Below are 233,213 nucleotides of genomic sequence, written 5' to 3'. Positions count from 1 at the left end.
GGGACCCCAGTGCAGATTTGCTTGCACAGCGTGGTTGCGCAAGCCATTCGGTTTGATTCAATTCCATAAATGACCTCTAGTCATGTGCGTGAACAAGGCTGAAGATGGGACTCTGACGAGCTTGAAAGGGACAGCTGCCCTAGGGCTCCCCAGCCTCCCAAGGGACTCTGCAGTGGCGTTGCCAACAGGGTCCCCAGCAGGGAGGAGCCCCCTGGAGGCGGTGGGGGAGAAGTGAGACGGTGAGCGAATCCCGGGCCGCGCTCGGGCCCTGGGCCCAGGCTCGGTGCCTGGTGGGGGAGGCCGGTGGGCCCCCCAAGGCTCCCACTGCAGCGTACCCCCTCCAGCCCAAGCCGGGAGCTGCAAGCGCGGACCCCCTCGGAGCGCCCCGGGGCGGGGCCGGCGCTGCTGACCAATGAGCGAGCGGGGGAGCGCGGCAGCTCCGCCCCGTGGTGTCCGCCCCCCGCCCCCACACGGAAGGCTGCGGAGGGACCGGAACCCGGGATACCGGCCCTGCCACCCCCGCGGCACCATGGACGCTCCTGCGCCGCTGCGCGACTGCCAGGTACGTGGAGGAAGAACCCGGCCGGGCCCCACGGCTCTGGGATAGCCTGGCGCCCGCCGCGGGGCAGGACTAACCTGCGCGGGACCCGAGGTCGGCCGGGGAACCGGCCGTGAGGTCCTGGCGGATGTCCTGGGTGCAGGAAGGGACCAGAGCACCCTCCCGTAGGTAGGACCAGGGTCGCGTGTCTCGGCCCAGTGGAGATCCCGGGGCCTAAAAAGCATTAGTCCTGGCCTGGCACAGCGGGGACGTCTGCTTGCTTCGGACCCTCCAGGGTAGGCAGCCCGAACCCAATTTGCAGATGAGGAAGGTGGAGTTCAGGGGACTTGCCCCCCTAGTCATGCAATAGGCAGTCTGCGCTGGGGGAGCAGAAGACATTTCCCCTGCCAGGGGAGTCGCCAGTCTGTGAGGCCCTGGTAGGGCACCAAAGGCATCGGTGAGGGTGAACAGGTCTGAGTCGTGTGATGATGCTGAGAGGAGAGGAGTTGTTTTGGTGGTTGGCAGATAGCCTTGCCAGCCAGATGGAAAGACCACCCTTCCCGCCATGCCCTAGTGCTATACCTCTTTTCCGCTCTCCCAGACCTCTCCCTTCAGCCTTATCAGGGACTTCCATGTTCCCTGTGTTTGCTCCCCCAGCACACTTCACAGTTGCCCCCTACATCCTCTGGAGCCCCATGTGGGGCCAACCAAGGGTCTGACGGAGGATGTTATCAGGAAGCACACAGCTACTTAGAGACCCCTGGGATTTACATCAGGCTCTCCCACCCAGGGCTCAGCTTCCTGTGCCCTGCGCCGTCTATGAAATCCGAGAGTCTGTGCCCTCGAGGCTGGGGCTTATGGAAACCCAGACTGGGTGATGAACTCCCGCATTTGGAGATCTTCTGTGCTTGGGGGTTGGGGTGTATGTTTACGTTTGGAGGATTACATGGGTATTCTCTTCTCGCTGTGTGTAGGCGTGGAAGGATGCGGGGCTCCCACTCTCAACGGCGAGCAACGAGGCCTGCAAGCTGTTCGATGCTACCCTGACCCAGGTACGCCTACCGAGCAACTCAGTGGTCTCCGCTCTGAAGGCCCATGGTGCGGTTTTTAAAATTACTGAATGCTTTTAGGTAATACATTTTTCATGTTTAAATGTTCTGGCATCTCCAACAGCTACACTTACTTATGCCACAAAATAAACGGTACTTACGCACGTGAGCAGCCGTGCTCCACACTCCCATCTCCCACGGCAGGCTTCAATTTCTAGCCAGACGCACATACCGTCTGACGTACTCTCCACGCAAAGCTGGGGGATGACGACCACGAGCTGGCTCAGTTCTCAAAGCTTCCAAAGCTTTACACCTTTATCAGCACTCCTATTTTATAAGTAGTGAAGCCCGTCAGCCCTGTGGCGACCCAAATCTCCTGGTCAGCTTGGGTATAGTAGGGCATCTTGGGGACACAAACATGCCTCATCATGCTCTGAAGCCCCACGGCCACCAGCATGGAAAGTGGTGGATGCTGTTTTCAATTTCATGATGAATTTAGCAACCCGTTACAGTAGAATTTATGTACTCTGGGCCCTGGCGTTGGAAGCGTCTTTGCCAACCCATGGCACGGCTGGAAGGTGCCCCCAGCGATGGGTAGGCAGCAGTGGGATGTTTATGACAATCCTGACCCTCCCTAGGCATCCCCCTGTGGTCTGCTGAGGGTTTGATAGGGGGCCCCTCCACTTCAGGCCTGGGGCCCTGTACTGGAGCTAGTCTTTGAATATATTGCTCTCACCTTGGCTGTTCCGAGACACTCCGCCATGATACTGGCAATTTCTAACACCAACGAAGGAGCCTATAGTTTTAGAACTAGGAGGGTTTCAGCGGCGAGGTCCAACTACTCTGACAGGTGGGGGAACTGAGGCCCAGAGAGCTGAGCTGGCTCACGCACTCGGGTGGAGCCGGAGCCGGATGCGCGTGAGTCTGTATACGCCGATGGAAAATCAGAGCTGGTCTCCATCACGAGCAATGAGAACATTACCTACTAACTCCACCCACACGACATAAGGACTGAAAAAGCTTCTAGAAACCTAAGTAAGAAGAAACAGCCAGTGAAATGCTGTTAGCTTGCCCAAGGGCTCCACTGTGCACATGTGAGCTCTGTTTGTGCCTTTCCTGCACCTTTCAGCCTTGGTAGAACCCTTGATTTGTTCCACAGCCCGGTCCGCCCCCACCCCCGCACGGCCGGTGTGTATTCTGTCCCGTGGATCAGCGTCTCTGTGCTGTCCTGGGCCTCTGAATCTCTGCACCGTCTCCCCTGTGTCTTAGTTAAAACACACTCAACTAGTTCTGTGTAGATGTAAGTTAGACACCTGATAGGACACATTTTAAAATCCAGTGCATTAGTACGGTTTTAGGATTTTTAAAAAAACGAGCATTTTCATTTATTTTTATTTTATTTATTTTCTGTTGCCTAACACGGGGCCCACACTCACGACCCTGAGATCAACACCTGAGCTGAGATCGAGAGTCAGAGGCTTCACCAACTGAGCCACCCAGGCGTCCCCCAGAATAGGCATTTTTGAACAAAGAATTAGAAACAGATTTACCAAATTGTCAAAAATGGCAATGGGGTGAGATTAAGTTTGATCATTGGGCTTTCATGCCTCTTTCTAACTTTTTATCGTAAATGTTTAGTTAAGTTCTTTTTTGGAAGGAATGACTAAAAAGTAGGAAGTTTCCTATTATGGTGCCCAATTTCAAGGCCCGTCTCATGGCTAAAGAAGCCGATGTTCTGGGCAGGTCACCTGTCAGGAAGAAGCTTCCTTTAGCTGTTTCTTTTCTGGAAACGGTGACCTGACCAGCTCCAGAAAACATGCCTACAGCTCTGAGTGTTCCGTCTCTTCACTTGAGACCGACCCAGGTGTGGTCCCTCGGCGTTCAGACTGGGAAATCCCGAATTCTCTAGAGAGAAAATCCAGCTTAAGACACATGCCTTCCTCAACACGAACTAAGGACTCCCTGGGGACAACTTTGTTTTGCCTTTTCTATTTCAGTATGTAAAATGGACCAACGACAAAAGTCTTGGCGGCATTGAGGGCTGCCTGTCAAAGCTCAAAACAGCAGATCCAAACTTCGGTGAGTGATGCCGTCCCTGAGTTGAGCCCCGTCTTATGGGTCCAACACCTCTCTGGTTCCCTGACTGCGAGACTCAGCTGGCATGGGGAGGGCAGGCTGGTGGCAGTGGCCGGGCTGGCATTTGCACGGAGGGAGGGCAGGAAGGCGACAGCCACTATTGGGCTTGGGAGAGCAGCTGCTTTCATAGAGATGCCGGGTTCCACAGAAGGCATCTTCCTAATTTCTTTCCCTCGTCGTTTGTCAGTTCTGCATGGAAGACACCAATCCCATTTCTCAGAGGAGGAAAGGGAATGAGAAATGTATCCAGAATCACCCAGCTGGTAGGGTGGCTGAGATCACATAAGGCTTTCTGTATCCTGGTCCTGCCTCTGGAACCCAAGAGGTGGTTACCGCAGCCTTTCAGGACCCTGTTGAGACCTTAGCCACGGAGGCCTAGTGACATCACAGATAAGCCATGTGTGCCGCAAGCCTAGGGAGGTCAACCCGGTGCATTCTGGAACCCCAGGAGGGAGGCCTCACATAGAGTGAGGTTCCAGGCCTGGGGGAAGGACGGAGGAGGGCAGGGCAGCAATCACCACCGCTTTCCCGGTCCTGCTGAGGACAGGGTGCACAGAATGGGGTAAGAAGGAAGCTGAGCCCAGCCTATAGGGGACCAGGGGCCAGGAGTGCGCTCAGGCACACTGAGCAGACCTCAGGCCCCAGGATAGGAGCAGGGGCCACACGAGTGGTCCCAACACTACACTACAGTTGGGTCCTTGGTCTCGGGCCTGGGCCGGTGAAGGAGTTCCAAAGGCCAGCAGACACCGTGCGTCTGTCAGGCTGGGGGCTAGGAAGCTCAAGTAGGGGCCTGGGGGTCTGCAGACCTGCCAGCAAGGTTGCTACAAGGGCCACAGGCATATACTCCCAACCCCCATCCCACCCCCAAGCTCTCCGTGCACGAGAGTGGCTCAGACCCACTGTGTTCCAGAGACCAGCCCCCAGCACTGCATCGTCTGCTGAGCACTTTGCTGGAGTCTCTGTGTGGGTGGTAGTGAGTGGCAGCTGATGAGGGAAATTAGGGGTAGAGGGCCACGGGAGCCCACAGGCAGCCCCTAACCAGTTCACCCAGTGAAGGGGGGGAAGACGCTGCAGACACTGGCCCTCGCCACAGCGCCCTTGTTAGAAAAATATTGGTGGAGGTGCAGAAGGCTTTGGGGATTGCTGCTCCTCCGTGTGCGTGGTGAGGGGCCCTGCTGAGCTCCAGACTGTCGCGGGGGCCCAGCATACATTTCACTAGCCGCCTGGCTTGGCCCTCCTGGGACGGCGGGTGTTGATCTCACACTCTGGCCGGGCCGGGCGGGGCAGGGCCATCTGAATCACCAGTTGCTCTCCAACCTTTCACCAGCGATGGGCCACGCCATCTCTAATGGCCTCGTGCTGATCGGCACCGGCAGCTCCGTGAGGCTGGACAGGGAGCTGGATCTGGCCGTGAAGACGATGGTGGACATTGCCCAAGCACAGCCGCTGACGCGGCGGGAGCAGCTGCACGTGTCTGCGGTGGAGACCTTTGCCAAGGGGTGAGGGCCTCCCTGGCCGGGTGGCACCCTAAGACCGCACGGGGCGATGCTACGGGCTGCCCGACGCCCACGGGAAGGGGGGCTTGGGGATGGTTCTCACCTTGGCATCCGCAGCCGTCTCCCTGCCTGCTGCTCTGTCTTCACCGGACTGCAGAGTGAGGAGACAGTCGGCTAGGATTTCCAATCTAGCGTTCAAAGCACCTTACTTTATCTCTTTAACTGAGTTGGTTATTATGTTTGTTACAGAAATAATAGGACCACATTACAGAAATACATAAAAGAAGAGAGAAGAAAGCACTCACCCTATGCTCGTTGCCCTAACACACCCTCGTGAGCGTCTGCTCATAGCCTTCCAGGTTGTCCCCTGCCTCTACTGTCCCCACAGCGGTCGCCCCCCCCCCCCACCCATGGGGATGTCGTGATCCTGGAGCCCCTCTCCGGGACAGCCCCTACGTCTGCTCAGGCAGGGGAGATGACCCGCACAACTAAGTGACCTGAGCGGATGGCACAGTAACCACGCTGTGCCTGGCCCTTCCTACTGGGTCGGTGCCAGCGGTCAGCCCAGGGTGGGCTTGCCCCCTACAGACTTCCTGCAGCTAGTTTGCTGGCTCAGGAAAATTGTCTTTGGCAACCTGTTAAACCAGTTTTTTGGTTGGTTTGAATTCCAGACTAAAGCTTCCCACTGGTTTTTCAGTTTCACGAGCCACAACCTAACATAGAACCTTTTGTGTGTGGGTGTGTATAAAATACTCTCTCTCTGTCTCCTCTCTGCCCGCGCCTCGGTCTCTCCCTCCCTCTTTCTCCCCTCCCTTCTTTATATATTATATATGTTTCGACTGAACCAGTTCAGACTGTGCCCAGAAGCGAGGCCGTTTCACGCTTCACGTGGATGAATTACACGTTCAGTGTTGCTGAGAAATCTCTCTTTGGCTTTCAGGAACTTTTCCAGAGCCTGTGAACTGTGGGAACAGATTCTCTGGGACCACCCAACAGACATGTTAGCCCTAAAATTTTCCCACGATGCCTATTTTTACCTGGGCTACCAGGAACAGATGCGAGATTCTGTGGCTCGAATTTACCCCTTCTGGACCCCCAGCATCCCTCTGAGCAGGTACGCACCAGTTGGAAATCACATCGTTTCTTTCTTTCTTTTTTTTTTTTTAAAGATTTTATTTATTTATTTGACAGAGAGAGAGGCAGCCAGCGAGAGAGGGAACATAAGCAGGGGGAGTGGGAGAGGAAGAAGCAGGCTCCCAGCAGAGGAGCCCGATGTGGGGCTTGATCCCAGAACGCCGGGAACACACCCTGAGCCCTGAGCCGAAGGCAGACGCTTAACGACTGAGCCACCCAGGTGCCCCTGCATCATTTCCTTCTTCTCTCTCCTCCGCCCTGAAACCATGGCAACAGTCCTGGCCCTGCCCTAAAAATACTGAGCCTCCTGCGGCTGTTCTCCTCATCCTTGAAAGTGAAAAGATCTCTCCTTTTGCTCTTCATCCTGTCCCATCTCGCCAGCGAGGCGGTACCGTGTGTATCGGTCATCCCAGGGTAGTTTCTGCTGCAGTAACAAACATCCTTGAGATCTGACTCTGCAAAGGCTCGTTTCCCACACGTACTACACAACTGTCTTGGGAGGGCTGAGGGCTCTGCACCCCGTCCTTGTCTCCCTCCCACATCAGGGACCCAGTGGGTCTAGTAGGTCACTGAGGGAGAGAAGAGGGCACCCTGGGGGACCCACAGTGGCAGGGCTCAGAGAGGAAGGGACATGCTCTGCCCCTTCCAAGTCATTGGCCGGAGCTGGTCACCCACCCACGGGAGGCCGGGAATGCAACTCTGCTCTGTGCTCGGGAGGAGATGGAGGCCTGGCATACCTGAGCCACCTTAGTGACTGACCGCCACACGGAATGGCCTCCATCGTGTCTAATCACAGGATGGGGGCGCCTGGGTGGCTCAGTCAGTGAAGCGTCTCCCTTTGGCTCAGGCAGGTCATGGTCCCAGGGTCCTGGGACCGAGTCTGCCATTGAGCCCCCTGCTCGGCGGGGAACCTGCTTCTCCTTCTACCCCACCCCCCGTTCGTGATCTCTCTCTCTCTCACTCTGTCTCTCAAGTAAATAAAATCTCCAAATAAAAACCTCACAGGATGGTTGTGAAGGTCAGACGGACTCATGGATTGGAGAGCTGTGTTAGTTAGGATTCTGTAAGAAACGGAACAAAGAGGGTATGAATATTTATAGCTGTATCATTTACATATACGTACATGGGGAGAGCTGGGTTGATTTTAAGGAATCGGCTCATGAAGTTACAGGGATTGGCAAGGAAGTCTGAAATCCACAGCCCGCGCCAGCAGTCTGGGGAGTCAGGCAGGGTTTCTGTGTTGTGCTCTGGACGCAGAATTCCTTCTTCTGGGGACCTCACTCCTTTCTCTTACATCTTCAATGGATTGGGTGAGGTCCACCCATATTACGGAGGAAAATGTGCTTTACTCAGAACCTACAGATTTAAATGTCAATCACATCTGAAAAATACCTTCATGGAAGCATCTAGACAGTGTCTGACCAAACTCCTGGGTACCATAGCCCAGCCAAGTTGGTTGTAAGATTACCCATCACAAGAGCCTAACAATACTGGGCAAACCATGAGCATTCCGTACAAGTGTAAATGATGAAGGTTAAATGACTCCAATCAATATTTAAAAGAAATATTTAAATATTTAAAAGACACCTATAAGTATTTAAGAGAAATATTTGAATATTTGAAAGAAATAAATATTTGAAAGAAAGGTCTGGAAGCCAGTGCACTAGGATGCGGCTTTTATGAATAATGAGAGCTAGACTTTGTAATGCGTGGTAGTAAAGATAACATCTGAGTCACAAACAGGAACTCCATCGCTCTATCTTGTTTTCCCATAATCCCACAAAACCGCAGGAAAGAATGCTGCTTGCAGCCCGGTGCTGCATGCCAGTGATTACAGTTGAGAAATCGTAGCGCGCATCTCTTCAGGGAAGTGTCTTCAGGCTCATCCCCGGCTGGGCCCAGGCCAAGAGTGAGCTGGACGGACGCGTCCCAGCCTGCAGCTGCTGGGCCTGGGGAGGAGCTGTCCAGTGAGTGCAGGCTCAGGCCTGGCTGGGCGCGGGCGGTGTGCCCCAGCCTGCACTCACCGTGGCTTCCCACGGAGGTGTCCTGGGCTCTGCCTCTAGGGGGGAGCCACCAGCCGGACGGGAAGGAGAGGGCCCCCCCACATCCTCGGGGAGGCAGTGCGTTGACGGGGGTTATGGTGCTAGTCGCAGAGGGACCTGCTCTAGAGATGGGGTTTGGGGGTCGGACGATGAAGGTCACAGCGCTGCTCACCAGCCAGAGCACCCAGCTGCTGGGAAGCACGGTGCCTGGGGTGGTGCCTGGCCCGGGGCGACCCCTGGCTGGTGCTGGGGCTGGGGGTCAGTCTCCTGGGTCTGCTGTAACCAGGCCACACACGAACGGGGCAGCTTAAAACGACAGACATTCATGCTGTCAGAGTTCTGGAGACCACAAGCCAGAAAGGAAGGCATCCGCAGGGCCGTGCTCCCCCCGAGGGCTCTAGGGGAGAGCCCTTCCTCGCCTCTCCTTAGCGTCCGGCGGTAGCCGGGAGGCCTTGGCGCTCCTTGGCCTGTGTTCCTGCGGCTCCATCCTGTGTGTGTGTGCGTGTGTGTGTGTGTGTGTGTGTGTGTGTCCAAGCCCTCCTCTCCTTTCTCTTGAGAGGACACCGGTCATTGGATTTAGAGCCCGCCCTCTCCCTGCAGGACTTCATCTCGACTGCATCTGCAAACACCCTAATTCCAAATGAGGGTGTACGTTCCAGCATCATTGGGGGGACACGGCTCGGCCCATACTGAGGGTAACAGTCCACTTTTGAAGACTTTTTTTCTCTCTTTTTAGCTACGTGAAGGGCATCTATTCCTTTGGACTGATGGAAACCAACTTCTACGATAAGGCAGAGAAGCTTGCCAAAGAGGTAAGAGGGCCCTTGCCGAGGGGCCACCCCCTCAGGGAGGGGCGTTGGGTGGGCAGAGCACACATGACACCCCGCTGGTCTCCCTTTCCTCAGAGACCCCGGGGAGGGGCTCTCTCTGCCAACTGCCTCCACAGGCCAGGAGGGTGAATGAGACTGGGGGAGTCTGCGTTCGCCTCTCCCTCAGGGCCCCACGGGGGGGCAGCTCCGGGCTCCCCCAGCCCTGTCTGTCTCAGTCCAGTGCTTCACGGAGACGCCCCATGATTGCAAACAAAGGCTGCTTCCAGGAGGGCCCCAACCTGGGGGCTGGGCTCCTGCTCCAGAGGGAGAGACCCCCAGTGAAGGGTGCAGAGGAGTGTGGTTTGGCTAAGTGCTTCCTGTCAGCTGGGTCCGTCCCACCATGCTCGCCCGAGGGGCTGGCTGGTACCCAGGCACATGGTGGGCGCCCCTCAGCAGGGGCCCAGGACCAAGCAGCAGGCCGCGGGGGTGGACCTGGGGCACGGAATGTCCTCTGTGGCCCTTGGAGTCCCTGTCCTCCAGCCCTTCTCCTCACGGGAGTGGAAACTGAGGCCGGGGGAGGGGCTGTCACGCTTTCCAGCGCCTGGCTCAGTGCCGGCACACCCACTCTAATGTGCTCATGCCCTCTACCACGAGGCACTCATCTCTTCGTTGTCCCGAGGAGGGGCTCACCGCTCAGAGAGAGGCCAAGGCTGGAGCCTGCTCAAGTCCACGCAGCTCAGGAAGGGCAGAGCGGGTGCTCAGCCGGGCCTCCTGACCGGACCGCAGTGCTCTAGGCTGCCTGGGCCAGACCCGGCTTCCCAGCATCCCCACCAGTGTTCCTCCCCCCAGACATTGCCCTAGTAGGCCCCCAGTACCCCTCCCCAGGAGGCAGCCAGCACCCCTTGGCGGCCCAAGAGCCATGAGGTTTCTGAAATCTGTTCTGGTTATAGAGATGGAGCCCAGACTTGAGTGCAGGGTGATGGTTCCCTGCTGCGTGGTGGTCTGGGCTCCATGGTCTGGGTGAGCAGGCCACACCGTCCATAGGTCAGCCATAGGAAGGTGCCCTGGAGACCATGGCAGCTGGACCCCTTTGTTGGATCATGTCCGTCTGGGCACCCAAGGGCAGGATGGTTCGAGAAGCCAGAGGGCTGACAAAAGGTGCAGTCTTATGCCCCACTGGGAACAGGAGGTGGTGGCATGGGGAGCCCCTCTCTGCTCCCTTCTTGCCCCTTTCTCCTGCTGCACCCTCTCCTGCAGGCGCCATGCTCTGACCCCCACTCCAGTCCACCAGAGGTGATTACTGAGCAGGGCCCCATGGTGACAGTGACCGCCAGGCCTTCAGGAGAGCGGGGGTGCGCTGCACCTGGCTCCGCAGGAGTCTGGAGAGGCCTCGCGGTTGTGCTGCGTGCGTGCGTGCGTGTGTGCCTGCGTGTGTGCGTGGGCCCAGCGTCTGCAAGCCAAACGCCAGGGGCAGGAAGAGCAAAGGGCTTCGGGCAGGGGAAGCACCGCCTCAGCTGTCAGGAAGCCTGGAGCCGCTCCATAGGCTGACGCTTAGGGCGGAGGTAGGCGAGGCAGGCCCTGGGGACAAAGGCTGGGGGGAGGGCGGGGGCCGAACCCGCTGGGCGGTTGTGTTGTGCCTCGAGACTTGACAATGGGGGTGGGGGCGGATCTTGAGAGGAAGCTGGTCAGGAGCCCGTCACAGAGGGTGGGGCCTTAATCTTGGAGGCTGCCCCCCGCTCCCTGCCCTGAGCTACCGCCCTCGCCTGCGCCCAGCATGAGAGCAGTCATGGATCCCTTCTCAGGACACCCTATATCCCCAGGCCTGCTCAGCTGTGCCCCCGCCGTCTCCCTAAGTGTCCTGGTCCTGCAGGGCTCTGCTCCAGGGTGCCCCTTGTCCCTAAGGGCACGTTCTTTCTTCCAGCGTCCCCACACGTGGCCTGGTGCAAACAGTGGGTGGGAGCAGAGAGGCAGGGCTTACTGGGGACCACCTGTCAGCATAGACCCCATGGCAGGGCCCAGGCCAGGGACTCTGCCTCTGGGAAGGGCATGGGGCACTGAGGCAGGGGGACTGGGGGAAGTCATTATCTGGTGTGGGGGACCTGGGCTCCTGCAGATTGTCCTCTGGGCCACTTCGAGCCTCAGCCTACTGCTCCGTGCCTGGCACTTGGGAGATGCCCAGGACGCATGAGCTGAACACAGGAGGAAAAGAACACTACAGTGGGAGGAATCCCACCTTGTGTCCTGCCTGCCTTGCCGGTCACTGTCAAGCTCACTACTCACGTGAGTGCCTATCATTATGAATAGTAAGAACATCAGAATGAGCCCAGAAGGCCGTTCATGGACGTGTGGTTGTCCGCGAGGGGCAGCCAGGAGCCCGCGGGGCATTTGGCAGTCTGCTCGGCATTCAGACACACCGCGGCCACTTCACCTCCACCCAGGACCAGACACGCCCAGGGAGGAAGGCGGCGTTATGCTCCCTGGGGGGAGACAGGCCCAGAGAGGCCGGTTGGCATGTGGCAGGTGACTCAGCTGTGTGCAGGAGGCCGTGGAAGGACCCAGCTGTGGTCTTGAGCCAGTCAGCCAGCCTCCCCGGGCTCAGTCCCTCACCTTTGAAATGGGCAGTGATATCCTCACCGGTAGCAGCACACAGATGGGCAGCAGGGCTGGACTTGGGGATCACTGTTGCTTTGAGGCAGAGCCCAGGGCCCGCACTTGTGCTAGCCTCAGTCACCCACCCAGCGCAGGCCCCTCGTCCCTGCGTCACTTGGAGATGCCTCGTCACCAGGCGGCCTGACTAACCCACATTATCTCCAGTCGTCTTCCACCCCCTCCCCTTGCAGGCTTTATCAATTAACCCCACGGATGCATGGTCAGTGCACACCATTGCCCATATTCACGAGATGAAGGCGGAAATCAAGGACGGACTGGAGTTTATGCAGCGCTCAGAAACCCACTGGAAGGTACGATCTTGTCCACGGGTCATCTGCCTGGAAAATTCCGTGTATCCCCTAGAGTTAAGCCGAGGCTTTATGGACTGCAGTTTCAGAGTGCAGCTTACCTCTGGGAAAACTCGTGTTCTGCTTAGAGAAGTTTCTGTCAACCCGCAGTATCCCCTGGGTGCCACATGGCTCCCCCAAACCTGCCAGTGTTTGGCAGGTGATTCTAGAATAGGTTTTGGGCTGGGGCATTTGGTGTAAAGGAACGGATCAGAAAATCACCAGGGGCACAAGAGCCTGGCCCCGTGAGAACCTGGAGGGCCCTGAGCTGCCCCTTCACCACCACCAGCCGGCTGGCTCAGCACGGACTCCTGTGGAGCAGCGCTGGTAGCCCTCCTTCCTCTGTGCGCATCTCTGGTCCCCGGGGTTATCTCCGGCACACAGTCTGGCCACCTGTCCAGGTGTGGTCTGCCGCCCTGCCCTTCTCTGTGCCTTGGTGGGCTTCCCAAGGTCCCGCTGGCCGAGGCGGTGAGTCTCTGCCTGGCTCCGAGCAGCAGGGTCTCGGCACCCGAGGGAACCATGAGGAGACCAGGAATCCGGCAGGGAGCAGACAGGGACTGGCACAGCCCCCGCATCCCTCCAAACCGCCCCCTGGCCTCGGGCATCCCAGTGGGAAGTGGGAGTGGAATTGGTAGAGCAGGTGAACAGGCGTGAGGTGGCTTTTGAGAACTACGATCCCGTGAGGTTCACGCACGGAACTTTCGGAGGATCCACAAGCACTGGGGATGGGAGAGGCACTGGGGCAGCCTGAGCCAGAGCTAGGGGAGGGGGGACAATGGGTGGAGCCCTGCCTCAGGCTCCCCCAGGCAGATACTGCTAGCTCTTGCGAGAGCACTGAGTCTGGGGTTGGGAGCACAACTGTGTGGCCACCCTCCTAGCTGAGGGCTGGGGGCTTGCCCAGGCGGACCCGAGGGAGGCCAGGAAAGGCCTGGCCAGGGCCTTCCAGTGTGTTGCATTCACATCCCTCCCCCAGATGCTGTGATTTTCCTGGGTGTTGGAGGCCTGGCTGGACCCTGGGGCAAAAAAGTGATCCCTCTGAGCCTTGTTTCCTCATTGGTACACCTGCTGTTGTAACAACTGTGAAGCCCTTGGCCCCAAATGAATTCCCATTGATGTTGGTTCCAGACATGTGCAAAATGAGGCAGCCCAGGCTGGCTGGCTCATCTCCCGAGGGGCACTAGTCCCCTGATATTTGCATCTGTCCCCTACCATGGCTTCGGACAGCCTCTGGCTTGGCAGGACAGCCCTGGGGTAGATGGTGTGACCTGGGGCTCCCTTCCTCCTCCTCCTGCCCCAGACTGGAGTTCAGTCAAGAGCCCACCCTGGGAACCCAACTGAGAGTCCAGCCTACACTTCAAGTGGAAGTGGAGTGAGCAGCTCCCCAGCAGCCCATGGACCACACCATGATAGGGGTGCTCTCAGGGATATGGAAACTCAGAGGAGGCATTCAACCCCACTGGACTTGAGGGGGGAGTGGTCAGGGAAGGCTTCCTGGAGGAGGCAACCCCTGAGCTGAGTATTGAAGGATGCTAGGGGTTTCCCAAGTGAAGGATGGGGAGATGGAGGGTATCCCAGCCAAGGACCAGATGAAGCAAAGACCCTAAGGCCTGCCGGGGCCTGTGAGGAAGAGGAGACACAGGCATCTGGATGTCCTTAAGCACAGGTGCAAGGTGGACGTGGGCCAGGAGGAGGTGTTGTCAGTTCTGCTTTCCAAAAAGCGGACGGTAGTGTCCAGGCAAGGAGGAAGCGTTTGCGGTAGCCTCATAGAAGGAAGGGCTAGCATTCATGATGGGGTCTAGGGGTCCAGTAGTAACTGTCCAGATGTCACCCCCCCTTGTTTGTGGGCTTCGCCAGGAGCTGCGGGGAGTCCAGCCCTGGGCTCATCGATCCTCACGGCTTTCTTGGGATTTGGACACCCAGTGGGCCTCTGCACCTGTTTGTGGAATGGACTCATCACCCGTTTTCTCTCCTCCATACATAAGGAGGGCTTGAGGCTTAAGGAGCGGGGTAACCTCGATGTCGGCCCTGCTGGCTTCAGCCCAGTCTCAGACTCCTTGGCAGTGCAGGCAAACGGGTCGCCGTCCCTCAGAGCTGGCCCAGGGAATGTTTCCTGCACTCAAAGAGGGGTGGGGGGCTCTGCCCTGTCACAAAACCACAGCCAGTAATTTTTTTTCCCACAGGCTGTCAGATTTTTCTCTAATTCTCTCATTCTTTCCCCAGGACTGTGATATGCTTGCTTGTCATAATTATTGGCACTGGGCTCTGTATCTGATTGAAAAGGTAAGATGGCCAGCTGTCTTATCCTATGTAGATGTCCAGAGAACTAAATCTCTTTCTACCTTTTGCTCTATCCTGGGGATAATGTTTTGTGTTTTCACATTTAAGTAGTGTCTGGATGTAATGGAGCATTCATGTTTTCAAACAGCTTTTCACGCTTAAACCACGTTAGGCATTTTTCACTGTCTGGACACGGAATCACGTATCTTGTGTATCATCTATGGAGACTGGTTAGACCGAGCGTCCTCTGCTGCTGGAGTGAACGGCCACGCCCCTCTCCCCCTAGACTGTACCTGAGGGAGCCATGAGACCCTCCAAAGCCTTTGTCCCAGTGGAAGTTAGGGTGAGGGGAGCACCCTTGACCCCAGTGATTCTGCCACTGGGTCCCATTTACAAGGGACCTTCTCGTAGTGGTGCTTATCATAGAGAAAAATCTAGAAGCTCCCCAAAAGTCCAAAGAGAGCTGCTTGGAAGGTGAGGGCCCGCTGTGATCAGGGTCTGGAGGAAAGCAGTGGTCCCCACTGCACGTACCATAAGGAAAATGGAAAAAAGACTAGAAGAAATACACGAGAAAGCTCGTAACGGTTTGACAAGCACGATGGGGAAAATAAGGCCTCGACAGAAATGGTCCCTTGGGGAGCAGAGGCCGGCGCTGCCCCGCCCAAAGCACGGGTACTTCTGCTCGGCCACCCTACGGCCCTCAGGCGGCACTGCCCATCCCCCGTGCAGGGTGCGGGGGTGGGGGTGGGGATCGGCTTTTTAGCTCATTTCTCAGTGTTACATTTGACCTTCGCCACGTGGATGATCACGGGAACTTGGTTCTTCCAGGGCGAATACGAGGCCGCCTTGACCATTTACGATAACCACGTAAGTCTACCTTTGCACCCAGTTCGGTTGATCAGACATTTGCCTTTCAGTCTCTAGCACATAGTTGAGCCCGTCAGTATCGTCTCTGCCAGAAACAACAGCTGGGGCGAGAACTCCCTTCTGTGTAAGACCTCGTGGGGTTCATTCTTGCCCCAAGTGGTGGTGTAACCGGGATGGGGTGAAGACACTCCGCGACGCTGTTCAGCGTGGGCGCCGGTTGAAGGACACCTCTAAGTTGGTCCTTTCTGAAATCCCCGACTTTTCTCTAGTCATTTTAGATGGCTTTTCTTGGGTGGAACCACTGACCTGCCCACTGGAATTTTTTTTTTTTCCGAAAACACACACAAAATTTACACTGTGACCATTTTTGAGTGTAGGGTTCCGTGGCACTGAGGCCACTCACCGCCCCCGTGTCTGTCTCCGGAACAGACTGCAGCCCCACACCCACTGAACACAACTCCCATTCCCCCTCTTCCAGGCCCCAGGCAGCTTTTAAGAGAAAAGAAGCCTGACTCACAGCTCCTGGAACCTCTGTGCATGCTTTGTAATAGAAGGGCAGGGTCTGAGAAGTGCTTGGGGCCTCAGGCTCTCACCCGAGGACACCACTCAGTAAAGTGTCGGTTGAGTTCTGTCAGGATTGTGGGGTGACAAGGGCGGCTCCCCCAGTGCCATGAGGTACAGGCCAGCTGAATGCAGACCCGGGAGCGGGCGCCACAGCCTCCTGCCACCATGGTCTGAGGCCGGGGTCGGGAGGTGACAGGTGCCAGTGCCCAGCCTGTGCTCAGGGCTGGGGCTCTTTCTCTGGGTCTGGCGCCGGGTGCGGCCCAAGCCCTAGGCAACGGGCTGGTCCTGGAAGTTGAGGTGGAGGGGCGATGGCGGTGGGTCCTGCTGGCTGAGGGCTGGCTCTGTGAGGCCCCACACGCGGCCCATTCCTGCAGCTCCTCACGTGCCCACCCACCCTTGCCCTCTAGGTCCTCCCCAGCTTGAAGGCCAGCGGAGCGATGCTGGATGTGGTGGACAGCTGCTCCATGCTTTACCGGCTGCAGATGGAAGGTAGCCCGACCTGTGCACTCCCCTTGGCTCCTCTGCGCTCTGTCCTCCCACAGAATGAGGGGAAGGAGCTCACTCTTGAGCCACTCCAGGTCCTGCCGCAGTCCTGAGCGGCCTGCCTGTGTGTGGCCTTGGGTCACAGCTCCGCAGCCGCCTTCCAGCCCACCTGAAGCCACTGGGCTCTAGGCTCCACTCCCCTTTCTTCCAGTTCCCATCATCTCTGGGTGTGCAGGCTGAGGCTCCGTGCCATTCCCACCGCCTGCCCACCAGCCCTGCAGGGCACGGCTGGCAGCTGGCCACCTGGCTCTGGCTGCTGCCTCCTTTCCTAGAATAAGAGAGGTGACTGTTTCTCAACTCCCTGGGGTTTCTCAACATGGTCACCCCACATTCTACAGGTAGCCTGGATAGTGTTGACCACAGCTCTGATGCTTCCGGCCAACAGCCGGGGTACCAGATGGTTCTCCCCTCTCCCTCAGGCCCAATAGAGCCAAACCTGTATTCGCTCTAGGCCCTGGGTTGGCGGGACAATGTGGGGATGAGGGCCTAGGCAGGGCAAGCTGTTTCCAGAAAGGATTCCCAGTGGGGGTGAAAGATGAAACATGGAAGCATGTGCAGGGTTTTGCCAGGCAGAGGTGGGAAAAGATGTGGTGGGCAGAGGGCAGCCTGGCCCGTGCCCCCAGCACAGAAACCAGCTGCCTGTTACAGGACGAGTGACCAAAGACAGGGTCGGCGTGGTCAAGGATGAGGGCGGGCAGCTGGAGCCCATGTGCGGGAAAGGCAGGTCAAGAGTCTGGCTTTTACCTGGGTCTGCGGGGAGCCTCCTAGATCAGGGCCGGGCAGGCTCCCGTCTGCTCTGAGCGGCGGGGCTGACCCCAGGTAGGCTGAGGCCCACACTCCTGGGCCGGCTCACGGTGTTCGAATGGTGAGGCTGCCAAACTGAAAGCTGGGCGGTTTGTCGAGGGGCCTGGAAGAAAGGTGGAATCCTGTTGACCCTGAGACCCTGTGAGCCCTCCACCTGCAGAGGCGGAGCGCAAAGCCGCCCGGACTCTCTAGGGACCCTGAAGCCTCGCGCCTCCGTGCACATGCCACACAGGTTGGGGGGAGGCTCGGAGGAACAGTGGTGGTGCCAGGGGCACATGGATGGAAGGGGAAGGCCGCTCGCTCCCTCACCATCCAGAGTGGGGACTCAAGAGACCTGTCCGATTTGATGGGCTGAGGGACGGAGGTCAAGGGCAACGTCTCCATGGCAGGAGGTGCCCCTGAGAAGTGGGAAGAAGGTAGTAACTTTGAGGAATCAGGAGGGGCAGGAGGTGGGGGTGGTGCTGGGGAGCAGAGCAAGAGTAGACACCATCTAGCGCTGAGAAATCTAGAGCCAGATGTGAGAGAATGTTATTTACTAACTCCGTGGGGTTTTATCGAGCCCCTATTAGGTATCAGGAGCCATACCAACGGTAATCCTGGGAAGAATTTTAAAAATGATTTGGGGGCTCGTCAAAGGGGCCAGAAGCTTCAATACCCTTCATAGTTTTTTTGTTTTCTACCGTATGCCTCTATTGCTTTTCTACTTAAACCAAGTTAACATACCCTGGGCCCAGAGGCCTCAGAGTGAGGCCGGGGGCCCCCCGCCAGCCCCGCTCACCCGCCCAGCCTCCTGAGCTGGAACGCACGGGCCTCTGTGGGCTGTGGGGTACAGGAGGCCCATGTGCAGGACACGCTCACACAGGACGCCGGCCTGCGGGTTTCTTCCCTGTGTCCTCAGGGGTGTCCGTGGGTGAACGGTGGCAGGACATCCTGCCCGTGACCCAGAAGCACAGCCGTGACCACATCCTGCTGTTCAACGACGCACACTTCCTGATGGCGTCCCTGGGAGCTCGGGACCCCCAGACCACACAGGAGATCTTGACCACCCTGCAGGATGCCAGCGAGTACGCAGAGGGGCCAGGGCCCTGCTGGGTGGGCAACGGGGGCCGGGGGCAGGCCGAGGTCTGCTCCGTCCCTGTCCCTACCCACCAGAGAGGCTGGGAGTGGAGGCCCCACTGGTGAGCGCAGCTGTAGGGACGCCCGTGGAGGGCGGCTGGTGTACAGGTGTGTGCTCCCACGTGGCTATGTCCTGCAACAGCATGGTTGTTCCCCTAAGAGACAAAGTCACCTCTCCATCCCGCAGCTGGGCGCGGGAGCCTCCATGTCATGTGTACAGCCTCCCACGGGGCGGGGGGGGGGTTAACGGTGAGGCTCTGGGACCAGAAAGCCCTGCTGCTGACCATCTGAGGTCCTGGACAAAGTGCTTCTCTGCTCTGAGCCTCAGTCTTGTCATCTGCCAGTTGGGGACAGTGCCTGCTGAGGCAGGCTGGCAGGAGAGGGAGGTGTTGTGACGTGGTTACACAGCTCCCTGGCACGGTTCCTGGCATTGGTGGGAGCCAGTTTCCATCACAGCAGAGGCCAGAGGGAGTCGAGGGAGGTAGGGTCCTCCGTGGCACAGGCCACCAGGGAGGCAGCCGCCCCTCGTCTCCCAGCTGGAGGGCTGGAGCTGTGGGAGCCATGACCCCTGGTGCTGTGTCCTGGGGGCCATGCTTGAGCTGGCCATCCCCACAGCCGCCCGCCCACTCCTCCCAGAGCTGTGCTGCAGGATCTGTGCGCCTCGGCCGGGGATGCGGTTTCAGGTGAGGCGTCCACGGTCCGGCGGCGGTCATTTCAGCACAGGGAAGGCCTGGGGAGGCGCTAGCACTCGAGTATTTGATTCTTGCGTTTAGGACAGGCTTGCAGCAGGCTGCCGCCATGCCCACAGTCCCCACGACCCCTTAGCCGCCACCTGCGGGCTGGCAAGGAGACATGGGTGATGACAGCCATTTGCCCCAGTGTGGGGGCCAACTCCAATGCCAGGCTTTACCTGCATTGCGTGCAAGCCTGACAGCTCGGTGAGGTTGGCACTGTTACCCACACTTTACAGTGGAGCAAACTGAGGCCCGACGTTGGGGCACCTGCCTGAGGCCGGGTGAACAGCACAGTTCAACCCTGTTGGCAGGCCTGTTCCACCCAGGGTCAAGAGAACCCTGTTCTCTCCCCTTCCTGGCTGCTTCTCCTCTGTCGGCCCACCCGCTGTGTGTCAGGCACAGCGCCAGGGACGCCAGCCTGAGGAAGAGCAGCCCGTTCCCTCGGGACGCCCGAGTCCAGCGGGGAGGCAGGTACACTGACGGGCAGGCTGAGGCGCCCTGCGGGTAACCGAGGGTGGCTTCTTGGCCGGCAGGGCCCCTGGGGAGAACTGCCAGCACCTCTTGGCCCGTGAGGTGGGGCTGCCCCTGTGCCAGGCCCTGGTGGAGGCCGAGAGCGGGAACCCTGACCGCGTCGTGGAGCTGCTTCTGCCCATCCGCTACCGCGTCCTCCAGCTCGGGGGCAGCAACGCCCAGGTGAGCGCCAGCCTCGGGCCACAGGCCGCTGGAGCGCGAGCGCGGGGGCCCGGGCCCGGGGTGCCCAGGGAACGTGTCACTGAGAACAGGCCTGCCCACGGCGGGATGGGGGCTCCCATCCCTCACCCCAAGGTACAGGAGCCTAACCGGCCCGACTGACCTTCCAGAGAGACGTCTTCAACCAGCTCCTGATCCACGCAGCCTTGGAATGCACGTCTGGCGTCCACAAGAACGTGGCGCGGTGAGTCCTCGCGCACACCCGCGCCGGGCCTGGGGACATCTCTGCACAGAGCTGCCCCTCTCACGTGGGGGTCTCCCCGTGGGCTTCCAGCCCTGAGGCTGCCACTTCCCTCCTGCTGAGGTGGTTCCCGCCTTTGAGGTTGTGAGGACGTGAGGCTACGGGGTGCTTGGTTTCCCTGTTAGCGTGCTCGACTTGACCACTGGGGTCCACCCCACCCCCAGGCCTGTCCTCCCGCCCTCCCCTGGCCACACTGAGCTGCAGATACCCTGCACATCCCGCTCTTTCAGGGCCCTGGGTCTTTGCACGTGCCGCACCCTCTGCCGGGGACGCCCTTTGTCCCGGGCTGTGCGGGGGCTGCAGGAGGTGGGGGAGGGGGCAGGCAGACCCAGGGTCTGGCGTGTGGAGCTTACCTCTCATGTGGGAACAACTAGCAACGATCTCTTACACACACACACACAGAGCAACCTACCATGGGGGGGGGGGTGGGGCGGGGCACGTCGCTCTGGAGGCTGCGGTGGAGGCTGAGCTGGCTGGGAGTCAGGGAGGGTGGGTGCCCTGAAGAAGAGTTGAGAGGAGGCCCGAAAACTTGCAGATTTGACCAGGCCCAGTGGTTAGGTTAGGACGAGGAGGAGCTGGAGGGTTAGGGATGTAGGGGCAGGGGCACCCCAAGAAGAAAGCTCTGCAAAGCCCAGCCCTCACCATCAGCGTGGGAGCTCCCACACCCCAGCTCCCCTTGCCCTGCATGGGGCGGATGGGTTCTGTGCCGGTTCCTGCTCCGGGGGTGAGACATGACCCCTCCTGTGGGTCCCCTGCACCCCACTGGAACACCAATGGGAACTGGGGAAGGGAGGGGCTGTGGGGTGCCTGGTGGGTAGAATAGGGGTTAGGAGACCCAGTGAAGTTGGGGTGGCCCTTGGCTGAGCCCTGGAGGTCAGGTGGAAAGGCCCAGGCTCGGGGGGTCCATGCTGCATGAGACCCAGCGGCCCCAGCAGCATTTCCGAACTAGGCAGTGCAGTGTTCTCAGCACTAATGAGACAGGTGTGCGTGCTCTGGATGCTCTGGAATTGGCTGAAACTCTGGAGCATCTTGGACATGCCCTCACTGTTCACCCCTCCGTGGCCATACGCAGAAGCTACACACCTTTCTTTAGTGGTCACATTGCTTAGAGCTCCAGGCCACGCTGTGGGTGGCAGGGAAGGTGGGGCTCTTTGGACAGAGAGGCTGGCTGAGGGCAGGAGCAGGGGAGCTGGGGCAGGTGCAAGGGGGGGCAGGCCATGGGGGGTGGAGGATCCCCTCTGAGCTGGGAGGTCTGCCTGTGGGGGTGCTGGGGGACAACACGTGCGGGCACCCTGGAGCAGATGCTGACCACGGAGGGGAACCTGCTGCTGTCGGGTGACAGGAAGCTCACTCCCCTCCCCTCCAAGGTGGAAACCCTGTGCCCCCGCCCATGGGGTTCCCCCCCCCCCAGTGCGGCCTAGCCCCTTAACCCCACCCCCACCCCACAGAATCACTGTTGTCAATTGTTTGGGGTCTTTGCCTTAAATACTTGGTTTGTTTAATCTTGGGTTTCTCCACACCTTGTCTCCTGCCACTTACCTTCCGAGTCAGCCTCAGACGGGGCTTCCCCTGACCCCCCTAGACAGGCTCTACCCTCTTGTCTGGTGGGTGGATGGGCCCCCAGCTTCCCGAGGCAGATGAGGCCACAGTTATGTGCTCACCCAGTTATGTGTCTTGGGGACAGTGTCGACGTGTTCTCCAAACACCGGATGTCCTGGTGGTGCACTGGAGTCCCCACCTTCTCATCCTTGACCCCCCCACCCCCCCAGTACACTGCCTTCTCCCTGGTCCCCCTGCCAAACCCAGCTCTCCTGCTGTTGGGCTCTGTCCCTCCTGTCCATCTCAGCCCCAGCCCGCGTTGCCTGTCCTGCCTTGGGGCCCAGGGACCACGGGGCCCCACATCCTTCTAGGAGGTTCCATCACAGACCCTGTCCCTGTTTCCGCAGGAGCCTTCTGATGGAGCGTGACGCCTTGAAGCCCAACTCACCCCTGACCCAGCGGCTCATCCGAAAGGCTGCTGCCGTCCACCTTCTGCAGTGAGCTGGGCCTGGCCCCCTCCCCAGCGTCAGATCAGCTGCCCCTGCTCCTAGGGTTAGAAGCAGCTCGAGCCTGTTAGGGCTGTTGAGTGATTTGCAGCTTTAAGCAGAAAGCCCTGCAACCAGCAGCATCACAGGAAGTAGGGACACAGATCAATTTTAGACATGATTCAGAATCTTGTAATCCTTCTTACAGGCCAAGGTGCAGTTTCAAGCAGTTAGAAGCGATGCGGGCAGTGCTGTTACCACCTGCTGGGCAAAGCGTATTTTCCCAGGGGACTCTTACACCTCCTGGTGTTCAAGAGTTAGAAGGCGGGGTCGGCTGGGGGCTGGTTCAGCTGGGCCGGAGAGTCCTCCACACAGCCCCTGGGGATGCCCCCCCACCCCTGAGGCTGCCCTGGGATAAACCCTCTCCTTTTGTCTTCTCCATCATATTCTAGATATGTTGTCCCATCTTTTGGGTGGGAGCACCCATGGGGAGAAGTGACTTGCCCAGGGTCACAGCTAGTGGAGGCCTTGCTGAGTTTCACCTTGGGCCCCCCAGCTGCTGCACCCACTGCCCCCAAAGAAGCACAAGCATGTGGGGTGGCCCTCTGCTGTCTCTGGAGAGGTCTGCAAGCTTCCCCAGGGGGCTTTGGTGTTGCCGATGAAGGGACCGCCAGTATGTGGTCTCCTTTGCCAGCTATGACTTTGACCACACAAGTGCACATGCACTGAGCGGGCACACTTTCTGGGGGGTGTGGATTGAGCTCAGGGTTGCCCTGTTGTGGCAAAAACCAAAGTACTGTGGCATGGAGCTTTACCGAGATCTGAACCAGTTTTCTATCTGCCCATCTTCTTAACCTGGCCCCAGTGACACTCCTGAGCAAGCCGCTGATTTCACCTGAATGTGCTCGCGAGGGGTGATCCCAGTCCCCAGATGTTTCTCAGGTTCCTTCAGTGTATGCTGAAATTAGGTAGGGACTCAGGCAGGGGGCAGTGGAGACCTCCAAACTGATTAAACAAATTTCTGAGATTAAAATAGTTCATTGGTTCCTTTGACTGTTGCTGATGGCACCTTTCATCTTCTCCCATGTGCCAGGCCTGGGCTGCGTCCTGGGGAGACAGGCTTCTCCTTGAACTTGGGAGTGGGGGCGGGGCAGTGAGTCAGGAAAATAGGTAATTACAATAGGATTTCGAGAGAGGCACTGTCTCTACCCAGGAGCTAGGGACACATGCCAGAGGACACCCTGCCCTCGCATCCTGAGCTGTCCCCTCACACCCCATCTGCCCTCCCCTCTCCTGGTTCCAAGGAAGACACAACTTGGCCAGGGAAGCAGAAAGACTGTTCCCTCCTCTGGGAAGCCCTCCTCTCACCCACCGCAGGCTGGCAAGGGTGCCCCCTCTGCCCCCCAGCCCTTGGCACCTGTGTTTGCTATTACCCCTTTCTCTCCTGCTGTGAACTCCTCAGGTCAGTGACGGCATCTGTCCCAGCATCACCCAGCACACGGCCCGCACTGAGCACCTGTCAGAGGATGTTGGTGAATGAACTCATGCATGGAGGCATGAACTGGGGGGAGGAAGGAATGAACCTGTGACGGGCAGGCTCATGATGGGACAGACGGATGAAGGCACTGTTCAGAGTCAGCAGCAACAAGCTATGCGTAACCGGTGCAGATACTGAGCACCTCCTATGTGCTTCCAGGATACAGGGAGAGGAGCATCGGGAGCGTGGGTGTTGGGGACCCTCACCCCCAGCAACATCCATAGGCTGTGGGGACCCGGGCCAAGCACCCGCGAGCTCTTGTTGGAGTTGCCCTGTGATTGAGTCAGGCACGCTTAGGCCTTCGGACCATCGACTGGGCACGAGCACCACGAAACCAGCTGCTGTCTTCAGGAGGCCCTGCTAAGTGGAGGGAAGCCTGGAGCTCCCAGGCTGGGGGGCCCAGCAAAGCCAGCCTGCTCGAGGATGAGCAGGACCCCAGGAGGCAGCTGGAAAATGACCTGACCCAGTGCTCTCCTTTGAGCCCCTCTTTCCTGGACTTCCAGGTTCCTCGAGCCAGTAAAATCTCCTCTTTCTAAAGCCAGCCTAAAGATGGTTTTCTGTTTCTTACAACCCAAAGGCAGATTCCTGCAGCTGGCTCTGCCTGGCATCGCCTTTCCTCTCTAGTTAAGCAGACACCTGAACAAAAGGCAGTAGAATTCATGGGGTGCCTGGGTGACGCAGTTGGTTAGGGGTCTGGTTCCTGATTTCAGCTCAGGTTGTGATCTTAGGGTTGTGAGATCAAGCCCCACATCAGGCTCTATGCTCAGCGTGGAGTCTGCTTGAGATTCTCTCTTCTCCCTTTGCTCCTCCTCCTGTTTGTGCGCTCTCTGTCAAATAAATACATAAATCTTAAAAAAAAGACAATGGAATTCAGAAGGGATCCCATGGACAGAGACTTAGGTGGGAAAGGCAGGGTCCAGGGGATCGGCACATCAGAGTGCAGTGGGAAGCCAAAGCCTACAGAGGGAGCCCTTTGATAGAAAAGAGGTGTGGGGATGCCAGGACAAGACAAAGGGGATGCAGAGGGTGGGCTGGGCTCCTTCCAAGCTGCTAGACTCCCCCCAGTCCCACTCCCCAACTCCTGCCCCTTCAATATCCAGTGCCCACTCTCTCAGCTCTTGCCTGGGGCCCATCGCTGGGCTGTGTGAGGCTGGAGGACATCACATGACCAAGACCCTACCCTGCCTTTTAGGGGCTCACAGTCTCATGGGGAGCTGGACTCAGGATCAGAAGTGGAGAGGGATCACAGTAACATGGGGTGATTGGTGTGGGTCGTGTGAAACCAGAGACACAGGAATCCAGATGCCAGCCAGCCTAGAAGGCTTCTTGGTGTAGGTCCTGGGCTCAGGATGGCTGCCCCCTAAGACAGCTCTCTACCCAACCTGCCCCAAATAAATAGCTCATTATCATCCCTGAAAATGATGCTCTCCCTCCAGACTTCAGACCTTCCCAGACAACACCCTATGGGGTATCCCAAGCTCCTCCTTCCCGCATCCTCCTACAACCACCAGTCCTAGATACCTACAGCAAGGGCTTCATGACACTGTCCTGAACGGAGCCCCTCATTTCACCCTCCAGGCCATGAGGGTGGCTGGTTCACAGTCCAAGTCTCAAGTGAGGTCAGTCTCAAGCTGCCGCTGATTGACCTATTCACTAGTCCGTCCTCCGTGTCGCTCAGATCAGGAATCTTGCTCCAACGTGTGCATTCTCCCGTGCAGACCCCATCACCTGGCCACGAAAGCCTGTGCACCCAGCCCCCCCCCACCCCATCTTGCCCTCAGAACAAATCCAGTTCCGCAGCGCCTCTAAAGCCCAGGGCAGGCTTCCCCACCTCCGGTCATGCTCAGATCCTCATCACTGTCCTCCGCCACCACTCAGCTTCTCCTGCTGCAAGGGCGCAAACCGGCGTCACCCTGTGCGCTGGTCCGGGCAGGGTCCGGGTCTTCTTACTGTATCAGCAACCGGTGCGTACTGCTTTACAAAGCAGACAGGTGCACCTATTTCGTTTGGTCTTCCCATCAACACCTTACGCTAGGAAATGAAGCCTCCGCATTTACAGATAAAAAGCTGGGATCGGAACCACGTCCCTTAGCACGCGCAGCTACCCTCAGGCCAAGCCTGCGGGGACACACTACGGCGCTCTGCGGACCCACCACAGGAGCCGGGCGGAAGCACCCCCTTGCTCAGCCCGCCTGCCCGCGGAGGCATTGCGCACGCGAGCTGCGCTCCTCCTCCTGGCGGCTCCTCCCCCAGCCCCCAGGATGCACCGGGCGCGGCGGCGTTGCGGAGCGCCTTCAAACCGGCCAATCGTCGGCTCGCGACGCGCCCGTCGCGCCGCGTTTAAATCCCAGGCCGGGGCGGGGTCGCTGGGTGTTGCCGTCGCTCGGGTGAGGGGGGCAGTGGCTCGGGCGGGGTCCCCTCGCGCATTCGGTAAGGGCTGCCCCCAGCGCTGGGAATTCCGTTGTGCTCGGCCGCGGAGTATAGTCCTGATCAGGCCCCCGGAGCTCCGGTCTTGGGGGCGCGCGGCCCCGGGGAGTGAGGCGCAGAGGGTCTCGGCTGCACCTCCCGTGGCCTCCGGCCGCCATTCCCCTCCCTGACCTGGCCGCGGCCGCCCGCTCGCTCTGCTCCGGTCGGGGCTGCAGCGGCGCACACCCGCACCGGCCTTCTCCGGGGGGAGGGGTGGCGGAACGGGGGGCCTGGGCCCCGACATCTGCTTACCTGCTGGCCCCGTCCTCCCCGCAGTGACTCCCTGACAGCCCTCGCCGTGGAAGGAGGACACACCGGCGACGCGCCTTCAGCCAGCTAGCCAGCCAGCCAGGAGAAGCAGAGATGGATGTCCCCAAGGAGGATGGTACGTCGTTGTCGGGGCAGCGCCGTAGTTCAGGGAGCTCGGTGAAGATGTAGGTCGAGTTAATGCTGGTGTGAGAACTTAGTCTCGTGTTTATTCAGCGCCCGCCCTCTGCTCTGTGCCTGTGAGGCTCATGGTCCCTGTCTTCAAGGTGTTTGCATCCATCTAGCTTCTTTAGTTTTAGGTTTTCTGCCTCCCATTCCCCCCAGCTTCAGATGTCCATCATAGCAGGGATTCTTTCCAGTCCGACTTGCTGTGTATACCCAGTGCCAAGAGCACTGCCTGGCACTTCGTAGGCACTCAGATACTAGTGGGATCGAATTTGATGTTACCTGTTTGTGTTCATTGCTGGTTTATGTTTGCTAAGGTTTGTTTAGAATCTTCCTGACTTTCGGGTCTTGTCCTGTCCCTGTCTGGCTTGAGCGTCAGGGTGAGAGTACAGCCTCAGGAGATGAGTGAAGGATCATACCCTCTTATTTTTCTCCTAAAGCATATTGACAGCCTTGTATCCTTTGCTCCTCACAACATCCTCGTGAGGCCAGTGGACTGGGTATCCTTGATCCTTGGCACTTCCGTTCTGCTAAAACGGTCCTAGGGACTTTGCCAGTTTCATCACTTCTTTGTTGTATCTAGAAAAAAGTATTTGCTGCTGCACCCCTTTCTCCTTTCTGTTATATCCTCACTTTCAGTTACAAGTCCCTTCCATGGGCATGCAGAATCTGCACTGGCTGCTCTTGAAGACTTCATCCCTTCTGTCACCACCCCCTTCATAGCCTCACTTTGTGCCTGCTGTCCATGCGTTCATGCTCATCGTTGACGCAAATACGAATCCTTCCACCTCTCTGGCTGGTTTACCCATCTCTTTGCAGGCTCCTCTTCCTCTGTTGTCTTCTGAAGCTAATCATCCCCAGGACTTGGTCTGGGTTTTTTGTGTCCCCCACACCTCAGGGGCTCTCAGACATTCCCATGGCTTTAAACCTCATCTGCTTTGTAGTGCTGCCCACATTTTTGTCTAAAGCACGGTCTTTCCCCTGAGATCACGACTGAGCCGAAATCAAGAGTCAGTCGCTCAACCCACTAAGCCATACAGGCGCCCCTTCTTGTTCCTTTTATATGTGTTTTCCCTTTTGAATATACTGTTTCCCCCCTTTAATTTGATGTGCTACTTTTTACTAAGTTTTCTTTATGTCTGTCTTGCATATTTCTTGTTAGATTTATTCATAGGTATTTGGTGTTTCTTGCTGCTACTATAATGAGGTCTTTTCTTCCATCGTATCATCGAACTGTTCTTTGTAGATATGAATCCGCTGATTACTGTGTGATAATTTTGTCCTCAGGCACCTGCTTTTAGTCTTTCATTACTTGTAATAGTATTCATTTGATTTTCTTGTGTCTGTAATCACAACATTTGTACACTGTGATACTTTTACCTCCAGATTCTTTCCCTTGTCTGATTGTATTGGTCAGTGTGCCCAGAACAGTGCCCAGGCTTGTCGTGACATCACGGCCATGTGCCTGGCTTTCATGGAATTCCCTCTTTAGATTTCCATTAAGCCTCATGCTGGTTTGTGAGTTAATTTACATATAGGTGTTAGTTTTGGTGCTCTTTATCAGTGGTTCCATTATTTTTTTCCCTCCTTTCTAGAAACTTTTTTTGTTTCCTCCTGGGTACATGGTAGAATTGTACTTGTCTGCGCACTTGAAGTTGGATTTGGCTCAAGTGACTTGAAAGGTGGCCAGTGAAATGGGAATTCTGTGATACGTGTCACTTCTAGGTCTTTAAGAATTAGTATGGAATCTGCTGTTTCCCCTTTGTTTAGCACAGAGACCAGGCTCTATCTGCCTGTGTTCTGCAGTGAGGAGGACGTGGAGCAGGGCCCAGGCCTCAGCAGATGTAGAGTTTGAGTGAGAAATACACCGCTAGAGATTTGGGGCTTGTTTGTTACTGCAGCATAAGTTAGCCTGTGCTGATAAAGTGTATTTGCTCCTCCTAACTTTAGAATGAATGCTTCAGGTAGTATCCCATTAAACCTAATTTTGGCTTTTGGCTGGAGATAGATACTTTCCTTGTATGGTCAAGTGTATTTATTATGTATCTATTACTTTTTATAAAGAGCTTTTAAGGTCAGCAAGGTGTGTTCCATTTTTTCATATGTCTTATTAGCGTAGATGGACATGATGTAGGACTTTCCTTTTAGATCTAGTAATGTAACAGTCGTGTTACTGGCTTGTGTAAAATTAAACCATCCTACAGTCCTGAAGTCCTGAAACAAACTTCACCTAGTCATGACATATTCTTCTTCTTTTTTTAACGTGTTGGTGGATTCTGTCACCTAATTTCCTATTTCGGATTTGTATGTTACAAGCCTGGTCTGGAGCCCTCCTTATTGAGCTAACTCTAGAGGGTCGGGGTATGGTTATGCTTGCTTCATAGAAGTGAGTTGAAAGGTTTCTTTTTTCTATCCTGTGGAACAGTCTGAATAATTTTGAAATGATACATTCTTGAAAGACTTGACAGAACTATCCTGTGAAACTGTCTGGGACTTGTGCTCCTTTGATGGCAAGAGCTCTTGAATAAATTAGTGCAGTTATTTTGTGATAATTGAACTATTAAGATTTTTTTCTCTCTTCTGGAGTCAGTTTTATAAATAAGTCCACTTAAGTAATTTAAATACAAAAAATAGTGTTTTCTAGAAAATTGTGCATTTCAGCCCAGTTCTTAGGGTTATGTGCATGGAATTGAGCAGACTAGCTTATGAATCTTTTAATTTCCTCTCTGTGGTTATTTCTCTTTATTTCATTTGTGCATTTGTGCTTTCTACCTTTTCCTTGATTGGGTAATTAAGAATAATTGAAGTGACTAATTAGGCCTTAATTAGGATATTAGTATATTTTAAATTTTTATAATTTTGATAAGCATGCCCCATTGTTTTTAGGATCAAATAAGCTCTGATTTGTAAAAGTGCTGTATAAACTTTACAGTATGGAAATATCCACTCAGCGCATTTTGATAATTATTTGCCAAGTGTCCAGGCCCTTAGCTGGACATAAGGGAATTTGTGAGAGCGTTAGACATTTTCTGGCTTGGAGGAGTTTACAATCTAGTTGGGGCCCCAGAAGAGTAAAGGGACATTACGGAACAGCAAGGCAGCTCAGTGACAGAGGTCAGGTCTAGGTGATTCGCGGAGCCCCTCCTCCCCCTTTGGAGGAATGGGGGTGGATGGGGTGTGGGAGCTAGGGGAGGGAGCAGTTGCCCCAGGATCCACTAACCTGGAGCCTGTCAGAGGGAGTCAGGCTTACAGGCGGGGCTGGTGAAGGAACTATGGTGAAAGTGTGGATGGGGTTACAAAGTGAAGTTTCATGTGGGATGTCAAGGTGGGCTCTAAGAAGAGATGGTCGTCAGCAAATACGTCAGCAAATACTGGCGACCCAGTGGTGCATTTGAATAATACGAATTTGTTTTTGAAAGAAGAGTAGGTATTCTGTCGTTTGTAAGCAAGGTATTTAATTCTGGGGGACCTGAAGCAGGTGGTCTTTTGAAAATGGTCTGTACCTGGCGATGACTTACTAGCTTTGAAAAACTAGTTGAATGACTTGGTGAATGCATTTTAGATTACACCTTAAAGATAAGGACTTGGACTTTTGGGTCAGCTTAGCAAACACAGAATTGCTGATACTATTTTAAAAAGAAAACAAAAAAGTTTGGTAATCTAGAGCTCTCTATGATAATGTGACTGTTAAAATAATGATAAGGTACACTTTGGGGAGTGAAATTTTGTCATTGTTTTTATAGCTGTAGAGACTGGTAATGTTTTCTCTTTGTTAGACCCAACCCTCAAATAATGCTGGACTTTTCCCCCCCAGACATTCTTCTCTTGGCTGATGAAAAATTTGACTTCGATCTTTCATTGTCTTCTTCAAGGTAAACAGATGACTTTTCTTCCCTTGCCTTGGGTTTAACCACATTCAGTAAAGTCTTTCATTTAAATGCCATTGTCATTAATAATCCTTTTATTTAAAATAGTGCAAATGAAGATGATGAAGTCTTCTTTGGACCCGTTGGGCATAAAGAAAGATGTGTTGCTGCCAGCTTGGAATTAAATCATCACATTCCCGAAGAACCTCTTCTGCCAGCCTCGGAAAGTCACTTCACCTGGAGTCCTCTCACTGGGGAAAAATTCGTGGAAGTGTATAAAGAAGCTCACTTACTGGCCTTACAGATAGAGAGGAAGAGCAAAGACAAGGCAGCCCAAGATGGCACAGCTGAAGACCTTTGGAGCCAGGGCGTGGAAAGATTTATACAGGAATCGAAATTAAAAATAAGCCTATTTGAGAAAGAAAATGAAATGAAGAAAAGCCCCAAGTCACTTAAGAGGGAGACCTATTACCTGTCAGACAGCCCCTTGAGGGGCCCACCACTTCTGGGAACCCAGACCCCCGCAGGCGTGGCCCTCCCAAGCGCTCCCGCCCGGACACAGGGACCGCCACACTCACCCCGCTCTTCTTTGCCAGTGGAACCAAGGACTGCTCACCCTCCAGACCAGGCAGGGACTCAGAGGAAGGTCATCAGCAAACTGGTGCGGCCCCGAGCTGTTTCTGTGAGAGGGAAAAATATTCATGTGGCCATGGAGCAGGTAGACACATGCACATACCAGAACATCTGTCTGCAGAGCTGGGTGCCCCCCTTGCATTCTAGCCCATTTGGTTTATGGCCTTGATGGAAACCGTGACGGGGAGAAACTTGGAAATGTAGCTGTGCTGAGGGCTCGGAAGCATAGGAAGCATGGGAAGAAGAAAGTCCAAGAAGAGCAGGAACAGCCTGGAGAGCTGGGTTTGGGGTGGATATGGACGGGGGCAGGGCTACCTTCCTCTGGTGATGACTTAAAAACACCTCCTGCTAAGTGCCATTTGAAGTTTTTCCTTTTGCTTTGTTACAACACTGGATTTTCTACTTATTAGGGATTTCGTGTGCATTAACAAGCAACTTCCAAAAACTCCCCTCCTGGAACAGCCACTAGGCCTCTTCCTTAGCTGTGAATTTGTTTAGGTTTCTTTCCTCCCGGGAATTAAACAGATGAGCTGTCCTAGGAAGTGGCAGTGGGCAGGCAGGCCTTTGGGGTACGGTTAGCCAGCTCTGGTGCACTGGGGCTCCTGGAAGTTTGCAGGGCAGGGCACTCGGGTAGGGGAAGGTGTCAGAGGGTGGCTGCTTCCAGGCTTTGCTGACGTGTCTCTGCTCAGGGGAGGAAGCTCCTGATTTGAGGCGAGGCAGCAGGTTGGAGCCTGCTGTGTGCCCTTTCTCAGCTCCACTGCTAACCCAGGCCCCAGGCCTCCGCTCTCTGAGCCAGTTATGGAGGAATAGTGCTTTGTGGCGTCTGAGCAGGTCTGGGTCAGTGCAAACCACCCAGCAAGGGCGTAAGAGGTCCTTTTCCCTCTATAAGCATATCTCACGAACTGCATGACTCCTGGCCTTCAGAACCCAGAGCTGCTCCAAGCTCAAAGCTTGTCTGCCACACTGAAGCCTGGACAGGAGGCATGCTGGCTGTCTCTTCCCCTAAATAGCTGGGGCCGTTCCATTAATCATACAAACTCCCTTTGCTGGAGACCATTGGGATGTAAATTTCTGAAAGTGATGTGTGTAGAATGAGTGACATGGGTCTTGTGTGGAGTATGTGGACCCAGGTAGGGGTTACAGGTGGACTCGGGCAATAAGGAAATGCAGTACATAGTATAACGTGGTATAGCAGGGATGACCCTTGAAAACATGCTTAGTGGAGGCAGCCAGTCACGAAAGGTCACATATTGTACGCTCCCATTTATAGGAAGGGACCACGATAGGCAAATTGTAGAGAGGGGAGTAGGTTAGTGGCTGTCTAGGCAGGGAGGTTGACAGGGGTGGGAAGTGACTGCTAATGCCTAGCAGTTTCCTTCAGGGACAACAAGAATGTTCTTGGGTTGATGCCGGTTGCACAACACTGAACGTGCTAAAAATCACCGGCACGTACACTTTCACATGGTGCGTTTTATGTTACGTGAGGCATGTCGCAATTTAAAAATGCTGTAAAGGGAAAAGAAAGCTATCGTTTCAGTGCTGTGACTTTATGAGCTGCTACTGCTTCTTAATAGCAGGCCTTGTTATAAGGGTTATTTCTATGTAAGCACGGGTTAGGTCCGTGAGTGCCCTTGTATCTGTTGTCAGAAATGTACTCTCTGTTTGACTCTGCTGTCCAGACAGAAACGGCTGCCAGTACTCTTCCAAGAAGATTTATTACCACTGAGCAGCGTCTCTGCTAGAACAAATGACCTTTTACTGAGGGATTCCTTTCCATACAGCATTTTAAAATTTTTGTTGCTAGAACCAGTTTCCTCATTATCACATCCTTAAATACGAATCCTGATTGAGGACTAGCTTTAGAGGCTGTCTCTCCTGTTAACGATCTGTCTTCGTATTGTTTTTCGTGAGGAAGCAGATGCCATCATTGTTTTTGTCTGTGTGATCTGGTGCAGGAAGCGAGCTGCTCTATTGGCTTCAGTCTAGTTGGTGAAGGGAGGAGCGTGTGCGGCATGGGGAACAGAGATGGGCTGCGGTCGCGCTGCGTGGAAGCCTTGGTGCTTCTGTACGTTGTTAAAGACCAGACCGTTCTCACATTTCATCTTAAAATTTTCAGCCTATGAAAAGGATACCAGCCAGTCCTTCCAATATGAAAGTCTTCAGTGAGAAGGAATCCCACAGGGACGTGCCCCCTGACAAATCCAGCGCCGCCCGGGAGCTCGCTAGCTTGCCAGCTGGTGGAAGCCGCTTGGTCCAAGGCAAGCGATCGCTCCCAGTTCCAAACAAGGTGGGTCTGCCAGGCTGTGGGCGGGTGTGGCCGTGAGCAAAGTGAATAAGGGGGCAGCTCTCTATACGTGTAACGTGTCTTGGACTAAAATCAAGTTTAGGAAGGTTGAAAATGGGATTGGTGTGAGGCAGCTTGATGAAAGGCAGCGAGCACAGCCTGACATGCAGTGGGGCTCTGGGGACTGGGGGAGGTTGGCATCTGGGTGTCTGGGCCGCTCCCTGCTTCCCTCACAGACGAGATGGGATGTCAGTGCTTTGACACCGCAGCTCACAGGCATGGAGACAACCGCCACAGCTCTGCCATTTCTTTCCTGGCGTTGTGGTTAAACTGAGCTGTGCGTAAGAGCCACTGAAGTACTTGTTAAGATTGCCAGAAGCTGGGCCCTACCGCTCTGGACTCTGGGGGTGGGGCTTGGAGCCTAGAAATCTGCATTTCAGCAAGGTCCCAGGTGTTTCCCATGCAAGGCTTTGAAGATTACACGTGAGCAGTACTGCTTGGCCTTTTCCTTTACATTCAAGATGATCATTATTAAATTATTAGCAATTATTTTAAAACCCTATTTTTGCATTAAAAAGTAATGGGTAGATCATGAACTCTTTGATGACTCCTGTTTTTGTTTTTGTTTTTTATAACATACTGTTTCAGTTGGGGCTGAAGAAAACCCTGTTGAAACCAGCTGGTTATGCTGGTGGTCTTTCAAGAAAGTCCTCTTCCTCGGGGTCCGTTTCAGCTGTGATTTCCAGCACGTGTGCTTCTCCAGCAGCCAGCAGGGGTAAGGCCAGTCGGAATCTCGGTGCCCAGACCCACCCATGCCTAGCGAGGCCAGGCCCAGCGTGCTATCTGTCCCTCTGAGACCGTTTCCACAGAACCACTTAGACTCCGCAGAAGGTTCTGGAGGGTTTGCTGTGGCGTGGGGCAGGGGCTATTGTGTCGGGCAGAGTCCCTGCCCTCACGGTGCTCCCCTTCCTGTGAGGAGAGGTGCTCTCAGGCAGGGGGTTTTAGTTTAGGGTGGCCCACTCAGGGCCAGAACTGGTGTATGTTCCAGGAGCCTACGAACACACAAGGATGTGGAGACCAACCTATGGATGTGTAATCAGACACAGGTTTTAAAAATAGGACTGTTCCAGATAATTTAGGGCATATGACCCTTGTAAACTTGGCGTTTATTTAAATCCCCACACCCAAACCCGATGAAATTCAGGGTACGTTGTCTTCTTAGCGAGCCGAGGGCACCATCTAGTGGTAAAGGGAAGAAGCCCTAGTGCGCTGGGGGAAAGGCCTTCCAGTCCCTTCAGGGCTCACCCCTCTAGTCCTCTGCTATTTGCTTTGTAGACGTATGTGGATTTTGTTCACAAAATGTGACAGGCGTTCAACTCTGGAATCAGACTGATGTGATTTGGAGTCCCGACTGCCCGGTGGTGGTGAAGAGACCTGAAGTTGTTTCCGTAACTGGACGGATGGCAGGACGGTGCCTCCCCTGCCGTGCTGTCACGGGCTTTAGAAGGGGTGCACGACGGGCCCACCCCAGCCTCTGTGGTGCATGGCCCGTGATCGGGGAAAGGGGCTTCTGTCAGATGAGGGGCGGTGAGGTCTGTGTGGCTGCCATGTGCAGGGCCTCAGCACCGTTTGTCCTGAGGATTGCTGCAGTCCTGCCTCTTGTAAAGGCTGCGAGATGGACGTTGAGTGGGCCTGACAGTGTGTGTGTGTGTGTCCTTCTGCGCTGTGCGCGGTCGGGGCTGGCCAGGTCAGATGGGACAGCTTGGGGGAAGAGCGCTGTCGAGCCTGTGCACGCTGTGTCGTAGGAGCTCTGGTATCAGCCTCTCTCTCCAAGTTCTTCTGTAGGCGTCTTCCCAGACTGACATCGGTGTGGGCATATTGGCACCTGAGTACTTTCCACCCGGGTTTAGCTTTCTGTTTTCAATAGTGCCTGTGGTTGCTATGACCCCACCTCCTTGGGATTTGAAGGAACCAACCGGTTATGACTGCTCTTTCTCTCCCTGTCCCCTTCCCACCTCCCAGACCAGAGGGGTGGGGCGCGTGACTACACTGTCTGCTTGTGGCCACTCGGCCAGGGTCTATGCGTGCTGCTGACAAAATCAGAGAATACGGGAGAGCTTAAATTGACGTATACTTATATGCATCTTGGTAATGTGTCTAGAATTCGTACCTTAGAACACACTCAGCTAAGCCAAGAGCAACCAAGCTTGTCCTGTGTTTGAGGACATTACCTGACGGACATACGGAATGTTGCTCCCTGGTCCTATGTTTTATCATATGGAAATCATCGTGATCAAAATAAATGATTTTCTTCACTTGAAAACTTTTTAGGTGTTTGTTAAGTAAGTAACTTCATAATTTAAAAATAACATGAGCTTGAGTGATAACCAGGTTTCGTGTCTCCTCTTCCAGCTAGATCCAGTGAACCCACAAGCATTTCTGCAGGCAGTTCCCCGCCTCTGTCGAACAGCAGCCCGTCAGGCAGGACGGGACCTGCCACGCCGTGGCAGACTCTGCAGGCGGGCCCTGCGGGTACCTCCTGCTGGGAGAGCAGGTGGGCCACCGCGGCCAAGGTGATGGCGGAGCCGGCCAAGGCACCCACCCCAGCAGCTCTGGACGGAGCCCCGACGCCAGAACGGGGAGGCCCAGGGCTGAGCTCCGGCTCCGCCTGGTCACAGTCCTGTCAGTTGAGTACAGCCTGGAATGCAAGGCGTAACTCCTCCCTACTCTGCAGGACTCGGGCTGTGCCCACCCCTACAAGTCAATTTAAGGTCCCCAAGTTTGCTACTGGTAAGGAGTGGGTCATTTTTCTCGTTTTAAAAATATTGAACAGATTCTACATAAGGTTTTCAAAAAGTGTTTGTTTTGGTGATGCTGGTGTTTTGGCTTTCTCTTTCCTTAAAGCTCTTTGAAGGTGTTCTAGCATCTTCCAGCTTGCGCCAGTTTAGACGAGAACTCAGTGGCATTCTTGTCTCACAGTCACTCCCCTCTGTCCCATTACTGTTCCTGTGCTGCTGCCAGAAATTTTTCTTTTTCTTTTCAGCATTTTGATTATTAGGAATTTCGAGGTGGCTTTCTTTGGGTTCATCCTTCTTGGGGATTCCTGAGCCACTTTGATCTGTGGGTTGATATTTGCATTAATTCTGGGGAAAAAAACTTAGCTGTTCTTTCTTCAGATCTTTTTTCTTGCTTCCTCTCATTTCTTGGGACTCTAATTACAAGTATTACAGACCTCTTGATGTGGTCTTGTCGGTCTTGGAGGCTGGGGGTTTCCTCACCTTTTCTTGTATTTCAGTTTGGACGTTTCAAGGTCATGTCTTCGCGTTCACATCTTTCTTGGCCGTGTGTTTAATCTGCGGTTAAGCCCATCCAGTTAATTTTCTGTTTCTGATATTATAGTTTCCCCATCTTTGTCCTAACAGTGTTTGTTTAAAATCTTGAACGTATTTATGATGGTTGTTCTAAACTCTATTTCTTCTAATGCCATTTTTCCTGTCACGTTGGGGTCTATTTCTAGCGACTAAGTTTTTTTCCGGTGATGGTCACATTTTTCTGTTTCTTCTCATGTTTAATAATTGTTGATCATCTGTTAGACGGTGTAAGTTCAGAATTTTTGAATATCTGGGTTTTGTTGTCCTGCTTTAAGGAGCTGAATCTTGCCCTGGAAGGCATTTAATTGTGGGTCAACTTGATCCTTTTGAGGATTCTTTTTAAGCTTTGATGGTGCAGGTCTTGAGTAGCCGTTTACCCTCGGGACCGGGCAGCCCTGCTTCAGACACGTGGTCTGGCGGAGTCCCTGCCGAACGTGCTGTGTGCCCATCTGGCCAGATGGACGTGGTGGTCCCCCAGCCTTGTGCAAGTGGTAGCAGTTGTTCCCGGTGGCCGTCTTCATCTTGGCCTTTCAGAGTCTCACGCTGCACACGTGCTGCTGTTTCCTGCGCAGCCAGGGTCTCGGACTCCCTCTCCATTTCTCAAGCTCTTCCTCTGTAGCTCCCACCTGTCTAGGTCTGCCCCCCAGCCTGCTCCGATCAGTAAGACTGCCGGCCTGGCGTGGCCTCTCCCCACCTGCACCGACATGGTGGGTGTTTGGTCGAGGTAAATTGACCTAAGAAATGTGTATAATGTGAACGTTGTACAGAGTGGACTCAAGGGGCACGGTAGTTGTAGCCTCTGCCAAGTGGATGTGCTTTCCAAAAAGGCAGCCGTTCGAAGTTTCCAGCACCGCCGGCCGGCACAGGTGGCCTTTATGTCCAGAAGCCTCCTTTGGAGGACCCAGGCCTCCTCTGTCTTGTTCTGCCATGATTAGTTCCTCTTCCTCGTGCTCCAGTACGGCTGCTCCCGCTCCAGCCTTCCCACCTGCCAGCAGTGAAGATGGGGTAGGTGAGGAGGAGCAAGGATCTTACCGGAAGTTGTATGTGCCACTTCCTCCTCCGTCCCATGGCTCAAGCCTCAGTCATGTGACCTGCTCGCCTGCCAGGGATGCTGAGACATGTTGTCTTCCGCCTCACGAACGTTTCCTACTGAGAGGAGAGTGGCTATTGACCAAACACTAGCAACCTCAGCCAAGTTAGTGAACGAGGTGAGAGGTGAGGGCCGAGAGGCAGCCGGGGGCCGGCTCACATAGCACCTCGTGACCGAGGAATGGTTCGGAGTAATTCTCAGTGCGGGGGGTGCTACGGGACAGGGCTTCAGGCCTTCGGCAGATCCCTCCCCTGAGGGACGAGCAGGCCCTTGTGGTCAAGCATGGAAGCTGGGAGAGCCCCGCAGAAGCCCTGCCGTGATGTGGACTAGAGCTCGTGGTGGTGGGGGAGCATGCGGCAGCGTGGACAGGGGCCTCCGCAGGCCACCCGGGTGCTGCCACCATCAGGGGAGGGCTCGAGGAAGAGCAGGCCTGGGGCAGAGCCCCCGGGCCCAGGTTGGACCTGTCGAGTTGGAGGTGCCACGGGGCTCCCGTGGGCCGTGTTGAGCAGGCTTCTGAATGTGTGAGTTGGGATCCCCAGGGAAAAGCCACACCTGGAGATAAAGTGTAGGTTCCAGCAGACAGCTCCGTGGGTTCGCAAAGACGGGTTCTTCAGGGGTGTCTCATGGCACAGGGTGCGCGGACTGTGTTCAGCAGTGTTTGCTTCCTTTTTTGCCAGATGCTCAAAGCCGTGGCGTGCCTCTGGCTGCCTTTCCTCCAACGACATTTGTCTGCTGGTCTTGTCGAGCTGCAGATGCCACAGGACTTGTAGCAATCCCGCTGCCTGTCGGCTGCTACCGTCTGGTGCCCATTCTGTGCCCTTAATGGCACGCGCAGCTCTTCTGGAATCTGCTTCTCCTTTCCTCACAGTGTCAGGGACGCGGCTGTCTCACGAGCTCCTCTCCTCATTTGCCCTGGGTCAGACTGTTCCCATAAAGTCGGGGCTGGCGAGGCTGCGGGGAGCCACCACACTACTCAGAACACCCCACTCTGTGACGGTGGCAGCGTGCCCCCTCTGGCTGCGAGCACGTGTGGTCATGACACTAGCTGTCATTGTCGAGGGGACACGGGGACAATGTGAACGGGCCCCGCAGTGGAGCCTTCAGTGTTTGAGGAGAGTTGCCCCTGGTGAAGAGCCTCAGATGGTGGGGTTATCACTTGCTCCACATGTGACTGACTGCACACGCTTCTCTCCTGTCCCAGGTGAGCCCCCGGACAGCGCAACGCCGAAGTCCTGTCGGGCACAGAGGCCACAGTCCTGCACGTCGGCGGGGAGGTGAGGAGTCACCGCGTCCTGTGATTTTAGGTCACTCTGAGAAGGAAACTGGCCGCCTCTCAGAGCATTTCAAGCATGTGTGTGGTGACCCCACAGCCTGGCCCCACGTGGCCTGAGCCCCGGTCTGTCGGGGTGTGGCTTGGGCTCCCAAGGGCAAGCATCACTTCCATCCACCTCGCGATAGTCACAGACTTGCGGCCTGTGGTGTAACGTGCCGACTCTCAGGCCTGACCTGGTGGCGGAAACGTCCACCCCCATATGTTGTAAAAGGAGGCTCTCATTTGTGCCACGGGCGAAAACCCGGTGTGGTGTCATTGGTCAGACTTGGTTTTGAATCCCAGCTCCGCCGTCCCTGGCCTGTGACCTAGTGCAAGTTCCTGGACATTCCTGACCGAACATTTCCTCAGCTGCGCAGTGGGGACGGTGCGCACCCAGCACAGCAGACGCTGCGGACAGTGAGAACACGCGCACACACGCGGGCACACACGCACGTGAGGCCTAGGCTGGTGACTGTCCTCCCCCCGCCACCCTTTACTGCCACCTACTGCGGGCAGAGAGCGACGGCCTGGCCCGGCTGGCTCTCTGGGCTTCCTGTGCCAGCTCTTCTCCACTCTGCGCAATGTGCGCGTGGGGGCAGCAGTGAGGACGCTCCCCCAGGGGAGCAGCGTTTCCGGGGCCTGCGTGCAGCCAGGATGGGAGTGCTGCTTTGCACGTGGGCGGGGTGGGGTGGGGTGGGGAGGTGTGGGACAGGGTGGTAAGACAAGCCATGGCTCAGACACCGGAGCAGGGGCCCTAATGCCGGCTCTGCACAGACTGGCCTTGTGCCGTCCGCGAATCTTTCCATGACCCTGGCCTTTCATTTACTTGACTGTGAACTTGGGAGGTGCTCCTTGCGTTGGACCCACGCTTCCCCTTACAGCGTTAGCAGTGCTGAGAGTCTTTCCCGTCACACCCCTACGCAGACGGCTGCAGGCTGCCTCACTTTACTGCTGTGCCTCGGTGCTCCAGCCGTGCAACAGGACAGTAGTTCCTGCCTCCCAGGGTTCCTCTGAAGACCATATTTGTTTGCATTTTTATCTGTTCTCACTGGAGTTCAGCAGTAGAGGGAGTAAGCCAGTGGTTCCAGAACTTTGCAGAGAGCGGCTGCTTGACTTGAGAGCGCCTCACCCTCCTGCCGGTGCCACTGGAATGATTCAGTTTTGCAGTTAATTCAAGTTTGTTTTCAGACTCTTTTGGAAGCACGTAAAGATTGTCCTTGACGATTGGAGTGTCATCCGCGGCTCTCCTGTGGGCGCCATGTTGGGAGGACAGCCTTGACTTATTTATTTAAAAATAGCAGCTGGCTCCACACAGATGGGCGGGATTCACTGGCCGTCGGAGCCGCATGCGTTGCCAAGGTTGGAAGGAGGGACGTGCGAGAAATCAGCAGCTGCCCCGATTCACTCATGTGTGCTCACATGTGATTCAGATGCCCTTACCACTGGGAATGAGTGGACACGCTCATGAGCCCAGGCCAGGCCCCACTGTGGGTCTGCATTTCTTTCTGGAAATACCTATCCCATCAGAAGGTGACTTTTCGATGTCCTCTGAACCTCCCACACAATGCGTCTGCACAGCGCCACCCAGACGGTGCCATCACGTTTGGTCAGAACCTACTAGAAGGGTGGAGAGGCCACTCATTAAGGAACCAGAAACCCACACCAGGGCCTCCCAGGGGGCTAGGGGCAGCCCTTCCTTCCCAGAACAGACCTCCAATAGGCTTCGCGGGCTTTAATCTTTTGTGTTGAAATCATAGGACTTTTTACTGTGTTGGCATATTGGTGGAATGGATATATATATATTTTTTTTGGTCATGTCTGCTGAAGACTCCAATTTTGTTTTTCTAGGGTGATTGTCCATAGCACTCCTGCTAGACGCTCATCAGTGGCGGCCCCACAGAGTCTTGTAAGCAGTACGAGGACCCCCATTATTACTAAGCACGTGTCAGCCCTGCCCACACCTGCCAGCCGTCGGCTCTCTGGCCTTCCATTGGTGACCCCTAAAACTATGCCCAGAGCTCTGGCTTCACCCCTGTGTTTGTCTGCTCGGCGGCTTTCTTCGGAGCCCCGGAAAAAGTCTTCAGTGAGGTAAGAGGTAAAGGCTGCGGTAAGTTTGTCTGAGATTCCCGAGACCCCAGGTGATTCTTGCACTGGCAAGGCTGCCTGGTCTGGTGGGTGAATCACTTGTCGGGAACCAGCCAGGCCGAGGTTCATCACGTCTGCTCAGTGACGGCCACAGGAGCCTGTCAGTGGCCCTCTGAAGTGAGGGAGGGGGCACCTGCTCGTTCCGCCATCATAGTCCCCACTGAGCGTCCTGTCCTGGTTGGGCTGCTGGGCTGGGCAAGGAGGGAGAGCGTCTGCCCTGATCCCGCATCTCTGTGGGCCGCGGCCTCTCACTGGGAGGACACCTTGGACACAGGGCTCAGTAAGGTGCACTCAGATCCAGAGCTCTGGGGTCTGGTGCGGTCTTTGCGACTGGGTCCCCGGGAGAGTCCTGTGGTCCGGCTGCTAGGGTCTTGGTCAGGGGTGACCACACTCAGGCTTCCTGGGAAACAGACTCTGAATTCGCTAGAGCATCTGCTCTACCTGCCTCTCCCGTCTCCTCTCGCCTCTCTCCCCATCACTTTGCTCCACCACGATGCCCGCTCACCGCATGGCAGATAGGCCCGTCCCGCCATCCTCTCCGCCGGAATGCTCTGCCCCTCCACAATTGAAGTCCAAGTTCAAGGGCCAACTCGGGCCTTTCCAGAAAGCCCCACCTACCCACCCGGTCACTCTCTTCCATTTTCCTGCTTGATTTTCTTCAGAGCATTTCTCTCCTTGCTGCCAATTGTGGAGTATTTGTCCGCTTACGGGATTCCCCAGGAAAGGGGAGTAAAACAGGCCCGTGTTGACAGCAGGCTGGCAAAGTGTTAGAGCCGAAAGGACCTCAGAGACCATTCCATCCTTTTTTATTTTTATTTACAAGGAAACTTAAGGTGGGAAGGGGCCTCGCTCACGGGCAGAGCTGTCACGGACGGAGCTGCAACGAAGGCCAGGGTGCCCTGCCCCACACGACACGCCTCCTCCAGAACGAGAACCAGCCCAACAAGCTAACACGCACAGAAAGCCCTCCTAAGAGTTTCTGTTTTTCTGTCTGGCAGAGCTGCACCTACGAGGGGGGGCAACAGCAAGGCTGCCTCTAGGTGCGAGGACTCGTCGCCTGACGGGCCTTTCTCCCCTCCATCGGCCGTGCCGCAGGCACTTCACTTTTCTCCAGAAAAGAGTGACTTGACTTTTTCAAGAGGGATCAGCACAGAAGTAGAGCTGGACGCAGCCCCGCCGCCTGGAGATACCTCTGCTAGTGAGGTACTTGTGTTACCCGGATGAACGGAATCTGCCCCGGATGCCGCGGGCTGACTCAGCACGGTGGTCCCCAGAGTCACTCTCCAGGACTTGATCCGTCATCCCTGGGCCCTCCAGTGCCAGCCGTGCCAGGCGGGAGTGAGGACCTCCAGCCTCTAGCAGGGACAGAAGCCACACCCCTCCCCCTATGCTTGACCAGAGAGGGCGAGGGCTCAGAGGACGGGAAGGGGGAAGCAGGGCAGCAGTGGGAGGGTCGCTGGGAGCTCCAGTGTGGGCTGTTGGCCAGAGGGAGGTGGATGGGGGTAGGGGCAGTGCGGGGGGCGACCAGAGAGGAGAGAACTCAGCCCGTGCACACAGCCAGCTCTCCCCCTAAAGGCCCATGCTTGCCTGGGTTTCCTGTTTCCTTAACATGGGGCAACAAAAGGATACGAGACTTGCCTTTAAGTCTTGTGTTCTCGTCTAGGCTATTCTCGTGGATATCAAACTGGATCAACTTGCCATCACTCCGAAAGTGGAAAGCACGGCCCTCATCGACGTCCCTCTCATTGACTTTTGCAATAGTCCAGAAGCACACTTGGCTGTGGGATCTGAGAGTAGACCTCTGATCGACCTGCTGATAAACACTCCGGACATGAAGAGAAGCACTGCGTCCAAGCCTGCACAGGAGGTGGGGCAGGTGAGAAGCAGCAGGAGGCTCCATGGTGGCCTCGCCTTGCGTGGTCTCCGTTCTTGGTTTGTTCCTCATCCCAGGGTGCCTCACGGTGCCCCTGAGCGTGGCCAGTGAGGTTTCTAAAGTGACATGGCTCAGGGCACACTCCATTGGTGGCATGAGCTTAGAATTCACCCGGTCCTGCTACGGGATCGTGCCTGGGAAGCCCGGGGCTCTCTGAGGGCAGGGTGTCACATCGCCGCCACTCCAGGTCCCCCAGTGCCTGTTGTGTGACAAGGGAACTCAGAGTGCCACGTGACATTTCCTCCTTCCAGCTTCTTAGACGTGACACTTGCAACGTCAGCATGCCTGAGCCAGGTTTCCCGAGCGGTTCGTGGCGCTGAGCCACGGCAGAGAGTGCTCGAGGGCAGCCGGGTCTGTAGGGAGCTGACGGTCTGCGAGGGGCACCGTAGCCACGCCGCTCACCTCCCGTCGCTTCTCTCTTGCAGCTGATAGACTTGGCTTCTCCTCTGATCCAGCTGAGTCCCGAGGCTGACAAGGAAAACATGGATTCTCCACTTCTCAAGTTCTGAGGAGAACACAGTCCTCTGTGTTTTAGTCTTTCTAAAAGCACTGTCAGTCCTAAGGTAGATTTCAACCCTTAGATATAATCACAGGAGTTGTGTTGGGGGAAAAACTAACCCTCAGGAAAGGTCCTGTGCCTGGAGGGGGTGCTGCAGGACTGGGGGTGTTTGGGGCTCCCGAGGTCACTGCTGCCCGGCAGCTCCCCTCTGCGCTGCCCCGAGCACCGGGCTGGAGCATGGAGTTGCAGTCGCTCCAGATGAAGGCTTTCGTTTTGAGTCTTTTGTATGTAAAATAGCAAGTGACTGTTTTTTAAAATTAAGTTTGTATGAAAAGTAAAATATTCTAGATTTAAATTAAATTGTAAAATAAATGAAAATTATTAAAACACAGCTTGGCTTTTAAGGTTCTCTTGATTTTCAAACATGCATAACTATTTTTATTGCTATCAGATTTAGGTTATCCAAACTTTATTTTTTTTTAAAGGTTTTATTTATTTGTCAGAGAGAGCACAAGCAGGGGGAGCGGCAGGCAGAGGGAGAAGCAGGCTCCCCACCGAGCAGCGAGCTTGATGCGGGACTCGATCCCAGGGTCCTGGGATCGTGACCTGAGCCGAAGGCAGACGCTTCACTGACTGAGCCACCCAGGTGCCCCTAGGTTATCTAAACTTTAGTTGTTTCTACGAGTGATTTTCAAAATTGAGTGTGAAGAAAAATTGGTTTAAATGCAGACCCCGGGCTCCTCTGCCCAGGTCTGGGGCAGGCCTAGTAATCTGCACTTCCAGCACACACTCTGGGCACACCTCGAGAAGAGGCTTCTCCGGTGGCGGGCGGGGGGCAGGGGCAGGCGGAGGGAGAGGTGTGGGAGCTGAGGCCGGGCCCCTCTGGACACGGGTGATGAGGACCACTCTGCCGTGCTCCTTCCGGTGGAGGGAGCTAAGGACTACTGGAAAGTGTATTCCCTGCCTGAAGCCATTCTAATTTAATATTTTCTACAAACTAGCTGGCCTGGAAGCCGCTGGTCTGTATAGATTCCTCATTTTTTGATGAAATTTCTCAGTCCTATTTCAGTGGCCTTACAGCAGACAGTAGTCATGGGAGCTGCTTTTTGGGTTCCCATCTGGTGTTTCCTGCCTGAGACCAGGGAGCCTCGGTTCGCAGAGCGCTGAGGGAAGCAAGCCGGTGGCCGTGCTTTGAGCTTTCTCTGGTTAACGCCTCAAACAGAAAGGCAACTCTTGTGCTATCAGAAAAGGCAAGTGTGCATCCTGGATAGCATTGCACCTGCAGAGGAAAGCTGTACATTTGAAGGCGGGAATGCTTGCAAGTGTGAGTGCTGACTCTGGAAGCAGGGCACCTTGCTCTATGTACACTCCCTGGCCGGGGGAGCAGAGAACCAACCGGAATCACAGCGGCCCACGCCCCCCTCGTCTCTGTTCCTGTGGGCAGCAAGAATGCTAGAATCCAATATTAATGCCAGGGTCCTCTGATGTCTGGTGTGGCCCCTCAATTCACAGGGGAAAACCCAAAACCTAGAATTGAATTGATTCATTCACATGTTATTTACATTTTATTTATTTATTTTCAAGTAACACACCCAACATGGGGCTGGAGCTCATGACCCTGAGACCAAGAATCACATGCTCTTACTGAGCCAGCCAGGCACCCTGCATGTTGATGGAGATTACTGTAGGCAGACTGCATTGCTCCCAGGGATGCAGTGGGGAGCAAAGCTCATGCATCCCCCCCACTCCTGGGGGCTTAACAGTTTGGTGGGAGGTAGGGACATTAATCTCTTAGCTAATATATGATCATTAAGTGGGGCTCTGGCCATCCCATCTCGTCCAAGGCCCTTCCCCTCCCTCAGGCTGCCTGGGGAGCAGCCAGGCTTTTCTTGCGGCCCGGGGCACCGCCCAATCCACAAGGACCCCAGGGCAGGACAGAATAAGATTTTAATTCTATTAAAAAGACATGTTCTGGAGCTCCTGGAGTGCTGGCCCTGTTCTCTGCACGGTGGTGTGAGATGCCTCAGCTGCCGCTAGAGGGCCACCCTCCCAGGTTTAAGAGGTCCGACTTCACGCCATTTTTACTGTATTTCATTAACCTGGTGCACATCTCCGAAAGCTACATATCTTACATCACTGTTGGCAGATGGCACTTGGGATGTCATTGTCCTTCCCATTGCTGAACCGAACAAAGTAGCTGAAATGCCAGATCTTTAACTGAAAAGCGGCAGAAAATGCTGCAAATGTATCATGTTTTAGCCGCTTTGTGGGTGGGTGCAGCATACCTAAACCCAAACCCCTTTGCTTAGGCAGGAAAACTGGACTTCTGCCCCAATCTTGTACCAAACTGCCCCACCCTGGAAGGGCGTGGTCCTCTAGACTGAGCCAGAACGTCCAGAGGCCTCAGCTCGGCCACTCCACAGCCTCAACCGAAGGTTCACTCCCCAAATCTTCCAAAGGACAGGCCGCCAGATACTGCGTCTACTCATCTCTTCTGGGAAGTGTGAGATGAAATAGATACTCTCATCGGATATTTTGTTGGATGATACCTTATTCTTCAGAAAAAGCTGCCATTCCTCTGTTTCCCCACGGGGCCCTGTGACCAACCCTTCTGTCAGGGAGCTCACCCTGTGCCTGCTCTTGGCACCAGTGGCCACAACTCTCTGGCTGGCAGGTCCTGCTTCTCTTCTCAGAAACGGAGACTTGGGGCTGCCCTTGTCTCTCTCCAGACCCTTAAGGTATTCCTGTCCTCCGGAAAATGGCTTGCCTCAATAATTATCCATGTTTAAACGTTTGGACCACTGCCAATCTGAGAAACTGTTAAACTAGCACAGTTTTACCCTGAGGCTTCGGGGGCGGGGGTGGGGGGGTGTTACTGGCCTGGCTCCCATCTACTCGCATCTGCTGGGGCATCTCCTCCCTTGCACTTTCAAACCAGGTTCTATTTCTACATGAAATCAATCCAGTGGACTGCACTGGCAGTTTTTAAAAATGGAAGAGAACCACATGGAAAATAACAGAGTACATGGCACCTTGCAAAGGTAAAAACTGTTCGGAGAGGCTTCTTTTTTATGCTTTCTGTGTGTAGGCTGGCGTGTCTTCTGGGCCACCCTGTAAAATGTGACACTGGGTTTGAAGTGAAGAAAGCTGGGAGTTGCTGATTTAAAGGATGCCCGATTTTGCTTGTGCAGACCACAGTTTCCAGTGTCAAGGCAAATCTCAGTCCTTTGGGCCCCGGGCACCCCTGATCTGAGCCGTGCCATCCCCTGCCTTGGCTCTCCGCACTGACCACCCCTTCCCTCCCCCAGCCCCTCAGCCAGGCGGCTCTGCTCCCTCCAGGTTTCCTGTCTGGGCCTCCTTTACTTTCATCACCTCCTACCTTCCCACTCTCTCTCTTTTTAGGCCCAGCGAATGTCTCCCGATTCTGCTGTTTCCCTTCCCGGGAAACGTGCCTGCCCTGGGTCATCTGTCCCGCTGCCCCATGCGTGCGCTCCCGCGCGCGATCACTCAGGAACAGCCACATCTCCAGTTGGAAGATGATGGCCCAGGGCACCTGACCCGTAGGAGCTGACCTGGAAGGGCACTCCCTCCTCCGAGAAGATTCCGCAAGACAGAAACATCAAGTCCTCCACCGTCTCTCTCATTCCCCCACATCCATTCCCGCAGGCAAGGGCCACAGAGTCCACCTGCAAATGCACCCCTTCCCCAAGTGGCTGTCACGGGCTGCTAACCAGGCTCCCAGCTCGTCCTCTGCACAGGGCAGCCACGAAAATCTTTCTAAATTTAGAAGTGATCATGTCGCTCCCCTGCTTAAAGGTCCCTTCCTAGAATCCAGCTCCTCGCCGCACCCCCTCGAGGACGACCCTCGCCCCCTTGAGCGGTAAGCGGGTCCACAGGTGTGCACCTAAGCAGACGCCGAACCCATCCGGGAGCAGAGCACGCGCCCGCGGCAGCGAGCCCGAGCAAGGGTGCCCGCGCAGGGGGCGTGGGCGGGGCCTCGGGAGGGGAAGCCCGGGCGGGGGCGGAGCGCCGCGCGCGAAAGCACGTTTCCGGCCAGGCCGCGTCTGCGCCGCCGCGGCTGAGGCGGGACTTCCGGCGCGGCGCGGAAGCCGTGGCAGAAGTTGTGGGAGGTTGGCAGTGAGCTGATGCAGGCTGCGCGGCACGTCGTGGTCGCCCTGTCCGGCGGGGTGGACAGCGCCGTGGCCGCGCTGCTGCTGAGGCGGAGAGGTGAGCAACCCCTTCTCGGGGACTCCGGCCGTGCCCGGTTCCCCACGCAGTGGAGGAGGGTATCCCCGACTTTGGGGGCTCCGAGGCCCTCTGACCTGAGTGACGGCGGCGGCGGGGTGTGCGCTGACCCGGGGGCGGTCCTGGTCCTGCCGGGGCCCGCGCGGCCGAAATGCCCACTGAACATCCGTGCGCTGCGTTCACGGATGACACACCTGTGTGGGAGTGCCAGCGTCTGTTCCAGGCGTCGGGAGAGTGCCTGGGGTTGGGAGCCGAGCTGAGCTCCGTTCTCCATTTGTGTGTGGTCGCTTCTCCTTGGGAGGCCGCCTCCACGGGGTGACTTGTGTGCACCCTCCGCTGTCAGCTCCTGGAATGCAGGGGTGAATGAGACGTTCCTGAGTTAGTGCAGCTCTCCTTCTCTGTAAAGTGGAGGGAACCCCTACCTCGCTGGGTGACTGGAAGGACTGGCTGGCAGGAGCCTACGCAAGCTTTACCTCAGTGCCCAGCACATATTAGGCCCTCGGAAAACAGTAGTGGTTATTAGCTTCTAAATAGAAATGTAGGCACGTGGGGCACCCCGGTGGCTCAGTCGGTTGAGCCTCCGACTCTTGATTCCTGCTGGGGTCACAATCTCCGGGTGGTGGGCTCTGCACTCTTGATTCCTGCTGGGGTCACAATCTCCAGTCGTGGGCTCTGCATTCATCCGGGAGTCTGCTTGAGATTCTCTCTCTTCCTCTTCCTCCCCACTCATTCATGAGCGTGCCTGTGCTCCTGCTGTCTCACTCTCTCTCTCAAATAAATAAATCTTTTTTAAAAATGTGGACACACTAGGCATCTATAACTGGAGAACGGAGAATCAAAGCATCACAGAGAGTGATGTGTTTAAGGCGAGACTTGAAGGAAGAGTAGGATTTCACTAAGCAGAGAATTGGCGTGAAGTGTGGAGGAATGTGCTCCTGGCAGAGTCAGCAGCTCCAGCAAAAGGTCAGAGGCATGCAAGTGTTGGCTGGGTCTGGACGGAAGGAGGTGGACGGAGAAAGAAAAGAGTGATTATGGAAGATGTTATTTTAGGGACTTCAGACTATGTTGGGTAGACTGTGCAGAGCCCTTGGAAGGTTCCTGATGACGTGTGTGACATGTTTTGAGACACGTGGCGGACTAGCAGTGGGCAGACCAGATCTACTACTTTTACTCTTCAGGAAGGTAGGCTGTCCCTTCTCCCCAGGATCCAGACTGCCACTCCATATTCCAGCCTTCTCTGTGGTTTCCTCCTCAGTGGGGGAAGCTGATGGACTTAACAAAGGAAAAGCGTGCTCCTCTCGTTGGCATCATGGGCTTTCCTAGTCTTGTTGGAGCTGCACATCCTACCCTGTGCCCCCTGGAAGGTTCAGATCCCATCCTGGAGTGCCTAAGCCTGTGCCCTTAAATGGGTTCATCTCCATGAGAAGAAGGATGAGGTTATAGAAGAGGGGATTTTTAAAGCGGCATGTGGGGTTGTCTCTTTCTCAAGAAACTTTTTAGCTTCGTTTTGTTCAGGGCACTAGGACAGAGGGTTGAATGAGGCATAGACCCTGCTCTCTGAAGAGCTCCATGCTGTAGCGAATTGCAGAAGGGGGTGGACTGGAACAACAAACCCAACAGAGGCCAGTGTGGTCTGCATTGTAAGAGAAGCAGGGTGGCGGAGGGCCTGATTAACTGCTGGTGTGGGGGGGGTGGAGTGGTCAGAGCTTTGACTTTGAATCTCTGTTCTTTGGAGTACTTTATTAAACTTAGTCAAATGGCTTGGCTTTTGTTACATTGAACCTTCCCACTAAGAAACATTTCTCAAACATTTCTCCTACAGGATAGGCACCTGAGTACTTCCCTAAGGTGATGCAAAGCTAACATTGGTCTTTCCGGTATTTGGTTGGGTACTTTATTACAATAGAAGAGAATCCAAAAAAAAAAAGGTCATAAAATATATAGTTAGTACAGCCTTTATAATAAAATAGTCCAGATTTTAATTGTTTTCTTGTCTGATGACATAGAGTCTAAGTCCTAGAGGATAATTGGAAACAGTCTTTTAAATTAGTTTACTTTTTCGGTAACTGAATGGTGGTTTTTATTTGCTTTGAAGAATGTTGCATTTCTGCTCTTCTGTCATCCAGCACTCATTGGCCGAGCCTCTCCTGCATGCTAGGCATTGTGCGGACACGGGGTGGGGACACAGAGATGAAAATCACCATCTTGCCGGGGGGGGGGGGGGCAGGCAAACAGTTGCAGTGCAGCAGTGCACTGTGATGACGGAGGCGCTTACAAGTGCGTGGGCGTGTAGGGCAGGGAACTGTCGGCCAGCTGGCAAGTCAGGTGGCTTGCACTAGGATGTGAGTCATTCTGGAGGCCATGTAGCAAAGCACACATTGCCAGGTGAACCAGTGGATGGTGGTGCGGGAGTGGGGAGTGTCAGGGAACTGCTGGGAGCTCAGAAACTGCTACTTTTTCACCCCGGACTCTGATTTGTGCCCGCTCCCCCCCAGGCTACCAAGTGACAGGGGTGTTTATGAAGAACTGGGACTCGCTGGATGAACACGGAGTTTGCACTGCTGACAGAGACTGTGAAGATGCTTATAGAGTTTGCCAGATCCTAGACATCCCTTTCCATCAAGTGTCCTATGTGAAGGAGTATTGGAACGACGTGTTCAGGTGGGTCCAGCTCAGAAACGCAGAAGGTGCTGTACCGCCTTTCCGAGGGAAGGACTGCCGTGGTCGGCCGGACCAGTGACAGGCGGCCAGTGCTGTTGGGCAGTGGTGCTGGAGACCGTGGAGGTCCCGGAGCGCCTGGCCTCGTACTTCCCTATGGTGCCGCCTGCTAGAAGTCTCCTTAATGACTTCGTGAACCTTGAGTCGTTTCCGCTAACTTTGGGTGAGGGAGCTAAGGCTGAGGTCTTTCCTGAGAGGTGCCACGCAGTGATGCCTGTGCAGGTCAGCGATGAGAGGCTTCTGGGAAAAAAAAGTAGGTGAGGCACCCTCCCTGATGCCTCATGAAAACACGAAACACAAAGACTTTAAAAATGTAACAAATACCAAAGGTGATCTTTAAGTGCTTGCTCTGTACTGGGCCCAGTGCTACATTTGAGGAAATAAAGGTGTGTAAGCTGGGCTCCATTCTGCAGGAGTTTGCAGCCTGGGGGAGGAGGACATTACCCTCAAAAGACGTAACAGTGGCGACCAGCATGTAGGAAGTACCAAGTAATTTCGTTAAAATGCTGTAGGTTCAGAGGAGGGAGAAATGTGTCATATGGAGCAGTCAGGAAAGCTTCATGGAAGAGGTGACGTTTGATCTGCTCTTGAAAATAACGGTGAAGTAGAGATTTTTCTAAACAGGATAGCAAGAGCAGTGGTGAAGAGGAGAAATGCCCATCATTATGGGGGGAACATTGACAGCTTTGGCTGGACTCGTGAGGAAGGCTGCTTGGGCTGGAGTATGGTGAGCCCAACTAGGCTGGCACGGTGGGTGGCCATCGAAGCTGTCTCGGGCAGCAGCGATGTGCACAGGCGTGGGGTAGGCTCTAGCAGCAGGAAATCCTTGGGTCCAGTCTTGATCCTGCTACCTCTGCGTGACCTTGGGTGATGCACTTGGCTTCCTAAGCCTTTTTCATCATCCCTTTAATGAAGGATATTGCCGTAGGGGGTTATTGTAAGAATTCAGTGAGATGAGATACAAAGCTGTCAGGACTGCGTCTGGCATGTTAGTAAGCAGTAAATGTAGCTCTAATGACTCGTGTTATTGAGAAGGCAGATCTGGCAGCCAAGTGGAGGGTAAGTTATGGGAGAAGATTGGAGGCGGGGAACCTAGGGAGAAGCTGCTACTGGAGGGCGGGAATGATGGGAATGCGCAGTGGGGGTGAGGGCTGGCTGGGGCAGGCCCTGGGGGACACACCCACTGGCAGCAGACATCGGGCCGAAGAATCGGCTGGGATGCTCACTGAACACCACCTGGACGGGGCCTGGGACGTCGGCCCTGGAAGCACACTGTGACAAGCACTTCTGTTCATTCTGATGGGGGATCTGTCAGGTCTTACTTGGGAAGCGGTGCCGTGGGGCTTGGTGACTGACGAGTGTAGGAGTGGGAGAAAGAGGAGGCAGGGATGGCTTCACTGTCAAATCTGGGTGGGTGGGGAAAGCTGCTTTGGGGATTCCTTTGAGTACTGCAGGGTTGAAACTTCACCCTTTATTGCTAGGTTTGGAAAGTGTGTGAGCAAATGTGATCTTTTGGAGGTTAACTCACATTTAACTGAGGCCAGGTGGGCTCTGGCCAGTCTGCCCTCTGCCCTAGTTTCCTGCTGGTTGCCTGTGGGTATGGTTGCAATTGTGCTCAGTGATCTCTTCGTTCTGATTGCTCACTGCTCTGTTTTTGTTTTTAACATTTTATTTATTAGAGAGAGATCACAAGCTGTGGGGAGGGGCAGAGGGAGAGGGAGAAGCAGACTCCCTGCCAAGCAGGGAGCCCGATGTGGGGCTTGATTCCAGGACCCTGAGATCATGACCTGAGCTGAAAGCAGACCCTTAACCGATTGAGCCCCCCAGGAGCCCCTGAATGCTCACCGCTCTGGTAGCACTCTCCAGCTCCGACATTTCTTCTGAATTCTTTTGTTCAAGGCCCATTGGCCTTCAAGGGTCACAGTGCAGATGTTCTTTCTGCTTGGTGTCTCCCTCGTGGGGTGCAGGCGGAGTGTGTCCCCTCACCAAACAGGCTGTGCTCTGTGGTTTTTGCTGATGCCACTGACCTGTCTTCTGTTGAGCTATTTGGGAAATGGTTGACATGATTTTCATGAGCCAGTGGAAACATTCAACCTCGTTAACATTTATTCAGTACTTGTTACGTAGAAAACGTCCCGGAGGCTGTGGACGCACAGAGAGAGTAAAGCATGGATTCTGCCTAGTTTATGGTTTAACGAAACTCTCGACAGCTTTCTAACAAAAAATCGAGCTATGGAGCGACACAAGTGTTCTCCCTTAGACGACTAAGAGGTTGCAGGAACAGTTTGGCATCCCCTGCCGGGGTTGAAGGTGCACATGCGACCTATGACCCCATGCAGATTCTTAGTTTGTCTTCATAACGTGACCCCCGGTCAGCGTTGTTGTTTGTAGCCACTGTAGAACAGCGGGGAGCTTTAGGGTCAGTGAGAAATGCTCACGGACACTCAGAATATGTCCTTTAACTTTTTTTTCTTAGGCTTTTTTTTGAAGTAATCTCTATACCCAACTTGAAGCTCAAGCCCACTACCCTGCGACCGAGAGTCACAAGCTCCTCCCACTGAACCAGTTGGGCGCCCCCCACCCCCTACTATTTATTTATTTATTTATTTATTTATTTATTTATTTATAAGATTTTATTTATTTATTTGACAGAGAGAGAGACAGCCAGTGAGAGAGGGAACACAGGCAGGGGGAGTGGGAGAGGAAGAAGCAGGCTCCCAGCGGAGGAGCCTGATGTGGGGCTCGATCCCAGAACGCTGGGATCACGCCCTGAGCCGAAGGCAGACGCTTAACGACTGAGCCACCCAGGCGCCCCGTACCCCGTACCCTTTAATACTCACTTTAAACTCCTGGAACAGGCACCATAATCCTCTTAAAGTGAATACTCCGAGACCGTGTACTTCTTGCTGAACGATCCTTCTCCCACGTCCGGTCAGCCAGCCTGTGGGAACAGAAGTCCGGTCAGCAAGGCTGCCCAGAGCCCTGGAAGCAGCCGAACGTTGCCGGTCCTCAGAAGTATGGGAGGCACATTAGAATATCAGCTGGCATGTTTATTCGCCCAGTGACCTGGGTCCACAGGCTGAGATTGTGGAAGAGCTATTAGAGCCTCAGATGGCAGCTCTGGATCATTGGGTTCCTGTTCTGGGGCCCAGGGAGAGAGAGAGAGAGAGAATCTCAAGCAGACTCCGTGGCAAGTGCAGAGCCCAGCGAGGGGTTCAGTCCTACAACTCCAAGATCACGACTGGAGCCGAAAGCCAGAGCCAGATGCTCAACTGACTGAGCCACCCAGACGCCCCTACAGATTTATTTTTTTGAGGAATGTTTCACACTTAGAAATGAAAATCATTGTCTTCTATTCCAGTGATTTTTTAAGTGAATATGAGAAAGGAAGGACTCCCAATCCTGACATAGTCTGCAACAAGCACATCAAATTCAGTTGTTTTTTCCATTATGCTGTGGATAATCTCGGTAAGTCCTTTTGCTATTTCCATTTCATCTTTTTAAAATCATAAGGTTTTCAGAGACAGCTGGGAGCCAAATGCTGGTAAACAGTTTCATCTTCAGAAGGAAAAGAAGCAGTGAAAATGATAATATTCTGTTACTTCCCTGAGTAAGAAAGATCTTTCTGGCAATATGCAAATGACAGGGTCGCAGGGAGGAGAGAGTGAGTCTTCATCGTGGACCTCGCAGGTGTAGGGACTGTGCTGTGGGTTCAGGAGCACCAACTTCAGAAGTTTTGAGGACACACGGGCAGAGCGCCGCAAGTGGGGCGGCCAGAGCCTGTCTGCAGGGGCAGCTGTACCCAGAGCAGCTCCAGGCCCAGGCCGGGTTGTGTTTCACGCAAGGTTCACGAGTCCTATTTAGAGCTCAGGGGAGTCAGCATTCAGTTTCTTGCTCGTCACCCTTTTCGCTAGTCTTGCTGAGACTTTTATCTTGCTTCCCAGGGTGACTCTCTGCTCTGCGCTGGGAACAGGTCTGGGTCTGTACCTGATTCGGGATTCTGGGTCTCTCTTTCTCTGGATTTGAAGCCACGGTTTAGTGGTCTGTTCTTTTAATTTTTTATTTTTTTTAAGATTCTATTTATTTGAGCAAGGAACCAGATGTGGTGCTCAGTCCCAGGACCCCGGGATCATGACCTGAGCCGAAGGCAGACGCTTAACCGACTGAGCCACCCAGGCGCCCCTATTTTTTTTTTTTTTTTTAAGTAAGCCTCTACATCCAGCGTGGGGCTCGAACTCATGACCCCAAGATCAGGGCCCGCACGCTCCTCCGACTGAGCCAGCCAGGCGCCCTCAGCAGTTAATTCTCGCTGCGTCTTTTATCTTACCCTGAGCTAGTCTCGGTGAGGCACAGACTCCGTTCACTGCCCCTTCCGGGAACAAGTCTGCTGCAGTATTGAATATCTGAAATGTTCACGCAGGGAAAGGTTATGAACTAATGTGTGCCTTCGAAGGTAGGTTCTTTGGCTTTTTTGCGTAACAGGGAGAGAAGAAATGGAATGTGCTGGATGGTCCTTCACTGCGGTGGAAATAACGTGTGTTTATTAGAAAAACTTCAAAACGAAAGTGGAGTGAAAATAGGGAGATGTCGTCTATCATTTCGCTTCCTGGAATCAAAGGAACAGGCTTTCTCAGGTTTTCCTTAATCTTTTTCTGTACATTAAAAAAAGCGGGATCAGAGTATTATATATATATATTTTTTTTTTTCCCTACTTAATAACATCATGAAAAATTCCTCGTAAGTGATGCTGTTCTTACAGCAGTGATGTTTTAACTTCATGTTCTCCTGATGGTGAACATTTTGGTGTATTCAGATTTCCTTGGTATGGGAAACACTGAAATGAGCTTTTTAGACTTAAATCTTTGTGTGCATATCTGTTTCCTTAAGCTAGAGTGACTGAGTGGATAGATGCTGACTTTTGAAAGGATCATAAAGCTGCAGTGAAACCTTGTAGCAAGGTTGTATCCGTGTAAATGGAGCGTTCGAGGCCTCTTGTTGATCAGAATATTGGGGGAGGGGGGCCTCCATGCCCTGGACCTCCGTGTTTGAGGGGGGCTGGACTGTCAGTGCAGACCGTCCAGCACAAGGCTTGGTGTGTGCACGCCTCGGAGAGCTCCTGAGGCCCGAGCTGCCCACGGCCGCACACGCAAGTCTGGAGCTGGATCTTGTGTTCTTAAAATACTCACAGGAGCAGATGCAGTCGCCACGGGTCACTACGCCAGAACCTCCCTGGAAGACGAGGAAGTCTTTCAGCAGAAGCACATTAGGAGGCCAGAAGGGCTTTTCAGAAATCGATTTGAAGTTAGAAATGGTAAGTTAAAGTGCCCGGGTCAGACCTTCAGGACTGGTGCGCAGGGGGAACTGTTTTGGAGCATGGCAGTGGGTCATCGTCTGGGCGCGCCTGCCACGTCTCTGTGCGTTCCAAACTAGCTGGCTGGTTTTGCAAAGTACAGGGGTCGGGGGGCCACCTCCCCAGAGAGCCTGGTGGGAACCCGCATCTGTGATATTTCTAACCCAGCGCCTTACACTCTGCTAGTGACTCGAAGGTTCCCATTATGTTTGAGGAAATATGTGTTGATAGTTGGAGTGCTCAGAGGCCCGTCGCTTACCATCAAGTTCTCGAGGGCTCGAGACTGAGGGAAACATACTTCAGTGTGACCCAGGTGCCAGGGCCTGACATTCAGGCCTCCTGGAAAATGTGTTTATAGAGATTATGGATACAAATCAGTTTATCGATGTTAGCGGGAGCCAAGTTTCACCTTTCTAGAAAAATGCCCCGTGGTCAGCAGGGATGCTCCTGGCTTGTCCTGGTGGACATTTGTGTGTAGAAAAGAGGAATGCACTTCATTGTGAAGGGAGCTCAGAGCCACGTCCGGGCAAGAAGTTTCCGTTGTCGTGGGATCGCCGAAGGGTTGGCCTGCTGACCGCCTGCCTCATGGCACCTGCCCCTCTCCCCCGAGCATGGCTGTTAGAGGCATGCGTTCTGCTTGGCCCCTTTGAGACTGGAGGTGGATGCGCTCGTCCCAGTTCACAGGCGAGGGAACTGAGGTGTGGACTCATTTGACTGGGCTGCGTGCGGCGGGAGAGCAGGATCTCAGCCCAGTTCGGCTCAGCTCCACAGTTGTGCTCTTTGCTGTGCCAGGCCCCAGTGGAGTTCTGTCCTCCGTGTCACTGAGCCTGGTTGGAAGGCTGCAGTGGCTGTGAGGTCGTTTTATGTGTTGCGGGAGCCCTGAGGATGGTAGCGGGTGCTCAGCTGCCCTGGTTTCGTCCCCACCCCCTTCTTCACAGCAGGGGGTGCTCAGATAACCTCCCGGACTTGAACACAGACAAGGACATGCTTGCTTGCTGGGAAGGGCTCCCTCTGCTGCCTGCGGGGTGCTGGGCCCTTAGCCGCTGTGCTTGCCGCCGGGGCCTCAGGTTCAGACGCGGGAAGAGAGGACAGGGCTCCTTGGCCTCCTTCTGGTTGCTCCCAGGGTCCGCCTCTCACACGCCCGGGCGCCACTCTCCCAGGAAGCCTGTCCGTGTCGGGAGGAACGCAGAGTCCCGCCACTTGGGAGCTCCGCCGCAGAATGCGGCAAGTAAATATGGACTTAAGGGTCCTGAGTGGCTAAAGAACTTACTTCCATATTGAGTAGACGTGCTTGCTTATCTCCTAGAAAATGGTTTGCCTTCCAGAGCTAGCTGGACCTTTGTGCTAGGCCGTAGGCACTCCAAAACTTCTCTGATGGCGTCGACAGATGTTTTGTTGAGTAATTTTAATACGTATTTGTTGTAGTAATACAACGGTGTCTTCGTTTTCAGCGTGTTTTCCAGGCACACGAGAGCTTTTTAATTCTTACTTAGTTGCCCTGGAGACCTGGACTAGGGCCTCCTGGCCTGGGCCTAGGTCCCTGGGCAGAGCGCACGCGGGGCCACGCACACGGGGCAACACAGAGCCCTCCTAGGTTCGTCGGCGCTCCCGGGTCCCGGCCTGGTGCCTGGTTAGGCCTCACCGGTGCGAAGTGATGTGAGGGCGTGTGAATGAAGTCCCTGGAGCGGACAGATCCTCCCACGTGTTCCTTTCCATGGATTACGATTGCTGGCCTCCTTTTAAAAAAAAGTATGGTAGATTTCGAGTCTGCTTCAAACTGACGTGGAACTATGAGGAGATGCCCGTTGCTCCCAGTGTCCCGAGGCCTCCGCGCTGCCTGACTGGCTTCCTTTTGCAACAAAGAGTAGCCTTGGGCGGACGAGTCTGCCTGCCTGATGAGTGGCTCACTGTTTTCGATTTTCTGCTGCACGGAGGAAGGGATGGACGGGGACTTAGGCCGCACCTGCACTGTTCTGTGGAGCCTCTTAACGGTCTCAACCTTAGCTTCCTCGTCTGTAAAGTGGGGGTGATGAAACCTCCCGTGGCTAAAGTGAGCATCACATTCGAGGGCACGGGGGAGAACATTCCCTCCACAGAGCCCGTGTTCCACACGCGACTTCGCAAGCTGCCAGGCACACGTGCGTTGTGTGGGCCCCAGCACACTACGTGTCGCACGCCCTGAGCGTGCGGTGTGGCGGCCTCTCCTAGTGTTGCCTCCGCGGGGTGTTGGAAGAAGCCGTGGTATAGAAAGCCCATGTGGCTTTTCCCGTGGCTCATTGAATTTGACTTTGGGGAGCCAGGGGCTTGCAGTCGTGGCCGTCCTGGTGCGGGCCAGGCGGGTCTGGTGTGGCCCGGCGGTAGAGCCGGGCCTTCTTCTCTGGTCCACTGTCGTGGGGCCAAGGTCAGTCGCGTCTCTGCACCGCGGCCTTAGCGCCAGAGCGGGTCTTTACGGTGGGGGGCATCAGGGAGATCGCGGGGGAGCATCGGACGCATGTCCGCGGGACTCTGAACAAAACCCGCTCTTCTGGGAAAGCAAACGGGTTGAGAGGCACTGCGGCCGGAGTCGGATCTGAGAAGGCGGGGGGCGTGGGCAGCAGCTGACCCCGTCCCGGGGTTCTCCGGGGGTCCTCTCGTCCAGCTTTCTCACCCTCGGCTGCGTGTGTGTTAGGCTTGTTTTCACGTCACCGCTCCGGAGCAGGCGTGTGCGGTGTTTCGTCTATAAAATGCCGTAGCCCAGGGTGGGAACCGGAAGGAGCTTCCTGACCACGTAAAATTGTTATTCCCGGCAGATAAATTCGGGGTGAGAACTTTTCTCCCCTGAAGCACGGGGATTGTTGGTTTTTCCTAGCGGTCTGCTCTGGAGTGTTGCCTTCTGCTCCTGACAGACCCGGGCTGATGTACTGGACGTGACCAGAGCCAGGTACCGTCATGTTTATTCCCGCAACATCTTTTCTTCTTTACTTTTGGCAGCGGTAAAACTTCTTCAAGCAGCTGACAGCTTTAAAGACCAGACCTTCTTTCTCAGCCAGGTTTCCCAAGATGCCCTGAGAAGAACGCTCTTCCCTCTGGGGGGGCTCACGAAAGATTTTGTCAAGAAAATAGCTGCTGAGAATAGACTCCATCACGTGCTTCAGAAGAAGGAGGTAGGACCGAGGGGGATGCGCTCACGGCGCCATGACCACGGTCTGTGGGGAAGCGGGGCCCTGTCTGGGCACTTCCTCCCCAGGAGCCAACGTCAGGACAGAGCCTGGGTCATGCGCGTGGTAGGACGCGCTGTTGACATTCGAGAGCCGCTCAGACGCGACTTCTCCTGTCCCGTCCCCCGCCCTCGGCCCTGCTCTGGGGTGAGCAGCTTTCACAGCAGCCTGGCTCGCTCGTTGGGGTGCTCTTGGCCCTGCCTGCCGGGGGAGGGCGGGGCAGGAAGGACCGGGCTCTGTTGCTGCCTGCGCGTGTTTTCACGCCCTCGTCCAGCCCCTCCTCGTGGAGGGCCTTCCTGTACCGGCTGCCGTGCTGCTGGCCCCTGAGGGTAGGGTGAGGGGCACATGCTTTCCTCATTCCTGCCTTCCTGGAGCCCACAGGAGGGGGAGACAGACACGAAACAGCACCGTAAGATTAGAGGATATGTAGGTGACACCAGTGGGCTCTAACTAGATCGGCCTGGACCCAAAAACAGGCTCTGAGGAGTTAACATTTAATTTAACGTTAAGGCCTCAGGATGAATAGGATTTAGTGTCGCAAAGAGGGTTGGGGGGAAATAGTCCCGATAGTGGGAAGAGCATATGCAAAGGCCCTGAGGCAAGAAGAGCCTGAGCATTGGGGTGATGGCGAAGCCAGCGTGGCGGCGGTCTGGTGTTACAGGATGGTCCGCGTGTTCGGGCTGGTCGGCCGCGTCAAGGGCTGCGTCACCTTTAGCGAGGCTGCTGTTTCATTTTTGTCTTCCTGGGAATGAGCATGACCTTGCTTTTTTTATCAGCAAGTCATCGTCCCCAAGGAAGACCTCCTTCCACGCATCAGTCCTCCCATCATCTCTGTCCCTTTGTTTACCTGTTTGGTTTGTGGGTGTGGCTCTATGGCGGGAGCTGAGGGAGCCTTCCTGGTCCTCCCGGCCCGACCCTGGCTCCTGGCCCCCCGCGGCTCCGGATGGTGGTCCGAAGGGCTCGCGCAGCTCTGGCTCTCTGTCCTGGGCTGGCTGGGCTGATGGGCCGCCGCGCAGGGGCCACCCCCCGCCGGGGTACATGTGGTGCGGCCTTGTTTACTCACCAGGTCCCAGGTTGGGGGTCTTAAGTAGACCCTGGGAGGCTGAGGTGCTCTGAAAGCCCTCAGGGTCTGTTTGTGGGGCGCAGCTGGTGTGTGTGGTGCCGGCCGAGGAGAGCCAGGCCCGTGGCCGGGAGCGCGGGGGGGGGCCTGGGGGGCCCGGGTGTGCAGCCTCCTGTTCTGCAGCCACTGGCTTGTTCTTGTGCCGACGCCTCCTGCCTGTTTCTTCTCCTCACGGTCGGCTTTCCTTCTGTTTCAGAGCATGGGCATCTGTTTCGTTGGTAAAAGAAATTTTGAAAATTTCATCCTTCAGGTGAGTGTTTTTGAGACAAAAGCGTGGAGCCACGTTTCTGCTCTGACCCGGAGCCGTTGGTGAGGAATTGCTTGTTTTCCAGTATTTACAGCCTCGACCTGGTAAATTTATTTCTATAGAAGACAGTACAGTTCTGGGAACACACAAAGGTGAGACACAACCTCGGGCTGCTTTTCGTCATAAACTCCCTGAGTCGTGGGCGAGTTTCAGCTCTGGGAGAGTCAGACAAGAAGCCTGTAATTCCTCCTCATCCTCCGTGAGTCCGAGAAGCCTGGGGCGGGGGGCGCGGGCGGCACGAGCGAGCGTGGTGGCCCCTGGGCGCCAGTGTTGGGTGTGGTCTCCGTGAAGCCTGGCAGCTGCTAACCTGGGATCCCTCCGATTCAGAAGGACTGCTCTCTGAGTGATGTGTCCCCGTAAATAAAATTATCTGCTCCCAGCCGGTCTCCAGCAGGATGAGGTCCCCTCAGCTTATCTCTTCCGTGCTAGCGCTGTTTCAGGGCGGGGAGGGCGGGGAACCTAGCCTTCCAGTCTGGTGATGTGTACTGTGGAGATGGGGGTGCACAGAGAAGTGGGGGCAACCGGGATGCCTCAGCCCCCGTGCGGTTTGTCCATTGGAGGGGCTCCTGGAGGCTCAGCAGGAAGGGGCTTAAGGCTTTGAACGAGGCCCAGTCCACCTTCTGGAAGAGTGGTCCCTGCGGCCCGTGGTTGAGGAGCTCCGGCAGCTGGAATGGCCCCTGGTGGGGCGCGAGGTGCAGCCTGACCTGGCCCAGACGAGAGATGGGACGAGCTCAACTGCATGGTCAGGGCTGAGGCTCGTGATGGGAGAACACGGCCCCTTTGGACTACCCCTTGGTGGTCCACGGAGCCTCCCAACTGCTGCCCCCCGCCCCCCATCCTCTGCTCCCCGTTAAGAGGGAGGTGGTGTTTGAGATGGAGCTGCTGCCGGCTCCCTGAGAAACCGTATTTCCGTAGGTTGGTTCCTGTATACTTTGGGCCAGAGAGCCAAGATAAGCGGCTTACGGGAGCCCTGGTATGTGGTGGAGAAGGACGGCACCAAGGGCGACGTGTTTGTGGTGAGTGGGGCTGGCCTTTTAGACAGGTGACGGAGGTCTGTTTTTGGCAGAGCCAGCAGTGTCTGTGAGACCAGGCAGGGCTGCTGAAGTCCTACAGAGCAGCAGTGTTGATGGACCATCCTTGCCTTTCCTCTGCATCCTCCTGGGATTGGCCCCCGAGGTACCAGAAGGATTTTGTTGAAGGTACTTACCAGGGTCTTACTGTATGTTGGCCACTCTAGGAATCATGACATTATGGCTGTGAATAGATCCTATTTTTCTGATTTTATAAAAGTGGCCGAAGGTCCCTCAGTGCTTAGGACAGGGCTAGCCCATGGCTCCAGCAGGCCATTGTCAAACAGAAGTGGCCGAGCCAGGACCAGAGCCGTTTGTGTGCCACAATGACCTGAACCACTGTGACCTTGAACCCCATCCCTGGGCTTTGGAGCTGGGCTTTGCAGAGGGGGTGAGTTGGCCTGTGCCCCCCCCCCCCGACATTCGGCTGTGTCTCTATGGTATCTGATGGGTAGAGGTCAGGGGTCCTGCTGACGTTCTACAGGATAGCCCCCACTCCCAAAAAGAATGACCCAGCCTCCCATCTCAGCTGGACCAAGGTTAAGAGACCCTGCCCTGGGGGAGCTGGGGACTCGGTCACAGGGCTGGAGGGTCTTCTCTTAGATGCGGGCGAGCGGCCAGCAGACCCCGCCCACTGATTCTGGGACATCTCGTTCCAAGAAGAGCCGTGGGCATCACAGCCTGGACAGGGATTGTGGTCATGCATGAATTAAAGTGGTTTTCATGTAAAATTTCAGTGGTTTTTTTTGCTTTGAGAGAAACCAGGAGGGTCATTAACTGACATTTGTCCCCATGTGGGTATCCCTGCCTGGGCCCTGGGGGACAGGGGCCTCAGAGGCAGATGGCCCCAGGGAGCCGCACTGTCTCTTCTTTCCCCCAGCACCTGGTGTTTGATGGGCTTCCTGCGGTGACCCTTTTGAGACAGGCCAGCAGTGTGGTGGGCCCTGTCTGGGCAGGTGCAGCGGGCAGTGAGGCTGGAACTTGCAGGCAGTGTGCTGACCGTGGTCTGCTGCTCGCCAAGTGTGACTGTGACAAGTCCCTTTCCCTCCTGTGCCTCAGTTTCCTTCTGTGCAGAATGGGGACCAGAGGCCGTGGGATGATCCTGTGCGTTTCTGGGGCAGACCCTGTTGTTAGCGGTCAGCGAGCTGTTAGGGTTGCTGTTGATGAAGGACCGCGGGGCGGTGTGGGGTGGGGGCCCCTCCGCCGAGGGCTTCCGTGTCCTGAGCTGCGCGTTCCACTCCGCAGGCCCCCCGGACAGACCACCCGGCTCTGTACAGGGACCTGCTGCGGACCAGCCGCGTGCACTGGATCGCGGAGGAGCCGCCTGCCGCTCTGGTCCGGGACAAAATGATGGAGTGCCACTTCCGGTTCCGCCACCAGATGGCGCTAGGTGACTGAGCGGGAGGGTCCCTTCAGAGGAGGCCCAGGGTAGGAGCGGTCATTAGATTTGGGGCAGGAGCGTCCTTCATTGATCAGATTGCATAACGTATTCGGAATCCCCTCTTCACCTGCCTTCCCTGGGGGCCAGGCCCGCGTGGCCTCCGTCCGTCCGCTGTGCAGGGCGCGTCCTGGAGGTGCCCGCGCGGCAGGCCCGGCAGCAGGGGGCGCTGAGTCCCTCTGGCTGCCCCCCCCCCCCCCCCCCCCCCCCCGGCCTGGCGCTCCTCCTGTCCCCTGGGAGGCCAGTGCCGCCTCCAAGGACCCTTCTCTTCCACCCAGTGCCCTGTGTACTGACCCTCAATCAAGATGGCACCGTTTGGGTGACGGCTGTGAAGGCTGTGCGGGCCCTCGCCCCGGGACAGGTGAGTGCTCCCAGCTGCAGAGGGAGGCGGAGGGAGCCCGGCTAGAAGGTAGGACCGGGCCTCACACCGAGTCCACGTGCGGCCTGGAGCCCAGCCCTCGTGCTTCAGCACGTGCTCAGCTGCCCCTCGTTGGGTCCGCGTAGCCGAGGGGGCTCTGGCCAGTGGGCTTCAGGCTCTAGAAGGACAGACCGCACTTCCTCCCCACCAGAGCACCCAGTGTACAGGGTGGGGGGCGGAGGTGCTGAGTGGGTGTGGGTGCGTGGCTTGCACAGCCAGTGAGGGTGGAAGCCACGGCCTCCCCCACTCCCCACGTACCCTTCCCAGCCGCACCAGGCATGCCTGCTTGTGCTGGGTGCTGGGAGAGCCCAGCTGCCCTGTCTCCCGGCTGCTGGTGGGCACCTGGCGCCGGGCCCCGCCACAGTGACACCGGCCTCTTTACTCTTTAGTTTGCCGTCTTCTACAAAGGGGACGAGTGTCTGGGCAGCGGGAAAATCCTGCGCTTGGGGCCATCTGCCTACGTACTCCAGAAAGGCAAGAGCAGGTCCAGAGCGGCCACCGAGGGCCCCAGCGATGGCAACGGCCCAGGCCGGGACCCCACGCCCTGAAGGAGGCAGAGCTGCTGCTGAGCGCCCAGGAGCAGATAGCGGAGCAGAGCCTGGGGTGGAGCAGGCCAGGGGGAGCTGGGCTGAGTCCACCGCCCCAGTTCCGTCCAGGCTGGCCACGGTACCGGAAAGCCTCCGGTACCGGAAAGCCTCCAGAGCCCGGGAGAGCCCCAGAAAGCCCTGCCCTGTCATCTCCAAGTGGGTGCTCTGGCCAGAAGGACGTGCTGCCTAGTGGGCGGGTCCGAGCAGCCCGTTGATAGAGTTGCTCTTTCCTGCCGCACGAAGGTTCCCCCTCGCAAGCACGTGGGCGGCCTGCCAAGGAGGCTGCAGGGATGATCCAATAAAACGTGTGTCTGGGACACAGAGCCTGAAGGGTCTCTTGGGGGGCGGAGGCCACAGGGTGCCCTGCGGCTGTGCGCACTGGTGCAAGCCCCCCAGTTCCCGCCGTGCCCACCCGCCCTCACCTGGCCTAAGTCCCGCCCGCAGGGTGCACTGCGGGTGTGCGACGGGGTGCGGCCACCTGGAGGCCACCCCTCCCCCTGCAGAGCGCCCAGCGCCCTGGCTGCAGTCACGGAAACCAGGACTGCGGGGCCTTCGTCCCAGTGAGGAGGGGGTTGGCGGCGGATGTGTCCGTTCCCTCTGGTGGGGCAGCTTACACGACAGACGCTTGTGTCTCCCAGCGGTGGAGAACAGACGTCCGGGGTCAGGGCGCCGAACCTGGTTCCCCCCATGGTTCGCCGACGGCCGACTTCTCACTGTGTCCTCGACGGCCAGAGGGGCGAGGGTCTTTCTGGGCGTCTCACACTGCGCCATCTGCCGGGACCCCCCCCTCACGATCCGGGTGTCTCCCAAAGGCTGCCTGTCTTGACACCATTACGGGGGGGCTTTAGGGTTTCCCCACAGGAGCGTCGGGGGAAGGCTTGCTCAGCCCGCGGCATGGGTGTGCTGCACGTGTGTTGTGGCGAGAGGGCGGCAGGCCAGGCTGGGACTGCTTGGCAGAGGGCAGCACGGTTCAGAGCCGGCCGCGCTGCGAGCCCTGTGGCTCCGGGGGCGCTTTGATCGCCGCGGCGTCCAGAGTGACCACCTCTGGCTCTGTGCGCTGTGAGGGCTCCGCTGGGCCGGCTGTGCAGGGGGGAAGTATGCAGAGATGCAGACTCTGCCCCTCCTCCTCTTCTCGGTGCCTGCGGGGCGTGGGGGGTGACAGCTGGGCCAGGCAGGAAATTGGCCCTTCCAGGAAAGGCTGTGTCCGCATGCCCCACTGCCTCCAACTCGCCCTGAAGGTGGGGGCTGGGTGCTGGGGACACAGCTTGGGCTCCCTTCTCTCACTAACCTCACCCCCAACACATTCTTGGTGCTTCAGGCCAGGCTTTTGTGGGGGCCAGAAGTGTGGTTCCCTGTCTCCTGTGGATAGAAGGTTCTAGACCAGAAGCCCTCCAGGCACAGTGCTGCTGGAGGAGCACCTGGGAAGGTGGTCTCGTGGCCTCCACCCTTCAGGGCCTCTGGTAGTGACAGGGTTAGCCCTGGGTCTGGGTGCCAGCGATCCAGGCCCCTGTGCCGCCCCCAGAGGCAGGTCACAGATCCCAGACCACAAGGGAGGAGCCCAAAGTGGGGTGACGGGCACCTTGGCCCCAGAATGCTACAATGGAAGGACTTCCTTCTGAGCAGGAGGGAGGCGAGGTGGTTTTGAGCAGAAAATTCCTCTGGCGTCTGAGGTGCAGGTGGGAGGGAAGGGGAGACCAGGTGGGCTGTGGGGTTGGGTGTGGTGGCAGGCAGGGACAGGGTTAGATTTAGGAAGTCCCGTGTAGCAGGTCTAGAGGAGGAGTGAACGACGAAGACCTCTGTCCAGACGGGGTCCTGCTGCCCTGGGTTCTCCCCAGGCATCAGGACGCGGTGCCCTTCGGAGCAGAGCGGCCACCCTCCCGTGCAGCCAGGAAGGGAGGCCCGGACCTGTCAACCCCACCTGGCACCACATCCCCGCCAGCCTGGGGCAAAGGGCATGAGGCCCACCGCTGGTTTAGTGGGACCCTGTGTGGGGGTGATAGGCTGCACTGTTGGGGGGGGGGGCTTTAAGACCAGGCCACAGTGTGGGGCTGAGAGCGAGGCACCAGCCCCCCTTCCCAGAGGTACGATGAACATGGTGCCCCTCAGTGATCGTCAGGGCTTTGGGGCTGTGCCCAGAGCAAAGCATCTTCCCTCCACACCACTCTGACGGGGGAAGCAGTGCCCTCCCTGTCTCCAACCCCTCAGACCAGCCGGCCCTCCATCTGCCTTCTCCCCACCCAGCAGGAGGCTTTCTGGGCTGGAAGGACCGGGGAGGGGTCCCGAGCGTCCAGGGTCGGGCCTTCTGGCCCGCACAGGGCGTCTGATCCTGATAATGGAGGAGGCCCTGAGAGGTGGGGGGCTCGGGCCTGCCCTGCCCTGGCAAGGAGGCCGGCTACTGTGCACATTGTGCCAGGAGACTGGGCAGGCTGGCCGTGGAGGCAGAGACTGAAACCCCACCTGTGTTCTGCCAGCTCACAGGGCAGCATGGAGCCTCCCCGGCCTCAGGGTTCCCGATTCACTGCCCTGGCGGCTGGGCGCCTCGTCCCGCTGAGAAGGCTCCACAGCGCCCACCCTGCTCTGTGCAGGGCTGACCCTGGGAACTGGCAGCAGGAACAGGAGGGAGGAAGGGCAGCCAGGTGGAAGTGTTTCGGGCACAGGCAGGCAGAGGGGAGACTGCCTGTCCTGCCAGCCCAATGCCAGGCCCCCAGCCAGCCCGGTGGCCGCTCAGGTCACCCAGGCCTTACCTGTGGCGGGGCCTATGGCAGCCTTCCAGCCAGCAGCGCCACTGTCCCTCTTGTGGGCACAGCCTGCCCTCCGCATGCCCCTGAGGCCATCAGCCAACTGTGGGAGGCCACTTTGTGCATTGTACCAGCTGTCCGCCAGGGGGTGCCAGGGGGCCAAGTTCCTGAACTGGGACTGGCCTCTCCCACTGCCCTGTGCTGCACACTCCAGGGCTCTACCCCCCCAGGCGACCTTCAGGGGATCCTGGGCAGGCCGGAGGGGCTGGAGCTGAGGAGCAGGACATGTGTCCCCCTGCCCCCGTTTCCCAGATGGGCACCCCAGTTGCCAGGCCCTGCCACTGCTCCACACCCCCAGATCCTGAGGGAAGGGCCCAGGGCCGGTGCTGTACACACGGTGAGAGCTGGATTTAAAGATCTTGGGAAACCGCAAACAGGGCCTGCTTGTCCCGACTGCGTCAGGAGAATGGGCAGAAAGTTCCAGTACAGCTCCCTCCCTCCCCCCAGGCCTGTCCCCTGTGTCCTGTCCACACTCCTGCTCAGGGAGGTGGGGGCGGGTGAGAGCAGCACAGCAGAAGCACAAATTCAAAAATCTTAATTTATTGCGTGTTGTAATTCCAGTGTTCCAAACATTAATAAATAGACATTTGTTAAAAAAATCTCCAGTGTCTCATTTCTCATAAAGTCTTAAGTCACAAAAATAGGTTTACAATTTTTCCTGTCTTAATAAAACGGACAGTTGTTTTTTGGTAACATTTCTGATCAGACTGAAAACTGCACCCCAAGGGGCAGGACCCAGCTGCAGAAGAGTGAGGACGCGAGGGGGGTGTTCTGACCCGAGGGTATTCGATTCTTCTTTACTGAGAAAAGGTCTCGTTGGGAGTGAACACCTGAGGACACTCTTCTGTCTTCGAAAGGCCGCTCACCCGCTAAGGCACATTTCTAATTCATCCCTGTGAGGACCTTGGGGTCTCCTTTCACTCCCGTGCGAGGTGCGCGGCCTTAGACCCACCTCGCATCTGCGGTTCCCGGTGTGCTCACATTTCCATCTGAATACAGTGCGTAAATCTTCCGTTTGACTTGATCTTCTTCCTATTTTGGGTTCCTGTATCTGGAAACAGCTGTGCTATTCAGGTATTTGGGCGCCTGATTTGAAGAACAAAGGCAACACTGGAATGAAACGTGTCTGAGTCATTCTGGGCCCCATTCCACAGCCCCGGGGGCCACGCCGTGCCAACGGCCCACCGCGAGACAGTCACAGCCGCTCCTCGCTAGGAGCTTCCAAAAAACAGCTTGGTAACCATTGAGAAGTGTGGCCGTGGCTTTGTCGCTCTGCACAATTGGCCATTTGAAGCAAAATGAAGTAATTGGTCGGACTCTGGGGGTGGGGCCCCAGCCTGCCTGGGGATCCTCGGAGTCTAAAAGAGCTGGAAAATTTGGCAGGAAGGAATGTGACATCCTGGAAGACCTCACACCTCCGTCTGAATCGGGAACATGTGAACACTGTGATCCCACCAGGAACAGGAGCAGAGGGACAAAAGACGCCCCCACCTGCGGTACCACACCGACCGGGCCAGGGGCCAGGGAGGCCCTGTGGGGCAAGCGTGGGCCCCAGGGTGGGGGCGGGGGCGGCCAGGGAGTTCTAAGTCAAGGTCAGTGTGTCAGTCACGGCCCTGGGGCACCTGCGTTCTCCACCAACCTCAGCCAGGCTCCTCAAGTACCGCCCCGCCCAGGCTGCCCTGCGCTCTGATCCCTGTCGGGGCGGCTGGGAGCAGCTGCGAGCGCAGGGCACACATCTCAGAAACACACGCGCCATGAATTCCGGCGGCTGCGCCTGATGCCCACATGCTCCTTGCTTCCCGGCCGAGCGCAGTGGCAGGAGCCTCTTTTCGAGGACAGCCTCGCTCACCATGCACTTCCCACTCTGATCTGCCGGGACACCGGTTGCATCAACACATGCCAGGTTCAAGTACAAGTGTGCAATCTTCCTTGTATCAAAAAAATAGAGATCATCCCACGGATCTCCCAGTATCGATAGTACAAATGCACAATAGACACAGGCTTTCCCCTTCTCAGAGTCCCCTACAAATATACATAGAAGTATCTACACCTTTTCAACAAAAGAGAGTAATTCGCTTTAAGACAAGGGAGGTCTCTGCAAAGGGCCGTCAAGGCCACCGGCCAGGGCCCTGTGCTACAGGGAGGCACCCACGTGGCCAGTGGACCTCCGTCTTCTGCCTACACCCGGCATCCGCGAACCCCAGCAAGCCAGGCCTGGCAGTTTTGGGCCTTGCCAGCTCTCGTGCCGGGCCCCCTCCTGGCCTGGGGCGTGGCTCTGGCTCTGTCGGCACCAGGGATCCAGCTGAGCCAGCCCGGGAGCCCACGCATCCTCGTGCCCATGGCCTTTGGCACTTGTCAAGGGTCGGCTGGGCCCCAAGCCCCCCGGGGCACCCCGGGGCCTCATGTCTGGACTGTCAATCACACCAGTCACGGGGCTGCCACTGCAGGGACCGCCACCACCAGGGCCCGCTTCACTGACAGGGCAGCGGGCCCTTGGGCTCCAAGGTCCAAGGGTGCGTTGACACAGCACTGAGGCCTGGCTGGAGGCGGTGGGCTTGTCTCACGGTTTCCTGATGGTTCAGATTGAAGTTTCGTTACTGCCTCTGTGCGTGGGAAGAAGCCGTCAGGCAGGCGGAGGTCAGCAAGAATGGCCCCTGCTATACACGAAGCCAGCAGCTGGGCTGAGTTGGAGGTCACGTAGGGGCAGACACCACCCCCCCCCCACGTCAGGGGACAAGGGGCAGAATCCCCCAGTCAGGGGGCTCGGAGGAGGGCAAGCTCACATGTGGACACGGCTACACTAGGCAGGGGAGGGGGCAGGTCGAGTCTGTACCCCTGACACCCAGGGCCACCTGGAGGGCCATGCCCATCTGAGCGTCCACACAGCCAGCCCTGCCGGGCAGCATGGGACATCAACGTTAGCAACCCAACTCACTCAGTGAAGAGAGCCATTCTAGAAGACCTGGCTCCCATTCTTTGCTCCTCCCTCAGAAGTCTGTAGGAGGGAGGAGCCATGGGGAGAGGCCAGCGGGCCCGTCCGGAGCCAAGATCCCCGCTCTGTTCTGCCGCCGGGGGGCCCCGGAGCCTCGATTTCCTCGACCGCAACACGGGGTAGTAATGACCTGGACCGAGAGCCTTACAAAGTGCTTAGTCCCACATGGTCTTAAGTCCTAGAATTTCAGGGCTGAGCAGGACGTTAGGGCTTTGGCCAATGTAGCCCCCACAGGGCCTGAATGTTGGCAGTCCCCCACCCAGTCAGAAGTGCACTTCACCTGCGGCGGGCCCCTCCTGAGCACGCTGAAGCCCCTCCCGTCCACGGTGCCCCAGCAGAGCCCCTGACGACCACCGCTCTCCGGACCGGACCCCTGTGCCCTGGACAGGACGCACAGGGAAAGCCGGCTGGGAGCCGCTCCTGCTGCTGTGCAGCCGAGGCCGAGGCTACTCACTCGGAGTCGGAGCCGGCGGCCTGGGCGCTCCCGGCCCGCACGTTCATGGCCACCCCGTTGAGGTGCTCGCGCCCCGGCTCCCGGTGCGGGCTCTTGATGGTGATGGTGCCGTCGGGGGCGCGGGCCCCGTCGCTCGAGCCCAGGGAGGATGAGCGCGATGACGCGGGGCTCTGCTCGCACTCGGCCAGCTTCTCCCGGAGCCGGGACTTCAGGGTCTTCTCGGTCAGCGGCGGCGGGTAGGTGACTTTGTTTTTCAAGATGCCTAGAGGTGGGGAGATGGAGAAAGTCACGGTGAGGCTGATGCTGCCGGATGCAGGGACTCGAGGAACAGTCCCTGTGGACCCCCCGGAGCACCCCTCAGCCCCTGCTCTTCCCTCCTTGGGTCTCAGCGCCAGGAGGGGCCCACGACACACCTGCACTGGCCACGCCTGCACTCCGCCCCGCCCTCCCTGCATTCAGCCCCGCCCCCGCCTGCACTCGACCCCAGCCGGATCCCGCCCCCTCCCCCAAATGGCCCCGCCTCTGTCCCCCTCCCTAGCTGAGAGGTTTCCTGGTCTCCCAGCTTCCCGGAACAACGCGGCCCCCTTGCCACTCCCAAAGCACCTTTTCTCTGCTCCGGGGGCGGGTTGGGGAGCGCGCCCGCGGGCCTCGGCGGGCCGCCGCTCTCCTGGTCCGGGGCGCGCTCGCTGCAGTGATTGCCCTGTTCATCCAGGTGCAGCTCCACGCTGACCTTGGTCTCCACCTTCAGGCGCGGCTTGTCGCCGGGCTCCTCACTGTCGCTGCCAGCCAGGCTGTCGTTGGGCCAGCCGGCCGGGATGTGGTTGGCCACGGTATCCACTGAGGCACAGAGCGACCGTCAACAGCAGGGAGACTCCCTACTTTCGGAGCTGCAACCCCTAAAATGTTCCCTAGTGTCCCTCCGTGGGGACCCTGCCTCCTACGTGGCCCTGACCCACACTCCCAGAGCTGGAGGCCTGACAGGGTGCCACCCTCCAGCTGGGGACGCTGAGGCTCCTGACAGTGGGGGCCCAGGCTACAATCCCCCCGCTCCACCTCAACATCCTGGAGCCTCAACACTGGTGTCCCCAACAGCGATCGGGACCAGCTTCGTGGGGTCCTTGAAGTGAGGGTCCCCAGAGAGACCCTCCAAGGCCTCCCTGCCTCTGCTCCGCAGATGCTGTGGACAGGGCCTTCCCCCCAGCCGGCACCTCCCACCTGCGGCCCCGCCCACCCGCGGCCCCGCCCACCTCTGGCACCTCCACGCCGCCTCTGCTCCCATCCCGGGAGACAGGCCCTCAGACACGCCATAGCCCAACACTGGCTCACCTTTCGGGGTGCTGTGGACGGGGCCCCGCGCCGAGTCCCATTTGTCCTCAGCCTCCACCCGATCATCCTCGCTGTCTGACGAGTGCGAGGAGGCATAGGAGCTGCTTTGCTCATCCAGTGACAGCTCGCTATCTGAGTCTGAATCGTGGCCTGCAGGGCGGACAGGAGGGACAGAGGCTTGGGCCAAGGCAGAGTGGGGCCAGCTGGGCCTGGGCACTGGGGAGCAATCGTTTCCCTGTTGACCTTCTGAATCGGGTGAGCCATAGACTTCTCTCTGAGGTCCAGTGACCAAGAGGCCCATGGGCCAGACAAGAGCCAACAAGAAGCTCCCCCCAGTGGCCCCACAGGAGGAAGATGCCCAGGTGGATGGGGGACCGCCTTCCAGGGGACACATACCGCGGTGCTTCTTGGTGCTCCTGGGGGCAAAGGACGAATCTGGCTCCCCATGGCCACCCCGTGCTGGCCCAGAGGACACACTGAGCTTCTGGCCCCCTTCGTCCCTAGAGAGGGTGGGAGGAGAGCTCAGCACCCTCACTCAGGGGGTTGCATGACATGACCACCCAACATTACTGGGCACCTTTGGCACGTGCCAAGATGGCCCCATGGGGCTCTGGAAGGTTCGCTGCCCCAAAAGACTCCCAGAGCACATGGGGAGCCACACATCTGCTAGAACAGCAGGGCACACAGCTAGGGCCACCCCACTGGCTTGGCAGTCTGCATTCGCCCGAGCGCTGGACCTCCCCCGCCCTGGGACGAGCAAGGGCGCCCGGATCCAGCCTGACCTGACGGTGCTGTCCAGCGAGGCGGTGGACTCGCCCAGGGCTGTGCGGAACATGTTGGGCTCCTCGCTGTAGGTGTGGTTGCAGTTGAGAGAGCGCTGCGGGAGGGCGTGTGGTTATCGCCGGAGCAGGGGCCACTGGGGTGCAGAGGATGGCTCTGTCCCCCCAGCAAGCCCCGGTGCCAGCACCCTGACTGCGCCCCCACCGGACACAGAGCACAGGGGCCTCGGGGCGCCCTAGAGGGGAGCACCCCCCAGCCCCAGTGGTGGTCCAAGGACGGCTTCCTGCCCACAGCCATGGCTTCTGGTCAGGGGTGCTAGCCTGCTGTCGCCCTGTCCTCTGCGAACTTGAGCAATGGGGCTGTGACGAGGACAGACCTGCCCTCCTCGCAGGACATCAGGCCAGCGTCAGGCCCAATGCCACTCTCCAAGGGGGCTCTCTGATGCGAGGGTCATGGAGAGCAGGCAGCTGTGTCGAACGCCTGGTCTAGAAACCCACACGGCCCCCCGCCATGGGGGTCCCCGGGCACCGCCTACCGTCAACAGGGTGGCCCTCGTGGTGGCCGAGTCATCCGGGTGTAGCTTCTTCCCAGCAAGCACCCCCTTCAGGTGCTTCCGGACCTCCCTGTTGAGCACGCAGTGGAACAGGAGGACAAAGAGACCCTGGAGGGAGGGGCAGCCGGTCAGGGCAGGGACCGGCCCTCAGGACAGCAGCCAGGGTCCTGTGGCCGCCGGACGGCAGGCCTGCCTGCCCGAGAACGCACAGAGCACCGCCACCAACATGTGCCGTGGAGTGCCTAGAGCCAGCGGGCTGCTCGGGCCTGCCCTGGGCCCCCCCTCCCTGGGGCCTCTGCTTTGCTCAGGGGAGCGGGGGCAGGGCAGCCAGAAGGCCAGGGGCCAGGAGGGCCCCGTCCCAGGCCATAGCCCTCAGGCCATCTGCGTCCCCAACATGACGTCACTTGCCAGGAAGCCCTCGGTGTGAACTGTAAATGCCGACACCGTCTCCGCGGCCACGAGTGGGAGGCACTCTGCTCTGTGGAGGGAGGATGAGCCCCGGCACCGGCTGAGCAAAGGACGGTGTCCTGGGGTCCCTGGGAAGGCCCCAGACAGAGCGGTGCTTGGGACCACAGGTTCCTTGTCAGGGGCAGGACCGTGCACGGACTGTGGCCACGCTGCGACAGCCGCGCCGTGGCCCCGTCTGTTCTCGGACGCTGGGTCCGGGATCTCCCCCAGGCCTTTCAGACGAAGTAGCACAAGTGACCCATGACCCACCGAGGCTGGCCCCACCTGTAAGCAGCTGAAGGCGGCGAAGAGGTAGTGGAAGGTCAGCGCGTCGCTGTTCACGGCCAGCAGCCCCAGCAGCCAGGTGGCGCTGACGAGCAGCAGCAGGAGGAAGGCGGTCCGCAGCAAGGAGCTGCGGGGGGCGGGGCGGGCGGGAGTGACTCTGGGCCCCCTCCCTCCGCTCCACCCGCCCCCCTCCGCCTGCAGGTCCAGCCATTACCTATTCCCCTCCCTTCCTTCCCAAAGCTTTTTCAAAGCACCTAGATAACTCTCCACTCCTGCAGCCACACCACCGCCATCACCACCAACCCAGAAAGTTCCAGCGCCCCGCCCCCCCACCCCGCGCCCAGACACCCTGCCTACTCCACCCTGCGGCACCCAGGCACCTCAGCACCTCCCACAGCTGGCTGTCATCGTCCCCTCCTCCTCTATACCCGTCATTAGCAGGACCTAGGCGAGGACAAGCCTGCCCGCCTCAGCGACTCCACCACCGAACGCCGCAGATCCTACACCTGCCATTTCGGGGGTCCCCACGTCCCTCTCCCAGGCCTCCTTGTGCTCAGCCCCCTCCCTCTCCTCCACAACGTGCCTTGCTGCTCCTGGCCTCTCCCCACTGCGGCCTCCTGACGTGTCCATGTGGCTGTCATCAGCCCAGTGGCAGAGGCGGGGGGTGGCCAAGGGCCTGGCCATGGGGGGACGGGCGCTTTCAGGTGGCTCTACCAGCGTGCAGACCCACCCTGGGGGTCCCACCCCCCATCAGCGCCGGCACTGACTTACACGACTCCTTTTCTTTCATAATAATGGTGCTTTCTTTGGCAGGAGACCCTTGCAGACAGGACAAAAATGACTGTGTTGACCTGAAAAACAGTTTTTAAAAAACCACAGTTAGGTGGCCAGCTCATCGGTATCGCCACAACAGATCTGAAGACCAAACGCTTCTGAGGGTCTTCGCCCGCGTCTCGAGGTGTGGCTGGAATGAGAAGGCCTCACACACCCTGCCTGCCCGCAGGGACCCTCCTGGGGGCCAGACGCTGAGCTGCCTCAGCACGGACGATGCAGCCGTGGAACGAGTCTGCAGATCTAAGCGCGAGGCCTCAGCAGCATAAGATCAGCCCTTCCTGCCCAGCAGGCCACTCTGAGGAGCCAGGGACCCCGCCAGCCCCCAAAACCCCTCCGGCCCACACACCCAGCTTCCCACATCCCCGAGAACCGTGGGCTCTGCAAAAGTCCTGGACTCACAATGATAACCGTTCCAATGGGCCCGGCGAAGCTCCAGATCAGGGTGTCTCGAACGGACAGCCAGCAGAAGTCGGGGTTTCCGTAGCCCTGGGGGTCCAGGCCCACCGCGAGTCCTGGACGACAGCGAGGAAAGTGAGGGCCGCACGCCGGGAGAGTCCCCTCCGGAGGGGCAGCCTGGGCCGTGTGTGGCCCCACGTGGCATTCCCAGCCCTGCGCACATCCACGCTCCACGTACAGACCACACGTGCCACGCACACACACCACTCCCATCACATACAAACCACAGGTACCACACAGAGAACACGCACGCCACACTGCATACAGACCCTCCCCATAGACGGACACACACGCACACACCACACGCACGCGCACCCATACCCACACTGGGCATATGCGGAGTCGTTGTCCGTTAGGTGCCACAGACAGAACCCTGAGCACACCCAGCTCGCAAGGAGCCCACGGCACAGAGAACACACCGCACCCGACAGGAGACGCGTCCCCAGCGGGCACTGAATGATCACACGCATGTGCACAGACGCAGAGTGGGGCAGGGCCTCCTCTGCTGGGGCCCGTCACGCTGGGTACCGAAGACAGAGGAGGCCGGAGAGCCGGCCCGCCGGGCCCAGGGGCGCGGGCGCACCCGACGTGGGCTCCCGTGTCGGCAACGTCCCGTGGATTCCCCGGGCGGCGCTCGGCTCCCGGCCGCGCCGCCCGCGCAGGGCTGCCCCTCGAGCCCTCACCTGTGATGATGGCCGGGACGCCCCAGCCCACGACGTAGTAGAAGCTCATGGGCCCGGCGTCGATGTTGCGCAGCTCGGTCAGCATGCGGTGGACGTGCAGGCTCTCCACAAAGGTCCAGGCGAACGTGCTCATGTAGACGTAGTGCAGCAGGATGGCGATCACGGCGCACAGGAACTGTGGGTACAGGGGGCGGGGCTCAGCGCCAGCCCCGCTCCCCCGGCCAAGGGCCGGGCACGGGGGCCGGGGGGGGGGGGGGGGGGCGGGGAGGGACCGAATCGGACCCACTGCAAACGGGAAGGTCTGTAGGTCTGAGGAAGGAGATGGAGTTAGTTGGCTTTTTCCGTGGGGTTCACCCAGGAATGGCTGGGCACTGAGTCCAGCATCTCAGGCTCCCGGTGTGGAACAGAGGACGGGGAGTGAGGCCCCGGGGGCCTCGGGGACCCCATCCCCAACCCAGATCTGTGCCCGAGTGAGCGTAGCCGCAGGGCAAGGGGTAGGCAGAGCCTCTAGCGTTTTCGTTAGAAGCTGGAAACTGTATTTTCACGTCATGGTTCCAAATTCTTACCTGCAGGCATTTAAAGTTAAAAGAAATAGTACGCAGGCAGCCTGCTCAGGCTGTGGGCCCCAGACTGCGGTGCTGGCCTCCACCCGCCACCCGGGACCCCTGCGTGGTGTCTGCAGGTCCAGCAGGTACGGCCGGAGGGAGGGTGAGGCCTCGTGCTTTGTGACCTCACCACCAAGTAAGTTCCTCCTGCCTGCACCAAGTTAACAGAGCCTCATCGTTCCCGCCAAAAAAACAGGGAGGACAGTATTTGCTCTGTTCTTGTCCTCAGCTGGGCAGGGCTGCACCTCCAGCAGGTGGCCAAGTGCCAGGAAGAGAAAAGCAACTTCCACAGGGCAGCACAGGGCCAGCATCCCACCCTCTCCAGGCCTTGGTGAGCCAGCCCCGTGTCCCTGAGAACGGGAAGAAGGCAGTGTCAGGGAGTGGCTGGGGACACGGTGTGGTCACAGGGAGCCCAGCCTCTGCGGCCATCAGTGCAAACCCAGTGTGAGGTGCTCTAGGCCAGACCTCAACGAGCTCTGTGCCTTGGCGCAGCCTCGCATGGGGCCTACTGGGAGGGGCTGCCCATCTGGGAGATGTGAGCAGGGGCCCCAGCAAGGTCCTTAAGCTGGGCAGGCGCTGAGGAGAGAGGAGGGAAGAGAAAGCCTCAGGCCCCGCCCCCGGTCACATCGCACTCTTGGCCACACCCACATCCAGGCCCCATCCCTCCTGGCCACACCCACATCCAGGCTCTTGTCCCACATCCAGACCACACCCCCACTCCTGGCCACACCCATAACCTAGGCCCTGTCCCCACAGCCACCCTCCCCCCCAAGCCACACCCCACAGTCCCGCCCCATTCCAGAGACATTGTCCAATCCTGGCTGCCATCCCATCAGCACAACCTTCTAGGGTCTGGGTGTCCCACCCCACCCAAAAGACACAGGAGTAGAAGACACAGGGCCACCCCCCGACCCACACTGGAGGCTGCTCGGCTCAGGTGCCCGGCCAGTGCACCCCGTGGGGAGCTGACGAGAGCGCCAGCTGGCTGGGAACATACGTGACAGCTGTTGCCATGCCAGCCTGCACAGGCCAGGTTCTCCCCAGAAACCAAACCCCAGAGACACGGAGGAAACTGCCAAATACAGGACAAAACAGGAACTCCAGCAGCAGACAGCATCTTACATTGTGACTGGACAACCTGCTCTCTGCTCTGACTCGACACTCGGGAGACGGGAGGTCTGCCCTTCGCGACGAGCAGAGCCGTCAGCCTGGGTGCCAGGGGCGAGCCTGGGTGCCAGGGGCGAGCCTGGGGCTGGGGGAGCCCCACACCGTATGCCCCCCATGGTCCCTCGCATCCAAAGCACGGTGGGCTTAGACAAGGGAGGGCAATGAGGAGGCGGGTTGGCTTGCTGCCTTCAATCATGTGAAAAGTAAATCCACAAAACCACCTTTTGAAAAAAAAAGAAGTGTTAGAGATACATTTTAAAATTTAATGGGGCTGTACGTGTACAGACTTGGCACTAAACGTACTACCTCTTCCAGAAACAGAACAAAGACAAAATGCGAATGCATAATAAATCATTTCAACCTGCCAGTAATCTGGGAGATGAAAAACCTCGCCCAGAGATGGGATTGTGAGTTTACAGAAAACCCATAAAACCCAGGCGAGGTGCCAAGTCCCTAGAATTACGTGCGGCCGGCATTCCTTCTCCCCGTGCTCAGCAGTGCAGCTGGCTGGAGAGCACTCATTCCAGGCCGCGGATTAGTCCGTGCCTGAAAGCAGCGAACAGCCCCTCTGCATTTCACACTCGGTCTGTCGCTGCAAGGAGTGGCTTGCCTCTGTTGAGACCACTCAAGGGCACACTTGAAGGGTTTTGCAATGAGTCATGTGGCTTCCCACCGAGAGCCGTCACCTGCCTAATGCGCTGATAAGGACGCGCAGGAGAGGTGCACCTGCCTGGCTGGATGCACAGAAGCCCCTGCAGGGCCCCACACTGGGGACGGCCCCCCTGCTGGCCCCCGCGCCGCACCGCGTCACGGCTGAGAAGCCCACGAGGCCAGCAAGGCCGTCTGCCTGTGACTCCCGGCCTCTACCTACCCCCTTCCTCCAGAGGAGATTTGGCCACCCCAGAGGGTGTCCAGGGGGTCCCGCAGCTTGCCACAAACGAGGAGGAAGAGCTCAAGTATGCCAGTGGCCCTGATCAGCTAGCCAGAACATTCCCTCTTGGTCCTTTTATGCCACTTCCTCTCCTAGGGCTGACCCATTCCCACAGACACATGTCCTCTCCCTGGGGGAGATGCCTCCCCCGGCACATCACCATACCTGCCCTCAGCCGCCAACGGTTCAGACAGCCACACCCAGACCGGCCACCCTGTTTTCATCTCACTTTGCGGCGTCCTCACCTACTGGTCCCCCTTCTGGAGACCTGAGGCACCCCTCCTCCCTCCAAGCCCACTTAGCCCTGACTCCCGCCCTTCTCCTCATGCCCGCGTGCCTAGGCTTCGGTTCTAGGCCTTGCCTCCATCCAGTGGACCAATGAAGCAGCACCCTGGCTGCTCTTCTGACCTTCGGGCTTCTTCCCAACAGACCAGTCATGGCTCTCCGTGGTACAATGCTGCTTGCAAAAGGTACGTGGCACTGCCTGGCGTGGCCCCTCGGGCTCTGGGGCACCGGATTCCCCAACCTGTCCCGACTTCCCCCAGAGCCCTCCCACTGCGTGGCCAGTCCGTCCCTAACCAGACCCAGCTCCCCCACGTGCCACCACAGTGCCATTTCAGCGCGTGACACTCAAGAACCAGCATGCGTGTCCGCGCCAGGAATGCGGGCCCGTGGGCGAGGATGGGAGGGCCTCTTGCATCTGGGCCTTGGGTACGTGTAACACAGTGACAGCGGGTCCTTGCTGCACGAGGAAGGAAGAGGTGCTGTCAACAGCACGGGGTGGCCGGATTGGCTTGGCCCACCAGGAGCCCGTCGCTCACCTTAGGGGAGATCGGGATTAGGTGAGAGGAACCCCCGGACTTCTCTGAGTCCCTACAACCGCACGTGTGCTGGCCAGCTGACCTCGCGGCTCCCTAGGGCTATAGTGTCCCCACTTTGTGGTGGACGCATAAGGGAACACACAGAGGGAACCGTGTCCCTCGTGCAGTCCCACAGTCTCGCTGGTCCTGGGTGCGTCACCTGTGAGAAGAGATGCTACCCCCTCCCAGGGCCGTGGGGGTGATTCTGTGAGCCCCAGCGTGTGTGTCAAGCCTCGGGCACTCAGCCTTCACCTCCAGCCGTGCCCCCCACCTGCTCCGGGGTCAGTGTGCTGGGACGCTTGTGTTTTGCAAATCCCCACTGTAAATATGGACAATCACTTTGCCACCCGTCGGGCACCGCCGAAGCCACGAACCTCCCAGCTTCCCGGTGCTCTTCTCCTGTACCCGTCCCAACACCTCACCTCCAGAGCTGCTCCCACCCCATGCCCCAGGGACCCTGCCCCGGCCATCAGCCCGCCCCTCCCTCCTTCCAGTCTCTGCTGGGGTCACTTCCACCCACTCCTTCCTAAGTTACATTTTAAATACAACGCGCTCTGTCCCCCTTGGAGACGGGTCTGAGGTCCGCACGCACCCCCCCAGAGGCGGCAGAGGGCCTCACCGGGTTTCCCGTCTGGGCGACCCCGACCACGAACACCAGCTGGGAGAAGAAGAGCGCCCCGATGAGGTTCCTGTGGATGCCGTGCAGGTTGGAGCGCAGCGTCCGCGCCAGCGCGAGGAGGACGAAGGCCACCAGCAGGGCGGCCAGCGACAAGGACACAGCGGCGTAGGTGACGATCTTCAGGGGCAGGACCTCTCCGTGCTGCGGGCAGGGGTGGGTAAGGCAGGAGGACGTGAGGACTGGGTCTGATGGGGCTTTTGCGCAGTAAAGGCAGGTTAAGGTCGAGCTTACTATGGGCAGAACCCACACGACGGTGACATGGTTCTCAGGCTGCCAAAATCCAAGAATAAACACCAGATGAATTACTGGGGGTTAGAAAGAAAGTTCTGGAGAGGGATGGATGGTGGTGGTGGTGCCTGCACCACACTGTGAGCGGCCTGTCCACGGACACGTGGCTGAGGTGGTGAATTTGTGTTCTGTCTCTTTTGCCCCAGTGATAAAAAGCGTACAAAACCTCCCGCATAAATGCTACCATCCAGGAGACGGTGCGCCTGCCTGCCCCCAGTTCGGAGCCGGAGGGACTTGCGCACAGACTCAGTGGACACAGCAGGCAGATGTGCCCCGGCTGCATGGTCTGTGGCTGTCTCCACGCATTTGCAAAACAGGACACCCGTCCAGGACGCAGGACCCTGCAGAGCCCTGGCACTTAGGGAGCAAGCAGCTTCGGCTCTCCGGTAACCCCCAGAAAGTGGTTCTGAATTCACAGCTCACACAGGATTGTGAGCCGGGGCTACCGGGGAAGGCTGGGAGCCCGGAGGGGGTTGAGCCCGGGAGGCTGAGGGCTGCCCCCTGCTGTTGGAAAGCCCTGGCTTTGAGGCCCCTGAGGCCCCGGGGGCAGGGAGCGGGGAGTCCTCTCCTGGTTTGACTTCCTTCTCCCTGAACTTCAGCTTGCTTGCCTGTGAGTCCGCTCCCGGCACTGCCCAGCTCCCTGGCTAGGGGACGACCCCCAATCCCACCCCACTAATAACTACCCCCTCCAGGTCAGGACCTGGGGTGACCAGCTCAAAAGTGCCACCTGTGCACGGGAGCTTTGTGGTCAGGGGAAGACCCGAGGGCACACCCTTTCCTCTTGTCACCCCGGCCGCCATTAGCAGCAACTCAGGGCTGTCACCCTCCCAACAAGGTGACAGAAACCTGCGCACCAGAGAGCTTTTGGGAGGGACAATGGCCTGGCCTCCGAGGACACATCCCAGGCCTGAAAAAAAGGTACCAGGGATGTACCGTTCTGGCTCCTAGACACCAGCGTCTGCACACATCCGAGCCCAGGCTGACCTCACTGCCCGCCCGGTGGGGGCCCACCTCCCCGTCGGCCCTATTCACCCACAGGTTCAGAGAAGCCGGCTTGAATGCCCAGGCCCGGGAAAATGCCAGAGGTTAAACATTAGCCGGCCTCGGCGGCTCCTGACCGAGCCCCCTCTTTGTGTCTCTGGGCCAGTGCGTGTAGGGCTAGCGGGACACACTCCCTTCGTTCCGGCCAGCCGGCTCTGTTCTCCCTTAACACTTAAAGTGGGGGAGACACAGCCCCACCTAACAGAACACCGAGAATCCTGCTTTGAAGTGAGGCTTTTCCAGGGCTTTCTCTTTGGGCTGAGGCTCGCGGTCTGCCACCAGGGTTTTTAATTTACAACCCAGCCTCTTTGAAAACTGTTTCCTAGGAGTTTTGTTCTGGAAATCCTGGCAGATTCTGGCCAACCCTCCCGAACACAGGTTTTAATCGCGGATTCGGTTTGTGGAGGGGCAGGTTTGGGGCCAACTTTCCAAAGGGACTCATCCCTGGACACACTTGCTGGGAGCGCAGGACTGACTGCCCGCAGGGGCCGCGCCCACCTCGCGTCTGGAGACGTCCATGAGCACGGCAAAGCTGGTCGTGTGGCTACACTGGCAGGCGACGTGGGTCCGGTTCCGGGACAGCAGCTCGCAGCCCTTGGCCGACCACCCTCCCGTTCCCCCGATGCTGCAGAGAAAAGGCGGGTGTGAGAGGACCCCTTCCACCAGGGGCTCCCCAAGGCCCTGGTGCCCCCGTGGGAGCCCGTGTGGCATCCCCAAGACCAGCGCCACTGTCTCCCGCTATGAGGACAACAGCCCTGGGGACCGTGTGGACACTCTCCCTTCCCTTTCGTGGCTGGGGAGTGCCCTAAAGCAGGCTCTGAAGTTCACGGTTCCTGTGCCATCTCGCAGTAAAACTTAAATGGGACGTCTCAGGTCGGCCGCACGCCCCTTTTGTCGGAAACATTAGTTGTTAAAGTGGCTGCTTTGTACTTAGTCTTCTTTTGAGTCTGGGTGTTTCCAGAAACAGTATCTCACGTTCCTTTTGCACTTTCATCCTCAGGTTGCACAATGTTTTATGGCAACTGCCTGGAAGCAGGGCCCAATTATGACTTCCCTTTTACTGATGGGAAGCCCCAAATGACAAGCTGCTTACGGGTGTGTCTCGGGCTCAGAGAGAGCCCTGCCCTCCCTGACTCTGGGAAAATCAAGTAACTTCTCTCTGATCCTTAGTTTAGTCATCTGTAAAATGGGATGTGAAGGCGAATACGTGTTTGCCAAGAGCTCTAAGATCTGGGGATGATAGGTGCCTATCATCCCCGGAGGCAGAGCGGATAATTAGGCGATGGCTAATTGCTGGGATCCAATCAAGCGTCCATGAGAGACAGCCGTGCCTAACGCATGCCAAATAGCCCTTCACACTTCCCTCGCGGTGAAAGTGGGTCCTTCCTTCTCTCTTTTGTAAGCCAAGTGTCTATTATACTCCAGACATGATGCTGCTTGCTCGTTAGCTCGAATTTGGAAAATAAAGGAGCTACAAGATCCCTGCACGGCCCAGCCTGCTTCCCCGCGTGAGCCCCCTGCAGCCTGGCGTCCGCACGCGCCCCCTGGACGCCAGCTCCCAGTACAGCACGCGGCCGGAACCCCACTTGGCCTAGCTTCAAGCAGGGGCGGCGGGCACGGCCTTGGAGGGGGAAACCGGCCCTGGCAGCTGCTGGGTTGGTCTCACGGGCGGGAGGCTGAGGCCAGGGACCCCTGTTTGTTAAAGCGACCCCCCACACACATCTGGGACGTCCTGCTGTCGGTGGAAGGGCCCCTGGGCCTGAGTGTCTGAGTCCTACCTCGTGTGTGTGCAGAACAAGCCCTGCCTCGTTTGATGGGGCGTGGGCACGTGTCAATAGCTGCATCACGGAGTCCTGCCGGTACCCGGCCCTGTGTCTGTGTTGACCTTCTTGAGGGTTCTATGAACACCCGTACACATGTGTGCCTACGTGTGCATGTCTGTTTCCCTAGCCGTGTATGCCCGTGTGCATGTCTGTATCCAGATGTGCATGTGTTTACATGTAACCCCGTGTAGGGGACGCGAGCACCCCCAAGACGAGCCTCCTGCCTCACGAGGGGCTGGAAGAGGAGCAAGAGACCACAGAGGAACACCCCATGAGACACTGTGCCTCAAAGAGCCCCCCCACACAAGCACAGAGCTCCGGGGGCGGGGGCGGCTCCTCACCGCGGGCGTCACCCTTACGTGATGGAGTGGTTCCAGAACACGCAGACGGGCTTGCTGCGCTCCTCGGTCTCCAGCAGGACGTGCTCCACCAGGACGGGCCTCTCCAGGGGGCTGGGCAGTGCAGCCCCCTCGCTGTACACCGTCGCGCTCACCACTGGCGTGTTAATGACCGGCCGGTTAGGCAGCCTGGGGTGGAGAGGCGAGGACACGGGAAAGACGCGCTGAGAAGACGCTCGTCTCAGAGCCGCGCGCCGTCGCCAGGAGCACGCAGGGCAGACCTCTCCAGGAGGCCCGGGGCCGGGGCCCCAGCCACAGTTCCCGAGAAGTGCCCGGCTCCATCACGGACGGGGCGCACGTGGGGGACCGGCCACCCCCAGGCCAAAGGCGGACTTTGGAAATAAAAGTGAAGAGAAAGAAGACATGTGCGCGAAGGTGTCGCTGCCAATAACACACAGCAGCGGGAAGCCTGGAACCCACTGGAAGGCGCAGTAAATACAGCTCGCGGCCGAATCTCATCCAGCCGCCAAGAAGGGTGAACGTGAGGACCACAGGCCCAGGGCCGGGCGTGGAAAAGGACGTGCAGGCTGACCAGTGACGCCCTGGTGGGCGCCCACCTCTGCGCGGGAATGACACCGCTGGGCCCCGTGTGGCGACAGCGTCCGTGCAGGCCGAGCGGGGCATGTGCTGGGGAGGGGGCGGCTGGGCAGCAACACCGGGGAAGGGCCCGCCTGGACGTCCTAAACCTCGTCCAAGGGAGCGCTCAGGGCACTGGTCTGCGGCCGTGGGCCAGGGTCACAGTGGAATGTCCTCACACGGATGTGAGGGTGGTGGAGGCTGTGACCCGGGAAAGCCCTTGGAATGCTCCGGAAACAGGCCTTACCGGAGGCTGCGGCGGTCGGGGTCGTAGCGCTCGGGCAGCAGCTGCCCCAGGGTCCGGTAGATGATGACGAGGGCGACGGCGAACCGGCCGGGTTCGTCGGGGTGCCTCTTCCGCCTGCTGAACGGGGCCTCCCTCTCGGCGCGGGGCCCCGGGGGCGCCGTCTGCGGGGCGGCCCTCCGCCCGGCCGGCCTCACCGTGGGGCTCTCTGCAAGGCAAGCAGAGCGTGAGCATGGGGGCCACGCGCCCACCAAACCGCTTCCGACGGGAGCATGTGCCTCCTGAAATCACAGACGATCCGTGGACAACGGCAGGTGCTTCCTCGACAGAGTAAACATGGGGCCCCCACACGACTGCAGAGGCTGGGGAGGGGACGGGGGACAGCCTTTCAGTCCTGCAGACGACGGTGGCAGCGCCTGCACAACGCGGACAGACCTGACGTCACTAAACTCCACCCGCAGAGCGGTCCGAGGGGTCTGCACCGGGGCTGCTCCGGGAGCACGCAGGAGGGACGGGGGGCTGTTCGTGTGGGTCTGTGCCCCACGCTTTGATCCCACGTGAATCGGGGGTGCTTGAGGTTGTACGTCTCTAGGGATGCACGACGCTGGGTACAGCCCTCAGACATACGTCAGTACACAAATTTGGGGTGAAGATGCTAATACTATCTTGCCACTCTGGAGCATGTAACCACGGGTGCTGGAAGGTTGAAACCCTCCCCAGTCCCTGCGTCCACACAGGGTCACGGGTATCGGCCCTCCCCGTCCCACCAGCAGAGGGACACTCTCCTCCGATGCTCTGTTACCCAAGCCACACTCACCCACGTTCCCAACAACCGACAAAATGCCCCGGGCAGCCCCTCGCCCAGAAGTCACCTCTGCAAATGTCCAGACCACTCGGCGCCGAGCACGGGCTCCAGGGAGGTGGGAGGGCCGAGCCCTGAGGGACAGGGGCTCTGGGAGGGGCAGGGCCCAGAAGACGAGCCTAGGGGGGCACTGTGAGTTGCGGTGGGAGCAGAGGTCGTCTCTGTCCCCGTGGAGGGGGCCGCTACACACTGAAGGCCCCAGCTCAGAACAGCTCACCGGTCCCGGCAAAATGCTGTGTGACCAGCCGGGGTCCGCCCCTCCGAGGTGGGCACACGCACCTTTAATGTCCTCCTGACCCCACTCAGGGTCGATGACTGGTCACCAACGCTGCCCAGCCACACTCAGGCTGGTCAGCGAGCCGCTCCCAGCTCCTCCTCTGGGGGAGGCGGTACAGGCTGTGGGCTTTCCTGAGTGAGAGGACCAGGTGCTGCCCGGGCCGGTGACCCTGCCCAAGGGCTCAGATGTGACCTGGACGGAAGCAACTATCTCCAGGGCACCTGGGTGGCTCAGTCAGTTGAGTGTCTGACTTCAGCTCAGGTCATGATCCCGGGGTCCTGGGATCGAGCCCTGCATTGGGCTCCCCACTCAGTGGGGAGTCTGCTTCTCCCTCTGACCCTCCCTCCTCTCGTGCTTTCTCTCTCACTCTCTCTCAAATAAATAAGTAAAATCTAAAAACAACAACAAAAAACTAAAAAAAAAAAAAAAGAAGAAGCAACTATCTCCACACAGCAAGGACATTATGGGTTCTTTGCTCCTGGACAACCCCACAGAGTGGGGACTGAAAAAGGTGCAGACTCAGTCCCCCAGGGTCCCGCTGCCCCTCAACTGCTTGCTCCTGGAAGAGGGAGACGGTCTGACTCTCAGCGGCCCCTCACCAGGGCTCCACTCTCCTCTTCCAGCACGGCCATCTCCTCCGGGCAGCCTTGATGGTACCAGGGGCAGCAGTGGGTGCACTAGACAGCGTCCCGGGGAACAGTGGCCTCTCGGGGGCTCTCACAACCCAGAGCCTGGCCCCTCCCGGTGTTTGCTCCTGGCCCCAGCGAATGGCTGGGTCCAAAGCCTTAGTTTCTTCCATGACTCAACTGGCTCGTTGCATCCCCAACTAACCAGACAGCTTAGCCGGCTGGGTCTCAGGGGCGCCCCCTGGGGAAGGCACACAAGGGCCCCTCCCCTCAGTAGAACAGACAACACACATACGCTGTCTGGGCCAAGGGTGGGCCAGGGCATGGGGAGAAGAGGGGTCCGGAGTCCAGGGCTACGACAAAAGCCAGTCTAGGGACCGTCAGGGCACACAAGGATTTGGGTCAAGCTGGAAGGTTGGTGTCTGCACTGGCCTGGCGATGCCGGAGGAGGGGTGAGAGGCAGGCAGAGGCCAGGCCTCGGAGCCAGGCCCTCGGGCTCCACGTCATCGTCCTGCACATGGGGAAGAGACGCAGGTCCTCCAGGGGGACACCAGCAGGCGGTGCGATGCCGACGGGCGGGGGGGCCAGACTGCACCCCCTCTACCTCCTGCAAGCTCATCCACCCAGATCCTGCCCTGACTTTCGGCTCTGGGAGCTTAGGGCGCGTTGTCCTCTGCTAGCCTGCCATGTGCTGAGGCAGGTGTGTGGGGACATTGGAGGGGGAGGGGGTCACCGAAGCCAGAGGGCCGAGTCTTCCCATCCCGGGAAGAACTGGCGGGGATTACTCCGTGACGATAGTTCCAGCTAACCGACACGTTGAATGAGGCACCACGTACAGGCCACCGGGACCTGACGTCCGCCAGCCGCTGTCCCCAGGAGAGCAGAGCGGTAAGCACCAGAAACTTCTCTCATGGGATCTCCTAAAGCAAACTAGGCTCCCGCGTGTCCACCCCTGATGCCACAGGCTCGCAGACAGGATGACCCACGGTCAGTTCAGAAGCACGGACAATGTTCTTAGGTCAGGAGAAGAAGCGACGTTTGTAGGGACCGCACATACACCATGCCGACGATAGCCGTGAACGCTGCTGCACGCAGGGCCCCGAATCGGCCCCAAATTAGTCTGAAACATGGGGGCAAAGTGGATCCCACATCGGAGTAAAATCCTCTTCAAGAGGTTTTGACACCCAAATAGTAATGCCACATAGCTGACAAAGCTAACTTACTAAAAATGGTTCAAATTTTAAATTGTCTGTTACAGAATTATGTTTTCAAGTCCCCATTATTTTGAAATGTTTTCAGGAACTGGAGTGAATCTGTGAAAAATACACTTTAAGAAAATTCCAGGGGCGCCTGGTGGCTCCGTCGCTTGGGCGTCTGCCTTCGGCTCAGGTCATAATCCCAGGGTCCTGGGATCGAGTCCCGCATCGGGCTTCCTGCTTCTCCCTCTCCCCCCTGCTCTTGCTCTCTCGCTATCTCGGTTTCTCAAATAAATAAATAAAATCTTTAAAAAAGGAAAAAAAAGGAAAATTCCAAATGTTTAAGCCATTTGTTAATACCATCCTAACCCAGGAGTGCAGAATTGGCTTGTTTTCGGGGCAGGGGCTGGATTCTAAAACTTTACCGACACGTAGAGACAGCTTCTCCCCCGCACATGGAGAAGACCACGCACATGGGATTTAGGTGCTCTCTCGCTTGTCATGTCACGAGTTAGCCACATACCTGCCAGAGGTGCCCCCCCCCGCCCACGGCAGTGGGGCCTGACGCCAGCTGACGCCCCGTAGCTGGCCCGTTCTCAGGCGGGCCTGCGACATGCACCCACACGACACGCTCTGCTACTAAGAGCCGTTTTGCTTCTTCTCACGGGGCCTTCGGAGGGCCCCCCATCCCCTGAACGGTGGGGCTCCCAAGGGCAGCCGTGTGTCTACGGGGCTTCACCTTTGCTCTCGGGTGGCTTGAAGAAGTCAGCCGAGAAGAACACCGAGGACTCCAAGTCCTTCGGGAACTCGTCACGAATGTCCTCGAATCGCGGCACCCTGGCTCCCGTGAAGTTGAACGTGTCGAAGATGTCGACGGCCAAAACTGTGGGGACAGGTCACCCTTGTCATCATCCCCCAGCTCCTCCCACCGAGGGCTTCCTCCATCATCGCCGCGTCCACACCGACCAGAGCCGCCGCCCTGAGCGACGCCAGCCTTCCTAACAGAATCGACTTCTACTCCGTCGCGCTCTCCGGACCCGCCGAGAGTCACATAGCACAACGCTGAGCGTGAAGGGAGACATCACGGCGGCATCGGGGGCCGTCGGCTGGGGCATGAGAAGGACAAGGCCAGAGAAACAGTAACCCGCTCCCTGTCCGGCAGAGCCCAAGCCCGAGCACAAGCTCGGCCTGACCCAAGGGGCCCTGATTCCTGCTGGCTCTCGGAGGCTGTCGGGCACGCCTCTGTTGGCCCTGACCGCCACTGCTCTGAGGAGCCTGGTGACGGAGAGGCCAATAGTCACCCCTGCAGCACGACCCCCCCAAAGTCATCCCACTGAGCTGACAGGTTCAACACCCCCCACTGTGAAGGGTGCCTGCAAGCTGCCCACACGGGCAAGGGCCGGGCTCCCACCCGGAGCTGCTGGGTGGTTGGGGATGGGTGAGAGCCCTGGAGTGGGGGACACAGGACATGGGAGGATAGTCAGGGGCGCCCACTGCAGGACAGATGCTCCCAGTCACACAGCATCAGGAACAACAGCAGAGGGGCTGCGGGCAGGGGCAGGCAGGACACTTGGAACCGCGTGAATGCTCCAGAAGGGACTGGGTGCAGGCTGTACTGTGTCCAAGTCCTGTCCAGCCCCAAGGCCAGCTCCGCAGACCCTCCTCCCGGCAGGAGCAGGAATGCCCAGCGCACTCAGCCTTCTTTCCTGCCCCCAGTGATGACGGGGCCCTGAGCCCACCTCCCCCCGGCACAGGGCGGGCCCAGTCGGGGGCTCCGGAAGGGCCAGGATGTGCAGACTGCCCGAACATCTTCTGGCCGGCATGGGAGGCCCTGCCCCAGTCAGCCCCAGGGGTCACGTGAGGGCTGCCACTTCCAGGTTATGGCTCGGGCCCTCCGGTGACGGGTGTGCATAAGGCAGTCCCCCAGTGCTGCCCGAGCGCCCCCCGCCTGCGTGCCTGATAAACATTTGCAAGAGGAGAAATGAGGGCCCTCGCCTGTAGGAGCCCCCCACCCTGGGACTTGGCCGGCTCTTTCCAAGTGGGTGGGGTGGGGGCTGGTTCTACCATCTGGGGCTTTATCCCCGACCGATTAAGCCCCTGGACCTCAGGGTGGTGCCTCCTGGGCACTGGGGGTGACTTGGTTCACGAGGCATCTGCTCTGTTGACCTTAAGCCCCCGATTCAGTAAGGGCAGACATACCCCGCCACCCAGTTACCTGGTTAGCCAGTCCCTTGTCCCTCCCTGGGCTGGGGGTCTCCCAGTGAGCCAGGAGGGCTGGACCTGCAGCCGGACCCCGGGCCTGCTCCCCTGGACAGCCCCACACCCACGTCTGGAAAGGCCTGCAGACCGCTGAGGGCGAGCCGGCGGCCCTTCCTCTGATCTGCCCCCGATTCTCTGGGCCTAGGAGTGACGTGTGCGCTTCCTTGGTTCACCCCTGAAAGGCTGGACAAGGAGGGTCCTGTCTCCCTATTTGCAGACAAGGAACCAGGGGCCGGAGCTGGTTACCCGTTCCCAAAGACGGCCAGCAGGGGCCACACCCAGACAGGCCCCGGGGGTCCGGCCCCAAGCACACCCAGGCCCCCCAGCCCAGCCGGTTCGCGGCCCTTACTCATGTTGGCAGTGACGACGACGAAGGGCCTCAGGTAGGTCCTCCGCACGTTACGGGCCACGTTGCTGAAATAGGCCTCAAAGCCCCTCAGCAGCTGCACGGCGCCGCCCTCGCTCCGCTGGATCTGCTCCCACGTGGCCTGTGTATCCGGGGCCAGGAGCGCACTGCCGGTGTGGACCACGTCCTGCTCGGACAGACAGACACACAGCGCTCAGCGGGTGTGTGAGGCCGGCTCAGGGAGGCCGAGCCGACGCGGCAGGGCCACACCAGGTGCTGGAAAGCCTCTAGCTCCCCGACACCAGGCTGGCGGGATCAGATGGGGGACAGATCCTTGGTGGCAGGAGCGTGTGTCAGGGAGCAGCCCTGCTGGGGGTTCCCCCACGTACCCTCCGAGGCACAAAGGGGAGCAGCACGTGGAGGGGCCCTGGTTACATTAGAACCCCAAACCCTCTACTACCCCCTCTGCTGACCGGGTAGTGACACAGCCCAAGACACACTGCGGGCTACCCTGCGGCGACACACCTGACCCCCACCCACGCAACTCAGGGTTCATGGCCCGGGCTATCGGCAGGGGCTCCAACACGAAAACCAGGAGGGGAACTTCCGTTTGCAAAGAATCAAAAATGGGAACGAACTCCATCAGCCCCAACTCAGGCCTGGATTGAAATGCAATCAAGGGGACCCTGCCTCGGTGCGCTTGAGAGGTTCTCTGGGGGTCCGCGTGGATGAGGAGGACCCCGGGGGTCCGCGTGGATGAGGAGGCCCCTAGGGGTCTCAGTGTGGATGGGGAGGGTCCGTGGGGTTCAGTGTGGATGTGGAGGCCTCCAGGGGAGTCCAGAGGAACTGTGGGCTGACAACGCTCACTGCCCACAAGTTTACAAACGTCAGGATGAACGCGGGTCTCCTGACCAGCCACTCCGAACAGACATTTCTCAGGGGCCAATTACTTACACACAAAACAGGACGGTCTTTGTAGGAGACATCATGGTCTCTGAAAGCCAGACCCCGAGGTGGGAGCAGAGACTCTGGAGGCCCCTTACAAGCTACAGGCTCTTTCTGCCTCAGTTTGCTTACCTATAAAATGGGGCAGTAACCACGCTACATCACAGGACATGTGGGGAGTGAGTGGCTAATTCACGTAGACCACGCAGACCACTGGCCGGTACTAAGGATCAGTTGCCCGCGACCATGAGTGTCCCCTCCACCAGGACCGTGACCTGCCCGTGCCTTTGCCCAAATGCCCCGAACACTTGCACTCAGTCTCACGGGTCACCTGGCCTGACTCAGGTACGGAGTGAAGTGAGGATACAGGGAGCAGCGATCTCGCACAGCTGAGCATGGACCCCCAGCTGCCCTCACGCCCCCACAAGACCACGCGCCCACAGCTCGGCCTCAGCCTGCAGGGCCCCCCGAGGACGACCCGCCGCACGCCCTCACCTGGTGGAAGTCAGCGTCCCGCGTGGCCGCCAGCTCGAAGCCCTGCCGGCCACTCTCGTGCAGGAGGACGCGGGCCAGCAGCTGGTAGGCCGTGCGCACGTCGTTGCCGAACAGCGGGCCGGTGTGCTGCGTGGCATTCCGCAGAGCCTTGGCCAGCCGCAGGGACCGGTCGCCGTCCATCTGCGTCTCGTTCCGGCTCAGCTTCTCGTTCTGGGAAGGGGCAGCACAAGAGACGTTTGCACACCTACCACGGCTGCTTTGCTCCTTCCCGTGATTCAGAAATCTGTTCCTTTCTGGTAGAAACTTCCTTTTTGGACAAGAACTTGAAAACCCCAAAAACCAAATAGGAACATTGGCTGTTAACTCTGGCCCCAAAAAAGAGGGGTTGTCAGGACAAAAAGTGCTGGGAAGGGACACCAAGGGAAGAGGCAGTGACAAAGCGGGAGGTCGGGGGCGGCAGGACAGAATACGGAGACCCCGTGTTTCCAGATCCAGACGCAGGGCTGGTCCTGATGGGAAGAGCAGCTGGGCTCCGCTGCGGGCGCCCAGAGCAGATGTGGGCACGACGGTCCTGAGCCAGGCCCACCCATGGCCAGCGGGATCCGGGGGCCTCGCGCCCGCCCCCCTCCCCGACCCCGCACGCACGCATGCACGTACGTGGCTCCCTAAGGCGAGGGCCTACCATGGCTTTGAGCTCCAGGAAGGAGACAGTGGTGCAATTGAAGAGCTCCGCGGGCAGCCAGCCCTTCTCCCCGCTGCAGTGTCGGACTGCGTTTCCTAGGGAACGGGGCGCAGGGAGGAAACCCTGAAATCCCAGTTGTTAATTCTGCTCGTTGACCTGTTTGTCCCCGAACCCAGTGTGTTCAGCGGAGGTGTGAACCACAGGCCGCCCAGGGCCAGGCAGGTGCCACGGCCACAAAGCCAACCCATGCTCTCTCCCCATGCGCCTGGGGCCACGTCTGAAGCTGCCTGAGCCACGCAGCCGCTGTGAGCAAGTCCACGAAGAGAGAAACCAGCTCCATCATTTGCCAAACACCCACAACGCCCGTGGGCCCTGCGCGTCTGCCACGGATCCAAATCACAGTCATGCACTTTGATGCGTCGTCCTCTCCCTGGGTCTCCAGACACCCCCAGGGCGTGGACACAGCTACCACCCCCATTTGACAAAGGGAACCGGCGCTGGGAACGGGGAAGCGGCCTGTCCGTGTCCTGGCCACCAGGAGCGTATTAACATTTGCATTATGGCCTTTCCAGGTTTTGTCATTTATTATTAAGGAACAAGGTTTTATTTTCCCCCAACTTTGCCTAAGAAATGTCCACGCAGAACATCCCATGAGTTCTGATGCCTCAGCCAAGTCTCCCACAAGCCACATGCCTTGACCGAGTTCCTGCCTGGAATGATGCCACGGGCCACGGTACTCACCCACGGATCCCCTGGGGCACGGCACCGCCGCCGGCTGCCCGAACTTGGTCTGCGGCCACCAGATGCCAGCCTCAAATGCTCTGGGACATCCGTTGTAGATCACTGGGGTCACGGGGGGAACGAAGGCTGCTCAGCTGGGCACGGCCATGCCCACAAAGGTGCAGGGCTCTCCGCATCCTCCGCTCCCCCCCCCCCAGGAACCGGACCCCCGCATCTTCCCCGCATCAGTGTTAGAAGGGGGAGGGTGGGACCCAGGCTCTGACCCATGCCCTTCAGGAGGGCCAGGTCAACAGAAGGCCAAGTGAACACTGTCAGACCACCAGGCTGCGGAACACTCTCCAAGCCCCAGGAGGTGTGTGGTACACACGCAGACACGGGCACGCACACAGGAGCCCAGCCGTCCGTCCCTGCGGCGTGGCCTGAAGGGATCAAGGGGCAACTCAGACCTTCACAGCCAAGCGAGGTGACCTCAGCAAAAGGGTTGTCACAGCGGTTGCACTGGCGGCCGATGACGCCGGACTTGCAGACACACTGCCCAGTGTCCATGTCACAGGCCCGGCTGTGGGAGCCGTGCGGGAAGCAGTCACACGGCAGGCACGCATCCTGATCCGGGGGCCTGTAGTAATTCTCCTGCAAAAGCCAGAGCAGCACATGGGACTCCGTCAAGGTTACGGCTGGGCTCCTGGGCCTCGCCCTGCCGCCCTCCACCCACGTTCCCCCACGGGCGGCAGGTGCACTCTCCGGGAAAGCACCCCTCTGACTTCTTAGCTAATACTTGTGACAGCCACCTGCATATCTGTCCTCAAAAATACTCGATTCAAACGGAGATCTATGTACCAGGATGGCCCTTGCAGTGTATTTTTTCATTGTGAGAAGCTGGAAGGCCCCTGAAGGTCCACCACAGGGCAGGCAGGGTGACGGACAAGAGCGTGGGCTTCAGACTGCAAAGTCCCGGGTTTGTGCCCATCTCGGCCTTTTACTGGCCACACCGCCCTTGCCGGTGACTCAGATGTCCCCTGCTGAAGAGTGGGATGGGCTGTGACTTGGGCAGAGCCACGGCCAGTGTCCAGGCCCCCATGTCAGGCAGGGACACGGAACCGTCCCCACAGGGGGTTCCAACCACGTGTGTTTGAGCGCCTGGGCACGAACACATTAGCAGTCACCCTGGGAGGGCAGACGGACGTCACTGTCACCTTTTAGATACCTTTCTGCATTTTTTGTAATTTCCGATGAGAAAAAATTCGAGGCCCGTTTTCCTCAAATCCCCTCCACACCTCCTTCCCCCGCTGCCGCCCACGGATGCGCCAACACCAGCCGTGTGGCTCCGTGTGGCTTGGCCAGTCCTAATCTGCTCCGGCCGGCGCGGTTTTCCATGGAAGCGTTTCAGCAGACAACATTCTGTTTCCGGAAGCGCTGTGGCGCACACAGGACATTCCTGGTATTAAACCGCCACAGTGTGGACGGTCCCCATGACGGCGATCTCCCTTCCGGGCCGGCAAGCCTACGGCTCGATGCACGTGTCCCTCGTCCAGCGAGACAGAGCCTTCCTCTGGGTTTCCAATGACCGGCCGCTCAACAGCCGTGCAGATACGATTCTGAAGGTCCGTGGCCTTTCCCGGGATGCTGTGGGGCCTGGTTTCCCGTGGCTTGGCCCAGAAGCACGGCGGCAGGTCTGACACTGCGAGGAGGTGACTCCGTCCCACACGGAATGACAGATGCCCCCAGGTGGGGGGTAGGCAAAGCTTTTCGTCGTTTAGAAAGTTCAACCATCGTCGAGAGCCCGTCTAATAGAAGCTCAGGGAAACAGCCACGTAGGAGAAGAGTGGTTGGAGGTGAGGATGAGCTAAACTCCCAGAACTTGCTGTTTCCTGTTACCAGCTGGGTGTGGGGCTGAGGACCCAGTTCTCGGGGTCCAAACCAGCGTCCACACGAAGACCGGCCCAGGGCTACTCAGTGTCTCGGTGAGCAGCCATTTCCCTGGGCCCAGGACCTGAGCGCGTGTGTGCAAATGTGTGCAGGTAGACATGGGGGGGGTATGTGTGTGTGCACGTGAGCGTGCACACAGCCACCTCCGGGGGCTCAGGACCTGAGCGCACATGTGTGTGCATGTGTGTGCACACGGGCGTGCGCACATACGTAGGTGTCTGTGCACGTGGGCGTGCAAGCGGCCATCCCTCAGCGTGGCCACCTGAGGCGGGGGTGGGGACGCAGCCGGCGTCTGTCCACGAGCGGGCTCACCTTGCACTGGCACTGCCCGTTGGTCTTGTTACAGTCGGGATCAAAGCCTTTGCTGACGGCACAGTGGCAAGGTCCGCACACGGGGTTCCCCCACCAGCCTTTGGGGCACGGAAGGTCAATCCTGTCGGGGAAACAGGAGAGCAGAGGGAAGGTGTACATAACTGTCTTCGGAGCCAGAGGAAGACGTCGGAGGCCAGGAGCCTCACCTGGCCTGCTTCTGGGCCCCTCCCTCCCCCGGAGTGGCCTCAGTTTCCCCTGCTAGTTCCCATGACCCCTTAGGACCCAGGCGCACGTCTGGGGAGCTTCTACTACAAAAATCTTTGCTAAAATGATGTGTTTGCTCACTTTTTTCTTCTACCCGGAAGACACGGTGAGAACCGCAACCTGGGCTTCCTAGTAGCATGACCTTGACGCGTTCCCTGCAGTGGGGACAGCACTGATCTGTGCTCGCTCTGTCCCAGCACCAACACGATGGCACCCGGCTCACGGGGGAGCTCAGTGACAGTGACCCCACTGCCGGGCCAGCTCCAGCCCCAGTTCCAGCCCCGACGGAGCCCACGGAGCCCGGCTGCCCTGGGCAACCTTCCTGCAGGACCCGGGGTGTCTGTCAGCACAAGATCCCCGGCGGGCAGTTCCTGAACACGGGGTTCTGGGGCATCCATGCTTTCCCGGGTGCCCGGAGGCAAACACTGCCCACGGCTCCCAGACGCCCACAGACGTGACACGCGCTGCTATCAGCTCCGTGCAGCCCTGGGCTGGGCCCGGTGGGTTCGGGATCATGACGCGGGCCCAGTCCTGCCCTTGAGGGCCCAGCAGGCCTCGAGATGTGGGACATCGAAGGTCACGAGATCAGGCTCGCCCCTCCGGGCTCTGGCCGCTGCCTGTCGCTGTCACCCCTCACCCACTCTCAACCTGGCCATTCACCTGAGCGTCACCTGCAGACCCACCTGTGGGATGCGCACCCCAAGCAAATCCTTCAGGCCCCTCAAAACGAAGTGCCGCCCGGGGCTACTGTCTCGGCTGATGGCACTGCCTCCACCCACCCGCCTGGCGGTCAACCTCCTACTCACTCGCTCACCCAGCAAGCAATTATTAAGTACTGACGGTGTACACAGCACGGGCATAAAATAACCACAGCAGAACGGCTTGGCCAGGGGCTCCAGTCAGACGGTCACAGATCTGCATTTATAGTGGGGGGAACCCCAGAGCTGTGGGGCACCCCTTCTCCCTCCAGCCTCCTCAGCCCTCTGTGCCTGCAATGCCAGCTCCCGGGGACACGATCAGCCTCCGGGCCGCCCCCGCCCCTGCCTCCAGCTTCTGCCTGCTCCTCCCGCGCTCCACGTGGCAGCCCGGCCCGTCTGAGACCCAGCCTCCAGCCCGCCACGTGTCTGCAGGGCTTCGCGGCCACCACAACGCCACGCTCTGTTCCCGGCTCGCAGGGCAGGTCCCTGCACCTCAGCACCCCCTGCTTCGTACGGCGGGGCTCCAGATGCAGGCGCCATGCCGTATGTTTCTGGAGTGGAGACACGCTCACACGGGTTTGTCTGAGATGCTTGGTTAGATTCTCATTCATTTCATGACAAATTTGGGGGAAAAATAGCCTGTGCCCACGTGATCCACAATTCTATGTCTCTTTGCGTGAAATGACCAAGAGGAGAAGGGACGTCGGAGGAGACGTGGCGGCCGGACTCCGCAAGGGGGTGCTCTTACTTGTTCTCGCAGTACTGGCCGTAGTGGCTGGACCCGCACTCGCACACGTAGCCCCGCGGGGAGCCGGGCTTGTGCACGCACGCCGAGACGTGCTCGCAGGGGTTCAGCTGGCACACGTCCACACACTGCCTTCCGAAGTACCCTGTCGGGACAGGCCGGCATTATCGCCACCCCAGAACCTGCCCGCGACACCCCACGCCCCCCTCCAGAGCCAGAGCCTCTAGGTTAGGACATCTGAGCCATCTGTGTCTTCCCCAAACCCCACTTCCTATGCTCCGCTCCCACAGAGGGCCGGTGTGGAGGCGCGCAGAGTCACGGGACACACCAACGTTCGGTGGGTCGGACCTGGAAGGAGCAGGCAAGAGGTGTGGGGGAGGGAGGCCCGGCCGCCCCAGGTCGCACGGTGGATGGGTAGTGGGTGCGTACGATCGCAGCACCTCAAACTCCAGGCGGCCACTGGAAGTATAATCTTTGAAAGTGTGGCTTTTCCAGGAATCCTCTCCCTCACCTCACCATGTGCCCTGAGGATAAAGCCTGGAGTGTCCCCCCCGTGTCCCAAGTGAGGGCCAGACGTGGGAAGGCACTTTGAGAAGAGAGGGCCCCACTCCTTAGTCACAAGACAAGGCTCAGGCCTCCACAGAGCCACAGCACTGACGGGGCTGCTCCGGCCTCGCCTTTCCCGACATATCCTCAACCCCAAAGCGCTGGCCCGTGCTGACGGGCTTCAGGACAAGGGGGTGCAGGCGTGGCACTCCCACCTTTGTCACAGACGCAGGAGTAGCTGTCCCAGGCGTCCTGGCAGCGGCTGTGCTGAGGGCAGGGGCTGGAGGTGCACGGGTCCTCCATGTCACAGCCGTCCTTCACCCTGACCTTGAGGGCGTCGTTCATGTTCAGCGTGGCGATGTTGGTGGATGTCTCCCCCATTCTCACTCCCTGAGTTAAGAGGGGCAGGCGGATTTAGTTCAGCGTCTTGGGGTTGAAGGAAACTCAAAAGGTAAACAGGGGTTAAGAGAGCCCCAAGTTCTCTCTGGTCCCCAAAGCAACGCCTTGTTGTGGAGAACCGGGACCGGCGTGGGGAACGGCAGGGTCACTGGAGTGTGCTCCAGGCAGGTAGACCAGCTGCCTGGAAACGAGGACCGCGTGAGTCCACATTCCCACAGTTCCATGGCTGGTGTCATGACGAGAAAGTACTGAGGGTAGCGGGAGGGTGTGGCCACTGATGAAGGCGGGCGAGACAGCTCGTGGGAGAAGGGGCACCCCGCAGAGGATGCAGACCACGTGGGGCCACGCACGGCAAGTTCCACGCGGGAGGATGGTGGAGAGGTGGATGGGGGCCGCCCGCTGTGGGGGGCAGTAAAGGGGAAGGCACGTGGGGGTTTATTTCTCTGCCACAGGAGGCCAGGAGGACATGAGCAGACCTATTGGCCGAACAGCTCACTCCGGCCGCCGCTAGGACACCTGCTCCAGGGGCGATGATGGCACCCATTCAGGTGAGCGGGGGGGCAGGGCAGAGGGGGCAGAGGGGGCAGAGGGGGCCAGGGAAGGCAGCGAGGGCCACATTCCAGATGGGACATGAATGCCCAGCTGCAGGTGGCGGACTGTGGCATGGTGATGGGGATGCAGGGGGAGGTCCGGAGGGGGACTGTGGGGCGGAGGGGTCTAAGTTGGATCTGCTAAGGTTGGCTTGAGACAAATTATTCATCTACTGAAAACCAGCAGGTTGACCAATGGCACCGCGTATGGTGCGGGCGGCCCCTGAGCCAGCTGTGAGGGGGCGGCCCCCATGGCTCTGTCCTACCTGCATGCAGCCCCGGAAGCCGTGGCGCACCGTGACCTTATCTTCCGACACGCCGCCCATGACGATGCTTCTCATCTTCAACCCCGGAAGCTGGTTCCCGATCTGCACCGTGTCCTGCGCAAGGAGAAGGGGGGCTACATCCACCATGCTGGAAACATCTTCTGGGAAGAACACGCTTGGAAGCTAAAACAAGGTCACGCTGGCAAACTCCCCACAGCCCGAGGGCGTGTGGGCCTCCAAACAGGGGGGTGAGCCGGGCTGCCTGTGTGTGACGGGCAGGAGTGGGCACTGGGTTGCAGGACACATGTCCACATTCCAGCACAGCCAAGATGGCCAGCTGGGGGCCACGGGCAACCCTGCCAGCTCTGTGACGGGCGCCACTAATGAGCCACTCCAAGACAACGCTGGGGAACTAGGGAGATGGCAGCCAATCTAACATACGTCCTCCGTGGCAGGAACCTAAGGAAGTCCCCGCCGGACCCTCAGGGCCTGGAAGGCTGCACGCTGAACACAGCAGCAATTTATTCTCAGAACCAAGTGGGAGACGAGCCTAGACTCAAGGGCACAAAAATCACGAGGAGGCCCTGAAGTGTCCCAGAAAAAAGGCCTCCTGTTACTGCCTGCAAACCATGGAAATCCCGTGTGACTCACCAAGCGTGCTGTGAGCAAGCCCTGCCTGGAACGCCACTGGCCCATCGGCACTGGGGCACCTGTCTGGTGTCCCTCGGCCCCTCTGGTTCCCGGGGCTCCTCTGCTCACCCACCTCCATGCACCACCCACGCTGAGGGAAAGGACCCCAGAGGCATAGAACCAAGCACGCGGTCGTTACTCAGGACAGCTTTGCTAGAAGAAACCAGTGCGGACGGCGCGAATGGCGCGAATGGCACGATGACGGGACACCCAGACAGACAGAGTCTGGTTCCTGAGTCCGGGAGCCGACCGTCTGGAAAGGGGCTGAGGTACAGATGCTGGTGACCACAGCATAAGGCAGAATGCGAGATCAAACTCAGGGGGACCCAGAATGTGTGTCCCCAAATCCTCTAGGGCTCTGGGAGGTCCTGGCACACGAGGGGTCACTGTTCTCCCATGGGCCCAGTGAAGGCGTCTGTTCCAAAGAGGGTACGGGTGCCAACTCACCTGGTCCAACCCATAGTCCAAGGTCATGACCGCCAGATACTTGATGTCTTTGCCCTCTTTGGCGCTCTTCAGTTCTATCAGCAGGTGGTGCCACGCCCCGTCAGTCACACGTGACCTGGACAAGCTCACGGACGCCACGTCTGAGGGACCATGGGACACCTCGAACTGGACATAGTTGTTTAGGATCTGGAGGACAGGGAAAGCCAGACCTGCCCACTGAGGTGATGACAACAGGACAGAAAATGCTTTGTAGTCACATAAATAACAAAGCCGTACAAACAGACCTACTGCAGGGCCCTGGGCCAAAGACAGACCTAAAAATGAGGCCAAGTTTAACTTCTTACTCTTGCCTGTATCACTCTTCAGACTTATGTGCCTTTTTCTGTGGCAAGAAGTGTCAAATGTGGACAGAGGGCAGGTAAGATAAAGCCCATTGGACTTAATTACTGGGAACAACCACAGATTCAGGTGAGTACTGAGCTCTTACTTTTGGAGGCATGCGTTCCACTTTACGAGACGGGAGTCAGACCACCATGTTTACGTATACGTACAAAAAAAACAGCCACGGGCAAAGTAACTGGCCTAAGACGTTCATGTTTTAAGAAAACATAGCCAGGAGTCATGCCACGATCTTATTTGCCCTGATGAAGGACTGGGTAGTTTGGACCAACCCTCCCCCGGAGAACACCTAGAAACAGAAGACAAACACTAAAGCACAGCTGTCTGAAGGCATGAGAATGACTCAAAGCAGAGTTAGAGAGCCATAGATAAAGCCATATAGAGCCATAGGTAGAAAATGGAAATCTGCAGAAGTGAGTTTGGTGTTCGCTTCCGCTGATGGTTGCCACCTGGTTCTGGAAGACACAGCTGAGCCTCGAAGCTGAGCAAAGCCTTCCAGGCTCCTGGGGCTGGGATGATAAAAGCTGGGATTTGGAGCCCAGCCTGGGTGTGTGGAGGTGCCTGCTGGAAGCAAACACGAGGGACAGCGACAGCACCATTCTACTTTCAAATTCTCACTGCATCTTCAAAATGATGCTCAGCACTCAATCAAAAATAACCAAGTATTGGAGGAGACAAGACAGTGTGCGTGAAAACCAAGAGAAGCAAGAGAGAGTGGATGGAAACAGGCGGCCCCCCACCCCGCCCAGGGAATCCATAAGATAGAATCATCAGATACAGACTTGAGAACAATAATGGGAACCACAGAACTTTCAAGGAAACAGACTCAGGTGACCATTAGACTCTTATTTTTGTGGATAAATGTTCCATTTCGGGAGACGAGATTCAAGCTACCCAGTTTAAAGACGCATAAGGTGGGGAAATAGCACTGCAACTCACCTATGATACTCGTGTTGAAAGATCGTTTCAAGCAAAAGAATAGCTTAGAAAAACAACAATAACAATTATTAATGCACTGTTTAAAAGAGACGCACCTAAAATATAAAGATTCGGAAGTGTTGAAAGTAAAAGGCCAGAAAAAGATACATCATGTAAACACCAACCGAAAGAAATCTGGTGTAGCTCTATGAATGAGACGAAGTAGACTTGAAGGCAATCAAAGGAATTCTAGAGATAAAAGTGACTTTCATAATGATGACAGAGTTGCTTGTCCAGGAAGATAAAACAATTCTAAACTTGTATGCACCTAATAACACAGCCTCAAAATGTACAAAGTGAAACTTGACAGAACTAAAAGGGGAAAGAGATAAATCCACAAAGAGCGCTGCAAACTTTTTAAACTCATTTCTCTCAGTAATGAGCAGAGACCAAAAAAAAAAAAAAATCAATATGACATAGTAGGTCTGAACACCCCACTAAGCAAACTTCATTCACTTGTATATAGGACACTACAGAACATAACTGCTAACACACATTCTTTCAAGGTATAGGGGGGACATTCACAAAACAGATGAAATGCTGGGCTGTGAAGCAAGTCTCATGCATTTCAAAGGTCTGAAATCATACAGCATGCCTTCTCTGACCTGCAACTATGCCAGAATCAACAACAACATGATTTACTAGAAAATGCCACCTGTTTGCTGACTCAGAAACATACTCCTAGGGGCGCCTGGGTGGCTCAGTCAGTTAAGTGTCTGACTCTGGATTCTGGCTCAGGTCTTGATCTCAGGGTTGTGGGATCGAGCCCCACTTTGGGCTTCATGCTCAGTGCAGAGTCCACTCGAGGTTCTCTCCTTCTCCCTTTCCCTCGCCCCCCCCCACTTCCGTGCATGGGTATTCTCTCTTAAATAAATAAAATCTTTTTAAAAAAAAATTTTTTTTTTTTGAATGAAAAAGAGAGCATGCACAAGCTTGGGTGGGAGAAGGGACAGAGGGAGAGAGAGAATCCCTATCAGGCTCCATGCCCAGCACACAGCCCAACGCAGGGCTCGATCTTAAGACCCTGAGATCATGACCTGAGCTGAAATTAAGAGTCAGATGCTCAACTGATAGAGCCACCAGGCGCCCCAAACACACTTCTAAACACCTCATGGATCAAAAAAGAAATCGTGATAGAAAAGTAGAAGATATTTTTAACTGATTATAAAGATAATGCAACTAATAATGCGGTCTGGGTTAGTCTTCATCGAGAGTGAAATCAAGGTGACTTTTCACCGTTTGATGCTGCGTCCCCTTTTGCCCACGGCACTTGCAGCCCACCTCCCTCATCTCCCTGGCTGTGCTCTTTCACCATCCTTGCCAACAAAAGCCCAAGGCCAGTAGATCAACAATGAAAATGACATCTGTCCACACACAAAGGCGATAGCATGAATCCCAGGCCCACGTGCAGTGACTGCTTGGCCCCCTCCGGTCTGTCACGGGATTTAAGAGGGGCACTCCACAATAGCCAGGTGATCCCCCTTGACAATGCAGGCGGAGTGAGGGCGCCTGAGAGCAATTACCCAAATTGTGTGGGCTGCAGCGTGACTACGGAGCTGGCTTGGCCTGCCGCCGACGCCAGGAACACCTACGCTGTTGCCCACAGAGCTCACAGGCCTGCAGGAGGCCTGCCTTCAAACACACCACGTAGAGATAACCCAGAACATTCCCCTAGTGCCCAGCTGACCGGCCTTCGGGGCCTGGAGTGGCCTTCTGGGTGGCCACTGGGGTCTGGAGGATCCCCCCCAAGGCCACCAGTCTTGCCACCCAGCCTTCCACGGGAAGGAGCTGGCCACAGTCCCTGGCATAAAAAATCTAAACTTTTGGATTAACTACCTGTAACGTAATTACTCAAACAATACGGGAGTCTGTGGCTCTCACTGTCGTTCCTCCCAAAAGCGTACTTTTTTCCTACAGAGACCCCCTCCCCCCGCCAAAGGACAACCTGCAAGTCCAGTCCATCACCGGAGTCGCAAACAGCCAGTTTAATTTGTTCCAACAGTTGAAACAACCACAGAGAAAAAAAACCATCCCGAGGCAGAACCGTGCTTGCCAAGTGCTGGCCCAGAGCTAGCCTCTGGGGCTGCTGGTAAACCTACAAAATCACAAGCTAATGAGGGAAACACAATGACAGCTGTAATTACGAGACATGCAGACTGCACCTTCAGGACGACCTGAACGGGCCCGTGCCGGGCTGCTGCTGAGCGGGAGAGAGCGGGAGAGGCTTCCGCCGGGGGCTTGGACCCCCAGCCCCCTGCCCGCACACGGTTAGTCACGGCCCCCTGTCTGTGGGCACGTCTGGGGCCTGCCTGTCCACCGGGAGCCCTTGGGGTCCCGCCCCCGCTGACCTCCGACACGGAGCTCACAGAGGGCACTGGGCAGTGCCTCTGTCCCCGGCCGCTGTCCCTGCCCCTCACAAGTGTTTCCAGGCGGGCAGCCCACAGGGGCGATGGAAGGGGGCTCTGTGGACGCCACAGAGTCTGGGTGATGAGGGACAAGGCTTCCCTGGAACAAAAAGAGATTGGGGTGGACGCTCCGTGGGGGCCATCTCACGTCTGACCTCCTCTGACCCCAGCACAGCCCGCTTTGCCTGGGAACTAAGTCCACCCCGCACTGGGCAGAGCAGTCCCCGTGCCCAGGGCACTGGACAGCAGGGACACACAGCTCCGTGAGGAACGCCCCCCGCACTGCCAGGGGAGCCGTCACAGCCAGGCAGGCTGCCCTGGGAGCACAGTGGGGTGCTCCCGGGGCAGCCTGGGCCCGAGACGGAAGACTGTGAATGACCCGCGCGAAGGAGGTCAGTGCCCCTGTGTACCCACGTCCTCCATCACAATCACACACACAGACATTCGCAGACACACACGTGCGCACACACACACACGTATGCACACACACGTACACGTACTGGAAGGAAACTCCCGAAGACAGACAGGAAGAAGCAACCTGGCTACAGAATTCCTTCTAACTCCGGGTCCCACAGGCTGCTGTCGTGTCGGGAGGCAGAACGGGTCTGGAAAGGGCCACGAGGTGGCCCTTCTAGCAGGGAGAGCCCCCAGGTGTGGCCCCCCGGTCGGGGGGGCTCAGAGGTGCAGGGTTTGCTCAAGAACCTCCCGTCCCCCTGTCACTGCAGACAAAAAGCCCCAGGCCCCCCGAACACAGAGTGTCCCGGACCCTCCGACACATCAAAACCCCAGGCCGGCAGCGAGGGTGAGGGTTTGTGGCTGCGGCCGCCAGGCCACTCGGCCAGCCCGCTGGGGTCGCGGGGTGACCTGACAACCTGCAGGAACGCCCTTTGTTCCCCCAAACGAAACCTCTGCAGAGCTGGGAAGATGCAAGGGGGAGCTGTTTGTGGAGTGAAAACTAGGGAAGACAGCATGTTAAAATCATGTGAAGGTTTTGGGAACTGCTTACCCGACGTTTTAAATCAACAAAACAGTAAACTCCAGAAGACTAAGAGAGCACACGCGTAAGGAGATTCCAAGCTCAAGAGGACCCTTAGGGCCCCCCAGCCCACACGGCCCCTCAAGCACGCGGCCACAGCCTGCCTCCAGCCTCGGGCCCCCCAGCCCCACCCACAGGTGCTCGCCGTCTCCCGCAGTTCCCGAAATGCCCGGGGGCCACAGCCGCGGGCTAAAACACACCTCGGCCGAGTTTGGCAGCCGAGGAGCCGGGCTACTGGGCCCAGCCAGCCCCGCACAGACTCCATCTCGGCGATAAAGGAAGAAAGGAAGCGCTGGAATCGACCCCCCCTGTGGGAATCGTAGCTGCACACTGGAGGCCCTGCACTCTTCCCGGGTATGAATGGCGAGATTGTGCGGCCGGCTGGGAAAGCAGGCTCGTGTTTCCTTTCTTCCTCACACCGGGGACCCCGCCGGGCCGGTGCGGGCAGAGGGGGGCGGCGAGTGGCGAGGTTCCTTCCCTGCCCGTGGGCACTGGCGGCCCGTGCGGAGCAGCCTGGGAGCTCTGGCTGTACCACTCAGGTGCCCGGGGAGGGGCCCTGCCGCTGCCGGGGGGACGTGGTTCTCCCTCACCTGGAGATGGAGCCTGGAGGACGCGCCTGCCGTGGCCTCCATCAGCACGCCGTCCTCCTTCCTGGTCCGGAACATGAGCCCCAGGTACCAGGGCACGGAGATGGTGATGTCCAGGTCGCTCCAGGACACGAGGCTCTCCCCGCTGAAGCGCTGGGGGTGAGGCATGACTGCGGACACAGAAACGCAGAGCCCCAGACATCAGACGTGCCTCGGAGAACCTTTTTCAGTTGCAGGGGGCAGGACAGGTTCCGGGGGGCGTGGGGGGACTTTTCATTTCAATACAAAGGCCGCTGTCAGACTTCATGTGGCCAGCATCTAGTCCTGAGTCCAGGAGCCCCAAGCTTACAGAAGCCCACCCCCTGGGGCACCTGCCACCTTCCTGGGGGGTGAGGCTGAGGCCAGGGGGTGTGTGGGGTTCTCAGGCCTGGCCAGGGCATGACAAGGGGCTCTCAGGCTGGATAGAAAGCAGAGCGTGGGGGCTCAGAATCCTTGGGCTCAGCAGCTGGGGTGCTGGGGGGGCCCTGTGAGCACAACCCAGCTGTCCCGCCCCACACCTCCTGGGTGGGGAGCCAGGGGCAGGAGCAGGGTCTCCCGCTGGGACAGTGTGAGCCTGCAGTGAATACCGCACACATGTGCCAGCACCCCCATCTCAACCTGCAGTCTAACCAGCCCTCATCTGTGTCTGCGGTAGGCTCTGACCCCCAGGCATGCAGGCCCCTGTCGCTCTATTCCTGGTGATAGGCATGGAGGTGGGGAGGCCACGGGCCAGCCGAGAGCTCCAAGATACTTGGGGGGGACCAGGGAGGTGGCAATGGGTGGATCGAGAGCGCATGCCATCTGTCACACTTGGGGGTGCCAGACGGGCCCTGTGTGTCACAGAGGGGCACCCCCCAGGTGGGGCGGCACGGTCATCACACGAGGCTTTAGAGCCGAGCGGCCAACAGCACAGACCACGCCAGCTGGGGGCTGCCTCCGGGGGCGACAGCCTCCCGCGCCCTGGGCTGTCTGTTTCCTGCTCTTATGAACCCAGAGCTGGCATCTGTTTTCTCTGGCACAGCCACGGCTGGGCTCGCGGCCTCCATAACAGGAACTCGGGGCGTGGGCCACTGTCCACCCAGCTGCCGCCCCAGCTTCCTGCCCGCACCCCCCAGCCTCTCACCCCTGCCGGGTCCCGTGCATGCTCCTACACCCCAGCGGGGCCCACGCCATGGGACATACATGCCACCAGAGGCCGCAGCTCTGGACGTGCAGGCCCATGTGAGCCCGAAGGCCCCGGAGCAAGGTCTCCAAGGCCGGGAGCCAGCCCCTCACCTTGCTCGCAGTTCTTGCCGCCGAACCGGAGCGGGCACTCACAGAGGTAGGTGTCCCACCTGCTGACACACGTGCCCCCATTCTGACACCAGGTCCCCTCACAGAAGTTCCTCTGAGCAGCGCAGCCTGGAAGCACAGAGGGGGAAACACGAGTGGCTTGTGCCTCGGTCGGGGGGACCGGTCCCCGTTTCCTAACACCGACCCATGCGGTGGGAAGACAGCCCCGCGAGCAACAGCCCTGAGGGGAGGCAGGCCGGCCCGCGACCCTCTGGCGGCAGTAAGACCATCAGACCTGAAGTGGTACAGGACACACTGCCCGTCCTGCCAGCTGGCCGAGTCACCTGGTGACACGCTTGAGTGCCCCGTCCAGCCCAGTGGCGTCACTGGCACCCCACATTGCAGAACGCCCAGGACCAAGAGCAGCACATCCGTGAGCCAGGGCTCCCCTCCTGGAGGCCCACGGCGGGGGCACACAGGCTCGGTTCTAGAGGAAGTCACTGCCCGGGCTGTGGAGGTGGCCCTCCCCTGCGTGGCCCCCACGCCGTACCTGCCCTGGTGCCGTTGTTAGCAATGAAGCTGGCCATGTCCACGTTCCTCCCATCCACAGACAGGTTCCGCATGCAGCCCACAAACTGGCGATTGCGCACCGGGAAGGCTTCGGGCAGGTTGGGGACGCCTCCCAGGAGCAGAGGGCCGGTCAGATCCAGGGACCTGGGGATGCAAAGCCAGCCCCTCTGACCTCTGCATCTGGCTGGCCAGAGGCGGTGTGGGGCTCCTGACGCTGCCGCCACCCGGACACACACAATGTCAGTAACTGAATAGGGAGGCAGGCGGCCAACAGGCCAGAACGCAAAAGGCAGGTCTTACTCCTAGGGCCACCACTGGCCCCTCGAACCCGCATCAGATCCAGACAAACGGAGTCCCGCCCACGGCCCAGGCCAGGCCAGCCCAAGCAGAAGGAGCAGCCCAGCGGGCTCGAGCCCGTGCCAAACGGTGACACTACCTGCCCTGACCTCCGATGACCTTGAAGAGCTCACAGCAAACGAGAGGCCTGGTTCCGCGTGAGCAGCTGTGCGGCCTCAGGCAAGGGGTCTAATCTCCCTGGCGACACTTTTCTCATCAGTAAAATGGGCCCGATCGCACCTCCACCACAGCGGCCGCAGAAGCTCGGCGAGGACCGGGGGTCTAACTGCGGACTTCAGAAGCTTACTGAAGACTCCACCACAACACGGTTAAGAAGGACTAGGAACGTCTGCTCTGGCCGGGGAGACTGGCCTGACAGCTGTCTGCACCGACAGTCTGGTTTCTGAGCGAGGATGCGCTGCAGAAACCCTCCAGGATCGAACGGAGGGAGGGTTACTGGACCACGGGGACCCGTGCCCGATGGATCGAGGCCAGCCTACCCCACAGTCTCTGGGGCCCTCAGGCCAGCCGTCACAATGGCGGGCCTGGCCTGGCCGTTACATCGGCACAAGTGATAAGGGGACTTATTCTAGAAGGTTCTAACGTGTGGGAGGGAAGGTGGGACTCTGACTTCAGCCTGGATTGGGGCTGCCAGGGTGCTGAGCCCACGGTGCCCGGCATCGGGGTCCTGCCCCGGACGACCCTGTTGGGGAGCAGTAGTCATGGGGGGAGGGGGCTGCGTGGGCCTCCCCATCCCGGATGCTCACTTCTTGGAGCCGCTCTGTGTGCCCTGGGCAGCGCAGCTGTAGTTCCCGACGAGGCTGCCAAAGCGCACAGCCACGGCCGTGTCACAGTCGTCCACGGTCACCACAGCCACCTTCTCTCCAGACGGCCCATGGGGCAGGCCCAGGCGGCCGATGTTGGGCTGCAGGAAGAGAGAACACAGAAGGCATCAGCGTGTGCTCCCACCAGCCGGCACGTGCCGCCCGCTCATGGGTGCTGAGGACACGGGAAGGCCACGTGTGGACAGCCTTGTTTTAAACTAGTTCCCCAAACCAGCTGTACTGGGTACCCTTAAAGTGTATGTTCTTCCCAGAACCTCGGAACGCCACCCTCCGTGGAAATAAACGGTCTGCAGATGTAATGAGCTGAGACGAGGTCACACTGCAGCAGGGTGGACCCTGGTCCCATGCGACTGGGGACCTCACAAGGCTCAGACACCGAGCCACAGGGAGAAGGCCGTGTGGCGATGGAGGCAGACAGGGTGAGGCGCCCCAGGCCAAGCAGCACCAGGGGCAGCCAGCACCACCAGCGCCTGGAGAGACAAGGAGGGAGCTTGGCCCTGCTGACAGCTCGATCCTGGACGTCCGGCCTCTATAACTGTGACGGGACACTTTCTGGTGTCCTAACCACACAGTTTGTGGTAGTCTGTTACACAGCCAATGCCAAAACCCAGAGACGCCTCCTTCCGAATACTCCGCCTGGGAGTCCAAGCGTCGGCTGGACCCGCGGCCACGCCTCCTGACCACGGTCCTGCTCACCCCTCCGCGTTCCCAGAGTGTGGAACCCCGGGGGCTCCCAGTCACTCCTGGGCCCTGGACTTTTCTCGTCCTGGGATGACCCTCCCGTGCCCTTTACTGGCCTGAAGACAGCCACCCTTCCTGCCCCAAGACCGACCCCACTTGCCTCCAAGCTTCTCCCCCCTCAGCCATCCCTGAGGGCCTCACGCACACAGTCTCCCCACCCAGGGCTGGTTCTAAGAATTCCTCCAAAATTGGTGGCTTTGGGTAGAGCTGGCCGGAAGAAGCAGGTCCCCTTCTCAAGGAGGCTGTGGTTAGTGTCTAATGACAGTAACTCCCAGGCAGCCCTGCCCCGTCCCTGGGCACCCCCACCAGTCTCCTGGCCTGCCCCTTGAGGACCCGAGCACGAGCACCCAGACAGCCCCCAAACATGCTTCTGGCACAAGCCTGTGAGCCTGCTCATGCCACCGCATCACGTGAGCACGCGGGTCTCTAAGTTCCCAGAACGGAGCAGGCAGCCAGAGAGCCGACTCGGGCTGGACCAGGCAGCTGAGAACTACCATCCCCATCGGTCCAACCCGGATGAAGACAAGACCTGTCCGCCCGGGGTGGCCTAGATTAACCCCGATGGCGCATGCCAAGTGCCACCTGGCCTCACAATCAGCTCACGGCACACAGGGCTCCTTACTCTCCACAGAGAGGACACGCTCTCCCGGCCCCAGCAGCCCTTCCCATCGCCCCTAAAAACAACACTCAGTGCCCCCACGTGAGAGCTCTGGGGTCTGCTTGAGTTTACAACATGCAGCAATTTTATGCTTCTTTATAATGGTATTGGAAAAAAGAGTTGTAAAAATAAAGAGAATTTAATTAAATCAACACAAAGTCTTTTAATAGGGAAATAACAACTGCACGGTTCATTCAAAAAAAAATCTTCAGGTCTTCAAAGAAGTAAAGAAGTACCCATTCGATTGAGGACACTGGGCTGAAAGGCAGAACAAGGAGCTGCTGATAACAGGAGCTCAGCCAGGTGGCCAAATTGTGTGATGCCAGGGCCTGCCCCATTCATTCTGGGGGTGTCCACAACCCCCCGAGTTGTGCAGTGCACAGCCTGCACCACTGTACATGGTGACCCCAGCTGAGCCTTCCACTCCCTCTTGGCCAACCATCTGACTGGACAAGGCCCATCACTGAACCTCGGTTTCTCTGCCCACAAGAGAAGGATTTCGTATTAGAATACCTGTCCTCTCTACGTCACAGGGACTTCAAGAGTGACATCAATATAAGGCACATGATTCTCCCGAGAACCCTTCTTTGGTAAATCCAAGGGAGGCTTTTACCATGCTGCCCGGTGCCCTAGCTCCTGGATTATCTTCTACATTTTCTTTTCCATCAGTTATGAGATCACGAGATCTGAGCAGCTATATCCTCAAATATCTCACCTCTGGTTAAGCAACAGTTAGATGAGTATAAAAAATAATCTGCTTCCTCGCTGTTAGAGCAGCCTGCTTTGGAAAAACACGTCCAAGTGCCTATTATGAGCTGCTTAAGTGCTAGGTGCCATCCCGGGGGAAGAACCAGGCTGCGCGAGCCCCGCATTCTCTTTACAACTTGTAATTTGCATTTTTGGGGCTGGGTGGGAGACTTCTCTGAGGACCAAAACGGCATTTACCCTTGGAAAGCTCTAATGAAGTGGGCTTCTGTGTGCAAAACTGCAGCTATTGTCAATGGCTGCTCGTCATCAACGGGCCAGGGTTCCGGGATCCAAGCAACGGCAGCGAGGGAGGGACGGCGGGAGGCAAAGGCCCCCACCAGCATCAGCATCTGCACCGAGAGCAGCACGTGCTGACTCGAGGCGGCCCACGGTGAAGACAGACTTCAGAGTTGGCGTCCCTTCCTCAATGCGGCAAGGACGGCTTTCAGGAGAACAGCCAGGGTCTGACAGACGTGGTCCAACACCTGCTTCTCTATTCCCACTCCCGGACCCTTGGGCCGTCAGGTCCGACGCAGTGGCCCCTCTGGCCACGAGAGCAAGCATTCCCAGATGAGGAACTAGAAGGAAGGGCAGGAGAGACCCCGTGAAGTGTCCGGGAGAAGCCCTGCCCCGCAGAGCACCCCACTGTCCCACCTCTTCTCAGGCGGCCCCAGAACACGTGGTCAGCCGCCGCAGGAGAACACAAGGGGCACGCGGGGAGAGGCGTGCGCCCGGGCCTGACTCCTCTAAGAGTCACCGCAGGACCTGGCAGCTCCCCTGCTGGGGACACACGGTGAAGCCGAAGAAAACAGCGATTCCCGCAGAAACCTGCTCACGGATGTTCACAGTGGCACCGTTCTCAACAGCGGAAAGGAGGAAACCACCCCAACGTCCGTCAGCAGAGGGTGGATGAACAAAACGTGGCCTCTCCATCCCATGGGATTACGATTCAGCCTTTAAAAGGGATGGAGCCGCGAAAGCAGCTCCAGCGCGGATGAGCCGCCAGAATGAGACGCGAAGAGAAAGCGGCCGGACACAAAAGATCCCGCAGGTTTCCGTTCACGTGAAACGTCCAGAGCACGCAGAGCCACGGAGAGAAAGCAGCCTGGAGGTGTCGGGGCCTGGGGGAGACTGGGAGGCAGCGCTGGGGGGTAGAGTCTCCTCTTAAGAGCTGGACTGATCTCCGATCTAGACGGAGGTGGCGGCTGCGGCACGTCGTGAATGCGCTACACGGCGCTGAGCCGTGCACTTCACCGCGGCTCCTTCTATGGGACGTGGACTGCGGTTGTCCGGAGGTCGACCCCCGTGGCCACGGTCTACCTGTGTAACCGGGGGGAAGCTGCTTCCCATTCTGACCTGGAAAGTGGGGATAAAATGCACCGCGTGGCCTTCATGTCAAGACTGCTGCCGGCAGTAAAATGTAGGAGAGAGAAAGCTCTCGGTCGGGGGGGGTGTGCAGGTCGCCACAAGGCAGCCCGAGTCAGGACGGAGAAGCGAGGTGAACACGCGGGCAGGTGCACCAGATCTGGGCTCCGGTCATCTGTTCTCGCCGAGGGAAGACAAAGCGCGTCTTACCCGCACGGCCGGCACGTACGAGGAACCCCCCGCGGGGCAGAAATCGGAGGACCGTGGCAGCGGCGGGCTTACCGCCGTGTGTCCACCTCTCGTGTTTGAAGAAGAGAGAACGGTTTAAGCTGCTCATTCATAGCGCAGGCGGGGCGACTTGGCACAGGCGGGTGGAAGAGAGCGCTCGCTGGCATGGGTACAGAGGAACAAGATAAAGAACGAGACAAAACAAACGGTCTCTAATATTCTTAAGAACTGTGAACGTTTGCCACGCATTTGCACGCAAGAAAAAGACACGGGAAGAAAAGGGGTCATGTGGCAACAATTCTCACGTTAGAAGGGGGCCGGACACAGGCAGGGCGAAGGGTGGCGTCCCTGCCTCCCCCTTCCTCAGGCTCAGCTTGCCTGGTGGGGTGACCAGCCAGGCCCCGGGGGACCCCATACCTGTAGCAGCCAGGCCTGGACACTCAGGGTCCGAGCAAAGCTGGCAAAGCGGAGGCATGAGCCGGCCAGCAGGGCCTGCAGATGGTGACGCCTGCACCCGTCCTGAGCAGAGCCCGCCACGGGGCAGGTGGACAGACCCCACCAGGCTCACCCCTGCCGCCCACCGAGAAAAGCAGAGGGTTGCCGCGTGCAGGGGGACCCGAAAGCAAACAGCCCGCAAGTCCGTGCAGATCCAGGACCCTGATTCTCCGTAAGTCCCCCAGAAGCTGTCACTTAGGGTCTGCCCCTTTCTATTTTCCTTCACTTTTTTTCTTCTCTCTGTGCAGGCCCTCCCCGTGCGCCTCCATTCAGATGCTCTCAAGCAGCTGCTGGGGATTTTCTTGCGTGCACAAAAGCGTTTGGTCCTTACGAAGTACTCACATTTCTACAGCCTTTTACCCTGCTGCAAACAATGCCTCATTAGGGAGGCTGATGGGGTTCAGTTTCAAATGCTGGATGCGGGGGCGGGGGGGACGGCAGCGTGGGGGCGCCTCGAAACCAGACACCGGGAGCGGCAAGTCTTGGGAAATAAATGGATTCATGGTCTATGTCAGATATGATCAACCAAACTTCACGTCAGAGAATTCACACATGGCTGGACTTTGGGAATGTCGTAAGGAGTCAAAATGCAGCCTTGGACATGTACCGAGCTGTCACTTCCCACACATAGTGAGGCCCAGACCGGACGTGACAGTCTGCTCAACACGGCCCGCGGGGCGACGGCCCCTGCCCCAGGAAACGTGGGCCAGACCCTGCCGGTTCCAGCACAGAGGTGACCAGCCCACCCTGGGAAGCAGGCATGGCATTTCTCCGAAGCAAACTGGAAGACGGGGTCATGAGGACAGTAGCATCCAGAGGCACACATGCGTCCACGGTCCACACCAAATTCCTACGGAGCCTCCGACGGGACATTGAGGGAACTCAAACACGGGACGAAGGTGCTGTCTCCCAGGAGGCCCAAAGCCGGCCTGGACGGAGCACCCACACTGGTAGGAAGGTAGCAGGACACGGTCTAGCTGGAAACCACTGTCTAAGCCTCAGCTTCCCGGCCTGTACCACGTGGGTGTGGACTCCCTCTTGCCCGCCAGGTAGGACCCCTGTTCTCCAGTCAAGCTGAACACAGGTGCTTTGGACCCCAGGACAGCAAGGTGCTGACGAGTCTATGCCCTTGTTTGCGGGGACGCACCGCCAGCACTGCACAAGAAAGGGGCAGAGAAGGAACGTAGGAAAGATAGGTTAAGAACCTGGGGGTTTAACCTCAAGTCCCAACCACTTGCCATCACCTTACCCCTTCTGATTCTTCTCGAGGCACTTGGGCTACTTGATGTTTCTTTTACTTTTTTTTTTAAGATTTTATTTATGTATTTGTCAGAGAGAGAGAGACAAGCAGGGAGAACAGAAGGCAGAGGGAGAAGCAGGCTCCCTGCTGAGCACGAAGACCGACACACCACTGGATCCCAAGACCCTGAGATCGTGACCTGAGCCGAAGGCAGATGCTTCACCGATGGAGCCACCCAGGTGCCCCAGGCTACTTGATTTTTCTCGTCCCGACTTGCCAAAGCAAGTCCCTGCTGCAGAAACCCCACCTCCCCGCTCACACTGGATGCCACGACAAGGCCTGGCCACGTCAGGCACAACGCACGGACGCCATGCACGTCAGGCTCACCTGCACCCCGGATCTGCCACCTAGTAAACATTGGAGGAACCCAAGAGCGACACGGGCTAGGCGGGCTTCCCCAAGGCACCTTCAGAACTCGGCACATGATTCCATGTCTCCACGTGGACAAGACGGCTTGCTCACCGAGAACCGGGCTGCCCCTCCCGCAGCCAGGGCTGGAGACATTCTTGAGCCACGGCTCAGTCCCCTCTTCCACCTCACCTGCATTTGCAGTCAGGGGGCGGGGATAAAAAGTCACCTCAATTGCCAGCAAAAGCTCCCCCAAAATTAAGTTGTAACAGTATTTGCTTCTCAAGGTTCACATTAAGGGTAAAAACAGCCCAGACCTTTCTTGATTGTCTTTCTGTGAAGATGTTTAGAAACCTCTGTCCTGAGGACACAGCCTCTCACTTAGGGGGCATGGGTCCAGAGGAACTGGGCTCAGGCAAGGCCACTAACTGGCCACCAGGTGGGGCAGACAGCTCTGCATTCTCACGCAGGAGGCCACGCCAAGTTCCTGCCCACGGCCGCTGTGGGCACTCCCCCCCACCCCAACTCCCTCGCCTGCTAGTAGCCGGGGGCAGGGTCCTTACCCCTCGGCGCCTGGACAGACTCTTCCAGACACTGGAAAAGTTCATAGCTACCACCTCCAGCGTCCTTTGGGAACAAAACAGAAAAGTGGATCTGAGCCCCTTTGCAGACAGTGCCTGAAGCTGGTCGGGCTGGTGTGGCTGCACGCCGACGTGAGGCCCAGCTGTGAGAGCCCAAGGCTGGCAGGGGGCACGGGACAGCAGTGTCCACAGCTTCGAAGAGTATCGCCTCCCGGAGGCCAGGAGTTCACATCCCGACCCCACGTAGGGAAGTCACCCAGCTTCCTTGCCCGCCAGACTCATCTGTAAAATGGGTAAAATAGCGCCTCCCCTGTAGGATTGAGCGCATAACGCACGGAAGGCCTCGGCACCGCACCGGGCGTGAGGGGGGCGCTCCACAGTTTGCGGCTGCCGCGTGGCTGCTAAAAAGATGGGATGAAAAGCAAAAAACAAGTGCGAATGGCTGTTCTCCCTGTGTTGTGCTGTCCTAATATTTTTCTGTGGTTAAAAAAATTCTTTTTACGTCTTTAAAGAAAAAAGGAGCAATTTGCAGCTGGCACGTAACCACGTCTTTAGGGAAGCCCCTGGTTCTTCTCCAGAGCGGCCCCAGAAAATGTGGGACGGTGCCCGCAGACGCTCCATGTTTGGGGGCGTTAAAAAGAAAAGGTCTTCAACAAGGGTCAGAACCAACTGCTCACCCTAGAATTTCTTTAAAAAAAAAAAAAAAAAGCACGCCAGCACCTCTGTTTCTCAGGCCCGGTGGCCCAGCCTCGCTCACGATTCCAGCCACAGACACAACAGAAGCCCTGTGCTCTTCTGCCGGGTGTATGACGGAGGACCGTCGGGGCCGGGGCGGGAAGGCCTGTGCGCTCGGCCCTGGATACTAGCAAGCATCTCCCGCAGGCCCCAGTGATCTCCGTGGGGACTTCTGTTCTGGACGAGATCCACGGGGCACAGCGCCAGCCCCTCGCTGGCCGGCCCTTCACCAGACAAAAGCTCCCAGGGTCTGGAGGGGGCCAGGGGCCTCCACTGCAGTCCTGCTGGCGGGGCTCAGGTCCCCCCTCTGCGGCCAGCTTGGCCAGCAGGCTGCCCGGGCTTCTGGGAACCGGGGAGTTTATGCAGATTTGCTCCGAGGGGGGGTTTCTCCAATGGCAAATGAAGGGCTCAATGTAGGGGTTCCTGACGTTTAAACAGCACCTTCTTGGAAAGTTGGGTAATGTTCCTTCTCTTGGGGATTTACTCCACGCGAACTGGGGGGACCTTCAGACACCAGACGAGAAGCTCACGTTCCTCCACACGTGGGGTCCACAGGTCTGACGGTCAGCTACGTCCCGCTGGAGGAGAGGTGGGCCAGGGAGCACCCTAGCAGCAGCCCGGAGGGTCCCCAGCACAGGGCCCTGGCGCTGCCGAGGTGGGCCCTGCACTCAACCCACTCCTCCCAGGAAAGAGAGGACAGACGGCTCCCGGCAACGACACTCTAGGCTGCGAGGATTTCCAGGCCACGGGTCACCGTTTCAAAAAGGCTCCTCAGACGAAGCGAGAAAGGCTTATAGGAGATGTGCACACTTACACACTCACACTCACTCACGCACGTGTACACATTCACTAGCATACATGTGCACACATGCTCACGTGCACACCCACACCGCCCTGCAAAGCCTCGCCTGCTCCCGCTGGGGCCCTAACAGGCCCCTCTCAGTCCCCAGAGTCTGGACAGCAGCAGAGACACCCCCCCCAGGCCCTTGGCTCCTCCAGGCCACCCAGAAACCCCCAGGGTCTGGGAATCCATGCCAGCCCTGGGATCCGTGGAGCCCACGAGTGGGCGAGAGCCACTGGACCCTGGCTCGGCCGACCCCTGGCTCCCATGGCCTTGCTCTGGGTCTCAGTTTCCTCTTCCAAGGGGGGACGTGAGGACTCCGGTCAATAAATGTCCTTGTCCCGGGGGTGGGGGCAGAGGCAAGGAAAGGCAGCGAGCCTGGGGAAGGGAGGGAAAGCAGGGAAGGATGGAGGCGTGAGGCAGGTGGCAGGTGCAGAACAGTGACCGTTGCCAGACCGGGAGCCCGGGCCCGAGGCTAACTTTCCATACCAGGCCGCGGAACACAAAGGCCCCAGGGTGGGTCTGCGTGAGTCCCGGGCAATAATTCTGTTTCCACACCAGGTGACCGTCTACCATCTGATGAGGCCGTGTTTTGGAGAGGAAGCACGTGAGTCCCAGCCCCTGGGCCGCCCACAGGCTGGGGCCCTCCCCTCTCCCGGGGGCTGCTGGCCCGGCCCCCCACAGAGGCGGCTCATCGGGCTTTTCTCTCTGCCTCCTGGGTTCCCAGGGAGGCCCCGAACCTTCCAGGCCCTGATGAAGGATAAAGCGGTGGCAGACCTCGCCCTCCGAGTCGGCAGGTAAACGGCAGGCCGCGGGCCACGAGAGCACTGACATTTGATATTTCTCGACTACCCGTAGTGGCGCAGGCAAACAGAGGTCATTCCCATCCCGGAGGACTGGCTGCATCCGTGCAAATGCAGGGGGAGAGAGAACACACTCACGCTCCGGACTGGAGGCTTGGGCTGCACGGGGCGAGGCTGCCGAGGTGCAAATCTCAAACGCACATCCTCAGCTCCGTGTCAGTGGGAGAAGCAAAGCCGGTGTGACCCCCGGAGCCGAGGCGGGACTACAGCCTGGCCCATCCTTTCCCCCAAAGCCTTGACGTACTTGGCAAAGGCTCACCTACGCTTTAATAAAACTGGCTCATAGCCCCACCACCCAGGCGACTCTGCCGCACTCATGAGAAAACGAAGACAGGAAAAACAGCACAGAAAGGTACAAAACGGACACAAGAGACGTCCTCTTCATCATCTCTCTCCCCAGGATTGTCCCCCATGTGGCAGACTGCTGACAAAAAAGCCTCAACGCTTCCGTCATAGAATCCCAAGAAATAATACATATCTGATGTTCTAAGACACCACACTGTGGGGCGGTTTATGACCTGGCAGAAGGGTTCTGATACCTGCTGTGGATGGATTTGGGGTTTCTTGGAGGGGGCAGGGGAAAACAAGCACATGTCAGCACCTACTTCTCTATTTTGCTAAGTTCCTTTAATTAAGCCTTCTATTTTGAGATCATTTTAGACGTGCGTGCAATTGTAAGAAATAACAGAGACCCCATGTGCCCCTACCCAGTTCCCCCAGTGGCAAACATCCTGCAAAACGGCAGGAGCATCACCAGAGCCTGGTATGGACACCAACTCGGCAGGACAGAGAACGTTCCATCACCCCCGGGACCCCACCTGCTGTCCTTCCACAGCCACGCCTACTTCCCTCCTGCCCTCACCTCGACCCCGGAAAACCACTAATCTCTTCTCCAATTCTGTCGTTTCGACACCTCAAGAATGTTTTATAAATGGGGTCGTGTAGTACGTAAGCTGGTGAGGCTGGCTTTTGTCACTCGGCGTATGTCTGCGGCGAGTACCGAGTCACAGCCCACGTTCCATGGGAGGGACGCACCACGGTCCGTTTCACCACTCACCCACGGAGGCCACTGGGTTGTTTCCAGGCTGGGGCTGCCATGAGCACCCACGTACAAGCCTCCGTGGGGACATGAGCTGCACAGAGTCACAAGGGGCACCAGCTTCTGGTTTTCTGCTTCTGTGCTGTCTTGATCTGGTTTTCCTATTGGGGTACTATGAACGTCCCAGGGACCTGGGAAGCATCCCCTCCTCTTCTATTTTTCTGGAAGGGACCGTATAGAATTGATGTCATTCTTTAAACATTTGGTAGAATTCTCCAGTGAAACCATCTAGGCCTGGAGAGTTCATTTCGGGGAGTTTTTAAATTATAAATTCCATTTCCTTAACAGCAATGTAGTCATTCAATTATTTATTTCACATTGGGTGGGTTGTGGCAGCTTGTGTTTCTGAGAAACTGGACCGTTTCATCTAGGCGTTAAATGAATGTATGTAGGGATGCGTGTGACATTCCTCCGCTACCCACCAGTGTCTGCTGGGTCTGTACTGATGTCCCATTTTATTCCGCGCATTGGGATCTGTGCTGTCTTTTTTCATCGTCTTGCTAGAAGTTTACCAGTGTTAATGACCTTTCTAAAGCTGTTTCATCGATTTTCTGTATTGTTTTTCTGTTTTCAGCTCCTCTGGTTTCTACTCGTATCTTTATTATTTCCTTCCTTCTGCTTGCTTGCTTTGAGTGTATTTTGCTCTTATTTTTAGAAGTTCTTAAGGTGGAAGCTTAGATTACTGATTTGAGACTTTCCTTTTCTTCCTCATAGTATTTTTAGTGCTATGACTCTTCCCCTGGGCACTGCTTTAGCTGCATCCCACATATTTTGGTATTTTGTATTTTCATTGCCTTTAAATTTATAACAAATTTTAAGCCAACTCCCTTCCTTCTTTCCTTCCTCTATTTTCTGAATAATTTAATACGTCAGCCAAATCTCTGTTAAGGCCCCTTGTTCCCAGCACCTTTTGGAGTCAGTGGTAGAGTCAGACCCACGGAGGGAGCAGTTTGCAAGCCAGTGGCCCCATGGGCCGGCACATTGTTTAAGTAACAGTGGAGTGAGAAATAAATAACCACATTGAGGATAATGTGAACAGGTTTCTCACTGAGAGAAAAGAGTAACAAACATGAAAGAGGAAAAACTAGAATGACTCTGTCGTGTTGGGATGGAATTCAAGGATTTCAAGAAGTAGGGACGCGGGGCGGCAGGGTGGCCCAGTCAGTGAAGTGCCTGCCTTCGGCTTAGGTCATGATCCCAGGGTTCTGGGACCAAGCCCCACATGGGGCTCCCTGCTCAGTGGGGAGCCTGCTTCTCTCCACTCGTGTTCACGCTCTCGCACGCACTCTCTCACTCTCTCTTGCTAGCTCTCTCTTTCAAAATAATTAGGTAAAACCTTACCAAAAAAAAGAAGTAGGGACGAAACAAATATGAACTGTGGTATGTGCATACATGTCTGTGCACACTCACCTACACACACATACGTGTCCCAGCTCTGCCTGGTGAGACAGACGGTGAGGGAGACGCCCTAGCTGCAATGAGAACACCCGGTACCCAGATCTTGGTTTCTAAATGCCATTCTTTGCAAAAAGAAACCAGAGTTCTATGGGTAAATGGCTGATTCCAGGGCTGGGGCAGAAAAAGTACAAAATAAGCCTGGAATGTCTTTTTCCTGCCAAAAAGCAAAGGAGTGCTAATAAAAGCAGTGGGGGTGCCAAAGGGCTGGAGCTATGTAAAGCTGGCACTTACACCTGTGTCCCTTTAGCCGATTCTGAGATATGGGCCAAACAGGGAACAATCTGAACACCAAATTAATGAAAACAATAGATTATGGTCCAGTGAATAAAACAGGAATTTGTGAAACCACAGTAACATAAATACGTAGAAAGAAGAGAGAACTCCTTGTTACAGCAGAAAGCCGACCAATACGTGTGCAGAGCTCGATGGCATTAGGACACAGCCGACATTCAGCACAGTGACACCTGACACAGGTGTGACCACCAAGGGTGCTCAGACCAGCAGGTGCAATACAAGGAGGGTACATATGGGGGGGGGATAGAGACTAATAAAGCAAAAGTGGAAAAATGTCAACAACTGGGCATCTGGGCAATGAGTTCTTGTTTTAACTTTGCAACTTTTCTGAAAGTTTGCAATTTGAAATTAAAACGTGTATGGTCGGGGATGCCTGCATGGCTCAGTCAGTTAAGCATCTGACTCCTGATTTTGGCTCAGGTCATGACCTTGGGGTTGTGAGATCGAGCCCTGAGTTGGGCTCTGTGCTCAGCGGGGAATCTGCTTGGGATTCTCTCTCTCCCTCTCCCTCTGCCCCTCCCCCCGCTCACGCGCCCTCTTGCATGCATGCTGTCGCTCTCTCAAACAAATAAGTAAATCTTTTTTTTAAAAAAAAGTGTAGGGTCTACGACCTGGTCTTCAGAGTGCTTGTTAAACCCATGAACAACATTCTTAGACAGCTTTCCACATCAGCACACAGAGCTCGACCTCATTACTTTTCAGACCGCGTGACACTGTCCTGCGTGAACGGCCCTCCTTTCTACTGAGTAACTTCTCAGTTTCTGCAGGTTGGGCTCTGCAAGAGAATGAAGCATCCCACCCCATAAAAAAACACAATTACAAATGCTGCCATTTGCACGGTGTTGGAAAGAAGTACACGCCTAGCACTCTGGAGCCCTTGAGTTTTCTGGAACATTCAGTGAAGCAGGGGGGACCCCCTCCCACTCTGACCCCAGACTGTGGCACGTGGGGTTGTTCCTCTGCACTGCCCCGCACATCGCCCGCTTCCCTCGGGACACCTGGAGTTTTAATGGGAGGTCAGACCCAGGAGGTTGGGAGTGACTTGAAGAAACACGGGGTCTGAAGTGTGGCCAGGCACAGTAGTTCCTAATGACCCCTGCTCTGGGTGGCTCCCTTCCCCAAGGTCACGGAAACCTCAGGCATTTGGACGTTCCGCCCGACTGGAAGCAGAGGCTGCTGCTGCGGGAAGGGAGCGCTTCCACTCAGCCAGAGCTCTCCCGTCTTTACGAAAACACTTGCAGCGCTTACCGAAGGCGGCCCACGCCACCTCAGAATGGCCCTGAGCCGGAAGAGGCCAAGCCCAGCGAGGCTCGAGCAGCCGGCCCAGTCAGCAGGGGCTCCACCGCCTCGCCCAGGCACGAGTGGCCAGCCAGTGCAGCAGTGTCCCCTGCGGAGGCCACTGGGACACATGACAATGACGGGAGATAATTCTGGCTGTCACAACTGGGGGGTGATGCTGGCGTTAATGGACAGATGCCAGGGACACTGCTCAGCACACTGCAGGCCCCTGGAACGAAGAATGAGCCACCACTGAGAGGTGTCAATGGTGCCGAGGTGCAGACACCTGCCTAACACACCTCACGTCCTCCTAAGCGCCTTCTTCACCCAACATCGAGACCCCCCAGCTGCTCCGGCCTGCCTCACACAGCACCCCGGCACCCACTCTCTCCCCGAGCCCCACACCCTGAACGGGCTCCCAGGAGCATCCCTCCCGGGCACGTCCGTGTCTACCCAGCGGTCGTGCAGACTCAGAGGGCACGGCTGGCGTGGGCAGACACCCCCCGATGCCACAGGCAAGACAGACATAAGCCATCCTTGCTTCCCCAGGATCTTACTACACATCTCCTTGAGGACGTGTCTATGCCCCCAGCCCCGGGGCTGAGAGATCCTGGAGCAAAGCGAGGGGCCTCCACAGGACCCTTACAGATGCCCAGCCTGAGAACAGCCCCAGGCCCACAGCAGATGCTCAGGGACTGAGTGACGCCTTTCACAGAGTCCTCTCCAGGAAGAGCAGAGACGAGATGTCCACATGAGAGCGTCTCTGTAGGGAGCGTGCTTCCGCCCACCACCCGGCCACCCTGCCGCTGAGCCTGAGTTCCAAGTGGGAAAGGTCACCCTCCCCATTGGGTACGCTCACCCTTCTGCACGCTGGCGGTGCCAACGTTTATCTGCAAAACAGCCTCAGGAAAAAATGCACATCTGCGACGGAGTCAGATCACAAATCCTCCAGATCGGCCCCAAAGCTCCGCGGGGGGCGTGGGAGGGGCTCTGCCGCGCTTGACAAAGTCCAACATGTTTGTGCAAAGTGCCTGCTTTCGAAAACACCTTCCCAGGAGAAAGCCCAGCTCTCGAGCGTCTTCCCTTCATGGAAGGCAAATGACGGCAACAGACCTTCCCGTCTACACTGTCGTCAAGCAGAGAAAGAGTAAACGGACTTTGGCCTGCTTCCTGCAGGGGAGGCCGACCCACATGGACCTTATCAAGGGCTCACTGTGTCTGGCTCATGGCTGGCTTTGGCCGACGGGAGCCCAACAGGAGATCAGAGGGAGAGCAGGGAAAGCCGTCAGGATGGCTTCTGCAGGACGTCACTGCCCCACGTAAGTTGCTTCTCTCCCTGACTCTGTCTTTGTGGGCTCTGCCCTCCCCCTGTTCCTCCAGGTCCGAAGGTGGACACAGCCCTGCTGTTGCCACCGTCCAGGGTCACACACTAGTCCTCATGGACACCCCACGCCCCGCCCCCTGTTTTGTGAATAAGCCCTGCTGGGACCATCCTGTTTGAGGGGTCCCTGTTTCCTGTGAGGACCCTGCCTGATAAAACAGCCCGGGCAGACTTGGGGAGGGTCCACAGGGCCCCCCCAGATTCCCACGCAGGATGGAAGACACACAGAGCGGACCACACCCCGGAGACAGAGGAGGTCAGGGAGGGCCCGTGAGCCAGCGCCGGGTGGCAGGAGCGCAGGGCGGGGCAGGAGGAGGCCTCAGACTCTCCTCCATTCTTCCTTCTCGGACTGAACGACCCAGATACGCGGTCTCGTACACAGAGCGCAGCTGAGGGCCCGTGGCTGAGGCTCAGGCGCCCAGGCAGACGGGGCCGCACCAAGGACCACAGTGGCAGGGCCCACAGAACAGGGGTCCGGAGGGCAGAGCACCAGCCAGCCCTTAGGGACCATTTGCGGAGTCCCCTTCACCCCTTACCCCGGGGGCATCCTGCCTCGGCCAGCAGCCCTCCCGCCCCTGCCAACGTGCCTGCAACCTGCCAAGCCCGGTCTGGCTGCGGGCCACGCCGAAGACCGTCACCGCATCTGAAGCGAGGAGCCTCGGGCGCTGAGTCGCATAGATACAACAGCCCCCCACACACACCCGCGAGACAGATGGGCCCAGAACGCTTCCAACCGTGGGACCCGCAAACTCCATCACGGAGGCCTGAAGACATACATGGAAACTGCTCGGTTTCTTGCACCGAATAACCTCCGGCAAGAGAGGAAGGAGCTGAGCCCCAGGAAAGGAGCAGCCTAATCCCGCGCCGAGGGTCTGGCTCAGCGGCTCAGCGCTGCTGAAAGGCTGGTCCTGGGAACGGAAACGGCGGGCAGCAGGGACGCACCCCTGCGCGTCTCCTCGCGGGAGGCTCCCTCCTCCGGGACATTCCGGGGGCGCTCCGCAGAGGGATTTGCCGGCGGGCATGTCCCTGGCAGATGTTCCCCGAACACGGGCAACGGCCGAGGATGATGCGTTAGGACCTAAGCAGGGGTGGCCCCATCGGGGGTCCTGCTCAACTGTACACTGTTGCTTGGGCCCCCCACAGACGCTTCCAGAACATGCTACATGCAGGCACCCGGTGGGGACGCCAAGGCCGACACGGCCCCGCAGCCGAAAGCTTCAGCCAGGCCTGGGGAGGTGGGTTCCCACACAAGCAGAAGGAGAAGTCACAGGGGTGCCTTCTCTGCTTCCCTTACAGAGCATGGGCTCCAAGGGGCCCCTCAGCCTAAGTGGGCAGACCGGCACCCTGGTGGGCACGCAGCCCCCAGGAAGCACACAGCACTGGAGACCGCGGGTCCCTGGCGTCCCGCCCCATGAACAGCACCGTGGCGAGGGCCAGAGGCAGACAGGCTGGCTCAGAGGTGTACAGGGGCCAGACTGCGGGGTTGGACCTTCTTGCAGGTGGCAGCTCCCAGCCTGGGAGCAGCGGGGAGGTGACAGATCCGCCCTAGAGCTGACTTTCCCTTCTCTGCACTCAAGGGCATGCACAACATTCCAACAAAAGCCTGGGGAGGGGGGGTCTGGACCAGAAGAACCACCGGCTCCAAGTCCCTGTCGTTGGGCCAGGAGGGGGTCAGCCTCACGGGAGCTCTGCCGCCAATCTGTGTCCTCATCGTTCCTGCTGGATACGGGAAAGCGACCCAGATTCCACAGAGGAACCAGGGAGTGTGGCTCTCTCCACCCATGTGTCATGCTGGCTGGAGCAGACTCAGGCAGAGAGAACAGTCCCTGAGCTCAGAGGGGGCGCCCTGGAGTTCCCCAGGAAAGAGAAAAGTGGCTTGCAAAACCACAGTGAGGGAAAGCAGAACATTCTGATAAAAAACTTCACTTGTTCCCTCTCAAGCCAGTGCACAGCAAAATAAAACGAAACCAGAACTGCCCACACCTTCACAGCATTTCCTCCAAGACCCTTCTGACTCTCGAGTCACATCCAGGTCAGAGAGGGTCATTCTGGCTTTGGAGTCTGTGTGAATGGCCTGGAATCGTAGCTGCCCGTCATGACTTGAGCCAAGGCAGCCACGATGCATAAACGCCTTCCGTGCCTTCCTCCACTGCAGGGAGATCCCTGGGGGTCCCTGAGTCTCCCCACACCAGCACACGGACCCTCAACAAATGCTCATTGCCTAAGTCACTTTTCCAGCCAGTACAGACGTTTTAAAACTTCAGAATATAGATGACTTAACAGAGAAAAGCTGCCAGAGTCCTGCCACCGGCCAGGAAGGCTGGTGGGAGGGGGGGGGGGGCACCCCGTCCTACCTTGTTGTAATATTGCACCTGCACCGAGTGCCAGCGCCCGTCACTCACGCCCCCGGGAACGTGGGGTGTCACTGTGGTTGTAGTCTCACCTGCGGGCGGGGGGGGGGGGGTCGAGAGAGAACACACATTAGTGGGCCACGAATAAGACAGTCTGCATAAACGCTCTCTTCTGACAGCGCGGATAACGTGGTTAATGGCTTTTTAAAATATTTTTAATTGACAGATGTACAATGATTGACTCCCCGTGTGGAAATCTGAGCTGCGTCTTCCGTATTCTCGGTGTTATAAAGAACGCCACAGTGACCACCTTTGCGTTCTGGATTTCCACCCCCCCCCCGCCCCCCAACAGGACAGATTCCTAGTTGAATCAGGGGATTGGCGGGTGAGCACTTAGAGGGGCTGCCCAGGACTGGGGTGGCTTCCACTGACAAAGTGCCCGGGAAGGGTTCAGAGAGCTGCTCCTTCCTTGGGGGGGAGGGGGCGCACCTGCTGAGAAGGTGAGCTGCACCTGCTCGCCCACGATCTCCAGGGCGATGAAGTCGTGCTTCTCATTGAAGCGGCCGTTATACAGCAGCAGGGCGTTCCGCTCCCGGGTGGCAAACCTGTGGGGCCGAGCAGAGGCACATCACAGAGCGAACGACCCCCGCACGGAAGGTTTGCAGGCGGCGGGTGTGGAACAGGAGCCTGCCCAGACGCGACACGCCCAGCCAGCAGCAGCTGAGAGCGTGGGGCCACACTCGGGGAAGACTCTGGTCCCCAGGCCCTCATTTTCCTCATCAGCAGCTGACAGCCCATAAAACCTGCTTAGCGATGTTCTTTTCTGGAAACAGCAAACCAGACTGCACAGAGGAATCTGGTTTCCACGGCCTGTAGATCAGGAAAAGATGACATCTGAACGGTGTCCTAAAAGCCACTGAACGGATCAGAGACGTCCAAACAGAAACACGTGTGGTGCATCTTCTGCCCCTGGAAACAGAACCCCCCGCACATTCACACAGCGACTTGGACCTCTCCCACGCAGGGAGGCTGTGTTGATGACTTCCTCTGGGCCTCTGTCCCTTTTCTCTACCATCAGACTCCAGCGACACGAGGTCCTCTCCTCCCAAACACCACACCCCTCCCTGCCCCAGGGCCTTTGCATCCGCTGCTCCTGCTGCCAGGAACAATCTTCCCTGGCTCTGCAGCTCTCTCAGGAGACACTCTAACTGCACTTTCCGGAACTCGTTTTACCCACACACTGCCCCCACCCCCATCGAATCTATCACATCACTCAGTCTATTTCCGAAATTATCCTGCTTATTTATTTAAGAACCTATGATCCTTAAGGGGAGAGACGGACTCTCAATCACTGCTGCATCCTGGAGCCCAAAACAGGGTCCACAGAAGAGCTTAATAACGATGGGCTGAGTAAATGAGCAGATGAAAGCATGACTGAGAAAGCAGATTTGCGACAATGAGCAGACCTGTCAGGCTTCACGCATCTGAGGAGTTAAGAACTTACTTCAACAAGAGACACGACCTCAGAGACCCTTCTCCCAGCCCCGTGGCCCCAGGGAAGCCAGCTCCTCCAAACCCAGGGATCCCTGAGTCACGGCCACGCCTCCGGACACCCCACTTACAGAGAGACCCTGGAAAGTCTCCTGGATGAACGTGGGACTGTTTCCCGAGTGGGCCGAATGGGGGAAATTATTCCCTTTGATTCGAGGTTGGTTTATTTGTTTTCGCGCGGCAACAGTCTGTCAGATCCAACTGCAGGGACGTGACCCCAGGCTTTCCTGGGAGTTACTCAAAATGAGCGGTTCCCGTCCACACCTCGAACCCCTCTGTTTAGAACACAGCAAGAACCGGTGACACGCTACACAGAAAAAACACGCTTCAGGTATGGAGCCAACAGGTGGGACAAGGGGACAGGTTACGGTTACGACAGACACTCGCTGGGACGCACCTAATTCTCCCCGGCAGGTTGCACTGCTGCGTCTTTCTCTTTGGACCAAGGTGGGAGCTGTATGGGGTGTTGGTATCAAATGGTCCTGTGTGGCCCCCGCCCCGGGCAGGCACCCAGAGGTCCACTGCTGGACACGGAGCGCTAACAGGGGAGCCAGGGCCAAGGGGAGGGTCCGACAGCACAAGGGAAAGAGGAAAGACGAGAAACAGTGACCAAGCCTTGGCGAGGGGCCGGGGGAGAATCGAAGAACACAGAACAGGGGCAAGGGTGGAGGAGGAGAGGCAGCTGGGAACGTGGGGCCCGCCTGGGAACCCAGGCGCTTGGCAAACAGGAACTAGAAAGAGGAGAGTCGAAATCACCTGAAACAAAAGCTGCTCACCGGAGCCCAGCTCCCCTTTCCCACGGTGCGCCCCCAGGAGGCACCGGGCCCCCCCCAAAGCAACCACAGCCCCCACAGTGCACCCGCTCTTCTGCCCAAGGTTGGGGAGAACTTTTTATGATTTTTGCTGTTGATGTCATTCCCTAAAAAACTACGGACTGATTTAGCCGGGCCCTGATGTCCTCGCCACGGCCACGCCTACGGGAAGCGGCCCACATACTGCCGTCAAATGGAACCATCTAAAAATACTAAATCGGACAAGCAAGCGGACGTCCATTATGTTACTCGCACATTTAATTAAACGCTTTATTTTCTAGTTTCTCTCTGAGTCTGGAGCCAGCAGACCGCCTATTGGCTTCCGGCAGGTCAGCCACAGGCCTGCCCACCTCCTGCACCAGGCCTTCTGGTCACCTCTCAGGTCAGCCTCCAACAGGGACCCCCTCCTGCAGCTTATGCACTGCCCACAGCCACTGCAGAGCGTGTCACTGTGGGCTGCCAGCCACGCCCAGGCTGTAAAGATGTCAAGACCACATAAAACCAACGACCGTCACAAGTCCGGGACACGTTTGCCAGAAGACATAACACGCCTCTGATTGGGAGGGCACATGCCCACAGAAGCACAGTGTTTTAAACATTAAGCCACACAGGGCACAGGGTGGCCAGGAGGAATCCCACGGCAGAGCCCCAGGTTTGGAGGCTGTGCCCACGGGTGGGCCTTAGGAGTGCAGGCCTTGTGGGCAGAGGGCAGAGACCCGGTGTTCCGAGCAGGCAGAGAGCCAGGCTCCAGGGCCTGGCACGCATGTCCCAGCCGAGCTGTCCACGCTGACGGCGGACATCAGTTGTTCCTGCGGCAGCCTGGGGCACAGGTGGGTAACGCCAAGCACCAAGAAAGCCAGGCACGTCCTCTGTGCCCCCGAGCCCTCACAGCACGCCCCAGACAGGGGCCCTTATCGGCTGAAATACAGAACGTGGCAGAGTCCCCGACTGCGGGTCAAAATAAAACAGCAACAACCTCAAAACCATGGGCCTCCAAGTAACCCTAACCTCAGAACTGCTGCTACAGTCAAAGGAACCTGCCGTCCAGGCCTGGAGGACCAAGTGGAGTCCCGTGTCCTGCCTCCCCGCAGGGGCCCCAGGAAAGGGGCAGCACCCTCAGGTCCGAGGCAGGGCCTCGAGCACCCACTTGGGCTCCATGGACCAGGACACTCTTACTATTCTATTAAAGCTGGCGTCTTGGGGTCACAGGCCAGGAAGCAGTGGCTGGCCGCCTGCTGAAATCTGGGCTCCTGGGCCGTCAAGATTTAGGACAAAAAGCCCCCGAGCAGCTTCAGGCCAGCAGCAGACAGGCACGGACAGAGCCCCAGGCCTGAGCATGGTGGTGACAGGTACAGCTCTCTGGGAGCTTGAGACCAGGGACCCCGGGTCGTGACTTAAAGGTTTCAGAGGGCATGCGTCCACTCTGGAGACTTTAGCACAATAAAAAAGTTGACAACCAGGACAAAATTCAGGATGAGGAAGTCGCCTGACTTGCCAGCCCAGTCGATGAGCTTGTTTGGAGGACCAGTTTAGAGCGAAGGTCTGACCTCAGTGCAGAAAACCCACCGACAATCCAAGCCCCACAGATAAGCAACCGAGTGCCCACATCAGGACCCTGACAGGGCAGCCAGGGTCGAGGGCAGCCTGAACCCACAGGCAAGGACGCCAGAGTGGAGGGCAACTATGAGCAGACAGCCACCAGAGTGTCCAGCTGGTGCTGGAACACATGTGCTGTCCAGCCTGGGGAGGGGTCCTCCCGGAGGAGGCAGCGGGGTCGGTCGGGCCAGCAGGAGGTGGGAACACCCAGGTGAGGCTGGGCAGGTCCAGAGAGCCACAAGCAGGCGAGGGCGGCCCCATCACAGGGCACAAGGTGCCAGACTCGGGGGGTGCCAGACGTCAGGCCACAGAGGACCCGTGCCCTAAAAGGAGGTATGGGCTTTACCCTGGGCAGCAGGCAGGCCCGGCACGACTCAGGCTGACTCAGCCCCAGCGGATGAGCCCGGCGCTGTCACACCAGGTCACCAGGGAGAGAGGACAGGGCTAAGGTGCTGGGGACTGGGAAGGGAAAAGTGACTGGACAGGGGACAGGAGAACAAGAGACTCACAGGACGTGACTGAGAGTGAGAGGTGCGGGGAGAGGCCCAGGTGGGCCCTGTGTCTCAAGCAGGTCTGAAGATAGAGCTTCCTCTCAGGCCAGAGGGGCACTCGGGGACACCCACGCGGAGAGCTCAGTGGGCCTGAGCCACGTGTCCCACAGCCCAGCCCTGCAGAGCCGGCTTCACCTGGGATCGCCACGTGATCGGGGCCTTTCCCCAGCACTGACATCCAGAGTCCCTCGCACTCCATTTTAAGAGCCCTAGGGGCATGTCTAAAATCCTCCGGACTCACCTCTGTCACCCAGAGTCTCTCACATGACAGACGCTCAGAAGGCACGGGAGCAAACCGAGAGCACGCTGGCCGCCACCGCGCTCAGCGCTGGGAACGTCCCGTGTGGCCCTCACAACGGCACAAGCCGGCTCCCAGCTCCGGCCCCCGGGCCCGTCCTGCCCCGGCCCCAGCGTGCTCACCGCATTTCCCAGGGAGCACGCTTTCCTTGAGGCACCCAGCCCACACTCCGGGCTCCACCGGGCTTGAGCCGATGGCAGTGCGTCCCGGCCCCTTACCGAGAGGATCAGCCCTCACTCCCGACTGTTCTGGGCTACAGCTCCCACCTGCACTCTCCAGGCCTGTTGGCTGCACGGCACCCCTCACCTGCTCAGGGGGCAGGACCCGCAGAGAGAAGCCCGGCTTCAGAGGGCAGCTCGCACGGGGCAGCCGTCTTCTGGGGTGCCTGCTTGCAGGACACAGGGAGCTGCATTCCCACTAGACCACCCGAAGGGCCCCCAAACGATGGCACAAAAGACCATATAAAAAATGCACTCCGCTCCACTAAGAAATCTTTAAAGTAGAAATGATAGAATTTTTAGAATTAAACTAAATCTCAATTCTCTTGGAGAAGCATAAGCAGAAACCGCGAGCATAGCACACGATAAGCTGCACCCCCATCACACGTGGGAGCTGGGCTGCCAGGCGGCTGCAGGGCCCTGCGCCCTCCACGTCCGGCCATGGGGTGTCAGAGCCACCCAAGTGTTGACAAGCGGGCAAGACCCGAAGGGCGAGGGCTGGCCTCACGGTGTGTGACCCAGGCCATCGTAAGGGGCCGATGCCGGGCTCAATCCTCCGCTGCTGTCGTCCCGAAAGTCTTCATTTTTGAGCCAGGAGGCCCCCCCACTTTTTGAGCAAGGGGCCCCCCAGATCAGCTAGCCAGTCCTCCAGCCAGCCCTGACCAGAGGACATGGCCCCGCGGGCACCTGGAGAGACGCAGGGCAGGGACCCACGATGCTCTAGCGACCGGCGCTCTGGCGGGGACGCGCGGGGCCACACTCACGTGAGGGAGACAGTGAAGTGGAAACGCTGCCTCAGGCCTCGGAAGGTGACGAAGGACCGGGGTGGGAAGCTCCTGGTGGTCACCTCGCAGTAGGGCCTCTCGAACCCGCCGGGAGGGCACACGCAGTGGAAGCCGCCAATGAGCAGGTTCACGCAGGTGCCCCCGTTCTTGCATACCCCGTTGGCGCAGCGGCCGGAGCGCGTGTTCACCTCGCAGTGCTCTCCTGGAGGACAAGAAAGAGGTGGGGAGACGTTACCCTGAACCCCGGAACCCGAGCCGCCAGCGCCACGGCCTGAAGGCGCTGCAAGGCCAGGCTGAGGGTCGAGTGCAGTGTAGACGCTGCAGGAACCCGGCCTTCCCAGGACCGCGTCAGTCGTCCAGAGTGGCAGCACCCCTGGGGGTTCCTCCGTGGAGGGCCCGGTCCCCGGCCCAGCCCTGCCGGGGTCCCCACACTCTGGGGGGCAGAGTCATGTGCATCTGAGAACACCCCTCTTAGGAGAGAATCACCTGGAAGTGATGAGACCGACAGGTGCTCGCATCCCCTCCCGCACCCGTGCCCGGGGCGGCGGCTGCGTAGTGAGAACAGAGGGAGACTGGGGAGCACGCGGGAGCACCTGCGCCCGGGGCCACCCCCCCGGGAGGCCTCCAGCCGTGCCCCACATCGGGCTCCCTGCTCGGCGGGGAGTTTGCGTCTCCCTCTCCCTCTCGCTCGCTCTCAAATAAATAAGTAAAATCCTTTAAAAATAAATACATCAATCAATAAAATATAAGTATGACACGTCCAAAAAAAAAAAAATCACTGTACAAAAACATGGCATGGACAGTAAAGTCGTCTGCGGTCTCCTGCACACGCCCAGGAACGAGTCAGGGAAGCTGGACGCCCGGCTGGTGCTGGACGGCCTCTGCCCCCTCTGCTCAGGGCTTGCCTTGAAGATCCTTCCGTCGGCGCCCGGACCTCCGCCCCCTGCTACCGGCTGCACGGGAACCCACGGGAGGACCCATCAGCTCTGCTGCCCATGTGCTCGTAGCCCTTTATAGCTTCTTTTCTAAGATTGTATTTATTTATTTGAGAAGAGAGAGAGAGCACGTGCACAAGAGCAGGGGGAGGGAGAAGCAGACGCCCCGCTGAGCAGGGAGCCCCATGCGGGACTCGATCCCATCATGACCTGAGCCGAAGGCGGACGCTCACTGACTGAGCCCTGCGGGGCCCCTGCAGCTTCTCCTGCTGCGAACTCCGTCCAGCACACGCCCGTGCTGTGTGACGAGCGTGCCTCCTGAGCAAGGCCCTCCCGGTGCCGAGGCAGACGGGACACAGTGTAGACTTGGATGAAGTCTGCCCTCCGTGAAAGGCGGCGGCACGTATGTGCCCTCCCCAGGCACCAGGCGTGCGCCCTCGTCAAGAGGTCCCATTTCCGACCAGCCCCAGAGCTGCTCTATGCGCGTTTCTGTCCGGCAGGGTCAGCAGCTGCGTGCATTTCATCGGCGATGTCCATTTGCGTGAGGTTTACCTCTGTTTGTGTATTTGTGGCCACACAGAAATGCTCCATCGGCGTGCGGTCACGGTTCTCGATCTCCCCTCGGGGACGCGCGGCCCCTCGCGTGAGTGCGAGGCCGGTAGGACGGGGCACCGCACACAGAACGCCGAGACTTCTCACAGGAGGAGGCCGGCGCCCGTGGACGGACGGCAGCCTTCCCGTGGCAGCGGCTGTCACTGGGCCCCAGCCTCGTCTCAGCCGGCCGGGCAGACGAACGAAATACCGCAGACCCGGTGTTTTGGAACAACAGACATGGTTTCTCGCAGTCCCGGGGGCTGCAAGTCCACGATCCAGGTGCCGCGAACCCAGCGCCTGCCGAGAGCACTGTGTCCGGAGCCCACTGTGCTCACACGGCCCGTCGCCGGCGTGTGCGTGCAGACCGGGCCCTCTGGTGTCTCTGCGTGTGAGGACACCGATCCTACCGAGGCCCGGCGTGCCGGGTGCTGACGGCTCACTGCCGGGACTCTGCACCCAGGTCCTCCCCCGATCTTCGTCCCCAGCTGCAGCAGTCCAAGAAAGTACCACCTGCTCCGCAAAGGTGACTCCGGTCTGAGCCCCGGCAAACACAGGGGAGGGGGCTCGACACTGCCGACGTCTCACCGAATCCCAGGACCGTGCAGGGGCCAGCAGGCCAGTGACCCCCCCCAGAGCTGAGCCCACCCCCCAGCCCCATGGGCAACGCAAGGAGGTGAGGCCAGAAGCCCGGGGCAGCCCACCCGCCTATTCCCCACGGGCAGGGCTGCCCCCCAGGCGAGTGCTCACAGAGAGGCCTGGTTCGCATCCTGCTCCGACGTGAAAGGAAAAGGACAGAGGCCCACCGACCTGCCCAGACCCCCTCACGGCTCCGCCTCGATGGAAACTGATGTCCCCCAGCTCCTGTTACCAGACTGCTCTGCCCGCCACAGAGCGCTGGGCTCCGCCACGGTGCCACGCAGGCTTGTGCTCGTGCACACCCATACACACTCGTGAGTGCACACACACACTCTCACACACACGCGCACACTCCTAACTTCACACACGCATGCACCCTCGCACACACGCACTCGTAACTTCACATGCAGGTGTGCACCCTCGCACACGTGCTAGCACACACCCGTGCACACGCACATACCCTCACACGTGCACACTCATAACGTCACATGTGTGTGCACCCCGTGTCTCCGCACATGCACCCGTGCGCTCACATTCGGTCGCACGCCTGCTCGTGCACTCCCACCCTCACGCACACACACCCTCCCCCACACTCGCACCCTCACACTGGCGAAGCAGAGCTCCGGCCTCCTCCAGGTGGATGGCCTGTGGCCTTCGTGAATTCTCTGCCTTCACGTCAATGCTTAGCTCACTGTGTGTTTGTCCTTCACACACTTCGAATTCTCTAATCTCTGCTCCAGAAACGTGTGTGACATCTGGGAGTGTTTGCTCTCCGAGTTCCAGGTGGGCATGTCGGTGGCCAAGCACAGTGTATGCTGGAACAGGGCCGCCGTCAGGGGACAGGGCGGGGTGTGCTCCCCAAACCGTGACGGCAAACAAAGGGAGGCCTGGCACAGCCCCTCCCGCAGCGCTCCGCCCCGGGCTGTTCCAGAAGCGCTGGCCCAGGCGCTCCCACGTTCACCTGGACGAGTGTGAAACCCACGCCCCCACCGCCGCCACCGCCCCTCCCGAGCTCTGCGGGGCTGTGGACCCCAAGGCCTGCCCTTAGCACACCCCTCGCCCGGGGGCCCCCGCCCCTCACCCGCCTCCCGACGTCCCCCGCGGCCCAGGGACAGGAGGCCCCGCACGGCCAGCCAGAGAGCTCTGCCGTCTGGGAGACCGGACGGACTCTGCCGCTCGGTACTCCGTGGCTGCAGGGAAACTTCCTTCCTCAGGAGGAACAGGAAGGACGGCCACGCGGGGACTCGCGGGTTCAGACCATCTGGCTGTCCACAGAAAGGTAGCGACGGATACCAGGGAGCCATCCCTGTCCCTCTCCTTGCAGACCATGCTATTTTAAATTAGCTGTGAATAAAGCTAAGTCTTTATTATGATTTAACCATAAAGTTTTTGGATTTTTTTTCCCCCATTTCCAATACTATTCGTCTCCTAGGGCTGCTGGAACAAATTACAACAAATTTGGTGCCTTAAAACAACAGAAACTGTTCTCTCATAGTTCTGGAGGCCAGAAGTCCAGAATTAAGGTGCGGGCAGGGCTGGTTTCCTAGGAGGCTCCAGGGGAGGGTCACAATCCTTCTAGCACCTTCTGACTCCCATGGCTCCTGTGGCTCCCGGTCCTCCCAGGCTTGCGGCCACATCCTCCAGTGTCTGCCTCCATCCTCACCCGCACATCTGCCCTGTGTCCCAAATCCCCCTCTTCTCCTACAAGGACGCCCGATCACTGGATGTAGAGCAGACCCCAAATCCAGGATGATTTCCTCAACTAATACCACTCGAAAGACCCTATTTTGAAATGCGGACACCTTCTGAGGTTCTGGACACGAATGTGGGGGGACACTACTTAACCTACTACAGCAGTCCTCCTACAGTGTTTGTCCTAAAACAACGATCACAGTGAAATCCGGCCTCGGCGCATAGTGCCGAGGGGAGCGGCATCTGACCCTGTGGGGCTGCACCCCCCGCTTCTCAGTGACGCTCTGGTGTCTCTGCCCTCAGGAGCGCTCTTCCCCAGCCTGGTCCGAAGGCCAACAAGGGGTGGAGCACTGGGGCCACCTGAGGCCAGCGCCCCACCCCCACGGCCTGGCCTCACGCACTCTCCTCTGGGCCCCACCCAACCAACCCAACGACTGCTCCAGAAAGCCCAGGCCTCAAACCCCACCCTGCTTTTTTTTGCCAAGGCCGTCCTTCTCAGGTCCCTTCTCGGGTCCCCTCTCGGCGGAAGGTCTACCATCTGTCCAGGAGAGACAAGCCCAGAGCCCAAAGCCACCGCCTTCCCTCCCTCTCATCCCCATCAATGCCCCCTAGCCACCTCCCGGGGTCCCGGGTTGCTCACCTCTACAGCCACCCACACCCCAGCTACGCAGCCCCCACATTTGCGTAAATACAGCAACGTCACCACAGACGCCCTGAACCCAGACCAGCCGCCCACTGACTTACAAACCTGCTTGTGCTTCACGTAACACCAGGAGAGCTTTCCGGAACGCTGGCCTTGCCAGGTCCGGGCTCCGTGAAGACCCCACTCTGCCCCGGGGCCTGGCCCCAGCCCCAGTCCACACACCTGCCCACTGCACGCCCCACACTCGGGCCACGCGGTGTCCCTCCTCACAGGGCTATTGGGGGATGCAACAGGTTAATGCAGGCAGCCGCAACATTCTGGGTGGGTGCTCACTCCCACCAAGGACAACCCAACGGTGCCCATCTTCCTCGGGGCCTGGCCTCTCTCCTGGCCTCTGTGGGTGGCTTCCCTGGCCTGCGTGCAGCCCCGTCTCAGGCACGCTCCCCTTAGCAAGCTTCACCCGCTCGCCTGACCAGGAACAGGGTCCCAGGACAGACGCTCAAGGGCCCAGAAGCTTCCCCCTAGAGAGTGTGTTCCCACTCCAGGGCGGGGGTGGGGGCTGCTGGAGCCAAGCCTAAGAATGTCCAGCACAGAGGGGGTGCCAGACATAGAGGGGGCGCCCGACGAGTGCCCAGCACGCAGCAGGTATGCGGCAAATGCTCTTGAAATGAGGTCATGAAACGCCAGCATTTCCCCGGGGTCAAGCCAGTGATTAATGCTTGCACAAAATTATAAAACCTACATAATTCATGTATTTCATTCAAACCGTGTTGGGAAAATGTTGACGTAATGAAGAAAGAATTACTTTTATAGTTAAACACGCCTTTTCTAGAAGAGGCCAGTGAGAACTCTGAGGGTTCGAGCTTTCTGGGAAAGCTTCCCATGTCTGGGGCCCCGGAGCTCCATTCAGCGACCCCAGGTCTCCTGAGGGCGCGTCCCACAGCGGCCACTGCGGCTGGTCTACGCTACACGATCGTCCATTAGCGCTCTCTCTTCAACGTATGTCCCAGGCAGTGGGCTGCTGGCCAGTCGTAGGAGCCAGCCCTGGGTGGGGGAGCCCTGGTTTGTAGCATTTTCCCGTTTCCACAGCGTGCACACTCCCCCCACGGCCAATATCAGGCTACCAACTTGACATCACTGAACACAGAGCTCAGAAGAGATATGACAAGGTCGTTTCTAATGCTAAAAATCCTCTTACTTTAGGTAACGAACTTGAACCGAATTTAGCGAGCCCCGTATCTTTAAGTTTTACTACAACTCTTATAAGAAACAACTACGAAGGTGAGATCCAAGTGGCCCCAGACGCGCTTCCTATCCGGAGTTCACGTTACCTTCCCTTCCCTGGGAATTCTCACTCAAACTAAGTCTCGCATCCCAACATCCTGCTTCGAGTCCAATGCTTGTTCTGGGCTGTTGCAACTGTGGGGCGACTCTCCCTCCTCCTCCTGTGCACCCCCCTCCCAAGACGACTGCCAGCCCCACCCCCACGCCACGGATCAGGTTCACCTGAGCAAGCCGACAGCTGATAGCCGTGCTCAATAATGCATATGCACCGCACACGAGCCCCTGCAGGGAAGGGACGCGGCTCCGCCTCCTGGTCACGGCCACAAATGCAGAAGCCCAGGCAGAAACTCCGGAAAGGACCCCCACCACCCAAAACCATTCTTAACCATGAAACAAAAGCTCCCAGGAGCCGAGGCCCCTCCAGCCGCATGGCCTCGCGCACACGTCCATGATGGGATGCCTATCCCACACCAGGCTTGGGGCTGGGAGTGAGGGGACACCCCGTGCCTGCCCAGGGCCCCCAGCCCTCGGTGTCAGAGCCACAGACCCTCCACCTGAGGGGGTTAAATCCCCTGGGGAAGCCCCAGACTCAAAGGGCTGAAGGCCAGGGCTCGCCTGCAAGGTGACTGCTAGGAACACAGGGTTACAGAGGGCGGAGGGGCCCGGCCAAGCCCCTCACTTGTGTCCTTACGGGTCTAATCTCCACAGCACCGGGTATGGGGACTCTTCTATGTCACCATCTTGCAGACAGGGAAACTGAGGCCTGGCATGGGGTATAAAACATCCCATGTTTTGTGCGTAACAAAACGATTCCTTAAAGATAAGGCAAATGGAAGAAAGAGACGGTGCCTGGGTGCAGGAGCCTCCAAGCTGGGCTCTGCCCAAGTGTTGGGGGGTCATCGTGCAAGGGGCAGGGCGACCACTCGGCCCCAGAAAGGGCCCAAGCAGAGGACGGGAGGGCCTGGGTCCCAGCCATCGGGATACCTTGGTCGGGCAAGAGGTCTGTAAACGAGGAAGGGGTAGCCGGGCACCATGGCCTCACTACATAGAGTACGGGCGGGCGAGCAGGACAGGGGAAGCAGATGGCATAGGAGTGTGGGGAGGGGTGCGAGTGTGCAAGTATGGTGTGTGTGTGCACGTGTGTTGTGTGGGTGTGTGTGGTGTGCGAGTGTGCTGGCTGTGTACGTGTACACATGTGTGCTGGGTGTGTGATGTGGAAGGGGTGTGTGCCCGTGCGTGGGACGGTCACAGCAGGATGGGAGCAGAGGGGCAGGGCTGGAAGCAGGGCGATGCTGATGGGAGTCCGGACCAGCACCTGCCAAGAGCCGGCTTCAGAATTTGCCCCAGGGCTGCTCAGGGATGGAGACAGAGAGGCGACAGGGTCCCAGCCAGCCGGGAGAGGGGGGCGCAGCCAGACGGAGACCCTCGGGACTGGAGGACGGCTGGGGACCGGCCCCACGAGGGGAAGCGCATGTACAAATCTGAGGACCTAAGTTGTTCAATAAATAAAGGGACAATTCCCTTCTAGTCCTAAGATACAGCCAAGGGCTTTGAACTAGAAAAATGAGAACTTGCCAAGGCAGCGAGGGGAGAAGGCGGCATCGGGCACAAAGCATACAAGGCTTTTGAAGCCTGAAGCTGAGGCAGGACCGGATCAGTAAGGCGCGGAGGGCGGGGCGGCAGGAGAGAGCGCGGGGCCCCGAACGTCCAACACGGCAGCTTCGAGCCAGGTCCTCAGACACAGGGACACGGAACCTGCAGCCAACCCCAAGTCCGTGCACCCGTCCTCACAGTGGAGGTCCGGTTACCGAAAGGGGTCTCGCATCTTAACAAAACAGACAGGACCCAGCAGTGTGGTTCGTGTCAGAAGCTTCATTCCCAGAAGCAGAGAGACGGGAGACAAGGGACAGGGGACACTCACGGTCTCTGAAAAGAGGAGGGTGTGTCAGAAATGCTTAAACCCTGGGAAAATGTGTCCATCCCTTCTTCTGCCCCCCCAGGGCCTCTGCACTGCCCTCCACCAAACCCCCCGCAGCACCCCTGCCAGGGACGGAGCTTTCCCCAGCAAGGTCCCGACCAGTGCCTCAGTTTCCCCCACTGTAAATCCCTCTCTGAAGGGAGGATTTCCGTAGCTTGCCCTGGAGCGATTCCTGGCCCCTGGGGGGCTGGTGTCAAGGTGAAATGAGCTAATTCTGTAAAGCTCTCAGCTGAGCACCTGGCCCGCTGTTACTGTTGACTCCGTGTTATTACCTGACTTCTTGAGACTGGAAGCCTCCTCCGTCCACCCCTCGCCCCCCACAGCTCTCCCGACTCTCCCCTCCGCTGTTTGACTTTTCTCACCTCCTGGTGACCGGCTCTGCCCTGGAGCCTCCTCCCCCATGGGGCAAGGCTGCCAGAAAAGGCCTGTGTGGAGAGCCCGGACACCTGCCCCCCCACCCCCTCCCACCGGGAGGGAGGGGAAGCCAGAAGCCCGGACCACGGCAGGCTTGTCCAGGTTGGACCTTCTCTGGGCCTTCTCGAATGACTTCATTATTGTCTTTGAAGCAATTTCCCAGAACCCCAGACACACCCATTTTTAAAAATATAAATAAAAAACTACATTCCAGCAGGAAAGAAAAACGATTCTGGCTTATCCACAGCTTTGGCTTTGCTTACTGGAGTCACCTACACATCTGAGGGTTGAAAGCCGGCTAACCGGAATTATCAGGGTGCATTTTAAACTCCTGGTGCTTAAAGCAGAAGGCTTCCAGCAGGCACGCGGCCCAGCCAGTCCCAGCCCCGGGCAACACTCGAGGACCCCTCCCTTCAGTAAAGGGGTGCTCTCCCCACCCTCCTCTCCTCACAGGCACGAGCGGGTGGGGGGCAAGGAAGTAAGCAACCCTGAAGTCAGCTGAACAGGGGCCCCCGAAAGTTCTGATTCCCAGAACCTGTGAACATCGCTTCACACGGCAAAGATGGGATCAAATTAGGGGTCCTGAGATGACAGACCCCAGCAATCCCATATCCTTATCACATGTACGAGGATGAAGGCAGACTCGAGTGGTGTGGCCACAAGCCCAGGGCCACCTGAGGCCACCAGGAGCTGCAGGGAACAAGGAAGGACCCTCCCCAGAGTCTTCAGAGGGATGTGACACCTTGATTCCAGAATTCTGGCCTCTAAAACCCTGACAATGCATTCCCGCTGCTTTAAGCCCCCCGGGGAAACCCCAGGAGACTAAGACCATCCTAATCACATCAAGGGGACAGGCCAGATTCCGGCCCCCAGAGAAAGCTGCAGCTCGTGAAGCTCTCAGCCTCTCCCTGAGCCTCAGTGGGCTGGGAGCCACTGAAGACAAAGTGCCCCCCGCCCCAGGCCCCGTGGTGTCCCTCCTGGCAGCGGCTGAGGACCCAGGAGGCGCTGACGGAACATAACGCAGGTGAACTTCACAGAACTGGGCTGCCCAGCCTGGCGGGGGAGGCCAAGCACAGGGCGCTGGACACCTGCACATGGTGAGCGGGTCACCCGAGCTGACCACCAGGACCTGAGTGCCCAGATCCCCACCTTCGCCCCTTCAATGAGGCACTTGTTGCAGACCTGAAGCAAGGTCATGTCCTTCTGAGTCAGGGGCCGGGCCGGGGATGTGTGCTCAGAAGGATGCTGGTGGTCGCGTAGGAGGCGTCAGGACCCAGAATGAGGCAGAGGGTCCTCACCTCCGGCAGGCAGCCCGGGCCCCGGCCAACCTCCCCCGGTCCTGGTGGGACACAGCCTTCACAGCACCCTGGGCACATTGACACACCGAGAAGCCACAGTCCCCGTGGTGGGGCCGCCAGGGCTCCCTATGCAACCGTCTGGGCCTCTGCAGCCGCTCTCTCCAGTGCTGGGGTGGTGCTGGCGTGGCTGCACGGCCTGGAAACATCCTCATCTTGGGAGGCCCCCAGCTTTGGGAGAGGTTGTGAGAGGAGGCCCAGGGACAGCCTTGTGGCCAGGGCGTCTGTCTACCATGTCTTAAGACCCAGCTCCAAGATGACATCTCGGACACAGGACTATGATTTAGCTCTAATGACACATAGGGACATCTGAGGATGGGAGTGAGGCTGGGCGTGGGGAGGTCTCCTCAAGAGAGGGCGTGCAGGTGGGGCCGGGTGGGGCCCTGCACCCGAGGGGGACAGAGGCGCAGGGCCGGCCCAGGCAGAGCGGTGAGTGGGCGAGGGCAGGAGGGAAGGAGGGATGGAGGGAGGGCCAAGGGTCAGGCACAATCTGCCACTGACCGCGGGGCAGACCCTGGTGGCGGAAGGTGAAGCTGGCCTTGGCACGCCTCGAGGCTGCGAAGGGGGGCCCCCCACTTTATCAGTTTGTAGGGAAACCGTGCCAGTTCTCAAACAGCAAACGTGTCCAAACTCAGCTGGAATGCTGACGGAAACCTCCGTTGTGCGTACACGCAGCTCAGGCCCCAGGTGGTTTGGATTCCACTTCCTGCGGGGTGCTGGGAAGCTGTGACAGTTCCTTGGGACAGATCGAGGTCCGGAAAGAACACATTCTCTTGATTCGAGGCTCGGAGTCAGCAGGAGAGCCCAACAGCCCTGGTTAACACACTCCTTCCTCCGGCTGTGCTCGGTGGCTCTGTGGGATGAGTCCTGCCTTACTTACCACCCGGCCCCGCAGGCCCGCGGGGGCGCAACAGAGAGCCGGCCGGCCGTCCACCCCCGGGAAAGGCCTCAGCTGTGGGCTACGGGCAGTGGATGCCAGCAGAGACCACTCTCCCTGGGGACGTCTGGGGTTGCCACACCCAGGTCAGGGATGCAAGCCGGACTTCCCAGCAGCTCCTGATGGCCCCCGGCCCAAGCTGCATCTCCAGAGAGACAGCAGGGGCCGGCCAACCATGGGGGTGTGATGGCGAAGGCCTCGCTTACTCATCCCTGCCACAGATGTCTGCTGAGGGCCGAGCGGGTGCCAGGGGCTGCTGGGGGGCAGCGGTATGGTCAGCACAATGATGGAGCCCCAAAGATGCCCACGTCCTGGGGCGCCTGCATGGCTCAGTTGGTCGAGCATCCGACTCTTGATTTCGGCTCAGGGTCGTGAGATCCAGCCCCACGTCAGGCTCCGTGCTCAGCAAGGAGGCGGCTTCTCTCTCTCTCCCCTTCTCCCTCTGAGGAAGGGGCCGAGGAGTCCAGGTGGATGCTGGATGCTGGAAAAGGATTGCCTCCCCCCAGCCTCCAGAAGGAGCCCTGGGAGAATAAACCCGTGCCGTTTAAGCCACTCGCTTGTGGGACCTGGTGCAGCAGCTGCAGGACCCTGGCTGAGGGGCGACCAGTGAGCCCGGCCTCTGCTCTCCCGGAGCCTCGTCCCCCTCCCACGGCGCGGTGTGATGCCACCGGGGGCTGGGCCTGCAGGAGGGACGTCCTCGGGCTACATCGCTAGCCGCGGCTGGATGCGCTGGTTTATGCTTTGGCTCCTTGCCAGCTCGCGCCCCACGCCCGGCTCACCTGTCCACCTGGAGGCTGACCAGGAGGGACTGTGGCTCCTATGCTCTGGCCCCCGCGGACCCTCAGCAAGCAGGTTGATAAGAGGGGGCCACCACCGCCGGCCACCGGCAGCCCTGATGCATGTGGAATTTTGTCCCCTCCAAATCATACATTCCAGTCCTGACCCCCGGGGCACCTGTGACTGTGATCTTATTTGGAAATAGGTTCTCGCAGACGTGATCAAGTTAAAATAAGATTACACTAGACAAGGGAGGGTCCTAATCCACGACTGCTGACTTTCAGCGAGTGGGCAACGGGGCCGCAGACGCAGCACACACACGGGGAGGCCAGGGAGAAGCCGAGCACCATCGGGGGCACCAGAGGTGAAGAGGCAGGAAGGACCCTCCCCTCGAGCCTCAGAGGGAGTGCGACCGGCCCCCACCTCTGTCCCGGACTTGTGGCCCACACGACCATGAGACAACATGTTTCTGTGGTTTCCAGCCCCCCAGTGTCATCTCCTTTGTGCGGCCACCCCCGGGAAGCTAACCGGGGCCCAAGGAGGAATGCAGGGTCAGCCTGAGGGTCGTCCTTGCTCCCCACGGCCACGTGGCCCGGGAGAGGAGCACACTATGAATTTCGTGGAGAACACGAGATTCCTGGCTAAAACTACCCACACCGGGATCTCAGGACACGATTTAAAGGAGAACAAAGCCGTATGATAACGGATGAAAGAAACGCTGGAGAGCCGCACCTGGAGCCTGGAGAAAGAGTCAAACCCACCAGACAGGAGAGCCACTCAGGAGCGCGACCGTCGCAGTGACCCCAACTACCCAAAAAGCACCTTTTCCTGAGCGAGGATTCCGTTACTGCTCTAAGATCTTAGGGGCTAGGCTATGATTTTCATTTTGAATAACGATAAACCCTGTGGTTTAAGGACCAAACCCGCATTGTTGACGACCACTTGGAAGGGGGCCTCTAATCCCGTGGCCTGCGGCTGGTGCTGGCGAGGCCCCCTCCCCTGCGCTGTGTGGATGCCCCTCCCAGCACAGAGGACGGCCACAGCCTCGCACAGACGCGCGGGGTCTCGGCTTCGGACCGTGGGGCACGTTCGTGTCTCACGTGACGATGGCAATATCATGACTCCGACAAGAGAATTCAAGATAAGAAGTGCAGTTGGAGTAACGTGCATTTTTTTAACAACAGAATCCAAGAAGGGCCAGATTTGATTTTAACTATTTTCCTTAACAGAAAGATGATTAGGTTTTTATACCAGCAGTTTCTCTGGCCTTGAACTTACACAGAATGCCCTGGTCCTGGAGAATTCCCCATAGGGGACAGGGTCCCCAGCCCTGGCGAGGCCACCACAGGGAGTCAGGGTCCCCAGCCCTGGCGAGGCCACCACGGGGCAGTCAGGGCCCCCAGCCCTGGTGAGGCCACCACAGGGGACAGTCAGGGTCCCGAGCCCTGGCAAGGCCACCACAGGGGACAGTCAGGGTCCCGAGCCCTGGCAAGGCCACCAGAGGGGACAGTCAGGGCCCCCAGCCCTGGCAAGGCCGCCACAGGGGACAGTCAGGGTCCCTGGAAGGCCCTCACACAGGACAAGTGGACATTCCACCCGGGGGCAGTAGGCACAAAGAGCCAGCATCACTGAGACTCTCCTAAGTGGCTACTGACCCACCGACCCCCAGACCAGGCTAAATCTCAGCTGAGGAGCCCCCGTTACGGTGCAGTGTCCACAGCATGGACACCGGAGCCCAGGGACAGCTAGGGGCCTCACGCTCGGAGGCAGGGCTCTTCTCCAGGATTTGATCTAAAATCATATGCTCCAGAGTAAACAGGACCCTAAGCAGAAGACTCGGCCAGAGTGACCGGGGGGCGGGGAGCACCTGCTGGTCCAGGTCCAGGCGCGGCCACCGCCAGGCCTCCCCTCCGACAGGCGGAGTGCTGAGCATCCAGGAGACCCTCCCTCGCCGCCCCACCCCCCCACCGTGATATCAAAGTTGCCGCGTTCTCAGGAATGCACCCCGCGGGCAGCCGTTCATCTGGGACAATAAATCACCTCGCGGTTCTCCACGAGAAGACGGCTGTGCGCGAGAAGCCTGGGAGCACGCGTTAGCACATAGTTGTGCGCTGAGAACAGGAGCCTGGCCAGCAGTCACACCAGCAGGACAGGGTCATAAATACCTCAGCGCCCCCTCAAGAAGGGACTCTCCTGTCCCCCCCAGCTCAGTGACGAAAGCAGCAAAGGCACTGCTTTGCGCGCAATACAGAAGGAACCCCCAGGACGTCTTCTCTGGCCTACAGCGATGAACGGGCCGGGCCAGGTCACCCCCGGCCCCACCCTCGGTGCACCAGTACTGTTTAAGCACCTTCTGTATGCCCGGCACCGAGGAGGGAGCAGACAGCACCGAGCAGACGGGGGGGGGGGGTGCGATGAGGGGGACAGATGGGGGTAGGAAGGTGACGTTTGGGAAGACGTGGGGGACGGAGCACTCCACACACAGGCCTGCAGTGAGAGCAGCCGTAGGTTTCCAGAAGGCCAGCGAAGGCCCCAGGCCACCGACTATGCACGAGAGCAGCTGGACCCTGGGGAGGCTAAAGCGGCCCCGACGTGACCCAGGGCACCTGTAAATGGCCTCTCTGGGCACTGCACGGATAGCAGCTCGCGGGGCGGGAGAAGCAGGGCTGAGGTCCCCCCGTCCCGGGTGCGATGAGGCTCAGATGTGGTGGAGAGAAGAAAGGGACGGGACGTGGAGGCACAAGCGTTGGACGCGGTGGCTGACTGGTCGGGGAGGCAAGGGGGGGCATCTCCGGTGAGCCCAGGGAAGACGGGTAGGGGGTGCACGAGCCTGGCCTGGGCAGCACATGAGCTCAGGACGGGGATCCCCGGTCCCCCCACCCAGCTCTGCCCCTGGATGACAACGGTCCCCACCTCATGGGGCTGTTGAAGACACAGGGAAAGGGCCGGGCTGGAGCATTCTGTCACTGCCACCACCGCCACCCCCGTCAGCGAGCGTCACCACGTTAGCAGGTGCGTGAATAAGGAGGGGACAGACGCAGAGGCAACAGGACCAGGAATCGGGCCCTGGTTTCACCAGGTCCAGTGTCTCTAGGAAGGAACAGCGTCCTGCCGGCCCCGTGGGCAGCGGGGTGACCGCCTCTCTGGGTGGGCGGCCTGCTCAGTGTCACTGCGCTCCACCGCCATCAGGCCGCACGTTGAACCCTCAGTGCGCTGTCCGTGGGAGGCACTTCCTGCAAGAAGCTGGAACCCACGTGCAGGAAGGGCCAGGTCAGCAGGGAAACGGGGGAGCCCAGCCGTACTGCCTCCGAGTCCACAGGCCGGGCAAGCCGGAGCCCAGAAGCAGAGCACCGGGCTGGAAGCCTGCTTCACGTGCGGCCGGCAGCAGCGGGCTCCTCGGCTCCCGTGCACACTCGCGGGCAGGACGCTCTCCGTGTGGGGCCGGCCCAGGGGCGCTGAGCAGCACACCTGGCGTCCACCCCCCAGCATCAAAAATGTCCTCGGGGGCATCTGGGCAGCTCAGTACATTGAGCGTTCTCTTGATTTCGGCTCCAATCATGATCAGGGTCGTGGGATCGAGCCCCGCGACCGGCTCCACGCTCAGAGCAGAGTCTGCTTGGGATTCTCTCCCTCCGTCTGCCCCCTCCCTGCTCACGCTCTCTCCACCTCTCTCTAAAATAAGTAAATAAAATCTTTAAAAAAAAAAGTCCTCAGGTAGCCGCAGATGTCCCCGGGGGCAGAATCACCCGGGTCAGAACCACTGGGCTAGATGATGTACCGTTCTGCACCTCAGTCCCTCCACGTGTAAACAGGGCCTAGTGCTGATGTGGGGACTGGGGCACCACACGTGGAATCATCTAGAACAGCACAGCACACTGAAGGCTCAGGACTATTAGCCGCAAGTTACTGTTGTTCCGAGAGGCACAGAAATGAGGGCATCTATACCCAACGTGACAGCAGAGCAGCCAACACATAAACACGGCACCGAGGAAGTCGGGAAACCTTCCAGAACCTTCCCAGAGCAGGGGACAGCTCGTTCGGTGGCGTCTGCTGGGCTCAGGAGGAACCCGGGAGACAGCGTCCACGACACCTCCACCATCCTGTCCTGTTCCTCTGCGGGTGGGGCCGCCCTCCCCTGCAATGACGGCACATCCGTCCCCGGGGCCCGGCTGCCGCTCTGAGGCCGGCGTGGATTTAAGAAAAACGCAGGAGAGCTGCCAGGGGTGTTCTCCCCAAACTCACAGAGCTTCTCCTGAGATTAACTGACACCCTCCTCCGCCCGGCCCGTCTCCTGTCCGTCGGCGGCACAGGAAGCCGGGGTCTTCCGGGGGCCCTGGGCTGCTGCCAGCCTCCCCGCCGCGGCCGGGGCTCGGCTTACCGGGGAGCAGGTAATAAAACCCTCGCGACGACAGGGCTGCCTTCAGCACCAGCAAATGAGCGCAATTACCGCCCGCAAGGGAAGGAGGGCTTCAAAGGGAGAGAGGGAGACCCAGAGGAAGGGGGACCGGGGAAAACAATCAGTCTGAGCCCGTCTTATCTCCGAGGGAAACACATGTGATGATTTTAGGGCCAGAGACACTCAAATGAATCCCCTGCCAGTCACGGCATCTCAGTGGGTCTCCTGGCGACGACACGCCGCGCCATTCCCGGTCATTATTTCTCTAGCAATGACTCCCGCGATGAAAACGAAATCTATGGACTTTGGAAGTCCCTTCCACCCAGCGGATCGAATCCTCTTAGGAGGGAATCGGGGGTCCACGGGTCCCTAGCAGCCTCCGTTTACCCAGCCCAGACATGGCCCCACGCTTACGTGCAGGCTTCCCCATGACCAGCGGCTGGCATACCTGGTCAGCCACTGCCGAAGGGGCCGAAAGGCCAGCTCACCGCAGTGAAGGGGGAAGGAGAGGCAGGTACCCGCCACCACCACGTGGTGAAGCGCCACGGAGCTTCCACGACGACTCAGGGCAGGGAGGAGTGGGGGAAGAGGGGAGCCCAGGCCAGGTCTCACAGTCACAACCAGGACCCCGACAATGTCGGCAGGAACTGGGGGGCCCAGGGGTCTCCTCAGCCTTCCTTCCCCACTCACCACCACACCCCAGCATAGGCAGGAATTCAGGGCTAACACTCAGAGAGACGAGGGGGACACCTCTGGGCCCTGACGGGACAGACAGACGGCCAGCCAGCCACACACGGGCGGGGGAGGGGAGGACACGGGGCAGGCATTCAGGTGCCTTCCTTGCCGTGCTGTACCACGGAATTACAGCCAGGCGGGGGCTCAGACCCAGCAAGCTGGGCGCACACCCCCACATCCTCAGGCTGCCAAACGCTCTCTCTCCCTCCTCTTCCGATGCAGACCACCGTACACAGCGTCTTCCTCTCTCTGTGAACCCCCCGCACCCCCGGGTTACTCTCTATTCTGGCTTCCTAAGTACCGGCTAATACCATAAACCCCCGTTCTAAGCCCGGTGAACTGTGTCCTGTCCCACACAAGCAGAGAACGACTTCTCGGCTGTTCATGCTAAACAGGAGAGCCAAGGCCACCGTCCTTACTAGGACCGCAAAGCCTCCAGATGAGTGAGTCCCACCTGATCCCAGACAGCTTTCCCGAACACCAGGCTGCTCACGTTCGGGCCACTGGACCTCTGTTTCTCAGACGGGCTCTAATCTTACACAACCCGCGATGGAAGGTCAAGGCAAGGACGTGCATTTCTGTGCTGCTCTGCCTACATGTTTTCAAAAACAATCGTTGGCTGCCTCTGGACCCATTCATCTTTGCGACTAGTCAGGGTGTCTCAGGGCAGAGAAGATGAGTCATCACTACAGTGACAACGGGGCATGAAAAATGAACACCGTCTCTCCAGACCCAAACGATTAACACCTCAGAACGTCTACCCGGTGACACTATTTACAATAACCAATTAAACCTGAAAGACGGGATAAAGTCCTTCCGATCTGAAGCCACTTCAGGGAACACATGTCACTTAACGCACGTGGGTTTTTAGGTGGCTCTCATGCTATAATCTTCCTCATCAAGAGCGCAACTCCAGGGACACCTGGGTGGCTCAGTCCGTTAAGCGTCTGTCTTCGGCTCAGGTCATGATCCCAGGGTCCTGGGATCGAGTCCCACATCGGGCTCCCTGCTGGGCGGGGAGCCTGCTTCTCCCTCTGCCGATCCCCCAGCTTGTGTTCCCTCTCTCTCTCACACAAATAAATAAAATCTTTATAAAAAAAAAAAAAAAAAGAGGGTGACTCCAATCCCATGGGGTCCACAGCAACCTCGGGGCGCTTGGCAGGAAGCCCACTTTCTGTCCGCGTGCCACTAAGGAGATGCCGCTCCCAGCATCACCAGGAAGCCACATGCCACATGGGCCCGCGCCTGGCCTTTGGCCACCTCCCCGGGCAGGGAAGTGGACGGAGGAGGCAGGTCAGAACCCCGGCGTGGGGACCGCAGCCTGGCACCCAGCAGAGAAGGCCTGCCGCCCCACGGCCCGTGCCCGCCCGGCCCCTGGGAGCCCCACGTACCGGTGAAGTCCTCCAGACACTCGCAGGTGTAGCCGCCCTCGCGGCTGTGGCAGCGGCCGTGGACGCCGCAGGGGCTGGAGTAGCACAGGTCGATCTCCGTCTCGCAGTAGTCGCCCGTGAAGCCCGGCGGGCAGCGGCACCGCAGCCCGGTGATGGGGTGGATGGGCCGGAAGAGCACGGTGGTGGAGCTGATGAAGGGCGCCGAGCTGTCGAACTTGAGCACGGACACGCACTTCATGTAGTTCTCGCAGGGCTCCCGCAAGCAGATGTTGTCGTCGAAGGGCAGCACGCGCTGGGTGGACACGGCCGTCAGCAGCGTCCGGTTCAGGTAGATCTGCTCCTGCAGGTCCTCCGACGGGAAAAACTTGTCGCGGACGCCGCCGGGGAGCAAGGCCGAGAAGGTCACGTTCAGGATGTTGGAGCTGACGTCCGTGTCGTTCTGGATGTTGAAGACGAAGACGTCGTCCTTGGTGGTGGACAGCACCGTGGCCACCCCTTCCACGAAGAGGGACAGCAGCGGGGAGAGGAACTTCTCCTGCGACATGTTCTCCAGGCGGACGGTGATGCTGTTGGTCAGCATGTCGTCCGTGATGATGGTGACCCGCAGGGTGCAGAGCGCGGCCACACTGTGGATGCCATCTGTGGACACAAGGAGGGTCAGGGTCACTCGGGATCCTGGGCCCCACCAGCTCCACCCGGGAACAGTCTCGGATGCGCTCAGCGTGGCAGAAGTGAGCCTGAGCACCCCCAAGCCCCACGCCCTACTCCACCTGTGACCACCCCCTTGACACCTGCTTCCCAGCCCCCATTCTCCCTCCACACCTGGCTCACTGAAACACAGCTCCTGCTGAGTCTGTCTTGCTCAAAAGAACCCCACGGACCCCCAACTGCTCAACAGGACATCCCAGGACCACCCACAACCCAGCCCCGTGCCACCGGAGTCCCCCAGCTCACATGCTTTACTCCAGACCCATGGGGACACTGAGCCCCGTTTTACCACCTCCACACCTGTTCCAAACACCGGGAGACCCCGCTCGGATCCCACCCATCCCCAGCTCAGCTCAGACCCCACAGTGTCCAGGATGGTGCCGTCCAGGTACGGCCTTGGTCTACACCCACATTGACGGTTTTTCTTCCCTTGGCTGTACCTTATGCATCCCTCTGTGCCTGGCACATAAGAGACGCTCAGCAAATGTTGCTTTAGAAAGACACATACAGGGGCGCCTGGGTGGCACAGTGGTTAAGCGTCTGCCTTCGGCTCAGGGCGTGATCCTGGTGTTGTGGGATCGAGCCCCACATCAGGCTCCTCCGCTATGAGCCTGCTTCTTCCTCTCCCACTCCCCCTGCTTGTGTTCCCTCTCTCGCTGGATGTCTCTATCTCTATCGAATAAATAAAATCTTAAAAAAAAAAAAAAAGAAAGACACATACAAGACAAGGTCTACCTAGGCCAACACAGGGAAGCAAACCACGAAACGAGGTACTTAGGATGGTGAGACCGGAAAGGGTGGAATATTTTGGTTACAACGTTGAGCACGCCATCGGTTCTGAGCCCAGAATCAGAGGAGCTGGCCAAGGGCTGGCCACAGGGGGTGGCAGCATCAGCCTTCCCAGCACCCCTGACAGGTGCAGCCACCCCCCCAGGGGGCCTTCACCTGCTTCCACGCCCCGCCTCAAACGTGCTGTGGGACCCCGAGAAAAACCCGGCAAAGCTCACATCCTTCTGGCTCGACTTCGATTCTGCGTCCCTGCAGCTCTGCCCAATCCTCCCCGTCTGCTCCCCCAACCTGCTCCCTGCCTGTGCCCCCCACGAGCACACCCCCAGGTCCATGGGGCACAGAGCCATCTGTGTAGGCCAGTGAGCCCTGGGGGGACCCCGTCCTACCCTCTCGGAACTTGCAGCCTGGGGGTGCTCCCCCAGAGCACAGGAGCCACGGGGGGACCCTTCCCCACTTGTTTCTGGAAAATCACTGAGAGGTCAAGTCACACGATGAAACCCAGGGGTCACCTTGTCACTGTGGCCCCAGCACAGTCCCCAAAGAGCCCCAAATCATGGGGGACAGAAGCACTGAAGCTTGTGGACACTGGGACTTGTCTCTCAGGCACTGGAGTGCACGAGCCACTTCGGGAGGGTCACAAAACTTGTCCAAACAACAGGAGAAAGTAACTGCTCCCCAGTCACAGCACTTCCGGATGCTCCAGCTGACGACCACAGCAGACCTGAGCGCCTCGGATTCTCAGAAAACCAGCATCCCCCACCGAACAGCCGGAGGGGGCCCCGCTTCCGGTCCACAGACGGCAGCCGGCTCCGGAGGCCGGCACCGGGCGCTCTGCTGCTGGCCCATCTCGTCCTCACGAAAACCCAGCAGGGCCAAATTCAGAAAGTGGAAACGGGACTGGTGTCGCCTCGGTGCGGGGAGCCCGCAAGGGATGGCGCGCTCTGCCTACAGCTTCTACAGAGTGCCAGCAGAGCCGAGTCGGCAGCTCGCGTTCAAAGGGCCTGGGGCCAGTACAGTCAGGAGACGTAAATTATGGCAAAAGGAAGTGGCAAAGCGCGTGTGGCCGGGCGCCATCCTTTCCCTCCCTCCCCGACATGCAGGCCACTCCCCACCAAGAGGAGTGTTTACTCCCCTCCCTGGAATGTGGGCTGGACCTGCAGCTGCCTCCGTTTCCCCCTACTGTGGTCCTCACACTGCAGGCATCCTAAAATGCCCACCTCATCCCACCAGGCCCGTGGGGCCCCCAGTGGCTTCCAGAATAAAACTCATACCTCGTACTGCATCTGGTGGTGGGTCCTACGTGATCTGTCCCCATCACCCTCCACCTCTCTGCCACCCCACTCCCGCTTCCTGCCCCAGGGCCTTTGCACACCTTGTCTTCTGCCCAGAGTGCTGACCTCCTTGTCGGCTGGCGGGTGCACCCTCGGCCATCCGGGTCCCATCACAGGCGCCCTCCGTGTTCCCCATCCACACTCTGCCACATCCCCATTTTCCCGCTCAGGAGTGGCACGACCTGATTTTTTGTGTTTACATCTCTCCCCCGGGAGCCCATGAGGACTGAGAACCGGCAGGTCTCGTTCCTGCGGTACCCGCTGCTGGATAAACATTCGTGGGAGGTGGGACGTGGGCGGGGGAGGGGAGAATGAGCGTTTCCACCGGCAACTCCTCAACCCCAAGACTGACATTTGTGCACACAGCATCCGAGTCTCCAGTTTGCCACGTAAGCGGATTTTTTGGTGATGTCTTTCTTTCTTCCCGTCTTCCCATGGCCCATGATGATAATGCAGGAGCTAGGGTAGTGGCAGCTGTTACGAAACGTCCTTCTCATCTTCAACCACCGTCCCGCAGGCAGCCGGGAGGGCAGAGCACGGAGGAACGCCCAGGGACAGACCGCTCCACTCAGGGAGAAAGCGCCGACACACTAACTCATGTCGAATGTGCGAGAAAACTAACCGCTAACCTCTTTCAGACCAGCAATCATCCTGGACGCCCCGGGTGTCTTCACTCTGAACCGACGTCGTCGGGGCTGGATCTCTGGGCCTCCACGGCACACGCCTGACACCCATCCATGGGGCCACGGAAACAAAGTGGGCTGTCCCAACCACGGAGCGCGGCCCACTAAACCACAGCGGTGTCAGCGGGGCAGATCCAATGGCGTGATGCTAGGGAAAAAGTGAGTTGTTTCCACACAGACAAGAAAATGCGTCTGTACACGAGCCCAGAGAGCGATGGGCAGGGAGAGCAAAACATCCGCAGTGTTGACAGGGGATCTGCCCACGCCGCTGCATTTGCTTTAAATGAATTATTACTTTAGAACAGTTTCAGCTTTACAGAAATATCGGGGAGACAGCACGGAGTTCCCACATACTCAGCACCCAGTTTCCCTATTATGGTCAGGATTACGTTAGTTCCCTAGTTCTCCCTGCTGCCCTTTCCCTGGTCCAGGACCCCTTCGAGGACCCCACTCGACAGTCATCACGTCTCCTTAGCTCCTCCCAGCTGGGACGGCTTTTTGGAGAGTCCTTGTTTTTGATGACCTTGACAGCTCTGAGGAGGGCTGTCAGGTTGCTGATATTAGGTGACTTCTACTTTCCTCTCCATACTTTCCTGTACCATTCTATTCCCTCCAGCAGACTTATCACTGGAAAGCGCATTTTCACTCTGGAAGACACGGAGCTTGCCTGGGGCTCTCCCCAGCCTGGGCCGCAGGCATTTCTCCTGTGGCTGTAAACAGCTACGGACCAGCCAGCTTGGCCCCAAATCAGGCCAGTGCAATTTCCACCGCTTTCTTCAGCAAAGGTGAGTCACCTCGTTGTCCGCAAGTCACAGGAGGACACAGAAAGAACAGATGGCAGAACGCGCCACGGCGGCGGTACACCCACCAGCAGGTGCTTCCCGCAAAGCCACAGATAATGCGAGTGAAGTATTGCCTCACGGGTCTTCACGGAAGCCATCCTCCACGACCTGTCGCTGGTGGGGGGCCCACCCCTGGGACACTGCAGGGAGAGGTCACACTGCGGCCTCCAAGGAGCCGGGAGCCTGCAGGGGGCAGGGGACAGAGCCACATTCACAAGACGTGGTGCCAACGCGAAACCCGGAGGCAGCGGGGAGGTGGGGTATCCATGGGGAGATGGCGGTCGTCACTCAGCTGGAGAGGAAACACCTTCCCGGCACAAAAAGCAACAAAGAGGGGCACCTGGGTGGCTCAGTCAGTGAAGCATCTGTCTTCAGCTCAGGTCATGATCCCAGGGTCCTGGGATGGAGCCCCACCGGCTCCCTGCTCAGCAGGAAGCCTGCTCTCCCTCTCCCTATGCAGCTCCCCCTGCTTGTGTGTGCAGAGCTCTCTCTCCCTCTCTCTCTCTCTCTCAAAATAAATAAATAAAATCTTTAGGAAAAAAAAAAGCAAAAGAGAGGCGAGGCAGGGCACGTCATGGGTGGGAGGGTGTGTCAGGGTCCTGGGGCTGCCGTAACAAAGCACACAGATGGGGCGGCTCAGCCAACATTCATCTCTCAGCCTGGAGGCCAGAAGTCTGAGATCAGGTGTCCCGGGCTGGTTCCACCTGGAGCTCTGACGGAGAGTGTGTCCCACGTCTCTCTCCCGGCGCCCGGCGGCTGCTGACAACCCTTGGCTTACGGGTACATCTCTCCGGTCTCTGCCTCGTTGTCTTGGGGCCTTCTCCCCGTGTGTCTGTGTCCAAATTCCCCTCTTAAAAAGACACCAGTCATTGGGTTAGGCCCACCCAGTGCTGGACGAGCTCATCTCAAAGCTTACCTCCATCACATCTGCACAGACCACATCTCCAAAGAACCTGGCATTCGGGGGTTCCAGGCGAACGTGAACTTGAGGGCATGCCAGTTGCCCCAGGACAGACGGAAATGTAGGGTGGGGGGAGACAAGGCTCCAGAGGCACACGGAGGTCCTCCACTCTGCTGGCCTCCGGGCTCGCGGCGGGGGGGGGGGAGGGCAGGGATGTGGGAGACACATCGTCATGCTGTGGCCGCACACGGGCTCCACGGCAGCCTTCAGTGGAGCCAACGTCCCCCCCAGCACCACCCCGTCCGTCCTGTCACAGCCTGCGAGGGACACCGCTGCTGGCCCTCCACAAATGAGGACGCTGAGGAACAGAGAAGCTGACCGACAAGCCCAGCCAAGGTCACGTGGGCAGCAAGTGGCAGGCCCAGACCGACTGGGCTCCAGCCCAACCGACAGTAGACGGGGGCCCAGAGGACCGCGGACCTGGCCTCACAGGGTCCGCAAGCACACGGGGGGGAGAGGGCAGCTTCTCAGCACCTGGGGCGTTGCAGACGGGCAGCTGAAGACCAAGCCAGTGCCAGGAGGGGACAAGACCACTTGCCATGGGTCCCTGCCACTCACCCCATGCACCCCAGGGTCTCAGGGAGACAGGGAGACACCTCCAGTTCCTACTGGCAACGGCCTGCCAGGCCTGACGGGCACGGCCTGCGATGCCCGCTGTGGCCGAATCCCCAGGGCGCTGTTTGCTGTCCAGCCGGTTTGAGACAAAGGCTGCTCGCCTGTCCCTCATCCTGCCCCCTCCCGCAGCCTCACAACAGGGGGGACGGCCTGCTCGGGGCTCCCACCAAAGCCAGGGGACTTTGAAGGGGTTTTCGGGGCTCCTCTCTCGGCGGGGTTGGTCGTTTCTGAGGCCGGGCTGAGGGCGGACAAGAGGTGCGCTGTCTGCGCTACCTGGAGCGCGTCTGGTTTCTCCTCTTGGGGCAACAAACCCGCATCTCGGGGTGCGGGCTCACTTCACGGGAACTGGGTGACACGCGTGATGGGGGACAGCGGGGCAGACGCCAGTGTCAGACCCAGTGGGCCCCCGACCGGCGAAGATGCCGCGCCCCTGCCCCGTGCACGGAGGAGGGGCCCTCGCGTGTCCCACCAGCACCTGGATGCCGCTCACACGTGCTCTCGACACGTCGAGGGTTGGCTGTGAACCCGCAAGGCGCTGAAGGGGCCGATGCGCCTCTGTCTGGCGCCAGGGCCTGGGGGGTAAAGAGGGCAGAGCCGGCAGCACCCTTCTCCCTCCCCACGTATGAGTGGCCTTGGCCCGACGACAGGGAGGGAGGGTCCCTCATGATCCCCCAAGGCCGCCCATGGCCTGGGTTTCTCCTCCTCTGCAATCCCAGTCCTCCCCACCCTAAAAATCCACCAGGGGATCCTTCCCTCCAACTGCTGGAGGCGGGTCTTCACAGCCCCTGCCCCCAGGCCCCCCGACGCCTCCCCCACAGCCCCTGGTGCTCATCTCTGCGCTCCTACCCAGGGGGCAGCCACACCCCTGCAGGGCGCCGAGCCCGGCCCCCCCAGTCACAGCACGCACCCTCCCCGTTAACCCTGGGCGCTCCCCAGTCCACTCTTCCTTCGCCTGAAATGACTTCGGGCCCCCCAGCCTCACCCCTTCCCCTGGTCCCCTCCTTCAGCCGAGCCCACCTGTGGGCCCAGGGCCTGCTGACTGCTCCTGCTGCAGCTCGCAACCCCTCCCCAACCCTGACCTCGCTCACCACGTCTATGCGGCCGGAACCCTCCAGAGGTGAAATCATTACAGGCCCCATGAGCCCACGGGAAGCCCGGGCTACAGAAGCCGTAGGCTGAGACTCCGAGCAAGTGCGTGCTTGTCAAGGGAAAGAACTTCCACTCAAGAGTTAAGGGTTGGTTCCTCAAAAAACTAAACAGAATTAACAGATGACCCGGAACTCCACTCCCTGGCAGAATTCAAAAAACTTGAAGATGTAAATCTACACAAAAAACCTGGACACGAGGGGCATCTCACCACCAGTGCCCGCAGCACCCCCTGGAGCCAGAAAGGCCACCCCTCTGCCCCGTCCTAGGAAAACCGGCGAGGTTCCCTGAGGCAAGGATTAAACACTAAAACGGATCTGAAAGACCTAGTGAGCCTTGCCTTGTTCTCAAACGACACCCTCCAGCGAGACAACGGGGTCCCTGACACCTGCCCAGGGACACCCCATATTCTCCAGCCCTGGATGCGTCAAGGAGCGGCTGTGAGCCCAAGAGAGCTGTGAGCCGTAAAGACAAGATTTCTAACAAACACACCAGCGCAACCCAGCCTGCGGGCCGCGGAGCCCAGGGGCCCGCGCAGACCCTGCCGCCCACAAGCAGCCCACCGTCTTGGGAGGCCCGGAGCCAGGCTGGAAGCTCCCAGGCTCCGCGTCATCCACCACCCATGGTCAGCGTGGCGGGTGACCCTCGGGCTCCCTGCAGGTGGGTAACGTGTGGGGTGCACACACGCGCCATTCCTCCTTTGCTCCTCTCCTGAGCTGGAGTTACGCACGTGCACACACACACACGCACACACACACTGATTCAAGAATGCTCCTTTAATACTGGAAGTTTCTATTTGCCCAACACATTGGGCTGGACTCACGTTTGGCCCTTGACCTTCGCACGCCAGCGGCGCCTCTGAAATTCAGACTGTCCCTGGGAACCACTGGTGACCAAGTTAAAGGTGCCCCAGCCCCAAGCCCCACAATAGCTCTGGAATGGGAAGGCCACAGCGGCTACCCAGGGTGGTGGGGGACCACAGTCTTGGCCTGGCTCTAGAAGCGTCATGCTCCTCAACCAGGCGATTCATCTTGGGGGAAAACGTCCTCTGACAGCACAGCGGCAAGCACACACTGTCCACAGTCTCCTGGGAGGTTCGAGAGAAGCAGGAGCCAAGGCTGCCTCTGGGCAGGAGATGTGGACCCTGGTGGCGGCTCCAAGGGACCGGTGGGCAGGACACTTCTTGCTGTCACTCGACACTTTCATAAATCTTACCAAGGCCATGTGTGGCAGGCAATATCATGCCCCCTACCCAAGAGGCTTGGTCCGAAAGCCTGGAACCTGCTAGAATGCTATGCTGCATGGCGAAGGTTAAGGTTGCTGATCAGCAGACCTGAAGACAGGGGAGCAGCTCAGATTTTCCACGGGGGCCCAACGTAATCACCGGGCCCTTACAAGTAGAGAGGGAGGTGGGCGAGAGACCAGAAGAGTGAGCTTGGACAGAGCGGGGTCAGAGAGACACCCAGCTGGCTGCGAAGAGGGAGGAAGGGGCCACCAGCCCAGGAACTCGGTGGCTGCAGGTGCTGGGAAGGCTGGGAAACCGGCTCCCCCAGGGCCTCGGGCAGGAGCACAGCCCTGCCACACCCCCGTGCCACCCCAGGGAGGCCCGCATAGGACCTCAACTCCTGAACTGCAAGAGAGTAAGTCCGGGTTCGTCTCCAGCCAACAAGTCCGTGGTCATTTGTGACAGCAGCACAGAACACGGTCACCTCATTCTGTGAGGTTCAAATTCAGACAAGGAGAGCGCGAGGAAGAAGAATTACAGGCCAACTCTCTCAGGAACACAAATGCAACACCTCCTTAAAAAAGGAAAAGGTCAAGCAGATCTAATAATACGAGACAAGGCGACCTATCCAGACCGAACTGGGTTTATCTCAGGAATTTAGCACCAGAAAAAAAGCACTTTCACACAACACCACACCTGTTTTAGAAAACATATTTGCATCTCAATAAGTAGAGGAAAAGATTTCAATAAAATTCTGTAACCGTTGGTAATAAATACTCTTGACAAACACGAGAGACGTCCTTAAACCAATGAAGGGGGCCACAAAAGCCCAACAGCAAACACCCAACGGGGTACCCACCATCCACATTCCTGTCCCATACTGTACTGGACGCCAAGGTCAGCTCAGGAGAAGAATGAATGATATGATGAATGAATGAATGAAAAAGCGGAAGACACAGCATCATCTTCAGAGATGTGACTGTCAGCATAGAAACCCCAAAGGCTCTACAGACCTGTCTGGACACACAGGAGCGCTCAGTCAGGCAGCCAGAGAGAAGAGCAATGCACAGAAATCAAGTGCACTTCCGTACACCAGGCTCGTAAGATGTGATTTTTAATATATCTTCTACAATAGCAGCAAAAATACACTGCACTTAAGAATAAATCTAATAACATGGGCGCCTGGGTGGTTCAGGTGCTTAAGTATCCGACTCTGATTTCAGCTCAGGTCATGATCCCAGGGTCACGAGATCAAGCCGCACGTCGGGCTCTGTGCTCAGCAAGGAGTCTGCCTAAGATTCTCTCCCTATGCCCTGCCCGCTCCCGTGCACCTATGCGTATGTATGCGCACGCTCACTCTCTCTCTCCCCAGTAAATAAACTCTTTTTAAAAAGAAGAAATCTAATAACACAGAAGCCCTTTATAAATAAAAATAAATAGATAAAAAGTATTATTGACAGAAATAAAGAAGAACTACCAAAAATCACTGATACAAAGAGCCAAGGTGGAAAAAGGTAGTTCTCCTGAAATTGATTTGTAGATTCATGGCCATTCCTACCAAAATCTCTACAGGGTCCTTCACAGACTAATCTGTCTATATGGAAGATGGGCAGAACAGGAACAGCCAGGGAGGTCCTGAAGAAGGGAGGGGACAACGTCTATGAGAGGCAGGACTTGTCTTCATCCACAGCAGCTGGAGTATTGGCACGGAGCAAACGGACAGACCCATGGACAGCAGAGAGCCCAGAACAGACCCGTACGTGTGTGAAAACCTGACAGGTAGAGCTGGTGACAGGGAGCATGAAACTATTCCATAAAGGGTCCTGAGACCACTGCTTATCTATATGGAGGACGAGATGAAATTGGATCCCTACCTCACGCCGAACATAAAAATAAATCCCAGTGAATTAAAGACTCAAATGTGAAGGCAAAACCAATTTTAGAAGAGACCCTGCAAAATTACGTTGATGACCTTGAGGTCGGTAAGGATTTCTTAAGACACACAAAACACTAACGTAAAAGGAAAATGTATAATTTTGACAGTAAATACAAGTACTCTACCAAAAACCTCATTTTAAAAAACAAACGACAAGACAAGCCACAAACTGGACCATATTTGACCCTGAAACAAACAAACAAACAGAAAAGATGCTCAATGTCATTAGTAATCTGAGAAATGCAAACCGAAACCACAATGGGATACAATTTTATACCCACCAGATTGGCAAAAATTAACAAGCCAGGCACCAACAAGTGATGAGAAGGACAAGCAAGGAGAGGAAAGTTTGCTCCTTGCTGGTGGGAAGAATTGTTCCAATCACCCCGCAAAACACCAGAAGTTAGCTAAGAGTGGGTAACAGTCCCGTGCCCAACGGGACTGTCCTCCAGGGGAAGCCACGCCCTCACAGGTCAGGAGATGCACCCAAGAATACCCGAGCCGCAGGACAGATGGACCAAGAACCATACGTTCACAGGATGGAACGCCATGCAACAGTGAAAGTGACCCGACCACAACTGGGGAACCCCAATATGGGCGCGAAGGGAAAAAGGCGGGCTGTACATATAGGATGGTCCCATTTACGCAGATGCCAGAAGTGGCCAGAACAGAACGAGACAGGTCCAGAATCCTTTATTTGAAACCCCTGGGATCGGATGGCTCTGGGATTTCGAATCCGGAACACGGTACGTACGTGGCTGGACGCAGCCACAGAACCCGCAAGCAAATATGTAACACGCATTTGCAGCTGTCCTTTACATCGCACACGCATGTGTTTTATCACATTTCCACATCATGGCTGAACTCTTCCAAAACAATAAAAATTCTTTAGATGGGAATGGGGTGGCGTGGAGGATTACATGCGAAAGGGAAGAGGCAGAGGGGTTTCTGGCTTGAATGGGGACACTGCTCCCAGAGACAGGAAGCTCAGGAAGGATGTGACGTTTTCCCTGTCTGGGGCTCGATGGCTTCAAGAGTGTGGTGGTTTAAAAAAATGGCCACAGGTACTGTGACAACCCCCCACCGACAGGCGAGACCAGGATCCCTTTCCTCTTGAGTCCAGGTGGGCTTGGGACAGCTTCAACCAACAGAGGAGGGCAGAGTGCTGCCAGGTGACACCTGGGTCACAAACAGCCGGTCAGGAAAGGCCCCATGCATCTGCCTGGTGCTCGCAGACACTCACCTCTGCGAACTTGAGCAGGTTCCCGAATCTCCCCGTGCCTCAGTTTCCTCCCCAGTATAACCAGGGTGATGGGATCTCCCGCTCCCTAGAGATCTGTGAGGGCTGCCAGAGCCACACACCAATAGATCCCACTCCCCAGGGACGAGGGACTCCCCAGAGAGGCTCAGGGGCTCCACAGCCTTGGAGTGATGGGGACGCAGGTTGCAATCTTCCTGCCACGGCACAGGGAGGAGGCCTGGCAGCCTCCACGTGTCTGCCCGCTGTTTTACACCAACACTTACAGAGAGAAAATAATTATTAACTGCAGAGGCTTAATGAGGAGAGGGAGCTGCAAGGACGTCTAATGCCAATAATTTGTACCTATTCAAGAGCAACGTGCAACAACAAAGGCAAGTGGGACCAACAGCATCAGATACTCCTTCCTTTCCTTCCAGGTAAGGACAAGCGAGCACAGGCAGCCCACAGCAAGACAGAAATCAGAACACCCCGGGCTCCCAGACCCTGGCCCAGCTCTGACGCATCTGTGGGCTCCCAGACCCTGGTCCAGCGCCGACGCACCTGTGAGGTTCCAGACCTGGCCCAGCTCTGATGCACCTGTGAGGCTCCAGACCCTAGCCCAGCTCTGACGCACCTGTGGGCTCCCAGACTCTGGTCCAGCGCTGACGCATCTGTGGGCTCCAGACCCTGGTCCAGCGCTGACGCACCTGTGAGGTTCCAGACCCTGGCCCAGCGCTGACGCACCTGTGAGGTTCCAGACCTGGCCCAGCGCTGACGCACCTGTGAGGTTCCAGACCCTGGCCCAGCGCTGACGCACCTGTGAGGTTCCAGACCTGGCCCAGCGCTGACGCACCTGTGAGGTTCCAGACCTGGCCCAGCGCTGACGCACCTGTGAGGTTCCAGACCCTGGCCCAGCGCTGACGCACCTGTGAGGTTCCAGACCTGGCCCAGCGCTGACGCACCTGTGAGGTTCCAGACCTGGCCCAGCTCTGACGCACCTGTGGGCTCCCAGACCCTGGCCCAGCTCTGACGCACCTGTGGGCTCCCAGACCCTGGTCCAGCTCTGACGCACCTGTGAGGCTCCAGACCTGGCCCAGCGCTGACGCACCTGTGGGCTCCAGACCTGGCCCAGCTCTGACGCACCTGTGAGGCTCCAGACCTGGCCCAGCGCTGACGCACCTGTGAGGTTCCAGACCTGGCCCAGCTCTGACGCACCTGTGGGCTCCAGACCCTGGTCCAGCTCTGACGCACCTGTGAGTTTCCAGACCTGGCCCAGCGCTGACGCACCTGTGAGGTTCCAGATCTGGCCCAGCGCTGACGCACCTGTGGGCTCCAGACCCTGGTCCAGCTCTGACGCACCTGTGAGGTTCCAGACCTGGCTCAGCGCTGACGCACCTGTGAGGTTCCAGATCTGGCCCAGCTCTGACGCACCTGTGGGCTCCAGACCCTGGTCCAGCTCTGACGCACCTGAGGGCTCCAGCTCCTGGCCTAGCTCTGACACACCTGTGAGGTTCCAGACCCCGCCCAGCTCTGACACACCTGTGGGCTCCCAGATCCTGGCCTAGCTCTGACACACCTGTGGGCTCCAGACCCTGGCTCAGCTCTGACACACCTGTGGGAAGGAGCCCCGAGGGCCTTCAATCCAGAAGTCTAGGGAAACGGGAGAAGAGACAGGGGGGGGCCGGTGGGCCAGCTGAGGCTGTGGGGAGCTGGTCAGGGGAGCTGGAATATACACTGTCCTCCCACCCTGGCTGCTCAGCCCCTGCGGGGCACAGGGCCCTCTGTCCTGCCCAGCCTGAGGTAGCAGCTGCCCGCCACAGGCTCAGCCTTCCTTAAGAGACTGCACAGCATCTGACAGGGACCAGAAGGGCCACCCTCTTGGCCCCCAAATGTCTCCCTGCTCAGCGGCCCTGAAGTCCCTTCCAGAATAATTTTACTGAGACCTCTTTTGAAATGCAAATAGCACTGAGAGGCTATATTAAACCCCTGACCCCTGATGGGTTAGGTTAGCTTCTCAGGTCGGAGGGCGGGGGGCCAGCCCAGGACTCCCTGGAGGCAGATGGCAGCTGCCCTCACACACTGAGACTCCCCCGAGGCCACTCCCCGCCACCCCTGCTCTGGCCAGGTTGGGGGGGGGGTCCTGCTCACAGCGTCAGTAAGCGCCTGCTGTGACCTCCCCCACGCGCTGTCTGTGGGACCAAACAGCAAGCCTGGCCACCCACCATCAGTGGGGACAGCCACCCACCAACAGCAGCAGATCATCTTTGCCACTTCCAGGGACCCTCCCTCCAGTTGAGTGAGGAGCCGACAAATCATCTTCTTTTGGAGAAAAGATCAAATATTGGCCCAGACGTCTATTAATTTGCAACTTACATCACAAGGGCTGAGAACAGAAAAGAGAGGGTTTCTTTTTTTCCTGGTTAAATATTTGCTAAGGAAATTCCTATCCTAAATTTCAAGAGTCCGCCTGAGCATGACATTAGCGGGGTGAGACAGCCTGGTTTAGACGAGTAGCCAGGAAGCCTTGTGGAGGACGCAGGAGAGAAGTCACACCACCCTCCCGGTGAACATACATCTCTCAGCAAATACAGACACCGTGCCCCTTAGCAGCCTTTCCTCTCGTCTTCACCGTGTCCTACATGTGTTTCTTCAGTCGAGTCTTTCAATTACGTCTTTTGGGCCTCCTTGCCCTCCATCCAGATGGGGAAATTAGCCTCCGGGATTCACAGAGCAGGACAAAGATGCTCTTTCCCACCTCGCGTTCGGTTCTGGAGGGAGACAAGCCTCCTTCCTCCTATTCGCTCGCTCAGTGGGTCCCCCTCTGCGGCCTTTGTTAGCGGCCCCCCAAACTCCCTCCCCTGAAATTAACGAGCTAGAAGCCTATTCTGCAGGCGGTGAGCGAGGAGAGCCAAGGACGACGCGGAGATCCATGTGGACGGGCTGAGGCCGGTGTGCGAGGAGGCTGCATGGGGCGGAGGGCTCAGGATCAGGATCGGGACCAGGGGAGCCTCCAGGGGAGTGTACAGCTCAAGCGAAGCCGGAAATCACATCGGGCCGGCAGACACCCTGGTTTCAGGACATGCCCGGGGTCTGAGCGACTCCAGGCCGGGCGGCTGACCTGGCTCCCCGTGCACAATCCCGGGGTGAACCCGCGGCCCAAGTCAGGGGAATGGGCCGGAGCCGGAGCAGCGATCGGCCGCCCCCGGACAGAGGGAGAACACGGAACCGCGTTCTGCTTTCGTAAACCAGAGCTGGCGTTCCTCACGACGGCGGCCCGCTGGGCTCTGTGCTCAGGGCGCTCTCGCAGAGCAGGGACTCCCCAGGGTCACACATCAGGACACGGTCCAGGAGCAATGCTCGCGGGGATGCATCCACACCCGAAAGTTCCCCCACCCCTACCTGTCAGCCCCATCCCCCAAAGGCCGGCGGGTCTCACCTCTGCTCCTCACCCTCGTAGGCCACCTAGCCGTCCAGCGAGCACCTACTGTATGCATGGCCACGGCCTCCAGCCCCTGCCCCTCGTCCACACGATGGCTGCGACACGCTCTCATATACACACGCTCTAACACACTCACAGACACGCTCACACATACATGCTCACGCGCTACACACTCGCCCTACATACACACCACGCACTCGTCCACTCTACACACTACACACGTGTTCACATAACACACCACACACTATGCACACATACGTCATACACATACACACACTCACGCACAGGACACACCCACACGCATGACACAGACACGCTCACACACTGCACACACGCATACATGCTCACGCACTCACACTACATGCACACGCTAACGCTCATTACCACACACGCGCATGACACACTCACAGACACACCCACACCTCCGAGGTTCTGCAGGAGAACGCCAGCTCCCAGTTCACTCTGGCGCCCTTAGCGTGGGTCTGAGCAGATGAAGAGATTAGTCTAATATCAGACAGCCTGTTATGAAGTGATTAAAAGTTGACTTGCAAGTAACAAAGTGGATTTCCTCCGCACGGTACCCGGGGTCCCGAAAAGGACATGAAAGCTCACTCAGGAATCACCACAGCGACTATATTTACAAATTCATGTATAATTGGAAAGTATTTGGTATAATAAGGCTTTTTAAAGAGTCTAATCTGCAACCTAAACTCAAATTAACTAATTAAAATTGTTTTCACTCATTAATTCAATAAATATTTGCAGCCGTCTGTGTGCTAGGCCCAGATCTGGGGCTGCCAAGAGGAAAAACCTAGTCCTGCCATCCTTAGCCTGGCGGGGGGTGACAGATGGGGCCACCATTAGGGTGTGGAAAGTGCCATGGGGAGTGTTCAGAGTGAGAATGATGGTGTAGAGGAGAGGGATGTCAGGGTGCTGGGGGACTAGGGGAGGGTGTCAGGGTGCTGGGGGAGTGGGGGAGGGTGTCAGGGTGCTGGGGGAGGGGGAGGGTGTCAAATGTCAGGGTGCTGGGAGAGGGGGAGGGTGTCAGGGTGCTGGGGGAGGGGGAGGGTGTCAGGGTGCTGGGGGAGGGGGAGGGTGTCGGTGCTGGGGGAGTAGGGGGAGGGTGTCAGGGTGCTGGGGGAGTGGGGGAGGGTGTCAGGGTGCTGGGGGAGTGGGGGAAGGTGTCAGGGTGCTGGGGGAGTGGGGGAGGGTGTCAGGGTGCTGGGGGAGTAGGGGAGGGTGTCAGGGTGCTGGGGGAGTAGGGGAGGGTGTCAGGGTGCTGGGGGGGAGGGAGAGAATGTCAGGGTGCTAGGGGAGGGGGAGGGTGTCAGGGTGCTGAGGGGAGGGGGAGAATGTCAGGGTGCTAGGGGAGGGGGAGGGTGTCAAATGTCAGGGTGCTGGGGGAGGGGGAGGGTGTCAGGGTGCTAGGGGAGGGGGAGGGTGTCAGGGTGCTGGGGGAGGGGGAGGGTGTCAGGGTGCTAGGGGAGGGGGAGGGTGTCAGGGTGCTGGGGGGAGGGAGAGAATGTCAGGGTGCTAGGGGAGGGGGAGGGTGTCAAATGTCAGGGTGCTGGGGGAGGGGGAGGGTGTCAGGGTGCTGGGGGAGGGAGAGAATGTCAGGGTGCTGGGGGAGGGGGAGGGGCCTGCCCTGAGCTTCAGCTGCAGGACAGAGCACTGCAGGCAGGAAGAGCAGCTGGGTGAAGGCTTGCGGTCACTACAGGCCCAGGGCTGGCATCCGTCCCTGTGATGTCACTGCACCTGGTGACAAAGGGCGCCATGCCTGCTCTCTCCCAGAGGCACTCACACAGAGCTACGCCACAGGCCCATGCCCTCCCTAGGCGGCCTCGAGGGGGTGGCCGGCAGGGACACAAGCATGGCCTGGGAGGCTAAAGTACCAGGTGTGGGGGGGACATGGCTGCCCGACCTTTCCTGCACCTGAGCCTCTGCCCATGCCCGTCACCTACAGGACTGAAGTGTGGCACACAGAAAATGCAGCATGTCGAGCATCCAGAGGCACCAATGACTCGTGTGTGCACACAGGTGTGTGCGTGTGCAGGAGCGCCTGCCCCTGTGTGTGTGCGTGTGCGCCTGCCTGTGTACACGTGTGTGCGTCGACCTGTGTGTGTGTGTACGTGCCTGTGTGCGTGTGCGCCTGCCTGTGTGTGTGCGTGTGCGCCTGCCCGTGTGCACCTGCCTGTGTACACGTGTGTGCGTCTACCTGTGTGTGTGTGTGTACGTGCCTGTGTGCGTGTGCACCTGCCTGTGTACGTGTGTGCGTCTACCTGTGTGCATGCCTGTGTGCGTGTGCCTACATACGTGGACCCGGTGGAACCATTAGGGGGACGTGGCTTTAACTGCCGAGTCCCCAACCCCACAGGCAGCTTTTCAGAAGGGCAGGTATGCAAATGTGGCTGCGCCTGGCACGAGGGGGGACTCCCAGAGCAGCCCCCACGCCTGGCCGAAGGACACAGAAGAACACCAGCTCCCCCAGCCCCACAGCAGTACACGTTCCAGGAGCAGCGCTTGCTGCAGAGAGGAGACTGCTCCTTTGCACTTCGGAGGCACTTTCTAGCATGTGACATCTGGGGTCCCAGGGGCAGGAGGGGATAAATGAGCTCAGACCCCCAGGAGTGCCCACACCGCACAGCAGGGCCAGGCCACGTTCCTCTGGTCATACACTGACCTAGAATAGAACGGCCAGGATTTGGGTTCTTCCAAGGCGAGTAACGGTTTTCCGTTTGTACCCAGTCTCAGGGAGGCCCGAGTGCTTCTCTTTGCTCAGAATCGTTAACCAGCAAGTCACTGTTGTACCCAGTTCCTCAATTTGTCACATCAAAAGTGCCAGCCAGTAATGACTTCGGGGTCTTCTTCCCGGCCCGGCAGTGGGGGTCAGCGGCGTGCCTTCTGACATGGTACTTGTAACTCTTACCCTGAGGCCTGGCTTCCCCACCGCTCCTGCTCCAGGACAGAGCAAGACACCACCTTCCCCGGCACCGTGCAGGGCGTCCTGACAGCAGGAAGGCCCGAGCTCCAGCGCCCCGGCCTCTGCGGGTGCCGAGCAGCTGTCACGCCCTTTCTGATAAGAGGGGCAGCCACTGCTCGGCTTCTGAGGGACCTCTGCTGCCCCAGCCTCCCCCTCAGAGACGGTCCCCAGCCCAGGCCTCTGCGGGCCTACCAGCGCTTGGAGCAGGCCTAGCCTGCTCTCTCACAAGCCCCTGAGAGCAGCTTTCGGTCTGTCCAGGAAAATGCCAGTGTTTCCTACACCCTCTGGCCTCCAGGTTCCAAGGACAGCAAGGTCTCGGACCGGAAGTGCAGCCCAGACCTAGCACTACTCACCCTGGGCAGTGTGGAGCAGTCTCTTCCTGCCCCTCGTGGGCTCAGCTTTACACCCCGCAGGGCGGAGCGGGCCACGTGAGATGCTTTCCAAGAACCGCCCTGCCGAAGTGCAGAGCACCCCGAGCTCGCGTGGCATGTGCCCTCAGACCCACAGGGCCCCCACACCAACTCATGTCTGACGAGACAGGAGCTGAGAAGGGAGCCTCTGGGGTCGCCGGGAGCTCTGAGCCAAGCTGGGCTCCAAACAGGTGGGGACACCTGTGGCCGCCTCCGTCCACAGGTTCCTGCTCCCCGTCCATCTAAAGGTTTGACGTCACAATGAGAGACAAAGCAGACACGCGCCTGGGCACTCGAGGGTCACGATCATCTCCTCAGGAAACACTGTGAACCATGACCTGGAGGGGAAACAGAGCCCCTCCACGTGGCATCAGCTGCAGACGTGGGGGGCTGGGTTCACTCTGAAACGCCAGAAGAATCCACACCCATGTCCCGCGGACCGTGCCTCTGCTCAACCTCGGGTCCAGTTTCCTGTCCCCCCGCCGTTCCCATGGACGACCCCGTCCACCCGAGCGCCCAGCTGGCTCGACCCGGCTCCAGGCTCCATCCTCGTCCTTCAGGCTGTCCAGCCGGGCGGCCTCCATTGCCCTTGTTTCAGAGAGCAGGCCTAGAGGGTCAGCAGGTTCCACGACCTACCCGAGGTCACCGGGCTGGTTAATGACACACCAAAGTGCAAACCCATATCCACCCAGGGGCCCCGGCCTGCGCCGCCCACCAAGCCCACGGCCTCTCGCACGCACGGGGTCTGCTCCTGTGCTGAGTCTGACACCACTGGTTCAAGACGCGCTCCCGGCACAGGAAGGGGCTCTGCTGGACTCCACGCTCCGTCACCTTCTAAAGCACGCGGTCTCTGCCTCAGCACTATGGACATTTGGCCTGGATCATTCGTTGCTGCATGGGGCTGTCCTCTGCACTGAAGGTCGTGAGCGGCATCCCTGGCCTCTGTCCATGAGACGTCAGAAGCACGCACACGCACACACGTGCACACACACACGCACACACACACACACGCACATGCATGCACACGCACACCCCGCCATCCGTGACAGCTGAAATGTCTCCAGACACCACCAAACGTCCCTGGGTGGCAAAATCGCCCCCATCTGAGGAACACTGAAGAAACCCAGCCAGAAAGGTTTTTTAAAGACGTTTTTCTTATAAAATAGCAACGAAGGAGAAAAAAACACAAAGTCACTCCATTTTTTTTAATAGTCGCAAGTAAGGCAGGGCCGAGTCACAGCGTCTGTGAGCTGTGACGCTACGTTGGACAACTCGGGAGGCAGAGGGGAGGAGAGGGGGATGCTGGGACCGCTACGACCCGCGAAGGCCAAAGCTGGACGTCCGCTCCAGACGCCGCCCGGGCTCCAGGCAGATCCCGGGGCGCACATGCCCCCTGTGCGTCCCAGGGACGGACGGACCCACACGCTCCACACTCACAGGTGAGCCTTGTCGCAAAACACGAGTCCCACCTCCCGTGATAAAATTCTACTTTAAAACGTGTCTGCCATCCGTGGTCTCAGCTAACGGGTCTGTTGTGTCGTTTACATAAGTACGCAACAAGGAGCCGGAGTAATTGTCACTCAGAAACACAGCCCTGTTCTGATTCCCCACAGTCTTCCCGCCTTAACTCCAACGGACGGAAATTACCTCCCTCCTTCTCTCTTCCCTACCGCCGAGCCCTTGCTTTTCAAAACCAGCAGTCTGTGTTGTTCTCACATCCATGTATGTTCTTCTGCACTAGAAACGGGCTCTTGGTAACAGGAGGAAGGATTAAAAGGCAAAGTGGACACGGAAAATATCAAATTTTCTCCGGGGGAGAGAAAAGTGTGTAAGAAAACAGACTGAACCAAATCGTTCTTTGCAGCCCATCCGTCAGGCCCGCCGGGCACCCACCATCCCCACGCGGAAGCCCGCCCACCGCGTGCACGCTCGCACGACCCCGAGGGAGCGGCTCCTCTAGAGACTTAGTTAGGCCCCAGCGCCTGTTCTGGGACAGAGCAGTAAACCGGGCTGGGGGTGATCTCCTGACATCTGGGTGCCCAGGTGCCCAGGAGAGCCACGCGTGACCACCGCGTGGGCCCCTTGCCTGCGGCCGTGGACCTGCCGGTCCGAGCGGGGACTGGCTCCAAGGTCTGTGCCGCTCCCCCAAGGCCGGCACCGCACAGAGCAGGGCGGCGAGCCTTCTCTCCCACGCGGGGCTCCTGTGGCAGAACGGCACTGAGCCTAACGCCTGCACGTGGAAACCGACACCCACAGCCCTCCTCACGAGTTACACTCGAGGGACTCTTCCTTCTTCCACCTTGAGGGAGAGGACACGCGAGCAGGAGTGGTGCCCATTTCCAGAGCTGCCTTTGTGGGAGAGCACAGGTGCAGGGTGGGAGTGAGGGGGGCTCCGAAATAAGACCCCTCCAAAGATAGTCCGTGCTGGAGGAGATTGGTTTTATAATTCCACAGAGACAGTGCCTTGGGAACTCTGCTCGGAAGACGGGATCTATTTTCACGGACAGAGACACACAGAGTGTATCTAAGACAGGGCGACATACAGCTTCGTATCCTGGAGGAGAGACTGGGGTAAACTGGTGACCCATGATGGGTGCAGAAGGACGTGGCGGACCAGCAGCCAAGTCAGTAAGATCACACTAACGGATGGAGAGGCCACAGGTGCCGTGACACGCTGGTTGCCTTGGTAATTCCAATGACAGAAAACCTCCAGCTTCCCGTGATGCTCAGAAGTCGACTGCCAAAGGAAGAGAAGCGCCTGGCATATTTTGGCCGCAACAGGTCTCTCTGAGATGCTGTAAGACAGCTGCTGTCACTTCGATACCTTAGATCTCAACACCCTTAATCCTTGGCTGTTACAAACAAGACATCACAAATCACATCTTGGCGACTCTGTGTCTTCAGGATCTCTATACAATTACAGGGGCTCGCAAATCTCTTCTCACTGTTAGGAGAAGACCTCACTCAGCTAGAATACGTGCGCACGCTCCACCACTATTTCCTCGGCCAATAGGCTATCAACGTTTGCACTTAGCACGTACAATGCATTCACTTCCCAAGAAGAGTGCTTCCTGCAGGAAGCCCCCATTCACAGACAGCCTGTAGAACTCTGCAACGCAGACCACACTTCCCGTGGAAACAACATAATTAATGATGATTACCCCTACCAGCAAAACTACGGCACATTTTGAGAGAAGGGATGAGGGGCAACAGTGTACAGAGAACTCACGTGTCCCTGGCTCACCCACAGAAGGGCCAGGCATGGAGAAGCACCCCTCACCAGCCACCATGCCGATCTGGTGATTGTTAACTACAACTGGTAACTGCAGCCAATGTCTACTAACTGATGGTGACCCCAGATCAGTAGTACACCTGGCACCTGCCAGAGCCCAACATAAATCTCTCTAGAGGAAGACAATAGCATCCTAAGCTTCATATTATTTCTACAATTATGAAAACACAGTGTCCAGCACACAAAAAGAACCAGGCATACAAAGAGACAAGACAAGATGAACAAAAACCAACAGGCGCCAAGACAACAAGAAACAGACCCAGAGAAGAGTTATAAAACACAGACCGCAGAATGGTGTGCTCACCACGTCATAAAAGACGAGACTAAGAGTTACATCAGAGACATGTAACCAAGGAAAAGGGCACGGCAGATAAAAATAACCAAAAGGAGTTCTAGAACTCATTAATACAATAACCAAAATCAGGGACTCAATAAATGGGTTTAAGAATAGATCACACCATGGGGCACCCGGCTGGCTCCGTTGGTGGAGCACGCAACTCTTTTTTTTTTTTTTTTTTTAAGATTTATTTGTTTATTTCAGAGAGAGGGGGGCACGAGCGGGAGGAGAAGAGGAAGAAGGAGAGAGAATCTCAAGCAGATGCCAGGCTCAACCTCATGACCCTGAGAACACGACCTGAGCCAAAACCAAGAGTCGGATGCTTGACTGACTGCACAATGAAGTGCCCCATGAAGTGATCGATTCTTAAACAGATCTCTATACCCAGGGTTGTGCTTAAAGAGATTACTTAAAAAATAAAATCTTTAGCGCGCCTGGGTGGCTCAATTGGTTAAGCAACTGCCTTCGGCTCAGGTCATGATCTGGAGTCTGGGATCGAGTCCTGCATCGGGCTCCCTGTTTAGCAGGGAGTCTGCTTCTCCCTCTGACCCTCCCCTGTCTCATGTTCTCTCTCATTCTCTCTCTCAAATACATAAGTAAAATCTTTTTTTTTAATAAAATTTTTTAAAAAAGAATAGATTATACCCAGTTTTTGAGAAAGTTAGTATACTGGAAGACAGGTCAAAAGAGAATATTCAGAATGAAGCAAATTCAGAAAAAAAGGCAGGCACAGACTATCCTCATGGAGTGTAATACAGCTCTGATTTCTTCATTTATTCCTTGTTACCTGATCAGCTGTGTTTTTTTTTTTTTTAAGTAGGCTCCATCCCAACATGGGGCTTGAACTTACAACCCTGAGATCAAGAGTCACATGCTCTCTACCACCTGAGCCAGCCAGGCACCCCAATCAGTTGTGCTTTTAAACACGTGCAGTCTGTTCTCTGGGCTCTTTAGTCAACTCGGCTAGCTTATCTGGCTATCCTCGGCCACGGACAGACCCTCTTAACTACAGCGACTTTCTAATAAGCCTTGGCGTCCAGCAGACCGGGTTCCCCCACCTTGTTTTTTTTCAAGATTGACCTGGCTCTTCTCAGCCAGTTTTATTTACATGTAAAATTTACATAAAATTTTACATACATATAAAACTTACATGGGTTTTGGTTAGTATTGCGCTGAATCAGTACCACCGTTTATTTGCATATTCTTTTGGGTTTTCCTTGTATGTAACCGTATCATCTGTGTATAATAGCAATGTCATCATGTATAATAAAGCAGTGCTATATCTGGGTTTGTTTGTTTTTTTCTTGTCTTACTGCCTTGGCTAAGACTTCTAATACAATGTTGCATACCTGGCATCTAAAACAAAGTTTGTAAAGCAGTAGAAATTACATGAATATTGACTGAGAATATAAATTTTCACAAGCTGCCAGAACTGAGCAAACCAATCACCAAGTAGCATCAGCACATGTCTCTCTGCTCAAGAGCTCACTATTGGACTTCATGCCAGGAGGTCCTAACCTGCTGGTGAACAAACAAACAGGGTCTGAGAGGGTAAAGACTACCTGACCATGAAAGAAGACAGAAAAAAGGCGGGGGGGGGGGGGAAGAGCTGAAAGAAAGAAACAAAAGCTACCTTATAAGGAATCAACACGACAGCTCTCCTAGAGAAATCGAGCGGCAAATTATTTTAATTAATAAGGGAGCTTGAGAAGGTGGTTGGGTGCAAAATCACAGGACAAAAATTCATCACTTTTCAACACCCGGCAAAAGCCAGTCAGAAAATGCAACTGAAAACAAGAGAGTCTTTATCGCAACAGCAGGAAAACCCATAAAATCTCTAGAAACGAACCCCAAGTGAAACAGGTATGTGGAAAACATGGTTAGTCTTACTACAACAAAAGATATTAAGGAATGGAGGAAGGTACCATGTTTCTAACAAGAAAAACATTGTAAAGAAACCACTTTGTTCCAAAGTGTATTAGTTTCCCGTGGCTGCCATACAAATTAACATGAACTCGTGGCATAATTACGGAAAGTTAGTCTCTCAGACAACGAGCCCAGAAGTCGGAAATCAAGGTGCTGGCTGGGCAGGACTGGCTCCTCCCGGAGGCTCGAAAGAGAGTCTGCTCCCTGTCTGTTCCCAGCTTTGGTGGTGGCTGGCAGTCCTTGGGTTCCTCGGCTTGGCGCTGCCCCATCAATCTCTGCCTCTGCCCTCACGGGTCGTCTTCCCCCTGTGCCCCCTCCCCCTTCTTCTCAGGACTTGTCATTGGATTTAGGGCCCACCCTAAGTCAAGAAAATCTCATCCTGAAACCCTCACTCAGCTTAATTATCTGTGCACAGACCCTTTTCCAGTAAGGTCACATCCACGGGTTCTAGATAACATGCATCTTTTGGGAGGACCACTCTTCAACCACTGCACAAAATAATCCATAAACACAATGTGATTCTCACCAAAATTTCCAGGGGAGGGGTGCCTCGGTGGCTCAGCTGGTTAAGCGTCCTACTCGATTTTGGCTCCGGTCATGATCTCGAGGTCCTGAGATCGAGCCCCACCTCGGGCTTGACGCTCAGCAGGGAGTCTGCTTGAGATTCTCTCTGCCCCTCCCCCTGCTCATGCTCTCTCTCAAATAAATAAATAAATAAATAAATCCTTTTTAAAACATTCCCTGGGGATTTAATTCAAAAGACCTTTACAAAGTATTAAGTTCCCACAGATGAGATCCAGGGCGCCTGGGTGGCTCAGTTGGTGAAGAGTCTGCCTTTGGCTCAGGTCATGATCCCAGGGTCCTGGGATCGAGTCCCATGTCGGGGGCTCCCTGCTCAGCAGAGAGTCTGCTTCTCTCTCTCCCTCTGCCCCCCCCCCCCGGTTCATGTTCGCTTTCTCTCTCTCTTGCAAATAAATAAATAAGTAAATAAAAAAGAGGAAGAGAAAATCCATAAGCATGGCCAAGAAAATTATGGAAAAAACAGCTGGCTTTCGGAACACGCCCTAATGCACCTGTAATTCAAACAGCACGGTGGTGTGGGCTAGGAACGGCGACGCGGGACGCTGCGGGGCGCTGCCATTTGTGATAAAGGGGAGGGGCGTGGGGTCCGCAAATAAAGGTGTTGAGACAGTTGGGAAAAACATCATTCGCTTCACACCACCTCCCCCGCAACAGAGCCAGGCGTGACAGGGCGACAGGACTGGAAAACACTGAGCTAACACATTGGACACCCTATGGCCTTGGAGCTGGGATGCTCAACCCCAAGCGGAAACCACCTAGAAAGAGCCGAGGAACTGGCCACAGAAGAAACGCTAACGCCATACACACGTATTGGAAAAGAAGCTCCCCTTCGAAGGAATCCGAGAAAGGTAAAAACCGAACAATGGGTTATTTTTCACCCGGCAGGTGGGCAAGCATCTCAGACGGTGCCAACATCAAGCTTGGGAAAGAACACAAGCCAACAAGCCTCTGTGGCAAGAACGGCAATGTGTCTCTAGAAGACCATCTGGCGATTTGATCAAAACGTAAACACCCCATACACTCTGACACGGCAAATCCACTTCTGTGTGTCCGTCTGTTTTCAGGGAGCCAGGGTGAAGATGCACAAAGACGGCTGTCCAAGGATACTCACGACTTTGTTACAACAGCAAGAACAGGGACACCACCCCCCCAGGCAGGAGCACAGGGTGTTCCTTCCAAGGGAACTTGGACGCCCGGCGAGTGAGCACCCCCAGCACCCCTGGCCCATCGCCAGACCTCCTCTGCTTTCGCCTCAGGCCCCCAGGCCTCCAGGTGCACGGCTCAAGCCCCTCCTACAGCAAAGCCCTGCTCGCCCTCCTCCAGGCCACCCCCTCACCCCAGGCCCACAGCGCTGCTCTAACGGGAAAACTGGGCTCACAGCCCCCGAGGGACGAGGGACGCAGGGGACACAAGGAAAGTTCCCGGGTCACAGCAGCAAAACCCCGGGTGCAGGGTTTCAACTCCTGCTGGAGGTGCCCTTTTATATGGCGAGGCTGCGGCCCCTCCCCCAAGGCTGGGGTCACATTCAGAGCTCGGCGGTAACCACGGAAACAAGCAGCCCCGCGTTGATGAGTAACCCTGGGGACAATGACAGCGGGCGGCTCAGGGCCTATTCAGATGACTGGGCGGGCTGAATGGAAGCCCAGCACAAAGGCCACTGGCAAAGTGACGCGGGCTCCCACTTCCAAAGGGGGTGTAAATGACGCCATAACTTGTCACAAAAGAACAGAGGCCTGGCGGCCCACACCTGGGCTTCTGGATCTTTGGGGGAATTTACAACAATGACTCTGCGGGCGCTCAGTCCTTCTCTTCTGGAAGTGTACTTTAGAACCATCCTGCCGTCTACACTCCAGGCCGCTTGCAGGCATTCAAATGCACAATGAAACGCTCGCCTGGTGTCGGGGAGACAGGAGCACCCCAAGGGCCAGCAGCCACCATGCGTGACCCAGGCAAAGTGGCCCTGTGTGCTCGTCGGGCCGGTGGGGGCTGCTCAGAGCCCAGGCACCAGGCGTTCCCCAGCCACGTACCTAACGCCACAGTTTAAGACTCTACAAAGGGAGAACTGGAACGTTTTATTCATTTATTTTTTAAAGTATTTTTTTAAGTAGGGTGCAGGCCCACTGCAGGGCTCGAACTCACAACCCTGAATCACTCCACCAGCTGAGCCACGCAGGCGCCCTGGAAATGCCATTTTAAAACCAACATTGCCCTGTGATGTTTGAACATCTCCAATGAGAAATAACTGACCGCCTCTTTCCGTTAACTCAGGGACTAGCTCCCCAGAAAGAATTACTGCATATTTCTTTTTTTTTTTAAGATTTATTTATTTATTTATTCGACAGAGATAGAGACAGCCAGCGAGAGAGGGAACACAGCAGGGGAGTGGGAGAGGAAGAAGCAGGCTCATAGCGGAAGAGCCTGATGTGGGGCTCGATCCCATAACGCCGGGATCACGCCCTGAGCCGAAGGCAGACACCCAAACGCTGTGCCACCCAGGCGCCCCAGAATTACTGCATATTTCTTAAATCCCCTGCGGCATAACTGTGAGCTTCCTTGACTTGAAGAGAAGGTAAAATCGAATTATCGGGCCATCATCATTCAGGGAAGCACCAGTGAAGACACACAACGTCCGAGCGATTTGGGACTCACCCCTACTCTCAGGGAGCAGGGCAAGCTCCTGACAGGTTCTCTCACAATGCAGAAAAGCACTCATAGAAAACAGGACGTTTTATTGGGCAATAAGCTCTAGAAATCACTAGTGACAAGGGTGACTCTCCCAGAGCCCTGACGCGGCACGGGGCATGGCCGATACTTTGCGAGACCCTTTGCAAACACCTGTGAAATGAGAACCACGGTCCCCATTTGTCACACAAGAAAATCAAGGTTCTGAGAGGTTACATGACAAACCCAAGGTCACCGGGTAAGTGACATCTGAACCCCACATCCATCCCCACCTTCTACTTCTGACTTTCCCCCCTTAATTTGAACTACAGAACAACTAGAAAAATCAGGAGGGAGATGTTTTTGACAGAACGCACGCTCCGTCGGAGGTAGGACAGGGAGGAGTGATGTTCACGTACTTCGAGGAGAGCCTGAGCCGTGCAGACACTCACACCTGAGCGGCTCCGTTAGGTACCTTTCTCAGAGCTCCCCGGAAACCCGCGCCCCGGGGCACTTGGTCAGCAGCTGAAGGCCTCTCACTGGACCTGCCACTCCAGTGGCAACTCCAGGACGCTCTCCCGTCTCTGTCCCTGAGAGGCTCTTTCCTGGTGACATCGTGGCTCTCGATGTACCGATTCTTCTAACAATACGGCAGCTCCGACCCCAGCAGGCTCAGAGCCTGACCCCCTGGGAATGGAGCCCTGCACCCACGAATCCCACCTGCCCATGGTCTGGTGGTATTTAATCAGTCACCAGGGCCTTTCTGCTGCCAGGAGGTCAGCCGGAGCCTGTTCTAGAAGATTCAGCATCTGCTTCCAATGCCTTTTCATGCCAGATGTCACTGGGCAGCTACAGGACACTGAGGCTGCAGGCCCGGAGCTGCAACCAGACTTTGTCTGCTTCCTAGTAGCCGGCCATCCGGGTGGCAAGTCGGCTGGAGGCTCCCTGTCTTCCCATCACCCCACGATGGGGCCACCGGTGGTCACTGCCGGAGAGAACTCGACCGGTGGTGGCAGCGGTCAGTTCCCAACAAGGAGCAGCCAAGGGGCCGGAGGCTAGGTGAGGTGCTGACGGCTGGACAACAGTCATCTCTCCTTCACCTAGTCCTCAAGCAGCCCTGCGAGGTCGGCAGCTTTAAAAAACAGAAACTGGGGCCCAAGGAGCTTGAGCGTTGTCCCAGGGCACGCAGAAGCCATAAATGAAAATGGGTTTACAACAAAAACATTAAAGACCCACAGGGTCAGGTTGAAAAGATACCATCAATTACAAGAAAAATACAAAATTGCACAAAAATATGTGCAACAAGTTAAAAAAATACAAACACGTATCAATTAAAGAGTAAATGTAAATCGATATATATCCATGTACTTGCAGGTGTATTTTAAATCTACAAAGAATACCTGTAAATCAGTAAAGGCGAAGCAATCTGTGAAAACAAACTGGCAATTTTCAGAAGGATTAGGATGATGGATGGACATGCAACGCTGCTCCTTTTCCCTAAAGAAGGACACAAATCAAGAAAAGAAGACATTTGTTTTTTGCCTGTAGGATTAGAAAAGATGAGAAAGACTTCTCTTTGCAATGACGATACAACCACCGAGGGTTTTCAAACACTGCTCCTTCTGGCGTCAATCACTACAAACTTTCCGAAGGCAATTTGACCAAGGTTATCCGAATACAGTGAGCAGAACTTCGGCACAAATAATTTCATGTCTAGAAATCTATTATTCAGGATAACCTCAAAGTCAAAAACACACACCCCACACTAATCTTTGCTGCAACACTCAGAGAAAAAGGGGGATCCGGAAACAAATATACAATAAGTGGCAACTGACCGAACACAACACGTTTTACTCACACAACTGCAAATGTCACCAGGACTGAGAAGAGCAGGGTGGATGGGTCCTCATATGCTGGGACGGGAGCCCACTGACTCATGCACAAAGCAAGCTGCACTCGGGGGGCACGGGGGAAATGCAGAAACACTACACGTTTACACCCAGAGGAAAACGTATGCAGGGTAAGCAGAAAACGTTGGTTTGGTTTTCTTTCTTTTTTTTTTTTTTTACTTAAATTTATTTATTGGACAGAGAGAGAGACAGCCAGCGAGAGAGGGAACACAAGCAGGGGGAGTGGGAGAGGAAGAAGCAGGCTCCCAGCGGAGGAGCCTGATGTGGGGCTCGATCCCAGGACTCCGGGATCACGCCCTGAGCTGAAGGCAGACGCTTAACCGCTGTGCCACCCAGGCGCCCCTTGGTTTGGTTTTCTAGTCTGCATTTCTGATCATCTGAATTTTCACATCACCTTACTTTTTTGATTAGCAAGATTCTTAAGAATGTTTTAAAAACAAAATAAATCTCTTTCACCCATCCTACCCCTGCCCCCAAAACGACATCACTGACTGCTGGTTCCCGAAGGACCGATAAGCAGAGCCTCCGAGCCCCTGTGCCCCTGGAAGAACAGCAGTCCCGACAGCCCAGCGGCTCCAGGGAGGAAGCCCGTCCCTCCTCCTCAGATGCCTTTGCTCCCCTCCATTTTCCAGACCCAGCTCAACCCTTCCCTTCCCAGATCTGAGACCATCCAGAGTCCAGCTAACGGGGGCCCGCTGAGCCCTTCTGTCCCCCGCCCCACCCAAGTCCCCGCAAGTGCAGACAGGTGTCCTACCCCCTGGAATTCTCACCCTCTTCCGAGGCCCCTTCCTCAGGGAGGATGTTCCTAGAACATCAACATTTAGGTTCTAGAACAGCCTTCGGGGCGCACGGCTCCCAGTGAGACAGAGCCGCCGCGCCAAGCTGACGACACACGGACTGGCCAAAACCAGGAGCTGTGTTCTGACTCCAATCTCTGTGCCACCGTCCACGTGCAGCCAGACGCCAAGATCTCTTTGCAAGATGCCGGGTAACGGGGAACAGGGGCTGGGGCGGGGGCTTCCCGCTCGGTCGTCTGCACCGCTTGGATGCACTGTGCACACACAGGGCACGACTTCCAAACACCGGAAATCCAGCGCCAATGGACACCCTCTGGGCAGCAGCCAGGGGCCCCGGGAAGGCCTGCGGGGGGGCGGGGTCTGTCAAGCTCCCAGTGCCCGCCGCAGTTTGAGGGGAGACCAGGAGTCACCTCGCTGACTTGTCTCCTGGATGGAAGCTTCTGGAAGGCAGGCCAGGTGCACCCGCTCAGTGCAGGGCACGCGCTCACAAGTACTTGTGCATGGGGAGCTGGGCAGCGGGGCACCTGTCGGGTCAGACCTGTCACCTGCTGGTGTCACGGCCCCTGCCAGCCCCTCCAAGCCCTCCTGGAAGGGCCTTCGTCGTGTGGCATTTCTCACATGCATGGGCCCCTCTCCTCCCTAAAGCACATCGCTTACTTGCCAAATTCCGAGTGTCCCTGACGCCCCTACCGCGGCCCCCCTTCCCCACCGCAGCTGCCTGCTTGGGTCTCTCCTGCTGGCCCCGGTTCCAGAGTTCGCTTCTCTCCACGGATCCACACGAGCCTCGGTTTGGCTGAAATTTAGAAACGTCCGATCTTGGACTGAGTATGTTCCACAATCTATAAACAGCACCTGCCCCCCGGGGCAGCTGGGAAGACCCCGCCGACTGAGTGTGCCCTGGGAGCTGAGCCGGCCCTGCGTCTGGGGACCTGGGACACGGACGGGACCCAGGCAGGCCAGCCGGGCATCAGCTGCCTCCCCCAGCCGCATGGGACACGGAGAACGTGAGGACAACCTCTGTGTCCCCGGAAGGCTCCAGAACAGCGGGGCTCTCCCGGTGTCGTTTCCCTTCACTTTGCCACCACAGCCTCTGTCCAGGCAGGACAGCCAGCATCCAGCGTCTTCTCTGCTCCATTTTAAAGGCATCATCCTAATGTGAAACGGCTCCCGGGTGCCCTGTCCCTGCGTCTGGCACCCCCCTCCAGCCCTGGTCCGTCAGCAGTGCCCCCAGGACCTGCAGTGGGTGAGGAGGGGCTGAGGGCCAGGAGGCTGTAGACACCCCGCTGGGCAGCAAGTTTCCGGGCCAGGTCCTGGCAGTCTGAACATAGCCAGGCTGTCCTCCATCACAGGGATGAGACGGGGGCACAGGAGGGACAGGACACACGGGACCCATGTACTCATGATGTCCACACAGGGACACTCATCACAGCCCTTTACTGACGAGGAGACTGGGGCTCAGAGAGGGTGATGGGCACCCCAAATCATACAGCCAGGTGGGGCTGGGCTGAGCCGAGCCAGTGTCTCCACCTGGGACCCGGGACCCGGGGCTGGACCTCTCTTTGGTGCTTTACCATTCTGCACTGACGTAATGCAACCGGTCCCAGGCCAAACCCACCAGACCATACATACCGTGACCCCACAGGTTTCCTGGGGGCCCCCAGTGCTGGGGGCCAGGCCAGGCACAGAGGAGTCACAGGGTGACCCGACAGACTTGGAGCTGGCCTCTGGGTGGGCTGCCTGGCTCGAGGGCAGTCATCTCGGTGTAGGGGGGCTGGGGAAACGTGGTGACGTCTGGAGACATGTTTGGTTGTCACAACTCAGGGGCAGTGACTGGTACATAGCGGGTGGAGGCCGGGGATACTGTTCCAGATCCCACCACGGTGGGGCCAACCCCGCCACAGAGACCGCCCCAGACGCAAATGTCAACACCGCCCAGGGGGGCAGGCCTGCTCTGGGGACGGACAGAGGCAGGGAGAGGAACTCTGTGGCTCCTGGGGAGGGGCTGGCCTCAGGGAGCCGGTGCAGGGAAAGCCCTCTGAGGGAGGGCCACCTTTGGGGGCTGACCAGGGGACAGCCCAGGGGCTGGTCCTCACCCGCACACAGCAGGCTGTCTGTTGAGTATGTGGCCCATCCAAGGAGGCGTGAAGGACCCCGGAGCCCTCCTCTCCTCCATTCAGTCCCAACCACGTCCCTCTCAGGGGACACTGCTGACCAAGCTGGAGCTTGCCGCCTCTTCCAGGAAGGCCCCTCTTCACGTGCAGCACCCGGGCCAGGGAGGAGAGGGAGCCCGGGAGAGGGAACGTGTCCCTTCCAGGGCAGTGGGTGACAGGACACAGAGACGCACAGGAGCTGGCTGTGTAACCAGTGAGCCGGGCTGGCCCTGAACCGTCCAGCACGCAGGGATAGGCCTCCGGGCGCTGTCCGCAGAGGCTACCTCTGGCCCGTCCGTTGAAGTGAAGCCACAGCAGCTAAGGTCTTCTGCTGTGAAACAACCTAATGACTGTTTCAAAGCGAGGGATCTAAGCCTGAACCTTTAAGCAAGAGACGCCTTGGCTGCCGGGCTCATCCCAAGGGGACTGGGGCCCCCCTCCTGGGGCGTCCCTCCAAGGTAATTAAAGTGAGCCGGACACACAAACCATCCTTCAGGGCCCGCTGTCCCGGGACAAAGGGACAGCCCTTCAGTGCCCCCCCCCCAGAGGTGCCCCCTGAAGGCTCAGGGAGGGCCGTCGCCGTGACGACCCTGCCCGCCAGGGCCGGAGGGAGGCATGTGGCCCATCCAGGATGAGCCCCAGGGTCACTTTCTGAGAAGCAGGAAAGCCACCTTCCTCTCGGCAAGCACACGGCCACGGCCACGGGAGAGGTCCGAACGCGCAGAGGAAAAACCGTGACTTAAACCAAAAGGTCAGTGAGGACTTGCTCTGTCGGGGCTTAGGGTTTGGGGTGATTTCCTGCTTTCTCCCTTATGCTTTTCTGTACTGCTAGAGCTTTCTAGAATGAGCATGCCTCTCGTTGTGAACGAACCAAACATGTTTTTGTTTCTGAAAACCAACTTCTATTAATAACCTCTAATAAAGCTTTAAAAAACTAAAAATAGATGGTGCTGGCCTTCCTCGTGATATGTCTGCTTGGCAGTCTTGTTGGTTTTGTTTTCAAAAATACGATTAATACAGAGAAAAAAACGCAGGCGACCAGCACAAGCAGGCACACCCCCAGGGCGCTCCTGGGTCCTGAGAGTCCACACAGCCCACCGCTGGTCACAGTGTCACGGCTCCCCCAGGCAAGCGGGACCTGGGGTAAACCTCTCCTTTTGTTCTATCCTGTAACACAATATTAACTGTGCTCTCTTTGGCATATGCTTTCGGTCATTCATTCAAAAAACACTGACCATGTCCTCACCTCGGGCGGGGCATCTGCAGCACCGAGAGCCGTGAGATGCCAGGGCCTGGGATGCCCGGGGCAGTGGGGCTGACACTCTGCAGGGCCACAGTCCCCCGGGACCCCCGAGGCCTGATGGGGCAGCCCGGAGGTGACACTGAGGGCGCAGGGCGGAGGGAGCGGGAAGAGCGGGCAGGCAGGCGGAGGGTCGGGGGGCCCTGGGCGCCCTCAGCGTCCAGGCGCTGCCAGCCCTGCGAGCGTCTCTGGATAATTAGATCCAATTACCCGCCTCCCTTCTCGAAACTCAGCCCAGGCATTGAATGAACGTGTCCCCTTGCCTGGGCCACATAACTGTGGAGTGACGGATTCCTCCCTTTTTCTTCCCAACATCAACTCTTTCTGCCATGACACGCTTGGCATCCTGCTGCCTTCGGGGAAGGACAAGTCATTTCCGCCCTGAGGTCCCTGAGCTGGCACATCCCCGCCCCGAGCCCGGGGCCCCCGCCTCCAAGGAACCGCAGGGTCTCCCTGCCGATTTTAATCCTCCGTAAATCAGACGGTACGAGGGGAACCGTGTGCAGGACAGTCTGTAAATCGGCAAGAAGCTAAAATCCACGTTCAGAACCATTCCCACACAGAGGGGCCTGAGTCAGGTTTCTCGGGAAGCCCGGGTCAGCCCCACCCGTGTCCACACTGACAGGTCCGCAGCAGTTCCACAAAACGTCTACGCCGACGCGGAGGGATCCCACTCACTGCAGTTCCAGCTTGCACACTTGCTGCCACACCCTCCCCTTAAATCGTCAGGAGCAAAGATCATCGAGGGGGGCTGGGGGGCTGCTCGGCTGGACCCCCACCCCCTGCACACCAGCCAGGGCGGGCCGTGGCCTGGAGCACGCTTCCATCCTGTCCGTCTGTCCATCCCGCGCACACTCACCCGCACACAGACCTCTCGACGAACGCTCAATCGAACATCGAAAGCCACATGAAGACCATGCAGATGTCCTACTCACAGCTTGTCCCAGCGCTTCCCTTGGTGCCTCTACCCTTCTCCCACCTCCCAGCCACCAGCGCTGAGGACGGAACTTTGACGACGCACCTGCCCCCACCCAGCAGGACCCCGCACCACCTGGGAGGGGGGACTGAGACCCCAAGATGACAGTGCCAGGGGCCAGCTAGGGAGGCGCCTGCCTGTCCTAGTTAAGCCACACGTGAACTGCTAACCTGCGTGACACAGAAGCCCCCACCCTGAAACAGTCCCCTCTCTGAGGCCCAGTCCACGTTCTGATCCCAAGGCCTGAGCCCTGCCTGGCTGCGAGTCAGAGAGAACCAGTCCTGGGGGGGCATATGGCTCAAGGACACCCCATGGGCATCGGTCATTAGCAGATCCCTGGGGGGAGGCAGGACGATGGCCACTCTCCAGGCCGCTCCCTCCAGCGTCCCCCTCCCAGCGTCAAGAGCGGCAGCACCTGCAGAAGTCCCTCTGCCCTGTGGGGTCCGAGCGAGGAGCCGGCTCACAGCTCGGCTGTGCAGAAAAACGAGCCACGGCCCCGGCCTCACCGCCTGAGTCACCCCCACGCCTCCAGCAAGCGCGAGTCCCTACAGGAAAAGCCCGGAGCCCCCGCCCACCCAGGGATGCCTGCCTGCACCCGCAGCCCTCGAGCCTGGCAGGTGAGCACCCCGCTCCGCTCTGGGCCTCCTGGCACCCACTCGAGCCCCACACCAGAGCCCGTGTCGCCTTCAGAACTCGGGGTCACCATCACATGCACGACCCCGTGGTACGGGGGGCCCACACAGATACCTCCACACTCAGCTCTCGGCTCTGCACCCCTGTGAGCTCCCGCAGAAGCCCTGCCCCTGCCGTCCCCAGGGCACGGGGTTGGGGTGTTTTCATTTCTCACTCAGATCTCTTTTGGAGAGTTCTGCTGACCTAGTCCAAGCCCTGGGGGGCACGGACAGCCCAGAGAGGGTGACAGCACCTGTGCCCAGGGCACAGAGGCGGAGACCGAGGGGAGAGAGGTGGCAGCAGCCACCCCTTTGCTCCTCCAGCCCCAATTCCCTCCTGATTCCTTCCCCCTCAGATCCCTTTCTGCTCGAAATCCCTCGGGAGGCTGTTTCCCCAGCGGACGCTGCCTGGTTCATCTGGTTAATAAACCCAGTTTCTGAAGAGCCGGAGAGTCTAGAGAATGCCTCGGAGAGTCAGGTTTTCCTGGGTGAAGTACTAACCCCCCGCCCCGGGATGCACGCTCACCCGACTGGCCTCACCCACCCGTGCAGAGCACATAGGTGTTACTGAGCGAGCCCGTGGGCGGACCGGCCAAGCTCTAGGATGCTGATGGCTGCCAGAAGGTCACAGGAAGGACACCTGGCTTAGAGTAGGCTGCCAGGGCAGGGCAAGGTCTTGCACAGGGTGATGGGGACAGCGGGGCGCAGGGCTGCTCACAAGATGACAAGGAGGTTGCAGGGGTTGCAGGAGCCGGCACCCTGAATTCCAGGCCGCCTCCGGGCATCCAGCCCGTGAACAAGTACCCGAAGGAAGGGTCCCGGTGACCCAGGTGACCCGGGTGGGCTTCCAGTGCAGGAGCTCACTGGGAGGAAACTCCACCTCGGAGCCAAGTCTCCAAGCTGGTGCTGACAGATCCACGGCTGAGGCTCTGGGAAGGGAGATGTTGGGGGGCGGGGGGGCAGAATTCTATTTAGGAACAGGATGTGAAGGTTGACTAAAACCTCAGGCCCAGCCTTATCTGTCCAGTCCAGGTGGAAGGGCCCCAGGTGAAGAAGATGGGGGCTGAGCCACACGTAGGGACCAAGGACAGTCTGGCGGTTCCGGAAGGGGCCCCCCCATCAGCGCCCACTGGCAGCACCCTGGACTGAAGGCCCAGGGCTCCGATGCAGTCCAGGGCATCATGTGCAAGGCACCGTCCAGCTAGGTAACAGCAAGGAAACCCACCCGGCCTGCTTTGCCCAGGCCTTTCCCCATCGGAGCACTGCAGTCCCACATTCTTTTTTTTTTTTTTTTAAAGATTTTATTTATTTATTCAACAGAGATAGAGACAGCCAGCGAGAGAGGGAACACAGCAGGGGGAGTGGGAGATGAAGAAGCAGGCTCATAGCGGAGGAGCCTGATGTGGGGCTCGATCCCATAACGCTGGGATCACGCCCTGAGCCGAAGGCAGACGCTTAACCGCTGTGCCACCCAGGCGCCTCTGCAGTCCCACATTCTGAAGCCCCTCGGGGCCCCAGCAAACTGGGCCAGCCAGGAACCCCAGTGCCAGCTGAGCACGCAACGGATGGAGGCGAGACCCCAAGGTTGTGTTTCTGGCCCTTGAGGCAGAAGCTCCAGGTTCAGTCCCTCTGCAGACAGGCAGACCTACCTGGCCCTTGGCTACGGCCAGCCCCTACAGCCCCCCGTCCTGGCACGCACCACCCCACGCCCTCCAAGAATGAGGGTGAACACCCGCCTCCCTTCCCACCAGACAGGCACCCACTACACTGCTGAAAACAGCCAATCTCGATCCGTTGGCGTAGATCAGTCTTGTCCTTTGACCACACCTCTTCAAATAACAACAAAGTAAACCAAAAAGCATACAATTGGGGGGTAGGAAAATTTCTGGAACTTAACAGCACCGATGGTGGTGCAGGCTGAGTGAATGTCCACTTGGAGATGGCTAAACAGGTGCATTTCATGTGTGCAGTGACCCGTCACACACACAAGTGAACACGCCTGCCTCAGGGATCGGAAATGCAGCCGCTGTGGGCCGCACCGCGTTCCCGGACGCCATGACCGACGTTTCCCATAAGAGTGTGCGGAGCCGACCCACGGAACACAACCTGCAGAACACGACCCACGGAACACGACCCATGGAACATCACAGGACTGCGGCCCCAGTCTGATCTCGTCAAACCAAACAGGACACGCTTTCAAAGCCCCTTCTGGCCCCGTCAACACCCCGGGGGTTTCCCAGACCCCCACTCCCGCGTGCTCCTTCGGCCCCCTGGGCAGCAGAGTCCGCTCTCTCGGGCTCTCACCAGGGTGCATAGTGGTGGCATGTAAAAACAGTTTTCCAAACTTAGGCAACACCCCGAGGGCTGGGACAGGAAGCTGGGGCACTAACGACCTCACGTCTCTCCCTGCTTGCCAAATCCACCTGCCGCTGACCCCCGGGCTCCCACCCAAATCTGTGTGGCCAGGCTCGCCATAAGACACTCTTTTCGGTCTTTCTAAGCAGTGGTTATAGGCGAAGACTCGGAGGCTGGGTTATCAGCTTCCAACAGCTCAGATGTCGAGATGCTGTTTCTGTGGAAGAATCCAGAATGTCCTGGCTGAGGCAGGCCCTCTCCGGATGGGCCACTGCACAGACAGGGGAAAACCCCTCCATGGGCTCCCCTGCCTCAGTTTCCCCGGCTGCAGGGAAAGGAGCTGGGCCCGCTTTCACACTGTTCCAACTTCGCTTTTGGTTCAAAAAACGCCAGGCCAATGGGCAGCACAAACAAGAGGAGGGAAAATAGAATCCCCACCACAAACAATGGATTTCCCAGGCAAACCGGGGACTCTCGGACAGCTGTCCCGACCCTGAAGCCCTTGGCTTCCTGCCTCCGGGGCCGCCCCAGGCTGGTTCTCCCCGCAAACAGACTCATCTAGCACTTGTCTCTTTCTACCTGGCGATAAGTGGCACCGTCCGGGGGCAGAACCCAGCCACAGGTATGTGCCCCCCACCCCGGCCCCCGGCCCCAGCCCCGCCTGCTTTCTCGGGCCTATTTGCTGCACCGTGCGCCCCCCACCCCGGCCAGCACGCTCTAACTCATCCCTGGACTTCCTGCCCTGCACACACACGCACACACCCCTGACCCCCGACGGCCACGTGCCGGATGCATAGGAAACGGCTCAGAACAATAAACCTTAATATTTTCCATTCTTTCCTCTTTGAAGATTTGGGGAACATTGAATTACACATTAGAGAATTTTCCATGCTTAGGAGAGAGAGCTAAACTGAAAGGTACCTCCCACAGCTGTGTCACGTGGCATCGCAAAGGGGGGAAGGCAGGGTGTGCTGTCATCTCAGACCATGCCTACCTGCCCCGCGTCTCGGTGCTGCTGGTTCCTACTGCGCACGCGCACCGCACGCCGCTCCTTCCTGAGTGACGCCTGGAGGCGTGAGCACCCAGCCCAACGCCGCTCCCATCCCCCCGGTGATGTGGGCAGTGGGGAGCCCGTGTGAACACAACCACAGGGAACCCTACCCTGTGCGCTATTCGGTCTCAGGGGAAGAGTCCGAGGGGAAAAGAGGACAAAGGAGAAGGATCCCGATGGGCCACGTGGCATCGCAGTCAGGGAGACCGCTCTGGCGGCCAAACTGTGGGTCCCACGGCCAAAGCAGAGCTCCGTCATCCCCCTGAAAACAAAGACGTCAGAGCTACGCATCTGAACGGGCAGACAGGTGCTGTAGCGGGTTGAACTGTGTCCCCCAAAAACATATGTTGAAGTCCCAACCCCCAGTACCTGTGAGTGTGACCCAACTTGGAAACAGGGCCTTTGCTGATGTAATGGAGATATAAATTAAGGGGGCGCCTAAGTCAGGTAAGCGTCTGACTCTTCATCTCAGTTTAGGTCTTGATCTCAGGGTCATGAGTTCCAGCCCCGCACTGGGCACAGCACGGAGCCTACTTAAGAAAGAGAGAGAGATAAATCCAGATGGGGTCAGAGAGGAGGAGGGTGGGCCCGAAACTCAGAAGGACTGGTGTCCTTAACGTGAGGGAAGATACACAGGCCACACAGGGAGAAGGCCACGTGACAACGGAAGCCTAGCTGGGGTGAGCCAGGGCAGGTCAAGACTCCTGGGGCCACTGGGAGCTGGAAGAGGCAGGTCTTCCCTAGGGCCATCCCTCTGAGGAAGACTCTGGAACTTCTCACTCGGGCCACCTCCTCTCCCAGGAGCTATAAAGCTACAGACAGAGGGCGTGCGCGTTGGTGACCCTGGTAAGTGTTGCTCCTCACCTCTCGGCATCATCCGCGGAGCTGACACCGTGTGCGGTGATCCCAAACAACCGCTCCCCCCACCTTTCCCAGGGAACATTCTGGCTTTCCGAGGTTGCTCCGGTACCTCTGGTGACAGACGTCACCTGTCCTCTGGCAGTCTGGTGGCCGTGGTAGGGTGTCCCAGGTCGCTAGCTCGAAAGAGCCGACATGAAGAGGAGTGAGGCACTGACGTGGGCACCAGACGGGCGAAGCCCCAGGCAAGGCGCTGGGTGAAAGCAGCCAGGCACGAAAGCCCACACAGGGGTGTGAGTCTGTGGCTCAGGCACCCACAGAGCCAGGAAGCTGACTGCTGCTTCCTCCCAGGGGCTGGGGCTGGGGAATGGGGAGCGACTGGGTCGCGTCCAGGGTCCCCCCTGGGGGTGACGAAAGGGCTTTAAGGGACAGAGGTGGCGGCGGTGCATCACTGTGATTGCACCAAATGCCACAGAACCGTACGCTTTAACGTGGCCAATTTCACCTCGATGAAAATGAAAGAGGAGAAAGATCAAGCCCAGCTGCTTAAAAATACACCGAGACCTGTGCATGGACCAAGTGGTACTGAACCCAAGATCCGGTCACGTGGGGAGGGGGCCGGGGGACGGGGTGAGGCTGGCGGCGAGAGCCGAGCACCGCCCCCCCCCCCCCCGCCCCACCGTGTGCAAGGACGCACAGCGGTCTGGCCCGCACCCTCGCAGGCCTCCTCCCCAGAGCAGTGGGCTCGGGCCTGCATCCCAGCCCCCAGCCCATCTACCTCCCTGCCCCTGCCAGCTGGGCTGCAGGGCACTGGGGTCCCAGCGCACCCAGCGCCCCGAGGACCCTTCCTCTCACCAGGGCTTTTAAGACAAGGTACGTGTTCATCGTGCAGCTTTTAACACACAAACACCAGAGAGATTTCACACATGTGCAGACACAAAAATGATACTGAAGTACCCGCCCCTTTGGCTGTTGGCGATGTCAGGGCGCCAGGGAGAATTCGGAAGCGCAGAAGGAGGGCCCAGGACAGGACAGAAGGGGCCGGGTGGGGCCGCTCAGCTCCGGAGGGAGCGAAGCGTCTGAAGCCACAGGCAGGGACACGTGCTCCCACACGTCCAGCCCCTGACCACTCAGAACGGCTGCGTTTCGTTAGCTTGTGTGTGCGTGCGTGTGTGTGTGTGTGTGCGCGTGTGTGCGTGCGTGTGTGTGCGTGCATGCGCGTGTGGTAAAATACACACAAAACTTAACACTTTAAAACGCTGAAGCATACAGATCAGTGGCATGAAGCACCTTCACGCCGCTGCGACCATCACCCCCATGGGCCTCCGGAACTCGACACCCTGTCCCCATCAGGCACCGGCTCCTGCTCCCGCTCCCCCCGCCCCGGCGGCCACGCTGGTGCCGGGCTGCGTGAAAGCCCCCACCCTAGGATCCTCATCACCTCCCACGATACGCGTCCTCGCACGTCTGGCTTATCTCACGAGCACGAGGGGTTGATGTTTCCTCCACGTGGTGGCACGGTCCCCACCTCCCTGCCTCTCAGGGCTGAACAAAATCGCAGACCCGCCTCTTCTGCTCATCCACGCATCTGCTGGGGACACCGGGCGCCTCCACCTTTGGACTATCGTGAGCCTGCCGCTGTGAGCCCCTCTCCTGGGCACCCCTGCACCCCCCTCCAAAGCAGAGACCTCCTCCACCACGCCGGCATGCTGGAAGCAGGGGGAGAGGCAGGAAGGACAGACGGACACAGAGGAGGAAAGGCTCCGCAAGGCGGTACAGCCGCCCTCGCAGCTGCTCAACCAACAGCCAGAAGGAAAAGTCAGGCCACAGGAAAGGGGATGGGCGGAGAGGCCAGCCACTCCTGCCACGTCCGGACAGCACACGCATCCCCCGTGCACCCTCACCACACCCTGCAGATGACCTCTGCTAGCCTGTGCCGGGGGAAACTGAGGCACAGAGCCCTCCACCACCCGCTCCATGTGCAGGCGAGGAGTGCCCCATGGGGAGGGGGGAGGGAGGGTGGGACCTGGGAAAGCCAGTAGGGCCCCTCAAGGCCAGGAAGCCCCCCTCCCCTGGGCCACCTTGGGGGGTCGGGAACAATCCAAACACCCCAAGAGAGCAAAGCTGTGCCATCAACTCCGCGGCTGCTAGGAGCCAGGCCTGAAAATCCGACACAGGGGGACGGCAGGGACGGGGGCTTGGCCGGCTCGTGTCCCCTCTAACACTTCCACACAATGACAAAGCAGGCTATGCGTCCTTTCCCACCAGTTTCTCGCCTGGAAGGTGAGGGACTATCCCCTGTCCCACAAGATCGGCGCAGAAAGCACACCAGCCCAGGGCTTGCCTGCTGCTCACCTTCGCCGATAGCCCACTGTGGACGCAGCTGTGGAAAGCAGCCACGGAAAGCAGCCACGGAGGCCGCCCCTACAGCCCCCGTGGAGGACCGGCCAGGCACTGGACAGGCTGGACGTCCCATGTCCAGTGGCCGTGACCTTATACTAAAGGCTAGCGCAACCCCATTCAGGGGAGGTCAGTGGTCCATGGTCCACTCTCAAGCCCAGCACCACGTCCCCGCCCCGAGGGATCACCACACCGGCCAACGTGACCCCACCGCGGCTGCAAAGGTTGACGCAGTGTGTCAGGTCAGGGTGGCTGGAACAAACGCTTATGCTACACAGTCTGCCTCCAAAGTGGTCAGTTAAACTGCGTGTGTCTGTGTGTCTGTGTGTCCATGTGCGTATTTGTGTGTGTGTTTGCACACGTGTGTTTGTACATGCATGTGTGTACCTGTGTCCATGTGCATATGTGTCCACGTGTGTGTGCACGGGCACATGCACACGTGTGCAGGTGCACACGTATCTGTGTGCGTGTTTGTGCATGCATGTGTGTACCTGTGTCCACGTGCATGTGTCCACGTGTGTGCATGTGCGCAGGTGCACACGTATCTGTGTGTGTTTGTGTATGCCTGTGTGTACCTGTGTCCATGTCATATGTGTGTCCACGTGTGTGCATGTGTGCAGGTGCACACGTATCTGTGTGCGTGTTTGTGTATGTGTGTGTACCTGTGTCCACGTGCATATGTGTGTCCACGTGTGTGCATGTGCATGTGTGCAGGTGCACACATATCTGTGTTTGTGCATACGTGTGTGTACCTGTGTCCACGTGCATATGTGTGTCCACGTGTGTGCATGTGTGCGGGTGCACACGTATCTGTGTGTTTGTGCATGCGTGTGTGTACCTGTGTCCACGTGCATATGTGTGTCCACGTGTGTGCATGTGTGCAGGTGCACACGTATCTGTGTTTGTGCATGCGTGTGTGTACCTGTGTCCACGTGCATATGTGTGTCCACATGTGCGCATGTGTGCAGGTGCACACGTATCTGTGTGCGTGTTTAAGAAAGAATTACGGCCCCTCTCCAGGACGTCTCCTGACGCTCCCTGGAGTGATAGAACGATCAAGGGCTGGTGATGGGCTTTTCCCAGCTCTGGAATGTCCACACCCAAAAAGGGGAACCGATTACCAGGGTATCCGCAAGTCCTTACCTGAAGTGAAAGCCTGGGAATCAGCCATAGGAGTAGACCTTCCCCCAGGGCCAAGCCCCCAGCAAGGCACCGAGGGACCCAAAGTGGGGGGCGGGGGTGTCCTGTCTTCTGCGTTGGCCTCCGCCCAGTCCCCCGAGGGAGGGCAGAGGACCGCCACAGTCTCCGCAGGGGGACCCTCCCCTGGGCCCCTCGGGCTCAGTCCACAAACCACCCACAGCCAAGCACCTGCCGTACACGAGGCCCAGGCTTGCAGGGGAAAAGCAGACGGAGTCCCCATCATCCCCCACAAATCAAGGCCAGTTCCCTGACCCTGACAACCTGGGACCCCAACCCTGCCACAGGTCCTCAGGTCACCCCAGTGACCCTCCCAGAACAAAGGCGCAGAAAGCAGCGGGTCATTCACTCCACCCCTTTAGGATCTAGGAACCCTCGGGCTTTCATGCGAACCTGTGTGTTCAGGTTACAGGACAAGAAGAAACACCAGAAAACTATGACCCCCTAGGCTGTGAGCGGAGAAGAATCATGCCAAACTCAGGAATATTTTCCACATGCTCTGCCCCACACGATAAAATCTACTTCTGTTTGCATCCGAGTGCTGGCAGGGTGGAGGCCCGTGGCCCCGTGCCATACAACACACTGTTTGGGGCACGGCCGCGGCTGCCAGGCCCAGGCAGCCCCCGTCCCACCGACCCGGTCCCGCACAGGTTTCCACTCTCGGGCATCACCAGCGACCGGTGTGTGCGTCCACCTGGCCCCGAGTGGACTTTCCAACAGGGGCACCGGGTCCTGGACGGAGCCTGGGCGTCGCCAACAAGCCACCAAAGCCAGTCGATTTCCAGACGTGATCTCTGGACCCCCCTTCCTCCTTCCAAGGGGCTCACCTGCCTGTGGCTCTTCCCACATTTCAACAAAGTCTCCCTGTCGCTCTAGGTGGTAGGTGGGACCACCAGGGGACTTCATGTCGCCAGGTAACCAGTGCTGAGGTGGGCTGCCCGGGCCCTCAGCAGTCCAGGCCCCCCTGTGGCCTTGGCCCCCCGCCCACCCTCCCCTGCTCCCCCGCTCCCCCATCACAGGTCCTGCGAGTCAAAGAGGAGTAGAAGCGACCCTCCCGGGCAGCCCCGTCTATACTCGGCGTGGCCACAGCAGGCACCGCACTGCCATCGAGGCCTCTCCCCGCTCCCAGGGCCCCTGGAAGGTGCTAATGCCCACACTAGGTGAATACCTGAGCAGGCAGACAGAGTGACCGATGGCCAGCGTGGTGGTGCGCATTAACCCGTCAAGCCCTCCCAGCCCTCAACCCAGCCTAGGTCACCGCAGGCTCCACGTCCCCACGGCCACCTCCCTGTCCTCAGCCTCGCCCCCTCACCCCTGCAAGCCTACCCTCTGCTCCTCAGAGTGGCTCCCCAGCCCCCCACCATTCTGGCTCTCACGGAGGCCACCAAGGACCTCTCTTTGGTTAATTCAAGCTACATCTCTGTCCCCAGGCTCCCTGACCCCCCCCCCCCGTGACCCATTTTGGGACCCTCAGCCCCAGAGCCCCAGACCCTCCAGTTTTTCTCTTGTGTGTGGCTACTCTGGTCCCAGCTCTGACGGAGATCCAACCCTGCCCACAGGCCACTCGGGCCGTGGCTCCCATTCCTGTCACGCGCATCCCCTGCCCGAATGCCCTCACACCCTGCAGACTGCTCACTGACCACCCCCAGCCGCAGTCGTCCTCTCTGTCACTCCTGAAGCCATGCTGACCACCTCTGGGCAGGGCTCCAGCTGGCCCCTCTGCCCAGACCTGCGTGTCCAACCATCATAGTGACAAAGGTCAAAGGTGCCCCAGCCGCACATGGTCTCACAGTCCTCCCCCCAAGGCCTGACTCCCCTGCAAGGACCCCTGGCTCCGTGAGCGTCCCTCCCTCACCTCTTCCTCATGCTCCCGGAGTCTGTTTATTCTGGAAAGCACAGCCTGAGAGAACATGGCTTGGAAGTCATGGGTTCAAACCCCAGCAAGCAGCTGCCGTCAAGCCTCCAGGGCCCCGGTTCGCTCCGGCAGGATCACGCCATGTGCAGACAGGTAGTGCCCGGGGAGGCCCCGGCAGGCAGGGCACAGGGGCCATCTAGCCCATCACTGCCCACACATCTGCCCATCTACCCTCACAGAGCCCACCCTGTCCACCCACACTCCTCGGCCACCCCTACGCTTCCCTCCACCCTCGGAGCTCCCCGCCTACAGCCACCTCCCCACCGGCAGCTCAGACACACCCGGTCCTCCCTCGAACCTCCCTGAACGGCCACCAAACCCTCCAGAGTCGGCCCTCCGCAGGTCTGGGGGTTTCCGCCACACCCACTCCCCTGCCAGGAAGGCACTTTGCGCTCATGACCGGAGTCCCCACGCCCCCCCTTCTCTGCATCTCCCTCCCCTCGATCTCAGTTCTGCGTTCATCTGCGTTCATCTGATCCTCTGTCCCCCACCAACTTCCGGGAGAACAGGGCCACACTGGCTCTCCAGGGCCTGGCACACAGTAAGTGCTCAGTGAAAGAATAAACACACTTCTGGCTTGGAGCCAGTGTTTCTGAACGGACGCTAGCAAGTGACCATCCCAGAGTTACGGAAAGCCCTTCGATGCTAACCGGCTGTGAGAAGCCCCGAACTCTCCCGGGGCACTTGGAGTCACTGAGAACCCAACTCAAGAGCTACGACGGCTTCAGCTGGTCACCTTCTTCTCCCCGTGCGATCCGGGAAGGGCTCTAACAGCAAGCATCCAGGCGCTGCCTGGTACAGCGGCCACCCCTTTACTTCCTTGTCTGCAATCACCAACGGAAAAGTGCCCGCGAGATCCTGTACTGAACGGGGCAAAGACTTTCTAAAGCTTCCTCAGGCCTGGACGGCTTCATGCCACATACTCCCCACCCAGGTAAACCACAGAAAGCTGCTCAGTCTTTTTTTATTTTTTTTAAGTAGGCTCCATGCCCAGCACGGACCCCGACGCGGGGCTCGATCTCAAGACCCCGTGATCAAGACCGGAGCTGAGACCAAGAGTCTGATGCTCAACTGACTGGGCCACACAGGCGCCCCGAGGTTGCTCGGTCTCGTTTCACCGCGTTGCACCATTTCCGGCGTGTCTGAGCGCCGTGTCAACTGGTCATTCTTGCCCCACACGTGCTGATATCCCCACATCCATGGGTGCACAACGCCCACAAACACAGGGTCGTTTCCCACTAAGAGCCACGTTCCACAATGCGTGGCCTAAGGCCCTAACCCCACAGGCACACACATGTTCCAGCTGGATGAAAAATGCCGATGTTGTGGAAAACTGACATCCAGAAAGATCAGAGAAAAGTATGTGGTGCTTGAAGGGTCCCACGGGGTTAGCGGCCGTACCACTTTGAAAAACTCAAACATGGATTTTATACGACATCCGTAAAAAGGTCCCAATCACAGAATTTTAAACCTCATTCAAAAACCGTCGCAGAGAAAATGATCATTTTGTACGGCTGGACGTCCTCCAAAAATGGCAGTTATTTGAATGTGACTATTTCCGAATTCAAAAAACATTTTCAAAAGGTGTTTGTTCTCGGGCGGCTACGTAAAAGCATCAGTATTATCCACTCACAGTCGAAACGCTCCTAGCACATAAAACCCTTGGCCTGGCAAAAGGCAAGGCCCTCCGGGTCCCCCGGCCCTCTCTCAGGCCCTCTCTCAGCGGCTCTCTTCTGGAACCACTCCCTCCTGCAGGCCCTCCCCCATGCACAGCCCTCCCTCCCGGGGCCCTCCCCCCTGCCTGGCCATCTCAGGCCCTCCCCTGGAGCACCTTCCCAGCAGGCCGCAACCCCTCCCGGCCAGCCTGGCTCCCACAGAACCTCGAGGGCGGTAATAATGCATCAGAGGCTTTAGGGCATGGCTGTAAATCCAGAAAAGCCAATAACACTTCAATGAAAACAGGGTGTGAGTCCCAAACTACAGCTTTCTCCATTGTCCCTTTACAAAACCTAAGAATCCCCCTCGGCTCATTCAAAGACTGACCTTTCTGTCCTGTTCTGTTTCTGTTTGCAACCACAGATTTGAGAGTTCCCGGCCATCTGGCCTTTTGCTTCGCCCAAGCACTCAGCAGCGGTCAAGGGGTCTGAGGGTCGTAGCGCACCCCGAGAGGCCCACGTCAAACCCCAGCAGGGATTCGGCACTGAGCGAGGATTCGGCGCTGGAATAGTCAACACAGCAACGCATTCCTCGGGAAGCTTCTCGCAGGCGAGGATCCTGACACTGCTCACCTCCCAGTTACCAGAGGGATACGTGTCAGTGTCACTGCAAGAGTTTATAAATCTGCCTGCTATCCGATCAGAACCCAGGGGGAGGGAACCACTTATTCCTGGGGGGATCCACACAGGAGCCCAGTGCCTGAGTGGCGGAAGCGTTTTGTCACCGCAGGATCAGAGCCCGGCCCTGGGTCACCGACACCACAGAGACAGTCCCCTGCGTAGCATGGATCCCCAGCCCACCTTCGACTGTGGTCCCGGCCGGGGGCCCTCCAGGTAGGCAAGCCAGCTCTCAGTAACTACGCTCTGGTGAATGAAATCCATCCTAAGCCCTGTTATCCGGCTGCCACAGGGGGGCCCACATTCCTGATGCCTCAGACACACACAGCATCCTTGCTTCCACACGCACTGTTCCCGCTAACGCCCCGCGTGTCCCCTGTGCAATCAAACCCCACGAAGTTGCCAAGGCGTCTCTGCACGGGCTGCTTTCCACTGTTTTATCTGGCAGTTCAAGCAGTATAAGGAAACAAAACTGTGCAAATGCAAATGGGAATTTAGGAAAGAGAGTTATTTTTTTTGTAACTGGTCATTGCTTGGAATACCCATAACCCTGGTTAACAACTTCCCCTAAGCGCCTCTTCCGTATTCCCTACGCATATGCACACCCCTACAAAACCTAAAATATTCTCCTGCAGACAAACTATCAGCATAACCAAAACCCATGGAGAGGGACTGCATCACTTCAAAACTGGACGTGTACGTTCCGGATCTTACAAGCAAACACCTGGAACAGTACCTGCTTGCTACCCAACCCTTAGAGTAGAACGACTGATAATCCACTGTGAAAACAAAACAAATCAGAAAACTAACTTTTTAATTCTTGCAGAGCTCCCACAGTAACACTATGTTGTAATAACTTATTGTTTAAATAAGTCAACCGAAACATTGACTCAAACACCCACAGGTCCAAGCCTCTCTGGGTGATAGTTTGGTCTCATAATTAAGGTCACCTGTCTGCATCAGGCCCCCTTAAGGAGCTGCTGCGTCTCCCAATTCCCACACCCTCTATTAATATGTCCCCTCTCCCTGGCCCTACGGGTCCTGCCTGGCACTCGGGGGTCGGCAGCATGCAGCGCCAACTCTTTGCTGCCGAGCATTAGGCTGGCTGAGCTGAGACCACCTTGCTCTTCTGCTCACCTCCAGCCCCAGAGCGGGCCAGCTGGATTCCCACACTGGCTCCACCACCAAACTGGGCAGGCCTCTAAGTAACACCCAAATTATAAGCCCGTGTCCAGGAGCAGAAGCCAAGATCAAACGAGGCTATGCTTTTCAAAGAGCTCCCAGACAGACGAGCACACATAAGCTGGATTGTTATTATCTGGAGGAGACAGAAAAGAGACACCACGGGAATGAACTCCAGCCATATTACAGGGTGACTCAGGGAACCATCCAGCAATTTCCATCCAGCACGTGGGGCGGGCAGTGACCTTTGATCTTTCCAGACAGGCGGATGGCTGACTGCAGAGCATCGCCAAGCAAATGAGACAACTCAAAGATAACCGTGGAGACCAACTTCTAATAGCACAATCGGGAGCCACAGCCCGCTGAGGAAAGCACCAAAGAAAAAGCCCCGGTCTTGAACTTGAAGCAGCCCAGGCCTGCTCCCAGCAAAAATGCTGAGGGCAACAGTGCCGTACCCCTCCCACTCCCTTGGCTTAAGCGGGGAGCACGCCCCCAGCTCGCGGCACCAACCATCCAACCGGAGGCCACAAATCCCCAAAGAGTTGCCTGGGCCCTGCCCAGATGCGCCCCGGCACGTCGGGCGGGCCCCCCGCAGGTCCCTGCAGCTCTCCGGGTAGCCTAGCAGGGGCCCTGCCGGCCACTCACCAGAAACAGACACCTCCATGAGCGCCTCCAGCGGCCGGTTGTTGTCCAGGTCCCGGCTGAGCTGCAGCTCGCCGGTGGCAGGGTCCAGCAGCAGCAGCTGGAGCTCATTGCCCTGCAGGAAGGTGTAGTTGAGGCTGTCGGAGAGGTCGGGGTCGTGCGCGGGGATGCGGCCGATCACGCCCGTGGGGAAGCTGTTGGACTTATTGGTGACGTAGTTGTTGAAGAGGATCTGGAAGTCGGGCAGCACGGGCGGGTTGTCATTCTGGTCCAGGAGGCGGATGTGCACGGTGGCCCGGCTCACCAGCGGGGCCGAGGTGGCCTGCACCACCAGCACGTACTCCCGCCGGACCTCGAAGTCCAGCTCAGCCAGGGCGCGCAGGTCGCCGCTCAGCAGATCGAGCTGGAAGACCTCGGGCACGTTGCCCTCCACGATCTGATACATGATCTGGGCGTTGGGGCCTTCGTCGGGGTCATTGGCACGAATCCTTGCCACCACGGACCCCACGGGGCTGTTCTCCTCCACAAACAGCTCCAGCTCGTCCCTGTCAAACACTGGGGGGTTGTCATTAATGTCCAAGACGCTCACCTGGATATCCACTGAGGCGCTGAGGGGCGCGGGGCTCCCCCGGTCCACAGCCAGGGCCCGGAGGTTGTACACGGCCACGTTCTCCCGGTCCAGGCGGCGCTGCGTCCGGATCACGCCGGACGTGGGCTCGATGTAGAAGTCCCCATCACCATCGTCCCCACCCTGGAAGGTGTACAGCAGCCGGCCATTGGGGCCTGAGTCCCGATCTGTGGCCGAGATCTGCAGGACGCTGGTGGATGGCGGCGCATCCTCAAAGACGGAACCCTGGTAGAAATCCCGCAGGAAGCGGGGTGCGTTGTCGTTGGCGTCAAGGATGAGGATCTCCAGGGAGGTGGTGTCGGACTTTTGAGGGATGCCATTGTCCTGAGCGGTGATGGCCAGCGTGTAGGCGGCCTGGTCCTCATAGTCCAGCTCGGTCATGGTGTAGATGGTGCCAGTGTCCGGGTCGATGCGGAACTGCGGAACGGGGTCCTCCAGCACGTAGGTGATACGTGCATTCTCACCCGTGTCCTCGTCCGTGGCACTGATGGTGGCAATGGAGGTGCCCACTGGCCGGTCCTCACTGACACTCACGGTGTAGTGTGAGCTCTGGAAGACCGGCCGGTGGGTGTTGGCGTCGGTGACATTGATGAAGACCTGTGCGGTGTGCGAGCGGGTGCCGTCGGACGCAGTCACTGCCAGCACGTACTGCCGCTCCTGCTTGTAATCCAGCGGCAGCGCCAGCGTGATGAGGCCGCCGCCACTCTGGCTGCTGAGGGCAAAGCGGTTGCGGGTGTTGCCGCCCGTGAGCTGATAGGTGATCACGCTGTTGGCGTCCCGGTCTCGCGCCCGCAGGGTCAGCACGCTGCTGCCCACAGCCGCGTCCTCATTCAGACGCAGCTCGTATACTGGCTGCGTGAACACTGGGTCGTTGTCATTAACGTCCAGCACCGTGATGGACACACTGGCGGAGGAGCTCATTGGGGGGGAGCCGTGGTCCACCGCCTCCACCCCGAAGCTATAGTGCTCCACGTCCTCGCGGTCCAGCTCCGCGCACACTGTGATCCAGCCAGAGCTGTTGTGGATCTGGAAAGGGAAGTCCGGGGCAGAGGCAGCGTCCTGGGATGCAGGGCCGCCCCCACCCACGGCGGTGGAAGCGGTGTCCACCAGGCGATAGCGCAGTCGGGCGTTCTCACCTGCGTCTGCGTCCACCGCCTGAATGTGCAGCACGGAGTGGCCGAGGGGCACGTTTTCCAGCACAGCTGCCTGGAAGGGGCTGCTCACAAAGATGGGGGCGTTGTCATTCACGTCCAGCACCTGCACCAAGACCAGCCCCGAGGAATTGATGAGGGGAGGCCGGCCCCCATCCTGGGCCTTGATGCGCAGCGTATACTCCCTGATGGCTTCAAAGTCCAGCGGGTTGATCACATCCAGGCTGCCGCTCAAAGAATGCAGGTAGAACTGCCCCTTCAGGTTCCCGCTGACGATGCTGTAATGGATGGCCGCGTTCTGCCCTTGGTCCCGATCAGTGGCCTGCACGCGCAGCACAGGTGTGTTCACTGCCACGTCCTCGGGCACCTGCACCACGTAGCGCTTCTCGCTGAACTGGGGGTAGTTGTCATTCTCATCCTCCACCACTATGTGCACGGTAGCAGTGGCGCTGAGTGGGCCCGGGTTGCGGCCCTGGTCGTTCGCCTCCACCAGCAGCTGGTACGCAGCCGCTTCCTCCCGGTCCACCGCCGCCCGTGTGCGCACCACGCCCGAGCGCGCGTCGATCTCAAAGACGCCGCCCGCGCCTTCCAGCAGGCGGTAGCGCATATTGGCGTTGGAGGGCGCGTCGCCATCGGTGGCACGGATGGTCAGCACCTCGTAGCCCACCTCGAGGTTCTCACGCACGCGCTCACGGTACTCGGACTGCTCGAAGACCGGACTGTGGTCGTTGGTGTCGCTGACTGTGACGGTGAGGTAGGTGGCGGCCGAGCGCCGCGGTGAGCCGTGGTCCACAGCGCTCACCTTGAGCACATGCGTGTCCTTGGTCTCGCGGTCCAGTGCGCGGGCCGTGCTCACCGCGCCCGTGGCGGTGTCTATGAGGAAGTAGCCGTTGGAGCGCTCATCGAACAGTGCCTCCATCTGGTAGCTCAGGCGCCCAGCCTCGCCCTCGTCCGGGTCGTGCGCGCGCAACTCGATGACCGTGGTGCCCGCCGGCTCGTTCTCGGGCACTGATACTTGGTAGCTAGGCAGCGGGAACTGAGGGGTCGTGCTGCCGCCAGCGCCCCGCCGAGCCCGCCGCGCCGCCACGGCCCCGGCCCGGGGCTGGGGCTGGGTCGGCGGCGACTGCGACAGCGACAGCGCCGGGGAGGGTGTCCCCGCGGCCGCCTCCAGCGCCAGCTCCACCTGGATGGCGCCGGCCCCGCGCCGCAGGGCGCACAGCAGGCGCAGGCGGGCCGAACCCCCGGGCAGCAGGCAGACGGATCGGCGTGGGCAGCGGAGTCCGGGGTGCGGCGGGCAGCTACAGGCGGGGAAGGTGGTCAGGGCCGTGAGCGCCGAATGCAGCGTGGCCCCGCCAGTGTCGCCGCCGCCGCCGCCGGGGGCCGGGAAGCAGAGCACTGCGCCGGGCCCCGGCACCGTGAGCACAGCCCGCGCCCGCAGCTCGGCGCTGGTAGGCGGTCTGCGCCGGAGCCGGGCGCCGCAACCCGGGCCATGCGCGCGCACCCTCAGGCGGAGGCTCAGTGCCGTCGGGGCACCGCGGGCCGCCAGGCGGACGAGCAGCGGCAGCGGGCGGCCCCCCAGGCGCACGCAGCCCCGGGGCCCTGCTCCAGGCCCGCGCCGCCGCCCCGCCAGTCGCCCGTCTCGGCTCACGTCCAGCAGCTCCCGGAGCGCCCGGGGCGTGCGCGCGGCGTCCAGCGCGTAGGTCCAGCCTGGCCCGAGGGCGAAGGCGCGGGCGCCGCCGGGCACGCGCAGCTCCCAGGCAGCCGCTCGCAGCCCCAGCGCGGGTAGGGCGGCGGCCGCAGCCAAGAGCAGCAGCGCGGGCAACACAGGAGGCGGCGGCGGCGCCATGGCCCGGAGCCCGAGCTCGAGCCCGAGCCGGGCGCCCGAGCACAATCCATGCACCCGGCGCGGCTCCGCATCCACCCGGCGCGGCCGGGGGAGGGCTCCCGCACGCCCCGCGCCGGGCCCTCGGGACGGCCCGCGCCCTGCCTCCCCGGGGGCCCCGGCGGGGACACCGCGGGCCGCGCTCCCGGTCTCCGCCGCAGCTTCCACTTCGAGAGCACTTTGCGAAAGTTTGCGAAGTTGGTTTCAAGATGGCTCCTCTGCGCGTCCCGGGAGGGCGCCGCGCATCAACCTGCGGTGGCGGCGGCTCCCGGCGGCTCCAGGTGGTTCCAGCGCGGGCTCGGCCAGGCGGCGTGGGAAGCGGGGCGGGCCCGAAGCAGGGCGGGGGCAGCGCTCCCGGAGCGGGCTGGGCCGCACCGCGCCGCTCAGACCCCGGCGGCAGGCTGCTGCCTGGGCGGTGCGCTCCGCCAGCGCCCCCTCTGCCCGCGCTCTCCCCGCCCCCGGCCCAGCTGGGCCCCGCCCCCGGCCCCGTCGCGTATTGTTCGGCCCCTGGGGGGAGCCGGCCCGGAGGTGCGCGGCGGGAGGATCGCTATGGAGACGCTGGGGCGCAGCCGGGGCGAGGGTAGGAGGCTGGGCCCTCTCCCCTGCGGCCTCCCCACCGGACCTCCCCGGGGGGCGTGGCCGAGGGACCCGGGCCGGGAAAGGCGGGGCAGGGGGGCCCCCCGGCGGCCGCTACCAGTGGGGCGGTGGCTCCGCTGGTCCCGCGCCCGGCGCGTTCCGAAGCTCCCCCCAGCACGACCACGCGGACTGATCCGCGGAGGGCGCCGCCCCGGCCGCAGCGCAAGTTGGTCCCGGGAGGGGAGAGGGCGGGTGCGGAGGTGCCCGGGAGCGGCCCTGATTGCCCGCCCCGGGTCGGGGACGGCGGCAACGGCCGGAGGGAGGTTACACACTCACAGCACAACGCGGGAGGCTAAAGTGCTTCACCCCGACAAAACTTTGAAACGCAATCGGCAACTAACCGGATTCGGGTCCCCTCGGGTTTAAAGCGCAACTTTTAAACAAAAAGGAAAACAGCCTGGGTTGACATTTGGGATTTGGAGTGGGAACACTGGAGGGGACCAGCCGGAGCGTTCGTGAACACGCGGTCCGGGTCCCAGGGCCTCTCGGCTCCTCCCAAAGCGCCCGGCTCCTCCCGAAGCGCAGCGGCCGGGAGCGGAGAGCCACCTGCGGGCGATTTACAAGTGTGGCAGCACCCCTTTCACCACCTCCCCGCTCCCATCTCCTGCGGGGAAGAGCCGGGTGGGGGGTGGAAGGGAGCTTTGGAACGGGCTTCCGCACCGCAGCTTCTGCGGGAAACAGATGGGGGTGGGGGCTTTAGAACTAAGCGGACGCCCCGCCCCCCCCCCCGCCGCCTCCTGCGGAGCACGGCTTAGAGGGCGGGGGTTAGGACTGTCGGACCCCTCACCTCCCGAGCGGCCTTAGGACTGTGCCATCCCAGGCTGGAAAGATGCACTCGCCCTCAGCAGAGCTCGGGGCGCCGGAACTCCTCTCCAGCCCCTTGGCCCTTCGGTCTTCATCCCTGAAGGCTCCACCGGGTCGGTCCGGTAGAGAGACAAGGGTGAGAGATGTTTCAAGAAGGTCCTTTGGACACGGGAGGTTCCGGCCACCACATTTCTAAGCTGAATGCAGATGGGGGTGTGGGGCGGCGAAAAATTAACTCAAACAATATTGCTCAAAGTTGCCGGTTACAATGTCTTTAGGCTAAAGCCAAATACGAGCATTTTCTTCCCCTTGGCAAGACTTAAAGAGGTTATTACTAGCCTTAAAGGTAGATTTGCTTTAGAATCTTTTAATCTGGGAGTTTCCACTGGCAAGCCCTTTCGCGGAAATGTGTGCGTGGAGGGAAGAGAAGGAAGGAGAAAAGTTCATCCTTCAAGTGTAAACGTCCAGGACATCCCGGGTCTGTCCTTCCTCTTGGTTGGGGAGGATCAGAGGGCAGGAGTTTGAGGGTGGGGAGGGCAGGGAGGACCCGGAGGCTAGAGCTTTGCAGTGGAAATCTCCAGGCGAGGGTGAGGGGAGAGCAGGGGGACTCACGCTGGAGAGAACCCCAACGTTCCTGTCTCTCAATAGGACTTAAGCAGGTTGGGTTGGGTTTATATAAACAAAAGGTTCTGTTGCACTGTGCTTGCTGGTGTTTGAAACTTCAAATGCAGTGAACGAGTTTGGGTGTGGGCATGCCTTCCTGGAATAAGACACCTGCAGCCTGCAAGGTAACCGCAAGGACTGCTCTGCGCCACTTCCTGGTCCCAGGGACGGGAAGGAACGCGTGGACAGATCTCGCTAACATGATGTCCGGGAAAGGCCAAGAGACAGCGCTGTTCCAGTCACATCCGGGTCCAAAGCAGGCCCAGACTGTGTGTTTAGGAATGCACACCAGCAGGAGAAGATTTGGGAACTGCAGCGGGGTGACCTGAGCCAGGTCAGAAGCGCTGGGGAGCAGGGACACGAGGGGTCGTGGAGTGTGGGCTGTATGATCATACATTGAACTCTGCACACGTGCTTGCCGCACCTCCCCATGCGCATGCGCGCTGTGTCCACAACGTGAAAGAGTAGGAATGGGGATAAAACAGCTGCAGCTCCTGCCGGGTCGCAGGGACGCCAGCTGCGCGAGCAGCACAGCACACCTCTCAAAGGGCTGGCGCCTTGCAGGGGTCGCGTTCCAGTTCTAACACTAAGTACTTCTGTGACCTTCGCCAGGGCCCAAGTCTGGAGGACATACTGGAGTAGGCTAGATCCCTAGCGTTGTTGCAGGGTTATTAAGGCGGCAAAGGGTCCCTAGCCAGCTCAGTCCGCGGACCGTAAAACTCTTGATCTCGGGGTTGTGCGTTCAAGCCCCATGTTGGGTGTAGAGATTACATTAAAAAGAAAAAAAAAAAAAAAAAAGACTGCATTAAGAGCCTGGCACAGGCCTGGTTCGGGTGATCTACCAGGGGCTAACCTCTCCTGCTACTGTGTCATTGTCCCTGAGCACAAGGTCATGGGTCATGGCTGTTTCATCACTGCCTGGGTGCTCATGGCTGAAATGGTGAGCTGAAGGCCGCATGCCCGTGTCCCTGCTCATGGAGAGGCAGAGGCTGTGACTTTCATCCCGTTTCTGGGCGGGGGATGCTGTCTGTGCTCAGCCCCTGATCCAGTCCAGTCTGTGTTCACAGAAAGTGAACTGAGGCCCCGCCCCCAAGGCAGGTGCCTGGGGCTTCAGGAAAGGGCTCCCACATCTGGTGGCCTATCTGGCACCAACTGTAGGGCTGTGGGACTCACCAGCCCTCCCCCCAGGGGGTGGCTCCAAGTACTGTCCTCCCTCCCCCCCACCTGCCCACCATCTCTGTGGACCAACAGCCCACTCGTTGCCTCTGGGGCCCCTCCGGGCGGGGGTGGGGCCTGTGTCTGGAGCGGGAGGTCTAATGCTGTTCTGTGTGCCTGCGGCCACTGCCCTTCCCCAGGCTCGGGGCGCAGTGAATGTAATTGATGTTTATATTTTGCACACGCCCTGAAATGCTTCACGGAAAGTGAGTGCTTTAAAAAAATTTTTTTTGAAGGCAGAAGCTGTGGCTCTCTAATGTTGTACGTGTTCAGAAACGCATCTCGAAACACTTTTTGCTAGGGGCTCGAACCAGAACCCGCATGAATTCCGGAATCTGCTCCTTACACAAAAAGTCCATGAGCCGATCTTTCAATGGTGAGGAGGTCAAAGAAACACCCAGCGGGAAAGCCGAAAAGCGAGTCCAGGCTGGGCCCCCGCTTTGCCCTGTTTTTGGAATTCAGAGGGAAAAACCTCTTGCAAACAGAGTTGGTCGAGCCCCTCTTCCCACCCCCAGTGGCCCTCGCCTTTGGTGGGGTTTGATTGGTGGGAAATCCTGAAAGTCAAAACACAGAACAAAGAGGAGAACTTGACAGAATCAGAATGTTGGAAGAAGCAAGAAGGGGAAGGAGATTTGGAACCCAGTCAAGAACTTTCATGTACTAGAGCTCCCCTGAACGACCCAGATGTCATTAGGACAAAAAATAAAATTGTTGTCCTGGTTGGAAGTTGCCAGAACCTTCTAAATAGAAATGCTGCTGTTTCTTTCAGGCTCCCAGGCCCCTGGACTGGGGTTTACGGCCCCTGGGTCCCCTGGGTGAAGGTCCCTCCTGGCAGCTTGACTCCCTCAGGTGCTCCCTGAGAGGCCAGCACCTAACCAGTCTGCACCAGGCCCGCCTCTGGCCAGGCCTCAGCTCTAGGAAGGTTTTGGAAGGCTCTGGAATCTGGCTGGGCAAGCCCCGCAGTCCCAGTCTTCAGGCTGATTGGAAGCACTGTGAGCACAGGGTGGTGGGCACAGAACTTGTGGCCCCAGGCAGCCGTGGCATCTCCGGGGAGCCTAGGGTTGGAGGCAACAAGGGACCTCGGCCCCACTCTCGTCCCCAGGCGCACTGAGCCAGTCCTGACAGGCCCACCTGGGCCCCCTCGGGCTGCACTGGCCTCTAGTGGCCAAGCACAGTCGCTGCCGCACCGGAGACTCCCTCCCTGCACAGGGGCCCAGCTAGTGACCTCAGGGAGCAGATGGCCAGATGGCAACAGGCCCAAGCATGGGCTCCGGTACGCACACAGCTGCTGCAGCCCTGAGAGCATGTGGTCTCTGCTGGCCCTGAGCCACCTGGCCACACGGCCTCCTGACCACACGGCCACGCTGGGGCTCCGGGGACTCTCTGTAGGTGAGGGGGGCCCCTCCCCCTCTGCTGGACCGAAGCTCAGAGCGCATGCCCCATGGGGTGGGAGGGCAGGTGCTGGAATTCAAACTCAGACACCTCGGGTCTGGTCACCAAGCCCCGGAGAATGACCTGAGCTGGGAGACCAGGAAGGGCCAATCCAGTCCGAGCCCCTGCAGGGGACGGGAATAAGGCCGGAGGGGGCTCCCAAGGACCGAGGAAGGCCTCCAAAGGCAGGACGGAGCCAAGCGGAGACTGCTTTGGTGGTGGGAGAGGGGGATGCAGGTGCCCCCCCCCCAAGACTCAGCACTTGCCTGGCACAGTGTGGAGGTACTTGCTTCTGTCATTTCCTGCCCCCGCCACACACCCCCACGTCTCAAAGCCAATGCGGGGAAGCACATCATCTTCCTTGATTCTTCTTCCCCTCTGCATATCTCCCTTCTTGTTCTTAAGGATATACTTTACACAGGGGCGCCTGGGGGGCTCAATCAGTTAAGTGTCTGCCTTCAGCTCAGGTCATGATCCCAGGGTCCTGGGGTCGAGTCCCGCATGGGGCCCCTGCTCAGCGGGGAGTCTGCTTCTCCCTCTGCCTGCTTCTCCCCTGGCTAGTGCTCTCTCTTTCCCTCTCTCTGACAAATAAATAAATAAAGCCTTTTTTGGAAAAAGGGTATATTTTACACAGCATAAAATTCACCCTTTTTAAGGTGTATGACTCAGTGTTTTTTAGTATATTCACGAAGTTGTGCAACCATCACCACTCTCGAACCCCAGAACGTTGTCATTGCCCTGAAAAGACACTTGTACCATTAGTAGCATCCTGCTTAGCAGGGAGTCTCCTTCCCCCTCTCCCTCTGCTGCTCCCCCTACTTGTGCTCTCCCTCTGTCTAATAAATACAATCTTTTAAAAAATAAAAATAAATGATAATTTTTTAATTGCACACAAAATCTTTTTTGAAACTATTCTTTTTTTTTTAAGATTTTATCTATTTATTTGAGAGCAAGAGAGCATGCACGGAGGGAAAGGAAGAAGGAGAGTCCCTGCTGAACGGAGCCCGACACGGGCCTCAGTTCCAGGACCCTGAGATCATGACCTGAGCCAAATGCAGACGCTTAACCAACTGAGCCACCCAGGCACCCCAAAATTACTCTTTATTTTTATATTTTGACATTGTGACCCCAACCACCCTGTCTTCAATGGCTCACAGGGGACTTTCCTGGGTCCCTACTAGGTACAGGGAGGGTCACTAACGCTGCCCCAGGCAGGATTGGCAGAGTGAAGTGGGAAGCCCCCCCAGGACCCTCCCCTGTGGGGGAGGGCTCCCCCCCACAGCAGCCAGGTGGCCAGGGTACTCCAGGGGCCTGGTATGCTGCCCCTGGGGTTCTCCTTCCCTTCTGTGTGCGTGCAGCTGCTCCCTCCTCCATCCATTCACTGTCCATTCAGTAGCACGGCTAACACAATGGGCACCGTCCTGCCCTCACGGAGAGACTATCCTCTCAGGAGAACAGACGGGAAATATAAGGAAAGGGGCCCCTGGGTGGCTCAGTCGTTAAGCGTCTGCCTTCAGCTCAGGCCATGATCCCAGGGTCCTGGGATGGAGCCCCGCATCGGGCTCCCTGCTTTGCAGGAAGCCTGCTTCTCCCTCTCCCACTCCCCCTGTTTGTGTTCCCTCTTTTGCTGTCTCTCTCTGTGTGTCAAATAAATAAGTAAATAAATAAAATCTTAAAAAAAAAAGGAAATATAAGGAAATATTCTGCTTCAGAGGAAGAAAATGAAGTAGAGTAATGGGGACAGAGTGGAGGGAGGGCTATTTGAGGTGAGGTGATCTGGAAAGGCCTCCCAGCCAGGTAACAAAGGGGCCTGGGGAACATCTAGGAGAGTCGCGTTCCGGGCAGGACCAATAACAAGTGCAAAGGGCCTGAGGCAGGTGTGTGTGTGCTGGGGGTGTCTGAGGCCACGGTGTGGGGGAAGGGGAGGGAAGGACAGTAAGTGGCAGGGGGTCACATGGACCACAGCCAGGACTTTGGGTTTTTTTGTGCGTCTGATGGGAAGACCTCAGGCAGCTGAGCGCAGGAGATGCAGTGATGCAGGTGTGGGCCTTCCAACCATCACTCTGGCTGATCGGAGGTGGGTTTGGAAGGCCACGGCCACGGTCCAGGCATCCTGATGGGACTGGTGGGGCCGTGGAGGCAGGAAAAGTAGTCAGATCTGACCTGGGCTTTGGAGGGGACCCTTGGATTAAAAGTGGGGTTGGGGGAAATAGAGCCACCAAGTTCCCCCCAGCGATAAGGCCCGGCAACGGGGCTCCTCTCACTCTTCCCCACTTGCACAGGGTCTCCTTCCTCTGACTCACCCAGGGAGCACACCTGGGGCCTTCTTCCTTGAAGCTTTTTTGTCTACAGAAGGGCCCCCACGTGCAGGATCAAGTGTTTAGGTGAGAAGCACTGTGTGCAGCGCCCCGTGGGGCTGCGGGGAGGTGGGGATGGAAAAGGCTCCCGTGTTTCCCTCTGGAAGCTTCTACTTCCCCATGTCCCTCTTGGAGGGAAGAGGGTGACCCAGGAGGCACCCCTCCTTGTTTATTTCTCCTGCTCAGCTTGCAAAACATTCTCAGGGTGCAGGGAAGATGAGCACGTGACCATGGGCAAGCATGATTTCATCAGTGACGCTACAGAAACGGGAGAGACCCAAAGTAAAGAAAGTCCCCAAATCCTAATTGTATCTTCTTAAAAATTAAAAAAAAGAAAAGAAAGCTCTCTGCACCCGGGTGGCAAAGCCTGGGAGCCAACCCTTTCCCTCTGCCTCCCCCTGCATGAGTTCCCTTCCCAGGAGGGACCTCAGTGTTCTTGTCGCAGAGACAAGAGCATGCTGCAGGGAGAGACATTATGCCCAGGAAGGACCGGATCCTGTGAGCAGTGGCTGAAAGATTGGTGCTATTTTTGCCAGGATGGAATGAATGTCTGCTCACCCCAGCTCCTTACCACTCAACACCGGAGTCCAGCCGCCTGCCATGTGCACGTGTTGGAAACACAACACAGGCCTCCTGGCTCTGGTCCCCCAGAGGACAGGGGAGGGCGCCGGCCACCCTGGGATGTGGGGGGCAGAACATGGAGCAGAAAAGCCTGAAGGATCCCACCACCTCTGTGTTTCCCCCAGAGCCTGGGGGTGCAGTCGTCTGGCCTCCAAGGGAATCCCAAATTCGAGGAAGCATGGAAACTTCGGCTATCTGGCACCAGGGGGGTGGGGGGTGGGGTCTAAGACCCACGTGGCTTCCAGGCAAGAGGTACCAGCCCTGAGAAGCCGCCAGTGCCAACGGGCTCCTGCCCCCAGACCTGCAAGGAGAAAAGGCATGTCCTCATCCTTTCATCCCAAGGGAAACTCTCTTTTTTATAGAGAGGGCAACCAAGCTCTCCAGGGAAAAAGCTGGCCTGAGGTCTTGGAGGCTCTTGGAGTCATCTGGGGGATGCGGGGACACAGCCCGGGCCCTGGGTCCCACCCAGGCAGCAGGGGAGCCCCAGGGCCCCACCAGCCCTGCTGGCAGGGGAGGGCCCTCTCAGGGGCAGGAGCGATGAGTCATGCGTTGCTGGAACTTGGTGTGCGTGCTGAGACCTGCAACTCGTCAGGGAGCGTAGACCCTGCCCTGATCAAAAGGAAAAAAGAAGGGTGAGGACACCATAAATAGGCAAGAGCCACTGGGCTTGGCTCCGGACACAGGAGGTGCACTTCGTGCTCTGGGCGCCCACGAAGTTACAGATAGCAGATCCAGTCGACATCCATGGCTGGCCGCCACCGGCTTCAGGGGGACCGGAGGACAAGGAGGGGCTGTTGGCAGAGCCCTCAGTTCCTGCAAGTTCCAACTTTTGTCGAAACCGGTGAATGAGTCGCTTTGCAGGATTCAAGGCACGCATGCATCTCTGTGCACCAAATTCACTCATTTGCTGCACCCAGAAAAGTGCATGTGGCGTGTTTCCGCAGCCTCACACTGAACGCAGAATCGACAGCGAGTGTCTGCGGGGGGCTCTCCCTGTCACCCGAGGAGGAGGGTGGGCAGGGCCAGCAGCACCGGGCAGTGAGTCAGAGGCCTGGCGGTACCACTGGCTGTGGGCTTGGGCAAGCCCTTCTCCTCTCTGGGCCTCAGTCTGCTCCTCTGTGAAATGGGCTGTACCATTTCCTGTGGCTGAGGTAAGAGCATCCCACAAACTCCGCGGCTTAAAACAACACACGTGCTCTCCTGCGGGTTAAATCGAAATGTCAGCAGTGCCCCACCCTTCCTGGAGGCTCCGGGGAGAACCCGTTTTCTTGCCTTTCCCAGCTTCTTGAGACCACCTGCCCCCCGTGGCTCGTGACCCTTTCCTCCGGGTTCAGAGCCAGCATCAGCCAGTCTCCGCGGCCTTTCTCACATCGCAGCGCTCTGAAGCCAACTCTCCTGCCTCCCCATTCCATGGTAAGGATCCAATTACATTGGACCCACCCAGGTGATCGAGGGCAGTAGGGGTTGAGCTGGGGGCTTCTGCGGGGAAGCCCTGCTCACACAGCCCGCCAACGCCAAAGAACAGGGTCGTGCTGTCCACAGAAGCCCGAAGCGTCCATTCACCAGTGGTCACTCCTGACCAGGGTGTCCTGGGAGAAAAAGGAGGCTTTTGCTCCGGAGTGGAGGACAGGGAACCCAAGGCTGGCCCTCTGAGGGATTGCACCGTGACCCCCAAACCTTCACCACGCTTCTACGGAGATGTTTCCTGGAGCCGAGACTCAGGGGAGGGTGCTGCATTTCATCTGGACCACATACCTCTGCTGCCCGCCTCCCCGTGCCCAGCTCTGTGCTCGACGTGGGGCCTATTTAATCCGATGTGCTGGCCCGCCCTTGCCAAGTTCAGCCTACGGAGCGCATTCTCGTCCAAATCCTCTGGGATAAAACCAAGGGACAGGGTCACTCCGAAGAGAAAGTGTTGTCTCCCCATTGGGGGGACAAAGGTGTCTGAGAAAGCTTTCTGGGGTAGATGGGTTTTGAAGTGTGAGTAGGAGTTCACCAGCTAGATGGGAATGTGGAATTCTAGCTGGAGGCAACAACTTGTGCCAAAGCATAATAGAGGAACAGAACACTGTGTGTGGGGGGGGGGGAGTATAAGCAGTTCAGTATTACTGAGGGTGAGATGTGGGGGGCAGGAATTGGGGATGAGGCCAGAGGTAGGCGGGGGCTGGGTTAATGAGTCTAGCCTTTACACTACAGGCAATGGGGATTTTGAGCTGTAGAGGGACATGGTCAGGGGTGGTTGGGGGAGCAGCGGGGATTGGGGCGGAGATCGATGGACAAGACCAGATGCCCATGCCAGCATTACCTTGATCCCAAAACCAAAAACAAAGACCCCTTCAAAACAGAGAATTACAGACCAATATCCCTGATGACCATGGACGCCAAAATTCTCACCAAGATACTAGCCAATAGGATCCAACAGTACATTAAAAGGATTATTCGTCACAACCAAGCGGGATTTATTCCTGGGCTGTAAGGGTGGTTCAACATTCACAAGTCAATCAATGTGATACGCTACATTAATAAAAGAAAGGACAAGAACCATATGACCCTCTCAACTGATGGGAAAAAAGCATTTGACAAAATCCAGCATCCTTTCTTGATACAGTGCAGGGATAGAGGGAACATACCTCAGTACTCTACGACCCAGCGATTGCACTACTGGGTATTTACCCCAAAGATACAAATGTAGTGACCCGAGGGGCACCTGCACCCCAGTGTTCATAGCAGCAATGTCCACAATAGCCGAACTGTGGAAAGAGCCCAGGTGTCCATCAACAGACAAATGGATAAAGAAGCTGTGGTCCATGTGTACAATGGACTATTACTCAGCCATCAGAAAGGATGAATACCCACCATTTGCATCGACATGGGTGGAACTGGAGGGGATTATGCTAAGTGAAATAAGTCAATCAGAGAAAGACAATTATCATATGGTTTCACTCATATGTGGAATTTAAGAAACAGCACAGAGGACCATAGGGGAATGGAGGGAAGACTGAACAGGAAGTCATCAAAGAGGGAGAAAAACCATGAGAGACTCACCTCTAGGAGACAAACTGAGGGTTTCTAGAGGGGAGGGGGATGGGAGGATGGGGTGATTGGGGGATGGGCATTAAGGAGGGCACGTGATGTGATGAGTACTGGGTCTTATATGCATCTGATGAATCGTTGAACACTACATCAAAAACTAATGTACTATATGTTGGCGAATTGAATTTAAAAAACAAAAAGACCAGATGCCCCTGGTGAGGAAGTACCCAGAGAATGCGGGTGCAGACGGCTCAGCCCGGGCTGCAAGGATGTCGCTCACATCGGCACAAGAGGCCCCAGGCTGGCACAGGGAAGAGCTGTGGCCTCCCAAAGCCCAGCCAGGAGTTTCGTTGGAGCAGGGAGGAGGTGATGTGCCCCAGGAGAGTTCTGCTGTCTTGTCTTTCCATGGACAGAAGTTATGGCATTTGAGAGTCACTCCTTTGACTAGCATATTGCTCATGAGCCCACGGTGCAACCTAGCTCCTCCGGGAGGCCAGCGTGGTGGTGGTGGCGGGCAGAGAACGGGACTTGGCAGGAGCAGTCTGGATCCGGGTTCCAGTTCCGTGGGCTCTCCGGCCGTGTGCGCAGGGAAGGATTCCATCTCTGTCTCTTCCACCGGAGGGGTGTCTGATTGGACTTTTACCCACTCTTGCTGAGACCTCACCACTGCTCAGCTCCATTACCTTGATGATACTGCCCAGCGGGGAGCCTCACTCACGTGCAAAGGGGCTCACAGAGGCCAGGCAGCCTGTCAAGGGACACGCAGTGGGCACTGGCTCGAAGCCCCTCTCTCCCTGCCACCTCGGAGCACTCCAGAGCCTGGGAGCTCTCGGAAAGCTTTGCAAACGCCCAGTGTGGCGAGATGGCCCAGCCACGGCTTACCTGCCGTAGGCTCTGTGTGCCCTGGGCTCGAGTGTCTCTGGTCAGGTTTAGCTCTGGTTTCCCACAAGGAAGGTGGCAGGCTGCCATGTGGCAAACCCAGCAGCTAGAAGCCCCCACTGCCCCCCCCCCACTGCGAGGGCCAGTGACTTGTCCTTGTCTGGTCTGTACCAGAGAGGCTCAGCGACAGTTATCAGAGCAGCCAGGGTGCACGCCCCGGTCCTCAGGCTGCCTTCTTTCCACCGACCTGCACCTCCCCCGGGACCAGGAGCTCCCATGAGCCGCCTGCAGCCTAGTGCCAATGAGAAAGGGGGCCTGGAGGGGAAAGAGGACCCAGGGGTGCGGTGGGGGCGCCCAAAGTGCTGGGGCGTGCACAGAGGGCGGGCGTAGGGCTCACTTGAACCTTCCCCTCTTAAGCCCATATGCACAAACACACACAAACACACACACATACGCGTGTGCTGTGTGAGCCTTCTCCTGTCCCTCTCTCCTCCCACTCAGCCTCTCTCTGTCCCTCCTTCACGGCCTCTCTCTGACCCGTTTGCTCCGCTTCCCCGTGTACGGGGATTGGCCTCGGCTCCTGAGCGCAGCTGGTGCTGACCGACGAGACTCTGCTCTCCAGTCCCAGTTCCTGAGCTGGCCCAGGTCGGGGGGAGCATCCAGTGTGGTCAAGACATTAGGGTGGGGTGGAGTCACGAAGGTTCACACAAAGGTGTCCGGCCAAGTGGGGATTCCCTGCCCCGCATGCTGGCACAGGGAAGGGACCCTCACCCAGGCTCGGCGGGGGACAGAGGACTCAAGGTCCACCTTCTTTGCCCCCTTTACATGCGTGCATGCAGCAATGTGACCTTTTAGCTCATCGGAAGGTGGACCCTATCTCCCCACAGTGAATCTGGCAGGCGACCTTATGACTAGTTTTGGCCAACAGAATCCAGTGGAGGTGCCACCGGGCCAGTCCAAGCCTGGGCTGTAAGTGTCCCATGCCCTCTGCTCTCCACCCGAGCCATGCACACCGTAGGAACGAGCCCAGCCGGCCTGCTGGCAGATGACAGAGCAGGTGAGGCAGAGAGAAGCTGGCCCAGCTGGAGCCTGGGAATTCAGCCACAAGAGCAAAGCCACGGGACTGACCCACAACGAACCAGCCTGCAATCTCCTGGGAAAGAATAAACAGTGGTGCTTTAGGCCACTAAGTCTGGGGGAGTTTTGTTACACAGCTATAGACAACTGGTACAGGTGCCACCTGGACCACCAGGAGCAGTGCTCAGAGGCGAGGGCCCTCCCTGGGACTTCAGGAGGGACCCCAAATGTGCCCACGGCCCCTCAAGAGGAGAAGGGTCATAGTGGTCAAGAACATGGCATGAGTGCCCAGTACATGGACCTAGGCTTGAATGCTCAGCATGGTGGCCAGTCTCCAAAGATGGCCCGCAGTGAACCATGCCTCCTGGTGCCCCCACCCGACTCAGGGCCTCGCACGCCGGATCTGGACTGGTGCAAATCTCACAGCCGAAGTGACGCTGTGCCAGCCAGACCAAAGCCTTAAGAAGATCTGCAGCGTGGGACTCACATTCTGGGAAGCCCGCTGACCATCCTGACGGAGAGAGGCCACGTGGGGAGGCCTGGCAGCCGAGCCACTGAGGAGAGAGAGGCTAGCTACAGGTGGTCGGGCTCCAGGTAAGTGAGCGAAAAGCTGCTTGGACATTCCATTCCTGGCCCCCACCTGACGGCAATTGCTTGAGAGACCCTGGAGCAGAACTAACTGCCCCCAGCCCACCCACGGAACCACAAGAAATAGGAGCAAAGTGCTGCTCGAAGGCCTCGAGGTTGGGCTGGTTTGTTACGCAGCGGCAGATAGCTGACGCACACAGCTACCAGCCAAGTCATTCTCACAAACGCTCCGGCCCTTCACAGTCTGTGACCCTCAGGCTCCCAGCCCAGGAGGGTGGCCTCCTTACCCTCTTCAGCCACAGAGGTTTCAGAGACATGGGGCTAGTCTCAGTGAAGCCCGGAACGCATCTTCCCAGAATGCACCCCGAGGTCACTCCCTGTTCAGGGGTCCTCACTGGCTCCTCACCTCCTGGCCTTTTGGGGCCTGCCCTGCCCGCTGGGCCAGCTTCACCTCCTGCTCCCCACTGTCCCCTCCCCCATTTGTGCATGCAGCAAGGTACGGCTCACACTCTACCTGCACCTTGAATGTTGCCTCCTCTGGGGGTCCTCCAACACCATCCCCAGCCTCTGAGAAGCCCAGGGTGTGTGCTCTCCTGTGTTTCCGCTGCCCCCCTGCATTTGTCATTATGGTTGTTGGCATCCTCTACTGCTGTCCGTCCCCAAAGATGACCTCTGAAGACCACGTCCGGCTCTTTCCATCTCGTGGCACTGAGCGGAGGGCCTGGTACAGAGGACAGGATCAACAAGTACTCATGGTATGAATGAGACCAGGCCTGTCTTCATGGAAGGAGCATCTCCAGGGACCCTGGGGATGCAGGTCCAAGCAAGGCTGGGCCGGAGACAAGTGGATGTGGACAGTGTGGGACAGAGGGTGCCTGGATGACAGGAGGAGGGTGTGAGTGGGGCTGGAGAGCCCTCGGGACAACAGAGCCCAGGCCTGTCCTTGGGGACGGGAGGGACGTGCATCCAGTCACTGTCATAGAGTTTCTTTCATTATGGGCCGTCTTTGAAGGAGCTCAGATAGGTTGTATCCATGCTGCCTGAAACAGGGGAAATCTGGTCATTTTCTAGATGGGGTCCAATCAACATGGCCAACTTGAACCATTCTGGGGACCTTCCGATGACCAACACCACCAGCGTCCCCTCAGGACTCCTCCAACACACGCCCACAGGCAAACCCACCATGCTTTGTCCTGTGCGTCCCAGCTGGCTGTCCTTGTCCTCCAAAGCGTCCACGAGGTCCCCGGGAAGGTGGTGCTGCTGCACGCCTCTGATGCCTGGAAATGGGCTTTCCTCGGCGTGAGAGCTGAGGAGGAAGCAGGTGTAAGTCAGGCCCCATTCCGTGGGTTGGTCACAAAATGACCCCTCAGAAGCGAGGTGCGAATCACGCCAGCAGCCAAGGGTACAACGCCCAGAAGGAGTGGCGAGTTGACTTGCCTTCTGGCAGCATGGCGACCGGATATCCTGGATGCCCTGCTGCGGCCAGATTCTGGATCAAGGTCTGCAGACATAACTTTATTGCACTGCTGAGCTTATAAGAAAGTCCCCCCCTTCCAAAAAAAAGAAAGAAAGAAAGAAAGAAAGAAAGAAAGAAAGAAAGAAAGAGAAAGAGAAAGAAAAAAGAAAAGAAAGAAAAACAAAAGAAAAACAAAAGAAACAGCTGGGACCCATAGATGAGCAATAAGCATTTTCCCTGGGTGCTCATAAGAGATAGAGACTGAGCTGTTGCAATGTGGTGGGTGGTCGGGGGGTGACCCTAAGACTCCATCTAGCTGTGGTCCTCAAAGAGGGCGACCACCTGCAGGAGAGAGTGGTAACAACGGAATCCACCTGCCGGTTGAAGGGACACTACTGGGACATCCGGATGTCTGATTCAGGGCTCCAGATAGAAGATATTTAATGACAGTGGGAATTTCCCTTGAGAATTTGCAACCATAGCCGAGCATCCGAATAAATGTTTTTTCAAAGAAAACATGCAGATGCCAGCAGACACATGAAAAGATGCTCAACATCACTCATCATCAGGGCAGTGCAAACCCAAACCGCAAGGAGCTACCGCCTCACACTTGTCAGAATGGCTAGCAACAAAAAAACCAGCAATACCAAGTGTTGGCGAGGATGTGGAGAAAAGGTAACCATCGTGCACTCTGGGTGGGAACGTAAATTGGTGCGGCCACTCTGGAAAACAGTATGGAGGTTCCTCAAAAAAATAAAAATGGAGATACCGTATGATCCAGCAATTTCACTGCTCGGCATTCACCCAAAGAAAATGAAAACACGAATTCAGAAAGATACCTGCACCTCTGTGTTTATAGCAGTGTTGTTTACAATAGCCAAGACATGGTGACAGCCCAAGTGTCCATCGGGAGATGACTGGAGAGCTAGACAAAGATGTGGTGTGTTTCTACGCCATGGGATATCACTCAGCCATAAATACAAGGAGATCTTGCCTTTGCCGCAACGTGGATGGACCTGGAGGGTACTGTGCTAAGTGAAAAAAGTCATACAGAGAAAGACAAATACCGTATGATTTCACTTTTATGTGGAATCTTAAAAACAAAACAAATTTAAAAAAACAGAAGCAGAATCATAGATGCAGAGAACAGACTGGTGGTTGCCAGAGAGGAGGGGGGCTGGAAGGATGGGGAAATGGGTGAAGGGGCTGAAGAGGTACAAACTTCCAGGTATGAAGTAGGTAAGTCACGGGGCTGAGAGGTACCGTGTGGGGAGTACAGTCGATAACATCGTAATGACCTTTTACCGTGACAGGTGGGGACTACACTTACTGCGGGGAGTGTAGCTTCACGGATAGAATTGTTGAAGCCCTATGTCACGCACCTGCAACTAATATAACGTTGTGTCAGCTTCGATTTAAGTCAGGTTGTACTTCAATTTAATTAAGTTAAATAATTAATTTAATGAAGTTAATTAAGTTATACTTCAACTTAATTTAAGTTAAAAAATACAAACAGCATTTGCAAGCACAGGTCTGCTCTCATGTGCTCGAGTTACATTTACTCTATCCTCATAGACGAGGAAATCCCAAGTAAGAAATTAAATTGAAACAGGGGTGCCTGGGTGGCACAGCGGTTAAGCGTCTGCCTTCAGCTCAGGGCGTGACCCTGGTGTTATGGGATCGAGCCCCACATCAGGCTCCTCCGCTATGAGCCTGCTTCTTCCTCTCCCACTCCTCCTGCTTGTGTTCCCTCTCTCGCTGGCTGTCTCTATCTCTGTCGAATAAATAAATAAAATCTTTAGAAAAAAAAGAAAGAAAAGAAATGAAATTGAAACAGTCCCGGGGCGCCTGGGTGGTTCCATTGGTTAAGCGTCCAGCTCCTGGCTTCCGCTCAGGTCATGATCTCGGGGTCACAGAACTGAGCCCCGCATCAGGCTCTGTGCCCAGTGGGGAGTGTGCTTGACATTCTTTCTCTCCCTCTCCCTCTGCTCCTCCCTGCCCTCTCACAAAATTAATAACTAAATCTTAAAAAAAATAAAGTCCTAACTGGGAGTACACCCTTGTGACTGGCAGAAACAAACAGATCAATTTAGGCCTTCAGGATTCCTGCGGGTGAAAAGCAATCAAATACAAACTCACCATAAAAAGACGACAAAACCCGAGAAAACAAACCGTCACGAGATGAGAGTCAATCCAAATGCCAAAGATTTCGATGCTCAAAACTTCAGACGCTTGAATGTCTGAAGTAGGTAAACAGTAAAAATGGTATGAAGAAGAAGACGATAAAAAAAGCAACACTAAATATTTAAAAATGTAAATGACCCGACACATTTGGAGGAAAAAAACAAAAATCACTCTTACAAATGAAAATATACACGTTGAAACTTTAACCTCCATGCAGTGAACAGCTGAAGAGAGAATCAGTGAAACGGAACATAGGTCTGGAGGAACTTCCCAGGAGGCAGCAAGAAAGATAAGGAGACAGAAAATATGGAAGAGGGGTAAGGAGGCCAGGAGGAGAGAGGGAGTGTCTAGCGTGCATGCAATCAGAATTCCGGATCTGCGGGATGAGGGGAAACTCATTGGAGGAGGGAGAGAGGTAGCAGGCTGTTCCAGGCAGAGGGAGCAACATATCCCACAGCCCTGAGGAACTCACCCAAAGCCACTGTGTTAGAGCCCTTGCCCTGTTGCCGGCCTCGTGCAGGACGATGCTGGGGCACAGAGGTCTGGACACCCTTCCTGCCCAAGCAGCAGGAAGTCTGGTGGGGAGCCAGCTGCAACGAGGGGACAGCTGTTTTGATGCTTGGCCAGCTCGATCCCCCGCTTTGGCTGCTAACTGCACCCCTTCTCCCCCAGTCTCAGGTCACATGGTCCAGAGAGCGCTAACCCAGTCCTTCATGCTTCAGGGGAGCACATAGGACCCTGGCCAGGTGACTCACAACCAGTGAGGCCCAGATCTGAAATTTTTGTTGGAACATTGGGCAGAGGAAATCTCGCGCTGCTGACAGGAGAGAATGTTGGCCTGGAAGAGCCATAAGATGACGACACCACAGAAAGAAGCAGAGCCCTTTGAGCCCTGGATCCAGCCGTGCCTGAAGGACACCATGGACTTGGCAGTTACGTGCATTAATACATTTCCTTTTCTGCTTAAGCTGGTCTGCATCAGTTTTTCTGTCCCATGCAATTCCTTGCTTCATCGGCAAGCCCCAGGACTGGAGACCCCATGGAGACCCCCGGCCCAGCCCAGAGTAGGCAATGGCTGGGCCAGGCCACGATGGCTGTGTCATAGTGAGCTGTCAGGTAAGTGGTGTGCCCAGGCAGGCTGGCGTGGGTGTTGGCGGCCGTCCCGGGAGTCAGTGCAGCTCACTGGCTCCTGGGCCAAATCTCTGTCCAGGCAGGCCCTGGGCTCCCAAGTTGGCTCTTAACAGCACCTTATTATGGCCTTGGGCCTTGGCAAGGGCTGGAGGTCTGTCGAGGGGATGACGCCTCAGAGGCACTGCATGGGGGCGGGGCAGGCCAGACCTCCAGGGGTCTTGCCTCATGGGTCGTGTTGGCGTGCAAAACCCCAACCTCAGGATCCAGCCAAGGTACGTGAGAGGAGCCGAGTGGGGAACCCCTTAGCCCACGCCTGTCCCTCCCCAGTCCCCAGCTTGGCCAGGGCCGTGGATGCCTCTCAGGGGAAGTGCCAGGCAGGTGCAATGTGCAGGTCACCAAACCAAGTGGGTTTAACGGTCCACCAAGTTGTGCAATGAAGTCATTTCAGACCCTTGGTCCCTGCAGACTTAGCAGCCAGCACCGTTCAAACGTCTGCAGACCAACCAGAAATCAGTGTGCTGCACATGCTCTGTGTCTGTCCCTGCCAGCCTGTGCCTCCATGCCCCACCTAAATGCCCCCTCTTCCAAGAAGCCCTCCCTGACCACCCCAGAAGGGCTCCATCCTGCCTCTCACGTCCCTTTGAACCCGGGATGCCTCCCATATTGCCAGTTCCAGGCTATTGTGGGATGTGGTTACTTGTGCATTCATTGTATTTTCCTTTGGTTCATCTCTGCCAACCCAGGGCCAAGCCAGGACCTAGGACCAACACCTGATGGGTAAATTTTGGCCACATGAACAATGAGTAGTTGGATGAAATCTCGAGTTTCCATTCGCATTGCACTTACCATGTGCCAGGCACTGGTTTAAATCTTTATAAATGCTGGCTCGCTGACTCCTCATAATGATGCTTACTGCTGTCTTATGTTTGATCCCTACTTAAGCAGTGAGGAGACTCAGGCTCGAGCAGGCTGCTAACTTGTCCGGAATCACATAGCCTGTAGGCAGCGCATCCAGGACTCAAGCCCAGGCGGCCCCGTCTCAGAGTCCATGTTCTGAGCCCCACGACCACTCCCCGTCATTTCATCACCCCAGGGACGCTGCGAGGCCACCGAGGACCAGGAAAGAGGAGGGACTTGCCGAAGGCATTGTAGCCAGTGGCCAGACCCTCCTGCCTCCTTGTGTGGCTCTTCCCTCCTTAACACAGGAGCCTGGGCCCTCAGAGCTCCAAGGTAATGCACCTGCCCCCAGCCTGCTTTGGAGGCCGCAGGCAAGCTCCTTCCCACAGAGACAGAGTCCTTCCAGGCCCCTCCCCCCTTCTCTTGGGGACAACCTGAGGACAAGAGTGGGGAGCTGAGTTTGCCGTCTGTGGGTGTGTTTCAGCGAGTGTTGGTTGATGGGTTCAGCCTCTGGGCACGGGAACAGGAGCTGGAGAGAGACTGCCTGGGCGGGGCCCTGGGCCTCAGACCCAGGAAGGGTGGAGAGGACCCTGGCCCCGGGAGGGCTGTGTTGGGGGGTGCTGGCTCCCCCACTGATGGGCAGGGTGGGCTGTGCGGCAGGGCTCCAGGAGGGCCTGGAGGGGGCTGAGTCCTGTTTAGCACTCGGACCCTGCCCTCAGCCCTCTGCACGGCACCCAGCGCGGTGTTCCGACTTGAGCGAGGCCCTTGGTGCCCGAGCGTGGTGCCCAGGGCTGCAGGCAGCCGTGTCTGACACCACTTGACTGTGCCTCGCGGTCACATGACCCAGAGGGGGCGCCCCAGAGGTCAGCCCAGGACCAACCACAGACAGTAGAGTGAGCAGCTGACCAATTGGATTCACTCCCTGGGGACCCCAGCTGGACATCCCAGAACAAGGCAATGCAGAGGGAGCCTCCTGGAGGGTTGAAGATGGAGAGGGAGGCCTGAGGCCTGGGGGAGGTCTTGGGGGAACTGGAAGAGCCTAGGGGACTTTGGGAGACCTTGGGGATCTGGGCCCTGGGGGACTTGGGGGTCCCTGGGGGTCTTGGAAGACCTTGGGAAATCTTTGGGTCCTCAGGGAGCTGGGGAGGAGCATTGCGGGGTCTGCATGGCCTGGGGGCATTGAGAAGCCAAGGAGGGCCTTGATGGGTCATGGGGGTCTTGGAGCATCATGGGGGGAACTTGAGGGTCTTTGGGGGCCTTGGGAGACTCAGGGGTCTTGGGATCCCTGGGGCCTTGGGGGACCTGGGAAGTCTTGTGAGACCATGGGAAATCTTTGTGAATATAGGGGGCTTTGGGGGGTTTTAGGGGACCTTGAGGGACCTGGGGGCTTTTGACAGGCCTGGGAATGGAGCAGCCCCCCAAGGGCCCAGGTCGTGCCAGTGGCTGTGTCCTGGGCACATAGCTTCACCTCTGGGGGCCCTGGCTCTCCTTTGCGTGATGGGGCGATCACAGGCCCGCCGGGGTCCTGTGAGGTTGAAATGGACAAAGGTGGCAGGGCTGTTCTTCACGTGCCCTTCCTTGCTGTCATGTCTGGACGCTCTGAGGCCAGACCACAGCACCCCACATACTCCTCCTCCACACAAACCTGCTTCCCACACCCACTGAGGCTGTGGGTTACACGGGTCTCGTGGGGGGTGGGGAACCAACTCCTGTCACAGCCCACCGCAGGAGGCATCTCCTTGTCCCCAGAGTTCCTCTCACACTGGACACCAGGTGAGGTGAGAGAGGCCCCGAATTAGCTTAGATGGTCTCTCCAAGGCCATGGAGGCTTTCCAGCCGGGGACTGACGTGACCAGGATGGGCTCAGTCCTTCAGGAGGTTGGTGCTGGCTGCTGGGGGAGGCTGATGCGGCCTGACCAGAGCTCTGGTGACAGCTGGACGGGGGGTGGGGGAGCAGAGTTGAGTGGGAGGTCCAGCTTCCAGGCCATGGACCCCTCTGCAAGGCCTTGAGGCCTGGCCCCCTTCCTGGCCCTGTGGACGGTGCAGTCTCCCACATCTGAGCCACCTCCTGGCCACCACGGACCATGGATGCCACCTCCAGGCCTGCACAATGGGTCTTCCCAGTTCCCTCCATCCCCAAAGTTGCTGCCTTGCTTCAGGCCACCGTCCCCCCAGTGGACAATGTCAGAATTTTCCATCTGGTCCCCTGTCCCCCAGCCTGTCCTGGTTGCTCCGCTCTATTCTCCTCCAGCAACCAGAATGATCTTTTTAAAATGTAACCCTGCCCTCCTCGATCTGCCCCAGACTTGCAGCCACCTGCCCTCCTCCTTCCGTACAGAAGGCCAGTCCTGGCAGGGGGGCCTTTGGGCTCCTCGGAGCTGCCCAGAGCACCCGGCCCCGGCGGCTCCAGGAGCTTGTGCTAGAGTCTGTGTGGACGACCACTGCTCCCTTCGCTGGAAGACTCTGCTGGAAAATGTCAGGGAGCTGGGCAGTGTGTGTAGAGCGGGTGCTCTGCGTCCTGACCAAGCCGCTCATCCCAGGGTGGGCCAGAGCTGACCGCACTTGCCGCCCAGCTGCCTGCTTCACGCATGCTCTGGGCTGTGATTGGCCCAGGTGGGCATGCGACGCAGCTCTGGCCCATCGGGGAAGGGAGGCAAGGGAGACAGCAAGACAGGCCTCTTGTCACCCCTGCCTCCCGGCCGATGCTCATGCTTGGGGACGACCAGGGCCCTTGAGGGTAGATGCCGACCACACCAGGCACTGTGCTGAGGGCTTTACAGAAGCCAGTGCACTCAGTCCCCTGGGAGGTAGGCACAACCACTGTCCTGATTTTACAGATGAGGAAGGAGGCACAGAGAGACAGAAAGGTCTTGTGCCCTGGTAGCTGATGGAGCAGGGATCAGACCCCAGTCTGCGTCCTAAGCCCCTGCAGGGCCCTGCCCCATCAAGCCCTGAGCCCGCTTGGGCTCACCTTGGTCACCGTCTCCAGTCGCTGTGCCACCTTTCAGCTCCTTGAATGTCTTTCCCACCTCAGGGCCTTTGCACGGCCTCTTCCTTCTGTCTAGAACAATTTTCTCACTGATTGTCTCATTATGGGGTCTCAGTTCAAATGTTCCCTCCTCTCAGGGGTGTGAATGGCTGGGGCTGGGAGTGAGGTGACTTCCCCGGGTGCCTTTGTGCCTTTTGAATATTGAACCATGTGACTCTATCACCCACTATCTCAGTCAGCTTGGCCACCACGAGAAATACCACAGTCTGATGGCAGTGCGGGGGGGGGGGGGCTTGAACAAGAGACATTTGTTTCACAGAGTTCTGGAGGCTGGAAGTCTGAGACCAGGGTGCTGATGATTCAGTTCCTGGTGAGAGTTCGGTGGGTGTAGACGGCTGCCTTCTGGCTGGGTCCTCACGGGGCCCTTCCTCGGTGCTAACAAACCAGCAACAGAAAGATTTCTCTCTCTCTCTCTCACGTCTTAGAGGGCATGAATCCCATCATGGACCCCACCCCCAAATACCATCACACTGGGGGTGAGGGGTTCAACATATGAATTTGGGGGGCACACAGAATTCAGTCCATATCACCTACTCGAAAAATGATTAATTAAAAAAACATTTATAAAGGCATATCACTTCACACTCTTTAGGATGGCTATTATTATTATGTTTTTGAGAGAGAGAGAGTGCACATGAGCAGGGGTGGGGGGCTGAGGGAGACGGAGAGAGAGAATCCTAAGCAGATTCCACGCCTGGCACGGAGCCTCATGTGGGGCTCGATCTCATGACCCTGAGATCATGACCTGAGCTGAAATCAAGAGTCGGACGCCCAGCCAACTGAGCCACCCAGGCACCCCATGGATGGCTATTATTTTAAAAACAGCCACAGAAAATAGCATTCCATCGGCAAGGACATGGGGAAACTGGAACCCTTGTGCATTGCTGGCGGGAACGTAAGATGGTGCTCACGGTGTGGAAAACAGTCCGGCAGTTCCTCAAAGGGTTAAATATAGGATTTCCCATATGATCCAGCAAACCCACTCCTAGGTATACACCCAAGAGAACTGAAAGCCGGGACGTGAAGAGCTGTTTGCACACCCATATGTGTACACGGATAGCAGCGTTATTCGCAATAGCCGGAATGTGGCCACGATCCAAGTATCCCTCAACAGATAAACCAAATGTGGTCCATCCATACAATGAAATACGGCTCAGCCTGTACAAGGGAGGGATTTTGACGCCTGCTACCGCATGCATGAGTCCTGAGGACATGACGCTCCGCAAAGTAAGCCAGACACAAAAGGACAACTCCTACAGGTTCCACTCACATGAGGTACTTAGGGTCGTCTGACTCATAAAGACAGACCACAGGTGGTGGCTGTCAGGCGCTGGGGGAGGGGCATGGGGGTGCGTGTCTGATGGACAGAGCATCAGTTCTGCAAGATGAAGACAGGGTGAATGTGCTTCGGGTTGCCGAATTGCACACCCGGACATGGTTAGGATGGTAAATTTTGCTATGCGTATCTCACCACCGTAAAATTATCTCAATGGGTAGGTAAATCCAAGCAAGTATTAGCTGCATAAAGTAAAACAATTAAGTTCTCATGGTGCTTTAAATAGACCAATGTCACTGTCAGAACGTCCTCCTGAAGGGTACAGAGTGAAAGTAGGAAAATTACGTGGGTGACGGCTGAGAAAGCCACCCTCAGTCAAGTGACCCAGGTCAACGTCACGTCACGGGGATCCGTCAGGCTGAGAGCACGTGCCTGAAGGGACGGCACGAGGAGGGGCACTTGGCCTCTGCAGTCTTCTTCCCCAAACCCGTGACCCCAGTCCAACCCCGAGAGAAACATCAAACAAATCCCAGTCAAGGGACTTGCACAAAAGTGCCCAGTCCTCCTAAAAACCATCAAGAGCGGCAGAAACGAGGAACGAAGGAGAAGCGGTGACAGCCCAGGAGAGCCCAAGGAAACAGGACAACTGGATGCCGTATAGTGTCCCTGGTGGGCTCTCGGAAAATAAAGTCCGTCTGAATAAACTGAAGTAACTTTAGTTAATAATGGTGTATCGATACTGACGCACGTGTCGTAAGAAATGCACCAGACCAAGCTAGGATGACAACTGGGGGACCTGGGTGGGGGTACAAGGCAACTGCGTAGAATTGTTGCAATTTTTCTGTAAATCTAACTTTTCTGGAAAAAAGTTATTTAAAAAAAGAAAAAAAAAAGCCTCTGTCTGGACAGACCTTCCCCGCGCACCGGGAGAAGGTCCTGCCCTCATTCTGGGCCTCAGCACCAGCTCATTCCTCACCAGCAGTCACAGAAACCTGGGGCTGCAGGGGTCCACCCCCCCACCTGCTAGAAGGGAGCTGAGGGGGTGCTGGCACCACATGAGCTCCCAGCACCCAGCATTTCCCGCACCCCAAAGGCCCTGTTCTAAGACACCCTCCCCCAGGCCGAGTGCCCGGAAGCTGGAGGAGCCGGCGTGCCCCCTCTCAGGGCTGTGCTCGAACCTCTGTGAGCGACATGGGGTCAGCCACTGCTGGAGGAGCAAGGAACACTTTGCAGGGGACACGGACCCGACCCCCCATGTCCCACCACCTTCGGGATATGGCCAGCTCAACTGAAGAACCGAATTCTTCATTTATTTTCATTTGAATTAATTTCAATTTTAAAGCAAATAGCTGTGGGGGGAGTGGCCACCATCGGATTCAGGTTCAATATTTTTTTTTAAAGATTTTATTTATTTATTTGACAGATATAGAGACAGCCAGCGAGAGAGGGAACACAAGCAGGGGGAGTGGGAGAGGAAGAAACAGGCTCATAGTGGAGGAGCCTGATGTGGGGCTCGATCCCATAACGCCGGGATCACGCCCTGAGCTGAAGGCAGACGCTTAAACCGCTGTGCCACCCAGGCGCCCCAGGTTCAATATTTTTTGGCAAGACAACTTCATGGGGGGGTGAGTTTTCTGTTAGGAGTAATCATAATGTCAGATTTCTCTCTTTCTGTGGTTTAGGATGCACTGCTGGTCATTGCCCATCGCTGCCCTGGACCCCTTCGTCCAGCGGCAGGTGCAAACGGTGATACTCCAATTTTACCACTGTGGCTTCAATTACTGGCTGGAATCCTGCCAAGAGAAACTTCCCCTTATCAACTATTCGGCCACCCTAAGTTACAGATCCCATAGGAAAGGTAGGATAAATGGTTGAGTCCTTCCCTTTATTTACAAGTTTCAGAATAATGAGTTGATTCCCTAGTATCCTGTGATCGTGAGCTTTTTTTTTTTTTTTGGCATCATTATGAATTGATGGATTTGAGCCTATAGAAGGTGCTTCAATCCCCTGAAGTTACCATCCTTACTGCTGTTCTAACTGCCCTGTCCCTGGCCAGTGGAAGACTGTTCTGTGGCTTCTGGGTGGTTCGGGCGTGACCTCCTTTGATAGCTTCTTGCTTTCTTGGTGTGACAAGACGTTCCAGGCTCACCTTGTACATTTCCTGTCCCAGACCTGGAACCAGCCTTTCTCCAAGAAGTTCTGGTTCCTTTTAGGGGAAATTAGAGACCACAGATCTCCCACTAAGGGTGCCCATTTCCAAGGGGCTGATCCTTGTTTCTAAGGCATTTCCACTGGACAGAGCAGACAAACATTTGTTTCTAAAGAAATACACCCTGAGTTGACACTGACACTTCCTACTTATTGTCTGGACGAGAGAATTTTTACTTAAACTCGTTGACCTCTATCTCCTCTCTCTTTCACCTGAACGACAAATAGCACATCAAGAAAATAATCCCTCGTGTGCTTTGCTCCACTCTGCACACACAACAATCTCAGAAAAACAATACCCAATACCAAGAACAGCACCAACGTGATCCTTGGAAGGAGTTAAATATTTTGTACTTCTTTTTGTCCTGAAGTTATAGACCACCAGACCTGTGCAGACACATTATTGTGTTCGACGTCACTTGGAATACCTCTCCTCTGTGTGCTGAGGTTGCCAACTAAATACACAATTTAGGTTCATTTATTTCATTTTTTGTTTTAGGATTTTTAAAAATCTAACATCGTTTCTCCAGTTGATCTACCAAAGTATTTTCAAAGAAGTGCCCTGTTATTTCTCTCTTCTTTGAGATAACAGTTTTAAATTTTTTTGAATTATCTTTTAATTTTTTAAGAATATGAAAAATAATGTTTGTACCCCTCACTTTTTTAGATAAATGGTTGTCTTTCTCTAGGTAGCTTGTTTTATTTATTCTTTTTATTGTATTTTATATATGTTATAATTACTTTATGTTTATACCTTTATATAATATCATTGGTCCACTGCCTGCCTTTCTTCCTCCTTTTCTTTTTCCCTCCTTCCCTCCTTCCCTCCCCTCTTCTTTCCCTCCCCCTTCCTTCTCTCCCTCCCTTCCTTCTCTCTCTCCCCCCTTCCTTCTCTCTCTCCCCCCTTCCTTCTCTCTCTCCCCCCTTCCTTCTCTCCCTCCCTTCCTTCTCTCCCTCCCTCCTTCCTTCTCTCCCTCCCTCCTTCCTTCTCTCCCTCCCCCCAGCAAGACAATAATGAAATTAGCTGGTGACCTTCGATTCCTTCTCTTTTCTTCCTTTTCTCCATAATCTGATTCAAAATAATATTTTTCATGTCCAGTTACCTGTAAGGTAAGTGGGAAGCTGACCCTCCCTTGCACACCCTCACCCTGTTCCTGCCCAGGAACCATCCCAGTTATGGTTAATTCTGAAGAGAAGACACACTCGGTGCTCGTCATCCACCCTTATCTTGCTGTCTCTCCATTTCCACTTCCGATGCTCGTTCCCTAGCAGGTTCCTTCGGGAAGGGCTCGTCAAAGCAATAATCCTCAATAAGAGCGGCTTCTCGGCAGCCTTTTGACTGGACGTAATATTCTGGGCGCACATTTTCTTCCCTTGGATCTGGGAACTACGCCTTCGGGCCTAAAGCGTGGCTGTCAGCAGTCCGCAGCAATCTGCTGTTTTTTCCTTGAAAGTGACGGGAATGTTCTCACCTGGGGGTCCAAAGGATTTTATTTTCTTTCTCTTTAAAATTCAGTGGCTTCACTCACCCACATCTCGGAGTTAGTCATTCATTCCAGGCCCATTTTCCTAGCGTGGGGTATGTTCTTCTGACACGTACTTTCACAGTTGTTCATTTGTTCTAAATTTCAGGAATGCCTTCTTGAATGAGTTTCGGTGTTCACGCTGGCCTACTGACCTGGCTTTCTGGTCGGGAATGCTACCATCAGTCCCATGCTAGAACTTTCCTGCCTGCCTTCCCTTGCTTTCCTCTAATCCCTTACCCCCCACCCCATTTCTTTATGATTTAAAAAAGTTGCCTACTTTTTATCTCCTGCCCCTGGTTGCGTTTATTCCTTCCTGGGACCCTGTCAGTTTTGTCTTCATTCCTGGAATTACTTTCTCATTTTTTCTGATTATTCTCCACACGCGTCACACTCAACGGTTCTTTTCCTCTCTAACATGGATTTGCTGAGTTTTCCTAATTCTGAATTATGTCGTTCTTTGGTGATTTCTATCATTTTCTTCATCGCCTGGCCTCGATGGAAAACACGAGGGTCCAGTGTTCATGTGTTTGTGGGCCCATCTTTCTGACACACTTTCACATTCCACGCAGTGCTGTCCCACGGCGTAGCGCCACTAGCCACATTTCAAGTGCTCCATAACCACGTGTGGCAACTCCACTGGACTGTACAGCTATAGAATATTTCCGTCATTCTAGAAAGTTCTCTCGGACAGAGCTGGTCCATAGGATCACAATTCTCTGCCTTACTCTCTTGTTCTTATAACAACCTTGGGTAGGTTCCGACGGTCACCCTCCTCCAGCCTTCCCTTTACAAATCCCTGCACTGGCCACCCGGGCTCACCAGCCCCCAGGCTCCCGCCCACCCACCGTGCCTGCTCAGCTCCATGGGCTCAAGGACAGAGAGGGCTGTCCCCCGTCCACCACCTCCTTCCTCTGGCCTCTGCCAGGCCTGCCTTCCCTCAGGGAGGCCTGAAAGCACCTCCTCCAAGAAGCCCCCAGCCCCAGGCTGTGGCAGATCCTAGCCCCACTGACCACCTGGGCTGGTACCTCAGGCGCAGGTCTTCCTCCCCACAAGGTCTAGGAGGACCAGGTCTGACGAATGCCGGCCTCCGCATGGCTGCGAAGTAGGTGAGGGAAAGAAGGAGGCCTAACCACCACCCCGCAAGGTAGGGAAACTGAGGCACACAGAGTGGGAGAGGCTTGCCAGGGCCACACAGCAGGTAAGACAAGAGTCCAGATTAAGATTAGCGGACCCAGTCTCCTTCCAAGAGGAGGCGGAAGGCGGGGCTGCCAGGGAGGGAGACCCTGCCCACGCAGGGTCTTTGGGCGAGGATTGGGCAGGGCGGAGGCTGGGCGGGCCTCCAGGGCGCCCCAGGGGGCGTGGCGCCCGGCCCCTGCACTGCCGCCTGCTGCCACGAGGTGGCACGCTCCGTTAGTCTCAGAAGCCAGAACCTAAGTTAATGCCGCAGGCCCCCTTGTCCCAGGCCAGTGGCTGGGGGGGGGGGGGGGGGGGGTATGTCCGTGCTCTGTCGCCTGCCCAGGGCCTGGCTAAGCCCTGCTAAAGAGCCGTGTGTTCAGGCCCCCCCTGCAGAGAACACACTCTCCCCAGGGCCACGAGCTAGGGAAAGCCCTTCACACCCTGCATTTTTCTCTGCTAATTCCCCTCGGAGACGCTCAGTTGTTCCCACCTTTACCTTTCCGAGACGCTGAGGCAGCTCATAGCAGAGGAGCGTGTCTGACGCAGCGCTGGGTGGTCCATTTTTTCCTGAAAACGGTTATTAAGTTGTTGGTGCATCTGACCCAACAGCATTTTATTAATTTTTTAAAAAGTTTTATTTATTTGCAAGAGAGAGCACAAGCAGGGGGAGCGGCAGAGGGAGAAGCACACTCCCGGCTGAGCAGGGAGCCAGATGTGGGGCTCCATCCCAGGACCCTGGGATCATGACCTGAGCCGAAGGCAGACGCTTCACTGACTGTGCCACCCAGGCGCCCTGAAACAGCATTTTAGAGTCAAGGAAATATGGAAAGAAAGTTTCTGGGTGTCATCTGACCGCTCAGCCATAGCACATCTGCTGAGTGCCTACTATGTGCAAGGCTCCCACGTACTGAAGTGTAAACGTGTGTCGAGTCCCATAGGACACGCAGAGCCTCCGACCTTCAGCCCCCTGGACCTGCAGGCATGCACCATTTATCCTGCTCCAGACCCTTCCTCCGAGGCCTTGCCCACCCTTGGCCTCCCCTACAGGCTGCCTCTTGCCTCTTCGGTGGTGGACACACCCACCTGGCAGTGGGCATCTTACTTCTTCCCTTTACAGATGAGGAAACTGAGGCTCAGAGGGTTAGGTGGCATGTCCAAGGGCACAGAGCTAAGGGCACATGGAGGTCTCATGGGGCTGGGGCCACAGGTCAGAGCCAGCAGCTGGTGGGGAGAAAGCAGGTCCCCAAGAGAGATGTTTGAGGGCCGGAGTCAGTGCTCAGAGCCCAAGGTGGGGGAGCAGCTCTGCTGCTTGTGTCCAAGGACAAAGGGTCAGCTACCTGGGGGCAGGGTGGCCAGGAGGAAGGGAAAAAAGAGGGGCTCTGGCCCAGGGCTGGGGTGAATGAGGAGACCCCAATGGCAGAGGGCTCTGGCTGGAAGGGACGTCTTGGCAGGCTGACCCTTCTAGAAGAGTCCAGGATGGACAGAGTGGCCCTGTAGGCGCTCCGAGAAAGGAGCAGGCAGGGAAGGCTTCCTACAAGAGAGGGCACTTGAACTGGGCGTGCCTGAAAAGAGCACTTCTATGCGAGTGTGCGAGGTCAGAGGCTCAGAGAGGAACCACCGTCCCCAGGCTTTCAGAGAGCCACACCAGCCCTAGGCCGGGAGGCTGGAGGGGGCCAGCCGTGGTCCCCGTCCTCAGGCAGAGCACAGGCTGACAAGAGAGACTGTCTCAGAGGCAGAGGCCACGCCCACGTCTTGGTGCTGGGATGCGGGCAGCGAGGCTCCCGGCTGGCTGATCATATGCGTCCCTTGGCGTGTGCCATGAAGTGCTTGGTGCAGGGAGGAGAAGAAAGGCAGAAGAGGTAATCGGAGTGGGCCTCAGAGAAGAGGCGGCCCTTGAGCGTGGCCCGAAGAAGAGGCCCAGGGTGGAGCCCTGCGTCCCCCGTGTGGCGGGCAGGCAGAGGGGCAGCAGGTGAGTCTTTGGGGTGGGGGGGGCTGTGTTCCCACAGCAGGTGGCCCTGCAATGAGGTGGGCACTAGGACTTTGGGTCAGAGAAGCCAGGGTGGCAGGCGGGGGTGGCAGGGACTGTATGGGTCCCACCTGCCTTGGTGTGGAGGTCGGGGTGGGGTGAGGTGGCTCTGAAGTGAGGACTCGGGGCCCTACCTGTGGGCCCAGGATGCGAGGGACTGGGGCTGCCAGGCACAGAGCAAGGCAACGGAGGGAGGGGTGGAGAAGAGGGATTCAGGGATGGTGCTCTGGGGGTGCCGAGGGCCCAGGGAGTGGGGGGACGGGCACTACGGGGTCAGAGGCAAGTTGCCCAGGCCTCCCCCTGACTTCTTTGTGCACGCCTGTTCTTGGCCACCAACATCCGCTGCTTCTGCTTGTCACCCAGGAGTTCACTTGGGCCCAGCTGTCTTGCCCCCAGGAAGCTCTTTGGGGCTCTGAGGCCGGGAGACTGGTTCTGGGGGCTCAGCTGGCTCCAGGTTGAGGGGGGACTCCAGGCCACCTTCTCAGAGCTGACAGCACAGCTCAGAATTTGTCAATGTCCACTCAGGGCAGTTTTGAGCAGAGGGGTGGGGAGCTAGAGGTGGCCTCACCAACCACCCGCGGTGTGGCCTTGAGGAGGGGCCAGGTGGCTGCTCTGAGCCCCATCCTTGCATCCTTGCAGGAGTTCGCTCAGTGTAAAAGCACAGACTGGGAAGCTGGGGAGGCTGGGACAACAGAGATTTATTTCCTCACGGTTCCAGACGCTGAAAGTCTGAGAACAGGTGGGCAGGTTCCTTCTGAGCCCCTCTCCTGGGCTTGCAGATGGCTGTCCTCTCCCTGTGTCCTCACACGGTCATACCTCCGTGTGTGTCTGTGTCCTGACCTTCTCTTCTTATAAGGACCCCAGCCAGACTGGGTTAGGGCCCATCCTAAGGACTTCATTTTAACATAATTGCTTCGATGAAGACCCCATCTCCAAACACTGTCCTATTCTGGGGTGCTCGGGGTTGGGGCTTCAGCCTGTTAATTTGGGGGACAGACACAGGTGAGCCTGGAGCAGCCCCCATTTGTAAATGAGGTGATAGGATGGCTCTAGGAGCCACAGAGCATCAAGCACCCGCTTTGAGGGGGATCCGGTCTGTGCCCGTGCACCAGGTGGGACCACATCTTTACAACGGTTTGCTCACCGTTGTGGCCCCACTAGCAACGGCAGGTGCAGAGGGGCCCCCAGCAGGGTGGACTAAACATGAGGGATCCTGCGGCGGACCCAGCAGTCTGGTTCAACCCCTTCCCTTCTCCCCAGTTTCCCTCCAGCTCCTGCCTGCTCCCCAACCCTGGCCACGTCTGTCTTCAAAAAATACTCTTCAGGCTCGTGCTCCGCGTGTCATGCTGGGGTGGCGAGCAGTCCCCTGCAGCTGTCCTTGCCCCTTTCATGAGCAAATGGATGCCCTTTTGGGCTAGTTGGAGGTGGATTTCTGTCATTTTGTGAACAAAAAGGCCCTGACAACTATACTTAGCCTGGCCAAGGTCCTGAGGTGAGGGCGGGGTGGGGGGGAGTGGGAGGAGTGACTCACACAGAAGTAATCTGGGTCTTTCCCCAGCTGGGCTGTGGGGAGAGTCCGGAGAGGCAAGAATATAACCAATAACAGTGCAAACAATTACGGTGACAGAGACAGGAGGTGGCAGGTACTGGGCGGGTACTCCTGGGCGCTCCGGGTGTGTGGGACGCCTGGATTGTTTCGGGCCAGGCTGGTCAAGGGGTGCACGAGGAGCTGGGGGCTTCGGAGCTGGGCTGTGCAGGTGATGTTAGCTCCCTTACTCTGAAGTCCTTTGGTTCCCTATTCTGCAGAAAGGAAACTGAGTCACGGAGAGGGACTGTCTCCTGCTAGGAGCTCACCTGAACATGCTTGCCTCTGACCCTGGCCCATCAGGGCTGCCTTCCCAGGCAGAGAATGCTGGAGAAGGACAGCAAAGGGGGCCCCAAATCTTGCCCCAGGGAGTGCTTCAGGGACCTACGGCCCTGGAGGAACCGGTAGGACTTTCC

General features: G+C 57.9%; 4 protein-coding genes and 2 long non-coding RNA genes across 19 annotated transcripts; 3 read left to right on the top strand and 3 right to left on the bottom strand.

Annotated features, from left to right (window-relative positions):
* Window positions 1–452: 452 nt before the first annotated feature.
* On the top strand, window positions 453–23,153 carry TTC38 (tetratricopeptide repeat domain 38). 3 transcript variants are annotated; one of them, XM_045779641.2, is made up of 15 exons: window positions 453–562; window positions 1,513–1,590; window positions 3,585–3,666; window positions 5,051–5,222; window positions 6,160–6,333; window positions 9,132–9,207; window positions 12,045–12,164; window positions 14,421–14,480; window positions 15,306–15,344; window positions 16,316–16,397; window positions 18,154–18,319; window positions 19,008–19,054; window positions 19,639–19,798; window positions 19,966–20,039; window positions 22,043–23,153. In XM_045779641.2, the coding sequence occupies exons 1-14, from the start codon at window positions 530–532 to the stop codon at window positions 19,988–19,990; spliced, it is 1,314 nt and encodes a 437-aa protein (XP_045635597.1). In that variant the 5' UTR covers window positions 453–529; the 3' UTR covers window positions 19,991–20,039; window positions 22,043–23,153. The 3 variants fall into 3 exon arrangements, with proteins under 3 accessions (XP_045635597.1, XP_045635596.1, XP_045635595.1); XM_045779640.2 differs by having other exon boundaries at window positions 18,987–19,054; XM_045779639.2 differs by lacking the exon at window positions 19,008–19,054.
* LOC123780645 (uncharacterized) lies at window positions 16,392–18,155 on the bottom strand. The gene is made up of 3 exons (XR_006776467.1): window positions 18,034–18,155; window positions 17,196–17,358; window positions 16,392–16,719 (listed from the first exon to the last, which is right to left on the bottom strand). It is a non-coding gene; the product is annotated as an uncharacterized LOC123780645 (long non-coding RNA).
* A 2,812-nt stretch (window positions 23,154–25,965) lies between the features above and the next one.
* On the top strand, window positions 25,966–44,079 carry GTSE1 (G2 and S-phase expressed 1). 6 transcript variants are annotated; one of them, XM_045779635.2, is made up of 12 exons: window positions 25,966–26,044; window positions 26,400–26,508; window positions 30,370–30,427; window positions 30,530–31,139; window positions 33,171–33,341; window positions 33,987–34,113; window positions 35,751–36,128; window positions 39,001–39,073; window positions 40,960–41,199; window positions 42,255–42,459; window positions 42,920–43,132; window positions 43,615–44,079. In XM_045779635.2, exons 2-12 carry the CDS (start codon window positions 26,487–26,489, stop codon window positions 43,696–43,698), a joined length of 2,181 nt encoding a protein of 726 aa, XP_045635591.1. In that variant the 5' UTR covers window positions 25,966–26,044; window positions 26,400–26,486; the 3' UTR covers window positions 43,699–44,079. The 6 variants fall into 6 exon arrangements, with proteins under 6 accessions (XP_045635591.1, XP_045635593.1, XP_045635592.1 ...); XM_045779637.2 differs by having other exon boundaries at window positions 26,033–26,087; window positions 30,530–31,082; XM_045779636.2 differs by having other exon boundaries at window positions 26,033–26,087; window positions 42,920–43,123.
* A 3,683-nt stretch (window positions 44,080–47,762) lies between these two features.
* On the top strand, window positions 47,763–64,455 carry TRMU (tRNA mitochondrial 2-thiouridylase). Of its 5 annotated transcripts, none has more exons than XM_087868611.1 (11): window positions 47,763–47,915; window positions 50,429–50,594; window positions 54,013–54,119; window positions 55,840–55,962; window positions 58,972–59,144; window positions 60,515–60,568; window positions 60,688–60,824; window positions 61,541–61,641; window positions 62,941–63,085; window positions 63,412–63,494; window positions 63,941–64,455. In XM_087868611.1, the coding sequence occupies exons 1-11, from the start codon at window positions 47,834–47,836 to the stop codon at window positions 64,351–64,353; spliced, it is 1,584 nt and encodes a 527-aa protein (XP_087724737.1). In that variant the 5' UTR covers window positions 47,763–47,833; the 3' UTR covers window positions 64,354–64,455. The 5 variants fall into 5 exon arrangements, with proteins under 5 accessions (XP_087724737.1, XP_045636067.1, XP_087724739.1 ...); XM_045780111.2 differs by having other exon boundaries at window positions 60,651–60,717; window positions 63,941–64,244; XM_087868613.1 differs by having other exon boundaries at window positions 47,788–47,915; window positions 59,031–59,144.
* LOC123780913 (uncharacterized) lies at window positions 50,760–60,179 on the bottom strand. 2 transcript variants are annotated; one of them, XR_006776541.1, is made up of 4 exons: window positions 60,046–60,179; window positions 53,492–53,592; window positions 52,497–52,693; window positions 50,760–50,891 (listed from the first exon to the last, which is right to left on the bottom strand). It is a non-coding gene; the product is annotated as an uncharacterized LOC123780913 (long non-coding RNA). The 2 variants fall into 2 exon arrangements; XR_015727065.1 differs by lacking the exon at window positions 50,760–50,891 and having other exon boundaries at window positions 52,434–52,693.
* Window positions 64,456–67,279: 2,824 nt separating the features above from the next.
* Window positions 67,280–201,476, bottom strand: CELSR1 (cadherin EGF LAG seven-pass G-type receptor 1). Of its 2 annotated transcripts, none has more exons than XM_087868610.1 (35): window positions 197,322–201,476; window positions 148,479–149,117; window positions 130,691–130,913; window positions 125,390–125,505; window positions 124,904–124,992; window positions 108,060–108,217; window positions 106,937–107,100; window positions 106,390–106,515; window positions 105,079–105,245; window positions 99,671–99,856; window positions 98,534–98,647; window positions 97,494–97,668; window positions 96,736–96,877; window positions 95,026–95,146; window positions 93,234–93,417; window positions 92,788–92,889; window positions 92,047–92,141; window positions 91,365–91,574; window positions 89,928–90,111; window positions 88,059–88,202; window positions 84,362–84,566; window positions 83,500–83,667; window positions 81,816–81,942; window positions 79,929–80,129; window positions 75,747–75,921; window positions 75,007–75,119; window positions 74,545–74,624; window positions 73,774–73,900; window positions 73,024–73,149; window positions 72,491–72,585; window positions 72,105–72,208; window positions 71,709–71,858; window positions 70,986–71,219; window positions 70,383–70,644; window positions 67,280–69,593 (listed from the first exon to the last, which is right to left on the bottom strand). In XM_087868610.1, exons 1-35 carry the CDS (start codon window positions 200,941–200,943, stop codon window positions 69,575–69,577), a joined length of 9,147 nt encoding a protein of 3,048 aa, XP_087724736.1. In that variant the 5' UTR covers window positions 200,944–201,476; the 3' UTR covers window positions 67,280–69,574. The 2 variants fall into 2 exon arrangements, with proteins under 2 accessions (XP_087724736.1, XP_087724735.1); XM_087868609.1 differs by having other exon boundaries at window positions 67,280–69,539; window positions 197,322–201,475.
* Window positions 201,477–233,213: the final 31,737 nt, after the last annotated feature.

This window comes from Ursus americanus, chromosome 17 (assembly GCF_024610735.1).
Source record: "Ursus americanus isolate L20-20 chromosome 17, mUrsAme1.1.p, whole genome shotgun sequence".
NCBI classification, from domain to species: Eukaryota; Metazoa; Chordata; class Mammalia; order Carnivora; family Ursidae; genus Ursus; species Ursus americanus.
This window is presented reverse-complemented; position numbering and strand designations above follow the sequence as displayed.

What these genes read in the sequence shown, in the direction of transcription:
- TTC38 (XM_045779639.2), top strand. Translation starts at nt 530, where the DNA reads ATGGACGCTCCTGCGCCGCTGCGCGACTGCCAG. An exon ending in TTACCGGCTGCAGATGGAAG is followed by an intron (nt 16,398 to 18,153) that starts GTAGCCCGACCT and finishes CTGTGTCCTCAG; the next exon opens with GGGTGTCCGTGGGTGAACGG. An exon ending in GTCCACAAGAACGTGGCGCG is followed by an intron (nt 20,040 to 22,042) that starts GTGAGTCCTCGC and finishes CTGTTTCCGCAG; the next exon opens with GAGCCTTCTGATGGAGCGTG.
- TRMU (XM_087868611.1), top strand. Translation starts at nt 47,834, where the DNA reads ATGCAGGCTGCGCGGCACGTCGTGGTCGCCCTGTCCGGCGGGGTGGAC. An exon ending in TTATGCTGTGGATAATCTCG is followed by an intron (nt 54,120 to 55,839) that starts GTAAGTCCTTTT and finishes AAATACTCACAG; the next exon opens with GAGCAGATGCAGTCGCCACG. An exon ending in GGGCCCTCGCCCCGGGACAG is followed by an intron (nt 63,495 to 63,940) that starts GTGAGTGCTCCC and finishes TTTACTCTTTAG; the next exon opens with TTTGCCGTCTTCTACAAAGG.
- GTSE1 (XM_045779635.2), top strand. Translation starts at nt 26,487, where the DNA reads ATGGATGTCCCCAAGGAGGATG. An exon ending in TTCATGTGGCCATGGAGCAG is followed by an intron (nt 31,140 to 33,170) that starts GTAGACACATGC and finishes TAAAATTTTCAG; the next exon opens with CCTATGAAAAGGATACCAGC. An exon ending in TTCTCCAGCAGCCAGCAGGG is followed by an intron (nt 34,114 to 35,750) that starts GTAAGGCCAGTC and finishes CTCCTCTTCCAG; the next exon opens with CTAGATCCAGTGAACCCACA.
- CELSR1 (XM_087868609.1), bottom strand. Translation starts at nt 200,943, where the DNA reads ATGGCGCCGCCGCCGCCTCCTGTGTTGCCCGCGCTGCTGCTCTTGGCT. An exon ending in TGGACTATGGGTTGGACCAG is followed by an intron (nt 98,648 to 99,670) that starts GTGAGTTGGCAC and finishes CTCCTTGCGCAG; the next exon opens with GACACGGTGCAGATCGGGAA. An exon ending in TCGCCCAGACGGGAAACCCG is followed by an intron (nt 75,922 to 79,928) that starts GTGAGGCCCTCT and finishes CTGTACCCACAG; the next exon opens with TTCCTGTGCGCCGTGATCGC.